The following is a 285124-nucleotide window of genomic DNA, read 5'->3' as shown; positions in this document are numbered from 1 at the left end:
ACAGGCCTGCTGTCTTTAGGACGGCCCCTGAGCTGTCACACAGATACTATGCCATTTCTCTCAGTTCCTACAAGGAAGCGCATCCATATTCAAGGCTATGAATCTGACAGGTTATTAGTGAAGATTAGAAGTGAAGAATTTTATTTCAAAGTCTCCCTCTGCAGTGACCTGAAGAAGAAGCTTCTTTTCTTGACAATTCATGAGAAAGGAAGCTCTTATCCGTATGCCTCTGAAGCTCAGGTTTAGTGTTTCTAACTCAGTCGAGAAACCATCAAAAGGCATATCTTTGGAATATTATGTTTAAAATCTTCTAATTCTGTTGAATTAATTTCATGTTGGAGAATGTGAAATTTTATGCCATTTGGAAACCTAATGGTAAAGTGTCTCATGACTCTCTTTTGAGGTTTTTTTTTGTTCCTGAAGTTAGTTTCCCTACTCGAACTGTGACATTTGGCAGTATGAAGATAAAAAGGATTTCATACCCACTGAAGGAATACATTTTTCAGCACTTGTTTGATGAACACGAAACCTTTGTTACTTTGGAACATCAGGGGGAGCTGGAATCAGTGGAAGCACAGCAATGAAATTTCTATTGACCTCTTTTTATCTGAATGCATGAGACAGCTACCAGGTACATTTTGCCAGAAATGATGAATTTTCTCTTCGACAATGATTGCTCAAGATTTTCAGATAATGGTGTGAAAATCATACCACCCTTGCTACAATTTGAAAACATCTGTGACTGCACTGTTTCCACAGTTTAATACGACCACGGCTTGCTTTGTCTCTGTTGGGCAAACATGACACGTTAGCTTGCTGATGGGAATGAAAGGACATTTGCTCTCCACTGATACTATTCGAAATACAAACAGAAACCTTTCACAACCAAAAATATTCTTCCATGCCTGTCGAGTCTTCGTATGTACATATGCCGATTAGGCATAACATTATGACCACCTGCCTAAGATTGTGAGAGAATGGACATGGACCTTCTGAGGGGGTCCTCACTCTCTGCACTATCGATAATTCCAAAAATCCCATAAAGTACGATAATTTGACCCCTTCAATACATGGCTGTGAGCAAACACAAACAGTGCTGTTAGTTTATTTAAAGGTAAAACTGCATTTTAAGCTTATTACTTGTCTGGTTTTAACGCTGTGGCTGATGGGGATATATGCTCACACAGACCTAAGCATGCCGTTCAAATTTTCAATCTTCTTGCAAATTTGCATGCATGCGAACATGTAGGAGGTGCAAAGACTGTGACGAACCCACAAAAACTTGAGCATTAAGTAATTAAGTAGTAAGTTATTACAGAGCAACCAGAGCACTCACATCTCGTCTGGACATGGTTTATTGTGAAAGAGTCGAGCCTTACTTGCACGTCTAAACCTCACAGTCTGTATAATAATGTGTAACTGTAAAAAGAGAAGAGGCTCACGTGGAGGTGGGAGGAAACCGGAGTACCTGGAGAAAACCCACGCAGACACAGGGAGAACATGCAAACTCCACCCAGAAATGTGAGCTGGACTCGAACCTGGCCTCGCTGGGAGGCATTAGTGCTAACCATCAAGCCACTGTGCTGCTCGTTTCTGCGGATACCTGCTGCACAAAAATCGAATGGTCACTGCCTTTGTGCTTTTCCTCTTTTATTGACGCCACACAAATATATCTGGGTTTCTGCAAATTGCTGATGCACAGCCCTCTCGGCCGATCCATCGCTAACCTTAACAGTCCTCTGTTAATGCTAGAGAGGCTGTTTAGTCAAGCAGTTCTCCGGGGACAAGCATTATTTGGTGAAAACTGAAAGCTCGTAAATCAGCCCTTTATTCCTCCAAGCCCTTCAATTTTTCTCTTGCCGCCCTTAAGTTTCCTTGGCTGTGTTGGCTGGTGGGCCTGGGCGCCAGTGCATGGAGAGGGTTCTGTAATGAAAATGGAGAGAGCAGAGGATAGATAATCACACTTTGGGTCACGTAAAAACCCAATTAGAGCCCGAGTGCTCCGGGTGCGTCTGACTGCTGCCCATCAGCCATGCCACAGATGTATGTTGCCTCAGTGTCTTTGCTTTTGTGAGTTTGCTGAAAGTTTTTTTTTAATTTATTTCATTCTCATTGTCTCCAACTCCCTGATTTTGGAATATCTGCACTTACACAAAGGTGGAGAATAATTTATTAGCCAAGGGAGCTTTAATTTAATTATCTAATTGATGATGTGCTTAAAATAATTCATAAGTAGAAAATCAAATTCCAGTCTGGTGACATTTTTATTATGAGGTGAGTTTCAATCGATTCACTGTATTGAGCTCTGCAGGCAATTGGATAGATCTACAACCAATCACAGCCATTTGGTTGTAAAGAAATTCCCCTCTGCAACCCTCAGATGACATGGATGACTGTGCTGCTGTTAGTCCTCTGTTCATCACAGCACAAAGCCAAACGATTCAATTAGTACATCTTGTACCACCCACCTAGACCAGACCCGGTGCCCCCACCATCCCCAGCAGGATGCAGCCTGACACAGACGCACAGGAACGCAGGGAAAACCTGTACAATATTAGTGTATTAACCTTATAATCATAACATTATGTCTGGTTTGTGTATTTTACTGCTATGGGCAACAAGCTTCCTCGTGTTTTGCAAGTGTAGGCACACTTTAGATTACTCTACATCCCAGCAGACATTGCTGTGCCAGTTTATCAAAAAATGACTTCTATTTAGTTTTGTGATACCTAAGGGACAAGTGTTAATGTGCATGTTGGAGATTGCTGTGTTGGAGCTAATTTTCTGCGATCCCTCGGGTCGCCACAATAAAAAACACACTGTACACTGTACAGAACGTCTCCAAGCAAACTAGACAAAGAAGACGTAGCGCAAACACACATCCGCGGTACCAGTAACCATCATTAGCATTTTTACAAAAAAAAGCAATTCAAGCGTTTCAACCGACCACGGTGACCAACTCTCCCACTTCCATACGCGTTGAAAAGTGGATGCACCAGAGATGGTGTTGAAGGCAAGTCTGATCTTTGTGGTGAAATATTTATTTGGGAGATACTACACGTTTAGTAACACATTTCTTCAGGTCCACAACCAACATCTGCCATTGTGTAATGCAAGCTAATACAAATGGAAATTGTCGGACATTTGCACATCTGTAAGCCTCATGTCGAAATCAGCCTCTGCCACGTGTATTGTTATTTATTCTCTGCAGAAAGCTGAGCATTAGTGACAAGCTGAAGCTTCAACCCACGGAGACCGTGTGCTCTCGTTTCTGCCATCTTCCCTGCCATCCTCTTGATCTTCACTTCGGGCAGAATTCCCCCCGAGAGCGCCGTAGGCATAGCTAAGGAGACTGATGAAACAGAGGCCATAAAATTCTCATTGATTTATCAAAAACTGTCCTGTGGGAGGCTTTAGTTGTTTTAGTTTGAGGTAGGTGAAGAAAGCCAAAAAAAAATTAATTCCTCTTCTAAAATCCTCATCATTACTTTAAAGCTTCTGTTTCTGCCTACGAAACATATCAGATCCACATGGATGGACTGGCCTCTTTGAATCATCCCCCCAGAATGTGTTAACAGCTCTTTTCCATATTTCAGACTAGTCTGGCCTGACGGTTGCGGCGCTGGGTGTCAAAATGAGTTATGCTGTCACACCCTGAGCAGAGACATCCCCACGAGATATCCCTGATTTGCTTCTGTCATCCAGGCAATTGAACATCTGCCCCATTAATATTAATGAAAGCAGGAATGAGTTGTTGAGTAAAAGTGTCGTCAAATGTGTAATTGGCAGCAGTGTTTCTTGCTAGTGTGAAATTGATTCTAAATTGCAGCCTTGTAACAGCAAAATGAGTCATCATTTTATGCTCAGGCTACATAATTTTTTCCCCCCGCTGTGAAAATGACACATTATGGACGCACTTTATTTATCATAAATAGAGCAGAATTATGAATGACTGGGAGCAATGACATAAACCATCAGGGCTTCGATACATTCTCTGACCTCGTGTGCCTATCGAGAAAAAGCTGGTTTAATAACCTGAGGGAGCCGCCATGTGATTGCATGTGAATTCTCTTCTCTTCGCCATCCATTTCACCGCTGGTGCTGCAGAACGGGCCTGAGAATGGCTTTTGGCTGACCGTGTGCTTGGATAATGTGCTCCAGTGTGGAGCATCATCATTTCACGAGAAAGCCTAAAGAGAAAGTGCTGCGGCTGTACCGCGCACGCATAAATGTTTTACACCCTCAGCAGCGTCCAAAATGACCCATTCAGGAAGATAATTTCAACATCAACCGAGTGCAAATGAAGGGCCCTCGCGTTTGCACGGCATCTCCGCGGAGCGATAACATTTCCTGAACCGCATCTCACTGCAGAGTAGGAGGTGAAAATGAGGGTGCTTTAGTGGGTCGGTGCTAATGGATTAACATTATTGTGTTCTTTTTTTATTTTTATTTATTTATTTGACTGAGTACCAAAGGCCATCCTTGGCTTTATAGAGTCTCAATTCTGTAGAGTTGTCACAGACGTGCTCATAAAGGGCAAATGATGGAAATTGAAACATTAAATGGTGGGACTACTTTCTTGAATTTTCTTTAAGTGGTCAAATCAACAACGGGAAAACATTTTGTTTATTGAGAATGAAAATGTAATACTATTGTTCTTTATAGTAACTACACCCCAAATGCCAACTGTAAACCTGCTTTTAGATGCATGTGTTGGATTAATGTACATATTTCTACGGCTGATCTTGTGGTTTGAGGAGCGTTGACTTGGTTTGTTCAACGCTCCGTGTGTGTGACTGTTGTTTTCTCCTGCCTAAAAAAGAGACATGAGTGGGACAGAACAGTGCTAACCTTTGTAAAACAAGTTACTATTTTGCACAGTTTTTAAAAATACACTTAAAATATTACAAAAAAATAATAAAACGGTGCAGAGAGAGGCAAAAAAACACGATGGGCTTAATTGAAATCTCTGCCTTATAACATTTTTATAATATATTAATATTAAATTACAATGTCATGTTGTTATAAAACACAGAACATCAGAGAATATGACTACATAAAAACTAATGGTGGCTAACAACAACAACAATTGGCAACTCTTGAGAAATAATAATGATAATGATTTGTATTAAAGAGCGGGAAAGAGTCAATAAACCACTAAGCACTCAGCAAAGTCAAGCTGAATGATTAAAAAATGAACCTCCATGTCTTATAAATTGACCGAGCCCCCGCCAAAAAACAAACTAGCGTAACCGTAATGAAGATGCACCGTCATGTTGATTTATTGTCAGCTCATTAGCCGCCGACTGAGAAAAGGATGTTTAATGTAGTGGTGAAACAGTGTCACATGGACTTGACCCTGAGAGAACTATAAGTGGTGCTTTCCTCAAACCTCATCAGCACGAATTACATGTGCTGATGTGGCTGTCAGGGTAACTTCCTGCCACTCTTGCTGCCACTCTTTTATCAACGCTGAATAAATCACAAAGTGATGGACAGTCTCACGTGAAATGCTTTTAAAGGAAACGGCCATCTCCCGCGAGGAGTATGAACAAAAAGAATTAAACCTTGGGTGTGCTGCGTTTCACTCAAGCAGTGAGACGGTATTCAACGCACAGGCCCGACGAAGCTTCACAGCCTATTAGTTGCACCAAGGATGAGCGGTGTGGGGACGGTATATAGTCCATTAGAGCACTTCTGGAAGTATTTCACCGGCTTAATGCGATGATGAAGTCTACAAATCTCCAACAACATGATGCGACTCGTATGTCTTGATGTTAAATCACTTTTATTAATCATTAGCGCATGCTTTTCTCTGATCTATGCGTCGGCTTACAGCCTTGTGCACGCACATTTTTAAATGGTTTATGAAACGCGTTTAAGGGGCTCTGTGATCTGATCTCATTGTAAACTTACATACAGTCAACGGCAACAATAGCCCATCATCAGGGCTGCAGCTCAGGGACCAGTGCGGCAAAACAGACTATTGTTTTAATAAATAAAGATGTCGAGCAATAATTGATGTTTATCCACTGAGCTTCTCTACAATGAATACTTTGAGCTCTTGCTTTTTATCCATGTCAAACTGCTGTGTCATACATCACCTAGCGTAATGCACTCTTGTTTGTACTATGTGTATATGCTGTATGTACTACACACTTTATCCACATGCATTTTTCTGCTGCTTTCTTCTCCTCTTCTTCTCCGTCCTTATGCTCCTCATCATATTTGCTACACGGCCAACCTCGAGCAGATGGGTCCTCAATATGGACTGGGCTCAGCAGAAGGTTTCTTCCTACTAAAAAGGGAGTTTCCTCGCCGCGTTCGCCTTGATGCTTAGAATAGAACAGAAGAGGCTGCCCTGGTTGCCAATGTACGACAAAATTGAAAACGCAGCCGTTGACATTGCAAACAGCAAACGCAGCAAAGCTATGAAAAACATTAATCCCAACACAAACAGGTGAAGTTAGTTTTACCTGTTGGTGTTTTCTTGCTCCACTCTTTTGTCTAAATAAGGTCACTGCTGGCTCCCAAAAGACCCAGACAGAGATAATCAAAATGACTCCAAAGATCAGAGTAGTCCACAAACCAAGGGAGGAATAGTGAATAGTTTCTTGTGGTCTACGTGACTAGATAAGTGGGCATATAAAAACAGACTGGAGAGAGAAGGAGAGGCACATAAAATATAGAAAGAAAGATAATGTTTGTCTTTATCTCAGTGACATCTAATTGCATTCCAGCATTCCAGTGCGCTGGCAGTATTGATCATCTGGGCTTTATATTAATCAAGAATATTGATCTGAGATTCAATTTAATTGAGTGAGACTGAAGGGAAAACTTAGAGGAGAAGCAGAGAACGAGGGAAGGGGGGAAAAAAACGTGTAAGAAATCCACGGTGAGCTCGGATTCTCATTACGGCAGCTCACTGTTGCTCTTTCCAAGCTCCAACCTGAGATAAATTTACTTAAGCCAAAAACCATAAAGAATTAGAGCTGCAATAACCTGTGTGCATCTTCATTACATGTGGGGTTCTGTTAGCTCAGCTGTAGACATGTTCACAAGTTGGCTGGTTTGATTTAGAGACACACCGTCTCAGATGAGGGATAGGTTACGTGCTAATTACAAAAGTTCCCATTAAGCAAAATTACTTTCTGAAAGCAATGATGCATGGCAGCCTCGATAAACTGACCTTTTGTGTGTGTGTGTGTGTGTGTGTTAGTGAAGGGGAACAATGTGAACAGCAAGGAAACTAAACACACGTTTGTTGAGTTTGATTGTTTACAGTCTCTAAAGTAAAAGGACATTTTCAATTCAGGCCGTTTCTCCAAGTCCTCTGACGTCTCCGTAAAAACAAAAGGCCTTGCCAGGTCAAATCCAGATGAAAAGACCTCGAGGCTAACTGGCCCCATCACTGTATAGACAGATAGAAATAGATATTCCATGACACAGTGATTTACTTCTTTAAGTCAAATATTGATGTTGAGCCCCTGCAGCACCTCTACACTCTGCTACAAGACTTAAAGTATATATATAGTGTTTACCGAACAACAGATACTTCTTTGCAACATTTGAAACCGGAGACTCTGGCTCACAGCAAAAACTACAAGGGATTGGAATAAGTTACAGAAACAATTCAGTTAAACTCAACAAATATCAATAATGTTGATAACAGATAAACTGAATGCAAAGGAAAGAAATAATGTATAATATATGGTATGTATTCATTGTAAGTCATATTTTCATACAAAACCAAGAAAGGTTGTTTTTTTGTTTGTTTGTTTTTTTCTTAAAATAAGAATCGACATGAGTTGTTGTCATGGCCAAGGATCAACTGCTGAAACACTATATCTAGAAAACAGGATATAAGTCCAACCTCCTCCTTCCCCTTGACCCCATGATAATGCTCCCTATAGTTTTCATTCTGTGATCCAGAAGGACTCAGAAGGAAGGTCAATATTCCCATTCACCATCAACACCCTATGCACCTCAACCGTCTCACTGGACCACTGTCCTTGGAAATTAGGTTGGTTGCCTCAGTGCCAATCAGGTCGGCAGCCCTGTCAGATTCTGGAGGTCAGAATGATTGACGGGACTTATCTGACTTTAGGCAGAATAAGGAGTTGGATGCCCATCAGAACGCTTTAACTTTCATATTCTGACTGACTGTAACCAAGATCCTTCACTTATCTTAACCAAGTCTTAGTTGGCTAACTATCTTTCATAATAATGGCAATATGTCTCTTGGATTCCACTTTGTGTTTTAATGAATACAGAGAAGAAAAAAGAATTCTGCACGCACTTAGATGGTTTTACAACAAAGCAGATACATTTCATTGTTAGAAAATTCATCTCCGCAGCGCTCAGATGATGAATGATGGATGTTTCTCTTCTGTTCATCACTTCATAAAGCCCCCAAAAATGATTCAAGTGGTCCATTGTTTTAGGTATACTCATGTCCTCCCGATCTTGTCTTTTTTGCACCAATGTTTTTGTTACAAAGGTGACAAAAATGATCTAATGATATGCTTGCACCGCGGTCTGCTTGTTTATTATTATTATTCATTTAGCTTCTGGTATAGACCCTTTCAAGGTTTGCAAACAATGTGACTTTTTTTTTATAGGGGCAGCGGTTAATTGGATGCCAAACATCTCAAACACTATAACTTGTATTTCAACAGACTGTTTTGGCATGAATGGAGGAGGTAAACACATATTAAAGAATATAATAAAACACTCACACCCCGAGACCGTGAGTATTATTTTAAAAAGTTGACTCTGACTGATGGGACTATATTCATCAACCCCTGCACTCTCACTCACTAGATGGACGATTTGGCCAAAGGAGGACACAGAGGGGACGAAGTCTGGTCTGTCTTTACCAAGTGATGCCTCTAAAACAAAGATATTACAAGAAGTGGAAACACTGTGGAGGGTAACGTAGTAAATGCAACTTCTGCTTGGACACCCCTGAAACACACAACTAAGGTTGCGTTAGCTCACAGTTAGCATTAGCATTAATGTGCAACAAGAATCCCCTACAGAAACATTAACCTAACATAATTTTATTGTAAGCCATTACGTTATCCAGGCTGAAACTCATGATGCAATACATATTAATCTGACCTGATATGAAGTGTGCACGTTGTTGATTGTCTCCAATCCTTTCTTTTAAAAGCCAAACCAAAGTTGTCTACAACTGGCAGTGGCTGGTATGTGATCAAACTTCAAGTAAGTGTTTTTGAATTTTCGTTTTTGGCTCCAAAAATACAGCAAGACAACATTTTTCATGGTTGAAAGTGACAGCGTTCGCCTCAAGCTTCCCTCTGTTTTGCCTCCAGTTAACATTGTAACATCGCAGTGACGTAGGCCATGAAGGGGTCTATAGACAGATTTTTCCAATCGCTTAGCAACTGTTGTTTAGAAAGTGTCTTGCCTTTTTCAAACTCTGTCAAGGACAACTTTACAGATGTGAATTCAACTGCCTCACAAGGCAGAAAGTATGGTCAGTATTTTATTTTATTTTTTTAATATCCATTCATGATATTTCAAACAACTCAGTCCGAAGACTTGCAAAGTTGTTTGACTTTCAGTGGTCTCTATTTCTTCCTCTTACTTCACCCTTTAATTTTTTTTACATGTATTATTACCTTTTAAACATCTGACATCAAGCTGCTACTAGAGATTGTTGCTAAGCAAAATTTCATTGTCAGTTGTGTGCAATGACCATTAAATTTCTTCTGCATTTGAATCCCTGTTCATAAATGGTAAATCTTCACAGAAGAGCCTCAAAGATTAATGTCAAACCTCCTCCTTCTGCACCACCAGCGTGTTATGCTCAGCATAATGCCATAATCCTCCACGGGCACACAAATAATTCAGCCATCAACTACCTGCAGATCCAAAACTGACACTTCTCGGATCCACACGTAAAACGATGCATCGTAGCGGCCGACCGAAGTCATCCATCTCACACCACCTGACACGCAGATGTCCTTTTTCCTCTTTTGCTGCTATCCGGGTCATCTTGTTTATTGTTGTCATTTCTCTTGTTCTGGAATATGACAGTAAGATGTGAGTAGTCACTTATGGGGTAAAGCAACCGACCACCAAGGGCCTCAAAGCACCAGATTCAACAGAAACAAAAACCTCTCAAGAAGCCGTGAGGCACGTGTTACATGTTCCTAAAGAAAGTGGCATTTTATTGCCATAATACAGGTCAAACAGGAAGTCTTTGCACAGTGATTCAGACAGGGATCCTCCGACGGCCAAGCCATGACTAAACTATAACTTAACTGTCTGTTATAGTAGATGAGACCGACTTTGATCTTTTTAACAGAGTGGGAAGGTCATTCAACTCCCAGGGAGCCAAGAGCTGAAATTGGTTAGAGTAATGACTAAGATTATATGATTTTTTTTTTTTTTTTTTAAACAGTGGGATGAAATTGGACTCTGTCACCCTTGTTTTAGGCTCTGGCGACCTGCTCTGGCCAGTGCTAGCCTTTAAAAAAAACGAGCAGCGACGGCTCAGCAGTGACAGTAAGAGTAAATGAGTCTGGGCGCTGATGGGTAATCAATCATGGTCACTGCCGGGACGAGCGGAGGTTCCACTGCAGTAATCCCCGAGGCGGTGATGGGGAGGGAGGAGAGGAGAAGAGACACCAGCGTAGCAGAAGAGGGGAGGTTACTGAGATAAAGTGCAGCAGAGTGGAAAAGACAAAGACAAAGTTTGATCGTGTCCCTACCAGGCCCGCAACCGAGATCTGACCCACACAGACAAGGGACGCTAAGGTGGCCTGGTGTTCAGTAGTGCAGAAGATCTTTGTTTAAACTTTAAACCTCAACCCTGTTTCACATAAATCTGATATAATAAAAAAATCAGGACAGGCTAAAACAGATCGTTCAGAAGGATTATAATCCATCCTGTTGCTTACGTTGCTGGATGTGTAGTAGATGTGAAGGGAAGGGGTTCGTTTGTAATTTTCTGAACAACTGATGGTTTTTATTTACTCTGTTAACAGTTTGATTACAGCTCATATCCATTTCAGTCATTCAGAAAGCCATTTGTGCCCCGCAGTGCATCATCACTTGTCACCCCCTTTTGGGGATCGATGACTTCGCAATTAGTTATAAATCTGCAGATTGTATTGCACGTAGAGGTCTTGTCAAAACAGCTTAATAGTCTCTGATTTATGATGTCTGATGTGAAAGAGGCTGAAACTGAATGTAAAATAAGTGATTTTGTCATTTCAAAAGAAGCAGCTGACACTGTCTGCTCTGAGAGGGGGCGGTTATGAACAACAAAGAGTTTGGGAAACTTCCGGTTGAACCCTGCTGTCGGACGAAGATTTCTGCTGACTCTATCCCCCTCCTTGTTCTGTCTGTCTGTCCAAAATGGTTTTTATTCCAAGGGCTTTTCTTTTCAGGGGCGTTGAATAAAACATGACCCTCAACTCTGCTGCGTTGCTGCTAATGTACTGTTTAATATGGTGTTGTGTACACTAGTGCTGAAGCACGCTGAGATCTGTCTTGTGTGTGTACTTCCAGAGGTTGACACCCACTGTTCAGAAATCAGAAACTGACTGGGGAGGAAATATTACCGGAATGAATAATGAGTCCTTCGAATTAAAACGTGTGTAAGTCACATCAGAACATTTAGGAGCTGTAGTCAGTGGCTGATTCAGTCTGAGTCGTTCACCTTTGCGAACCGTTTATTAAACGCACGAAGAAGGTGAAGGCTGAGGCTGTCATTAGAAATTAACACAAACAAGCTTTATTTTTCCTCCGAATGCCGTGTTCTTGTTAGTACCCATTAAAATGCCCTGAAATATGGCTAAATGGCGCCTTGGCATGAATTATTTATTGTATTTATAACCTCTGTCATTCAGGAGAGTTTGCAATTTTAAATAGCTGCCATGGTGACGTGAAGAAAGAACATTTAGTTGGAGTGCGGGGCAGTGCTTTTCACGTGTGCATGCTCACCAGGGCTGATTCTAACCTTTAAAGCTGAAGGAGGGGGGGCGTGTAGTCGCCCTTACTGTATGCATCAGCAAATGCATGTTTATTTTTCATCACAGTGGAGCGCTAAAATTAACCTGGAAACTTATTAACAGTGAGTCTGCAGGAGAAAAACATTTAAGCCGTGAGCCCCCGGCCCGGCTGAGTCGGACCGGTGTTGATGGAAGAAGCAGCACTGACCTTTGAGATGCTCGGTGGGTGGGAGGTGGAGTTGTTAATGTTCAGAAGAAACATGGATCTCCTCTCACTGCTGCTGATTAAAGACCACACGCATGCAATAATGTGTGTTTTCAGCTGGATAGCCTGGGGGAACACCATGCAGATTTTCTTCCCTTGACTTCACCCATTTTGCAGATATCCATGATGAATGTTAATGTATGTTTGGATGCATTTTTTCCTATTCACATTATACCTATTTCCCGAAATGTCTTAACTATCTGCTGAATGGATTTGTACGCAATTTGGTGCAGACCTTTGGTGCAATCTGCACATACAGATTCTTGCCTCCCAAAGATGAATCGTCTTCACTTTGGTGACCCTTTGAGTTGACGACGATCCCCTTAAGTTGTTCAGAACTTTTGGCTTATGAGCAAAATAATCACACATCTTCCAGAGTCTGTTTGAATGAGAAACTTTGCCAATTAGCCAGTGTCATTTATAAAAACTCTCATCCGTCACCTCTGCCTACACTCACAAGAGTCCAACATGTTTACATCAGAAGGTGTAATAATTTAAATGTCAGCAAGAAGACCTTAAAATTAAATGACATGAAGCGTTCCTCTAACAGCAAGCCCATATTTTTCTCTCCTCCCTTGCGTATATGGTGAATTCCATGGTGAATTCATTATTTTTGAGCACCACTGCCACAAACTTTTTTTTTTGTGATGCAGCTGGAGGAACAAAAAAAAAATGTAAATTTCATCATCCAGATGCCACAGAGAACAATGTAATAAAAACTTCTCTGCGCCAGAATACGAGGCTCTGTTTCGCTTTTCATGCGTCTCCGTTGTAGGTTCGCTAATGGCCGCTCTCACTGCTATTCCTCTCAGTAGTCAGGGGTTGTGTTTTTCCGCGGGGGGAACAGGATGGACCTCGCACACAGTGTGACCACATCTCCTCTAATGAGCAGCAATTTAGCCAATGCACCCGACTCGAGCAGAAATTAGTAAATGAACGAAAAAGCACAAAAAAAAAGAAAAAGGAAAAAAAAGAAACGGCTTTGCAGTTGCTGGGTTGAACGCCAAATCTCTTCATTTTTATGGCTGATAGCGGAGGCAGAGTGAAGTGGAAGAGCAAGGATTTTGCGCGTGTGTTCATTTGTGTATTTTTATGGGCGCATAAGAGGCAGAAGAAGCAAAATGTGAGTGAGAAGGCAGCAGGGAGAAACCCATCTCAGGGGTCGATGACTCTGGCTGCTGGTAAGTGCCCAAATGTGTCCTTGCCAGAAAGTCATAGCATACAACACACTTAAGACTGGAGTCTGCCAATCAGCTGCTGGCAACACAAAGACGGGCCCTACGCAGCAGCTGGAAGAGGCAATTTAGAATATGTGAGGAGGCTTTCTGATAATTGCCACTACAAGGTTACAGTCAGCAGAAATATCCCTTTCCAAATTATGCATGCACGCTCAATTTCCAAAACAAACAACCAACGCTGTGAGATGTGGGAGATTTCCCTGCCTTGCTACAGTAAATGCATATAATGGTTCCGCGTTATCGGTTATACGCAGGAATGTTTCGCTGAATAGTGAAGCAAGCGAAGCTCGTCCAGCAGACAAGAGATGAAGCGGAACGTGTCGGTCGGACGTCTGAAGATAGCATTCATAGCCGGTTTAAGATCCCTGGATATGGTGCAATGCTTCCGTGCCGCCGGCTGCAACTAAGTGATTACTGGCTGTATCTTTTGCCGAGGCGCACTCACAAGACGAGAGAGCTCAAGGGGAAGAAGGCGAGGGGGAAAACAGACAGAGGTTTATTCAACATATCTCCAGTCAGGTAATCCGGCTGCCTTAGGAATAAGAAGATTAGCGATAGTCACTGATGAGTCTGGAAATGTTGCTGAGGAGGGACCCGGATGAGTTCAGGGAGAGTTAAACTTGACAAATTTCTGAGCAACTTTACTCGGCGTCATGTTTTAGTTTGAAACATGTGCTATTTTAATACTCAATTTGTTGTTCCTTGCTTCAGTGTTTGCTGCAGTGGCATCTAAACTAAATACATCTAAATATCTGGTATGTTTCTAAAAATGGCATCTTGGAGGATACATCTTTGAGAGAAAGACTGTGAGGCTACAGGGTGCTGAAAAAAGTAACACATTTTTCCACACTGATTAGCAGAGGAGGTGTCGCGCTTGCCAGATGACATAGTAAGAAGCATTAAAGATTCATGGGCAGGAAATCATCTGTAAATCACTGTTATGATTCATGCATGTTTAATGAATCCCGATAAGCTAAGCACTAAAAAAAACCTTGGGTCTGAGTGGAGATCCAGCGCTCCTTCTGCTTTATATGATAATGAACATATAGGTGCTCTCAGCAGCCTGCACACCAGCTACCAGCCTGCAGGCACCGTCTTTTACTCTTCACAAAGCCCCTCAGATGGGATGAGAGGCATGCAGGTCTAAAAAAAAAAAAAAAAAAGTAGGTAAACAAATCTGTCTCTTCGCTTGAGCATCCTTCCTGTGGCTAAATCTGCCACAGCTAACAAAGCCCTCTCCATTAGGAAATGAACTGAGGCAGGCAAATTAAGAGGCATTCATTCGAAGCAGGCTTGATATCTCACAGCCTCCAATACTTTACAGTAACCTCCTTGAAGGTTAAGCACAGTGGGAACTGAAAGCTTTGTCTTACCGAAATCTGAGAATCAGGAACGGGAAACCGATGGTGTGGAAATGCATCTTATTTCCACTGATACAGTAGTAACCATAGCAACAAGCAGGCATGCTGTCCCCCGCAATTAATGCAACTGTTTTGTCCACATTGTGATAGTGTATGTGTATGAACTATAGTGTACACTGTAGTATAGTTTAAAATTGCAATTTTAAAAAAGTAATAAATCTGCTGTGCACATCTAGTCCCCGAGCAAAATGTACCGCACAGATATAGAGTAGCTTCACACAAGATTTCAGATTTTATGGCAGCTGACCTTGCAGCGTGGGAGGCATGGGTTATTAGTATCATTACTTATTTTCACCTTGTGTATGTTTGTGGAGTCTTCTGACTTTGCAAATCATTTCATTCTTGCAGGGACAGAGTGAAGGTGAAGTCAATCCATTGGTTGAACAGAATGATTTTTTTTATTTATTTTTTTTTTACTTTCTAACATGGCCAAACAAAGATGCCAACTTTAAGCCAGCAGTGTTGCTCTCTAAGCTGCTTATTTAAGGTACAGCAGGACTAGACACCATAACCTATGCACGTTGCCTACGCCAGAGTGTGATGTTTATAACTGTGCACTCATCAGTCTGCCTTACCCTGTAGTAACACAACCCAAACACTGGTCGGCGGTGTGTCTTTTTTGCCAATTGGGTTAACTTTTGTTTCTACTTCCTGCGTCACTTTCAACGAAACAAAGACAAGTCATACAAATGTTTGTATCTCCGAACCTCCTCCGTTAGATTCACCTCGATGTGTTCCATCTTTGTTGGTCCAAAACAATCAGTTCCAAAATTGCAGAGCTGGAGAAGCAGTCGGAAATACTAAAGCGGATCTACTCTACTAACAAGCGGACCACTCACCTTTGGCAGTGTGTGTTATCGTCACAATACTAGGGTGCTGCACATCAGGCTACGGCCTTAGGATCCACAGAAGCATAAACATTCAAACCTGAGTTCATACTTGAATTTGAATTCAGACTCTACTTCAGTCTACGTACGTATCACTGAATGTTCTGGCTGGACTGGTGAATGAAATGTAAATTTATTGCCTCAACTGGGGATATAGGGATATAGTTAACATGAGGACAAACTGGACTATCCCCACAGTGATTGCATTAGTTATGCTGTGTAAGCAGCCAGGAAAGAGATGCCTGATCCGTGATTTTGTATTTTCCCACTCTAATCACCTATGTGCGAGTCTGCAAGAGCTACAATTCTACAAGTATAGAACATGAAGAGGTATGATTAACGGCGCTGAATGGGAGAGAAAAGATGAGGCTTGGAACAGATTAATACAGTTGTGCTGGCCAGCGTATTGTTTGAAGATAGGGGCTGGGGAATTAGGACCGAGTCACCCTTCCCAAATGCAAAAAAACAAAACAAAACAAAAAAAAAAAACTGGAACATGCAACTGTCTGCACAAACAATACAGCATGTCTGAAATCCAGCAGAAAAATGAGACAAACAGCCAGCTTCACCCCACCATGAACTCATCTCTCATTGGCTCATTGGCTCATTGGCTTTTATCCACTCCTGGCATAAGTCTGAGATACTCAGACACCACGGGAGTAGTCAGATGCTGAATCAATCTTTGATTGGTTCAGATCAATCTGCAAATGTACTTGGGAAGTCAAAGCAACATCACGCAGCTTCGGGATGAATTTAATGGTATGCTGGTTTGGAGAAGGAGGAATGGAGAGGTTCATAACACACTGACGCTATGTCACATACTACTCACAACGGATCTTCAGCTGCAATAAGAAGCTAGCTTGGTGTTCTCAGTGTGGACATCACGGCAAGGGTGAAGAAACCGAAGGAGAAATGGAAGGAAGCCGTGCTTTAAATATCTTAAATGAGCCTGTGAAATTCTTTGTAGCCAAATCGCCTCATCAGTCATGGAGCTGTGTTCACCTTCTCCTCAGTCTCTGTGTTCATCCATTGCTATTAAAAGCTTGAAATTACAAATACTTATATATTATTATAAATACTCAGAAATAGTGAAAATTAAACTAGTCCTACTGTTATATAGTATTATCATTAGTATTATTGTTACAACATTAGCATGCTAGCCATAATAACTTAGTAGTAACCGTGTCAATTAAATTTTGTCTATCTACATGGACATAAATTACACATGAGTTTCACAGTATATATGATGGTAGCTGCTATTTTTAGCCTTTAGTCTAGATAGCTAGCATGAGGCTAGCATTGTCAAGGTTCCATGTCTGTCTGTGTCATGTTGTGTATCCTGTTTTATTTTGTTAAGTTCTGGATTTCCTGTCTTGTGCCTCTTTGTCTCTTGATTGTTAATTTGTCCCACCTGCGTTGATTGTCCTCATGCGTCTCACCTGTGTCTTGTCAGCTCTGAGCCCTCTTGTGTATATAGCCCTGCCTTCCCTTTGTTCCTTGTCGCGTTGTTAATGTTAGTTTAATGGCTCCACGCCATGTTCCAGGTTTCCTCGGCCTTGTTCCACGTCACCTTGCTGTGTTTGATGATTCTTTTGCATTTTTGGTTTTCCTGCCGTGCGAGACGCTTTTTGTTATTTATTAAAAACCCTGTTTCCTTGGATTCCCTGCCTCATCATTAGTCCTGCGTCTGGGTCCTCACCTCAACCCCCCCTCCCTGACAAGCATAAGGCTTGGTTAACGTCACACATTAATGATGATATGACTTTGTTTTTTTCTATATAAAATAACAAACATCAATGAGAGACATTTAACTTGCATAATAGGAAGAAATCAGTTGACATCCAGTTCTGCTCTCATAACTTTCTCCATTTGTTTTCCTGATCCTGTGCTGGAGTCGTGGGCTGAGCACTGTGGCATATTTTAACTTTTAACCCAACTTTATTCTCTGTTATTGCCACTTCTCTATGACAGAATATTGGTTAGATGTATCTAACATGGCGCCTATGAAACATGGACCAGCTCAGAACCAATCAGCGTAGCGGGATAGCTCAGACGTTAGCCTGACTCTCTCTAATATACGGTTCTTCTGCCAGGAAAAGTTACACAAAGTCTGAATCCAGAAATCTCATTGCCAGACCAAATGTCTTATTTGGATTTCTTACTTTGTTGTTGGATAGGGACAGTGGAACTTGCATCTGTTAAACTGCATCCATCGCAGTATTTAACTGCATTTAATTTATCTCACATAAACTCAGTCTTTCTTCACAATGTCCTTACCCCACAGAGTTACAACCAGTCTTTGGAAAGTTTTTCATGGTTGAAAGGACAACAGCAGCTTCAGCCTTCTCCAAGTGTCCCAAGTTGGACCATGTGCTCCTGGTCCCTCTGAAGCCAGGTTGCTGTCGGTCTTGATGGCGAATCTTATCCAGGCCAGCTGTAGCCCCTCTCCTCTGTAGGGTGCCTCATGGGTTTGGCAGAGCAGCGGTGCCAAAGCCCATCAGCGTTGAACATCAGTCACTGCGTGCCCCAGATTCTCACATCATCTCCACTTCAGAGGGCCGGCCAACTGTTTGTGCCTCTCTCTGCTTCTGTGCGCGCCTGTGTGCATAAAATTAACAAAATGAGGCAATTAGAGATAATTTTTTTTAATATGATTTTCTTTTTTTTTGTGTAGGGAAGACGCCCAGCACAAACAAACCTGAGACAATTTCTCCACATGAATAATGTGGATGTGAAGCTTTCTGGTTCTGGAGGCTTAATTTGCAAACTCCTACTGCTTCAACTGCAGCTGGTCCATAAATATCTGCTTCCTGATTACCTCAGCAACTCGCAAAAACATACCAATTACACAGAGCGCATGATCTACACCGATTGTGAGAATCGCAAACTGAGAATCACATTATCCGCCATCAAAATATTACAAAAAAAAACAAAAACAAAAGTGTTCCAGTGATGCACAAACAGTAGAAAAAAAAACAACTTTGGCCTCCTTAATGCGAGAGAAACAAAGTTACCTTCAAAGGCTCTTCAGAGAGGGAGCACAGACGGCAATTCATATGTGAGTTAGAATCACGCAAACAGACTGAAAGCCAATTAAATAAGCGAGAACAATGAAATAAATAAACGAGGAAAGAAGTGAGACGTTTTAAATATGCATCCTGCCCTCTTTTTCTCAACGGCGTCTCTTTGGAATTGATGTGTTGTTGATCTTACGGTATACTTTAAAAAAAAAAATCAAAAAATCTTGTCACTGTTGTTGCTTTTAAACGTCTCCAGTGACAGAAGCTAAAATGAAATAATCCTTTAGAGAATCTATAGGTTTATTTTCTCATTGTGACGGCGAGCGTAAGTCGTGAATTCTGATATATTTTCCTGCGAGGAGGAGAGAGCGCTTTGGGGAACCTCCGGGCAGTGAAGCGGTCCAACCTGAGACAATTGTACTGTTCTTTCAGGGACAGATTCTTGAGAGGTTTTGTGCCTCGGGCAAGATACGGCTCTGTAGCGAGTTTATTAAAACCCAGCACGAAATAATAGCTCAAAATAAATTGCTTTCTAGGCTCTTTCTAGTCATGCCTAAAATACACAGGAAACCTGCTTTTCTTTATCCTCACAGCTCAACTGTCTCCCAGATTGACTGAAATTCTCACTCCGCTCTCTGTCCTCCTATACGTGAACCATTCCCAGAGGAACACACTGTGACGGCTGCTCGGGTGAAGCATGAATCCTGAATGAGCCTCACGTGTGTTTAGCGAGTACAAAATCGGAGCGACAAATCGGTGTAAGAAGAGTCTGCAATCATCGTCGTTTAAATGCGATGCGAAGGAGGGAGGTGGGAGTTGTTGTTGCTCGGAGTCTCCACAGAAGCTCAGTGAAAGATATATTTATTTCAAGCTGTCTCATTGGCCGTGGAGGTTTAAAAGCTTCAGATGGAGAAATATCACCATGTCATGGCACGGTAGGAAGAAGTGCATCAGTCAACGTGTCCACTTACTGTACTCGAAAAACCTTTCTGTGAGTCAAGTGTATTCGAGAAAATAACACGGTTATCATCATCACACTGATGAGATGTGACATGAACGTTAGTTTACCATTATATCATATAGTGATTGGTGATACTGGCGCGACTCACATAAAAAGGAGGTTCAGTGCACATATTGGTGACACATTGTGAAAAATGTTGTGAGGAACAAAATACATATTTATGTTATTTCTAAGAGGATTTTGGCCTTATTCCCATAATAAATATAGTCGGTGATGCTTGGCTTAGGATAACATCTGGGAGCAAAGGGGACTACCTCCTGTCCATTAAAATGTGAAATGTGATTCATAGTAATTGATCTGGTTACGAATTCTTCTGTGTTTCATATAAAATGATCGGCCACAACATTATGACCACAGACAAGAGAATAACATTGACCATCTCGTGACAATTCAATGTTCTGCTGGGAAACTTTTGGACCTGGCATATTCATGTGGATGTTACTTAGACATGTAGCACCCACCTAAACCAGACCAGTCACCCCCCACCCCATAGCAATGACACTCTTTGATGGCAGCAGACATCCGTAGCAGGATGCACTCAGGATTTCGGAACGACTCAAAAAAACATGAAAAACAGCACGTGACCTCCAGATTCACTACATCAAGGATCAAGACCAAGGACCCCCAAACTGATGGAGACATTAAATACAGACCCCATACCTCCATTTAATTAAACGTAAACATAGCTAACTGGTGATATATATATACATATATAACTGACATGTTAAGAGAATAAAACAAAGCGATGGGAGCGAGCTGTACTGTTAACTCCTCTTCTGCTAATACTGCAGAGCACTTCTGGATTTCACCTGGGGGCTGAACAGGATCCCAGCCAATTGTGGGGAACCTCAGAAGTCAGAGTCAGCGTGTAATATGCAGCCTCGTGATTTGCTTAGCAGCGATAGGGGCGGGGCCTACTGTGTACAGGAGGCTTAGAGTGTCAGGTGAATGTGGCTGAATGAGTGAAGTGCTGACTGAAAGATAACGTCTTCTGCCTCCATTTATCCCTTTACTGAAATATGTTGGATTCATATATGTATTTAAAGAAATTTAAATTTGCGGGGGCAAATTGTAGAGGAAACCTGAAAAATATATATATAAAAAATGTCTCATCAACCAAAAATTTTGCGACACCCCCTGCGATACCTCCGTGGACCGCCTAGGGGTTGTGGGCCCCCTGTTGAAGGCCTATGACCTACACTGTAAAATAATAAATTGCTAATTGTTACTGTTGATTCTTAGCGGTGTGTGTCTCTCAATTGCTATTTTTTACAGTGTACCTCCTGGTTGTCATTTTCTACAGTGGATCCCATGTTGAAGTTAATTTCCTGCAAAAAAAACAACAAACTGCACATGTGACAGCAAAAGAGTCAAGAAAGTTTGAGAAAATTGTCCAGCCACATTCAGCAACATATTGTGATACATGACTGATGTTTTTCAGGTATATTTCAGCATAAATCCAACCTGCACTCATTATGGTGTTTATTATTCTCAGCTCTCACAAGCAATGGGAGGTGACAGCGCCCACCACAAAAGGCGTGATCAAGTTTAGATGCACAAAAAAGGCCTGGACAGGTAATTGGAAAAAGCATCACATCTCAGTGCTGGAAGTTGTGAATGCAAGCTGAGCGTAACAGAGGAAGACACAACAGGCAGGCTGCTGTAAAGCAGAGATATAACCAGACACGCACGTTTGTAACACAGGATGAGCTATATGAATTATTGATGATTTCTCTGCCTTTAAGAGAGAGGTGGTGCTACTCATGACACACGTCTTTGTGGCTTAATTTTAGGTCTCTGATCCTCAGCGGCAGACAAACGAGTGAACAGGATGACATGCAGATACGCACGGATACCCACAGGAATTCATGCATAAGTGTGTGTGTGTGTGCGTACAGGCGTGCAGGCTGTATCCCCAGAGTGTGGGTAAATAGGCTGACAGGTAATCCCCGTGTTCCGTAATGTTCCCCGAGTCGTTCGGATGGAACAGATTGAATTTCAAGACTTTACCCGCACACTCTCCTACAGAGCTGTGTGTTTTAATTTCACTTTGTGTTGAGATGGCTCAACATTCAAATCCGAAGTCTCACGGGTTGTGAATGTTTTGTGAATAAGTCGTTTTGTGATACCGGGGATTTGCAGTTGGTGCGCAAACAGATTTCATTATTTACCAACTGTAATGCAAACACGCATTCCTCAGGTTAACTGAAACTAAAGACACGCAGAATGATATTCAGAAGTTACTGTCGTTTTAATGGAAGTTTCTCACAGAGCTGCAGATGCACAGATACAAAATCAAATATGGGTTTCTTTAATAATAAAATAAAAAAAAAAAGACTATAACAATGGAAGACTTTTGTGCCAAACCACTTGACTGGCACACACTAAAACACATAAATAACACACACCGATCAGGCATAACATTATGACCACCTTCCTAATATTGTGTAGGTCTCCCTTGTGTTTCCAAAACAGTTGTGACTCATCATGTATTGGACGTGAGCCTTCTGAGGGTGTCCTGTGGTGTCTGGAAACAGGATGATGTTCTTTGAGTTCTATGGATCATCCCACAGATACTTTATCAGTTTGGGATCTAGTGAACTTGGAGGCCAGGTCAACATCTTGCGCTGTTATTCATGTTAGATACCTGCATCCTGCTGGGGATGGCTGCTGCCATCAAGCTAAGGCTTGCTATGGGGTGGGGGTGCCTGGTCTGGTCTAGGTGCGAGGTGCATGTCTAAGTAACATCCACACGAATGCCAGGTTCAAAAGAAGAAGAACATTGAATTGTTACAAGATGGTCAATGTTATTTCTTCTCCCGTCAGTGCTTTTAATGTTGTGGCTGAACGTATATAGCTCATTTCGAGTGCAGCACAAATAAGGTTGTGAGTTTATTGTTTTTAAAAAAAAAAGACTTTGAATTTACCTTCCAATATAGACCCAAGTTTGCACAAAAAATTATGACAGAAAAATCTATTTTTTTCATTTTAAAGTGAAATTGGAGCGGTAAGTCTTGCCCCCGTTTCCCTGCAGAATATATAGCAAGTATGGATGACTGCAGATTTTGTCTGAGCTGGAGAACTGAATATTTAAGAGACAAATCTTTTTTGATGCTTTGAATCTAAATCTGACGTCTGTTCGATCTCGATACGAGGTGATTAGGAGTGCATTTCCAGCATGGGTTCGCATGGGCCCCACGGATTCTGCTCCTGCATCGCAATCAGGTGTATCTGCTCACCTCACGTTGGTCCATATTGCTTGGCCGTCATCAAATATTTATTTATTCCCTAACCCAAGCTAGGCCTTTTCTATTCTCACAAGAGTGCAGGCGTGTTGTTGGAGATTTCAAACCACCTGCCAAATCTCATCGTTATCAAAGTCTACTGTAGAGTTTCGCATCTTAATGAAAGCAGTATGGCACGGCACACAGAGGACACGTCAGAAAAAAAAGAGGGAGGGGAAACAAAGAAAAGAAACCTGCCGAGTGTCATCGGCCGCAGGATTGACACTGGGGGTAGCCGTCCAGGGATAAGCCCCACTTCTTCTCCGTGGCACCTTAATCCCACAGGTCTGCAGCACCAGATAAGTCGACATTCAAATGACGGTGATTAAACTCTTGCCCTCAACGTAAATGATACGCGAGATCTTGTGTTTAATTCTTCATCTCCTCTGAAAATGACGTATCTGATGTCTACAGCGCACATCTTAAAATATGCGCTGTGATCCAACGTGGGAAAGTGACATCCATGTGTCAGCTGTTACCTGCTATTTTTACCTCACCTTCTAATAATAATTTTCTGCCGTCTACTGAGGTATCCAGCTTGCAAATATGTCTCTCTCTTTTTCTTTTTTTTTTAAACACATGCATTACATAAAACATTAGGGTTGGCAAAAAGTCAGTTTTAGAGAAACACTTCCCCAGTAAAATGTCACCCTGAGGAGCATTAATGGAAACAAACAAACAAAAATAATGAGATTTGAAGTTATGGATCTTGGTTTTATGTAACCTTTTACCACTTCTCATATAATTGGAAGCCTGCTGTAGTTCAGTAACAAGACTGAGATGAGCGTTCAGTCACACCTTCTTCTCCCATGCGGTGGAGCCTCTCCTCTGTAGCGCTGCCACCCACTTTAATCTCATTCATCAATCACCGCATGCATTCGGTGTTCGGTTCAGACCTTCTGCAAAAGCTAATCTCATCCAGACATGGTGTGTTTGCTCAGGCTTGCTCGTCTCGCAGGCACCCACCGCCAGCCCCGGCTCCACCTGCCACCGGAGGATTGAAGTCTCAGACGCCCTCCTGCAGAGCGCTCTGCCAGGATCTGCTCGAGCCTCAGTCACGCTGTCTATAAATCGATACTTCTACTTCTGGCTGAATTTTAATCCCGTGAAAATGCAAAAGAGAATAGAGAGAATGGTTGTAGGTGGAGTGGAGTGGCAGATACTGAAAGTGAACATGTTATCTTTTATGTGAAAATGAAGTTTCCAACTTTGAGTACCTGCACTCTGAGAAACAGCTCATCATTTATTTATTGTGTGTGATACTCTGCAGTAATATGCAACATGCAATGTAATAAAAGTAAACACATATGTAAGGAGTTTAAGGAGACAAGTTCAACATAGAACAACATATCGTATATTTTATTTATTAACCTCAATGAGTCAATAGATAATAGATCAAATCATATCCAGCTATTCAAAATTTAAATTTCAGTTGTTCCCTGAATTTAATTAATAATACACAACGATCTTCAGCTCTTGTGCCTCACTTAAATCTCTTGGGCATTAACGATGCCTCGCCATCTGTTTAGAGAAGATAGAGATATTATCTGGAGGTACCAGATGATTAATCATCTGCTAAGTGCTATAATATCTAGATACGGTTAGCCTAAGAGCATAATTGCCTTAATTGACTTTATGTTACAATATCAATAAAAATACCAATGTGCTTATCAATGTGTTTTTTTTTCTTTGTTTTCTGATAACTTAGGCAATTATGCTATTGAGCTAATGATATAGTTCAGGTTCATTCAACAATCTGTCCCCAAAAGGTTCCTCTCAAAGACGGCACGAATGTTTAGGGAATAAGTCTGAGAGGATTCTGTAAATTGTGGCTCTTTGAAGGGAACGGACCCACGAGATCCAGCTTCCTTCAAAGAGCCACATATCCCATATACTATACCATCCCCATCACCAACCATTGCTGTGTTTCTATTCCCCCCTAGAAATGCAAAACCCAAATATCAAAATAAAAAAAACTGATAATGGAAATGTCACGGTTTTGTGTCCTGTATTTGTGTTGAGCTTCATGTTTTATTTTGCCAAGTTTCTTAGTTTCCAATCTGTCTTGTCTCCTTGTGGTTTGTCATGTCTGTCTGTGTCATGTTGTGTTTCCTGTTTTATTTTGTTAAGTTCTGGATTTCCTGTCTATGTTCCTTGTGTGTCTCTTGATTGTTAATTGGTCTCACCTGGTTTCATTACTCTGATCTGTTTCACCTGTGTCTTATCATCCCTGAGTCCTCTTGTGTATTTATAGCCCTGCCTTCCGTTTGTTCCTTGTCGTGTCGTTAATGTTATCTTCTCCACGCCACGTTCCTTGTTGCCATGATGTTTGCCATGTCATTATTCTTTTGAGTTTTGTATTTACCTGCCATATGCAGTGCTTTTTGTTAATTATTAAAAAACCCTTTCTCACTTGGATTCCTGCCTGCCTCATTAGTCCTGCATTTTGGGTCCTCACCTCCTACTACCTCTACCCAACCTGACAGAAAACACCAATATTTCAGAACAAAATATCACTAAAACAATTTTACGCTCCCATGAGGTGGTTTATCAGACGTATCGATATAAAAGTCTGTCACAAAAATTCAATGGAAACACTTTTTCCGCAATTACCTGTCGCTGGCATCACTGGAGATGACTCAGGGGGTCATATCACCAGTTTATGTGAAGTCCATTTCCTCAAAATGAGGTCTTGTGTGATGACAATTTAAGAGAATTATGGTTCATATAGTGATACAAGACTTTATGAGAGTTACAGCTCATTCGCGAAACAATGGAATGCAAAAATCAATGGAAACAGATGCAAAGCGCAATTGTACTTTATCGAAAATTTCTGAAACATCACTTTTATTTTGTGAAAAACTGATAATTGAAACGCAGCTAGTGTCTCAAAGCAAAGCAGGACCTTTTGTGTGCATCTGTGTGAAATGCAGCAAAAAAATCCACAAACTCTTTAAATTTCTTGAAATATACATTAACATGAATCCAGAATATTTTTAGAAAATGGATAAGTGACAGCTTAATAATCCAAAATGATAACAGTAATAATGTATATTTTACACATACAGTATAGTAGGTAGGGTCCCTTCTTAATTTCTCCATAAGTTTGGGGGTCCTTGGCCTGAAAAATGCTGAAGACGCCAGATTCTAGTGAAGAAACCAACTTGGACGAGTTGTGAAATGTGTAGGTTTGCTACACTGGAGGTTTATAATAGGATGTTTAATGACAATGTTTCCCTGTAACTTTCCAATTTTTGCATATGTCATCGAATGTGAGCGGGCAGCAGCTACAGCAGCAGAGTCCGCTGCAAAATCAGCCTCTCGCCTGGTCCCCCTATTCTTGAAAGTGCTTACAACTAGGTCAGTAGCTGTTAGCATAATGCAGCTCACCTGTGGCTTCTGCACCTGGCGCTGGGCAGATAATTTGGGTAATCCTTTGGTTCTAGTTCAAGCCATTTCCCATTGCTCTGAGCTTTGGAAGAGAGCACGGTCCATGTTGCTGGCGCCGCTCGCTCACTTTCGTGGTGAATCTCATTGCAGCCACACGGGATTTATTTATTGATTGGCACAGTTTTAAATGATTCCGCATGCTGGAACTTTTCACATTTCTCTAGTTGACATTCATTCCCTGGGTATTTTACACAAGCTTGTGAAAGATTTGCATTATAACTCTGTTCACCAATCCCAATTGCTTTTATCTCACAATGAAAGAGCCCTAAATGACACAAGTTGTGAAATGTTTGTGACATTGAAGCTGTTGGGACTGGTATGCTGCTTTGCTGTTTAGGGAGATTTTGCGAAAGGTTAGACGAGCCAAACATCAAAGTTCGTGTCACTTTGCCCTGTCAGGAGACATAAACAGCAAAGCGGAAGATATTAAAAGGTAGTCTGACAACACGGGGAGCAGTGGCTTTGATCAAAACTGCAGGTATGGAGATTTAATCCTATGAACTCCCACAACATTACGATTTAGAAATACTTCACGAGAGATGACAACTCGTTTTGTATTTTGGTGTAAGGAAAACGAAATATGGGCCTTTTAGAGAGGTTATTAATGTTACATGACACGTTGTTTCAATTTTTATTTAGTTTTTTTCTTCCCGTTAACACAGAGATATGTGTCTCTTAGAAGAAAATACGTTGGAGTAAAAGCAATGAAATCATCAGCTGAAGATGGATTTTCAAGCGTGGAAGAGGTGGGAAGATTTACAGTTCAAATGCAAAGAACAGGAAATATATTAAAGCTAAGATATACTCAATTTTATAGTAACAAAACTACATATATACAAAGTAAAGGGAGGAGAAGCAAACATGAACTACAACTAAATCCAAGATAAAGCCAACTAAACTTAAATGCATTCCCTAGCCCCTTACCCTAACCCTAACCATCTCAACTAAATGCCTAACAATAACCCGTACCTAATTGTAACCTTTACCCTAAAACTGAGCCAAAAAGTGAGGACCGGACAAAATGTCCTCACTTTGCACAAATGTCCTGGTGTAAAACTTAAACTGGTTCTCGGAAAGTTAGCTGTACACGTACACACACACACACACACACACACACACACACACACACACACACACACACACACACACACACACACATACATAGGATACAGCCTGATGGATTTATGGAGGATTTAGTCAGGCTCCGCCCTCAGCCACACCCTCTGCTCACCAGGAAGTACCAGGATAACCAGGTAAGGCAGATTAATACAACAGACAAACTAAACTACCAGTAACCTCATAGTGTCATGTACACATGTCATGTTACGCTGTGTGGTTTAAAAGCAAATGGAAAAATTAAACAAACGGTTGCCTTTAATGACAAGAAGCGAATGGTGAGTTTTATAGCCATCACATGGTCCTTGTAATGAAAGAGGGGAAGAGACAGGAAAGGAAAGTGTCTTAATTTATTCAAATCTTAGCATGTGTTCATTTGGCTAGCTAGCATAAAACAACACAACGTGAACCAACGCAACAGCAACTGTGACCTTTAAAGCATTGATGGTTTCAAACATCAAATCATGACAAAATAAATATTTTTCTCATAGTTTTCACTGTACACCGATCAGCCACAACATTAAAACCACTGACAGGAAAAGTAAATAGCACTGACCATCTTGTGGTATTTCAGTGCTATCCTGGGAAACCTTTGGACCTGGCGTTCATGTGGATGTTACATGTCGCAATCATCAGGACCAGGCCAGACGCCCTCACCCCAAAGCAAAAAGAGTACAACTCAAAAAGTAACAACTCAGAAAACATGAACAGCACAAAGTGTTTACCTGACCTCCAAATTAAAATCCCAAACTGATTGAGTATCTGTGGGATGATCCACAGAGGAACCTCCCCTCAACCCCACTAACAACATTATGTTACCAGACAACACAGGACACATGCGTAAGCTACATGGAAAGTTGAGTACCAGAAAAGCTTGAACCTGTGCTCATAACTAACCGGAATCTTTTGTCTTTTATCTGTTTGGTTTATGATTTATTCTTCTTCTGACTGAGCGAAAGAGGAAAATCTGCACTTGGCATTTAAGAAACATGAGAGCACGCCTGCCACTCACTGTGCCAACGATTCCGCAAACCCTTCCTCTGGGATCATCCTGAATGTTGCACTTTGACAGAGTTGTGGTTTGTGTATTGATGAAACAGACATGAAGGAAATCACTGACTGCTGCGATATATCGCACAGCGCCCCGAGGAAAGTACGGGAGCGTGAAAGGTACATCTACAGCTGTCGGCTCATTACTATTGATCTATTATGAATGCATACACTTAAGTTATGGTTCAGGACCTGTAATGAAGTCAGACTGAGGCACAGTCTCACATTCATTGGGTGGTAAATAAATTATAAGGCAATGACTCCTTTATTTGTTGCTTGCTTCAGCATCCAGATCTGAACATTATTCAGAAATATTGTATCATGTTTCAAAAAACAAAGGAGAAATATCAGTTATTCAGAGCTCATGTTGTAATAAAAATGAAACCTGGGCCTTCATTACTTCGTTGCGTCCTCCGGTGGAAGGTTTTTTAACGAAACCCATGTCCTCCCTCTGGGAGTCTATTGAATGAGCACTGAAGTTGGTTCAAAAGCCTATTTACTCCCCAAAATTGTAATAATAGCAGATCCTGTTCATGCGATCCAGCTCTAACAAAATTATTTCGCAAGAATCAACTCAAAATAAACACTCACAAAGAAGGAGAGCAATATTTTCTAGGGAGACTTGTTCCATTAGCATCGTGACAGCCTTTGGGGAAAATGCTGAAAAACTTCAAGTTCAGAATACACATTACAGGGGAGAGCTGCTCAGTTTGGTGTTTAGAAATTCTTCTGCAGAAGTCTGTTACTATTTCACTAACCCACGAATAGTAAACCAAGATTTGAATCATTGCAAACCGATCGATCTCTGAGTCGTTATGAGCCCCTGATGTCGTTCTTTTTGCATTTAGTTGCAGAGACCATGGAGATCAACAGATGAACCCATTCTGTGTGTGGTCTGTAGCACAATAATCCATTATTAACCAGTAACCAAAGTTAAGAATTTTCTGATTCTTTTTCTTTTCTAATTCAGTTTTTATTAAATATCAACACACAAAAATGTTACAACTTGGCCACTTACCTTTTTAAATGAACCCCTTCCCTCTACACCTTCCAACCAACTATTCCATCCAAAGGATGCACTTATCACTGCAAAAGATCAGTTAATTCCTCCATATTGGGATTGTTTTTGACTTGCTTACTCTTGCTGATGATAAAATACATATTTACGAAATGTCCTGAAAGCTCCTGGAAGTGTCACGATGGGGTCCCCATTGCTGGGCTATAATCTGTTTGGCTGCAGTTAAGCCAGTCGACCTGATTTTACATGTTCCCTCAGTAAGAGACAGCTGAGAGGAGTCATCATTTAAAAGATGTACTGCAGGATCCATTGGAACCTGTACGCCTGTCAACACTGATGTAGTTTCGATCATCTTCCCCTGGACATTCCTAAATGAGGTGTGCAAATGGTTCCACGAGGGCAGAATGAACAGTACGGGTCAGAAGCCAGTCCCATTAGGTGTCTAATTTATAATTTTCTGATTCTGAACAACCACATTGTCTCCAAAGAGGTTTCCAAAGTGTTACATATTGAGTGTCTACATTAGGGTATTATAAGGAAGTACTTTTTTTTTCATCTTGCACTTTGAGGAAAAAGTAGAAAGTATACCAATATAGTCCAATATATCAGCAATATAACTGAAAAAATAATCATAACACAATTCTTAATATTAATATTAAGCCCCAACACCAATATCGGTGGTATCATACCCCTACGGTACGGTTGACTTTTTTTTCAACATTTCGTATTTTTTCTTGAAATTTTCACTTTTTTCTCAAAATGCATGAGGAGTAAAACAAATCTATTTTTTTCCCCCTCATGGGTGGCCCTAATACTCTTCTGTAATTGTCTGTGGTGACATTCCTATGAAAAATTGCAATTGGTGAGCCATCATCCATCACCGACTGATGAGGTCACAAAGACGACGCTGTTGTTTAATGAAAGGGGACATGAAACAAACAGAACAGACACCAACGTACTGTATGTGCACATATTTTAAACGTAATGCCGTAGTAAAATATGGTAAAAATCAGCTTTTTAAACACATTTCTGAGACTGTTTTGGATCGTACTCTCTGCCTTTTTTTTTTCTTATGTCACTCCCTGCGTCGTCAGATATGTTAGTGAAGAAGACGCAGTTTAAGAGAAAATACGTCCGAGGACGAGGCAGAAAGGATTATTTTTCTATCAACTGACCCAATGCCCTACGTGTTTGAGCCATCGACAATAAGGAGCATTGAGGGTTGTTCTTGTCTGTCCTTGGGGTATTGCCCAGATATATTTACTTCTCCCTCTGTTTCACTGACAGCACATTAAGAGGTAAGTTGTGTGGACTTGGGACAGACCCGTATCCTGGGAGGCATTTTGCTGGTGTCACCAAATATGTTGCTGATCACATTGCATCCTCCAGTCTGTCCTCTGGAGTCAGAACACTGAAGAGAACAAAACAAGATAAATACGAATTTCTATAAGTTTTGGGATTTTGGTTCAACCCTTGTGGACTCTAAGACACTTTGTCTTAACTCTTGGTAATCCAATGTGTCTGTGTCTCAGTCCATGAATGGGGCATACAGACAAACATTCAATGGAGATGCAGCACAAAAATGCTTCTATTTATGTTATGTTCTGAGCAATGCAACAACCTGACAAAACTCTCTGCTGCAGTTACACGGTATAAAACCTAAAATATTTTTTGCGACTGTGGTTATAGAGGAGAGTGACGGTTTGTTTCTGTGCATCACTTTGCACCTGTCCTAATATTCAGTATGTTTAGCCCTGCTTCTTGCACCACAGGAACACATTTATTCTGTCTTCCAGTTCGCAGGCAGTAAAGACTCTGCCATCATTAACTAGGCTCATCTGCTCTGGACTTTTAGTACTGATTTAATGTTCTAACAGCAGGGATTTTATTGGAAAAAGCTGAAGAGATCCCGACGTACACTGTCATAATAATAACACAGTTTAACTGATTAACATTTTTTAATCAGTGTCATTCTCTGAAAAATGTGTATAGGATAGAGCCTGTGTGTGTCCGCCGCTGTTCAGTATCCTATCAACATCTAATTACCATGTAATCCCTTACTGGTTAAACTAATGTAACCACAACTTATTGAAATCTCAATTAAAATACCCCCTTAAAAAAAGTCCATCTTGAAGGACGCTGCAGTGTTAAACGTTATTAAATCCAGCCCACTGTTGGCACATTAGACACGCGTTTATTTTGACTGGCGTGACACTGCCGCTTCTCGACAAGAGGAGATGCCGCTGACAGGAAAACAATACGGGCGTTTAGGGTGGATGACACATTTGTCTTTTTTATTGAGCACCCTAATCATTCATGGAGCGAAAGGAAACCAACTCGTTTGTGTCTGAGGCAAAACAAATAGAGTTAGCGAGCTATTTGCTCCTGTATCAAACGCCAGCCTTCTGCAGTGCCGAACAAGACCCGCACTGCATAATCACCCCCCCTTGTAAAGTTTAAATGTAAGAGTTGCTCGGGAGCGAGAGGAGCTTTCTGCGTAATTGCCATTGTGTGGGTGTTTTTTGCTGTTCTGCTGTGTGAGCGTTCGATGCGCCTTGAAACCACAGAGTCTACAGCACCTTGAAGGAACACCGGCTCCCAGGGAAACACTGCGCCGCTTTAACGGTTCGACTCCGAGTAAACAACTGTCAAAGTCGTATCATATACACCACTTCCACCTAATGGATCACGTATATACGTCTAAAATGTGAGGTCAAGACAGGCGTGCGGGTCCATCTCTGCAGGTCAAGTCCGCGCACTCGCTGCCAAAGTGGTTGCATCAGCGCCCCCGCATTTGATTGGATGGGTTGTTACCAGACTCTGTGCATCACATTTTCAGCTAAATGTTCACCTGAAAGACTTTTTTCCCCCCCTCATTCTCTAGCCTTGAAGCTTCTTTACAAATGCCATCACACTTTAATAAGCCCTGAAAGAGACCCATGGCAACAGCTCATCAGCGCACAAAAGAGAGAGCCGACGTCTGGGAGCGAAGCACCTCATCGATCCAGGGATGTTTTGATTTTATTATTCAGATGGAATCATTTTTATGAGTAACAAGGCTGCGAGGGTTAAAAGCCTGTGCGAAAACACTGGGGAGTTGAGTTTTCAGCACTTCAGATAACCGAAAATGTTTTCAGGCCGCATTACTTGCGAGTTTGAATGGAGGGTTCTGTGAGTGCTGTGTCACACTGTATTTCAACGCAACAGCTCAGCCAGTCTTACAGTTCATCAGCTAAGATTCAGAGGTGGAAAACAATGTTTTTAAAATAAATGCGCCACTTTTCAGCTGGAGTAAATGAAACTGACATAAAATAAGAGCAATAATCCTGACTTAGTCTATAGACTATAGACTAGGATCTAAAATCTTAATAAACACCCCTCTCTGTTATTTCTTAATCCTGCTTACATTTAATCTGGATTCATAATCCACTAATTACAAGTGGTTACAGTCCAAAGCAAAATCAAAAACTGTTCACTGCACTCACCGAAAACTACAGTCATCGCAAAACAGCTGAATTTCTTCTACAAATAAAATGCAAGTGACTGAATCACTTGGTATCATCCAACTGTTTATGGGTTAGTTGTCTACTGTCATGCCATCAGTATGCATGTGGTGTTTTGTAGTTACAAAAAATCACACAAAAAAAGCTTGAAATGCGTCACAAGCACGATGCGTCAGAAGAGGCTTCGGTGATGTGAAGTACAGCTGAATGGGAACTTCACATCTGCGTGGGTTTAGCCACATGAGAGTCGGTTTGTTCTCCAGAAGACACCAGATGCAAAATTGCGGGTTAAACGACTGAGTAAGTCGTTTCAATTGAGCTCTTGTGGACACACATCTGTAGCGAATTAGCTTGACGCATGTATTCAGTGCAACACGTTATGTTTCTGCTCTAGTACTTTCAGTTTTTTAGTTAGTTTTTCTCTTTAGGATTTAGGATTTATTCCTGCATCTCATTATCTTTGCTGTTTTGGTGTATTTATGCTGATGTCGGGCAACAAGTTGGTAAACCAAAGTGCAGTGCAGTGCAGTTTGGACTGCCGCTTGATAATAATGCATGCCATGGTATTTTAATGTTTATGTAAGTTGGACAGCACTGTGTGTAGGACTAGGTAACGCGACACAAATAGACAAAGGTGCCAAGAAGCTGTATATCACCGCTGCTGTTGTGCAGATCGTTGTGATGCGCTGATTGATCTTGCGTTTTGAGGCCTGCGTGGGGAGGCGTGTTTGAATTTCTCTGCTGGAAACCCAATGTCTAGGAACATTCGTCAGACTTCCCAGCTCAGATTTTAACGTTCCAGCCTGTGTTACCTTTCTGCGTTCACTGTGCTGTGCCTTCAGCATTTTGTGCTCTGTTTAGTTTGTGAGCCTTGAGATTTACTTTGACTCTGATTGTTTTTTTTACATGGTGCGGTTTCTTGACAGCCTTCAAGCTGCTCCCGCTCGTGCTTTTTTGTTGTTGTTTGGACTACAGCTTTGTTACGTCGGCTTTTCTATTAAAAGCTTGCCATTTGTTTATTCCAGCCTTGTCTCCGGCGCGCGGCGTTCGGGCCGGGGTTATCTTGCTTCATGACACGCAGTTAGGAAAAAGTCATCCAGATTCATCATCTGACGACCACGGATGTCTGTAAAATATTAATGCCGGTCCATCAAATTGAGAGATATCGTAGTCTGGCTCGGAGTGATGAACTGACGAACACTTGTCATCATTAGCCTGCTGAAACCACAACTGACTGCAGCCCAGTCCTACAGATAGGAAATCAACGGGCCGTCTTAAGCAGACAGATTTATTGGAAACTGCCTGCACACAAGTGAAACGGAGCTGACGCAGGGCAGCATAACACACGCATTCAGCAGCACGGTGCAGTCTCATGAATTAAAGCATGAACTGATTAACTTGGGCTATAGCTCATTTGTGCATCTGCTGCTGGGTGATTTTGTGTTTGCATATCATTAGGAACATGTACATGTAGTACACATGTAGTAGTGACTATGTGCTGAATACAGGAAGGTTTTCCTTCACGGACAAATTTCACACAGCTGCAGTCCTTTATTGTACATAAAGTATACAAACAGCAAAACACAGCTCAAAGAGTTCTCAAGGCCCGACATGCTTATTCATAGAAAACACTCTTTTTCTCACAAATGGAACTGGCATGCCATGAACGAAGACTTTTTTCTTTTTTTTAAGGCTCACACTCGATTTATTTTCTTCAGACGTCTATTCAGGATAACTGACGATCATTTCTTTAATATTTAATTGTTTTTTAGTTACTTTTATCCTTTCACTCCTCATGAAAGTAAAATGATTGAAGAAAATAAAATAAAATAAAATTGTGTGGACTTACAAGCACTGGTTGCCCTTGAGCACCTGATTAAAAATAAACACGTATTGTAACTTTTTTTTTCTTTCTTTGTCCAAAAGTATTCAAATGACACATCCACCGTTTCGTACATAGCAACACCAACTGCTACAAAAATATCTATAGCACCAAAAGAAAACAAATCATGGAATGGAGGGGAACTTAAATCCCTTGTTGAAAACACTCACAGATATAACTTTTTTTTTCTCGTTATTATTTCCGATATACACTGTACCGTCATCCTAAATAGGAGGAAACTAAATGACACGAAGTACAAACATCAGGCTGCCGAGTCAGGCAAATGTGAGACTACAGAACGTGATGCGTGTGCGGGAGTCATTTTATCCGCAGAGTTCGTCTCCAAGATGGCGGAGTCTCACAGTCACACATCTCCAAACCTGCACACAAAGACTCGGACCCAGCGACAAGGCTCAGCTGGTTACCATCAACTCTCAGAGCCTCGTCAAGTCCCATCACAGAGTCTGCTGAGCAGCGTCGAGCGCCCATTTTCTTTTTTTTTTTCTGTTCCTCTACGTTGAGGAGTCCGTTCTTTGTAAAGTTTCATTTCCTATTGCATTAGTAGTGTGGGATATTGAAACCTGAACACATACATATACAGTTGTACGAAGCTGCCAATGGGTTGCATTAGTGACAGAGGCTTAATTGTAGCCTAATTTTAATGAATCACTCATAAAAAAAAAAAAGAATTTTGACCAGAGAGAGCAGTTGTGCCCAAATTGTGCCCATAATCAATCAAAACTGTTTCAACTCATGAGCTTGGACTAAAATGTGTGGTGTTCTGACATTAAAGACAGACGATATGCTTAGTTTTTTTGTTTTTTTTTTAAAGATAAAATAAATAACTTCATAACCTTCTGTGTTCGGCTTGCCATCTTCGATTCACTTTTAGGTGTAAAGTGTAGCGTGGTTGGGTATGATGAAAGCGCAGCCTGTGACTTCCCATTAATGCCACAGCAATGTCAAAAAAGAGCAGTAACCAAGGCGACAAAATGATCCATCACTTCTAACTAAACTTGTAAAAGGCTACAAATTGCTTCGTCGTTGATGGGGAACCAGTAATCTGGCGACGGGTCTCGTCTCTGTTAATAACGCGTAACGGAGCGCCTTCAAACCAGGCAGAAGGAAAAGCCTACGAATCTTTGGTGTCTGCTTCATTTCAGTGTACTGTCCCCACATTAATACCTAATGGGAATTTAATGGGTGAATAATACATCACAATCTCCGATCTGTCGCCGGCTGAATGCTAGATTGTCTATTTGTGGGTCTACAGTGGACCTGAAAGCCATTTGCAATGCTCGGGCGCTTCGTGGGGCCACCGTGTGGTCCTCATAAGCGGCAGGGGGCTGACCTCGCTTAACGAGGACTCATGCAGGATCAAATTGGAGCTTGCGCCTGTCCAGACGCACTTGTCACCCCCCCCCCCCAACCACACCACCAGCCTGTTACTGATTGCACTTATTGAGAGCCCGTGTCCCTGCGCAACCTCTGGAAACACATTTTAAATGCAATGTGTGGGGAAAATAAAGTTAGATGGAGACAGGGAAGGGGAAAAGGGAGCGGTGATATATAGGATACGGCCCCGAAGAGAATGGGAGAAATGGGACAAAAAAATAAAATAAAAAATAGGTAATGAAGAAGATTCAGGGAAAGGGACAGTGAATATTGTTTTTTCTTTCTCTTTTAACACGCGCCAATGCTTTTTCAAGAGTGTATTGGTTCTATATTTATCTCAATGTTGCTATGGACAACCAAAAGTTTTTTAAAAATAAATAAATAAATAAAATGAGGTATGAATCTGTCAGAGGTGTGCTGCCAATCCTTAAGTTGATGGGTTGTTACACAAAACCCCTTGAGAAGTTGTCCTGGGAAACTGTGGGGAAAGGGCAGACAGCAATGTCTCTAATAAGCAAAAAAAAAAGAAAATCCAACAATGAGAAGCTCTGAAAGGTAGCAAGAAGGTAGCTACGTCGATGGGATTTTGGTTCTAGCCATCTTTATATCAGGAAACCAACACGGTGGTTCCCTCTGAAAATGTAGTGTACATCTAGACACATGAAAATTCATCTCATTTCTCACACTAGCTGCTAGCAGATCCCACGGTCTATATCTATATATATATATATATAAGTGTGTCATGTACAATATTCTAATAGCTGAATTCGAGGTTTAATTGCTGTGACATTTCATGGGATCTCCCAATCCTTTAACGTACTCTAGCCTTCTGCAAACCACATCTCTCAATAAGCAAAAACGTTCTGAAAAAACGTTTTTTTTTACAGCCATTAGTGAGATATTTTTCAGGTTTTCAACATGTTTCCCTCTCTTCTCTCTCTCAGCGGCGATGTCCCATATTCGTTGGTTCCTCTCATGCATCGCATCCAAATATAGACTTAAATGGCTGCTGAGCAAATAGCCAGATTAAAAAAAAAAAAAAAAAAAAGGTGAATGTAAACACAAAATAACGTATGTGTCACCGAGACTAGGATGCGGGGGGAAATGTTTCACTGTCCACTGGAATGTATACAAGAGCCGGTCAGTCACTGGGAATAGGGAGGTGGGCTCGGCGCCTTGGTGAGGGCGCTGAGGGGAGTCTCGGTGGTGGCCACTAGTCATACCGGCCCTTCGGTCAGGCCCTCCAGGGGAAGGGTGGTGGCGTTGTCAGTGGGCTGCGGGTCCTCTTGAGGATTTGAGGGTACGTGGGCGTCGGCGGCCAGGGCGGCGTAAGGCAGGTGGCAGTCCGTGTGCAGGAAGGGCGGGTAGTGCTGGCGGTAGCAGATGTACGCGAACAGCAACCCGATCACTCCTCCGACGAAGGCGTCTGCAAAAGCAACACAAAAGCATGCAGGGTGTATCTGAAGTTATGTATATCCGGCTAATTTTAGCCCGTGTGGAGGAAGAGACATAACACCTTAGAAGTAGAACACTTAATTTGCTGCACACCAATCAGGCATAACATTATGACCACCTTCCTGATATTGTGTAGGTCTCCCTTGTGCCTCCAAAACAGAGAATGGACATGGGCCTTCAGAGGGTGCCCTGTGGTGTCCCATCAATGTTGTTAGTGGGGGGCCTTTGGGTCCTATGGGTTGGGGGTGCCTGATCTGGTCCAGGTGGGTGGTACAAGTAACATTCACACAAATGTCAGTTCCAAAAATATCACAATTTAATCACTGGTGGTCAGTGTTATTTCTGTCAGTGGTTTTAATGTTGTGGCTGATCGGTCGGTCTATGCGCTATAGCGTTTCAGTCATATCGGCTCATTCGGGGGTTGATGAAAGTAACACGAAAGGCAAGGCAATGAATCTCTCCTACGAAGCACTGGGCCAGCCTGCCTCGGGACAGACTGTCTCATTCACTTTATCATACGCTGAACAGTTTCCTATTCTACCTGCCCCCCCTTTAAGCTATAATACATCATATAATATCACGCTGTGATGGTGATTATTAAGGCTCTATTGCGGGGTATAGATCAGAATGACACGGCCAGCTGGTAGCTCAAGCACCTGAAGTGGAGGCTTCCATAATAGCAAAATTATATTTTCTATACTTCCTCCCTTATTTTATCCTTCTGGCTGAGATGAGAATAACACATCGATTTCTGCCAGTCAGGATCCGTACAGTGCACGAGCATCCACTCCTTTCATCTCAATGTAATAGTCTGTGACTTGATGTAATATACAGTATTAGATCGGTAGCCTCACTGACACTGTGACTGGAAGCCCCGCCTTTTCCTCTCGGAGAGTGCGCACCTCCCGAATTGCAAAGGCACGGGGAGAATATTGGTATCCATCAAACATGGCGTATGAGGCAGTCTAATGGGCGGCTTCCAGCTTGTGTTTACGCTGGGAGCAGATTGAGGCCCCTCAAGTTTAATGGGCTGAACCACTGCGGCTTACTTACAATCTGCCTAAGAGAGGGAGGAATAAAAGTAATAAAAACGGAGAACAGAGGGGATTCTAAAAGTGATCATCGTGTCTGTGTTGTGCTTTCGGTGTAAATAAATCCTGGTTGTAAATAATCATTAAAAAAAATAAAAAGAAAAGTTGTCTTTTTTCGTAGCTACCGAGCCACCCAGGAACATATGGCTCTCTAAAACTAATTAACACCATATGACAGAGCTGTCATCACATTATCAGATATTCCTTTCAACACCTTCCCTCGCATTCGCGTCCCTCTGCGCGCCGCAGACTCCTGCCAATTCTTTCTGCAGAGATATAAAAATCTTAAACTGTAATATGATATGCAGACATCTGCTGTTGAATGAAACTGTCGTTAGGGGCCCACATTCGGGGCATTTGAAACCGTTAGGAGGGAAATCAAAAACCCGCCATTACACAATGTACGTCAATCAGCCACAACATTAAAACCACGGAAACAGCATTGGCCGTCTTGCAACAACTCCTGCTGGGAAACCTTTGCAGAACACTGAGTTGAGATCCTGGCATTTGTGTGGATGTTCCTTAGACATGTAGCAGCCACCTAGACCAGACCAGACACCCCCCCACCCCATAACGATGACACCCCTTGACACTCCTCCAGCCATCCCCAGCAGGATGCAGCATGACACAAAAATGGTTTAAGACCAACTAAAAAAAACAAACAAAAAAAAAAACATTAAGACCTGGTGTCCAAATTCCCAAACTGAGTAGTATCTGTAGCAGGTTCCCTTCAACCCATAAACCCCCATATGACACCTTCAGAAGGCACATGTCTATTGTCTGATGAGTCAGAACGTTACGTTACGTCATGTTGATTGATTGGTGTAATAATGATTCAGCTACTTCATTTACAATACTACTACTGTATTTGACTCTGTTGTCTATGTCTTACAGAAACCGACCATAACCACTTCCATGCAACTTTATAATGGCTTCTTTTGAATTCTAGTGAATTTGCAAGACTGATATTTCTTTGCAGTCGTTAGTTGAATGATTAATTTACTAATTAGTCCATGTGATCTCATGTAGCCTATGTTTTCTCTTGTAGGTGAGTATATATAGCACCGTGGGAACCTACAGAGACAGGTTACGGCTGGTGCTGGGTTGGCTTCCATGCACATGCCTTAGCTCTTAAGTATAGATGAGATAAGAGGAGCTTGCTGGATTTATCACGTAGTGCCTTGAGAAAGTTCTGATCAAAAACGCTCCTCAACAACGTCCGTCCTTCAGCTGCCACAAGCAGACTTCACAAAATTAAGACGACGCATCGCTTGTTTTGTTTTGACGCTAATTGTCATCACATTCTGGCGCGTGATGAGTTCGGGGCCGACCTTGCCAGTGGTGTTTGTAGTCGCAGGTCCGGGACAGTGCGATCATCATGGCGCTGTAAAGAGGCAGCACCATGGCGCAGAGGCGCCAGCTACGTCCTCGGCCCTGGTCCGTAAAGCACTGCAGCTTCCCGGCCAGGTAGAAGGAGGTGAAACCAAGACCAGAGAACGCAACTTGGAAGGAAGATAAAGAATGTTACACACAGTATCATTAGGCTTATTAAGCATTGTTTCACTAATAATCCAAATAATAGCATAGTCAGAATAAAATGGGTTATGTAACAGAAAAAATGAAAAGTCAGTCTGATTGAGATTAGAAGACGTGAACTTTTTGATAATCCCTTTAACATGAGAAGATTGGTGGCTATGTGCTTAAGAGCAGGTGAAGGCAAACGCAAAGCACAACTCACACCCTGAAGGAGACTTATTTAACAATGCGTACACTCTCGCAGAGTCGAGTGTGCATCTATTATCACTAAATTGGTTTCCTAATGACTGGATGCCATGCAAGCACGGCTAAACAAAGATAATAGAAGGGACCACCTTAATTATACCACGGCGCAATATTACTGTACGGCGCAGAGTCAGTTTAATTGTATGAATTAAAGGTTTCTGTGATGGAGCCATGAGAGGCGGCCCTGAGACAGGGTCATTAGTTTACCGCTGCATCAGGCCAAACAGCACCCATCAGCACCCATCAGATGCCCATTTGTCACTCGACCTACATACTGGCCGAGAATACTAAGGGCGCCAGGACACGTGTGCAGCAGCCTCTAGCCAGAGAGGGAGACCGGTGGGAAGGGAACGGGAAGACAGATGCAGAACTTTGTGCTGTCAGGATGAGGGAGCTGGCTCCATTAAAACCTCCACATTTTCCATTAATCAATTTACACAAGCATATTGGATGGCTGGTTTAGAGCCATATTGGATTTTTATTTAAAAAATGGTTAAACACCGTCACCCACCTTGGAGGTTATGGATATTTTGTAGTTTGCTTGATTGCATTTTTACTGAACTCCTGCAGCAACTGAATTCTTAACCGGAACTGGCAACAGCCCTGGAAAGTCGGGACTGGCAGATAGTGTGGACCCTATAAATGCTTCCTGGCTGCTGGGAAGATGGATGTAAACGTTTCGCCTTATCTGCACAGAGAGTGGAGTTCCCGGTCAATATACTGCAGATTGTGGAGGCTGCACACCCGCCAAAAAAAGAGTAACACCACATTGTACGGCTCCGCCTCTACGACAAGCTCCCTGGTGGACTAGGAACGACTGGTGTAACTGAACTGGGAGCGGGATGCAGTGTAGAGACACAGGCAGAAAAATGATCTCTTTAACTGACAGACTGATTTCACCGAAGGCTAGATAAATAAATTTAATAAATCTAGTCATTTGCAACAATCCATATGGAGTACAGAATTAGATATGAATCATGCTTAAAGTTAATTGGCGCCTTGTGGTATATACAATGCCGCACACAGTCATCATCACCACCCACAAAGTGAACCACATGGGTTTACTTTCATGCTTTCTGGCTCTGTTTATCAGCCCCGTCCTTCTGTTTGGATGTTATGAACAAGCCTTCCAAGATCCTCAGCCTCAGCATCCCCTCAGTGCCTATCCATCTCACTTCTGGGCGACCTCTCCACATTTCCAATCACACAGCAGCTCAAACCATTCATTTTAATAGCTCTAACCATGACTGAGACAATTACATTACTCATTTGGGAAGACAGAACTAAATTATCCATGAGCCACAGACTTGGTCTCTTGCTTGAACAGTTGAACTTTTAACTCGGCGCGGTTTAACATGAGAGAATTTTACAGTTTCTGCAGAGCTGTTCTTTTTGTATTGTTGTTATGGATGCACAGAAAAAAAAACCCCAGTCGCATTTTATTTCTCTGAAAGGACAGAAGCAGCGATACAGGAATACGCTGTTGCGCATCATCTTTACTCATTCGGAGTGACGGGAGCTGGAGCTTATCCAGGCTTTGAAGGGAAAGGCACGGAGACGCTGCCCGGACAGGTCAACAAACCCACAGAGGATCGACACATTTAATCAACAGCAGTTCAAAAATGCAGCACGCTTCTAATTGGCTAATTTGTGGCATAGACTAATTTCCTGTACTGATACAGATTAAACCGAGCCAACAAACTAAACAAATCTGGATTTAAATGACTGAAGTTTAAGAAAAAAATATTAAGGAAACCTGCAATTTTAAAATTCCACATACAGCCAATATGTTTGCCGACACAGTGAATCAACATCTTGAGGATTACACTGATGGAAATGCTGTGGCGTTATGCATAATACATGAGAGGGGACAACAAGCGGGCTGCGTGTGATGCGGCACACCACACAAAGAGGAACCCACAAACGCTGCCACATGTACAATTAGCACGTTAAACTAAGCCCGTGTGTCACCCAATGAACGCAAGGTGTTTCTCATCTCCTGAAGGACCCTCCTCAAGTGGCATGAGTAGTCACCGCAAGGCAAGAGGGACAGAGAAGAGGCAGAGGAAGGGGGAAGAAAACCACAAAAACACATCGGGGTAATGAATCCCCTTCATGTATTTCAAAAGCCTTTAATAAAAAAAGCAATTCCCCTGGGGCAAAACAAAGATGCCTAATGAGAGTGATGAGTGCAGTGCGATTGCTTTTATCATCTTCAAACGCGAGCTTTGTTCGGAAGTTTGGAGAAAGTGAAGAAAGGCTCAACGCGACGGCGTTTTTTAAAGCAAATGGGAGGAGGTGATTTCTGTAAACATGGCAGCATTTTGACACGACGGTGAAAAACATTAGGAAAGGTGCTGGAAAAAAGCTTTTGATCACGTTACTCATCATATTGTTAGCGGTTCATGGTTTAAAGGGTGGTATGTTGGGTACAGCAGATACCGGCAGACAACAGCTTAAGTTCATCCCTGTGCCTGTGATGCGTCTGCTGCTGAATGTGCTACAAAGACTCTGAAACATGTCTTGATTTAGTTTTGTGCTCGCTATACAACACAATCAAACCACACAGAATGGTGAACTTTCTCTGGAATTACTACTCGGAAATAAGACTACTGCAAAAGGAAAAGCTCAACTTTCATTTATTTTACCACAACAAATACGTCCATGTTAGCATTTAGCTCTGAGCGCTACCTAACTAATGATGTGTCGTTCGCGAATGAGCCGGCTCTAAGAGCCAATTCACAAAACGATAAGATACGATTCACATTGGGGAGAGTCGAAGCTTCGGCCACTCCAAAAAAAAAAAAAGGACACTCCAGAGACAGCAGGTGCAACAGAGAGATGGGGAACTGGACGTAAATGCAAGCTGTCAGGAAAAAGTGAAGACATCAGCAAAAACTGGACGTCCAGTCTGAGGCATCTGGCATCTTTTTGGCTTGTATTCTTTTTTTTTTGTTGTTTTTTTTTTTTAATTAAGAAAAGAAAGTTAATGAAAACATAAAAAAATGCTTACCGACACAAAAACCATTCACAGTGTCTAAACTAGGGAAAAATAGAAGTCTCAGAGTAAAACTAAATGAAGATCCATCCGGGAGCCATAACAGCCAAATCTTCTAAGAGAGCTGAGCCAAAAGAGCTGAATCTTTGAAAAGAGCCAAACTTCCCATCACTGTGACTAACTGTACACCTGAGCCATTGCAACTCTGCAATTAATGTTCTAGTCATTACTTACTTATGCATTAGTATTTTATGATGTGTCAGTGTCCGTCACACTAGATTGCATATTAATATGCTTCTGTCACCGTGCCTTCCTCAAGTTCTCCCTCCTCTTCAAACCTTTGGCCCCTGCAGCGACCCATGGGACACCATTGACTCTCACCAGAAGTAAGTAATGCATATTAACCAACCGCTTTGGCACTGAGACCATTTCAAACATTAACATTAGCTCTACAGAACCTCCTTATTAGCGCTTTGTAATCGCCGCTTCTTCTCTCTGCAGAGAATAAGTCTGAGGCTTCGTTGCAGTTAAAAATGTGAAAGAATACTTTTTCATTTACAGGATTATTATATTATATTGTATCTCACAATACAGGAGTGCTGTACTCTCTCCAGATACTGAACTAATACGATGGACAGGACAAGCTGTAGTTAATTGAATCCATATAGCTGTGCATATGTGGAAGGAGCACATTAAATGATGTGATTAAGATTCATTCAGGCGCTGGAGAGAGTGTCGATGGCAGATGGTTTTTAATATTGTACATTAATTGATCATATCTAATGGTTTAATATGCACAAGGGGAGCTGGTGAGATGGATATGAATAAGGAGCAGACAATTAAAGCTAATGCTTCGGGGCGCTCTTGCTCTGCTTCCATATATATTGATGCAGTGGGCTGTGGGGAGTTTGTTTTTCTCTTTCTAGGACCCGTCTCATCCAATTTCTGTTACTCCGTTTTTTTTTTGCTATGAGGTGAAGAAAGGAAATCTAATCACGAAGAACGCGAGCAGCTTTAAAATTTGCAATGCAATAATAATAGTTTATGTTTACTTTGAAAAAACTCGCCGAAGGCTGGCGTGTATTTATAACTTTACCCTGGCAGATTCTGATGCATTCGTTTAGGATGCATTTTAGCACACAGATTCTAAACATCTGCATGTCACTGAATTCATTTCTGAATGCAAAACACATTAGTTTTTTTTCATCCGCGTCTCCAATTTCACAACCATGCAGAAGTGATTTTGTGTTGCCGCTTTAAATAAGGCCGCATTCTCTTTTGCCGTCTGTCTGGCATTTGTCTGGGTAAAAGCCCTGTAAGTTAGTGTCGTCCAACAGGCATTGTCTGGTGCAAAGAGACACAGACAGGAAATTGGATTTCTTCTACTCTCTAGACGTGCTGGCATATGGGTGCTCCCTGTGTCCCCATCACACCTCCATCGCACTCTCAATCACTTTCTTACTCACCAGCGAAACAACATAAGGCCATTAGAGCTGTCTCATAGATGAATGTAATCCACACACGGCACTGCGGTGAATTACAGAGCATCGTCCCTCGTTGACATTTCTACCGGGACGCGGCGAGCACTTCAAAGTATTCCTGCCTTGGAGCAGGTATCCGAGAAGATGTGAGCATTCAATTTTTGATATTCTGCTAAAGCATTGATTCGTAATCAGACCAGACCGTGAAATTATAGCCGTCTTTAACATCAGTGAAAACGTTCGCTGCCTGAGCAATCTAACCCATTGTTGAAGGTTTTGGAACGTTACTGCGGCACGCAAAGCCCAATTACCTCGCGTTTGATACGGAGCCTGTTGTAGGTCAACACAGACGCAATCACAGCGGGACTGCAATTAAACACATTCTCAAATTATTTCTGAAGCACCGTGTTTGCTGCGCATGCACTGCGAACTCAGAGGTAACAGTTTCAGTATCATTAGAATAGGAAATTTTTCAAGATGTTTGTAGTGTTCATATGCAGGCATCCATTCTATTATACATTCCTGCAGTACTTAGGAATTGAGCATAAATACCTTGTAAACTGCGCAGCTAGAATTGAAATGTAATGTTAATAAAAGCAAATAATATAAACATCAGAAATGTCATAGTTGGGCACAGCTCACTTTTGCATAACACATAGTGGGAGGTTAAATTAAATGCGCGTCTTGCTTTCCTGAAATGTACAATCTTCAAGGCAATGCGATCACTTTGCTCAAGACAGTGAGGCCATTCGCTGAACTTTTCAAAGATGTGTTTCTTGTTTAATGGTGTCTTTACATGTCTGGTGCACCACTGTATAATAACCACGGTTTATTCGACATCCACGCGGCCCACAGCGAACGCTTCATGAATAAAGTTACCTATTAATGCGCTGGACAACAGAAAAAAACGTGAATTATTTAGCGTGCTGCTCAAGGGAAAACAGCTTGGAAAGCAATATGGTCCAAAGCATGTCTCGTGTCCCTCACTGGTCCGCACAGCTGAACACACAGAAGGTAGTCAGATGAAGCTGTACTCTAAGGAGAATGCATGTGCTTGACAAAGTGCTGACAAGCAGCCTGGGGTCTTGTATATTCAATGTTTTTGCTACATGTTGTAATTACCTTCGAAGACAAACACCTCGTTTTTTTTTTCAGCCCCTCCGCGCTCATGCACATTTTTTTTTCCCTGACATTTCGGTGAAATGCTGCTAAGAGCGTCGCGATCAAACCCGAGTTAGACGCTACAGTTGTGTGCAGTTTTAATGAGTCAGAGTGAGAGGTCTGATGTCTTCTGGCACCGCGCTGCGAGCGCTTGGCGGCGGCCGTGCATCTTCTGCCTCGTGATACTCACAGGACGAATGGCTGCTGGGGAAACTCTTGCGTCCCTCAGCGATGAGCTCTGGCTCCCCGGTGCACAGCATCTTTGCATTAACTTGCCCATCTGGGAAACAGCGCTGGAAGTAATCTGGCCTGGGTCTGGAATTTGAACGCAGCCCGTTAAGATAGTTTCGGCATCAGAATAAAGAACAGATTCCAGTTTATTATTAAACATGATATGCGATCAGAGCCTGCAGCTTATTATTACTGACAAAAAAGGACATGAAATGCTTTAGCTTGTTTACCTCCCAACAATCAACTTGATGGTATTTGTGAAGACCCCATTTAGGGCGAGAGCCAGGGACACAGCTGGAGAAGGAGGAAAGACACACATAAGCACACACATTACATCAGTTTACTGTTGTAACCAGTGAAAAGATGTCCAAGTTGACATTTTCAGCATGGGAAATATTAATTGAAACAGTGAAGCTGTGATAAAAGCCTTAGTTTCACTCTAGTTGTTTACCGTCCAATAAAAGACTCTGGCAGGTTTCCCACTCTCCTGATACTGTATACAAATATAATAGCCAGTTAGTTTCACAGGAATTTCCCTTCAGTTTTTACGAGTCATGGTCTTTTCTAAGCAGGAACGGTGGCAGACAGATTTTAAACACCTCCATAACAGGCATCTGACCATGTTCCTTTGGCACATTAACTGCATAGAAATATGGATAATGTGTCCCCACTTCCTTGCATTGGCCAAACTGATGCTATTTTCTCAGGAATACGAGTGGTGCCATCTTGCAAGTTTGGAGTCATAGTCTGCGTTGTACGGTCCGGGTAAGGAGCCACGCGATAAACCGTCCACACTCGATCCAGACTCACAGGTGATTTTGCTTGATTAATGCTACGATCTGCTCTACCTCCAGCAGCTACAAAGAAATGGTGGATCATATGGGACTGCTTCACCGAGCAGTTGGCATGGCAACTTGTAGTGATCATGATGTCACATCCTGTTTCTATAGCATCAAATATCTAACTTATCACAAAAGTGGACACTTCAATGACACTACCAGTCAAACATTTGCACACATCCTGATTCAATTAAATAATTGAATTAACCGCCTAACATGGCAGAAACCACTTCCAGCCAGCCAGCCACCAGGGGGAGCTCTGTTTGCTTTGGCTTCACTATTGAGGTGGGCTAAATGCTAACGTTGCCATGCTATCATATTCAAAATGGATTCAAATTAGATTGACCATGCTGTAATGTTTGGCACATTTAAAGCTTGCTAGGCTCATTATTTGCTTATACGTAGCAGTGCACTTGAAGTTGACCGGAGACTAATGGAAGAGGGAAAAAGGATTTGTAGGATTTTATCATAAATAAAAGTCTTCAACACAAGAGTCACAAAGTTGCTTGTACCTATAGGACATCATGAATGTCCAAGCAAACTATTAAGGGAGTTCATGCAATTGTCACTGAGGTGGAATTGTGGACATGGTGGCAATCCGTACATACGAATGCAAGCGAAATATCCATTACCACAATTAAAGAAATATTTGTGCACACAATGGATCAAATATTTTTTAGACATTTAATTATCCCTATTGTAGGAGAGACAAAGTGATTGCACCAATTTAGAGCCCTATCTGACTATGAAGCAATTACTGCTTCGACTCAACATCCGTAACAGGAAACAGAAGGACTAGAGTTGGTTGACAGGTAGGCATTGTTCCATAACCGTACGTTCATTTAATTAGCTGTGAAGAAAACCGCTGGGGCTCATCATTAGCCCGAGAGCCTGTCCTCGTAGGTTAATCCTGGTAGTCGGCAGCAGAATTGAATTCTCACCGCATGCTGTCAGGGCTGAGATGTATTATCTTACTGAGCTGCTCAGAGGAGCGCAGGGTCAGTGTTATTTAACAGCTTGTTAATTTGGGCAAAGTCGGAGCAGAACGGATAAAAAAGCCCCGAAATTAGATGGGTTCTGTTTGACCTGTACAGAAATGGGACATGTGATCACATCAGTGTTTACTTAGATATAGGCCCAGCACTAAAGGTATAAAACCAGCTGCCCCAGTTATATTCTCTCACAAAGTAGTTTTTGGTCAGGCATAATGATCAAAAACTACTTTGTTACTTTTGACTAAAGTGGTTGATTAACATATAAATCAGACCCAAGTCCCATCCACTAATATGGAGGGGTGGAGATTATGACCTATACTGCAGTCAGCCAGCCACCAGGGGGAGCTCTATTTCCGTTGGCTTCTGGGCGCCATGTTAGATACATCAGAGGGAAGATTCTACAGTGTAACCCTATGGGGCGAATGTGCTACTTTGAGATAAATGTCTTATTTTCACCATTAACGGGCCTATAAATGTTATTGCCAACGTCTGTCAATATGTAAAAGACCCTCACTTAAATATCCAAGCGTCTACTTACTGTAAATATTTTAAAACGACCTGTAAAATGTTGTGTAGGTAACTAGCTGGCATAAGGCTCGGTTAACTTTAAACTTAATTCATTTGTAAAGCGGCGTCTGGCATTTTTGAAATGAAGGTACACATTAATGATGGTATGACTTCAGTTTTCCTATATAAAATCTAACACAAATGTACAAATACATTTTTTTGTATGGCCCTAAGTCAACCTCAGCATTGGCAGTTTATGTTTATTGTGCTTATGCCTGATCAAAAAATACTTTCTTTTGACTAAAGCAGCTGATTAAACATTTAAAACCTAAGAAAGTGTCTTTAGCATGTTATTCTATATATCACCAGCTTGTGCCTGTGGAATTTCATTGGCTAATCATACTTTTAAGGGGTCTGGGAAACAGTGGTGTGATTAGCCACTCTCGAAAGCCCGACTGTATTCATCCCAATAATGAGGTATTTAAAATTGGTCCCATTGGCAAGCATATACCCTGGAGCTTGTTCAAGTGATTACACCATAGGCTACAGTTTCTGGAAATTAGATTTGTCTTGCATATAGACAGGGTCGCTGCTGTCGCATTACCTTTCTTACCTTTACTCTCTAACTCTCTACAGATGATTTTTCCCCTGAAGTAGCTGATTTGCAGATTGTCAAAAGAATTGCACACATGATTTCAATCAGGGGTATTCAACGTTTTTCAGACCAGGGACCCCTAAACTGATGGACAGGTTAAGTAAGGACCCCCATACCTTCTATATTAAACTTAGCGTAGTGCTATTTATAAATATACATTATTATAATCATTTTGCGTCTGGATTTTACTTGGGAAGTGAACAGACTCTAGGTCGATTGTGACGAACCTGACAGAGTCAGCGCCTAGTATGCGGTCTAGTAAAAAAAAAAAAAAAAAAAAAGTCTAATCAACCAAAAATTATCCTAGGGGTCTCGGGCACCCTGTTGAAGACCTATGACTTAAATATTTATGATGATTTTTCTGATTTTTGATATTCCTCGCTGAAGCAGGTGCAGCTTATTTGTTGTGGTTGTAGCTTTGACACGTTAAAAAATAACACCACAAAAACTCTTATTAAAAGTTCTCTTTGTATCTCTCACAATAAACAGCAATGTTTGTGCGTGCTACGTGATAAAAATAAACTCGCAACAGAATTACCACTGACTCATTCTTAGAGCACAGGAGTCTTTTGGAAAAAATCAAACTTCCAAATGGCTTGATTATATCCTGAATGATAGACAGTCACGTAATTAAGGGCAGGAGTTTGGGAATGATGAAGGATTATTTAGGCAACTCCACAAAGGGAACGTCGTGTCCCTTTTTAACTCCAAGCACGAATAAAGAGGCGGTGAGATAATAGAACGCACATGATCAAACAGTTAATGCGGTACATTAGCAAAACAAAGTCCCTTTGGTATCACACCGGTGAAAATTTACTAAAATAAAAACAATTTATGCGAACTCACTTCCATCTGTTTGAGAATCTGATTCAGGGCTCAGCGTTTGAGAACCCTCTGGGACAACTTTGAACTCAATAAATGAGCAAAAACATGGGTTTGGGCCGTAGGTTTTTTCTGTGATTTAAGGTTGGAATGAAAAGCTAAAAAGACATGTAGGTAGTTAGAGGAGACACATTTTTTCTCGTTAAGTCTAGTAGTAACACGGGTTCAAAGCCACCCTCAAAACTAAGGCTATGTAGAAACTTATCAGAGTAATGGACTTCTTTTTATTCTTTTTTTCCCCCTTCTTCCTGTGCCGCTGTTAGAAGTGCTTCTCGGCAGGCTGTAATGGGCCCGTTAAGTCCTACACGGCACAGCAATCTCTGCACTGATGCACCGAGCCACCTTCCCTCCATCTGATTCATCCCCGTGTGTCTCTTTAATTGGATTTGTGTTAAACTTTCCTAATGCGGTGTGATGTGCCAAAGCCTCAGCAGGCCTCTCGACCCAGGGGAGCACGGCAAACAGGAAAACAAAAATTGGTGCGAGAAAGAGGCCCCGCTTGCTGCGCGAGAAATAAACAAGTGGTAAATACTTACTTATGCTTCCATTAAGATTTGAACTGTACCACACTGGCTGAAACACTAGGTCGTAGAGTTGAAAGGTGTGCGTAATGAAGTACCTCTGCGTGACCCGTGCTTTTAGGTAGGCTTCGATGACAGGTATTAAAGATCGAGACAATTATTAAAGCTAATTAATGAAATAGCTCACAGCTTTTCGCGTGTGCGCGACATCTTAAAAACACTCACCTAAACATGCCTCTCTGATCTCTGTCCTGTCCGTCCTCTGAATTATCTTCACCACAAATATCACTGCCAGCGGCGTGAGGAATGAGATGGCCTGCGAGGAAATAAAAGACAATAACAAATGTGCAGTTATTACCTCAGACGCTGGGAACGGACCGCGCCATTCCACTGGGTCTGTTTTGCAGGTTAATTGTTAAACGACTCTAGCCTCAGGGAACGACCTGAACCGATCCATTATTCACAGTTAATTTTAACAAGGCAAACTTAGGGGCCAAACAAGCTCTTTTATTGTTCAGTGCCAGTACAGCGGGACAGAGGGAGTTTTACCCCTACCTTGATAAAAGATTTGTCTCTCCTCAGGAGCAGCTACATAAATATTCTTAAAACGTATGAAACACTTTCTGGGCAAACGCTGAATTTTCGTTGCCTTAAGCAACAGAGGCAGCGAAAAAAAAAAAAACAAAGGCGCGGTTTCGGTTCCATTATTATAACACACATTTCCCTTCTGTGCTGTTCATTAGTTCAGCTGGGTTCTGCATATCTCTGGCAATTATAAACTAATTTTGCACCTTATAATTCCCTTGAAGTAGAGTCGAACTTGTAATTGCACATGGATTCACACTCAGCAGTGCATCTTTGACTTTAAGTACAGCTGCTACAGTTTCTGTATGAACCTTTCCAACACAGGCATGGGTACAGGAAGTCTAGACATTTTACTGAGGCTACTAAGAGCAGTGCTGTACACCGATCAGGCATAACATTATGATAGATACTTTACATTTCTATGAGAAATGAATGGGGATCTTTGGGATTTATGGGTTGAGGGGAGGGGTCTCTAAGGATCATGCCACAGATACTTGATCGGTTCGGGATCTAGTGAATTTGGAGGCCACCTTGTGCTGTCCTTCATGTTGTTCCTGAACCATTTTTTTGTGTGTGTGCCTATGTCAGGCTGCATCATGCTGGGGATGGCTGCTGCCATCGAGGAGTGTCATTGCTATGAGGTGGGGGGGTGCCTGGTCTGGTGTAGGTGGGTGGTACATGTCTAAGTAACATCCACATGAACGCCAGGTCCAGAAGTTTTACAGCAGAACATTGTATAGTCACAAGATGGTTGATGTTTTTGTTTTTACTTCAGTGGTTTTAATGTTGTGGCTGATGGCTGTACTTTAATATACAAAAAAAATTAGGAACACTAGTGGGAAAAAATGCTTTCTAATATAAGGGTCCTGCACTAAATCCTCCTTCATGATTGTTATAATGTTTAGTTTATGCAGAAACAGCATCGTAATGGGGCAGAATTTTAATTGGATGATCATTCTGGTGCTGATTACTAGGATGCAAATGAAGATGTGAAGATGTAGTGGAGGACCGTTCCTTAATGAACTGACTACTGAGTGCGCACAGTGTGTCACGCACTGTATGCACCTGCAGACGGAAACCTTCAGTGCACCGCGAATTACTTAGAGATTTTAACACGGTGCACCACTGAAATATTTCCAGGCAAAAAATGTATCAAAGCGGCCATGTTTAGACGACGCAGCTTCAAGTGGCCTCCCTCACGTTTTGCCAAAATATGCACCCTGCTTATCAGTGGCCTTTAAGTCACAGCAGCTGCCATCACTTTGTCACTGAGGTTGTATATCTATATAAATATATATATATATATTTCTCTGTTGGCTTAATATTTTCACATCTCCTCAGAACATATGCAGCAGTACAATTTCAATACGCTGTCACATTTGGTGTAACACGGATGATTCAGTAGCAGATTGTGGAGTTTCATTTATTTATTTATTTATTTTTTTTTACCTAAACTGTCTCCTTCAAAGTGTAATTTCAAGATATAAAAGTCGTGTCAGCGTACAGTCAGTGCTGGCGGTTACCACGACAACGCATTAAATTATCCAAAAGCATCTTAAATATTTAGCACTGCATCATTATGTCACAACACTTTCTGAAAACATTAAGTTCTAATCTCTTTATAAACATGAATGCAACTCTTTTTCAAATGCCGAAACTGTTCTGTGATCCGAGGATAAACGTCCAAAGGCGACCTAGAGTGGGGATCACATTTGCACAGTCTCTAAGGGTGCATCTTGTGTCGATAATACACAGTAAGAGCAACAATTATCAACCAGTGTCGGGACCCTGAACCCGATCTGTAACCTCTGCCCACACCATTGCAATGTACTTGAACGACATTGTGTCCTACAGTAAATATCAAAACACTTTACTGCCACTACGCATAAATATAAAAACCAATAAAGTGGCAGAGACACTCTTGGGGCTGCACGCAGACCTATGCGGTACACACTCTGTATCTTTATGAAGGTCAGGGAGTTCATGTAAAAGTCTCTCCATGAGCATCTTTTAACAGGCAGATTAATTCTCCAAACGCCTTCGGGGTTACTGTGAGAGGGATGACACTGAAGAAGTCTGACTGTTGACTGTTTTCCCAAGAGGCGTGTGTGTTTGTGTGCGTGTCAGTGTTCTTGCAACTGCAACCGCTAATTTGTTGGGTTAAATTTAAACCTATCAGGTCAAAGAGTGTATTTGAAGCTACGTGTCTAATTTGAGCCCGTGTGAAGGAAGAGATTTAACACCTGAGGATGAACACAGTTTATTTCCCTCTGCTGTACACCGATCAGGCATAACATTATGACCACCTTCCTAATATTGTGTAGTAATCCCTTGTGCCTCCAAAACTGTTGTGACTCATCAGAGAATGGACATGGGCCTTAATGAGTGGGGACATTTAGGTCCTATGGGTTCATCAGTTTGGGATAAAGGGGATTTGGAGGCCAACAAGTCATTGCTATGGGGTGGGTCTATCTGGTCTGGTCTGGTCTGGTCTTGGTGGGTAACCTCCACATGAACGCCAGCTCCAAACGTTTCCCAGCAGAACATTTTACTGTCACAAGATGGTCAAAATTATTAGCTTCTCCTGTCAGTGGTTTTAATGTTGTGGCTGCATTTACATTGTAGCATTTTTTTTTATTTTATTTTTTAATGTAGCATTGGGACAAAATGATTAGCTCAAATCTTTATGTAATGCCTTTGACTAATGCGCTTTCAAGTGCTTATCACAAAACACCCATCATACGATTTGCCGATGAGCAATTTAAAGCTGTGATCTTTTATTTATGAGCAATTACGCTTCTGTTCAATTTTTAACCATTTTTATATTATTTATATTAATCAGTGGTTCGTCCGGCCTGAGAGGCCTTTAAACACCATCGAGAGGCGCCAAGCTAACACTCAACATCTTTGTGCTGACGCTATTACCGCTGACATTCGTAGATCCGGTACAAAGTGTCCTGTGTACTAAAGTTTACAGTTGCTGTCGTTATTTTGCAGCTCGAAGTGACTGACAGCCGCAGCTCGCCGCCTTCTCTGCGGCCTTTTCTGCACATAATGAGATGATTGATGTGTGCGCGGGAGCGCAGGATGCAGAGGAGCGCCAGTCACTCAAATGCTGACAGGCTGCGAAGAGGTGAGCTAAATAAACAATGGGCAGGCCGAGCCGCTGCCTCTCACGTTGGCTTGATGTTGCGATTAAGCCGTCACTACCTAAGAGACGGTTTTTCTGACAAGGTAGCCTGCAGACAGAAGATGTCAGCTGTGCGCGGCGGTGGACTCTCCAGATGATCCAAGATATTCCCCGTTCAGTAGAAATGAGTTTGAGTCTGTACGGGTTTTAATAATGTTGTTATTAAGTTATATCTCTGGAATTGCCTGCAGATCCCATTAGAGCAGTATCCCTGATTATACGCCACCTAACATGGTGTTAACGCAGATAAAGATCATCATTAGGACTCAATATCTGCTTCTTGGCATCATTATGGAAAACGGATTGCTGGGCATTAATATTAAGCCTATAAACCATCAGAAACTTCCACCAACACAAACTTTTAGAGGGGGGATTTTAGTCTGGAGCCTCTGGTTAAAGGACTCCCCAGCTGCATGCAAAGCTGTAGTTTTCTCTGTATTGGTCTAAACACTGTTTTTTTATAAAGTAGGACTGGGCGATTCTGCATATTTTGGTATTAGTTAGTTGATTATGATTATGATAAAACACAGGACAAATATTTTAGTCACATAAATCTGTTTCCATTAACTACTCAAAATTTAAATAATTGCCCTTTTACTACACACAGTTGTTTTAGAAAAAAGTAATAAGGGCAAAATAAGAAAAAGGAACAACGTAACAAAAATTATAACTGTAAAAATGTGAACAACACAACAACAGTGGAATGTAAAGTCGGTAACAACGTCAGTTGAGCAAATTAGTAAACAAAAGCAACGATGTCATGATAAATATAAAATTGCTCAGAGATGGAAACGTCGCCTCATTCATTTTCCACCAACGAAGTGAGTCTGCATCCTGTGTAATTGTCTTCTCTTCTTCTCTTCCGAGTACTGACGCATTTCAATAACGGCATCAGTGCCAGCTGTGTGATGCTGCTGTGATGCTGGGATGCTGAGTGTCAAACTCTGTTCATATCCTACCTTCTGCAACAGGTGGGGATGGAGAGAAGCTGCACTCGCATGAACTCTGTGGCGAGCATTTTACTGGACGTATAGAAGAGAAACTGGGTCAAACATATCGATCCCATCACGCTAGTATCAATCCATTACCGATACTGGCTCGGTCAGGGGTCGGCAACCCGCGGCTCCGGAGCCGCATGCGGCTCTTTCGTTCCTCTGTTGCGGCTCTCTGCGGCGAGCGGTGCGGTGCGGAGCAAGGACGCTGATCAAAGCCGTTCACTTTTTCACGCTAACTAACTGCCTCAGGATAGCGGCAACTAGTCACTCATCAGTGAACGAGCGAGAGTTACACAACCACTGAATGACACTGAATGCCACACCACGCTCATGGTTGGAACGTCAACCAAAAAACCCTGAACTCCCACAGTGCATTGCAGCACATTTACTAGTTGCTGTCGAGTATTTAATTTCAGATGTATTTTTATTTTAGTGTGTTAGTTTTAAAAAAAGATATATAATTCCAAATTTGAATCGATGATGATCTTGTAACATTAAAATAAAATGTATATAATTTTTCTGTCGCTCAAAATATACGTCACAACTGCCGACGTGCGACACACGCCGGCAGGTCCAGCCTGCTATGTATTGAACTTTTCGACCCCAGGTAAGCCAACCGTGGATAAATCCCCGTTATGTATACATAATGCAATTTCGTTTTCTCTGTAGTGGTTCTTTCATTTCACAAATGCAACACGCCATAGGCCAAGCATAGAGGTGAAAACGATATATGCAGCGTTATCTTCATTTTAGATGTCAAAGGGGTTTTGTGGCTCCCAGTGTTTTCTTTTCTGTGGGAAACGGGTCCAAATAGCTCTTTGAGTGTTGAAGGTTGCCAACCCCTGGGCTAGATCGATGCACCCAGCCCTATTATAAAGTCCAAATGGCAAGTTATGAGACTCATACTGCCTTAAGAATTCAGTCTGGTTAAACCTGTTCAGATTATGTCAGCTTTGTCATATTGAGTTGGTGGTCAGACGGTTTTTATCTTTAAACTTCAACTTTTACAATCTCAAACATTGGTTAAAAATAAATTAGACATGTACTCACATAGCCTGAATAGTTCTCTAAATCTGATACATGTCCTCAGGGTTCTTGGTCCATTAATGTTTTTTTTTTTTTTTTTTTTTACTGTTTGTCTGTCTGTTTTTTGGTTTGTTCTGACATTGTCTATCTGTGTCTGGTTCTGTAATTGTCTATTATATGATTGCTGTTTTAAAGCCTTCTGTGTCTGTGTTGTGTACCTGCCTTGGGACTACGACTGAAATTTAGCATATGTGTTAAGTCTGGTGCATTCACACTGATAGCTAATGAATCAGTGTTGATTAATGAGCATTGTCCCAATTCAATAAACTAATACTACTACTACTACTAATAATAACAATAATAATAATAATAATAATAATAACAATAACAACTTCACAAATCTACAGTTGCCAGCTCTGAAAAGAATGTGACGCAAACTGGATGTGTTTCCTACGAACACACAAACACATTTTTAATTAATTAATGTATCTGAAAAGTTCTAAATGAAAATATTACTAATGGACACATTAGTATCTGGTTTGTTTCCCTCTGAAATATTTGATTCTGAAAACGTGAATGGACCGCAGCCGTATTAATCCATTTTCTGGTTGGATAATGGAGGTACCTGGTGAAAAGGAACATGCCACTGGTGTGGGGAATGTTAAGGCTTGATTTGTTATTTCTTGTCTTTTTGGTTGTGTGTCAACCACAGTTTTCCACTATAATCAAGCGTTTAGCAATCATCCGGTTTCTTTCCCTTGTTTTTTTTTTTTTTTTTTTGTCTGTCTCAAGTTCACCTCTTGCCTGTTTCTTATTTTCCTCAGACTCACTTCCATCCCAGTTCTGATTTCGGTTTTAAACTCTGCATAGGTCCTTCTACATGACTCGTATTTATGTGTATTTTTGCCGACTATTTGTCCCAACCTTTGTCTGCATAGTTAAGTGGTAGGGTTTTACTTGTTCCTAGTTCACACTTTTTGCATTGTCTTTTTTATATCTTTGTTTTTCCACGATAACTGATCTTCCTTTTTTTAAAAAGAAAAAAAAAACACTTAAATTTAGAGCTTTGACATGCTTTGCTCTGTTCTTGTGTTGTTTCTCTGTTTGAAAGAAGAGAAAAAAAATCCTGTTCATGTGAAAATTTGCTTCTGGCTGAGACGAATAAATAAAACTCACATGAGCAGCTAAGTTGTTATCATGTTCCAACTTAAAATCACATCACACCAAAGTGAAAAAGAAAAAACAACTCAGAAAATTAAACCCTAGAGCAGAATCTGAAAATAAGCACATTATTTTCCTGTTATTTGCCTAAACTGCTAATTTTGCCTGTACTTAACTACAAATAATAGGGGAGGATGCAAACCCTGGCTTCAGGGGTCAAAGTATGAGCACATTCATACAGCACGTACCCCTTCGTTAACCCAAAACATGCTGTCTTTACTTTTATTTTTGTGCATTAATTAAAGAAAGGAGCTAAACTGTATTGGTGACCAGTGTATTCAACTGTAGACAGAGCTGGCTGTTCTCCTCCTCTTCATGCTAAGCTAATTGCTCCCTGGCTCAAACATTCAACTTCCTGTTGAAGAAAGTAAAAAACAAACACATAAATACACTTATTACGTACTGTATTTATATTTTTCCAACACATTTCATGTCACTGCAAGGTCTAGACAACTGTTCGTAGTCCCAATTAAGTATTTCAGGCTTTTCTACTGTTCAGGCGTCTTTGATGTTGTCATATTTTATTCTAATAGCTCTTTAAAAGTAGGACCACTATAGCAGGAAAAACAACACACGACTCCAAACAGTATTCAAATGCTCTCTGGAAGGCACTGAGCCGTATTTTAAGTGTATTGAAGCCAGTTTAGAGCAACATATGAGAACTAAATCAGCCCAGACCCTCCAATATGTGCTGAGCGGAAGCGCTTGCCAACGGATTCTCTCACTCAGGTTTGTTTGTTTTTCTCAGTGTTTACAGGATGAGGCAAAGGGAAAATTATTTTCAGTTCCCGCTGCGTGGACGGAAAAATGCATCGCGCGGCATAAATTATAGAAATCCATCTGAACGCCGCACCACCCACTGCTGTCCAAGAGCAGACGGTATTTACACTGGAAGGGCTAATCACCGCGGCCCCACAAAGCCCTCCTCGTAACTATCAACGCGATTCAGGCCTCACCTCGACAGAAATGAAACACTTCAACGATCATCCCAGTGCGAAGGGTATCTGCGCCGCAAAGATTACTAGGAATTAAGCGGAGGATGCGGTTTATGGAGGCTGCAATAATAATGGAAGTGATGATTCAACGGCAATCGCGCTTGTAATAAGAGAAATTAGACAGCAGGTACTTACGAACATGACCCTCTTAGGAATGTGGTCTGACACGACTAGAGGATTCTTGTAAAGCCACAGCTCCTCTGGTTGGATCACTCTCTCGAAGGGCTCCAGAAACTCTGTGAATCTGAGGAAAAAGAACAGACGCCCAAGTTACTACTCAATATAGCGGTTTTACGTGAACTCGTGATGTTTCTCGGAGCGCGGGATAAGATGAGTCTAAACCCAACTGAGGCCACCTCCGGGATCACCTTCCCCTGCTGTCACACGCGTACACCTTGAATTAGCATGCTCCTGCGTCCGCCAGCATCCTCCATACCCCGTCCCCCGACCGATGTGTCAGACGCAACTGTGCTCCCTGTCGTCTCAGACAAGGTCGCCGTGGCGCCGCACTTTAAAACAATTCAACGCTCCGCTCCGGTCCACAGCTGAGCTTCAAGATACTTCAGGGCCGCGGGTACAAAAGACTATTATTTTACAATTTGGTATACAGCCGAATGCGATGTGTTGAACTCAGTCCCTCTCCTGTCCTCACTTCAACGTCAAATAAGTGTGGAGAGCGGGAGCAGCCTTGCGTCTTTTTTCTTTTGTGTATAGCTCAAGTGTGAAGGACTGACTCGTCATAATGGGCTGCATATTAGTTTTGTTGGAGTGTTTTGAGTTCACACTTACCGAGGAGTTCAGTGAATTTAAAGAGCTGTGCTTTGGTGTGTTATATGGCTTTTTTATGCAAACTTTAAAAAAAAAATTGAGACCAAAGAGATTTACTTTCCTTACCTTGGTTCAGTTTGTGTTCACAGTAAGATGAGACAAAGCAAACAGGCACGCCCTCGACTCGACACTTTGGTGGGAAAAATTGGATTTCAGCAGATCGAGAGATAATCATATCAAATCAGCAGGCGTGGGCACTGGCATTTACACACGGCGAATGTTATTAACTTCTCCCAACAGTGGTTGTTAGTGGCGCATTGATGCTCTGTGGTTCATGTACCAGTGTTCGGTATAATAACACTTGATCAACACAATGATCAAGCGTCTGTGCGCAGAAAATAGAGTTACATAATGAGAGGCGCAGCAGCGCGCGCAGTCACGTAAACTGCTTGATCATATAATTAGGTGGTCGTATTGGCTCGTGACTAATGGGTGTTCAAACTGCAAATGAATTGCTCTGGGGACTGACTGCAATCGGCCGGAGACCACCCCTCTCTAACCAGGCTTAGTCCGTTTCATTGGTTGTGTAATGTGATCACTGTGTTCACGCAACAAACTGACCTGAGGGAAAACTCCTGGTTTCAGAACAACAGCCAAGGTGTGAAAGCACCTTATTAACATTCTATCTTTTCCTCCTTAATATATATCTTCATTGCCATGTAACATAACTGACCAATTAGAGGAGGTTCATCCGGAGGGGGCGGGGCTTCAAGAGACAGGTGCTAAAACAGCGTTTCTGGAGTTTTTTATACATTAATCTCTTCTGGCATATAAAATACTAAGTATAATTAAAACAAATAATCAGAACACACTAGATAGGATAGATTTACAGGTTCAAGCAATTAACAGATATAAATAACCAGCATGGGTCAACACAAAATCAATACTTAATCACGATAACATGTGACTGGGCCTATTAGAAGAACGCGTTGGATTTTTCCCCTAATATTTTAACACGGCTTCACAACTCCACTCATGTTTTAAAGTTGATGCAAAAGCCATTTTTGCACATGTGTTACATTGTACTCAAGCAAAATAATAAAAGGTAATGGATCCATTACCAAAATTGTAATATACTGTGTGTTTGCAATGCATTTGTCTTCCCAGCTGTCTGCACCACTGATGAATGCAAACTCCTGTTTTTTTCCTCCTCCTTTCTTCCTCATTTCCTCTGGATCTGCTGCTCACTGCGAACCATAATATTTAAAAAAGCAAGCATTATCTTGCAAGAGTAAAAAAGAAAAATGAATAAAGAAGTGCAGTTGCCCAAACTTTGCGGAAAGGATATTAACAAATCATCCTTTAGAGGTATTGCTCCAGTTTATGAGCAAACCCGTAATTGAGTAATGCCCCTCAACCCAAAAATATTCCCTCCTCTAAGACATCTATCTGCTCCAGTAGAAACACTCACTGGCCGGCGGCGAAAAAGAAATGTGAAAATATCCCAGATCCCATGCAGCCCCTCACTGTGAATCTGACTGTGTAAATGTGAGGGAGGCCATTGCCTAAATGGTACATGCATTATGTGTGAGAAGGTCCCACGTAAAATGGATGCGGCGAAGAACAAATGTTCTTGTTTTCCCTCTCTTCAAGCTACAGGAAAATCAATTATACGTTTTTAATCTCTTGAAAAAGACATGCAGCGCATTACACACAGTGGAAACTCTATTTGTTGGTCCGCTGATAACTACGTGTCATGATGTATTTTTCTCTTTTTTTCTCCCGAAAGAGCATCCTAATCAGCGCTAGCTCATTTTACACCTTGCTGAGCCCGTGTGCATGATTCACTTCAGCCGCATTACATTCGCGGCGTGCGGCGCACAATGAATTATACCGTGCTAATGGCGCACAATATGCTTCATGAATTACTCCATTTTCCCAGCTTGTCATCTCGTCAGCTCTCTTGTTCGGGCGCCAGTGACTGGGAATGTTATTTTCGTCCGCGGGGATTAAAAAGCAGCAGAGGCGCAGAGTCAGTGGAGACAGACCCTGAGCTCAAAACTGATGCACGCACACACACACACACACACCAGAAAAGCTCCCTTATGAACACATACAGAGCTTGCAGGTAATTAAATACTGCAGTGATCTGCCCGTCACTCTCCAAGGCTTATCTCGCATCCAACCGTTGACGTCTTGATGAGTTTGAGGCACACACGGCCCCAAGGTAACAACTCATAATATTTTCACAATATATTCTTTCATGGGTCATGTTAGAGTGCACAGCCCGCAGTGAGTAGTGTGTAATTACTTTTCTGGGCAGAATTTTTTTTAATTGGTGCAGGCAGTTTTCCAGTCCAATAATAATAATAATAATAGTTGTAGATAACTTTTCATCCTGGTAGAATCAGTGCGGGCCGACATGTAAGTAATATCACCGCTGTTCGCTACAAATGATCTCCTTCATAAACTCTGAACCAAATGATTTGTCCAGATGTAATAGTCCTCCTTCTTTTTCTGAGAATTTGTATCAAATCTCCTCCAACAAATCAGCGGTGCCCTCAGAAGATTTCCCTCGGCTCAGGATTCAGATTGAATTCCTTTGCCCCCGTCGTCTCTTTTTTTTCCAGTGACAAACTTTAATAAAAGATAAATTCCAATTCTGTTCAGGCGCACTTTAAGGCCTCCAGACTTCAGGCACATGTCAAACAGAGCTAGGATTAATCAACGCGCCGTCCTTGTTTCCACGGACGGTACACTCCTGCCCTTTGTGGAAATTAATTTAATCTTAAGTGTAATTTACGGGGCCCAGCTGAAAGCGGTAGGAAGTGCATCGTTTACCGGCTGGTGACTAAGGATACTTTAGCCTGCGCCAGGAAGGGAGGAGAACGTGAAGTGCAGCCACATTAGTGGAGTTAATGTAAGTGCTTGGAGAAGCAATGACATACACAGGATGCACCTCGGTTTATCATGCTGGGAAATAACTGTGATCATATTACGTTCTAAGAGAAGAAGACAACAACTGGAGAGAGTGGTGGTACAAGGATGGAACTGTTGGAGGAATTACATATGCTTGTATATGCATACATGGATACAGCTATACAGTAAATAGATTGTAAAGTAAGACTGAAAATAACAGATCCCTTCATGGCCTTTGTCACTGTGACGCCATGGTGTTAGCTGGAGGCAGAACAGAGGGAAGCTTGAGGTGAACACTGACTTTCAACCAGGGATATGTTGTCTTGCTGTATTTTTTGGAGCCAAAACAGAAAAATCAAAAACACTAGAAGTTTTTATCACATACCTGCCACTGCCAGTCATAGACAACTTTGGTTTGAATTTTAAAAGAAAGGATTGGAGTGAGACAATCAACAACAACACACTTCATATAAGGTCAGATCAATATATAATGCATGATCAGTTTCAGCCTGGAAAACGTTATGGGTTAGAATAAATCGTGACTGAAATTACGTTAAGTTAATCCTTATTTAGGGGACTCTTGTTACATGTTAATGCTAATGCTAACTGCTAGGCTAACACAACATTAGTTGTGTGTTTCAGGGGTGTCCAGGCAGAAGTTGCATGTACTACATTACCCACCACAGTGTTTCCACTTCTTGTAATATTTTTGTTGGAGAGGCTTCACTTGGAAAAGACAGACCAGACTTCATCCCCTCTGTGTCCTCCTTTGGTCAAATCGTCCATCCAGTGAGAGTGTAGGGGTCATGAATATACCCCACACACCCCAACTTATAACGCTCGTGGTCTCGGGAAGTGGTGTATTAGCATATTGTCAAAACAGTCTCTTGAAACATGCTAACCGCCGTTTACAGGCTATAGTGTTTGAGATGTGTTGCATCCAGTTAAGCCCCGCCCCTCAAGAAACGTCACATCGTTTACAAACTGTGAGAGGGTCTATAGGCCAGGAAAGATCCCACACACCAACCCACACACATCCTGTCCAGGTCAGTCTGGTTTAGGTCAGTCTGACCTCGACATCACAAGAACAAGGATTTCCAGGCATAGAACCGACAAAAACAGGAAAGACGTGATATAGTCAGACAGACCAAATGCTGGGTTAACTTTGTAGATGTGATCCATGGGTTTTGCTTAAATCTTCCTCTGTCTTCTGGAAGATAATTTCAGCAGCTGCTTTAAAAATGACCTGAAATTGTCGAGACAGTGCGATGAGACAAAGGGCAGATAAGGCAATAGAGGAAAAACAGAGAAACTGCAATGTGCAAAAAGTGTTTTCTGACAAAGGCAGACTCATCAGCACTGCAATGATGACCCCCTTGACATGATCTCGGGCCAGAATAGACAGCTCTCCAAGTGCCCATAAAGGCGAGGCACACAAAATGCCCTGAACTCAGCACCGCCCGCTGTCTGCATGGGTAATGCCTGATTCTGTTTTATCAGCTTCTGTTTGCCCTCTGCTTCAAGATCCATAGGGGTCAGATGCTGCCTCCATTTTTTTGTCAGCATGGGGTGCGTCACATACACAGATCAGACAAAACATTATGACTGCCTTCCTAATATTGTGTGGTGTGAGGGTGTCCTGTGGTGTCTAGCAACAGAATGTTGTTAGAGGAGGTAGGGACCTCTGTGGATCAGGCTTGATTAGTTTCTAGTGAATTTGGAGACCAGGTCAACACCTTCTGCTGTCTTTTTTTTTGAGTTATTCCTAAACTGTTTTCATGTGTGTTTTGTGTCAGACTGCATCTCGCAGGGAGTGTCATTGCCATCTGGTCTCGGTGGCTGGTACGTTTCTAAGGAACATCCACGTGAATGCCAGGTCCAAACGTTTCCCAGCAGAACATTGAATTGTCACAAGATGATCAAAGTTCTTTATTTCTCCTGTCACTCATCATAACTCATTGTGGCTGATTGGTGTGCATCCACATACATTTTTACAAAGAGCAGCCAACAAACAAGTTTAGTCAAATTTTTATGTCTGACCTTTTCTAACTCAAGAACCTTTTTATTTTTCCGATTGTTGCCTCGTCCCTATTCCTCTTCATTAGAGTCCCATATTTTGGGGAAATTTATCACCAACCCCTATCCGTCGCTGCCAGATGCATATCCTAAATCTGACAAGCGCGGTCACATCCGAAGAAATAAAACTGAATTATTTCTCAAGATTTGCTGTCTCTCTCTCTATTTTCTCTGTCTCCACCGTGCTGAAACGCTTGGGAGATTTAGCACAGAGCAGCACCAAGAACAATATTAGCGGCTCATTTGAAAGCCCCTGATTTACAGTGCACTGTGAGCAGAACGTGCGGCTGTGGCCTTGGGCTTACGAATGTTCTGCTGTGCCACTGTGACAGAAAGTTTTTTTTTTTTTTTTTTTTTAAAGTCAGGAATTTCTTGCATAATTTGTCAGATGTGCTGCAAAGCAATTATGGCTTAGTTGGATTAATTTAAGGCCCATTCTCTCCCAGCTACGTATGAAAGTGATCTCTTTAGCCGAGTGCGTGCTACTTACGGCTGCGTTCTTGCCATTCACAGATGTGTCTGAACAGGAGCCGAATGTTTTCTTTAATATTGATCGCATTATATCTGCTAGCTGGGGCTGGCTGGGCTGGAGCCAGGCTGCCCAGAGCCCTTATTAAAGTGCAGTCACAAAGCATTTATCTACAGGTGCAGGAGGCCACAGAGCAGCGCTTTACAGGGCATAGCCTGCTTAACAGACAGGGCGCGTGACCTTCACCTCTCAAAGGGAATGGAAAATATCAGGGAGCCTTACAATGTGACAAAAAAACGCTGCGCAGCACGAGCAGCCCGGACCTGTGTCTCAGGTTTAACTCTAACCCAGGTCTCGCCCTCTCTAAGTGCTGCGAGTTAAGCCATTTTCTTCACTTTGTTGCTGTTTGCAGTGGAGTCGTTCCCTGCTACAACTCCAGACCTGCTGCAATGCAGGGACGCATTCAGAGTTGTGCACAAGCATTTTTATTTTTTATTTTTTGTCTGTGCACGTTTGATTGCATTCGCGCTCTCAGGAGGTGCACATTTGGCAATCAGCTATGTGAGAGTTGTGTGTGTGTGTGGAGAAGAAGGGACCGTGGTGGAGGCGCGGGGGTGACCATCTGCCAAATTTGGGACGGAATTCGGAATGACTTCACCCAGCAACGGCGGGGCAATCATTGCAGCCTTTCTCTCAGTCTTATGGTGCTCGCATGTCACCCTCTACTTATTACTGCACTCATTAAATCATACAGCGGGGAGCTATTGAAAAGTGACTTGGGAGATTTACAAGCTATTAGGATCAGAGGTTGTGTTGAGCCCTGTGGGAAATTCTCATCCTCCTTCGTTTAGTGCGTCTTCTGGTTCATTTACCACTGGTAAATTCCCATTCCTGCTCTCACACTGCCGTCAAATGAAACGGGAGAATTGGGCCGTTCAATAAACCTAAATGCTCAGCGGTGAAAGTTGAGAGCCTTTATATCCTTTATGTTTAAAAATGTGCACGGATAGAAGTAGGAGTGTTTCTAGGAGGAATAATAAGTGCTACGACGGGAGAGAGGGGAGCAGACATTTCTGGCTGAGCTTTGTCCCAGTGGTGGCTGGCACCTAGACGGGCTGCTCGGGCCAAATCAGTGTCGCGCTGCTTGAATGGCTCTCTAGATTGTCTGAGCGGAGGAGACTCTGGCCGCTGCGCAGGGCAGTTTCGAATTAAAACGCCGATAGACTGCGCGGAGAGGCTCTCGGACGATCTTGACATATTATTTTATTTATTTTTTTTTTGAAGAAATGTTTAAAAATGCATTTTTTGTTAAAGCTTTTCAATAATTGATGGGACTTATCTGAGAGAGAGTAATTCTCAGAGGAGCTCTGAAGCAAGCAAACAAACAAATGAGAGTTGTGTCAGAAGCGTTGCATCATAAAATGAAGAACAAAACAGTATTGCTTTTTTTCCAAAAGCTGAAAGACAACAAGCCGTGCTCAAAGGATGCAAAATTAATAGACTCGAGATCAATAATTAACACGTTTGATCTCTCTTTTTTCACATCTGCACAAAACGTTGTGATTTTTACATGAGTCGGATTATATTGGGCATGTTCAACCTCATAAAGCATATCAATCAATCAGACTAAAGCACTTTTCATACAAAAAGTAGCACAAAGTACTTTAATCTCCTGACACCCAAGCATTTGTTTGGAATTTCTTTAATTAGTAGGACCTAAGAAGTATTAAAAAAATAAGCATCATCTTGGAACTGGAAGTGATTGAAAAAAAAAGGGATTATTTCACTGTATATAACAATTTAAGTCACCAATGTGTATCAAATTATAAAACTGTTTATTTTAATGCAAAAGCAGAATTGGAAACGATGAAATCCCAATGTCCTCAAATATGTACATGTGAATTTGTTAAATTTGCACGGGATATCAAACTACAAATTAATAGTTAATAAGCGAATGGCGTATAGTTGATAAGTAGTGTATTGCTACCAGTACATGGCGGACAAAAGTGTCCCCATATGAGGACGCAGGGTCTCAGGAGGGTATACAATAATCTCATCTGCACCTCCCTAACCCCCTCCGTCAACACAGACACACACCCACACATGCACAGACAGACACACGACTCAAAAATTCATTGTGCGGAACAAATAAAAACAATATTCATTAGAACAGGAGTGGGAACTGTGGAAAACGCTATCGTAAGTGAGGAAACACCTTAAAAATCCTAAAAATAGTATATAGACCTAAGAGCATAAAATGAGATAAATAAATAAATAAAATCAAAGGTAAGGTCATAATCCTAACTACTGAGACAGTAAAAGAGATAAAAAAAAATAATGATAGTTAAGATTCAATTAAAAGCCAAACTAAAAAGTTAAGTCTTGCATTTAAACATATCTTTGCGTGCAACAAGACCTGTCCTACAGCCAATCTGAGCCATTGCGTCGGTGATAAATTCAGCTCCACGGTGCTCAGATGATGGACGCCCAGACATCTGGTGCCCAAAGGATTCGAGGGGCTTGTCAGATCTTTGCTGGAGCATAATCTGTTTTCAACTTTCTGACACAAAAACCTTCAGGATATTTTCTCTTTCTCAGTCTTTATGCCAAGCTAAGCTACCCGAATGCTAGGTGTAGTTTTTGTAAACGAAAGGGCAGACATCACCAAACGTCGACTGTATCACAAAGGAAACATTAATACCCAGTTTACTGTGCTGAGTTGTGCATTCATCCCAATGCACCAATGTGCCGAATAACTTGGTAAAGTAGGTCAAAAACTGTTCTGCCCCCATTCAAAACAACATGAATGATACATCTGCTAATATTTTACAGCTTCCGTAGAGATGCGCGTGTGTGAAATGTGCTGTGAAGCCGTTTTAAGCCCGCAAACAAAAAATGTAATGACTGATGGATGAGAGTCGCAGCGGGCGAACCACGATTTCTCACTTAGGAGCTCCACGCTGCTGGCAGGAAGAAGTAGAGCACAAGTTTTGCTTAAGTTACAGTTCCCTGTCCCCTACACACAGACACACACAGGGAAAAAAAAATATATTCCTCTTCTGCAGCTCAAGCGAAATCAAATTTAACTCCTCTGGCACAGCTGGATTAAAATAATGACAACTGGGTATGTGATTTAATAAAATGCAACTACTGCTGCTGCTTCAATTTGATTAGTGGTGGAGCACAGTGGAGAAAGAGGGGAGCTGACTGACAAACGAGGAAACATTCTTGATTTGATTACGCCGCTTTGGACCTGCAGACACGAACAAAGTGCTGCTGTCTTGATGTATAATCCGTGCCAGTGTGGCGTTTGGACAGAGGATAACTATACATTTTAGGAGGTTTCAGCCGGACTAGAAGTGATCCATTCGATAGATTCCTGCTGGATTTCAGGCACCTAAAATAATAATGAGGCTGTTTTTCTTTATCTTTTTTGGCTTAAAAGAGCCCAAACAGCAGGGGCAAGGGGTGTAAACAGAAGGTATCAAGCTTGGAGGTGAGGTTGAGCAGCTGGTTATGGTACGGCTTTAAAAGGATGGAGTTTTGGAAACAGGAGTCAATCCCGGGGACTGAGGCTTCGAGCCGAGGCTACGTCGGGGCCTCCTCTCCAACATAACACTCCCAGATCGATTTTCGCAGAGGAAACGGGTGATTAAATTATACTGTTAACCCACAAATAAAATCATACAACTGCTTTGGGAGAATTCTCGTCGAAATTACCCAAACTGTCGACCTAATCACTTTCGAGCAGAGTAATCTTATGGATGCCTCACCCATGAAAGAATCACGGAGATTTATTTAGCTCGCCACGCTACTCCGCTGTGCAATTCAGAATCCTGTATGTGCAGTAAATGTCATATGCCCTCTCTGTCTGTGTGTGTGTTAGGTGTTACAGTCGGGGCCTTGGTCGGAACGTGTCGGGAATGCACAGCATCAGTCCTGTCACAGTCAGAGGAGAAAGAAAGGGAGAGGGATAGATGCTGCCTGACACTCAGCTAGCCCTGGACTCCCAGGAGATATCCCTTCTCCAGCTGACTAAAGGGAAGCAGAAAAAAAAAAAAGAAAATACCATCTTTTGCTTGTCATGCAAACTCTGGTATGGGGTACAGTTGAAAATACTGTGTTTTGTTCATTCGCGTTATCAATAGATACTGGAAAAGCCATGAATTTGGATTTTTAAAAAGCCATTTTCTAATGAGAAGCTAAACAGAGGGGGAGGAGGGGTCTGCTCGGTTAGAGTACAGGTGTTGGTTGACAATGAAAGCCCCGGAGAGAGTTGCGGAAAGGTCAGAGGGCTTTGCTGGAGACAGGCATTTGGAAATGCAGCTGTCTGACGCTGGCAGGACGTGGCCAATAAGAGACGCGGAGGTACTGGGGGGAAGCATGGAACCATGGCGGAGGGGCATGGCGCATAAGTTTCCCAACCCTCAGCGGGAAAGAGAGGAGCCAGGCTGCTGCGCACTGAGGATTTGCCGGGAGGCTTTGCAAAGGCTCCACAGGTCCAGAGCTTATATTCATTGAGCCTGCTGAGCAAATGCATCAACTTTGCCGGCCCATTGGTATTGGCTCATCACATTTGTCGAGCTTCCTTTTCTTTCTCGATTGCACCGTGTGAAGGGAATTGTCACATTTATTTCCCATATACAGCCTCTGTGGGACATAGACGGTGTAACTTATGCATAGCCTACGCGAGCCATTCATACTTGTGCGCACATCAGTCTGGCTCGCTCTGTAAAACTATTTAGTCTAGTTGGTGTTGCATCTTTTTTGCCAGTTGGGTTCATTTTTGTTTCCACTTCATGCTTCAGTTTCAACAATGGCAACTGAAGCTTTCACTGAAATTTCACTGAAGATGAGCCATGCAAATGTTTGTATCTTCGAACGTCTCCTCAGCTCACTTTTCCTCGATCTATTTGAAAATTGCAGAGATGAAGAATCGGCCGGAAACATTCATTATTACACAGGATTAGATGTCACAATCCCTTGTGGCGAGATCTGAGGCAAATTTAGAAGCCTAGTCCAATTGGAAAACCAACCAGCAGGCTAGCAGTAGGCTACCACTAGCAACCAACAAGAAGGTACATGCTAACTAGCCTAGCCAACAGCAGTAGGCCCATCTAATCCTGTCCCTGAGTAGAGTGTGTGTGGGAAATGCGAGTATTTCAACCACCCTGACAGTAGGGGAGGGATATGTAATCGCATAAATTTGCATGTCAACCAACACTTCTCCCTTGTGCCAAAATCTGAGGCAAAACACATTTAGAAGCACAGTTCAACTGACAAACCATCCAGCTACCACCTAGTCATCAGCTACCAACTATCAACCAACAAGAAGACACAAGCTAACTAGCCTAGCCAACGGCAGTAGGCAGTATGCGGCACATCATTGGGGTGTTCAAGTCCCTTCACCAACGTTTCGTTAAGTTAGGCCCACAACACCTCACGAAGAGTTAACGGTGAGTTCCAGCGACCTGGAGTCACCCACCTCCATGCTGCCACCACATTACTGTGTGACTTTCAACTGAGAGATTGGCTAAGCCCTACTACTAACTAATCACTCAGCTAGCCTTACCTTTAGCATGCTCCCCAGCTGGCGCACTACATACTTTAGCTGAAACATACTACTGCCTAGCAGACCAATTGCAGCTCTTGCCATCTGGCTACAGCATCAAGTTGACACTGGAGTATAAACCGTGCATTATTCTGTGTTGGATTGGTGTTTTAATGTGCCAAATGTTTGATACGTCCTTTTATGACAGTGTCAGATTTCAAAAAAAAAAAAGAAGAATTCTGAATAACTGGCAGAAACACCTCATGTTTAACTTGAACGTTTTAGAAATACTGTGGCGTCAGTGTTGTGCTTCTAAGTATGAAATTCATCATAAAAACCTAATAGCTAATCATGTTTGTACCTACCGTGGCGTACAGTCAGGACAGATTTAATCAAGCAACACTCACCTCAGTGCTCTGAAATTATCTTGTGACCTTTAGGTAAACGACCGGCGCAGAGAGGTGAATACACACGGGAAATTATCTATTTACCAGTTAACCTTGAACAGGGAGAATCTAGACAGTTTTGCAGCATTCTCCTGCTATGAAAGTGATGATTATCAAAAGTAAAACCAGGCCCACTCAGGCACAGATAATTAATCATGAGAGCAGAATTAAATCTATGGTCTCCTCTGAGGTTAAGGAATCTGTCTCGGACCATGTACCTTCCGTTTCAAACTGTAAGTAAAGGCATTTAAGTGGGTGTGTACGCTGTGCTTTCTCTTGCAAAGATTATCGACTTAGGCGCCAGGGTAACCATGCTTGGAGTGTTGGAGCAAAATACAGGGAGGTGGAGGGAGCCACCCCTGATCATTCATGCAGATTGGACACGAGACTGATACACGTTGCTGACATTTATCACCGTTGTCACGCTCATTGTTCATCCTAGCAAATGTCAACGCCGACGGCAAGAGGAGAAAGATTTCAGCTTTGAGCTCTTTCGAAAGAAGGTTGAACGTACACACCTCTTCACAAAACACCTGCAGAGCATCAGTGCCGGTTGTGAGCAGCTACACAAGTCGAGGTAAACTACACAGGTATTGATGCTCCAGACGCTACGCTTTGATGGAGCTACACCAATCAACAATAAAAGTAAATAACATGACATCGACCGTCTTGTGAAAATACAATGTTCTGCCAGGAAACTTTTGGACCTGGCATTCATGTGGATGTTACTTAGACATGTAAAACCCACCTACACCAGACCAGACATCCCCACCACATAGTAATGAAACTCCTTGATGGCAGCAGCCATCCCCAGTGGGGATGAGTATCATTAAGGTTTTGTCTGATACCAGTGCTAAATCGGTACTTTTGAAACAGTGTTGGTGCTTAAACGGTGCTTAAAGAATTGAAAACACACAAACTTTGTCCAAAAATGGTGCCTTTTTATTTTTAAGGCATTTTCTGACGTTCAAGTTGAACAGAATATTATTGGAAATAATATAAATACATCTAAGAAATATAAAGTAAAATTCCTAATTATCATAATACCTCCCTTGCCCTATATCTCCTGTGGGCACATGTTGCAGGTTGACAAGTTTTCAACTTTTGACTGTTTTTATATTACCCCGGACGCATCTGTGGTGCGTTCTTGAGTGGGGTCCATGCAGGTGAATTGAAAATTCATTGGCACCGAAATCTGCGTTGCTTTTCGGTCGATTACTACCGTTTGCATTAGCAATGGTGCCAAGTATCATGGTATCAAGTATTGGTACCTGCCTGAGGCACACACATACAAAAACGGTTTAAATCAAAAAACATGAAAAACAGCACAAGGTGTTGACCTGAGCTCCAAATTCACTAGATCCCCAAACTGATCAAGTATGTACTGGAACAAGCCTGATCCATAGAGCCCCTCAACCTATAGGGCTCCAAGAGCCCCACTTTTGGAAACACAAGGGAGACCTACACCATATTAGGAAGGTGGTCATGTTATGTCTGATAGGTGTGTACGTAATGGACTTTTTAATTATTATGGCTGAGGTTCAAATGTATTTTACTTCCCTGTTTTTAGTTGCTGTTGTTTACTTGTTTTTCTGCCTTCCTCTTCACTGTGATGAGTTCCGTGACCTACCCCACAAAATCACGCTTTTTCATTTTGACTTTTTTCAAGTTTCTGAAGAGCTTTAGAAAAAGTGGTAGATCCATAAAAATTAAATTACCTTTTTTTTTTTAAACCAATCAATCGATAGCTATCGATTGCTTCTGCACACACAGCACACAAACAGATATAAATCCTAGTTAAAGCGGTGTCGTGGAGTGACAGCAGGTCCAGGTGCCTTCTGCTCGTATTGCTTTGTATGTCACTCACCAATTTATGCACAATGTTGACTCCCAAACAAACATCCAGCGGAGTGTGATTGAGCCGTGGGCTTCTTTGCCTCCAACAGTCCAGAGCAGAGCAGTTCAACCAATGCTAAATAATAATGCTACGAGCTTTACAAGTAATATAGCTTACACAGTGTAGCTCAAAGGTCTTATACGCCCCCGCTGGCTTCCAGATACTCCATGTGATTAGAGTTCTGCTCAGGCTGGCTGTGGGTGGAATTACTAGTGGTCGCCCACCTGTGAGTAGTAATAAGTGTGAAGGCCACAGAGAAGTGAGGGATATGTCAATCACCCCCTGTGTGTACATACCCACACAATTGAGAAAAACAAGAATCAGTCAGAATAACTGAAGTCACCTGTGCTCTACAACAAAATGAGTCTACATGATGAGTTCAAGCATCTTTCTTGTACAAAAGGAATAGGTAAGATTTTTAAATACCTGACATGTTTCGACTGTCACCTACAGTCTTCTTCGGAGGCGTCATCAGGTCACACCTACAGGAGGAACACCTTTTAAATGGCATGTCATATCGACCAGACAGCGCCTCTGAAGAAGACTACAGGTGACAGTCGAAACATATCAGGTATTTAAAGTATAAAAAAATATTATGGAATTTAAAAGAGACAAAATGAATGTTTTTTGGCCTTTAATTGTAATCTATAGCTCTACTGGCACCGGGCTTGTTTTCTAATTACCTCTGGTAATAAGTAACAATTGTGGAGGTCGTCAGTGATCTCAATCCTGAGCAAATGAGCCATGTTCATAATTTTTAAAGTAAAACTAATCCAGCACAAATTAGTGGGTGAACGATTTTAGATTTTTTTAAACTCAACTATTGGGTGATCGACTATAAAGTCCTAGGGGTGGGCGATATGACGATATTAAATCGTGAACGATTACAATGTGAAGACGATTTGTGGGATTGTCTAGGGCACATTCTATAAATTGCAGCTCTATGCTGATGCACCTACGCACGAGACGTATTACGTCGTCAACCTGACCAACCAATCATAGCGAATTAGGGGCAGTGATGCGCTTTCTTACCCGCCTCCTTGTTTATGTGTGTAGCGGTAGCCGCATGGAGAGCCATGGCTTAAAGTCAAAAGGAGTTGGTCACAAAAAAATAATCCACTTCCATTAAATGGAATTGGTTTGGATTTTCTTCAACTGATCAAGCGCAGGCAAATGTTCTGTGCAAAGTTTACACAAAACAGATTTGTATGTCGGGTGGCAACATGACGAACCTGTTCAATCATTTGAAGAGGAAGCATCCCAAACAATATACTGAGAGCCAAACAGCAAGGGGCCCGATGGCACCGGCACCGCAGGCGGAGGTAGTAGCTAGTCTAAGGCAAAAAGAGTCAACGTTAACACAGGCATTTAACAAAGGCACTCCGTATGACAAGTCAAGCAATCAATGGAAAGAGGTAACAGAAGCAGTTACCTTTTATCTTGCAAAAGATATGGTACCTTTCAAGACGGTAGAAAACGAGGGGTTCAAACGCCTGCTTAAAGTAGTTGACCCACGGTACGAGCTGCCCGGCCGAGAATACTTGTACAACGCTGCCATGCCACGTCTCTTAAACTTGATTGTTCGCACATGCAGGCAAGCTGCGACTATTTAAAATAAAATCGGTTAAGAGAGGTTCTTGGACTAAATTGTCTGTTTTTCATTTTTCAATTTTAGATCGTGATGAAATCGAAATCGTGATTTTATTTTTAAAAAATCATGATATGATATTTTTGCCATATCGCCCACCCCTATAAAGTCCTATATGCGGTAAAGGTCAAGTCCATGACATCACACATAAAAACAAAGCAGAAAATAATGCCTTGCAACAATGAAACCAACGTTCTTGTGACGTCTAACACAAAAGAAGCTATGAAGGCTTTTCTGCAGTGTAACTGAAACTTGAACGCAGGCTACTGTCGACAGACTGTAGCCCACACCAACACCACAAACGCCGTCAGTCTGACACATAATGTGGCTCAGTGCTCGATGGTGCTTCACAGCGTGTTGTAACATATGATAGTGTAGTAGGGTCAGTAAATCACCAGAACATTTTGGCCTCAGTTGGTGTGAGGCCAAATGTTTTTGTGTGCTGTTGAAACATCTCCTGTATCGCTGAATGAGTTAAGTGCTGACTGGACGATAATCTTGATTTATGGCTTCCTTCTCTCAGTTATCCCAGGACGTTTGGTGAAGTTGTTAAATGACTGCTGTCAAGGTGATTTGCACGTTTCCTCTGTTAGCGTTAGCGGATTCCTTTTCAAAAGGGGTTTGCATTGCAGTAGTAGTTGTTGTATTTCAGGACTGATTTACATATTCTACATGTCTCAGTAGAATGGGCTTCATCTTCAGTGAAGTCCACACACTTGATGAACCACTGCTGGTTTGCTGTAATGACCCACTGGGCTCCTCACCTGTCTTCTAGCAGGAAAGAAAACATGTCTTCTAGGAGGCGGCCATGTTGTTATTGTCACATGATCTATGACTAGTGACTTCCTGCTGGATGGATGGATGAGATTGGGTTGAAGCCGTATGTTTTATTTTGAAAATATATATATATTTCATTATTCATCTGATATTTGCATAGTAACTAAATCTGACGAATAGTGAAGAGTATTAAAATGTATGATATTATTTCTATCACAATGACGTGATCATCTAGAACAAAAAAAAAAATCTATGGAACAACTGATGAACATGATTCAGGAGGACCGGCTTTGTAGGAAAGTTATTGCTCTTGTTAGTTTCCTTCCATCGTTTCCTGTTCCAATTTTTACGAGTTACTTCCTTTCACACAGGTGAAGACTGTGTGGACTTTACGTGCCAGCTGCCTCTGGCCTTAGCCTTTGTAATTTGTTCAAGTGCAGCTTTTGTTTGTCTTAAGACAACAACCTTTAGGTGGATTTAATTACCACTGCGTCATTTGTCTGTGTTTAGATGTTTGTGTACGCTGCTTGACTGACATGTATTATTAAAGCTCTTAAATGAAGCCGAGCCCTGATTACTGTGATCAGCTGAACTTGTGTGTTTCCTGCACGGATGAAAACGATGATGAAAAGTCAGAACGTCAAGTCAGCTGGAGTGATATTCAACGTTCAGTGTGTCCTTGATTCCCTTGTGATATACTACTACATAGAAAATAAAATTATATGACATGAACTGGGAGGGAAAGGGGGGATTTATGTGGGTGGGGCTCCCACTCTATTAAAATAATAAGGGAAACATTGACTATGTCAATCATGTCATTTTAGCCCCTAAAATTACTGGATCCTTGGAGACCGCCACACTCCATACATATTCCATTAAACTAAATGGTGTCAAGGACAGTTCAATCAAGAAGTCTTCAACGGCACAATCTAATTAATTTATCTTAAAACACCTGTGAGTGTGTGCTGGGTGTGTGGGTGACATTATACTAGTAATATAATGGTGTCACATCGGATTAAAAATTTCCAGCTCAGATTTGCCTGTAGGAAATGACAATGCAAGTATAATAACAAGTTAAGTATGAGCACAGGATCTTATTATTATGTAATCAAATTCATCACATTCCAGTGCACAGCTAAGTTGTTCCACCACTCTCTCACGACTAACAGTTTCCCTCCCTCTATTCCATCATAAATAACAACTTTTGTTGTTTTTTCCCTCGCTCATAGTATTCTCATCGCTGTCAGTGTGGTGTCCACCGTCCTTCCTGCTGTCAGGATTAAATCTGCGCACACTACTGAAAATATAACCACCTGTTCGAGGATCTCTGTTTTTCCTGTGTCAATAATACACACGCTCTGAGCTTTAGCAAACCTGTGAAGCTGATAGAAATGTAAAGCTGCTTCTCTGACACTAAGACTGTGAACCCTAAACTTGTCGAGACACATCTGTACCTGCAATTCACTACGCTGTGGCAAAAAAAAAAAAAAAAGTGTGTTCTCATTCTGCAGCACAATTGTCTCAAAGAAAAAAAGAAGAAAAAAAAAAAACAGACAAGAGCCATCAGGGAAAGAGGGGTCTGACAGCAGAACCTGTGAGCCGGAGGGACACACGCGGTCGTGATGGAGGCTGCACCAGAAGGAGACGGGCTTGCTTGTTATATATTTCGAGATTTGGGCCGAAAGACTGCCAAATGTGCGAGTGTGTGTGTTGGACGGCGTCCCTTTCATTGCTTCAGCCCCTCATCTGTCTTTCCATAAGAGATCGATGCTGGAAGTGACAGGAAAGGAGCCGATCTAAGAAAATACCGGAGCAAGAGAAGGGGGCAAGAGAGGGAAAAAGTGCCAGATGGAGGTTTAAGAATAGAAATGTCACGACAGGTGGATGTGTGAAGCAGTGCAGGGATCCTCCTCTGAAGCTGTCATCTTCACACCGCTTCCATACCTCAGAGGTCTACAGCATCGCCCCCCATCGCAGACTGCTACACCCACCGAAAACCAGTCATGGATCAAGTATTTCTTCCTTTTAAATGAACTAAATAAACCCCACTGATGAACATACGTGTAGCATGAAGCAGTAGATCATTGCCATCATTTACTTCCTTCTGTGTTCCCCTTAACCTCGCAGGAATTAAGTTTTAGAAATGGTAATATAATAATAGAATTTGCTACATGTCTTAATCTCCTTGTTCTGGATGTTGATAGTAATATAGCTGTCTCACATATCAGTGCTGAGGAGCAAAATGGTGAACTGCACACAGATCCACAGTAAAGATAAGTAGCCTTATAACACTGAATGTGTGAAAGTGTTTTTTTTTTTGTAAAGGTAGATAACCACCAATGGATGCCAATCTCCCTTAAAAGAAAATGAAACCCAGACAGGCCCCTGGCAAACCTGACTGAGGCTTTCTGTTCTGCCGTAAACCTTGTCTACAATATCTAAAAGGTGCCTCTAAGGTTATCATTTAGATCGTGTAGTCCAAGAAAAAAAAATAAAATAAAAAAATAGAGAGTAGCAGATTGCCCAGCCAGACATTTATCAAAGTTTTAAGGTACGGACACATCAAACCGACATCAAGGCACGGCAGCCAAGGTCGACTGTGGCGTTGACTTCACCCCAACTGTGTCTGGACCAAAGACTTCCTCTTTAACACTGCGGACTACAACCAGCAAAACCGCTAGCTGGCACATGCTTCCCGCACCTTCGTGACAAGAAATAAGTTTCAACACCAGCAGGTGGAAGCGGTCGGCATCCATAATTTAAAACGGGAAACAAGTAGCTGGGAGGCTAAGAAGCTACAAACCATCACACAGAGCTGGATTCTTCTCAGTCATAGTCTGTTATTAGTTGGTCTACAGTTTAATCATCCAGATGTTCGTGTTGGTGTGAAAATATTTGCGTATTTGAATAATACAGAAAAATTCAGTTGAAAATGCTACACATGAAGCAGAATCCATTGTGACTGTACACCGATCCAGCATAACATTATGAACACGGTCCTAATATTGTGTAGGTCTCCCTTTGGAGCCTTCTGAGAGTGTCCTGGTTTTAATGTTATGCCTGATCGGTGTATTTTCAGTTTAATTTAATAATTCCTGTGAACATGGTGGCAACTATTGATTAAAAAAATAGCAAAAGTGTATTACTTCCACTCCGTAACGAGAGCTACGAGGAAACTGTGAAATTCAGTGATTTTTTTTTTTTTGGGATGATCTCATCCGTGTAAAAATCCGATTAATTATTCATTCGCTTAATGACACCATTATGTTGAGAAAATTACGATTTTCCCCCAAACTCTGTGTTACACAAGCTCACGACGAACAAAGACATGATCTTGTATATTCACAACAAAAAGCTATTTTGTTTGATCTGTTTCATGTCGCCTCCGTTCCCGCTAACATGTTTGTGCCTGCTGTGGATGTCCGTCGCCTAATTGAGGCGCCGATCCACGGAGCAATCTTTGAAGGAACCTCTGCTCGTCCCTTTAGAAAGGAACGGTGAAGGCGACACACGGAGAGCAACTGAGTGATCGCGCGTCCACGGAGGGATACGTAGATGGGGTTGGGAAGATGACAGCGGGGATCGCGGGCACGTAATGAGCCGATCAAACGATTTGTGGGGAATGAAATGGCAGGGTAGCTGAGAGCGCCGGTAGACTGTGCTGCCAGGGAATCCCTGGTCTCGGTGTGACTTGTCAGACGCCTCGGCTCTCGCTGGAATTATTTCTCCCACAGCACCTGCCTGGTTTGCTGCTCTTCCCTCCTCCGCTCCACCGTCCTTCCACTAATCTTCTCTGGCTTTTCTGTTTTCTTTGTGCTGGCAGATGCCTCTGATTTAAACGTGGTCACTAATCAAGGCTGGTGTCACACATTGTTTCCTTTTTTACTTCCACTAACGCTGTTGGACGTTCTTGTTGTCTGTTGTTCGGTTTAATTGCACGTCCTCAAACAGGCACTTTGCCAGAGCTCCTCCTCTGAGAAGCAACTAATTAATCAGGCTGATATTAGCCCTTATAATCAAGTACAACAATGGGGCGTGCTCGCGGTGCTGTTGCAGATCTGCAAATGAGCACTGCTGCTGGTTGCTCTTTCTCAGCCATTGTTTCCCCTCTGCCCTTGGTCATTATGTGTCAATAGTGTTGATAGCGTCTCCCTGCCCCTGCAGCTGCTGTCAGTTGTCAAACATGAAATATCAATTTTTCTGTTATTTCCATGATAATAAGGGCTAAAGAGTGGATTGCCTGCAAATCAGTGGCTCAGATGTTGGCTGCCACAGTTGGAGACAAGAGAATATACTACAGCAAATAATGCAGGGATTTATTGAAATGCCAGTTGGACTAGGACTAGGTTTAGGGTTAGGTTTTTGTGTACGTACCTGATGATTGTGAGTTCCTCCTCCTCCTCACGCGGACCCTTGATTAGCTTGTTTTCCCTGCGTTCCTTTTTCAGCCCACGTTTCTATAAACGCCGTTGCCCCGCCACAGATCTCCCTCTTGCCTTTGCGCTCCATGGGAGCGGTTTTCCTCGTTACATTCGCTTTGTGTTTTATTGGGTATGAATTACACCGGTTACACTCACAGCAATCAAGCATAACATTATGACAGCCTTCCTAGTGCGTTGCCTGCTTTTGCTGCCAAAACAGTTGCGACTCATCAGAGAGTGGACATACAGTGTTTGCCAACAGAATGGTGTCAGTGGGGGCCTTTGGGTCCTATGGGTTGAGGGGAGGGGCCTCTGTGGATCATCTCACAGATACTTGTTCAGTTTGGAATCTAGTGAATTTGGAGGCCAGGTCAACACCTTGTGCTATTTTCCATGTTTTTTGACACACATACAACTCTTGTTGTATATGTGTATGTGTCAGACTGCGTACTGCTGTCCATCGCTGCCATCAAGGAATGTACTGGGGTGTGGTACCTGCTCAGGTCTAGGTGGGTGGTACATATCTATGTAACATCCACATGAATACCAGGTCCAAAAGTTTCCCAGAAGATCACTGAATTGTAAAAAGATGATCAGTGTTATTTGCTTCTCCTGTTAGAGGTCATAATGTTGTGGCTGATCAGTGTATGTTCTAATAAGAATGATGTCACTTTGCTGAAAAGTGATTTCTGACCAAAAATCAACACAAAAGCGCAAAAATAACCTAAAAAGCTGCATAAATCATTAATAATAATAATAAAGAAAGAATAAAATGAGCTTCACTTTGGATCCATTTTCCTCACCAGTTAATGACCACAGTTCAAATATGCACTTCCCTCTCTTGACTTCAGTCAACCGGATTCTGCAAACATTATTTTGCTCTAAAAGCTTTGCGCCGGCCTTGCGTCACAGGAGGATTTACATCCACTCTTTGCCATAAGGACTGAGCTTGTTTGCTTTGAATTTTTTATTTTTTTTCTCCCGTGGACAAAGGTGTGTGGACTAAACCATATAGACCGGTGGCATAAAACAAAGAGCCGCAGCACTGCAGTGTTTGTCGTGGAGGTTGGCAGTGTGAGCAAGCAGTTTAGATTAGGATGAATATTGAACGCATTTTAATAGGGCTTTGGGACTCACACCTGTGGCCCTAAGGTAAAGGTGTTTTAACTTACATCTAAATCTACTGGGTGTAGAATCTGGGATGATGTGCAAGAAAATTATGGCATCAATATATTAACTACAAAACTATGTCTTTAGAGGAAAGATCCGTGATACGTTATTGATTATATTTATGGCTTGATATTCTGTAGTTCGTCTTTCCTTGTTGAATCCTGATATTTTCTACCTCAACCGAGGACTTTAATTGTATTCTAGGGATCAATACATGCAATGCCAGCACCGTTTTATTTTGCTGATAACAGCCTCACTATCTGACGTTTCCCCTCCTTACCCCCCGACAGATTTATATGAAATTATTATGGCTAATGCAAACAGAACATGCTGCTCCGCATTAAAAGCGTTCGACTGGCAAAAACGCGGCGGGGAGGTTTAATTAAGAAGCCGCCGCAGAAACTGCAGCATGCTCATCATGGCAATAAGAGCTGACTGTGATCAGTTATCAAATATTTTCTGCCTCCTTTTTTTTTTTTTTTTTTTTTTTTTTTTTTTTTTTTTGGTCAGTGGACCGTTTCATTCGTAATGGGGCAAGAATGAGCACCCGCAGTGATGAAGAGCTGGGGGTGATGGGGCTGCAGGAAATCTTCCTCGGGATAATAATGACTGTCTCCAATGTGACCCGGCGCATTAGAGAATCAGCCTTAACATTCTTCCGTGAAGAGGGTTCTTGTATGATGGGTTATTATCGTGATTATTTTTTTCCTCAGTGAACAGTTTTGTTTTTTAATGGAACGAGAATTAGACCTTGTAGTGAGTGGTTAGGTGAGGGGCTGCAGGTCTTCCACAGCACCATCTCCACGGTGACCTGTTGCACGGGCTGATATTGTTGCGTCGCGTTTGGTGTGAAATCAGATCAGGGTTTTAGGTGTGTTTCAGCTCCAGTAGTGACTCGAGGGGTGTTCGTAAATCTATTAGACTACGCTTCTCTGAGGTCTAAGGTAATCATTTGTGCTGCCAAACCAAGAGTATAGTTTATTACTTTTAATCCGAAGGGAATCGTAATTATTCTTCTAGACCAGGGATCTTCAACGTTTTTCAGGCCAAGGAACCCAAAACTCATGACAAGATTAAGTAGGGACCCCTTACCTACTATATGTCTTCTATATTAAACTCAGCCTGGTGCTTTTTATAAACATACATTATTATCATCTTGCATTCAATATTAAGCTATTCAAATAATACACAAGTTCATGCACAGCAGCTCGTGGTTATGAGCTCTGATGCTGACCCCAGTGAGAAGGTGCGGGTTCGAGTCCAGCTCAGGCCTTTCTGGGTGGATTGTGAATGTTCTGAGTGGGTTTTCCGGTTTCCTCCCACCTCCAATTAGGCTAATTTGCGACCCTTAATTGACCATAGATGTGATTGGCAGCTGGGATAAGCTCCAGTGAACCTAGTGAGGATAAGAGGTAGTAGGAAATAAACTATTCAAAATTGTGGGGAAATGTTTTTTAAAAAAAATGTCTAATCAACCTAAAATTTTGGGACCCTCCTGCAGTACCTTCATGGACCCTCTAGGGGTCACGGACCCCCTGTTGAAGACCTACGTTCTAGACTACAGGATGTCTTTTCTTATCAGCTACAGAGACTGTGTGCCCTGATGATATTGCAACCTACCCTCTGAAAAGAAATCACACCTCTGTGTAATACTCTGATATTCAACTCTTCTCTAACATCTCACAAGTCATTCTGAGATCTGCCAAAAGCTCTATTCCTTTTCTCTACGCCGTTTCCAGGGATGAATTGTGTTGTTTTGTTTTTAACGTCAACTGCCAACAACTGTATCAAAAAATAAATAAAAAACATCCTCAAAATAGTGGGTCAGAAGCTATCCAAACCGGACAGAAATTTTTTGGCTTTGCCGCCGTTATTTTCTGCAATAAAATTCTCCTCATGCTCAAATTGCCTCTCTTGGCACAAACAAATCTGTTCCGTTTACATCAGCCCGTAAAAAACAGCTGCCCTCTCCTCTGGCTGGCCGCTCCATCAAGAAGCTTTTAGCTTTCACTGACAGGAGTTTGCGATGCCTATTTTCTCTGCCTCAGGTCTTAATCTGTAAAATCTCTAAACAATCCAGATCTCCCTAACCGCATGTCCTCCATCTTATCTTCTTCTTCTGTCTCTTCCTTTTTGTCTGTGACCTTCTAACTTTGTCTCCTCCACTGTAGTTTAACCGCTATTTATAGGAATTATTTGTTTATTCAAGTTAGCAATGAGAACACACACACACACACGTGGCAACTTCAACTTGAGCTCTGGCAGGCAACCACTCGAGGTAGAAATGGCATTCATCTGTGCTCTTGCTTGTTGTGCTCTAGATTACAACAGTCGTGAAACAGCACCAGACTCATTATCCTCTCCTTTTGTGTTGAGCGGCTAACCGCAGGGAAATGGGAAACTTTATCTCTTTCTGATTCAGATTTCCGCTCATTTTTCTTTCCTTTTAGCTTGGTTAAATGTCAAAGATTCGTTCCCATTCAGATTAAAACCCTTTCGCTTTACACTCCAGAGATGTCTGACTCCCGGGGTGTCATGACTGGATGGCATTAGACGTTTTACAGCACAGGGTCAACTTAACTTCACACACACAGCCTGTCGCTAAGGTCGACGCACCTCCCGAAGCCTGGAACAGACGAGCAGCTTGGCAAGCAAGGGCAAATAAAAAAGTAGCCGTCCCTTAAAGGAAGGTCGTCTTTGGCAAATTCATCTCGGAATAGCAGCGGGAATCCACGGTTTAAATTCTTCCGTTGGTTTTCGTTGAGCACTCGAGCACAGAGAGTGACATCTATGTCACAGACGGGGTTATTAAATCAAAGACAAAAAGAATTACCAAGCTTGCATGTGTAATCTCTGATGAGAGACACCTCTCTGATGCATTCATATCTGCTTTTGAGAACCAAACTAAAGGATTAATTCATTTTTTCCCCAACATCCCTCGGTACACGTTCACAATTACAAAGGAATATGAACAGCATATGAGACAATCAGCTCTTCTTTTCTTCTTCTGAGGCGCGGCGAACAGAGAGCACCGAAATGAAATTCTAACGGGAGAAACTAGATTTTAACTAATCAGTGAAGCAAGGAGATTCATGACTGCACATGAAGTGTCAAACATTCACGAATGAGGCCGCCACGCTGCACCAAACACGTTCCCACGAGGCTAAAAAGAAAAAAGAAAAAAACTGTCCCTTACACCTCCAAGAAAACAACTGATTCTGGCCGACCCCAATTATCCACCCTTCACCTCGGGCTTTGAGGTGAGACAAGAACAGGGAACTGCTGCCCCTCCAGGCCAGAGGCCAACCCAGCTTGTTCGATACAATTACTGCAATTCCCAAAGGATTGAATGGGACCGAATGCTCTAGTCTGTCTGATCAGAAATGACGAAGGCTCTCAGTCATAAGCATAGCCCCAAATAATGCAATGCTGCCAAGCATGTAGGCAATTTGGGTGTTGGGTATCTGATATACACTCACTGGCCACTTTATTAGGTACACCTGTTCATTTAGGCATGTAGAGGTGATCAAGACAATTTGCTGAAGTTCAAACCGAGCATCAGAATGGGTTAGAAAGGGGATTTAAGTGACTTTGAATGTTGTGTGGTTGTTGGTGCCAGACAGGCTGGTCTGAGTATTTCAGAAATTGTTGATCTACTGGGATTTTCACACACAACCATCTCTAGGGTTTACAGAGAATGGTCAGAAAAAGAGAAAATATCCAGTGAGCGGAAATTGTTTGGAGGAAAATGCCTTGTTGATGTGAGAGGTCAGAGGAGAATGGGCAGACTGGTTGGAGATGATAGAAAGGCAACAATAACTCAAATAACCACTGGTTACAACCAAGGAATGCAGAATACCATCTCTGAATGCACAACACGGCAAACCTTGAAGAAGATGGGCTACAGCAGCAGGAAACTGAGACTACAGTTCGCTCAGGCTCACCAAAGTTAGACAACAGAAGACTGGAAAACATTGCCCGGTCAGAATTTGGCGTAAACAACATGAAAGCATGGATCCATCCTGCCACAGAATTAAACTTGACACTGTCCGACCAAATTTAAAGGGATAGTTCTGTGTCTGTGTGGTTGTATGAGGTATTTATTAATAGTCAGAGCGTTACCCACAGTAGATGGCTATGGACATCCCTCCAATTAGGAGATACAAACACATTTACCTGCACAGGAGCCAAGTTTATTCAAACAAAATTAATTTGGTTAAATAAACCAATTTTACTCACATCAAACAACATCAGTTTAAGTCTTTATTTCAAATATCATCACTGCTTTATTTTGACATCAGACATAATTTTCTGGCTGAGATATGAAGTTCTGCAAGGGAAAATTACCTTTTTTTGTCAAAGGAGTTTGGTGGCTTTGTGGCATGGATCGATATAACTGCTTCATCGGAAAAGACTGTGACAGAAGGATAATTTGGCCTAATATTCCAAATATAGCGCACGCATAAACTTATAAAATAGGTTTTGTTGCTGACACAGAAAAGCCATTCACTTCTTTGCTTTTGTGCTGGTACTCCTCTTGGCTTCTCCAAACTGGGGGGACGCGCAAACCACCATCTAATGCAGGTAATGCACCGACTGTGTTAAAACATCTCGTACAACCCCACTTCAAGGAAAGCAAAACGTCCCTTTAATCTGCTGTCAGCTCAGCGCCACTGGTTGCTGCAAGTGTGAAGCTGATGGACTTTACTGGTGGAGCATTTCACAGTTTATTAACCCTGGTTTGTCTCCTGTGAGGAGGGAAGATGGGGAGGGAAAACTCGCATCAGTCAGAGATGAAGGACTTTGGGACTGGGGCTTCTGTGGCAGAGTTAGATGATGATATCGTGTGAAATTGTTTTTTTTATGTGACCCCGGGTACTGATTCACAACAACAACCAAAATACCCAGAAAACGTGTATCTCACAGAATTGCGCGCACACACACACATGCACAAACGGCTGAAACTAAAACTGCGCCTCCAGTTTCTCATCTTTGTTTAGACTTTTTAGGGTTTGTCCGCGTCAAACACCGTGAATTTGCAGCATCAGGCTCATCTTGGCAGTATAATTCATTTACCGTGACAGCTCACAGAGTTAGAGGACTTAGCCCAAGGACAGATATTAATGATAATGTGCATGGGGAATGCAGGCAGTGTAGCTGTACACTCCAAACAAGAAGAGCCTCGTTTTGACTTTATTTCCTTAAAAAATGCTGCAACAAGGTGAGTCATTTAGATAACAGCCTTTTTTTTTTCTTTTTTTCTTTTTTTAACAGATTAGATCAAGCAGAAAATCAATAAATGAGACAATCATGATGCAAACAGGGCTTCATATCCCCGGGCTAGGCAGACAATTAATAATTTATATTTGCTAGTTTTGAAGGTTGCTTCATGCGCAGAAACAAATGTCATGTTGCAAAATATAAAAAATAAAAAAGTATTCTCTACGGGATATCATTGCATCACTGGGAGCATCCTTTGTATTACTGTCTATTTATTTGGGATGTGCAGTGGTCAAAGAAGCTGCGCCTGTCCCTATCTCACCATCTGTAATTAAAGAAAAAGAAAATGCCACAGCACTGCAAGGCACGCTGGCACACTGATGCATGACACAAAGTAAAATGACAACGATTCAACTTGCTATTGCAACCTGTTAACGCAGAGTGTCTTCTTCTGTCCGTTTGCCAGGGATCTGTCCATGGTGCTGAACTGCGGATCGACGGATAGACCTGTTCGTCCAGCACCACCCCGCAAACGAACCTGAATTCAGTGTCTCATACACGAAAAGCCATATGGATAACGTCAATCACGAATCCCAATTCCATCACCAATACGCACAAATGCGGTCTGTATCTATTTTTTTTAATTTTTTTTATTTTTAGACAACACAAAACTCGTATAGTTTAAAGCCTTTACTCACACGAAAACTCCGAAGAGCAGAACTCGGATGCCAATCTCCAAAGCCAATTCTCGCATGTTTTTCCTGCGGTCTGGGGGCGACACGTTCATGATGCAGAGAAAATCCGTCAAGTGAGCTTTACAGAGGCGGTCCCGGTCAGTTCTGAAGGTTGCTCGCACTTTTGTAATCCACCTCAACGAAAGCCAGCCAGCGCTCCCAGAAGCGGTGGCACTCAATCACGCATGCCGCGCGCCTCCATTGCTACTCGGTCACCTGAAGCAGTCTTCCCTCTCCCGCTCCTCTCCTCTCCTCGCCTGTCTCCGCTCGTCTCGGTCTATTTCAGTCCCCTTGGGCGATTTCCTATGTGGCAACAGCTGATTTTCTGTTGATTCAAAGTCTCATTCTGTCTCCCGGCCAATTACTCAATCTGTGTTGGAGTTTTTGGGCGCGGGGGACATCGCGCGAATATGAGGGGAAACGCACAGGTGTGGGTTCGAACTGAGACGGAAAGTGGTGGGAGACGGCAAAGTAAAGGGAGAGAGACTCCAAGCGTCAGACTGAGACCACCTCTCTCTCTCTCCCTCTCTCTCTCTTTCTTTCTCAACCTCCCTCTCTCCGCATCCCTCGGGTTCATTTTGGAGAATCAGCTGACGAGAGGTTTCTGGAACACCACCGAGGACCCCACAGGAAGCTCAGTGAATATAAGCCCAATAATAATAATCCAAGTTCACAGCTCGCGTGAAAGTAATGCGATACTTGGATGAACTCTTCTTGTCCAGTCTGTCCAGCCAAGTGGGCAAACTTCTTCTCGTAAATAATGAAGCAGAGAACGTGGCACAAAGGCGGAGAGCTGCTCTGAGGTGGTGTAGGCCCGGTGGGTGTTTATGACCAGGACACGGTCACACGGCTGGTGGAGCTAATCCATCAAGGCCGGTGTTAGGCAGCCCGACACATGATATTACATTACTGTGCCAAAAGAAGGCCAATTCATGGGAGTCCTTCTATCTCTTGGCTCTTCCCCATGGTCCAATCATACCACTATAAAGAATCTAGCACCTCGGGGTCTGAGCCGGACAGTGATAAAAGAGCGGGCAGCAGCAGCACATACCTGGGGGCTGGGAAACCTGGCCAACACTTCGTGGATACACATGAATATTTTATGCCATCTAAAACTGGCCTCCCTCCATTACCTGCCACTCTGATACATCCCTCCGTGGGTATATGAAGTGTATGATTGTGTGGGGGAGAGAGAGAGAGAGAGCACATTGTGGAAAAAAAATTCCCCCTGACCCAAAAACTTTCCTGTCTCCTATCTGGGTCGTGAGCTCGACAAGCTGGAAACTGTAGATGCAATTTAGAAGCCGCGCGTCCCGGCTGTTTAACAAGGCATCCTCCTCCCGTTAGCGAACGTACGACTAAGATAAATGAAAGTGTGCGTGCGCGCTGGCACGCAGCGCAGTTTTTTTTTTTTTTTTTTTTTTTTTTGATGTGTTACAGTGGAGTTTGAGGTGATGTGCCTGAAGTGTTCGCCGGCTCCCTAATAAGAGCAAAACAAAACAAGAGGAGATGTGAAACGGCGCTAGGTTGGGAGGTGAGATCCGGCTTCAAAGCAATGAGGCTGGTGGCAGTTTTAGTTTAAACAGTTTTTTTAAAGAGTGTGGCGCGTTTAATACGAGCTATCAAGATGGGTTTTTTATCTCACGGCATCGCGGTGCTCGGGATTTAGCTAATTCACTCCGGTCAGAGAGGCTTTTCAGAGGCGTCAGTGCAGGATGACGCGAACACTTAATTATAGGGATAACTGTTGCTCTCTGGTTAACACCGTGCTGAAGTGTTGTTGTGTGAAAGCAAGATGCAGAAGCCATGAAAAGGTGTCACTTTCCTCTTAATATTTGCTCTTTTATTTAGTTGAACTGCAATAGACACTTTAACGCATCCATTTCCTTGGCAAGACTCTAATTGAGTTTATTTTCTTCCCCATTCTGCAGAGTAGGCCGTGAGTCACACTCCCTAAGGTTATGCTTACCCTGTAAGGTTAGACATGGCACACTCTAAAATAGATTGTACTCCAATAAATCAAAGTTGAATGCCTCATTTTAAAGTAATCTGCTCCATGGGTATGGGTGCGTGCACCTATGTACCGTTCTGCCACAGTGAGTGACTAATCATGAGGTGCAGGGTCTGGTTTGTCTCTCCCTCAGTTCTTAGCTTTACTCGGCGTCACTTGTCATCCCGCTTTGGGCTCGGTTTTATTTGAATGCATCACTCATCCGTGGTTTACAGACAGAGTCCTGTCAGCGTCTGGGAATATTTTAACATCCTGATACTGGGGTGTAAATCTGATGTATTAACTTACTGTATGATAGCATACTCCTTTGCTGATCGCTTTGTGGCTAAATATGTAGGATGTGCATCCGGCATTAGTATTAGATTGTGGAAAATGAATCACGAGTGGGAAAACCGCTAATTTTTATACTTGTTTCCTAGAATTAATTCCTACCATTTGTTCTTGAGACAGAGCTGTCATCAGTGTCTCTGCATTCGGCTGCTGGCCAAGGAAACATTTAGAATGGTTGGCATCCTCTATCAATTACAAAGTGACATTTCCCAGTAAATGAAACTATCCAGATATTTCTCTCACTATCTAACCTTCATGAATTTCTTCGCAAGTTCAGACACTGAGAGCTGGTTCTGGCAAAACTCTTTAACATGTACATGTTTCTGCGTATCACATAAATGTATTATGTACCGATCATGCGTAACATTAGGACCACCTTCCTAACATTCCTATCCAAAACAGTTGTGACTCATCAGGGAATGGACGCGGGTCTTCTGATGGTGTCCTGTGGTGTCTGGAAAGACAGTGTTGTTAGTGGGGGTCTTTGTGTCCTACTAGTTGAGGGGAGGGGCCTCTGTGGATCATCTCACTCATCATGTTTGATCAGTTTGGGATCTGGTGAATGAGTGGGGGTGTCTGGAGGTTGCTATATGTCTAAGTAACATCCACATGAATCCCAGATCCAAAAGGTTCACAGCAGAACACTGAATTGTCACAAGACAGTTAATGTTATTCACTTATCGTGTCATTGTTCATGATATTGTATATAAGTTCACATGGACAACTCTATTATTTTCTCCATAAGTGAGAATTTCACTCATAATAACAATGTAAAAGGGCAGTGGTTGTTGGGTGATGCAGAAATGAATGAAGAGAGGGAGCGGCATTAACAAAAACAAAGTAGTAAATAAGAGATAATGGCTGGTTTCAGCTTGTTTTATGGTGGATACCTTCTAAAGCAGAAATAAACCCGCAGGACGGTGCCTTGTCCACTGTGTCCTCTGTGTTCGGTCAAACCATCGCACAAACCTGCAGCTTCTCATACATCCATGGCACGAACTGCGATTGTCACTAGAAATGTATATATTCTTATATTTTATTCTTTAGTCCATATGTACTGTATGTCTGTGATGCTGAAAGTCCCTGCTCCTGTTAACAATGTGGGATGAATAAAGGCTTATCTTATCTTATCTTATCTTATCTTATCTTATCTTATCTTATCTTATCTTATCTTATCTTATCTTATCTTATCTTATCTTATCTTATCTTATCTTATATCTTAACACAGCAAAATAAAAGCAAAATACAAATAGAGGGCAGGTCCATTACAACACGACTTATAGGCGATAATCGAAAGGGATAATCTATTATCTTTTATACAACTCTTGCACATTATACATTTAAGCTAGTAGTAAGAGAGATTTTAAATCCCCCCGCCCTTTTTTTTGCCTTGCTTCACGGCGAGATCACAAGGCGACTCTGAGCAAACTTGAAAAGATAATCAAGTACAAAGTGACAAAAAAAATCAAAGCCACTAAACTAAATATTTTTTGCTCCCCTAATCTTTCTTTTATTTCGTAGTTGAATATAAAACACTGCGAGTATTTTTACCTATTCAGGCTCCTAAAATCTCTAAGCAAAACAAACAGTAAATGAGGGCAAGTCTCTCCTCGGCTGAACCACTCGCTCTCTTTGATGGAGTTGAAAGTGCGCGTTGCCTTATGTGTCGGCATCGCAACTTAAAAGCCGGAGAAGTGAGCTTGCTGAAAGCTGCAGCAGCCATAGAATATGTTAAATACTATTTATTTTGGCACCAGACTCTGTTTTAATCACCGACTGCGAGTGGATCTTTTTTTTCTAACCACCCGAGGCAAGAAGTAGCGAGAGATCAATAGACCATTTAGTGGAACTGCGCTGATTCACAACAACTGGCCCAAGTTTTCCTCCTGTGATGCGAGACATATAACAGCTTGGTTAGGGCGGCGCTAGAACTTGGCGGTGAATTATTGCTTCAGATTCTGCTTGACACAGTGTTAATAAGAGGCACACTGTGCAGTTTATTGCAAAGACACTGGATCAATATTTAGCTGGATTTGTTCATTTTTTAACACATGTCCTAAACGAGCGAGAAAGAAGGGGGACTGATCAATTAAAACTGATTATTCATCCATTCTGTTTGAGCAAAAGAACAGACAAACAAGCCGGTTTCATTTAAGATGACAAACAGCCTCAGGTGACGTGATGGTGTCAAAACTCGGCTGGTAGCTGGTTGAGATCAAGCAAAGCTTTTCATAAATTATGAGGCACGCCGTGGTGAGATTTCTCACGTTTATTGATCAGCACACACAAAGGAAACATGTACATGGTCCTGATATGTGATTGGCCGTTGCCTTGAGTTCACTGATGAATATTTTTAGAGTAGAAATAGCAATGTACGAATTCACTGTGCAGTTTTATCGCGCAAATACAATGGCAGTAACTAAGTTGAAGCTGTAGATACTTGTGATATATTTGCTATGTGAAGGTTGTTCCATGCGCACAAATAAATGTCATGTCGCAAAAATAAAAAGTATTCTCTACGAGGTATCACTGGGAGCATCCTTTGTATTGCTGTCTCTTCATTTGGGGTGTGTATTTCTCTCATCATCTGTAGTTCAGCAAAAAAATGAAAAATAAATAAAATGGCACAACATCGCAAAGTAAAACGAAAAAAGATTCAACTTCCTACTTGCAACCTGTTAACACAGAGAGCGTCTACTGTCTGTCTGCCAGGGATATGTCCATGGGGCTGGATTTCTTTCACTGTAGATGCTTATACTTGTAGATTTATACAGAACCACTGCAATCAAGTCCACTTCCAAACAGGGGCTCAAGGGAATCCAAGGGAGTCTTTTTCCTATCAGTGTCCCTCATTTTAATATGTTCAAAATCTTGCTGTGGGTCTTGGAGCATAATGCAGCTTGACTAATCTGATCATCATCACACTTGCCAGTGCTAATGCCATCAGTGAAATAAGTAATTAATGCCAGAAATTAGTTCTGCATTGGAAAATGGCAGACAGTGATGAAATATTAAACCGCGACAAGAATAGGAGTATTCATGAGGCTCTTCCTGACTGCTCCGGGCCGACTGTGGTTTCATTTGATTTGTAACTCTGTCACAGTGTCGTCCATTTGTCTTATTGTAATGCAAGTTCTCGGGCAGCTACAGTAGAGAGGGATTTACATCTGGGTGGATAAATGAAAGAGAAACTGTGAATCAGATCTGAAATGACAGCATGTGCAAGATGTCTCCTCTAATGTACGTATATATATATATATATTTATTTATTTATTTTTTTGCATTTTCCATGCTGTTTGTATAACAGCAATTTTCACACCGCACATATGTTAGCGCAAACATACAGAGCGTGACTGTCTGTGTTTAAATTGGATCAGATATCTCGGCTTCGCGGATGAGCCACGAGTTATTTGGAATATTGTCATTGATCAGTCTCAGACACCGAAAGCAAAACGCATCAGGATTATAGAGTGGATCCACGATTCTTTCTTTAAACAAGGTCAGGAGAAAATGCATTGATTTATGTCTGAGATGTACTTTTTTGTTGAGTAAAGAAAGTGTATTGATTCACCCAGGACTGCACATGTTGCTCACTGCTCAGCCTTTTATTTGTTTGCAGCTCCACACCTGGTTTACGTGACTATACACATCACGACTGCGTTAGATACGCAATTACACTCTGCTGCTAAATGCTAAATGCAAAAAGCATCTTTTACACTCAGGGTTCACGCACACATCTGTTCCACTACCTGATCAGCTCACTTCTCAGTAATGTTCGATTGTAATTTGACTATTCTGTATCTTAGCAACCCAGTCTCTTAGAAACCACACCTATGTGTTATTAAACTTCTCTCCACGTAAATTACATTCAGGTGACAAATGTCTCATGCTAAATGCCAGCTTTTAACCTGAAGCTTCGATGTCACATCCGGGTGCGCCCCTCTTTTGCAGGTGTTGGTTGGGTCTCAGTGTCTCATGTGCATCCTTGTCACCGAGAAGGATCTCCATCCTGATATTATTACAGAGGCTTGCACAACATCTTGCGAGTGTGCTCTTCTAATCCCATAAGCCCCAGAAATGTGGTTTAATGCTAAGCATACCCCTAGACAATCTTTGTACGAGCGACAACACTCGTAGTAATGAAACCAGGTCTAACTGCACTTTCTGGGAGACTGAGTTTGTTTTTTTTACTCTCTTGTGTGATCTGCAAGGTTTTTTTTTTTTTTCCCAGAGTATGTTATTCTTAGAACAGCTCCACCTAACAATAACCTGAGGGCCAATTAGAAGGATGTGTAGGATTCTTAAAATGCCATCTGACACAGGCATGGGCTCCCACCAAAACGATTTAGACCCACTACGCTTAGATAGACTTTAATGATCCACGAGGGAAATTACTTGGTCACAGCAGCTTAGCTCATAAAAGAAACATTCTTAAAATCCCCAAGTAAAAAGAAAGATAAAATAAAATAATATTAGATTGAAATGAAATAAAATAAAAAAAAGTGTTATCTAGTAAAATAAAATAAACAGTGTGATCAAAAAATTTACAGAATAAGCATTATGAACAAATTTACAAAAGCGCTTGGCAAAACAGAGTCCAAGGTGATCCAGTTGTTTGGTCAGTTGCGTAGCAACAGTGGCACGGATCGTGTCGCATGATGTTTCCTTCTCTCCGCTGAGGGAGGGGTGTAAACTCCAACACCCAGTTGCAATTAAATCCATCTGAAACTTTTTCTAACGTTAGAAGGAAGCAAAACTATTGCAAGTTATGAAAAAGATGGCATGAATTAACTCCAAACAGTGCCTCAAGAAATGAGTGATTACTTGCAGTACCGCTGGATTATTGTCTTCTGTTCTTGCTTTTGGTTATTCACTGCAAAATTTATTACGGCGACAGAGCTGTTGTTGCAGGAAAGTGATATAATATTCTAATTAAAGGAAAAACTTGAGTTCTATACGCAAACTTTGCTCATTTATACTGCACAACCCATTGGTGAGCAGTGACATGACGTCAACAGTTATCTGCACTGTGTGGAGTAATGTCTGGCACTTTCTGCACAGCCACTGCTATCTGCATGAATCTTTTTATCATAGCAGACTTACAGCATATGCTCGATGCTAACTAATGGATCGAGTGCAAACTTTATCCTGAAGCTAAACTATTTCCATATGGTGTAGTGGAAGTAAATACCGTGCTTATAGTTTCACAGTGTGCTAATTTCTTTCCTCGTGTTTCCTTTTAGGCGCAACTCTAAGGAAATATGATAAGACCCGCATTAAAATAATAAACAAAAAAAAAAAAAGAGCAAATCAAAAAAGAAAATTGAAAATAATCACTGTTTGCATATGTCTAATTAAAGTTATTGCCTGAGAGTGTTTCTAATTTTTACTCCCTGGTGACAGTGGAGCTCCATTAAGGCTGGGACGCCGGAGCACGTGTAATTAAGTCGGCGCGAAGCAGGATGAGTATCAAACACAGACAGCTATCCGGTCTGTGCAGGATTTCGTCTCCTCTGAGCAAATTACACTCTCTCCTTTCATGCCATACTGCTCCCAGTAATTTTATTTTATAATGATTCTAAAAAAAAATCAAGAAAAAAAAAACCAAAAAAAAACAAGGTCTACCGTGCTCCTTGGTATTCATGAGAACTCAACCTGCCATCTGTTATTGTAACTAAGTCTGTCGAAAACCAACCTAGATGTATTAGCTTCTCTCTGCTGAATGGTGTCAGGCGCTTTTGATTCACAGGCGCAGTGCTGCAGACAGAATAATGTCACTGCCTTTAATGTGATTTATGACCTACATGTTGATAGAAACTATAATCCAAGCGCAATAAACCTTAAAATGGAAGACGAATTTTGACGTCCTCCAAAAGCTGCAGTTCCTTCAGCGACCACTCGAGGCTTACTCTAAATCAATCCCCTGCAGATGTCCATATTAAAATAACCAACTTTACAACAGAAACAAACATGTTTAAAGTTATATAATTAAGGACAGTGCAGCTTTAGGTCGCTATCTGTCTGCCTGGGCGTCACCTTCCTCACTAAGCTCCACACATGCTCTGCCTCTGTGATAATTTTTGATGGGAGACAGGAGAGGTCGAGCAAAACCAAGATGGTGGCGCTCGGTGCCACAACCTGTGCTTCAAACAAAAAATCCTGGCAAACCATCCTGCAAGTTTATAGACATTCTTGTTTTTTAGGTACATTACGTCCTTAGAGAACCAGGCTGCTACGAACAGAAAGAAACTCTACTAATTCATAATTATGCGCTAATGTTATGTGCATAATTACCTCTTGCTACCATGCAGTGTATTTTTTGTTAGCTTAGCATGAGCCCGTCATATCCAGTGGATCCTAATCCAGAGAAAATAAATTTGAATTGTACTTATGGGCATTCAAGGAATTTGTCTTGTGTTTGGTGCAAAAATAGAAAACAAACTACAGATTGTGCATAAGTTGTGCAGTAACAAACAAAAGGTGTTGATGATTCTATACAAAGTGCAATTCGTGATTGAACTGTTGTGATCGTAACCCTCTGTGAATCTGTTCATCCAATCATGGGGCTTGTAAGCGGAGAAGGTGTGAAATCTATTTTAAATGTGTGGAGTGGGCTTTGTGCAATACATTCATGTGTGATAGTGATAAAGGGACATTTATAGTGTAAATGTGTGTAATTAAGGTAGGGATATGTGCAATAGTGATTAAGAGAGATGTGCAGTGTCATTATATGTGACAGTGACAATGGGAAATGTGTAATACAGTCATCAGAGGGGTATGTGTAGTATAACAATGTGCAATAGTAACAAAGGGATATGTGTAAAACAATCATGTGCAAATTTGAATGAATTAATGCTTGGTAGCATTGAAATTAGCTGTATGGGTATAATCTCTCATATGTAAATGTTCAGTAATACCAACTGTCCCTTTTTAAAAATCAATTAATGAATCAATCAGTGTTGTTCTTTTAAATTGTGGGGGCCATAAATTAAATGAATGAATGTTTTGTGGCCATGTCGTCCTTAAGAGACCATTGTCTTCCCACAACTTTTGGGGAGTTAAAACTTGTCAGGACATAGTTAGGGTCAGGGTATGTCAGTGGAAGGTCCTCGCAAAGGCAGAAACACGAGTTCCCAGTGTCTGCGTCCTGCAGAGACTGCAGTCAATCATGCTCTCAGCAGAGCCAGTGATACGCCGCAGTTTGTCTTTGTCCTTAACGGTGGCAGCAGCAGCGCACCAGACAGAGACGGAGGAGGTGAGGATGGATGCACTGATGCAGGTGCAGAAGTGCACCATCAGGGTCTTTGGCAACTCCTTCATCTGATGCTAGAGTCCTGGAAGTTAAAAAGGAATCCACAATGTCAACAGAGTCCAGCAGAGTCACACAAACACATTTCTACCGAAGCCCAGATCAGACAAAACAAACACTAACTAGGGCTTAAAATTTTGGATCCCTAAACTTTCGGATGACCACTTAGATCTCACTCTGACTTTTGGATTGTGCTCATCAAATGGTTTTATATGCCTTGGGTTAAATCCTTGTACAATATGTAAATGTGGCATTCATATTTTAGAGAAGTGCAGCTTTTGGATTAATGATGTGCAGTCGAACACACAGAAGTAAAATATATATTGATATATATATATACACATAATGATGCTAAATATTTGATCAACTATCATCATTGTTCCAAAAAATAAAATAAAGCAAATGGGTTATATTTCACCGCCGGATGATACCAGAGTCTGAAAAAGAGGTGTGAAGAAAATTTGACCTCATCACAAGAGTATGAAGTTGGATTACTCTGTCTCGTCAGCCTCAGTCACGCTATTACACACTTCCATTGTGCCATTGTGTATCAGGTGGTTTACAGGGGTTATTGTCACGGTTCATTGCCGAATCTGTCTCCGAGACGTCAAACTTTTTCATCTCCATCCGACTGTGCAGCCCAGTCTGCCTGCAAACACTGACCATGAAGCCAGTCACTATTTTTTTTTAACCACTAATTTTTATCATTCAAGTTTAATTCCCTGATCATAATATAATGGTCTCATAAACCTTCATCCTATCTATAGCAGCGGTCTGAAAAGAGCTCAGCAGTGCCTCTAAAGCACATGAGCTGCTCTGCGGAGCAGACACAAGACACGCTTCGACGTCCAGAAGAATTGTGGGACACCGGGCGCAGCACTGCAACCAGGGCGCTGCTTGGCATTGTGTTTGCGGTGAGTCCTTCCAAAGGTGTTAGGTAACCGCCATTAACAGGGGTGCACATTAGCCTAGGCCAGCTATTGTCTGGGTGTTCATGGCTGCCAGGGGAAGCAGCCACGGCAGTGCCAGTGTAATAGACTGAGCTTTCTTCACCCTCCTGCCCATTTTGGCACCAGCTTCTTCCAGATGACAGCTGGGAAGTCATTAGTAGACTGCCACATTCTTCATAACACAGAAGGACCTCTCTCACTCGGTGTGTGAAGATGCAACTGCTCGACGTCAGGACGAGTTCCACGAGACAACTGATTACCTGAAAACAATGCATTGTTTGCTTGTTCGGTCTTAACTTTAAAAAAGACGATGAATTTAAAGTCCGGCTCGGATCAAATTAAATTAGTGTTTTGATAAATCTTCCTCATAGTCAAAGCACTACGTTAAAGTCCCCTAGATATACATTATACACACCAGTATTATGTACAAATATTCACTATGATGGTTATTTCCATATAGCATGAGACAATGCTTTAGCCATTTATAAAGATGTATTACAAAAAAGTAAACAGATTTAAATAATAATAATAATAATAAAATTAAGAACAATATAATAAATAGCCTGTAATACTTTCACACCGATACATTATTCTAATGCTTCATGCTACATCACTGCTTTGTGTAATTACAAATTAGTCAGAGTCCCAGTTATAAGAACTGTTCAAATGTTTTGCTGCAGTAACACGACACACATTTTACATGGTTATTCAGACAACACTACAGGCAGACTTCCAAATCGCGTAGTCTCAATAGGACTAGCAGTTATTAATAACACAATAATATAATGACCTCATTCCATTTATTCTGATTCGTTCCACATTATCCCGGAGGACATGCCTCCTCACTAAAAGTATTTACTTGGACAGTAAATAACAGTAAACATTTTCACTGCAGATATTTTGCATCACAATAGGATAAACATATGCGATGGCTGCGATCCATTTAGTGGAGATGCTGCTTTTAGTACATCCGGGTTCTCAGTCAGGAATAGCTGACACACTTATTGGAACCGAGCCATCGCACAGGGTCACTAACGAGTGTATTTGTTTCACCTGTGACGTCCCTGACAGGTGGCTGCCATGCACAAAGTATGCAATGTGAATTGTTGAAAGTCGACACGAAAATACTGACTATTGAAGTAAAACAGGAAAGCAACTAAAAGGTATTATTGTCTCCAGCGACGACTAGTGCAGTTAGCACTTGGCTAACAGTCTTGTTGGCTAGTGCTAATTAGCCTTGTTCCGTAACTTGGAAACTTCATTGACAGAGTTTCAGTGCTAGTCTGTAGTAAAGTATTTGTACTGGGTAATTTTGTCTTCCGTTGCTCTAGTCCTGTCTTGGAATAAGTCCTTAAGTCAGGGGTTTGCGTTGCAAAAAAAAATAAATAAATAAATAATAATAATAATAATAATAAAAATAATAATAATATAGCCAAGCAGGAAAAAAATTCCAGGCAAAAGACTGCACGAAAAGTAAAATAATATTTGGAAAATAATTAAATGTAAAACACACTAGTCGTGTTTGTCAAAGTGTTATTCAAGTCTTTACATTATTCTCAAAATTATAACGGAGGCTTTGGACCTTGGGTCACCATGGCAACTTAGATCTGTTTTTACACCGCTAGACTGCAGCTGTGTGAAATATCCACTAGAGGTCGGCACCGTATCATTTTTAATTTTTAGCCACAAAACAAAGTGATGAGTGTCTCTTCTGAACGTGACGTGTTGCATTTTTGCTTGTGTTTTCACGCTTTTAGCTGCCCCACTGGCATTTGGAGAGGAAATCCCGAGACCTGCAGCACTGTGAGTAAAATATAGTTTTCTGCATTTGGCTGCACAACTGCATGTTGTCAGTATTTGCTTCCTGTCTGAAGTGTTTGGTCCCAGATTAATTTAAATTAAATCTGGAAAAAAAGCCTTGAAGGAAGAGTCTTTCCATCTTTTTTTATCAGAGGCAGTGCAGCATCAATGAAATCATTACACATTTTAAAGGCAGTTGTCAGCTTATTCATGTGATCATCCATATGATGCCATAGCCCTTATGTTATATTATGCTGCAGAGAGTGGAGACACTTATTTTGCCTTTATATTAGTGCAATTGGTAAGTATTGTTGTTTCCTCATGTATTTTCTATAATTTTGCCATTACAAAATAGGATTTGTTTAAGTCTTAAGTTCTGTAGGTTCTGTAAAGCTTGTGAGGTCAGTGGCTACTGAGGTGTACCTCTGTGTGTCATTACAAATGAAAGAGATATCAAAGGAACACGTTAGAATCTACAACTATGTCTCAACATTTGAGATATGGTCGGGATTTGTTTGGTAACGACTATTTTTAAGGGACTCTTCCTTCGGCTATTCACATATATTGCAGAATATAGACACAACTTGAATCAGTGCAACAACACCACGTGTCGTTATCACGTTAAAATAATTTAAAAATAATAACTACAAAGTCTCGAATGATTCATACAGCCAGGGGGATTTAGTCCTAGATAGTATTTAGTCAAATGGAAAGTCCAAAATAATTCCTTCTGTGTACTGTGTTATTGTTTGAATTAACTATCAATCATTAAAATGATAACAATGCGTTTAATCCTTTGTAAATTAAAGCAGATTGCAGACTCTGTCGTGGTCCCATTTCGATATCGAAATGGGACATTGTAGTTCTTAGTTTATTCACTAGATGGTGGTGTAACACTGACTATTCTCTTCAACCCCGTAACCCCCGTGATTAAATAATTGATTCCAAATTTTATCTGTGTTATACATTAGCTCATAATCTCATTTAGAAGCCTCGTGACTATATCTCTTTAATCTCACTCCGTCTTTTGTAAAGCTTGCAGATTATTTCAACACATGTGAAAGTCTTTATTAACATTTATTAACATTTTTCTGCTGACGTACAGTAAACGCATAGTTTAAGCGTGTCAGTAATTCATTAGAGCCAGGCAATATGCAAAATATGCATTTCATGCCAGAAACTATGTTTCTAAATCGAGAAAAGTAGAATCACATCACCTGAGAAGAACATTTTCCAACTTGTGCGGCTCTGCCTGCAAGCGCTGGAATTGCTGGAGTGTAACCTTGGTTTAGGAGGAGTGTGAGTGATACGGGACATTGTGCTGGAGCTCCAGACTAGAGCAGGTTGGTGCTGAGCTTGGTGGGTCCGCAGGTAATTCTGAACATTGGGAAGTGGAATTTGCAATCACTAGGGCGTTGGTGGTGATAGAGTAAAGCTAACGGGAGAGGGAGAGAGAGAGAGACAGAGAGAGAGGAGAAGGGGGAGAGAGGAGAAGGGAGAGAGGGTAGCAGATACTTGGTAACGCATCACAGCAGGACAGGCAATCGAATCTAAAGGCGCTCAGCAAGCGACGGACACGGACGAGGAAGGTAGGACAATATGATAATGACATGATCATCCTGCTATGAGTTGAGACACACAAAACATACTTTGAGGGATGACTGCGAAAGAGAAGAGTTTGCCACATAATGGAAATGTTTTTCATTAAATAGTGTAACATGTATGCCCATTGTAGCTGTGCGTAATTCAGGACTTTTACGCACACCAACTTACTTTCATATTTGATTATGCAGTGTTTTGAATTTGCAGAGTGTTGCAAGTATTCCATTGATGTTGTAAATGGTGTCTTTAATGTGCTGCCAGGTTGATGGGAGCACCGCTTATAGTGATATAAAATCGGACCTGCGCACACTTCATTCTAAGTTATGTCGCTTTCTTCAATGCCCCCCCCCCCCCCCCCCCCCCCCCCCAAAACTGTTGCTGTTGTTTCATTAAAGGTTATTGTGTCAGATTATCTAAAGAGGCAGTAAATGCGAGGTAGTGTGCATGCTTGCGCAGAGGTGTCAGGTGTTCAGTGTTATCTCAGGTAGCCCTGGCGAATCTAGAGGCGCCTGCTGGGAAGCGCCTCGGTGCTCACTTATTTATTCATGTGTTACCTGAACGCCACGGAGACGCAACGCGAGGTTAAAGGGGAATACCACCATTGTTAAGAATTAAAACGGTTGATGACAGTTATTTTTTTTAATATATTTATATATTTACATATAACTGATTGTAAGAGTAGATGCAAAAGAATTTATTGAATATTTAATGTAATGACACTTTAGTCTTCATAGCAGATGTGCTTCAGACAAAGCTGATGCAGTAATGCAGGGTTTGTCATCTGGCTTTATTTTAACTCTGCTCTGACCCTTCATACTATTCCATATATGTAAATTCTAGCTGTGGATGATATTATGACTTTTGATTATTTAAATATTTCAAATTTTATCATGCATTTTTTTTTTTTTTTTAATTTTCTGAGTATTTCTGTCAGTGAACGACTTTTTTATGCATTCACCAGTAGCCTAATGCAACATCCGACAGTCTAAAAACATAAGCATACATGAAACAGCAAAAACATAAATTTAATTTTAATTTGAAACCTAACCCCTGAACCGTGGCCCAGCTTCACTTGACAGTTCGTAGTAACACTGTGTTGTTTCCAACCTGTGAGATGAAACAGTGCATGCAATGATGCGTTTCAGATGAGCCTTACAGAACCAAAATGAGGTCATGAAAACAGTGACCAAGCTTGTACTTGTCTGAGGACATGATGTCTCTACTCCTGTTCTAATAGATTACATGGGAAATTGAGCCCTAGTATTCACATGTTGCAGGTTTTTGCCCATGCTCACTGCAGTCCATCACTATATAAGTGTGGATGTTCTGTTTATAATGTTCTCCCTACTCTTTTGAAATAATTGTTGTGCCTTCTCATGTTCAAACAGTATTGTTTTATATTATATATGTGGGCAGCACAGTGGTGTGGTGCACGCAGCATGAAGATTCTGGGTTTGAATCCATCGAGTTTGCATCTTCTCCCTGTGTCTGCGTGAGTTCTCTCCGGGTACTTCGTCTTCCTCCCACCGTCCAAAGACGTACTCATTAAGTTAATTGCTGATTCTAACTTGGCCGCAGGTGTGCATGTGAGCGCGAGTGGCTGTCTGTCTCCCTGTGTTAGCCCTGCAACAGACTGGGGACTTGTCCAGGGTGTACCCCGCCTCTCGGCCATTGACAGCTTGGATAGACTCCCGCGACCCTCCAGAGGACAAGCGGTTATAGAAAATGAATGAATGAATGTGATAAAGTGAAGAAAAAACTGCTACAGTTTTTTATGCAATGTGTGGGGAAAGCACACTTCTGACAGTTGCCCTTTCCGAGTCACTGTCAAATTCAATCAGAATATGAGAAGGGAGAAAAAAAAATACTGAAATGGAGAGTCCATATCTGACAGACACCTTGACTGACAGACTCAAATGAAAGCCAATATGAGGAATAGAGGAAAGAATTGCAGATACAGTGACTCCACTGGACTATCTGAGGTATGAGGTCGCAGACAGGAAGCAGAGCAAGGCATGGGCACAAGAAAAGATGGCACAAGTGCAAAATTGAGGTATGATAAATGAATGAAGTAGAAAAGGGTGTCAAAGTAAGGTACAATGTGGAAAATTGTTAGTTATTAAAAGGAAGCATCTAATTTTTTTTCCCATGACGTTGCCATAATTGTTGCAACTCAGTTAGTCTGGAAATTGTGAGTGGAACCAGTGGGAAAGGTTTTGGTATAATTAGCATGTGTGAAAGCATCTCAACAGTCCTTTCCTGCTCCTCATGCGGTGCCACATGAATGTAATACATTATTTCCCTGTATGATGTTTTATTTATAATAACTTATCAGATGAAAAAGGAGAGAGAGAAATGCTGTGCCATATTTATACAGTGGTGCATGTGATATTCTTTTGTGGATTTGGATTCTGGATGGCATCTTTTTTTTTTTTGCCAAGAATTCACAGACTTTCATTGATTCCTGCCTTTTCCCTTTTGCATTTGGTATCTACACAACATTTTTGTGGTCCTTGTGGTTATGATCATACGCGTCCCTCATTTCCCGTTTCTAAACACACACACAACCCTCTCCCGGTCCAGCTGTGTGTGGTCATTAAATAAGCCAAGGCAGTCGGGTAGAACTGAAGAAAACAGGCTGTAGAAGAGGGTTGGTCTCCTCAGCCACTTTATTTTACAGGTGAGCCGTCATGCTGCTGTCCTTAGGGGCGTGAATCCATGCTTTTCTAAATCTGTAACAGCGTGCAAAAGCTCACATTAGATCTGATCACTGACGAAACCTTTTTAGAGAAGATAATGGCTTAAATAGCGGTTAGTAAACCATCCACACTAATCCTATTGTAGTCTATTGCTACTAATCCCTGTATCCCTGTATTGATCCATTACTGTGTAAGTGTGAAACCATAATGAAGGAATCTGGAAATTGAAATTTCCTTAAGGAATGAATTGGGGCTTTTAATTCATCACCGTGAAAACACTGAGGATTCATATCTAAGCCAGTGGCGTTTACCATATCGGAATGCATTCTCCCTTGCAAATAAAGCATGGCGTGTAAAACAAACACAACAGCAATTTAATGGCAGCTTTGTTGTGTGACAAATCCTTGTTACTGGTATTTACGCCTGAAAAGCTGCCCTGAAGTGGGGCTTCAGCAGCACAGAGAAATGCAGAATGGAAAAAGAGACAATGAGGGTGAAGTAAGATGGGAGGCACACTGAATGAGGAGAGAGGTGAAGTGTTGAGATGCAAAGGTCATCTGTGCTAGAGAGGAGCGACTAAATGGTGTGTTTTGATCTTTCAACCAGAATAGAAGCAGTCAGCTGTTGGCAGAATAGCTTGACTGCATCCTAACAGAGGAAGAGACAAAAGGAGATGAATGAGTCTCCACAGGCTATCGGCTGCCCTCTGACACAACTGTCTGTGTTTGTGTTGTTTGATATACACACAGGCCTCTGCTGGGACAGCTTTACCAAGCTCTACGCAGCAGATAATGGCCAAAAAAGAAGAAGGCCTGGTGTAGGAGCATGCATTTTAAGATGTGATGGGAAAGAAGCAATTCAGCAGCAGTACATGTCATTTTCTGATAATGCAGTGTTGAGCAATGCAATTCAGTTCTATTTATAAAGCACTTTAAGATGACCACAAGGTACCAAAGTGCTGTACAGAAGAATGAATAAAAGACATAACAACTCGCACACAGCATAAATACAAGATAAATTAAAAAGACATGAAACATCAGTAAAAACTATACAATAAGATAAGATAAAGTAATAAAATAAAATGAAATAAATAAATAAATCAGTGTTGTACAGGGTGTCAAAGGTCAAGGAGAAGAGACAAGTTTTTAAAGAAGATATTTAAAAACAGACGAGGAAGAAGTTTGTGATCTGCAGAGGCAGATCATTCAGAGGCTGAATAGAAGTTGAGCAGAGAACATGAAGATTATGAAAGTTGTTTTTTATCAGGAGATGGATAAAATTAAAAAAAATGTAGAGGAGGGAGTGCATTATTGTTATGTTTGCACCATTTATCCACAAGTGTCAAACATCTGGCTTGAGATCCAAGAGCGGCCAGAGGGTCTAGTCTGGCCTGCAGCATGTACTTGCAAAGTGCAAAAATTACATAGAAGACTGCAATTTTTCAATGAAAATAACTTCTATTTCGTATTTGTCCACTGCTTTAGTAGGAGAAATGGTCCAAACACAACACTGAGACCCAGGACTAAACAGCAGACTGCAGTGAGCCCAAATTGCACTAATTTTCATTTCATTTTCCTGTTTTTTTTTTAAAGGATAGTTTATTAAACGTATCTCCTAATTTACTTGTTCTTCTCTGCATTGAAGCAAATAGAGAAACTCTTACTTCTAGGTTATTATGCTGTTATGTTACTGGTCCGGCCACTTGAGATCAAATTGGGCTGTATGTGGCTCTCCAAACTGAAATGAGTCTGACATCCCTGCACTAAAAGCTTAAAATCAGACAGAATGATTTGTCAGTGTGCATTCAGAGAACAGAAGGCAGTAGCAAATATGGTTTCTTGATTCATGCAAACCTCCCACCAGCAGCTCTCTGGTCACTGATTGTATGAGTCAGCTGGCTATAATGTTTTACACAGTGAGTTGTGTCTGTACATCATTTAGTTTCCGTTATTATAAAATCTAGTTCTACTATGTTCTCATTTATATGAGTAAGTTTAACACGCATCTACCAGAAATCCACCCATACAACCATTAATATCAACTTACCTGTTCAGTCGTTGAATTTAATTAAGTACGTGCACAGTGATTAGTGTCATCTGTACATGTGTGACAAAATACAAAGTAGATGAAACATTTATATCTGCATATACACAGCTGTGCAGTTCTGCTTTATCAGTAACACTACTAGACATGGTTCAACAATAATTCATCTGTTTTCTTTATTGTCCTTCCATATAAACCCTGAAAATAAGGTTTTATGATAAATATTATGTTGGAGCAATTGTGATGAAGGGGGGTTGGAACACATCTTATCTGAATAATGTAAATTACGTTTTTTGTATCTGCTCTGTATTTAATGTTGCTGATTCAAATATATAATGTCAACCCTGCAACCATTACCACATGTTACCTGAGCCTGTGACGAACAGATACTTGCTGAGTTCAGTGCAGCACTTTTCTTTAGGATAAAATGTCCTCGCCATGTTATTCCCGTCAGTGATCCTACTTCTCTAAGCTGTATAGCTCCTCAGCATTCATTTGCCAAGTGCAGCACATTCTCCACCCAGCTGCGTCTCAGTGTGGCACACCGGCAGACTTCCACTGTTTATACCAGTGAACCCTAATTAACTCCCACCTTGGCCACTTGCACACACAAAGCACACATCATGTATTGGTCAACACAGGACAGAGTGTGTATGAGTTGTGCCTGCTCAAGCATTTTGTGACAGAGTGCTGTAATGCGGTGCCTCTCACTTCTTCCAGCCTGTTCTGGATAATTACAATCCCTTCAGGTTCTGCCCCCTCTCTCCCACAGTGTTTTGCAAAACGCTACTGTCAATCCATAAAGGATCAAAGAAGATGCAGGCAGCATCTCCGGTGGAAGAACAGTGTTGTCTTGGCGTGTGTCCTATACTTCCCCCATCGTCTGTTTGCCTGGTGGGGACTTAGTGATCTTTTATTGACAAAAGGCGTCAGTCCAGCTGCTTTCTGGTGAAGCCAATCACCAGGGAAAGGCTTCAATTCTGCTGGGGGGAAGCTGTTCATGTCATGTTTGACAATTTATTAACATCTGCCTGATTTGGTGATTTTGGGGGTTGCTCAGTGGCGTGGAAATAAATCTCCACTGGTGTTTTATGAAGGAGTTAAATTACATAATGTGCCAGGTGGCCTTATTTCTGAAAATCTGCCTCAAATAAAATGTGCTCGCTGCTGTTTCACGTGTGACTCGATCACCAGTTCCCCCGGAATCAGTGTTTAGTGCCAGTTTGATTACCGTTTCTACTCAGCATGCAATGTAATCCAAATGCCATCCTGTTTACACTGCACTCTTGTCATGTGAGTGAGGTTTGCTGAGTAAGGCTTTCCGAAGTCATGTCATGTTGGAGATGAAGAGATCAAGAGGGCGGGAAGGAAGACATTACTCAGCTCATCAGAGCAGCGCTATCCTCCCCTCCTCCCTGACAAAGCCAAATGTCTGCTAATCTGTCTGAGATCACTGTGCTAATGAGTGATGGCTTTTTTATGACGGCCGAGGGCGGGCATAAATCTCTCATTGATTTGTTGTGATAATCCAGATTTGGCCACCGGCTAAATCCCTCCACTCCCCCTCTGAGAGGGGTTCCTTTGAGGTTAAAGCGAGTCAGACACAATTGCCATGTAATCAATAATATCGAGTGCTGTAAGCCAGGAGATACAGCCATGTGAGCAGGTGGGCTTCTTTGGGCGTAGCACAATGGGTCCAGATATCACTTTACACTTTACACTGCTTTAATCACATGTTACTGTCAGATAAGCTAAAAGGCTACAATTCATTACATAGTCCTTGATCAGAGCCACCCCACACGTTACCCAGTGGGAGTTGTATGTGATCCTATGGCATGTTGGCTTGTAGTACAGTGTAACGACTGGTTTTGATTAAATGTTTTTCATGATCACAGGTGGAAAACTACAGCAAAAAGGGGCCATTCTAAGTTAGTTATTCTTCCATATGTACCAAAAATTATTTCTATAGTTTATATAAGGTTTACTTCATGTTACCCATACATAATATGACCAAACTACAAATACATGCCTCTCGAAAACACATTTATTTGTTGTGCTGACATTTCACATCAGGGCACAAGAGACATAATTATCTGCCAAAGCTTTGCACAAAAAACAGTTTGAAATGACTACAGAACACACATATAATTGGACAAGTCAAGTTGTGTGAAGAATCAAGAAAGGGAAGAGACATGAGCCATTGTAGATGAGAACAAGAATGGAAAAGTAGATGAGAGACGGGGAGAAAGAGAGGATGAAAAAAGGGGAAAAACAGACAGAAAATGGCAAGTTTGCAGAGAATGAGAGACTGGTACAAGATGTATAAGTGAATGGGGGCGAGTAGAAGAAGAGCAGTGTCTCTGACAGTGTTTGGGGGGGAGGCGATGTGAGGGATTGATAAATGGCGACAGTTGAGCCAATGGAGTGGGACAGTGTCACAGTGGGGCCCAGCTTGCATTAAGGACCTCTCCTGCTTAGCCCTGTCTTCTGCAGTTTAATTACCCCATCCCCACCACACGAGTCTCTGGTTTCATTCAGTTTCATTCATCTGCCCTACACTTGATGGCATTTTAAATGCTACAGTGTGTGGTCTGGATTCAGAGTCATTATCACTGATTGGTCTTTTCATTTACGGATTTGAAACACCCAGTTATAAAGGGTCATATTTCCTATATTGAATAAGGTCGATTTTATTTCTTCCAGTTACATTCAACAAAATAGTTTTGGGTCAAACTTACATCTGTAGTAAAACTATGGTTCATACAAAGTCTGTTATCAAAGAATTGGTTTTAATTTTTGAATGTAGAAGCCAGGGTCATAGCCAGCGGGGCTTGATTACCCACCTCCACCACCACCACCGTCCCACTCTCCTCCCATCACATTGTTAGTGAAGTGATTGCAGCGGTGCATGCTGTATGCACCATAAACCGCACATTGTATGGTCACACAATAGCCCGAGCCTCCCATGTAAAGACTTAAAAGGGAACTAATTACCACACCATTCTCAGCTATGTTATTTCAAGTGGTACTAAAACATAACAATGGGGGAATTAGGAATATTTTGTACTTAATAGTCGCAACAAAGTGACACACTAGGTGTTTAGATGTTCACATTATCCTAGTCTTATAGAACACAGCCTCAGGGTATCTTGCCGTGCTGATAGTTTCTGTTTAATTTTCTGGCATTCTGACACACAGTTTTCTGAAGGAGGAATTTCTCCACCATAATCCAAAATGATGGAGTTAAATAGACTTCTCTCTGTGACGCTTAAAACGCCCAGCAGCAAAGTGTACTTCCCGATATCCCGGGAAATCTTTATTAAAATTATTCTGTAAGTATTCTTGCAATTGCTGTGGAGAGTGACACCTAAGGCTGCAATGACTCGTCAACGTCAAGGATTACATTTAAGTGTTGGTTAACTTGGTTAGTGTCAAAACGTTGAAATGTACACATGAAATCATGGGGACTCCTGCTGCCTTTTCAATTACCGATCAGCACAAGCCCTCCAAGCTGACTCATTCTCAAACACTGTCTTCACAAATTGATGAGTGAATGTAGTAAATGAATAAATTAATGTCAAACCTCGACTCTTTCTTGGATAGTATAATTAAAGCTTAAATACAGTTAAAGCTTGAAATGTATTTTTCATTCATAGACATCATGTTTGGATATTTCATGGCGATTATGTTTGAATAAAAATTTTAAAAGTTCTGTTCAGATCTGTTTATTATTGAATGGTATACTAAAATATAATATAATTAATATAATAATTAATTTAGATAATAATCTAATTATTTGGAGCCTTTTCCAGAAGTGCTTTTTTTGAAGCAGCAATAACTAACCATATATTGAATTTAGTTTATCTCAATTAAACTCAAATGCTGGCATAAGGAAACCTCTAAATTTTGAGTAATTTATCTGCTTTACAAAATAAAGTCAACACTCGATCTGACATCCCTTCCTAATCTTTCCTTGGTGTGTCTTTTTTTTTCCTGTTCTCTAATAACAACCTTATTACATACTTGACTCTAAATGTATAACCACTGGCACCCTAGTGTGAGGTTGTTGCCACAGGAAACAGATTTAAAAATTATAATTCTAATAATGCAAAATGTATCTAGTGCTGATTAACTCAGTCACCATTATGTGGACTCATGTGACAACGGCTTCATAAGTCATGCACTAGACCTCTAAGTGAGTGAATTACTATTTGTTTACCCACAATCCAATTTAGTTATATTCAAAACATTCAAGGTTGTAATTTGCTCGGAGCAGCCTTAGCAGCTGTTTACCTTCCTCACGCCTCAGGCAAACAATAACAGGAATGTAGATTAATACACACTCCACGTTAGGGAGACAGACCAAACATAAGGCAGGTTGGTCAGCGTGTCCACCTAGTCCTTTAGCCGTAGCACGGTGCATGTCCAACATTGTGGGGTGCTTTTTGGTGAGAATGTTTAATAGTGAATCCTCTTGCATCCTGGTGAGAGTAGAGGACTGTATGCTGCTGCCGCACTGCTTGTGTTTTCCACCGCTGCTTTCTCAAACCCAGCATAGTCTGTCTCAACCAGTATCCATCATTCATATTCGCCCACTCGTTATCCCAGAGATGTCGCTTAGCATTTGGAGAAAGGATTAGTTAGGATGTGTGTGTGTGTGATTGTGTACGCGGAGTAGTCAGTGACATTCAGTAAATATCAACTGCTTACGTTGTATACCAAAATATCATAGTGTGCGTAATTTGTTTGTAACTGCTACAAATGAAAGGCATTAGATTGTAACGTGATAATGATGGTTGGAGAGTGATGTCCCATATTTTTTTTTTAATTCAGACCATTTTTGTACATATTTGTGCAAAAAGAAACAACAGAGCGTGTCTACACTCTATTTAGGAAAGCAGATAACATGCACAAGTGGTATGCATGCTTCTTCATTGCCCTGTGCACAATTATTGTATTGTTTTTAGTGTGGATAACTGCAAATGGGCTTTATTGATTGCCATCATTCAGACTGATCAACCCTACCAAGCGTCAAGGAGGAACACAGACAGCACAGATTTTGCCCTCAGGTCTTGTTGCTTGCTGTATCGTGCTTACTGACAGACTGTGTTTGTCTGTACATACGGCGATGTGAAGTGCTCCAGGGTGTGAAACCTCAAATATGATTATGACACCAACAACAGGAAATTGTATTATAAAGGAAGAAATGTTTTGCCTGGGAAAAGGACAAGTAGGGGAAAGCAGTTCAAGCTGTTCTGTCTTAGTCAACATTGATACTCTCCACTAGACGGCCGCTAGTGGGTGTATCGGAGTGGACAAGCGAGAAGGAAAGGCCGTGTTTTGTGGAAACCGGGTCTTCAAGGTCCAGCAAGGAAGAGAAATGAATGTGTGTGAGCAAAGGCGGAAGGTGAAAAGGAAGTGAGGAAGGAAAATCTGGAGACGTAGCCATGCAGGTTGCATTGTTACGGACAGTGAAATGCAATAGTGCTGAGGAAACAAGACTCCAAATGAAAACAAATGTCCCTGTACAAACTGACAAACATGCACAGCGAATGTAAACACATTCACATAGATGCACACAGACGCACATTTATACAATAAACAGTGACAGACTATTCTTTACCTCACGTTTCGTTCTCACTCACCTGTAAATTTTATCTACTTTATCTGAATTGAATCCTCCACATACAGTGTATCCTTAACAGCACCACAGTGACAGGGCAGCATTTGTATTGGGTTTTATTGCCTCTCACCGTGGCTTCTGTATTTTTTGTTTTGGTTTTTTTTCATTTTTTTATTTTTTATTTTTTGCCATCAGATACCTGAAGGACAAGCAGCCCCTGTCTCTGTACGATTTCTACCATGAGCTGCAGCACAGTGAGCTTCGGGGAGAATTTAGAAAGATAACCCTTCAAAATTCAATTGTCATCGAATGAGTTTTCCGCCCAGTGAGGCCTTGCTGAGACGAGGGATGACAGAGTAAAGAGAGGAAACAAATGAGGGAGGGGAGGGAGAGGAAGATGAGGGGAGAAAGGAATGGGGAAGACAGCGAGGCTACCACCTCACTCAGCTGTTTCCTAACTGCAATCCTCATAAAACTAATAATCTCAGCCATGAAGAGGATAATTACATTGAACACAATCAAATAAAATGTGTTTCTTGCCACCAATAAAACTCTGCCTCAAGTTACAGTTTGTTTTTATCAGTTTGTATTTACCGGTTTGGTGTGAGCAAATTGACAGCTGACACTTGTAGGCAAACATTTTGACTATGAACGCACAATAAAACTCTTAATTATGTTCTTCAAATGCTGAGGGTCATTATTTGTCATTAATTTGTCTTTATGTTATGATGTTAGTGGAGCTGCAGCTTCCACCACATTGAGAATGCACTTTTTATTTTTGCTCTAGAAGGTGTGTTATGCCTCCGTCTTCTTTTTAAATCAGGCATTTCACGGTGCAGTCTAGATTATGGCTAATAATCTGTACCGTAAATGAGCTGTTGCTGTAAATTTGATTTCATCAACATGTTGAACTAAGAGCTGACACACACACAGAAAACACCTGCTTGAAGCTTGGTGGGAAGCAAACACTTTTTTTTTCTTAATTATACTGATCACGTCTTCTGCTCACTTACAGAGTAATCACCTACCAAATAAGAGCTGAAATGTGTTTGGATATTATGAGGCTAGACATATGGCAAATTAGCAAACAAAATAACTGTGGCTGTATTCTGTGTTTTATCAGGTGCAGGTGATGTCGTGGAGTGTGGGTTTAGGTGGCAGGATGACAGTTGCCAAGCTCCTCCTTCCCTTCCTCATTCTCCACTCCTTCTGTGAAGGTGAGTCACCCTGATAATAAAGAATGAATATGTATAAGTTCATGAACACTAGACTTTCATTTTTTATTTTTTTTCCCCCAGTGGAAAAATATTGAGTCAAAGGTTTTTAATGCTGCATAAGTTATACAGTGAGCACAAATTCCTGCTATATTGCAGCCATTTAAACCTAATTTACAACAGTGTGTCGTCTCCACTGCAAAACATGGAGAAAAGTGGTTTTACTTAGCTGTTTGTGAATATGTAAAACGCTGTGAAACCCAAGTTGTATAACTCAAAGGGGTTGCGATCAGTCAAACTTCCTTCAGCAAAGAATTTGCATCAGCGTGTGACCATAATTCTACCATTGTTAGTAAAATTAAGGATTAAATGTGTTTTTTCTACTTTTTATCAGTGGATTGTTGAAGTATGAATAGACTCTAGGCTACAGTAATTGAAGATTATATTTGATAGCTGGATTTCAAAGAATTTCTCTTAGTTCTTTATTAACTGCCTGAAGAGATTTCAGTTTCTTACCATCTACACAATAAATCCATTACCTTCCATCTTCTTGACTTGACAATTTATCTCATTCTTTTTCTTTTTACGTTTGCTACCCTTTTTTATGATCTCCACATTACAGTCCAGGCCTAAGAACTACTTAAAAACATTTGCCTCTTTGCTGGGTGTTATTCCGTGAGGGCTTGAGTGAGACGTATATAGTAAGAGAGAGATTCGATGTTGTGGAAAGTCACAGTAAGGGTCTCGCAGTGACAGGCAGGAGACACCTCCAATCACACAGAGCGCTGAAGCAGCGGGGAAAGTTATTAAGTGACTGCCACAACCTCTTTCCATCAAGCACAATGAGTTTATCAAGGCTTGCTTTCTTTCTCTGGAGTCCTGCAGCCTCTCACCTCTCAGTCTCACTTAACACCTTGTGTGTCTTAATGTTACCACTTGTTTCTTGTTCACTCCGTCCCTTCCTAAGACATTAGCACTCTGTCCTTGCGTTTCTCTTGACTCTAACATTCTTAAACCAGGAAATTGGTTTGATGATACTCACAGTGATCTTTTCGAGCTGTAATTTCCCTGTGTTCAAACATTCAAGCTTGACATAGTTTCTTTTATAATGAAGCCACAGGTATGAACAGCTTATTAACCCTCCCCACTTTACATCTCGTTAAGCACCCTCCATGCTCATTGGGTTTAAGAGCCATACAGGAAAGCCAGAGATGAGCATCTTTCGCACAGATAGACACACGGCAGAATGAAACACTCCTACTTTCAAAGTACTTTCACATTATCAAGCACTCCAACTTCAAACAGGTTGGCCCCACCCATACTCACTTGAGTGTCTCTGGTGTATCGCCAAGCTCAGGTGATCAAAGACCATCAGCCCTGTTCCCTGATCTTTCTAAAAAAAAACACACAAAAAAAAAAAAACAGCTTGTATTGCACCGCCTTCTGACACCACAGATCCCTGCCCAACCCTTTCACAGACCCTTTTAAAAAGAATGGTATTATTATGATGGAAGGTTATTCCCTACGACAGAGAAATCAATATGACTGACTTAAACATTTGTCTTGAAAATTTAGAGGAACATGGTCAGGTTTATATTTTTACCCCCCTGTGTGTGACTGAGATAGATTTCACATACACTTACAGGGGTAAATTAATGATAAAAGGTAAAACTAAAATTGAAATTGAAACAAATACAAATATTGAAAACAGTAAAATAAAGCCTACAAAGTGGTAGGTGATTAAATTTTAGCAAAAGGTGGACAAAAAGTGACCCAGTGCCATTGGAAGCCATGCATCACATGTTCAAAACCTTTGTCATTATTTCTTTAATGCTATTTTTGTTGTCCAAAGAATGCTGTCCAAGCATGTTATTTCTTTTTTTTTTGGTAGAGTCTAATCTGACTTTTATATTTTTGAAGCTTGTGACTCATGATTTTGCACCATGCATCCTCTGCATGAATTTGCTCTCATGTTGTCTTCCATTTATTGGAGCCTTGAATAATGAGAAATAACATCCAGACAGGTAAAAGCATTTTAACCTAATTCTAACTCCAAAGCTTCCTAACACACTAAAGAGAAGAGAAAAGAAGAGATTAAAGAGTGGATTTCTACAGGACTTATAGAACAGAGCAGATAGTTGTTTCTTAACTTAGGATTAGTCACTTTCCATAAAAAAAAGCTGAAAGATATTAACCTATTTTACATTACAATATCTGCATTACATTAAAAGGTGCACAGGCTGCGATTAGCTATGCATCAGCTGGAACTGCAGACAAAAGTAAAATCAATGGGGACCTATTATGGGTTTCCTTATGTTCAGTCATAATGTTATACTGTGAGATAATCATATTAAACATATGTTAAAGTTTAGGCTCCAGACGTCTCCAACTTTTCCAACTTTTTTTCCATACTCTGCTGTTCTGCTGTTTGCAGAATATTCTAATGCACCCCAAGTTATGCAGTTTGTCCCTTTTAGTGTTAAACTTGCATGCCTGGTTTGAAATTTCTGCCTTTATATGGTTTTCAACATGTTGGACTCATCCCCACATATCGTGCACTGTATAGTCATTCATACTGCTTAATGTTTAATAAATATACTTCAGAACGAGTGGACGTTCATTGTTGGGGAAGCAAGACCAAACCCATCTTCTCTGCACAAGTGGTGTAGAAAGACTTTTCAGTACCATGGTCACTCGACATTATGTGTGTGGACATAAAAAAGGAAAATCAAATGAATATCTGTCCTTTCTCTTCTTCACAGGCTCCAACCAGCCACCACGCTTCCTGAACTACTTTTTCTCAACCTACCTACTCATCTACGAAGACACGCCCATTGGTGAGTCTCTTAGACGTCACATTGTTGTTATGTGATGTGTCTACATGGTGTACAGAAAGTACACTAAAGCTGTCTTTGCTTTGTCAACTTCTTTGCTCTACAAGATGTTTTCGCTCTCTCTTCGTGTCCCCTGAATACAAACCGTGAAAGAAAACAAGTGAAGAGAGATGCCTTAGCGAACACTGACAGTGATGGCAGTGGCAGTGGTTCTCTGTCAGGATGCGTGTGTGTGTTTCTATGCTTGGTGTGTTTGTCTTTGTGATGAGAAAAAAACTAGATTCTGATTGTCTGGGTGATTCTCCATAATATACAGCTGATACCAAGGATGCTTTGGATATTTCTGACCCTGGAGTTGAGTTTGTCCAGATTTGGTTTCTCCATGTTATCTCCAAGCTTTCTGTTGTTGTGTTTCAATGTTGGTTTGGGGCTATTGGGGGTTATATGGTATAAGTGCCAGATACCAGGTTGTGGATGATTCCACCTGGATCTCTTATTCCTCCTCTTATTTATTTTATTTTTCTTTGTCATATTTGTCGGTTGGAGTGATTGACAGGGCAATTTGAAGATGTCTGGCTTTTCATCGTCTCTGAGGGTGTCGGTGGAATGGAATTAAAATCCTTTTTATTGGATTGATTTTCTAGGATTTCTAGTATATATATATATAACACAAGACCTTTACTCTTTGCCAGTCCATCAACACTCCTAGTCTGAGTCCTTCGAGTGTTTGCATTTGTCTACACACTTTCTATCCGTGGTTACATGCCACAGACATAGACTGCCCATCATTTTATCCTTTTTGATATTATTTCTGGGGTCATGGCAGTTCAAGTACCAAGCCTACATCATAATCATCACTATCTTTCATCCTTAAACATCATCATCATCATCATCTTAGTTGAACGTTTTATGCTGCAGCGAGGAAAAGTTACGGTTTCCAGACAGACCCCACAGTAAATCATCATTATCATGACCTCAAACACCATCGCCCTCATAGTTGCCTGTTTTGGTATGTTTGTGTAGCGCAACAAAGTAGGTTCTGGCAGAAGGCCATCTCTTCATAAAGTCAGTTGGTGTTCTCAGCATTGAAGGGCATGGATGTGTTGGTGGGTGGCATCGCTGATTTCCCTAACCACTTTGTTCAGGTTGCCCTCTGGCCATGAATCAGTGTCCTCTCCTAAGGCAGCTGGGCTTCGGTCCAACACTGCCTTCCACTGGCTCAGAGAGCTGCCAGTCATGTCCTTGGCCCGGTCTCTAATGGCTTCTTCAGTGGTGTGATTGTGAGGGCGGACCGAGTGATCAGACAGTGACAATTTGTCAAGATTATTGTTTATTAGCTCAGCAGATGTCCTCATCTAGGAGGCCCTGCAATTCATAAACACACGAACACCCACAGACAAACAACCGTCTGAGTCAAATGTGTTGTGTGAGTAGAGGATGGAACATACTCCGGTGAAGTATCAGGGTCTATTCAGCACGGACACCCACACGTTTCTTCACCCACAAATGTTCAAGACAATTTATCATGCAGCACACTGGCTTAATAGAGTAGCCCAGCAGCAATTTCAGCGCTGACATCGCCCCTACTCTTGATTTGAATAAAGGGACAGAATAAAAAATACATATTTTCCTATCTCAAGGTTCTGTGCAAAGAATAAAGAATAGTTAAATGGGGTTTCATAGCACAATGGAGGTGGTTTAATCGTATTCAAAATTTCAGACGTTCCTCTGTACTTCATTAGGCCATTATTTTACCACAAATTTGATGAACACAAATGAGCACCTGTCTGGCTGACTGGAAGCCAAACTGCACGACTTGTGCTCAATGATCAGGTTTCCACAGCCACTCTGATTGGTCACATTCAGTTACCATGGCGGCTGTTGGGCTAAGTCTCGGTAATGATGTAACGGCATATGGCTCATGTAGGTAGGTGAGGTGAGACGACACCAAGAACAACTTTTTGCGATAACTGCCTGGTTGACATGTACACAACTGGGCCATTGATACTGTATAATAGAAAGGAGCAAAGCACATCGTCCTCAAGTAAAATAGGTCTATATACATGTGCACACACTGGACATTTGGACTTGTCCAGGCAGAAGATCAGTGGCTTCAGTGACTTGGCCTCTGAGCCAGTCGCGTCGGCTCTGTACAGCAGGCACATTATTTATCAGGTAGATGAGGGAACGCATCCAAACATGGATATTTGATCTGAGACTGAACCTACTCTTCTCACCCTCCCATCAGCGTGAGGTTTGGTTTAGGAGTTGCCACAGCTGTGTGCTGTGGGGCATGTTTAACACAAAGGGAAATGGCTGACTAACTCAGTGTGACCTCACGCTGCTGACATATTGAGTTTACTGTGTTTTAGCAGCCAGTCCTATACAGCGTCTGTTGTTTTCTTAATGCAAGTAAACACTGCACCCCGAGTTTAAATGAACGCAATATTAGAACACGTATATAAAAAGTAGTGCTCTACAGTATTTTCTATACATTTAAAGTCAACGTTCAGGCTGGTTTGGTCAAATTTCAACCAATTGTTACGTTTAATCCTTTATCAATATGAATGTGTTTATTGCAATATATAAAATGGAAACACTCAAGTGCCTCAGAGTATTACTTAAATACGATAAATGTATTGTCATCACAAAAAAATAGCATATATAGTTATGAAATCTATTCATGAGCTTAGGATAGTTAGAGAGTAATTAAAGAAAATCTATTTCCAGGCCGATATTTATGTGTTCTAGCATCACAACGGCAGCATTTACCACAATTTTGTTTTGCTGTGCCACAAATATTCTTTTAATGCCTGCCAGTGTTTTAAAATGCTCTGATCCCTCATAACCCTGTCAAATAATTTAAAATTGCACGTAAGCATCAGACCTATCCAGGTGACATGAAAAGAAGAGAAACTACCACTTTATCTAAATGACATGTCATGTTTTTTTTTTAATTATTATTTTGGAACCTCCATCTATTTATGCACATGTCTGTGTATTCACTTTGGACTACGTGTGTGTCAGTTTAATGTGAGTTTACATACCTGTGTTTATATCTCATGGCTTTTTGTCACATCCAGGCTGATCATTCACACTGGGCGGGGGCAGAGAAGCTGATATTTAAATGCAGTGGCAGATAACAGTGTGTGTTGTGTCAGGAAATGGGATGTGTAATTAGACTGAGAGAACACTTTGATTAAACGCTCTCATCTTCTAATCCACTTTGCCCTGATTCGGCAGATTAAGCTCTCTACTGAGTAATTAACTTGTGGAAACACAACATTTGTTGAAAATAAGAAACTTCCACACTCTGCTGGGAAGGTTTATGTGTGTCTTGTAATTTATGTCGCGCACATGTCGTGTGATTAAATTTGGTTCAAGTTAACATTATTACATCATATCTTTATTTATATACATTATGTACATACATTATTGTGTACCATCTGATCCAATTCTTTTTGCTCCGGAGAGAGGATTTCGATGAAGGAACGACCTGAAGATCTTTTTATGAAACAGAGATTTGATTCTTGATTTGATCATGACCAGACGCTACAATGGAAAGAAAAACTACTGAAGAATCCTGAATAGAAATTTATGGGAAAAGCCTGTAATGCAGCAGTGGGTATATGTGTGACAGATGTCATGTCCATCCCGTCAAGAAGCCAAACATCTGTTTCATAATAGCCATCAACCCAATTATGATTAACAGTTTCACCTTTGTGGTGTGAGGAGCAGGAGCGCTTTGAAACTAGATATAAAGATGGAGAAACAATTTCACTCATCCTGAGAGAGGGATTGAAGCCCAGTGTGGCTCCAGCTCTGGTCAGTTTGGCAGTATGTGACTTCACATGACTTCTGGCTAATTCAAAAATGTAATGAGCAGGTAACCAGCTAGAAACTTGTGGCCACTTTGTGTGACAGGTGGGTTAAATCACAATTTAAGTAATTAGTTTAAGTAACTTTAAGTAAAATGTTCATTCCCCGTACAGTTGTCATGAATGCAGAAATTAGATATAGAGACCAAAAGTGTTGTTTGAGGAGGTCTACGGGGCTTGATTTGCTTTTGGAGCCAGGCTCAGGTGGAGAACTTGCAGTTGTTGGCGTGTCTGCATTGTATTCATCTTTCAGCTTGTTGACTTAGTGTATCCATAACTTGATTTGGCGTGCTTTGTTTCTGGAATGACGAGGGAAATAACGTTGTGTCATGATTTTATTTATTGCATTTATCAGATGTGACTCTGGTCTGGTGCATCTGGTTTTTATGTCTCATTGTCCATTGAAAAGTATTGCGTTGCTCCCCATCCATTTAGATTAGAGCTTCGTCTTCCTCAATCTGAAACAAACCAACAAAATGGCTGTTGAGAACTGAGAGTAGCTTGTAATGGCTTTGTCATCACTCATTGTAGCTTAAAAAACAAAACAAAGAGACATTACAAAATCCTATGTGTTTCATAATTGTTAAATTAGACTTCCAAAGAAGCAAAGCATGAGTTCAAATACACATTTTCACATTACTTTGCTATATTTTCTTAAGTATATATCTTTACTTCCCCTCAATGAATCAGTGGTGATTGATTATTCAGCCTTGTCTTCATTTCGGTTTTGTATCAGTGATGTCAGCAGGAGTACGTACCAGTACTAAAATATAGTAAAAACCAAAAAGTAAAATACCAGCCTCCTGTCCGGACCTCTTCCCTCTCTGTATTTATGCTCTCCTCTGCTCCATCCCATTCTTCTACTGCCACAGTAAATACCTTGCACTTTTAATTAGCTCTGTGGCATTCCCAGTTCAATAATAATTAAAGAGCAAGAAGTAGCCCCAAGGAACAACTTATTAACGTCTTCCCCTAAGCGTGTAGATAATGTCCGTGGCCTCTCCCCAGCCAATTCCCTACTGTCAGCTGCCCAGCACACTCTACATTAACTATGGCTTGTCAACACTCTCAGGACAGGCTCTCTTTTTCAGTTATCTGACTCAGTATATTGCCCATGTTAGCTTGTCTGCATCCATAAACAAAGCGCTGTTCATAATTATTGATGCCGATAGCAGATGAATGCCGCTGAGGTGTAAGTGCTTATTTGTCTTGATTGGACCAGAGATTATAAAGCAGCGCAGACAACTTTATGTTTTGAATTAGTTACAGAGACTTTGCAATTTTCATAATTATGATAAGATATTAATCAATATCTTCTAAGAATGGAAACTGCTACCCTTTTGTTAAAGTTTGTTTGGAAGATCACTTGCGCTTTTCTTCTAGTTTAAGTGAACAATTTCATGTTTCTATAAAATAATATATTGCATGCATGATTCCCAGTGATCTATATATTTATACCTGTGAAAAATGTGACAGTTTGTGTATATATAAGATGAATGATGAAACTATGACAGGAAACGTAATGTTGCGTTCATATTTGTAATTTGTCTTATTCTCAAAGAAGTGAAACTCAGAAAAAGAGAGGAAGTGGCCATTGTTACTTCACGTTTGACCCGTTGAGCATCAGGTGCAAGTCCACTTGAACTCTGAGGTGATCGAGAGTTTAAGTTCAAAGGTTGAGGTCAACGCACTATAACCATACCATGCACAAAGTCCAAAATCCACATTTTAAATATGAGCTTCAGTTGCATCATGAGACATGCTTTATCAGTCCTCTGTGATCCTCATTAAAAATGGTCTAAAAAAAATAAACCTATCTCTCAATGAAAGCAGTTCATCAGAACCTTGAATCCCTAGATGGACAATAAGGTGAATCTGGACAGATATGGAATATGACTGATATATGATGTAAACAATTACAAGAAAAATACGGATGCTGCTTCAAGGATTTTCTCTCATACAGGGGTTTTGTGTTAGATATTGGGAAACCCGTATTGGATCCCCTGTTTGTGACACCTGGCTAGAGCTCAGAGTCCTTTGCTCGGCTTTTTTTTTTCTTTGCTGCTGATCAAATAATTGCCCAGACCATTACCTGCTTGGAGAGAAAAACCTTGTTACCTGGCTGACACCGAAAATCACTTACTGAGACCCAGGCAGAGGATATACACACTCTTTGACTCTGAACCTAATATATTTAAGATTAAAGGAATTTTCTTTCGCTTTCTTAAAATATCATTTTGGTGTCCCTCATTTGAAGTCTAGCTATTCTTTCTTTCATGCACATTTTCATCCATGAGGAGCTCTCATATATAAAATGGATGTGCGAATATACACTGAGATTATGACTCAGAGCTATGAGATGCATACTTGGCTATCGTAAGTATCTCACAATGTTAAGGCCCAGAGTTTGGGATTTAGGAAGATATGGGATCATTTTTGTTTTTAATGTTTTTATAAATTTATAATGGCATTAAAATAAGAGGTGGTATTTAAAGGAGCTCGCTAGAACTGACAAACCCGACCAGACATGTTCCAGAGATGGCCTTTTTATGTTTTTATCAAGGGATTAATTTGGTTGTAATCTGCAAGGTCACCACTAAACGCCACTAAATCCTTCACAGTGGATCTTTAATTAGACAGCTGTGGTAAAGGACAACAGACAGCCAATATGTAAATAAATTAGGGCTTAAACTACATGGCAATCATCTACCGCCTACCAACTGCTCCTCTGAAACATGAAAGAAATAGTTTATTTCTACATCTGTGAGTGGTTATTATAATTAGATTATAAGAAAGATACAAAATATATTATAGTTGGTTCTTTAAATAAATTAAATGTCAAGGTTATTTTTTGAGATTGCAGAAAACTATATTCTTTCACTTAGTCACACATTTGTTTCAGTGAAAATCTTCCAGGTACCAATGTGTCAAAAAACAATTAAAGGTCAGTCACATTTTGGACATTTAAACTTGAGACGACCAAATTTAAAACATTCAAAGGAGGAGAGTGACGTGCTCTCAAGGTTTCAATCAGCCTGATAGCTTGAAACTGAATTCAGGCCTCTTTCCTTCTGCTAAGTGTCGTATGTGTTTTTTTTTTTCATTAGAAAGAGCATAGTCCGAATGAGAAAAAAAAAAACGCTTATTTTATTATTTAATTATTTTTTTGACATTTTCAATGTCATGTTCGAATGACCTCATCGCACTAGCAGAGCATCTTCCAGAGGTCTGGAACAAATCCAAGAATATCTGGCCTGTTCGTTGCCTCCACCGACCAGATAATCTAGGTAGAGAGCATTAAAAGAAAATAAAGTAAGATGAGCAGCGATTCAATGAAAGGGTAATTAGGTAACTGTCAGGAAAAACAACAAGGGGACAGCTCTTTGGAAAGTTTCTTGAGTGTTCTGGGGATGTTGGCTGGCATCCAGCACTGTCTCTGTCTGTCACTGACTGCAACGGTCTGACTCCTGGATGGTGTGTTTACACTCCTAGACCACATTTAGCTAAACTGCATTTCAAAGTGTGTGTCCTTTCTGCATCTCTGGCAACTGCTGTTGTATCTGTCAGTGTTTCTAAGTTTGTGTTGGTGGATGTTGGCCGATACTGTCTGCATATCTGGCTGTGAATGTGTGTCTCTTTTTTTTCCTTAAATCCAATCTACCAGCTGCAGACTTTAAGTATTGCTCCAAGTTGGTGTTTAAACTACCAGATCTCAACAGGGGATGAATCCCTACATGACTGGGAGAGATTCTTGATGGCTGAAAGTTTTTCCTCACCCCATGGAGATTCCTCACCTACTTCAGTTTGGGAAGGGGGTACCACTTGATCTTTTTACTTGGTGTGACAGCTTGCTGTGGTCATTGGGCTGTTGCACTCACTCCCACAGCATTGGCTTTGCAATAATGCCAGCAGACTGCGATCCATGAGGGACCTCTGTTTTGGTTTAGTCAATCATCTCTTATCTTTCCCCTGTGGTATCTGGCTTCCCCCCTTCTTCCCCCAGGAAATAATGGGGTCCATGGTTCAGCGGTGTCTGCAAACACACCATCCATCATGACGCTGTGCTGCGTTGCACTATATTGTCTGCATTTACCCAACACGTGATAGGTTAGTGTTATTAAGGCCCATGCAAACACTCTGGCCTGCTACAAGCTCTGAGCATCCTGAACATACTCATTTACAAATTTCATCACTGTTCACTTATCTCGTTTTCTTCCTCGCCTTTCATTCTTGCTTTTCTGCTTGCACGGCATTTTGTTTCATACCCAGTCTTAACTTACAAGTGGCGTGATGGAGTGTCAACAGAATTATGTGTATACTTCCAAAGCACATCAAAATTGCTTCACTTGTCTAAAAATCCCTGCATGTATCTCACGGTGAACCCCACAGCCTTAGTCAACTCTTTGCAAGAGAGCTTTGATCCTGACACTTTGTACTGTTTGGTGCAAAAAATAAGTGGTTCTCTCTCTCAGCTGTTAAAAATGGTAAAAAGCAAAGGTTTTGGCTTGTGAGAAGTGATCTCTAGAACCTTAAAAACAAACCACAGAAGTATTTTTTTTCTTGTTCAACCTGCAGGTAAATGAGATCTGTTTCTTGAATCTGATCTTTAGAAGAGTGCGTCCTCATTATTTGCACGTGATCAGATCAGATTGGTGATGTGTTCACACATCACCAGACTGTTTGCGTGGGTAATTGTTGTAACGACAGCATTATTAACTGCGTTGCTAATCTGGTGGTGTGACTTTCCAACAACGATACACGTGAAATGGAAACCTCCCTCCAAAGTGCCAGCAGACTATTTATCTTGGCGTCTGTCCACGAACTGTTGTTCTCCATGGTGTCCTGTAGCCCTCTGCTAGTAGCTGCAGGGGTTATGCTCAGTACTTCTGTCAGTCTGGATGTTTACGTGGTTGTGTTACTTTGCAAGTGGCGCGATAGATATTTCTAAATCAAATAAATCCAAGAAGAACACGTTTAGATCGGAATTTTGTGGTTGTGGTTCATTTGTTGCTTTAGTGTAAGTGTAAAGGCTGTAGTGGACGTGAAGGATAATAAGTCCCTATTGTGGGTGCTTTGATATATTTTCAACACACAGTAGGCTATGCCTTTCTCAGATGGGTTAACAGTCCCTTTAACTCCAATAACCAAATGGATCGCCGGTTAAAGCATGCGTTTTTTGAATTACTGTAACTCACAGCTAATGGTTTGCACTATTGACAAAATTCACCAAATTCCTCCCAACCACTCTCTCTTCCTGGGTCTCCCCCCGGTCTTGAATCGCTCTCCAACCTGCAGCCAACAGAAGCGGTGCGTCATCATCGCTGTAATGTCAGTGCAACTTCCTTCCACGCTTTGAATTTTGTCCATCGGTCACTTACTGTAATTCAAATACTATAGCTTTTTTTTTTTTATCCACAGGAGGATGTTTAGGTCTTAAAGGGTTAAGTGAGAGTGTTGCTGTTTGGAAAAACCTGATGATTTGCGTAATTTTGTGTAATTTTAATAATAGTGTAACATATTTTCTATGTGTTTTTACCTTGTTAACTATATTTGTTACTCTCATTCTTATCATGTACTCCAGCTTCTTTCCACAGTACAGAGACATGCTCGTTTTGATAATTGGTGATTCTAAATTGGCTGTAGGTGTGTATGTGAGTGTGAGTGGTTGTTTCTCTATTTGTGTTAGACCCGTTCAGGGTGTAACCTGCCTCTCGCCCAGTGTCAGCTCAGACAGGCTCCAGCCCCCCCACGGACCTCTCGTGGACTAGCAGTTATGGAAAATGCATAAATGAATGAAAATAAACATATACAGCGCACCTGTACACTTCTCATTTAACCTGTGTCCAAAAACATTTACATTTCAACCTCTGCCCCTTCAACACCTTGAGAGGCTTAAAGCTGACATCTGATTAGACATTTGTCGGATGAATACAGTTTCCACTGTGTGAATTACAGAGAAACAAAAAAGGATAAGGCAACTCCACACCTGATCTTTCATCTCATTTGTCTGACAGTCAGTTTTGGGTGCTCATAGTCGTTTTAGGTCCACCTTGAAAAATATACCTTGAGGCTTGTTTAGTGTATTTCATCAAAGACAGTCTTGGACGCGTCTTACTGCTGTGCTGTCATCTCCTTTAGAAAGATATACTGATTCTGAGGTGAGGTTGGTCTGTTCCATTCAAGTTTCCCTGTCTCATCACCACGCAAAGACTTAGAATAAGAAGAGACAAAGACAAAGATTGAGACAGGTGTGAGTAACTGTAGGTTGTGTGTGTGATATTTCGCCGGGTTGTAAAAGTTAATTGAAATTGTCTGAGGGAATGTGGCGCGACATCAGGTACACCAGCGCTGCCAAGGAGCCCGGCACCGAGCTGACAGGCGTCACTGAGACGGCAGTGGTTAGATTACTTCACCAGCAGAAACTGTACTCACACAGAAAGACACGCACGCGGCTCTAAATTAAGCTTTTTTTTTTATATGTCTTTGTAGTTTGAGGTTATACAGTATTCAGTATGCTAACATTTACAGACACTGCGTCACGGGGCACGACAATTTGGTTTAGTATGAGCCTGAGAGGGAGAGAGGGATCAGACCCTCAGAATCATCAAAGCGAATACAAAGATAATTTCATGGTTGTTCTAACTATCCTATTTTTTTCATTTCCCCAAATTATCAGCATCGTCGCAGAGTTCAGCTTGTTTACTATGTGTGTGTGCGCCTGTGTTTCTGTGTAGGACTCGTATCTAGAAAGCCTCAGGTTAAATCCAGTTTAATCCAAGCAGTCCCAGCAAGTCAACACGTAGTGTACAAACCCCTTTACATGAGCTGTTTTTCTACATTATATGTGTGTTTTAGTGAAAATGTATAGTTTTTTCTTCCTTATTAAGAAAATTAAGAAACAAAAATGAAACAGCAGAACATTATTTACTGTAGAATAATATGGTTTGTTGTGTTTTTTTTTTTTGTTTTTTTTCCCTTCACATTTAATTTATTGTTTCAGGTTTTACTATTTGTTCATTTAACTATTGTGTGTGTGTGTGTGTGGGCACTGAGAGGCACATTGCTTGGTGGCAGATCAGCTTCTTGCAGCTGCTTATCTAGCTCAGGTGGGTCACAGCTGATACCTGCCTGAGCCACGCAGAGCAGCTAACCTGGAAATTGATGTTTCACATCAGCGACCACCTCTCTCTGCTCCATTGCCATGAACCTGTAAGAAGTGGGGACGTGTGTGTGTTTCTGTCCGTTTGTGTGTGTCTCCTGTGTGTCTGTTGATGGAAATGTATCCGTTGTTCTGTTTTGTTTTTTCCTTCTCATTATTCTCTTGAAGATGGACGTGCATGTGACGGTGTCATGATGTAAGTGCAAATGCATTGCTCATTTTCACGTGTGAAGTATAGAGAAGATGTAAATTAGAAGAAGTGTTGGGAAATTTTATGTCATGGAAAACTCACAATGGTTTGAAAATCAAGCAAGAAACATAGAATAGAATTTTCTGAGTAAAATAATTCCATGTTTAGTCCACTGAAGTCACCATTTTATTTTCAAACAGTCTAATTTTTTGTTTTGGTTTGTCCTTCATTCCTACGTTCTTTGGATGCATCTTGTGACCATAATAGAACAATATCCTCCCAAGTTTTGAAGATACCACAAAATCTCATCAGTTCCACAACACCATACTTCTTAAACCCTTTCAATTATGGTGTGGATGACATGCTGGATCAGCCCATATTAGACGCCTGCAGTGTAATATCAACGTCGGCCGTCGGAGGCTGGTGCACATTCTATGAAGAAAGGTTATCTCGTCCTTGTCTTGAAAGCTGACATTTGTTCTCATAAAGGCCAGTGTGCTGGTGCCAGATAGGATTAATTGACAAGTGGGGTGCCTGCACTCTGTCCCCCATTTACAGAGCGGCCTCTGGCTCAGGAACACTTGCATTTGCCTGCTGATGCGTCTGTGCTTTGTTGTTTGTTATTCTCATTATGCTCTTAGTGAATGTGCACTATAACTAACATTCAGTGCACATTTGGACAATCAGTGAAAGTACTATTTTTTTTTCTTTTAAATACAGATACGTCCATGTGTTTTTGATCCAAAAGGTATCTAAAAAAGGCAATAGAGCCTCAGAGTAGCTTCTTCACTTCTAAGAGACTGGTGGGCACCAATTTCTGGTTCCTGCAGAAACAAGTTGAGCAAGTTTCTGATGGGTTTTGCCCACAAAGTTTCCCATTTAAACCTCAACTTCCCACCAGTCTCTTAGAAATGAAGAAGCTACCTGGATGAGCGGTAAAAGTGTTCTGTTTGCTGTTAGATCAAGTGATGGACTAATTCATTGCAGAATATTAAACTTTAACTTCAAATGTCCTGGGTTACACTCATTACACTTTGGTCTTTGCCCCACTGTTCTGCAAAGCGTTGTCCAAACAAATGTTCAATTTCCACTTGATCTTTTGCAGAAGAGGTGGCTACATATCGAAGAGCTAAACCCTTCCTTCAGGTTGTATTTGAATAATTTATCATTCAAGCTTTGAGTCTGCACTTTAACCCTCTGGAGCCCGGGGCATTTTGGGCCGTTTTGAGCTACTTTTGATTTTGACTTCACCTATCATGCATTTATCATGTTTACCATGTTAAATTTAGTACCATTTTTGTAGCAGTCTCCCCTACATGACCTGATGGTGGTCATACATTACATACTGTATAGACTGTGTACTGAAAAATATACAAAGAAACACAAAAACTGCTATATTAAATGTAATATTTGAACTATTAAAACATTTTAAATGTTCTTTATGAAGTATTTTAAGATTCCAAATGTAAGTTTATAATAGATGTGAACACATACAAATGTTAATAGTGTTCAAGTCATCACACTTGTAGTCATCACGGGCTACGGAGGGTTAAGTCATTCATTATATAACTGCAGCTTGAACACAAAAACCGCGTCACTGTCCTGACAGTCCGTATGCGTTAGCTCAGCCATCGGTCAGCGTGCCAGTGAATTATAGAAGTCCTCGTTTTTTTCTGAGAAAGTGTGACATTTAAGGAGCACAGACATTTATTTTTTTTTAAGGAAAAAGGCAAGTTTGTTGTGTCTGACTTTCTCTTCAGTGCACAGACTTGTTCTTACTTTCTCTCTGTGCTGTTTGTCTCGTTGTGCGGTGGTTTGTCTACAGTGAGAACTCCCAGTTGCTAACAAATTCTGAGCTTTTCTGCTGTCAGTCAGTGTGCCAGGTGAGATGCTTTGTTTTTTTTGTTTTTTTTTGCTAGCGGTCCATTTTCTTGGATTCACACCCACGCAAACTCACCAGCACCACAAAATGTGCGGCTGTTTGTATTGTACCATTTGTAAACCACGCCTGTCATAATTCTTTGGCGATAGTGATGAGAGTGCAGCACGTCTGCTGGAGGAGAAGTTTTTTGAGAGAGGAGACGGAGTTTGTGCAGGTCAGTGGAAGAGACTAGAACAGAGGGATGGAGAGATGAGTTCAAAACTGATCAGTCAGAGCAGCTGTCATTGCCCAGCTCTGCCCTCGTCACATTGTCCCCTTCTCCAGATTGATCAAAGAGGTCAATTGCCAATTTGCCAGTGCCAATGTCTTTGTCAGGAAACAATATTAATTTTGGCTAATTAGGACCTGAAGCTAATGAGTGCTGCAGATAATGAGATCATTTATAATCCATAAAATAAGTGTGGCACGCTACGGAATGAAAAAAAAAATTGTAATGGCAGCAAATGAACATCAGATTTAGGCTGCAGTGTAGCTAACAATCTGGATGCACTCATTTACAGACGTATACACTCACGGCATTCACTTTAACTCACTCACCGTCTCTCTTTCTGTCTCATACACAAACACACACACACACACTCACACACTCGCACACACTTTATGCTCCGGCATGTCTGCATTGCAGTCCTCTGCTGGTCAGCTTTAGCACATTCGCAGCGGAGCATTTCAAACAGTGACCATCTTGTCCCACCTTTTCTCTATATGTCTGTCTGCTCTCCTGTCATTTGTTTTCCCTCTTTAAATCTGTGTCTCCTTGTCTCTTTTATCTCAAGATCCAAAGCAAGGGAGAACAAAAATGAAAAAAAAGAGGGAATAGATGGAAGAAAGGGCACAAGAAGTATGGAAGAATAAATGTTAAAGGTGAGGGAGAGATGGAGGGAGGAATGGGGAGTTGGCAAAAAAAAAATGTTGATGTGAAAGTGGAATTGATACACATACGGAGAGAAGGGAATTGATTCTGGAAGAGGGTCAGATGAGGGTAAGAAGGGCTTCACAGCAGATGGACATAAGAGAGATGAGGAAGATAGAAATGTTCTAGTATCTCGTTGCATATACATAAAGCCCAGGTGGACGTGGCCTGGCTTGACCAGTAAGTCAGGTGTGCTGAGCTTAACTGGACCTGACCAGGATCTGACATGTGACTGTAACCTCTGAAGCACACTGCATTTTTACAACTGTTACACCATATGCACTGGTGAGGAAACCACATGGATCCAGTGGACATCATCAAGCTTCCATCTCCTATTATAAGTGTAGTGTATTAGTGTACATCAATGTCAATGGCAAGTCCAGTATACTTTCTCATCAGCTTAACGTTGCTTCTCATTTAATATTATTTGGTTTTCAACTCCAGTCTGTGCTAACATTGTGGACTCTGTGGAGTCTGTATTTATTTCATTCTTCAATGGTATTATCCCTTAAGACTGCAAAGCAAGTATCTGCATTACTGACATTTTAGCTATCTAGCTAAGGTTGCTAACAGCTTGCAAAAGAGCCGTATGTTAGAGAGAGTCTGGCCAACTCAAATCATGGGCGCCATGTTAGATACATCAGAGGGAAGATGCTACAGTGTAACCCTGTGGGGTGTATGTGCTATGTTGAAATAAATCTCTTATTTTCACCATTAACGAGCCTATAAATGTTATTGCCAACGTGAAAGGACCTAACTTAAATATCCCAGCGTCTACTTACTGTAAATATCTTAAATGAGCCTTTAAAATGCTTTGTCAATTAAATTACATGCACATGGGTTTCACAGTATACATGACGGTAGTTGATATTTTTTAACCAAGCATAAGCCTTGATTAACTTCATTCCTTTGTAAAGCAGTGTTGGGTGAGATCAAGGTTTGTTGATATTGACATTTACCTCACATAATAGGGAAAAATCAGTTGACATCCAGTTCTTCTTTTTAATCTTCTGCTTTCTCCGTTTTTGTTCACTGGGGAAATGGTGGAGTTTCCCCCGTGTTTTCCTGATCCTGTTCTGGGGCTTCAGGCTTTGCACTGTGGCATATTTTAACTTTTAATCCAACTTTATCCTCCGTTATTGCCACTTCTCTATGGGTGAATATTGGTTAGATGTATCACATGACCAGCTCAGAACCAAACAGCATCAGTTGGTCCATTTCCTAATTGGCCAGACTCTCTCTAATATACGACTTTGGTTTGTAACAGCTGCAGCTGTCAAGTGTTGAACGACACAGGGAGGGGAAAACGACACAAAGCTCCAACAGAACCATAGTATTATATTCCCAGGTGGGTAGACGTGGTGTACCAGGCTTGCTGTTACACCTGTGGCAACTCTGAACATGGTAAATCAGTGTCAATGTTGACTTCTCAGATGGTGTCAACCATTTGCTGTTGTGTGCGTTGCTCCTTCATGGTGTTAACTGGAAACATCTGCTGTGTATGAATCGGCTGTCGAGTCAAAAAATTTATTCCACCAATTGTTTGTTTTTGGTGTTTTTGTGAGTTCAACTAAAATCAGCATTTTTGCAGCAAATCACAGATGGCCACTCGTGGGATGGATTATTGGCCAACACTAAATCACCAAACATTTATTTGAAGCTGCTTCAAAAAAAAAAGTTATTCTGACTTATTTGTATGCACAGAGTGAGGTTGCAGATAGGGAATAAAAGATCACTATAAACTCTAAAGTGTTCATACATCATTACTCTTGGATAGTTGGATGGTTGATAAGAAATAGTACATCATATGCATTTGTAACAAATAAATGCAACAACAGCCCTGCTTTCAAATGAAATAAAATGGTAAAGATTTCTTACAAATTAAAATGTAGAATATAGAAAACACCAAATAAAATGAAATTGTACAGAAGCCACACAAATAGGCTGATAGAAGGAACAAAAAGAGAGAGTTTTTATCAGTTTACTACGTAGTTAAACTATATTAGGATAAAAAGAAGAATTGTTTAGGAAAAACAAAACTGACTGACAATGATCATGATAATGGTTCATATCATGCTACTCTCAGTCTACTATCAGTTGATAAGGATGGAAGTGGATGCCTTTTTATATTAGTATTGCTTTCGGTTTTATTGAAAACATTTTATCTTGTGCCTTTTTCATCAAACACGAGGGAAGAAGTCTTTCTGGAAAAGAATGACCACATAACCAATGAAAAAAATGCCTTAATATCATCTTAACTGTCTTTAAATTGTTTTATAAATGTTAAGTTGACCTAAAGTTATTAGTTGACCTTAACAAAATTGTAATATGTAGTTATCAGATGTCCATGTTTCTCAAACTACTGCTACTGATAATGAGAATCTTTGGTTATAAATAATGTGGTATGATTTTAGTTTTGGTGGGGTCCTGCAAAATATACTTATAACATTCTCACAGTTACTATAGATTAACATAACATTAACGTTTGGAGCCATTAATGGTAACTGTGTCTGCCTTTTATCAGCTATTGTTAATGTTAGGCAGCATCAGGAAAAGATGAATAAAATATTGAGGCATCTAAATCTGTGTGTCTTCTCTCTGGCATACACACATTCTTCGATTGACTGCACTGGTATTATTTTTAAAAGTTAAATTGTACTGTATGTACTCAAGGGGCTTTGGGAAAGTGGCTAACATTTTTATGAGTTTCAGCGCAGACGTTTTGAGAGCTTTTTAGTCAGCTGCATCTATTTTAATTCTAGCCAAGAAGAGGGTCTGAAACCACTGATGGACCATTAAGGGCTGATATAGTTTGTTGCTCTTAAGAAGACGTCCTGAAATAAATAAATAAATAGTAGCCAATAAACATTGCATAATAAAATTATAAGGGCATAGTCACCATAAAATTTCCCCTGTGCTTTTCAGATCTGGGCCCCTTTTTGTCGGTAATTCCCCACCCTATACGAAACCAGGAAACCAATGTGAATTCTCTAATTTTCCAGTATTCATTATTGCTGTATTTGTTATAAACTGAGACCCTTTCTTCTGCGGCAATACTCTCCGTTGCAGTGACAGTGAATTGTAGGTAGAATCTGGGTTGCCACAGCCTCATTCTTGACCCCAGCTCCTGCCATTTGCCAACATCCACGTCCACATCCGCAGGGCCTGACAGAAACAACAGCCACCCTATATTTCAGTAACACGGGGGCCAAATGATAAACATGTAAACGGGAGAGAAAAGGGAAAAGGTCAGAAGAGAGACGCTTTTGTCTTAGTGTGAATGTGTTTATGTGTGTGTGGCGTCACAATGAAGGTGGCATGTTCCATTACCTGACCATGATTTAGCTCAGTCTCAGGTAATAGTCAGCCCTGGTGAGGTCAGCGGGGGGCCAGTGTGGGAGAGGGGGGGAGTGCAGGGGAGAAAAGAGAGAGGCCAATAACAGAATAAGAGCGCGATGAAAAACCGAGGTGAGCAGAAAACTAGATAGAAAAGAGCAAGACGTGAAGACAGAGAGAAAAGGAGAGGACTGGGCAGGCGTCACAAAGTGCCATTGTTGATAGACATTTTGGCATGTTGGCAGGGGTGGTGCAGTTTAGGGTGGATGTGTGTGTGTTTGGGGCGTTTGCTTTTGTGACAACGACAGGCCAGACTGGCTCAGCCGTCACTCCAGAAGCCTCAGCAGCACAACGCCACCTGTCCACTCCTATCAGCCCTGCCTGCGTCCCTCTGTCTGGCCTCCACAAGCGGGACGAAGCGTGACGAGGGGATGACAAAAACGAAAGGGAGAGGGAGTGGAGCCTCTGACGAGATGGGAAAGAAAATAGCGCGAGCAAAGAGCTTTCCTGTGCGATCGGAGGGTGAACGGCGCCGCGTGTGAATTTGCAGTGACAGTTCTGCCTCTCTTCACCAACGCGTGGGATGACTGTCCACTAATGTCCTTCACTGTCCTCCAACTTTCGCTATGTGAATGGTTAGTCACAGAGTTGTCACTCGGCGTTTTCGTCATTTCACCGTTTGGCCGCATTAGAAAACCAATCCTGGACTGGACGCGCAATCATACGCATTGTTCTTTTCATTTCGCTTTAGACGGAGCTGAATTGCTCTCATCCTGTGATGCAATGAATGGTTCGTATCTGAACAGCAAAAACAGAACCAAATAAGCTCTTAGTGTAATTAATTATACTAATTAATTATAAAATGTAGTAAATTACCAGTTTCCAATCTGAAAAGTAAGAGTTGAGGTTTGAAATGTAAAAATACACCCATCAGGCATAACATCCTAATATTGTGTAGATCTCCCTTGTGCTGGGTTGAGGGGAGGGGCCTCTGTGGATCATCCCACAGATACTTAATCAGTTTGGCATCTAGTGAACTGGGAGGCCAGGTCAACACCTTGTGCACCTTGTTCATGTTTTTTGAGTTGTTGTCTAAACTGTTTGTGTGTGTCTGTGTCAGGTTGCATCCTGCTGGGGATGGCTGCTGCCATCAAGGAGTGTTCATTGCTCTGGGGTCGGGGCACCTGGTGCATGTCTAAGCAACATCCACATGAATACCAGGTCTAAACGTTTCCCAGCAGAACACTGCGTTGTCACAAGATGGTCAATGTTATTCACTTCTCTTGTGGTCAGTGGTTTTAATCTTGTGGCTGATCAGTATATGCTAGTATAATTATGTTTGGATCTCCTGTTTTCTGAGCATATCTTAAGAGTCATCTATTGTGGACAGTCATGCACGTGTGCAGTCACTCACACTTACAGTAACAAAGGGTTATTAAAGCTTATTAAAATATCATCATCAACTCCAAGAAAGGAGTACGTGTGCGTATCTATGTGTCAGTGCTTTTCATGCCTAATAAAAAATGTGTATGTTATGTTTCGGGTGTATACAGTACAGTCTGTTAACTTAAGTGATGTGTGTAGTTTGGGAGGTGTGTATTTCTCTCAAGAATGGCTAAAGGAAAGGCAGAGGGGGTTCTCTTCCCATCCGTGACAGATTTAGTCATAAATCTGTTGGATTAATACACGGCCTCCCAAGGACTCTCGTGGTGTGTGTTGTTGAAACACAGGAGTCACTTAAAGCCAGACCCCAGGCACTATTTGTCTTCGGCTCTCCTCCCCATCACGGTTATTGATGTCACAGAGACGTGTGTGCACACATAAACACACACACACACAAAAGGGAGGAAAGGGGCAGTGAAAAATAGAAAAAAGTTAGATGAGAAGGTTAATGTCATGTTTCAAATTAGATAGTAATGATTTTTCAATCGCCTTTAAAGAACTCCAGTTGTAATTAGTGCCCAGAACTTAATAAAAGAAACAATCTACAGCAGTTGTGTCAGTTTACAAATGGGTTGCATTTGTTTGACACACGAGGGCTTGCAGACATAATCATTGAGCCTTTTCTTTTTCCATTTTTTTTAATTTTTTTTTTTTATTGTTGGCTTTCTAATTGACCTCCCTGGAGAAAAGGCTTAACTGTCAGTGTCCATGGAGATCTTCAGCCTACAGGAATATAAGCTTTCTGCATGCATCCTCTTCTCTGCCATTAAAGATGCCCCCCAGAACAAATACGTCCCTCTTTGTATGGAAATGGAGGTTCAAGCACTCAGTTTGTGGCCGCCCCACTATTGTCATTCCAGGTATATCTTCTTAGTTTATTTCCACATCCAACTGGCTTCCCAGTAGCAACCTGAGTCGGTAGACATTAACACTGCACACAGCACTGTGGGCAGGGGAAGCGGAGATGAGTCGATTTCATCTCATTTCCATCTTATTTCTAAAGGAATGGGAGAAAGATTAATTTACTGTGTGTTTGACCGGCGGCGAGGGTGTAAGCTAATGCGTGTGCCCCCAAGAGGTCTCTTAAAAAGATGAGGCTGAAACAATGACTGAAATGGATTCTGGCTCATAAATTACTCTTCATATGAAAAATGCTTCATATGAGTCTGATTGACTGGAAGAGTTCGGGTTGCACACATCTATGGCAGCGACAAATTTTGGCGTTTTGTATGAGCACTACTAATATGCGGCATGAACTTTATCTTCACTCTACCGCCGAACTGCCAAATTAAGGCCACGCTGACCTTGAGTGTTTAAATTAAATGTAGTTGTCATATGTTATCGTTTTAAGCTGTGAACTCTGCAGGTGATAAAATAGCAGCCGTATATTCCTGTCTCTCATTCGAACAAAAATAAAGTGGGTTTCCTGCACGAGTGTGCCGCAAAACAGATGACAGCATACACTCACTTGCTTTAATCCAGCTGTGCGAGAAACAAACCCATTTAGTTATAACGGCATGCAGTCAATTAGCAGGACCGCTTTTGTGTGATCTCTCTTTAACACCGTGCCTGTTATCCCAGACCTGATGGCTCTAATGCTGAAAACTATACCGCAGTGTAGCTTAAAGAGTCATACTCTCATAATCACAACTCATCTATGTGACAGATGCGAAGGCTTTCCATTAGTGCTTCTCTACACAGAGTAACATGTTCAATTTTTCTTCACACAGTAATCCATAAAGTGATAAATGCTCCACTTCGGAGCTTAAAAAAAAACACCGTGAACCAAATGAACTAAAGACACTCTTTGCTTGTGTGAATTTTTGATGGGTGTGATTGATGTGAGGCTGCGTGGCTTCAGCTCGTCTTTGCTGATGTTTTTGAAGGCTCTCTTTGTCAGCGGATAGACAGTGAAGTAACATGAGTGGCATCGGACTGACTCATCAGCCTACCGATTGCATGACTTCAGCCCTGAGTCTCACCGGCCGTGCCTTAAGACGATCCATCAAGTATTTATACAAAGCAAGTAGAGATCAAGATTCTCTCCACCCAGCCGCCCGCAGTCAGTCTCAACTTTGTTCTGAGGTGGCTTCATCTTTCCTTTTGCTGTGGTAGACAGCCGAACATTGCCCATATACCCATTAAGCCTCCGTGCTCCATAAAATTCAAAGCCATAATTCATAGCATGCCTGAAATTGCAGTGCTGACAGTGCCTGTCCCAGTGAATCAGAACTCAGATGAACGAGAGGTCTGCAGATGTCACCAACATAATAAACAGGGCTTTGGCCTGCAGCCTCTTTTCTTTCTGGAGCCTGAGGCCCCGGGGCAGGGCAGAGGCTAGTCCTCTTCTAACACACGCGACTCCTATTGATCCGGCAGGGATTGATGTCCTCCACCAGCTGATTTAACTCCCTCCCACTGGCCCCCTATGCCTTTCCTAAAAGGTTGGCCTGAGTAAAACATGCAGGTATGGTGCGTGCAGGCTATTAAGTCTTTCTCCACTTCCTCTTACCTCTTGTCATTGTCTACATTTTGTTCGACTGAGATGTAGTGAAGCTGAAACAAGGGCAACTGTTTTTTGAAGATGTTTATCCATCATCCGAGTAGCTACTTCATTTCTAAAAGACTGACGCGGAGTTGAGGTTTAAATAGGAACATCCGTGGGTGGTAACCACCAGAAACTCGCGTGTCGAGACTCTGTTAACCACTAGATATTTATCTGTAATTGAAGAAAACTGTTTGGATCTTGTTTTCCTTCACCAGTGGGACAGATGTGAAGACTCCGTTGAAGATTGATGGCGGAATATATTTCCGTCCACCTCCCCTTTTCAGAGAGGGGTTTTCCAGCTTGACATAGATGGATTCCTTTCCTCCTCTTTCAAACACTCTGTCTTCTCTGGATAAAATGTGTATGTCATTGACCTTAAAAGAACTGTTCTTTATCCTTCAGATGTGAGTGGACAGCTGAATCCTGACCTGAAGAGTTGTCTTGGTTGTTTTATTCCCCCGGTCTACAAATATATACATTCCTCTTGAAGATGTTTCCACTTAATAATCTTCAAACTTCAAACATTTTGATAAAACCAAATTTACAATCTGCATTTGCCTCAATCGCACTCAAAGGGGAACGAACATTGCATCTCCAGATCAGTCCACAGGTGTGTTTGCGTGCTCGTCTCGCTTCACCGCCGCTCTAATGTCGTTTTTCAGCTTAACTGTCTGAACATAGAAGCAAAAGTGGAAACTTGCTGTAGAAGGAAGAGGTTCAGAGGACAATAGGAGAGGGAGAGAGAAAGGTGAAGTAGAGAGATGCTTCCTCCAGCCCATCGCTCTTGTCGTGGGTGCAGTGTTGCAGAGTGGAGGCGAAGGGGAGGGGTAATGTTAATGTGCACTGTATCATTCATAACAGTAATACTGGCATCACTTGCTGCTAAATAGCATCATTTGTCAGGGGAAAGGGCTTGGTGCCACAGTGTTACAGATAAGCATTAGAAGGATACCTACACACACAGACGTACACAACGCGCGTGCACACATGTACACACACATGCAATATTACTATGCTTGCGAGGTATGCTGTTGGTATGCAGTTGGTGTACAGCTGTGCACAACTCAACTCAAACCTTGAACCTCAAAACCTGTGCCCTTATCTTTATTCAAATACTAAAGTGTACATTTACAAATGAACCCAAAACATATCCTACTTTTACCTTCACACATTCCCCTACCCCCTCAATTCTCTTTTCAGCCTAAGCTTATTACTTCCAACTGTGAACCACATTCAGAAAGGTTCATCTGTTAACGTGACCAAGTCTAACCACTGATTACTAAGAGCAAATTAACATACGCATTTACAAGATCCTTAATATGCAACGTACTTTAGCACATAGCATACATGAGAACTCCCCACATCACAGTCGGCTCTTGCTCTTAGTCTGAGCAATCAGAGAATCTAATCCATATGCTTAATAGGTTGGTATAGTTTGCCTTTCTTTTCAAGAGCAGGAGTTAATCTTCCACAAGACTGCAGCTCTCATACATAGTCTTAGTCTCAAATGCCCATTTGTCATCCTTCACTCGAGTGTACGTCTGCCCACGTCGCGAAGACAATTCCTTCACAGCGGAAAGGCCGAAAGGAGGAGAGAAAAAAAAATGGTTATTATTGATGACTATGAGGTAAAATGCTTAATTTGCACCGTCTTCAACCAAATTATAACTCATATTGAAAGCAGCTGAATTTGCATAAATCTCATTAGACTGCAATGGGAAGGGTTCATAAATCGTTATATTAATTAGTCATTTTTCCCACCCTTTCATAGGAAAATGGGGCGTATTAATAAAACGAGAGGGGTGTGTGATTGTGAAGCCTAATTGGTCGCTGTGTTAAGCAGTTTGGTGCATGAGTGACACGGTTGATTGAGTTCGGCTTTGCATCTATTGTCTGACGAAGTACCCGCAGGAAGAGTAGTGGGATAAGTGTACAGTATGTATACATGCAGCATGTGATCAGTTTATTTAATCTCCAAGACTTAAACCCAAATTTTAAACCCTAGATTTTTGGATTCCATTGATTCTGGTGTATGTGACGTAATTTGTTAGCACGCTGGATGTTTTTCATTGTCTTCAAAACTTCAATTTAGCATCTGGCAGTGTCTCTACCAGTGTGCAATCTTTCTTTGTTTGTGGAATCGATGAATAATACGTAGCTGACTGCAAGAAGGCCTTGAGTGACTCCACAACCAAGTGTCAAGGTCTGAGAATTATTGCAAGTTTAAAAAGAAAAAATAAATATATACCACACTATATTACACTGTATATGTATTCCAAACCATGTGGGTCCATATGTGAGTCACTGATAACAGTATACCCTCGAGTTCAGGCCATTAAAACCTGCTCAAGCAGTTTTACACTGGCTAGTAATGAGCGTTGCCCCGCCTGGTCACGGGCCTTGATGTTGTCATTAGTAGCACTCTTAACCTCAGCCTTGTCCTTCTTGACACATCTGTTCAGCGTGGTGGATTAGCCAGCCTGATGTCTACGCCACCTCTGGCTTTGATTAGCCTGCTTGTCTGGACTCTATTGTCTGTGATGAATTAAGTTGGTAAACCGCTACAGCTCCAGCTAAAAAACCTCCGCTCATACCCTTGCGCGTACTACAGCATCTGTTGTGTGTGTGCTGTAAGTTCCCATGAAACAGGCGACATGGTGCTATTTTATTCACCATATTTATGCGGTACTTGTGAAAATAGGAAGCGAGAGACAGAGTGCTGGTGATGAAGAATTGACACCAGGGGAGGGATGGACGTGGAATAGTTTCATTGGAAGCGAATCTAGGAAACGCTCCATAGTGCAGATGACTCGTCAACATTTTAAATGACTTTCCAGGGAGTGACAAACTGTCAGTAACAATACCTACAAAACAACATTTTGTCTATGTGGATCCAGATTCTGATATACAGGTTACAGTCAGCAGAAAGATCATTACGTAGACTAGTGAAAACAAATGCATTTTAATGAAACAGTCTGGCACAAAATCTTTATGAACGTTGGTTATTCAGCCGCTGATTATTTCTTTCATTATGGAAGCTGGTGGTTTGTAGTACTATTAAATTGTTTTGTGTTGTATCAACCTCACTTTTGTCAGTGGACTAGGCAAAACAATAGAAACACTTAAGTTTTTAATTCAGTGCATTTTAACAGCAACACAGACTACATCCTCCAAAATGATCGTCATAAATCTAAAATGTATTACAGGAGTATTATATTAGAAAGCATTTGTTTTCACTAGTGTGCCTAATGAACTGGCAAGTGCATATATGGTATAGACGGTAAAGATGGTATAAAGTTCCTGTTTGTATGCATTTAACTGATTAAGTGATAAATAATTCCATGCAGCTCGTTGCTGTGACTCCTTGGAATATCGGAAAATCTATAGAAAGCTTTTAATTTAAGTGTCCGCGCACATAATGTTGGTGAAAGGTCATATTACACAGTCTGACCTTTGACTCTCCGACTGGCAGGTTCATCCGTCGCTCAGCTGAAGGCAACTGATCCCGAAGGGGAACCCCTCATATACGGGGTCACAGGAGAAGAGGCCATGAGGTATTTTTCTGTGAACAGAGACACTGGAATTGTGTGGCTACGGCAGCAACTCGACCGTGAGGTAAGAATGCAAACGAACCTATGCACACACACTCACACATTACTACACATTACATAACAGGTACATTAGATCCAGGAAAAGGCAATCTTGAAAAATAGCGGATGTAGCGTAAATTATCAGTTCTGATTGGCACTTCACTGCAACACCGTAAAGTTTGTGGCAAACTAAGAAGAAGGTGATGATTAAAAAGCCTTTATTAAAAGTGCTAATACAGTGACCTTTTTTTTTTACGTATCTAAAAATAGAAGCAACTCCTTTTTCCTGTTATTTACTTTGAAGTTTGTGTTGATGCCTCTCTCTGTCTCCCTCTCACGCCCAGACCAAGTCGGAGATGCAGGTCGAATTCTTCGTGAGTGACATTCAGGAGGTAAGAGAGAGTTTTGCACTGTGATCATAGTTATGACACATCCCTTCACAATCTGACATCCTGGATATAACCTGACCACATGTCACACACCGGCCTCGCAATTTGTCTCCTTTTCAGTTTCTCACTTCCATTCTCACCCTTATTTTTTCTCAGCTTCTCACATGACACCTGTCTTGCTCAATGCAATTTACTCACTGAAACATACTGACGCTCGAGCTGCTTTAATCTATCACACATTTGTCCTGTTTTTCCTTTACTCTGAATCTTGGCTTTGTGCGCCCCGATCCACACTTTCGCCGACTTCATCTTCCAGTCTGGAGATGTGTGTGGGTGGTTTTGGAACTGTTTAACCAAGGTGTTTCCTCCCTCAGGTGGTCAAAGACACAGTAAACATCCAGATTGGAGACGTGAACGATAACGCTCCAAACTTCCATGGGCAGCCGTACACTGTCCATATCCCAGAGGTAAGGATGAAAGGACTTATTAACATATTGAATCCGAGGTAAAATAAACATTAAAACCTTCATCTGCAGACAACTTTTATAAACTGATATAATTTCATGTTTCTGAACAAGGAAACCTCTCAGTGCATCCAAAGAATTTTTCCTCAGAAATAGCCACTACAAAGTACACTGGGCAACAAAGAATGCTCACATCAGATTTATGGTGATCACTGACTATCCGTGCTGAAAATGGCTGTGTTTTCCTGCTCCTATGAGTTTCCTGCGATTTGAGGAGTCTTCTTCCAGCTCATGTTTAGAGAGTGTGCATGTCATCTGTTACAGGGAAGAAAAACGCTCTCCGCACTGGAGACCTCAATCTCTATTCTCCTCTCAGTTTCTCTCGCCTCTCTGTGATACCTCCCTTCTCAGCTCTTACTTCTTTCCATCTTTGTGTCTCCTCTATGCCCTCTCCCTCATCTAATCCTTGATATGAAGTAATTGCTGGAGTGGAGTGTAGGACTTCAAACAGGGGCTGAAATGCACACTCACTCACTCACTCACTCAGTCACACACACACACACACACATCCGCATGTCTTGTTGTGTTTATATTGAGCACATACCCCTTTCTGAGTCTTCACCAAATCTTCAAAGCCACTGGCTTTTTCTCTCCTCAATCCATAAAGTCAGGCAAATAAATGGAAGAAATAAGGACTGTTTAGACAAGGCTGTTTAGATCACCCACCAGGGAAGATTCTCTCAGGCCATTGCAACCACCGCTCAGTTGTGTGGGACTCACTTAAAGTCCGCATGAAGACTTTCCAAGCTCTGCAAACAAAAGGCTTCAGTTTAGCCTCGAGAAACCATTTAACAGGGCTGTATTTGGCCCTCAGTCACTCACATATTGTTAGTTCCATTGCATCACTCACTGAAATACTGCTTATGTCATTTCTGCCGTCCTAGAGATTATATAATTTGAGACATTTTAGTTGAGGCTATAGGATGTGGTGATATATCAGAATCCTGAAACCGTTACCCACATCCTTGTATTAATTCACCAGCATTTCTCCACATTTCAAATAACCTCGAGGCTGCAACACTGAGCCATAACTTAGTCAAAAGTAAACATGCACACCTTGTGAGCACAGTATGAGACTAATGTGACGAATATGATCCCAGTGAATAAGTTTTTTTGTTCCTTGTTTGATGAATAAGACACAGCAAACTCATATTTCTATGTTTCGCGATAACAATCCAGCACACAGTCAAATCGATACACACAGAACTCTTTTTTTTAAGCCTTCCTCCTCTTCCACTTAAAGCCCGTGCCAGTTTTGGGAACTGGGTCAGGTTTTTCTCATTGTACCCAGTCTCCTGTTCCTCTTCCCTTTTCTTCACTTTATCTCACAGCTTCCATTCTCTGCATTTTTATAGTCTCATTACCTCTGCGACTCTAGCTGACCTCTAGCGGGCAAAGCAAACATGGAGCAACACCACTTCATCATGCTGTCACTCACTGGACATGCCACAGTGGCTCGGGGTTAAAGTGCCATGAGCGCTGCCAGATAGCGATGTCGAACTTTACCACACAGGGAAGATGATGGGAAAGGATGATGGATGTGCAGGTGTAGGTGTAGCGTGGATAGACAAAAAAATTCAAATGATGAGATTTAATAGAAGGAGAGGGACGCAGAGCACAGACCAGAACGACAGAGGCCAAAAGTAAACAAGGTGCTTAAAGGTTGTCGAAACAAAAGTAGGAGGCAGGCCTAAACAGCACTGAACAGATGAAGCAATGTGAATGGCAAGGTGAGCAGTGCAGCAGGGAGAGCTGGGGGAGAGTGTGTGTAAATGTCGTTTTAATTTGTAGAGCCATAAAGAGGGTGAAGGGGAGCAGGTGGGCTGCTAGCATTCCCTCTGTCAGTGCTAATGAGCTGGCCAGATTTACAGCATCCACACACTCAGGCGGCCGGCAGCATAGGCTACAAAGAGCGGCAACTATCACCAGAAATAATGTTTTGATAGAACGGCAGATGGGCCGCAGCCCAAATGCGTTATTGGATGAGATGATAGAGTGAAGGTGCGACATACTGCGAAGGATTTTTTTCACATTCCTTCAGCACAATAGGTAGCCCTCTTTAAAGCGAGCCCTCCACCGACAAACTGTTGTGCCAAGTGTGCATCTGTGAGTACGGAGCTGCTGCCTGAACAACTGTGAGAAGAAACACCCCCTCGCTTCGTCGGTCGCATACAACTTCCACCCAGCCGTCTGACCCTCATGCTCCCCCACTGGGAGCTGGTCTCTCTGTCAGTGGCACTGTGATAATATCAAACACCAACGCTAACAACTTGTCTAACTGTGCCCAGCGTGTGCCATCTCCTGTGTTTCCATAAGCTGCTCCAGACCAGAAACATACATTCATGTTCTCTTATAGTCTTCTTCTGCTCCTCTTTCTCTGCCTTGTCTCAAATACATCTTCATAACAAAGATCTCATGAATGGATAGTTTGTCCATACTTACTTCCTAATAACCTTAGCAAGGTCAATTGGTGTTAAAGTTTTTTTTTTTAGTGGAGCTCCTCCACTTGTAACACTTCAAATACCACCTCCTTTTCATCCTCTTGCCAATACTCTCATTCATCTCTCCCCATAGTAGATACGCACTGCGGTGGAATCCTACCTTCGATAACACAGTAATGATGCACACAAGATTGTATAGCTGACTTCAGACCGGCGTTGTAATGCGGCACATAGACGGATTCAATTTATTGGCAAACAGGCAGACAGGCAAGAGCCTCCAAGTGATAGATACCCAAACTTTATCTGTTTTCTGTCTCTCAGGTATGTCAGGCAGGTGAGCAAATCCCTCCTCAGCCTCTATTTTCTATCAGCCATATCTCAATGTTCCTCTCTAACCTAGAGTAAGCTCTGATGAACTACGGCCGATGTTACAGAAGACGGCTGCACAGGATGGAAACCCCTTGGGTGAAAGTCAAACATTTAAAGAAAGCAAATTCCTCCATTCTGGTCTAATACACAAAACTTTCTGTACCTCTTTTGTTTTTATAGACGGTGCATTTTAGTAAAAGCACAGTTTCTTGTCTGAGTTGCCACAATTAGTCCATGTGTTAGATTTATCAAAGCCACTACGATAACAGTTTTGCAGATGAGAATTCAGTCCAGCATCATTTCATCCTCCAACTTTTGGCTTCTACTTCCTCCAAACAATTCTGAGTTGAACAGTATGACAGTGTTTCATGCACTAAACACACAAACACACACACACACAAATGCACTCCTATTTTAGATAATATTGGCAGAGGGTGTTTGAGAGCTCCTATTATGCCTGTGAATGAGCTGTTTAGTGCTTGATGTGGGCTCTGGCAGCGAAACAGAGGCACCTGTTATTTGATGTGCCCTCTGTCGCTGTCAGGTAGAACATAGATGAATCTGTTATATTCCTTTCTTCTTTGCCTTTGTTCACTTCTAAAAGCTGAAATACAATCCCTAATCTTATCGCCTTCTGCCCTGTATCTTACAGCATCTAAAGGTAATTTGTTTACGAGGTTACAAAAAAAAAAAAAAAAAAAATCAGCTTTAAAGCAGCACCTACAGTGCACTGTAGATGACTAATGTCTTTGCATTTGCAAGGTTGTCTGGGAACTTAGAAAAGAAAGTCCTATTTGTAGTGGAATACATTTGTGTTGAAATTACGCTCATAAAATATTTGTGACTTAACTTCTACACAGTTATCCTGCGCAAACATTGCACACAGGTCAACAAATACTTTCTGCGCGAACACTCAAACCCACACTCCCTCTGAGAAGCTGGATTTAGCCCATAATTATTTCAGTTGCACCTCTCATGGTCTATACCCCTATAGTGTAATTGAATCTAGTGGTTACTGAGCTGAATGTTTGCTGGTTGACAGGCAAAAGGCCTCAAAGAGAATTCTGCCTGACACTAAGACCCTGAGCCCCATAGGGAGGGATGTAGGGATTTGGGGAGAAAGAGGAAAAAAAAAATGGATCAAGTGAGAAGGTTAAGGGGAGCAGTCAATATTCTGCTCACCTCAGGCACCGTTTATAACTTTCTACTACACAGATTTAGTGCTTACGGATCTAATTCTGTGCAAAGGTTTCTAAAAAAACATATATTTAGTTATGTGTTATTAAAAGTTTGCATCCATTTCCTTCCCGTTTTTGGTGTGACATGAAAAGCTCGTTGTATTGAATCATACAATTATGACTGCGGTTAAAAAGAAACTGTTAGAAGTTCTGTTGAAAATCACTTTATTTATTTATTTCCGATTTTTCTCCATCTGCTGTACGATTATGTCTGACAGCGCTGATTAGAACATAGCACATGACCATCCTCTACAAACTAATCTAACTCATACCAACTGCATTTTTTAAATGGCTCGAATACATATGGCCAATTTATCCACAGACCCAGGATGTTTTGCCAGATGTTTGTTCTCACATTTCATGCGGAAAGAGTTCCCTTATTTGAGTTTCTGCATTACAGTGGCGGGCTTTGTGTGTTTGTGTGTGAGTGCTTATGTATGTAGGGGAATGGGGCGTTATCTCCAGATATTCACTGCAAGCATGAGTTCATATTTGGATAGTTGCCTGCTCAAGAATAAGTGCATTTATTCCTTCCATGACTGATGGTTCATTGTTAGATTTCACTAAGCCTTTTAGGGCAAAATAGCTGCTTAAGTGAGTTGTCAGAGAGATTGTTGGACCTCTACAACAATTTCTCCATGCATCCTTTCCAGTCCAGGGGTTAATGCAACAAACACTGCCTGGGCGTCACGTACGCTGCCACTCGTGAAGGTAAATCACTTCCTCTTCCTCTCTTTATCTTTCTGTCATTTACTTTATCCCGCTGAGCATGAAGAGCACCTTGATTTGCGTGCCACGCCGAGATGGGTGGAGATTTGTCTGTCAGAAAGAGGAAGGCCCGCGTTTGTGAGTGACCGTCGGAAACCGCATTTATAGAGAGGACGGGGGGGAAAGAGAAAAAAGTAAGGGAAGTAAGGTGGGAGCACAGAAGGAAAAAAAGTGAGGGGCAGCGTTGAAGGAGGGGAGAGTGAACGGCTAGCACTCCCAAAAGCCATTAAAGTTTGATTCACCTCACTCTTGATAATCACTGTCGTTCTCTCCCTTCCTTTCAAGGTTTTTCACACTCCACCTTCCATCCTCCCCTTCCACTTCTTGTGTGCCTTTCACCCTCCACCCACACCACTACACACTTGCCAGAAATGTGAATTCTGACACGGTTTTGCTAACATAGAGAGCAGTTATACATCGTGTCATATTTTGCAGCAGCTTGACGTTATATTGTTGTGGATAATTTAATGTTTATTTGTTTACTTTTATTTAAGCTGCAATAATCAAAAGCGTCTCAAGACACTTCACGGAATCCAGATCGTGAAAGCCCCAGAGCAAGCGTTAAGGCGATGGTGGGAGATGGATAGATAGATAGATATATAGATAGATAAAGAGGAGTGCTCGCTCTCATGGGCTTTCGCGGCATATATGATAACATGGTTATGAGGACAATGCTCTGCGGAAGGAGGGAAGAAACTAATGTGTGGAAAATATTTGTTCAGCTACAAGTCATGCCTCCAACCTCACCAGGGCTCCATTTGGCATTATGCAAATTCCTCAACAATTCTTTCCCTCTGTCTTCTCCTGTGCGATCTCTCAATATGCACCCCCCCCCCCCCATCCTCTCCCCTCCCTCCCTCCCTCCCTCCCCATTCCACATTGGTTTTTTTTTCCCCCTCACTGTTTCTCCGACCGTGCCTAGATTTTCCTTAATAGAGCTTTATAGCCTTTCCAATTTGCTCAAATCTGTTTTGGCTGTCACTTCCACAGCTGAGAGGCTGAGGAGGAGAGAGGCTGTAAAGAAAAATGATGCATTATGGAGGAATATAGAAGGAACATGAATAGGAAAAGATGTATTGTTTCTATCTACATTTCCCTCCATCCCCTGTTAGTAATTGGTAGTAAAATAAATGTGCAGAGGACTAGGGCTAATGTTTTTAACCATATACGTTGAGAAAACACATACAAATAATGCTGATGAAAGGAAACAAAACACAGCTAATCTTAATATACAATATTTTGTCGCTGTTTCTACTCTTTAATTCACACCCCAGATCCAAGGTTTAACGGAGCTATGTTGCATGCTTTACTGTATGTACATGCCCGCCATACTAACAACACACACTCAAACTAATTAATGTGACAAACAGATGTTTAAGCTCCGATTTGCAGCCCCTCTTTTTCAAATAACTGCATCATTTTCAGGTTGTCATTCTAGTCAGTCAGATACGTCTAGCGTCATCTTGTCAGGCGTTTTCTCACTTAGAGCAAACCAGACTTCTTCCCCCACCAGCTGAGGACACGCAGGACAGGTATTCTAATATTCTAAGTCTAATTTTCCTCAGAAATAAACCACATTTATTTCTCTGAATAGTCAAATACATGCCCATCAAAAGTCTTTTGAAGGAGGAGGCTTGTTTTGTCACTTATGAACATTGAATCTGTGAAAACATTCACTCTCTGGATTTTAACAGCAATTCAATTTACATTTATGTGCTAGGCCCATTACATTTACCCTTACTAAAAAGACAATTTATTACACATTTTGTTATTTTACAATATACTGTGAGATGAACAGAAAATAATGACAACATGTAAATACCAAAAACAAATCTTTTCGATACATTATTTCAGATATTAGATCCAGCAGTAAAGAAAGTAGAGATTATAAGCGAGAAAATAAAGGACTGAATTGGCAGTGATTTAATACATTGGGTTGGTTTTAATGAACAGTGAGTAATGTGCAAAAATATATGTGGTAGCGTCTCCTCTTTCATACAGTTTCTAATAATAGTTCAGGTTTTTAGTAATTGTTGTTTTTTGTAATCTTTTTTATTAACTTTCTTTAATTAAGTCTATGAAATATATTCTTTGGTGAGTTGAAGATCTTTGACTTGTTGTGTTCTTCCATTTCTTTTTTCCTGATTTGACTTTAATAGAAACAGCCTTTTCTCTTAATACTAAAAGCCTTCAGCGGTTTTCAAGATAATTTCACTATCTTTACTTTTAAGATCATAGCTTGGTCATTATAAGTAGCATATCTCACACCCTTGTGTGAGGTATTCCAGGTCTTCCATTACTTGATGTAATCATTTATGAAATCATAAATAAATGATGAAGTTCACATTAAAATGCTGACGTTGGGGATATGTTCTCATAATTGTGTAGTGAAGATTCACTGGAGACTCAACAATAATAGTTGTAGAGTAGTCTTTGACTTTAAATTTAAAGTGTTTTGCAGGAATCAATGTCATAGTTTTATCCCCGTATACAGTGGCCTTCTTTTATTTAGATGACCTGCACTGGCACCTCTCACCACATTTTTTTTAAATTTTCAATGAAAATTAAATACATTCTTCGTTTTTGGGGGAATGTAATGTCGCCTTTGCTCGAGTTCTGCTCTTTATTTTGATATTCAGCACATGGTGAGGGAACTTTGTGTTTCATTCAGCCAAGAAATATGAGTGTAGTGCAGAAGTTAGATGCTCTTCACAACGTCACAACATGATTAACTTTAGTATGTTCAGATATGTGGCAAACACCTGTGATGTAGTGCTCTGTTGCACCTGTGATTCATTTTATGTGTATTAAAATTCATTTTGTTACCCAAACAAGCAAGTAGCATCTTTGGAAGGGTCTAGATGTGCAGTTTCATCGGACATGTGCCTCAACTTTAATGTGACTTTTCTATGTGAGAAGGGAAGTGAATCTGGACTCACCTGTATCTGACTTTTTCAAGCGGTTAGTAAGCAAAGTTTATTTTCCCCGTCCCGTACACCGACACCAGCAACAGTCCCCAAGGTTCCTCTTCATCCTAGTGAAACTCTTTTTGTCCTCCACCTCCTTCTTAGCTCTCCTTTCTGTGGTGTCCCCAGTATAAGTGCTTTGATGTATAATTGAGTTGTGCACTCGACCGCTCTGTTCCCCCTTTTTTCCTTCTCTTCCCTCGATGCCCTGTCAGGACCCAGCTTATAGAAAAGGTAGGTTAAAAGGCGAGAGAAGAAAAGGAAGGAGCACAAGTGGGGCAGAGATATAGAGACACTGCCTTAGAGAGAGATTTCAGCAGCTCATGGATTGCAATGATAATGTACCTTATAAGACAAGTGTGAGACAGAGCTACTGCCAATACAATAGTCCTTACAAATGAATTAATAAAATGCTATTATGCAGGAGCAAAGGGGATGGAGACACAGACACTGCTCCAGTTGAGCACTTTGTAACTGGTGTCGAGATATAATTTAATTTGACAAAATTACTTTCTTCTAATTGAGATAAAGAGGGAGATGAGAGGGGAATGAAACGCTGGAAATAACAGGTTGAAGTATGTGCTCTGTTGTGGGAAGTAGCTATTGCCACCGAATGATTCCGTTTATGTCTGTCTGTTTAACGTGCTATCGTCGTGCGATATGCAGCCTGCGCCGTGAAATCCTCCGTTACATTTTGTCATAATAAAGTCAGGGTACGATTGTCTTATTCATGTCCATCTTCTTCCTACATGCAGCACTTTTCTTTGCCCTCTTATCACCCTGTCCCACTCTTCTCTGCTGCAGAGCTACATGAAGTGATTGCAAACGGAGCCCCAGTCGTGCAGAGGTTTCTCTGTTGCTGGCTCCCAGTCTGTTAAGATCTGTTTGTCTTCATCTGTGTGACTTTTTACATTTTTGTTCAGCTCATTTCACTTCTGTTCTATTCTCTGCTATGCACGCAGTTGATCACAGAATAGACGACAGGCTGGAATAGAATGAGATGCTTGCATATCAGCATACCTCTGCAGTAGAAGACATACAGTAGCCTGTGGTGGTACCAATGTTAGAATTTTATTATGCTAAATCTTCTCATATTATAATGTGCAGCTTTAGTTATATTTGACTTTTGTTTCATGTTTAACTTTTACAGATAATATAGCTCACTATAGTTAGCTATAAAGGAGATTTTAGTTTTTAGTGTTTGCTTTTGGCATTAAAATGAAAATTTGTAATTTACTCGGAGAAATTTTACAGAGTAGGAACATGTAATGGAGGAATATGGTTTAGTGCCAGAGCAGTACATTTTCTTTTGTTGACATGTTTTTCTGAGTGTCATAGTTTATAGGTGAGGTAATGTTATGACTCTCTGACCAGAACGGGTGGCTGGTAAACAGTCACTGTGTTGCTAAAACCCAATGTTTCCTGGAGGGGCAGCGTAGGGGAACAGATGTAGAGACCAAAATTAGACATTTTTATTTTAAGTGCTTATAATTTGTACGAGCTGGATCTGTGTGCCTCCCCGTTTTTCTTTCAGAGCAACTGAAAAAAAAAAAATCTTACATAGCAATACACACTCTTGTAAACACACTATTGTAAAGTAGCAGGTGGAGGCCGTTTAATACTTGGGTTGTGTGGTCCCTGCTGAAAGTCAAGAGAGTGATGAGTTTAACCACACACACACCTTCCTTCTGGGAGTTAACCACTGGCATTCTTCAAGTCCTGGAATAATGCATTGGAAATTAAAGGGTACCTGGGGTCATAGTGCAGAAGAAAGGTAACCTGGTTATATGTAGTCAGACGTCTCTGCATTTGCTTGAAACCTGTGAATTATGCATGGGAAGGGAAGTGTGTACATTCCTGTTTGTGTCTGCGTGAGTGTGTGTGTGCAGAAAGACACCTGAGACATTAAGACTCATGGAAGAAGAGCCCATTCTGCCCTTGTGATACCCCGTGCCCGAGGCTACAGATAGAAAGGGATGTTGATATAGACTGCGGTGTACCTATAGGTCCAGACTACAGAATGGAGAGATTCAGGGGTACGGAGTTCACAGTGAAGTGAAAACACACAAAAGGCTTGAAAATAAGTGAGCACGGGGATACAAGGAGATAGCAGAGAAAAGCTGTGGGGGTAGAAGCACAGGGAATGTATTGAAAAGCACAGAGTGCACTGAATCTCATGTGTGGTTGTTGAGGTGAGACGGCATCACAGTTTCTTTGACATGTCATGTATCACTTACCAAAACACTTGGCTGTATTACGTGGGGATGTGCCGTAGATAGCTCAGTGAAGCCAAGTCACTTTCTTTACATGAAAACACAAAAATTAAATAGTTGCATACAAACTTGGGAGTCATATAAAAAAGCAATACAGACACAAGATTAGAAAAGGCCACTGAATAAAAATAAAAGGTCTAATGTACGATATAGCCCACACAGTCAGACTTGTTGGATGTTTTTTTGTTGTGGAGATGCCATCAACTCCCACAAGCAGAGTAATAGTGATTGAAAAAAAAATAAAAAAAACATCACAAAGGATCAAACAGAGTGTAAACACAGATGAGTTCACTTATTTCACCAAATTAACCACGATCCTGACACGATCTGGCTGTCACACCGTGTTCCCCGAACAGAATCTTAACAAACAAGAGGACATTTTAGATCTATAAACTGAAGTGGTTTAAGAGATTGTAGTTTAGATTGTAAGAAAAGACATATTCAATGACTGTCCATGTCAAAGAACAGAAATATAACATGTAAAAAAAACTGTCACAGCTTAAATTATCACCATAAGTCACATTTTCAGCAGGCTCCCAGCGGATTCTTTAGCATCACTGACTTGTTTCAAGCGCGACACCCCCTGTAATGGATTCGAAAAAAAAAGATAATCAACCCGTCATCCAAGTCTAAACATCAAACATAGCTCTTTTTTAATTTTGGGTTATTCTCTACTTTGTATGCCTTTGTCTAAATCTCTTCCTCCTTCTTCACTTCATCTCTCCCGTCCACGTTCGTTCCGGCTAATTGCCCAAACTGTGTTCCTCTCGCAGCAAATTCAAATCAGATCACTCGTACTGCTGAGTGACTGCGAACACAATCCAGCTGCCACGAAAAGCCTCTGCAACACTGTGTAAAATTACTGCTCAGTACTGGATTATGGAGCTTTGTGATGTTGATCCAGCTGTGCACGTTTACAGGTGATTGCCTTCACTGCAATAATAAAAGATAAAGAATATGCAACAACGAGAGCACGCAGCGCCCGGCTAATTGAACAAATGTACAGCGCCAGTATACATAACTTTAATGACTGCTCTCCACATAACTCCGTAAACACAAAAACAGAACGCAAATATATATCCCAAATACACAGGAGTACATGCCACTCTCCACCCAGCCCCCAATTCCCCTACGCCTTTAATAGAAAGTGTGGGCTGATTAAAGTTTTTTGGGAAACTGTGAAAAAGTGCTACAAAATAAATAAATAAAGCCAGTGTCTTGCCCCCCTAGGCAACAGCCGTTTATATGATAATCAGCCTTACTCTAATTTGCATTTAATTCTATTTAAAAAAAAAAAATGTCTTCTTAAAAAAGCGATGAAGTGGAGAAGAGCGGGGAAAATTATGTATGAGAACAAGATATTCTTTAGGAGGAAAAACAGGCTGTTATAATTTACCTATCATCCATCAGGAAGTTATTTACCATTGATTTATGTCAATGTGACTTTTCAGTGTAACTTATTAACTACATGCTCGGTAAAAGCTTATTTTCATGTGTGCTGTGTAATGTGCAACACATTTGAGATATTCAGCCTCATAATCATTCTTAGATGTTCTCATCTGATGTATTGTTTTACAATGGTGTTTTTCAGTCACTGTGTTTGTGTGTTAATGTCTCAGTAATAAATGTGCTCTGGTTTCCTTTATTCTCACGTGGCAGCAGATCTCTCAAAGTAAAAGTCCTGTAAAGAAATTAAGGGTTTCTGTCTACTTGAAGGACACAATGCTTTTATTTTCACATGGTTCCAGGAAGTATTGAGCTACAAACAGGAGTGGATCAAACACCAATAGTACAGACAGAAGTAATTAGCCTGGTTCAAGTAAAGGCCTGCTAAGCCAACCTCCTGCAGTTAAGATGAATAAATGCGTTGTACATCTGAGAAGATACACTTTCACACCTCAGGTTTATGTTAAACTTTAGTTGGAAAGCTGAAGGTTGAGAAGAGAGAATATAAATATTTTGTGTGGCAGGTCATTCATTTTTAAATACTTCCTGAAAATTGACATAGGGGATAAATAAGAATTCAACTCAAAGACATGCTGGTTACAAAGAAACTCCACACACTGAAATAAACATGCATAGCAGCAGGAGATATCAAACGTTGATTTAATATTTACACAATGAAATAAGGGCTATCTACAAACCTTTGCACTGCTTAATTTCCAAAACTAATTTTGGAAAAAAAAAACTAAATTTGATGGATGTATTTTATTGATCTATTAAATGACATGAAGAGATGATGTTATTTTTGCTTCTTCTCTGAGTACAGACCATAGACGTAGCTGCAGTGACGTCATTTGTGGACGTCCATTTTAAATATTCGTCATTTTAGTTTTATTTCTGTTCTTTTTTTCCATTCTCAATCAAGCCAGTTGTGCCTCCAGACCTCTCTTTAAACCCTTAAATCTAGTTTAAGATGGAATTATTTTCCAAAACACCAGCAGCACATTGATCAGTGCAGATTTATCAAATTAGATCCTAAATTAACTGAGTGTTTCATGAGAGAAGTTGGTGGGATTTGAGTGAGTTTGCGTGGAACGAAATATACTTTCACATAATTTTTCTGATCTCGTGTTTGTCCATCGTTTATGTACCGTCTATGCTACAGACACCACTTTTGTGATGATGTGTTTCCATCAACTGTATTGTCCACAACGCTTCTCTTTAGCCATCCCCACTTATGACGATGACACTCAATTACTAATAACTAACTCAATACTGGAGGTCAAGGCATGTGGGAGAAAAGATGGAAATGATATGCATGTCACAATGTTACTGATGGGATTGACGGTAGCCAGTGGCTGCTGATATAACCAGTCATTAACTAGCTACTAGCTGCTCCCTGAATGTTTTGGACACTGCTTTCCTAAGAGTGCCAGTCTCAGCCTTTGAAACATCCACGTCATTGTGCCTTCAGACATTTACACTTTGGCAAACTCCAAGGTCAGAGAAAAGGTGTGAGGGAAGAGGCTGCAGCATCAACTGTTAAAACATAGCTACAGGTCGTCTTCAAGGATTATCTGAAAATACACTTTTATTATACTTAATTGATATGGATAAGCTCCCATAACAGGTAGAGGGAGTGTGCAGATCTTGCTGATGTGGCCTGTCCTTGTACCCTTCCCCCGGGATCAACCCCATCTGTCTCTCTCTGGCTGTGTGGATCCCTGCGGCATGCTGGGCCTGATTACCTTTACATTTAAACAAACAGCTCCGGCACTTTGGAGGCAGTCAGCCATGAGCTCTGACAGAGAGGTTGGGATTAGGCACTTTCGGAAGAAGACTGATCGGAGATAAAGATGTTATTTGTTTATTTGCTTAACAGATAGACGGACGAGTCCATACATACAAACATGCACGTCCTTGTACTGCTCATGAGGACCCTCCATTGGCTGCAGACGTGTCTAGGTCCCGCACCCGCGCCTTTACCTCTTAACCATCAGATATACCTGAATCTTACCATCAAATGCATTATTAACTAATGAGATAGCAAAGATATATATATGAGTATGTGACAAAAAGGCTGCTCTTAGCATGAACTCCTAAAGCTAATGAGCGAATGTTGAAAGTTCGGGAACACATCATGAAATGAGTACATTACAGTGACATATATTCACAGGGTGTCCTTACCTCTCAAATGTGTCTCCTCTCGCTGTCTGCTGGTGTGGAATCATTTTGTTCGGCTGAGTGCTTCTCCAGAAAATCACTCAGCCAGGCCACAGAGTGTACAGAGAGGAAAGAGGTGCAAGAGCAAGATGGAATGAAAGGAGGTTATAATATGAGACATTTGTTGCCATCAGTTTCTCGTGGCGCACTCGAAGACCGGCTCCACAAAACTGCATGTATTGTATTATGTCTTCTTGACCAGTTTAACAGAAATTCATTGGGTGCAGGAGGTCAAATGAATTGTCAGTGGAAGGCTAACTGCTGTTAGAAAAAGGAAGATGGCTGATTTGTGCGTCAGAGACATGTATTCAACCAGCGCTGTCGTTCCAAAAATGGTAGAGCATCTAGGACAATCGGACTTGATTTTGGTCATCTCTGAAATCACCTTTTCCTTTATTTATTGATGCATCACGTCCGTCGGAAACTTTCCTAAATCCTGGTCCTGAATGAATGTTGTACACATCACTTGTTGTTCGGTGATGCTTTATGAGGCGTTAGTGTGATGTATAACAGCTAGATAGATCAGATTACCTTTAAAAATGCATAAAAGCCAAAAGAAAAGAAGCCACACATGCACTCTTTGATTTTTCCAGTTTAGAGGCACACAAAGCATAAGCATCATTATATAGTATCATACCCAGGTTGGTTTAAATAGACATTTTTTTAAAGTTATTCCTTTTTAGTAAAATTGAAGTGACCACATGCTTATATATTTAATTTGTTCCGACTAAAATTATGAAGGTCTGGTAATTCATGCCTGTTGAAAATTCATACTTAAGAGAATAATGATCGTTAGTAGTTTCCTCATTAATGGTGTATGATATTATTTCATCCGCCCTCAAGCATCTGCTTTTAATGAAAATGTAAATTTTTTTTTTTTTTTGCCCTAACAGGCGGCTATAACTGCAGTCTACACAATTTATTTTGTGCAATCTTAATTTACACCTATACTATTCAACTCCCGCTCAGACGTGCTCTGTATGGACAACTGGCTTATCATTGCAAATTCAGTGAGTTGCGCGAGCATAGTGGGTGCTTGCACAGCTCCCATTCCTTGGTTTCGCAGAAAAAGACTCTGTAACAAGCTGTCTGCCAAGAATGCCTCATTCCTAGAAGTAGAGTTGAACACTGCCAGGCACTATTTCACGTCGTCAGAGAGGCCGTCTGTCTCGTAGCTCAAACTGACACCACTCGACACTCGGGCTGGCTGCCACCGCCTAGGCTCTCCCACTAGGGCTGCTAAGATTGAAGGGCTTTCTTACCTCCACCTCGGCCCCACACACAGTGACCATTAGGGGTATCACAGGTACATACTGCTGCTCGGTGCCACTGGGAAATCACGGGCTAAGAAGGAACCCCTGTCACAACATTTACCATGAGTGGAATTGTAACGGGAAACACATCTTTTTTTACGAGTAATGCTGTCTCGCTGGTTTCTGGCTGTTATTGCTATGACATATTTAAAGTTGTTGCTGCCTCCCTTAAGCCTGGGGGCTCCCTTTGCCCCATGGTTGCATCAGGGCGCCTTTTCCAGGATGTGTCTTTGCTACAGGTTACTGCCTGTGAAGTAAAAAGCTAGGCTTCTACACACACGGACCATTTGAATAGCTTCACTGTCAGGATGTGAGTGTACAGACAGTTCTCACGGTCTCATTGGACACCACTGGCACATTTGTGAACCCTGACCTGCCCTAAAGCCACTGTGCTGTGAGCTTGAGTTTTGCATACATGCACATTATATAGGCTGTATAAACACTATACCACAGTATATTATAAGCGTGTTTTGTTTGAGAGTTCAAACAGTTTCACAGTAAGCTAAACCACTCTCTGGCTTTTCAGCAGAGTATAAATCATTTTTGTATAACTTTCCCCATTTACTATTGAAACCTTGCAGATGAAGCACACTTAGTCTTGTTTCAATACCCGTGAATTATTGATAAGCTAATTTCAAATGTGAAATATGGCTTTGTGTGTCACCTCTATGATTAATTTAAGTGCTCTTGTGATTCACCTGCTTCAGCATCTCTGCCAAAGCTGCACACTGTGAAATCATTACCAGATCCTGAACCTCAACTATTTATAAGCTTGAGTTTCTTTTATATATCCATCATGTAGTTGTGCTTTTCCTATATGTACTTCATGAGTGGATGTGGTATGTTAATTGTATTGATAATGGACATCTTCTTGACGTTTCACATTATATTTTGGACAAAGATTTTTGGTTAAAGCGTTGGCACAAATTTAAATATGCACCGACTCTTATAGCTGCCTGTGTGCACAGCTTTACCATCTGTGATTCTTAGAGATACAGTAGAAACAGGTGGGTCATCCACAAGGGCATCTGTGAAGCACTTGAGCTGTGCATCATTTGATGGGAAGTAACTTGGAGTAAATATGAATCACTGGAGTCAACCAATGGGGCACAGAACCGTTCAGTTTTTGATCATCCAGTCCTTTTTTTATACTGTAACTACTATATTGTTAGTGATCCCTAGTGCTCTAAATGCTAAACGCTAATACTTTCCAGGATTGAGATGCAGCATATTTTAATGGTTTGTCCAAAATCAACCAAAGAATTTGATTGGTCAGGCAGATCTTTGCCAGGGGATAATCACTTCCCAACAATGCAACTCAAGAGTAAATTTCCACTGCACCTGATTCAGCATAACATTATGACCACCTCCTAATATTGTGTGGGTCAGAGAACGGACATGGGTTGGGTGTCCCCCTTCTTTGGCCTATGGGTTCAGGACAGTGGTTTCTGTGGACCATCTCATCCCACAGGTTCTTGATCAGTTTGGGATCTAGTGAATTTGGAGGCAAGGTCAACACCTTGAGCTGTCTATGCTACAGACACCACCTTTGTGTTGATGTGTTTCCCTCAACTGTATTGTCCACGATGCTTCTCTTTAACCCAAGCTTACCATGGCTACCTACGTTCATGACACCCTATAACTCATCTAACTCAATAGCGGAGAGCAAAGCATGCAAGAGTAGCGTCAACTATGCTTTCACCTTGTAATTTAGGTTTTTACCACCCTTACTTACTTACTTTAAGTGACTTATTATATTAAGTTATATTATGTAAACTTGCTCATAGTAACCCAGAAATATTTTTGTCTTCATAATATATAATAGAGGTGACATGACTTTAAGAGTTAACACGTGTCTCCTCCATTAGGTCAGGATAATACCAGTGGCAGCGTGACATGGCGCCACATGTGGGAGGCAGTGATGGAGGGACAGAGGTTGTGAGAGGCAGGAAGTGAAAGGGTGAGGAGAGCTGGTACAATCACATGCCTGCTGGGTTGGAAGCGGAGAGCAGACAGCTGGGGAGGAACTGAGAACCTTGCGAGCAGTGTAGGTGTAATCATGGCTCTATTGTAGTGAACAGTTGGGCCTCTGGGGCTGTGAGCAGCAGGGGTCCAAAACCCAGGCACTGCCCCTTCAAATCACCATGTCTTTAACATTTCTGACAAAATAAGAACAAAGCATTGTGCTCAGAAGTCTGTAGGTTTGGCTTGGCCTTTACCAGGGTAGGCTGAAAGGTAGCTCGCTAAAGACGGACTTTCGACTTTTTGACTCACATTGCCCACTGGATCAACAGGAGGCAGCAGTTTTGTTAGGCCTGTAGTAGCTGCACTTAGTGGGTGAGCTGATCACTTGGTCCGTTGGTTGGCCACTTGATCGTCTGACATACTTCTTATTCCATAATCCAGCTGTGCACGACTGTGAGAATTCAAGTAAGGCTGATTTAAAGATTCATGTCATCAGAATTTTCTGCAGTAATATCAAGCATGCATGCATTTCCCCCAGATATGATGGCCTTACAGCGTAGATTACCTGAGTGTGTTGAGCTATTCAGGTTGGCTAGTCACAGTCAGCGTTGACATCCGCCAAAAGACCAGGTGTAAAGAGTTGTGATTGAGTGATTCGTTCAGGTTTCATGTCAGCAAATTTAGGACTAACCTCTACCTAACTGTAGATTTTTATTTGTTTTAATGCACCTTTTTATGCACCTCTCCTATGTTGTTGTTCATTATTATTTATTATCAATACTTCCTCTGCAACAGCATGTTAAATTATAATCCCTTTAACTGTTTACACTTATCCTGCCTGCATTTTATCTACTTCATTCTGAGGTTTACATCCTCTATGGACAAACATTTATTGCACATTGGTTTTTATACATAATGTTTATTATAAAGTACAAATAAAGTTTTCTGAATCTGATTATTTGTAGAGGGGATTTGAATGAGTGTGTCATTAACAATAAGTCTTCTAACATTTTCGCTTCTGCCACCCAGAAACTTTTTTGTTCGTATTGCTTGATAAGAATTTAAGGCACAATCAGTAGAAAAGTTCAGTATTTACCTGCAACAACATATTTTTCGTATCAATAATCTGTGGATTTGACAAGAGAATCTCAGGCTGAATACGAGGCATTTTATCAGCACAAAATCAATGTTGTGTCTGCATTGTTAGAAATATCATAGATAAGCAAATCTATAACAAGCTTAATATTTAGCCAAGCAGAGGTACGAATTCAAATGTATGCTTTGGGTTGTTTCAGGTAATTTTTAGGAGTGATCATTTCATTTTCAGGAATGGACACATCCAGTGTTTGCTAAGCAGATGGGTAGGAAGAATACTAACCAGCTCTTAGGGAACAGTGTTAACCCTCCACGCTGTTCATAAAATTCAAGCATTATCTTATAAAAGCCGTAGCTGATGGAGAACAATCTGCATTTCCTCAGAGACAAGGCAAAGTGCAAAGTATATTTCTCTTGCAATCTGTTCTTTTATGAGCAACAGTGACATCTTTCCAGTGCAAGATTTGCCGAATGTCCTTATAAACCCTTGATCTTTGAAGAAAAATGTTTTACAAAATTCTTAGCACTTCTGTTTTTGTATATTCCATCTATTTCTATCTCCGGTGTTTGTGTATCAACACATGACACAGTTGGGGCTTTTAGCTTGTGTATCTGAAGAGCATAATTTGCCTCTACACTGTAGTTTAAATGAATCTGGCTTCAGTTTCACCTAAACAAGAGCGACACGTAAATTAATTAAAATAAGTTGTTGTTGTTGGGCAAAGCATTATCTCTCACTGTGGGGACTACTCTCTCAAGGACCCCAAAGAGGAGGGAGCTGACATTTAACCACCAGAATCCATTACACTTAGCGCTCTGGTCCTCAGTGGACCAGTTGTTGTCATTCCTCAAGGTCCCAGCTGGGCTGTGAAGTCCAACCTGGACTCTCCGGGGCCCATGCGGCTCCCTGGCAAGTGGAACTTGAATTTTGACAGCAGGATATAAGCCTGCCGCTGCAGTCTTACAGTCAGACAGAAGAGACAGCAGAGCAAACACACTCTAAAGCTGAGGCGTAGTTAAAAGCGAATGGGGACCCCCTTCTTTATTAGAAGTGTCTCATGGCTGTTAGTAACAGGCTTTCACTTTGATTTGCTCATATCTGTATCCCGGCTTTGGTTTCTCTTCTTACTGGCTGTGTTCCTCTCAGTCTTTCAATTTTTCAATCTCATTATAACTTGTAGTCATTATTTGCCTTATTTCTGACAATCTAGTTTCTCCTTTTGTACTTGCAGTGTATTTTGGAAAGAATTCAGACTGTTTCACTTTCAGTTTTAGTTTAAAATGTTTCTTTTTCATGATACTCTGCCAAAAAAGAATACATCCAGAGTTCAGTCTTATTCATCAGTCATGTTATGTTATCCCTTCAATGTCCTCAAGTCTCCCTAGAAATACACTCGGTCTAGTGGGATTGAATAGATCAGAAGGTTTCACAAAAGGACCTTTAGATTGCTCCTGAATCCTGAAGCTCGTCTTCACCGTTAAATTTGATGACAAATTGTGGCTAAGTATTTTATAGGAAGGTTTTCTTCAAGGGTCTCCCTATATCCCAGGAAGGAATCCATAAGCACAGAATATGATTTATAGGAACTAACCAAGCAATAAATGGCTCAGTGGCTTCCACTAGATACCCAGTACTATGTATGTATGTATGATGGAGAATGTGGTGTTCAGGCCTGATAGTTGTTTCTTCAAATGGAACAATAAGTTGTCTCATTGTTATATCCCATTGTGCGATGGTCAGGACAAATCAATACAAAATGTGCCATTGTCTGGCAGATCTGCAGGGGTTATAATTAGTAACCTAACCCAAATCAAACCAAAACAATGAACGTTACCTAACCAAACCATGAAAAATTGATAAGAAAAAAAAAAGCAGCAGCTGAAGGGTTAACTCACAAAGGTCCCAGTGTATCCAGACTTTTTCCGCAACGCCGTCCACAACCCTCCAGGGAAGCTTCATTGATTCAGCAATTTCTTAAACTGTTCCATGGATTGGTGCCCCAACACAAACCTACTGGGGGTTTTCAGGCTTTTCCTGCTCTGATACTGTACTGTAATATTTGGAACATTGTTACACTAGTATGTGCCTTTAATTCATGTGCAGTCTGAATTTCAACAAAAGTCTTGTGAGATTCCTGTAGCCTCAATAGTGAAGTATTTTTTGACACATTTAGAAAAATTTGATACAATCCAAAAAGAAAAAAAGAAAACAATGAGCCAAAATCTTAGTTAGGTTTAAAACATATGATCATTAGAATCTACCAAAAACCGAGTAATTTCCTCCCTGTAAATCTCTGTCTTTCTATATATCGGGGCAGTATGTGCCTCCTCCCCCTCCGCCTCCTCCTCCCTTCTTCTCCTTGGAGAAGAGGGTGATTCCTGCAGTGCACTTCAGATAAGACTCAGCAGGGAACTCTCTTCATCCCTCTTCAACCGTCTCACCACCACTTAACATTCTTCCTCCCAAAGGAAATAACCCCCCGTTTATTCAAACGCTACAAAGCAAGTCAAGGCACACACTGTACGCAGGAATATGAGCCATTACGAACCAATTGGCTTTCACTCTCGCGAAGGAATATTTAGTGTCACACACCGTACAGTGACTCTCAGCAAGCATGCAAAGGTGTCCGGCATAGTGGACACTGTCATTCTTGCTGTAGTATTTTTTTACTGTGTGACTCATTTATGGGGAAGGGATTGGACAGTGTTACGGGTTAATAAAAACAGAGGAATTCACTGCCTTGTATTTTTCGCCTGGTCACCCACACTGACTTCACAGGAGTCCAATCAATAGCCTGACGGCAAGGCTGCTGAGACCCAATGGAAGGAAGTAAAGGCCAAGTAGAGAGTAAATGTATGACGGCTCTTTGCTCATTGACTTAACATAGGAAGTTTTAATAGCTCTGCTTTACTGGCTGTGCTTAGCTGTGAATTGTGAGCATTTTCACCGTCGTAATCAAAGGGAAAATATGAAGATAAGAATAAATAATGCAAGTGCGTGATGCAGTTTAAAGGGAGGGATTCCAAAGTCTAATAGCAGCTCAAATATGATCTCCACCTGCACGCCGCTAAGCCTGCTAAGCTCTGAAGCACCACACTGGCACACTGACAAATACCATTGAGAGTTGGTCATCTGTGCTTCTCGGCTCAGCTTTGAAACCGGTGCTGCTCGAACCGCTTTGAACGCTGTGCCTCTGTCAAATCTGGGAGATCAAAACGGGATCCTGCACGTGTGTTTACACATCCAAATAAGAGTATCCGTGACATTATTTACTGAACCTTGTAGCGTTTGACACTGGGTGGTGTTAATGAGTTATTGTTTTACCGGTTGCTGTGTAGAGGGAGATAGAAGCTGGCATGCTTTAGGGAAAAGGAAAAGGCTGCAACATATCATACTCCACACACACTTCCTCTTAACTAAAAGAAGCATACACACTCGCCGAAGTGCTGAACTATCAAACTCCCTCCTTGACATCAAAGCAAAGTTGATAATGTAGACATCCATGCTAGACACACATGCAGGTAGATAAATGTGCACACACAAACAAGTACCAGCAAGAATATTTAATTAATTCACCTAGAGTTTGATTTTGTATGTTTTTCTCCATTTAATTCGTTCCTGTGCTCCAGTGTCATGCTGCAGGCTGTGGGGTACCTTTAGAGGTCTTTCCAGTTTTCTCCTAAGTAAACAAGTTGACAAGCATAATAAATATATCACAGAAATGCAGCTTAAATGTTTATTCAAATGCAGTTATTGTTTGTGCGGGAGTGGATTAGCACTTCGCTGAGCAAGTATGAATGGGGTTGGTTGCAGTGGATCTTCTCAGTGACCACAGCAGAGCACTGGGAAGTGACTGAGAGACTGTCATTTCTAGTTGTTGTTTTAATTGTTCCTATTTTTTCCCCCCTGCAAAAGACATTTTACTTTGACAAGACAGTCCTTCGTTGCAACAGCTCTACAAGAAACTGTTTTAACTTCCACTGCCAGACTAAACAGAAATATCCTGATCAGACAGCTTTTATTGCTCAAATATAAGCAACATAATGGGCAACATAATGACCAGTTGTTCTGATACCGTCCTTTCCCTCTGATGTGGCATTTGGGCTTAAGCTGAATTTTCACCTCTGCATTAAACATAAACTGTACACGACACAGAGTGCGTCTCTACAGAAATGCTACTATACATACACAGACAGTGCATTTCTGGTCTGCATCTATTAGTGGCTGGACAAGCACACAATGAAAAAGAAAGTTGCTGGACCAACTTAAAAAAAAAATAAAAAATTATTTCAATAGGTAACACAGGTTATTCAACTTGCAAGTTGGAAAAAGTTTGCAAGTTAGATTACCATTTGTACTTTGATATCAACAGTTTATATTAATGCAACTTAAATTTAAGGCACATCCTTCGCAGGGCTAACACAGACACAAACAACCATTCACATGGTCAATTAGAATCACCAATTACCAATCTCTGGAGGTGGGAAGAAACCGGAGCACCGGAGGCTTTGGTGCGTCGCTGTGATTTCAGTAAGAATTCTTGTTCAGTATTTATTAACTCAAACTCCAATATGATCAGCTCATTTCTATTTGCCACGGTTTGAAGTGCACAAAGAAGTGCAGATACATAATGACATAATTACTGAGCGACGTGGACTCAGAAAAAGCTTGTTGCAGAGGTATTAGTCAGTCAGCGTTCAACATTTGTTACATTGCAATTGCATGTACATATACAGCATCCCCAATCACCGTCTCATTCCACGTGTTCACATAGTCTTGTATACTTACGCAACTCCTCTGAGTTTTATAGATTCTGATAAACTGAGACTGTAGCACTTGTTTGTACACAAACACATGCAAATACACATCCACACTCCCCTGATAGCAGTCCAAACAGACTGTGGGGTCAACTGTTCTCTTACTGTGTCACTTTAGCTTTGGCTCAGGGCCCGGATCAGTTTAACACCATGACCTCCCCATGTGGTCACACTCCCCCCTGCAGTAAACAAGGCCACACACTCTGGGCCGCATGCACAGGTGAGTGTGTGAGTAACGAAGACAGGGGAGAGAGCTTGTGCCAATATGTCTTTCCAACAGCATATCTGAATTCTTCCAATTCTCCTGCACAATTTTTTTTCCTTGTATCTGCAGGCATTCACATTTCTTATTAATTGTGTGTGTGTGGCTGTTTTGAGATAAAATTCCAATTAATGAGGATGTTCCTCAAACTTATAGACGACACCTGGGGACTATTTTTTAATATGACCTCGCCTTTTTTTTTTTTACCCCCTTGCCAGGTATTGACGCTGGCTGAGTTGAGTTGATATGTCGATGCTTTGTGATTCCCACGGCAATGTTTGTGGGCAACACAGATAGGCCACACTTGTATTTATTGACAACAAAGTGCAACAAATGACTTTTTGACAATAGGATATTCTCATGTCTTTGAAGTTGCATTGTTGCGGGAGTAAAATCTACTTTATCAGGGGAAGTCACAAAGTTGTAATAAACAGAGAATTTATTCTGCCTAATTGATGCCATGAATTTGTCTTGTGTGTCCAAATTAAACTCTGCTGCCAGCTGGGTACAGTCACTCTTCTGAAACTCTACTCTCTGCACACGATGCGATGAGAAAGTCATTATCTTTTCATCCCTGTTTGTAGTTTTTTTCAGGACCACTGTGGCTTCATCTACATTTATGCCAAGCTTAATACTATAGTCTTACAAACCTCAATAGATGTGTGAGTAAATGATGATTGTGTTTTAATTTGGTGGGACCCATTAAAGCCATGTTTACTCCTGTTATCTGCAGTAAATGATAAGCCCAACTGTGTCTGCTCTACCATTTGTTATTTGGGGGCGTCTGACAAGAGTCATGCATTCATCTCAGTGTTGTTTTTATTATTATTATTATTTATCTGGACTGACCAAGAACACATTGCTATTTGCAGACATCATTTTGTTGGAGTATCATGAGGCGATGAATATGCACATTCCCAGTAACATCTAGGACACTGTGTTCCAAAATTATTGCTAAATTAAATGTCGTCTGCAGCTCTCTGGTGAGATAAGTCTTCTCTATAAACCAGATAAAGGGCAGAAGGCCCTATCACAGTCTCTACTTCTGCAGTAGCATTTATCTTTTGCATTACTAACTGGAGAAATGGAAGGAAATGTTTTATTACAGTGTAAATCTGTATTTTTTTTTTTTTTTTTTTAGCCAGCACTCACTGCTGTGTGTCTGTTTTGATGTCTTTCAGAATACACCAGTGGGCAGATCAGTATTTATGGTGAACGCTACAGATCCAGACCAGGGAACTGGAGGCAGTGTTCTCTTCTCCTTCCAGCCGCCTTCTCCCTTCTTCGCTATTGATGGGGCCCGAGGCACCGTCACCGTCATCAGAGCTCTGGACTATGAGGCAACGTCAGCTTACCAACTCACTGTCAATGCAACGGTCGGTACACGTGTTTCCTCTGTGTCAGCAAAGACCCAGTGCTCTCGGTCAAAATTAGTGCCCATCCATGTAATGGAGCTTTGCTTTTGTTTCCGTTAGGATCAAGACAAAGCGAGACCTCTGTCCCGGCTTGCCAACTTAGCTATCACCATCACTGATGTCCAAGATATGGATCCCATTTTCACAAATCTGCCCTACAGCACCAACATAGAGGAAGGCGTCCCCCTTGTGAGTAATGCAATCTCACTTGACATCTCACCTCCCACTCTTCATGAAGCTTTTATGTGAAGCCCTGTAATCTGTCCGTTTATTTATTTCTATCTTTCACCGTTGCCAATGTAATCCACTTACCTCTCACCTCATCGCTCATCTTTTGCTCCACCTGTCTCGTGTCCTTTCTGCTCTTTGATTATTCAGGAGGTCTACAGAGCGGGTGCAAGAGAAATACTGTTTGAAAAAAAAAAAAAGACCTGAGTTATTATCAGGGCAGGAGATCTCACCTCTCATCCTCCCTCCTGGACTTCCCCTTTAGGGACCAGCACACACCCAAACTCCACCGCAGGCTCCTATATACAGCACTGCAGGTGTTAGAGACTGTAATTACTGTGAGAGATTTACAGTCCTACCTCAGGGATGTGAGGCCTCCAGCAAAGGTCACCGGGCCTTTAGGATTTATGCCATCTCATGGCCCCTACTGTTGCATGTGTATGAAGTATGAAGTCTGTGTGAAGCATGAAGTACTAAGCAGTGGGGTCTCACCATGACCTTACCCTCTTGGTTTCTATTGCAAGGAGGTTTATAACAAGTATCTAATACTCTAAATGTCCGTTTCCTTGTAAGCCGTTATGTCCACTCCCCTGGCTCTGCCCCTAAACTCAGTTCCCAGGTGGCTAATGGTCCAGCTATTGATGTTTCCACATTCTGAGAGGGAATTATACACAAGGGTGTAATACCATCTCTCCTTACTTCTGGTTCTCACTCACTCTATAAGTTTGCGCTCCGTCTCTCACCCAAACCAGCGCCCCGACGCGCGCAGCCGCCCGCACATTCACCCCGTCCGCAGTCTGCACGCGCTGTAGTAGAAATGTCAAGTGCTACATTTGCATGCATATTAACGGGGCATGACGGAGTCGACGCCCGGTGTCGCCCTGACTCTCTGATTCATCAACTGTCACCAGGAAGGTCACAACAGGAGGGGGAGGAGAAGGAGGAGAAGGAGGAGGAGGAGGAGGAAGGAAGAGCAGGGGGAGGTGTGAGGATATGAGAGAGATGTCGGAGTGGAAATGAGAGAAAAAGGTGAAAGTGGAGAGAAAAAAGCAACATGCAGCATTAGAGGAAGCAATAAAAAGAAGAGAGGGGAAAAAAGGTGGTGCTGACATTGGTGATTGGCTTCCAGATTTCTCTGTGCATTCTGGGACAGCTCCAGTAGCTTCTGTTAGTGGCATCTTGTATCACTGGACCTTAACATTTTTAAGAAGTTTTGTCACATTTGAGTTCTTGCACTGACTCAAATAATTTCCTTAAATTATATGATGCGTGGTTATAATAAATAAAATACAAGGTCATGTGCAGTTTTCTCTTCTTTATTCCTTTGAGCCATGTTGGAAAAAACCCTGTGCGTTTACATGCAGAGCTTAATCGAGCTATGCTCAAAATTCGACTTTCTCACTACAGTCCTTGTCCCAGTTTACATGCAGCGCAAGAAAATCGAATAACTGTTCTCCTCCTCCACACTAGGTGGCGATACGTGTCTTTTCAGCGGGTTAATACCACGTTAATACGGCCCAATTTCTGGGTGACCTATTACGTGATATAATAAACAAGAGTCGTTCATGCGGCAGACCAGCATTTCAAACAACAACCAGACGGATAATAGTACATTTTTTAATCTTGTACGTCATGTTCGCGCTACTTCTGATGCAGGTTAGATCCGCGCTATCTCTCAGACGGCTCCGTTTCTCTTATTCTTCTTCTTCTTCTGCGATCGGCTTTCTTGGACGTTTTTGTTCCGGGGTCACACGCCAGCGCAGCGGTGGTGGAGCATGCTCAGACGCACATGCATTATCCGATGAAAATTCCAATCGCATTATCTGGGTGTCTCAATCGGATAATGAGAACACGTGTTTACATGCACTTAAGTTCTCCTGTTATAGTCCGATTAAGGCATTTTTTTTCACGTGCATGTAAACGCACAATGACAGACGAAATCAAAGAAGAAGCACAGTGAGAGCCTGAAGTCTGTTAGCTAGCCCTTTTCACCCCATACAGACACAGCCAGGATTACAGCAGCGCTTAACGTGAGACACATGAGTACAGGCTAACGGTGTCACAGTGATCGCCATGCACACCTCCAATGACCTCATGTGGTATTCTAACAGGCATGTGTCCTTTTGATTATGCAGTGTTTGGTGGTGATAAGCCGAGGGCGTACAGTGACAGAATGAGTGTCAACTGTTCTCAAGGCCTATGACATTTATACGCAGGGCTATCATGCTTGGATCCCTGTCATAGGTCATTTCTCAAAGGTGCGAGTGCACACGCTTACACAACCCCCTGTGTGTCTGCCTCCACCTCCCTCAAAGCCTTTCTGCTTCTGTTTCTGTCTTTCTCGTCTTCTTTTTTTTTTGTGCCGATCAAACCGCCATCCAGGGAAAAGTTTGACAAAAGAGTGCGAGAAATGTGTTTTATTTTTCAGCTGAAATCACAGGGCAAGGGTTTTAGCTGGTACAGCCGTGAATCTATGTTTGGACTGACATCTAGGCCCCTTCTAGGACAAACACAATTTGGCTGTCAAATCAATGAGGAGAAGGAGAGAAAAGGAGAATGGGTTGGGGGGCTAATGCACTGCATAGCTAGAAATGAAAGGATGAGGAGGAGGAGGAGGAGAAGCGCGTTGGGGAAATGTGTTTGCGCGTGTGTGCGTGCGTGTGTGTGTCTGTGTGTGTGTGGGCAGTAGTGGATTGTATCTTTGACGGTTGATTGAACATATTCCACTTGTGTGGACAGCTTGAGAATATTGCTCATATTACTTCAGCATCACTTCTCCTCACTCACTTTCCCTGTCTCTTATTTTCTCCCTCAGCCCGTCCCGACATCCTTCATGTTTGCGCGTGTGTGTGTTTCCCTCTCGGCTTGTGAACAGTGTGAATCAGTCTCTCTAAAAGGCTTGTAATTGATTCTGCTGTAATTGGTCAATGACAGGAGATGCTTTGGCAGAAATGGAGCATAAACACGTCTTAGACACAATTTGCAGGATCAATGGGAGGCAGCCTGCTTGGATGTGAGTGAGAGGGCTAAAGGGGGTATGAGGGAGGGATGGGGAGGGAAGGAAGGAAGGAAAGTGGGAAGTAAGGGAGGGTCTCTCAATCTCTCACCGTGGCACCGGCGTTTTTAAGTATCACCACCGTGTCTGATTGAGGCAAGAAAGCTGAGAAAGCTCAGCGGATCAAAGACTTTTCAAATGGCTTTTTCTCTTTCTTTTTTCTCTTTTTTTTTTAACTGTCATACTATGTTTTTTTGTTTTTTTGTTTTTTTAGCAGCAGACTCAGTGGCACAGCGGGAGAGTTTTGAAACAATGAAAGGAGAAATAAACCATAATGAAAGGCTAATAACACACTTGAAAAAAGTTTGTCATTTGCCTGCCAAGATGCTTTTTGACTTTTGTTGTGGTATTACCGTTTTTTCACTTCCAAATTTGAAGAGTGAAGAAGTCAAAATACATTGTTCTTGAGTTTAAAATGTACGAGATATAAAGCTAAGAATATTGTTTGTCAGAGTTGATGTTTGGTTACAGGTCATTCCTATTCTTTTGCATCCAAAGAGTACAGCACAAAAATCATGCACTGCAATATTATTTTATTTGCCAACGCATCAGATTAAATTAATGAAACAAAAATATGTCTGTGAATATTACATGCAACATTATGTTTTTTGTTTTTTTTTGTATGTGTGTCTCTCTGCAGGGATACGAAGTGCGCAAGATAACAGCCATTGACCAGGATCTTGGCCGACCGAGAGGAATCGGCTACACCATCATCTCAGGTCTGAGTCAGATAATCAATCTGACATCCACAGCACAGAGGGGGGAATCGATCACCTCTTATCATAACTCCACAGCAATAATAGACAAGTCTCATCAAGCACAACAGTCAATGAGAGCAGGTCTGGCCGTGAGCGCTTATTAATCACTGTTTTGGTGCAGTTGTGCAGAAATCAGCCTTCATTTAGCGTTATCACTCTTAAGTTGGCTTGTACCATCAAAACAGGATTATGATTTGTCAGTGACAAATTTTTACCTGCGGCAGAAGACAGTGATGTCAGAATTTTCTGGGGTTTTTTGGTTGTTTTTTTTTTTTGTCTACTCCTGTGGGTTAGATTGTTGTTGTTGTTTCTTTTCTTTTTTTTTTTCTTTTTTTTTTCTTAGATATATCAGAACAACAGTTTGTGAAAAACGGACTGAGATGAAGTGTCAGAGCTCACGGTCGCCACAGCTTCTTTCTAAGATGCCAAACTTGTGTTGGTGTTACTGGATCGTAGAGTTTGGCTTTTTAAGAACAGACATTTGGAAGCTACAGTTTGCGTGGTGCTGATAAGGCTGTCGCAGTGATCCCGCTTTAACACTCCTGAATTAAGTTTCCTCACCTCTGCCAAGGATATGATGTTTGTGCCTGCAAGTTACTTTGTGCGTGTGTCTGCCAGGAAGATATCTCAAAAACTCCTGAACAGACTTCTATAAAACTCGGTGGACAGATTGACCTTGGGGAAAGGGACTCTGAGTTAGAGTCTTGCGTTGATCCTTCTCTAGGATTCCCACTATTGGGCAAGTATTTTGTTGTCAAGCCTGTGATTAAATAGATTAATTATGTGTAATCACATAAAAATGATTCCAAGTCATTTGGTAAGTTTGTAGGATGAACAGATCGTTTTAATGACTCAACTTTTAACTTTTAATGATAGAGATGATGATTTTGGGGGAAGAGCAAGTGGAAAGAGCTTGGAGCTACGCTGCCGGGTTCGTCCATGAATATCTGTACCACACTCTACCTTAAAGTTTACGCAGAACTCCACGGATTTACTGGATGAAACTTGGTTAAGATTTAGCTTGTTTGCTCAATGCTACATTGTGGCACATTGTTATAAGTTTTACTACATAAAACTCTTCATTAACCCTTTAAATCCAGAATCACAATTTGGATTATCACAATTACATCATGGTTTGTGCTACTGGAAAACTTCAGTTTCTGGCAGCTGAGATGTTGAGCTTTACAACCAATATGGCGTCATTACGCTAACTGCATTTGTACTTCTCCCAGAAAATTATTACACTCTCATAACATGCAGTAAATTGCACATAAAGCACTTATTCACAGGACGTTTTCTGGGTCAGTAAAAAATTGAGGGACTTTTGGAAATCCATGGAATATACCTTGCACAATTTTTTTTTTTTTTTAAATAAAAACAATAATAATGTTTTTATGTTCCCTAGGATCACGTCTTTACAAAATCCATAATTTAACCCTTAATTATCAATTAAAAATGACTAAATATCACTTAAATGTCAACTAAATTACCTAATAACAACCACTTTTTAGTTGAGATAATCATGGCTGATATTTCTTTTTTGGCAGTATATCAAATTGTATATAGAAAATAATAAATTGCATCCGCGTCTGAGAAATCACGTTCAGCAGTTACCCATTACAAACACATTATATTCTACGTCTCAAGGAAATGTGTTAAATCCAAATCACATGACCAAGGCATGTTCTTTATCCTCGTTCTTAGGTGTTTAATATAAAGTAGTGTGTGAGTCAAGTGTGTCAACAGTGTTACTGCAGTATATTTATAAATAACTTTAATTTTAAATTTACTCAATTGAATATATAATATTTAGAAGAATCTTTCCGTAAAAATGCCATGAGGTGATTGGTGAACTTGATCGGACTAGAAGTTTTATGTGACATACAGTCAATGTGGCCACACTGAATTAAGTAAAACTATAATGTAAATAAGCTACATCAAGTATAGAGAGATAAATTAAAAGAAGGAATTTTCCATGAACTACTGCGATTATTATTAGATTAAATCAAAACTCAGATTAATGCGACTGTCGTGATAACACCTTCACCCGATTATCTCACAGTACATTTGTAATGCAGTAAGCGTAACTCAACACTTCCCAGTAACATGGCAGTCTTCTAAATTACTCCTGCTGCAGCATCCATGTTGCACCATCTGGTTTCTGACTTCTTTTTATTTGAGGAGGTAATATGTTATTTCATGGTTGCCATATCTTCCTTGCCATTAAGTTGACTCTCTAATAAATCCATAATTAATTTGTATTAATTACAACTCATATCTGGGTGCTCTGAGTAATCGTCCTGTTTTTGTGCGTTAAAGCCAGAAAATGTTTTTTAGACAAAACTGATTCAGCCTGTAGCCACATTCAGATTTATGCTCGTCATTGATCCCTTCACCTTCTGTTTATTAAAGTCAACAAATAATTAGAATATTGGCTGCAGTGTGTTCCTGTAAGACGTAGCGCTGTCTTTATTCAGCTCTCAATCAATCAATCAATCAATCAATCAATCAATCAATCAATCAATCAATCTTTTATTGTCATTGTCAGAATAAAACAATTAAATTTTGTCAGGAACATTCATACACTGCATAGCAAGTGATGAAATGAAGTGCAAAGATCCTTCATCCAGCCTCATAACCCCCCACTGTGTAAAATAAGCCGAATAATTCCAAGTCATTCAGGGCAGACATACAAGTACCAAACAGTAATAGTAAACACAGACAGACATGCAGACTTATGGTGGGAACGTACAGACTGTTTGTTAAATTATATTTCGATTGCCGCAACAGTGCAGGTTCTCCTCTCCCAGCGAACTCCATATTTCTATTACGATAAAATACACCAACACTTTTAACTCTGTGGTCTATGCACTGCTGTAACATCTCTGTAATACCCCCTCAGGGTATTTATTTAAACCACAATCAGTGTTTCAGTCCTGAAGGCCAGACAATCCCTGGAAGATCCTTCAGGATGGAAACATTGATCTGTGCGGTGAAAATAAACACCCATCGGGAGGATTACAGACGTCTGGGGCCTGTATCCTTTAAACTCCGCTTGGCCCCTGCCGAGCCCAGAATGGCCAGGATGGAAGGACATCGGTGCTTCCAGTGTTGCCAGCTGGCCGATAAGGGCTGGCGCTGCTTGATAAGCCTGGCACATCATGGGAATTTTTTGGTTGATGAAGATACTCATTGTTGTGCCATCTGCTGAGTCACTGCATGACCTCACAACTGAAAGAAGGAATTTGACCCTCGGAGCGTGCACGCGTGTCCACGGTCATATATTATTTGTGCGTGCGTGCGTTTAACGCGTGTGGCCACTTGATTGTTGTTCAGTCAGGACAGAGAGTCCAGTTCTTCACTGAGCACACCATAAAGCCTCTGCTCCCATCCAGTGCACACACCTACTCAGTCTTACTTACCGCCTGCTGCCACATGTTGTATTGTTGTGTGCGTTGTGTTTGTTGCAAAGTTGAAGGGCTGAGTTAAGCTCTAGAGGAGAAGAGCATTAAAAAGACATTAATTAAGCGGTGCGATGTACTCCCAGTCATAGCGAAATCAAGAGTTATAGCACCGCACTAAACCCTTATGGAGATGGAGTCTGTAGGCTTGATAAAATCATTATAAGTTCGCTAGATAATGGAAGTTGAAGGGTGACGCAGTGCCAGGAGATAAAGGTGGAAGGGTAATGTCGTCAAATTTTACTTTGCATGCGTGTGCGCACGTGTGTGTTCCGTCTGCGCGCGCTTGTGCATATGCCTCTGCTGCAGTCAGATTAGTGTGAGGGGGCGCGCTTGTTTGCAGACTTAAGTGTGACTCCGCATGACGCCCCTCTCGCCTCTCCGCTCCTCGCCCCGAGTGTCCTCCGAGAACGCCGCTCACCCCTGCGGGACTCGTCTCATTAGTTCAGTAATTAAGATAAACGAGGTTTTAATTGCAGTTGTGATTCACGCTAATGATTGTGGGGCTCAAGATGAGGATTTCCTCTCCCTTGTCCAATCGGAGGGCGGATCTGGGATTTGATGTGTACGAGAGATAGCCTCACAACGGCACTGTTCTCCAGTGTTGCAGTTGTTGTTGTTGTTTGTTGTGATGGTGTATAGTGGAGATGGGGGGGTTCTGGTGGCAAATCCCTGGTTCATGGTGTATGATTTATCCCTCGTTGGACCCCCTGACCCACTGGTCTCATTCTGCTGTATATCAGACGCTCCAACCAGCCTGAACTGCTGAATTTTTGCTTTAAACAAGACTGTGTTTCTAGACTGTTAATGAAAGTAATGTTTTTAATACAACAGACGTGAATATAAACACATAAGCAGTTTGCTCGTAAAACACATTTAAAGCTAAGGAGAACTCATTGTCTTCAATCTAGCTGTGTGCTGTGTTAAAATCAGACTAAAATGCAGGCTTGCTTTTGAAATTATATTTATTTAAGGACCTAATGACGATCATTGTAAGTGCTGCTGGGATTGCTAAATTGCACAAATAAATCCTACTTACATTGGCATTTGCATGTGCATAACTTAATGATGCTGACCCCTGCATGTCTCAGAGGACATTCACAGCACAATTATCAAAGTCCATATGCAATGTATCTGCAAAATAGTTCGACTAATAAAAAAATAATACTTTTTTTGCACACTTAATTTGCCAGTTATCATGCTAGTATGCTTGGTTTGCTGGGAGGCACGCTGGACTGAAATTAAATCACGGTTTGGAGAGATTCTTGTGATTAATGTATTTGTAATTTCTGCAAGACTTTTTATTTGGGAAAGCTGTGCAGAGTCACTGACAAATCCTTATTGATCAGATAAAAGTTATGGGGATGCTCTGGCAGTAATAGCTAGCTCTCTCCTGGTGCTAGTAATATTTAGCCAAATATCTGACATGTAATAAAATCTAAATGCACTTCCAGTGATGTGAAGCTCTCACGTAAGAAAAAAAAACTACCGCTTTTTCTTTTATCTAAGATAAAATGTGCAAATTGAGATAAGCATTCCATTTTGAGTCTATCTAATTTTGCTACTGGCAATATTATGCTAAGTGGGGCTTTTTAGAGGTGCTCTTAATGTCCATAAAAGTCCTGTTTAAAAAAAGAATAATTTTTTTTCGAGGCTCATGCTGATAATTGGAACATTAGGAGACGCACAGAGAACAGCAGAAGAATTCACTAGGTGTTCACACATCTCTTTTTCAGGTAACAGACGTGTGAAAACTAATATCTGCTTACTCAGTTTCACCGGTTGCTACGACTCCAGTTACTGTGAGAAATATTAAATGAAGAGTTTTCAGTTTCACTCTTACACCGTCATGATCTCAGTTTTGACTTGTTAGATTTTTTAAATCTGTCTAAATCAGAGGTCTTCAACGTTTTTCAGGCAAAGGACCCCAAACTGATGACAAGATTAAGTAGGGACCCCTACCTACTATATGTGTTCTATATTAAACTCAGCCTAGTGCTGTTTATAAATTTACATTATTATTATCACTTTGCATTCAGTATTAAGGTATTCAAATAATACGCTGGTTTAAATTTTATTTCAAACATGTGCATCAGTAGGGTGGTTGTGCACCTGCAGATGTGTGTATATAATTGACAGAATCAACTTTTAACTTTAAACATGGCTAAACGTAGTAGGGATGGTGAATCACCAAGCCATGTGATGGCACACATACTCCCACATTAGTGAGATGTCTGAGCCTGAGGAGAAGCACACAACTTTTCTGTCCTTGGATGAATCGATGCTGATGGGAGAGAGCTACATTGCTGGCTTCTCTTCTGCGGCCAATTGCGGAGAACCCGACAGAGTCAGCGTGTAGTATGCAGCCTAGTGATTGACCCAGCAGTGAAATGGTGTGCTGTTGAGACAACTCCTGTATCACTGAATGAGTGCTGGCTGAAAGATAATGTCTTCTGCAATCACGTTAATGTGTATATTTCAAAGAAATTTAAATTTGTGGGGGAGAATTAAAAAACAAAACAAAAAAGATTAAAAAATGTATCAACCAAAGATTTTGCGACCTCCCCTGCAGTACCTCTGCAGACCCCCTAGGGGTTGCGGACCCCCTGTTGAAGACCTATGGTCTAAATTCAGCAGGTGACATTATACGGAAAGCTTTATTTTATTCTCTTAATAATAAGGTGAGTTTTTGCACATAATGTGGAAGAGAAAATCAACATGCCGGGACACATTTTTAGAAAAGGACGGATTGTTGCACCTGTTGTTTCTAACAAAACCAATTTCAGCAATGAGCTTTGATTCACATCTACGGCATATTACACCATAGCTTTTAGCAGCTCCGGTGACAAACAATCCCAAAATGTCAGCCATTATCCACTCAAACTCATCCCCTAGGACAACCAAGGAGGGAGCACAGACAACACTGGTCAGTCTCACTGACACCAAAGACCTAAGGCACTGGCGCGCCAAAACCCAGATGGACTCACTCTGGCACAGTGTCCACACAATACGTGCTCATATGAGGATGTCTGCACACGTACACAACATGACACACAAGAAAAAAGTAGAAAAAGTGATCAAAACGATTTACAAAGCAAAGAAATAACCTGATCTTCACTTAACCTTTGTAAAAAACAAAAAAAAAAGAACTTTCTTACTATCTGTGATTCCTATTACAGTGTTAGAGGCCAACAAGTCTTGTCCAAGCTCGGCGCTGTCCGCTAGGATAAGAGTTAAGCGTGTGTAAAGTTTTTGTAGCCTCTCCACTGTGCTGTAATGATAGTGTAAGAATAAGCAGAGTAAAAGTCAACCTAGCGTCTCGCACAATGAAAGGACATCCCCCAAGCCTTTCATATCAGCCTCTTGTTTATCTGTGTGCGCCCGCTTCTATCTCTTTTGTCACACGCAAGCACAACTAATCCCATCCTAAGCTCCTTCCATCTCTAGCCTTTACTTTCCTTTTTACAGAATTTGCCCTTTCTTATTGTGTTGTCTCCATGTTGGGGAAAAGGCAGCAAAGAATTGATTTAGTTTGCAGCAACCCGCGTGGCGTAATTATCTGACGCAAGGCGATAACTTCATTACGCCATATTTTCAAGTTTGTCGGAGGCTGCAGAGAGAGATCACATATGACGCGGCGTAGCCACAGGCATCCAGTGACTTTATGACCCTTTACAGGGGTGGCGTGTGGACGCCCTGTCCGCCCCTGCCACAGGAGTGAGACAGGCAGCTGACAGCACTGCCCCGTATGCTGGGCCTTAGGGGAGACGGCTGAAACTGTCTTCCAGCAACAGGTCAGACAGGTATGGCTGCACCATTTCCTGCATGGACTGACTGATAAGTAGTAAAGGCGCTTATTTCCCCTCGTCTGCCTTTCCATTGTGACTCTTCGCTCCTGCTACACCCTGATGGTCTGATTCCACGTCGCTGCTACCTAACTCCTATCAACAGACGTGCTATAATATGGACAAGCCTAATACCTGTTATTCTATTGGAAGGTCTTTTTGTCGGTGCCCTGGCTCTGGGATTCCTCTGGGTTTTCAATTAGAAGCAGTGAGGCTTTGCGCAGCCTGTTGCTATGTAATCTCTCAGAGAGGGCAGATAGTCTGCGGCACACTGATCTTGACACAGTCCGAAGACTTTGGGCGCCTAGTAGAGTTTAGTAGTCTGGTGCAGCCACAATGGGGTCCAGATCTCACTTTGTTGTGCTATATCTCTCACAAAGCAGTATTCCTCCATCACATCTGTAGTTACAGTCGCTCAGTACAACGCTAACTGGGCCTGATTAAATATTTTACAAGAAATCAGAAAGAAAGCAAACAGTAATGAAAAGAACAAAAAATGCTGATCCCTTGTTTGCATTCATTGTCGTTTTCATTTTGCTGGATGTTAGTAACATTTCTAACATTTGTTTGAGCTTCATGTTAGAGGCACTTTCTCTCTCTTTCTCTCTCTCTCACACACACACACTATGAAATGGGATAAAGGCGGATAGTGCTGGCTTTAAGAAAAGTTATCCTTAGCTGGTTCTGAACAAGTACATTTCCAGATGTCAAACCTTATTTCCTCCTCTGCTGTCTATCCAGCCAGCTGTTCTGTCCAGAGTGTGTAGAAACTGTGTTAGTAACTGCAAGAATATAAGATAAGAGGGTAGATCGGCCTACTGATAAAAATCCTCACACACTGGACTAAATCGATGCTCAGTTGAAAAGAGCGTAATCATTTGCTCTAAGTCTTCTTCATGAGAACTGAACATTGTGTGTGGATGAAATCATGTGGTTCAGGTTGGGTCATTATCAAATACAACAGAGGAAGCGCTCTGAAATCTGTACTACAGTTTATTTTAACATGGAATGTAATGATGTAGGATTTCTATATGCTGGTCAGATAACATTTCCAGCATTAAATCATCTGTGATTCTAGAAAACCAATGAGCTGACATTCGCTCGTACTCTGCTTTAGGACTGGTCAGCTGTGTGTCGGTGAAAGAGGATCCGAGTATTGCTTCTCTCCCTTTTTTAGTTCTCTCCTTGCATTTATTACTCAAGTGTTTGTGGCGCTTTTCATGTGCTGGATTCAATGGGACATCACAAATCTCTCTGCAGAGAAGCTGCAACATAATTTCCACCATTATGCCCATTTTTTTTTTAAAAAAATATATAAAATGTCTCTCGTTTATTATCCCCTCGATCAACAGGAACTCCTCGAGATGCAGCAGGAAAAGCTGCTTTCCTCAGTAGCCGTGAATCTTACCAGCTATCTCCACCAGAGTGATCTCCATGCACAAAAGGGAGTTGCTTTCATCTGCCGCGCTTTGTCTTACAATATCCGTCCTTGAACCTTTATTTTTTTTTTCCTTTTGACAAAAAAACTTTAGATGAAACTAGTTCATTGAGTATTCATGAAATGCAGCTTGTCTGCCAATGGCAAGACACCCACAGGGCCATTATCACTCCGCATCGTACACACAAAAACACATAGAGAAGCACTGGTAGCTGTCACGCACCGCGGGCTGTGTGTGTGTACGCGTGTGTCAGTGATGGGCATGTGAACAAGCATGTCAGTGTAGGTGAGAAGCCGCTCAATTTGAAGTAAGTTCGGTTTGAAGACAATAACTAAAGCCGCGTCATTAACATGATTCGCCTGTGGGCGTAATCCTTACAAGTGACACTAATTTGTGTACATTTCATAAAGTCACACAAAATCTTAGCCCCGAGATGCTGAGCACTGGCTGCATGCCATATCACATTCCTAGAATGTTCCAGCGCCCCCACGGTGTTGTCACAAACTAGAGAAAACAGTTGTCACTAGCTTAGTCATGGCGATTACACTTGGAGAACTCATGTTTCAACTGTCCTCAAAAGCTCATTGCGCACAGGAAGTCATTGTCATCCCTTGTCGCACACTCGATTGAACTCATCAGAGCTTTATTTCTTCTCTTCTGTTGTGCAGTTACCACATTATAACTGCACTTGTAAAGTTTCCACCTTTGCAAACACTAATTTGCACCCATCTACTTTTCAATCTCACAACTTTCACCCACGAGGCACCACAAGAATTCTGATAATAATTATTCATATTACTTCGATTTTATAATCGTTGCACTAACTATTTATGTTGTAGCACATGTGCTCAATTTGCAAGTATAGCAGTTTGTGTAAGTTTGTGTGTGTGTGCGTGTTTGCCCGTGGGCATTTGTTTTAGATGTGTGTGAGTGTGTTTGAGTCTAGACAAAATCATGGCATGGTTTCTCATTTTCCAGTCCAGTACTGTTGGTAATGTGAGAGCATGGCTAATCCCCTGGAGTCTCACATCATAGAATCAACCTCTGCCAGTTAGCCCCGCATGCACTTTGACTCACACAGACACATTCTTGCACTCTTTCCACATGGACTGAAATACCTACACATTTAGACACGTGTGAAGCACACGAACACCACCGCTAAATATTAATACTGAATGCAAATAGAAAGGTTGCAGTTATTTCTGCACAATTTCTGTGTGTGCTGGTGTGTGTGTGTGTGTGTGCGTGCAGCAATTTCCACCTCCTGGGGGCCTAATCACAGTGTCCTGGAGGATCACTGGAGAACACTTTTTTATCAGCAATTAGAATATGATTATATTTTCTCTCTCTGTGGAACCTGTGAGTTGATCTGTGTAATTTCACTGTGTCTCTCTGGTCAAGTTTGACACAGTGGAGCTGAGGTGGAAGGCTGTTCAGACGAACCTGAATCAGTGAGTCAAAGCCTCTTTACAGACGGCGTACAGAAAGAAGAGCCGGCAGTCTGCCCTTATCGTGCTCTCGTACATTACAGGGCTACCACTTGTGTGATTTTCCAACCATGTGCGTGTTTGTGTATGCAGCCCAGTCACTATTTGGCCAGGTGAGTGCCCAGTCGTCCGGGTAAGGGGCGGCTGTTGGAGTAGATTGGCGTTCTAGTCAGGCTACTGGAGCTGATAAAGCAATTTAGAGGCATGAGGCGCACATGGACTGTATCTCAGTCCCTGATGCACGTTACCCCCCGCTGTCATCGTTATGAACACTCCATGGCTGATCCTCCCATCGGGGGGGGGGAAAAAAAATCACCTTATTTTCACTGGTGCATGATGCATTAACAGGCTTTTTATTTTTTCCATTCTCATTTTTCTCTTACAGCAACACAGCGATGCACCCGCGTGTCCTGAAATGCTTGTGTACGGGAATATTGCATTGATTACATAGGGTCATCTTTTTGCAGGAGAAGATTCACCGTTATTGATCCCGTATTTCATTGTCTTCCCGCTTCTGGGAGTTCATTTTCGGTTTCACATTTTAAGACTGTGGTGCAAAGAGAAATGAGACCATCAGTCATTTCGGCAAATGGCCAATAATAATTTACACTATGTTCACATTCAATTCACAAATCTGGTTAACGATGATAGGAATTACACTCACGTCTGTCAGCAGCAAAGGAGCAAGTGGTGTGATATTATAGAGCTAGAAAATCAACAAAAAGGCAGATTCTAACAAAGGAGATAATTGTGTGCTTCATATTTCCCACAACACTTTTTCACTTTTAAAGAGTATATTGCTGTAATTGTAGTTAGAAAAAGAAAAAAGCGTTCTCCAGCTTAATGAAGGAGACATTTTTATCCAAACCTTGATCTTTCCTTCATCCCATTCAAGTTAAATTGTGAACCATATAAACAAAAGATAAAACGATACGTTTTGGTGAAAATGTTAATTCAGTTGTTAAATCTAAATTAACTATGTTTTAAGATTTTAATATTGAGAAATCCATGCTATGAAAGGAATAGGTTAGTGAGCATTAACTTACATTATATAAACATTTACATTTCTTTCTTATGTCTCAGTTCTTAGATTCGAACCTGTATAGATTACAGCACGTGTATGTTCAGCAGAGAAATTATTCCAAGCGGACATTTATCCAGTCCCACAATTAAATAGATTACGTAAGCTGAATTTAATCAGGGCTCGTTTTTGTCCCTTCTACGTCCTTCCCTCCACCTTTTGGCCACGGTCCAGGCTAATTACCCGAGGGCTCCGCGGTCTTTACTACCTTTCCTCTCCTCCTGTACGCCCCCTTTGTATGGTCTTTGTTCTGTAGCTTCCATCCTCTCCATTCCAGGCTGCGCACAGGACAATAATAGAGCAGCGAGTGGGGAGTGGAGAACACAAGCTTGGGTTAATCTGTTGACCTCTAGCCGTTGTGCACTGTAGACTTACCGTTTGAACGTGTTTCTCTGAGGTCTAGACCTCAGTTATTACTATATACTATCTGAAAGAAAGTGACTCTAAATCCCTCAAAGTGCAGCTTGAGGTTCATAATCAGCCCTGGAAAGGTACCGTGAAAATACACACAGGGATTCAGAAAACACGTTTTCTGGGACGAATCTTGTCACTAGTACGTAGGGAGGGTCATATCTTTTAACTGACAAGAAATAGCGACAGACAAAAGGGTTAAATGGTTTATACTACAATCAGGCATAACATTATGACCATCTTCCTAATATTGTGTAGGTGACTCATCAGAGAATGGACATGAGGATCATCCCACAGATACTTGATCAGTTTAGATTCTAATGACTTTGGAGGCCAGTTCAACACCTTGTGCAGTTCTTGATGTTCTTTTGAGTTGTTCCTGGACCAGGCTGCATCCTCCTGGAAGTGGCTGCTGCCATCAAGGAGTGTCATTGCTATGAGGTGGGTGCGTCTAGTCTGGTCTAGGTGGGTGTTACATGACTAAGCAACATGAATAAACACCAGCTCCCAGCAGAACATTGTTTTCTCACAAGATGGTCAGTGGTTTTAATGTTGTGGCTGATCTGTACATGTTGCTATATGTTACCTTTTCACATCATGGGCTTTTTATCATATGTTTAACTTTCATCTTGAGATTATCCTGTTTAACCTACAGTATTTAGCAGCGCAGAGGAGTTGCCGCGCTGTCAGCTGTTAAGAGCGATCTGTATTAAGAAGGAATAATTCACTTATACCGAAGTCCGCTCCCTCAGTCCCCTCTGCGACCGTCGTTTGCTTTCAGATGAAGCGATTGCTCTGATAACATTCACATGTATGAACTGCCACTGCTCAAAGATTGCACAGTGGCCTTGTCAGGTCTCATAAAACACATGTGCCAGGAATCACAATGTACCTAAGGCATTCAGTGTTTTGAATGAGAAATTATTTGTGGGGGGGGGGTTTACAGAAGGAGGACAGAGGACACATGGCAGCGCACAGAGTGGCATTAACCATAAGGAGGTGAGGGCCACTGGGTGCATTTCTGTTTGTTGTCTCCATCTGCTGGGGGTAATTAGCAGGCAACAGCCATCAAGACGTCTGAGAGAGAGGGGGAGAGACGGAAAGAGTCAAAGGAGAGTGTAGGAGAGGTGAGAATGTTAAGAAGGAAGGCGCTAATTTGAAAAGGAACAGAGGGAATAAGAAAATAAGAGAGAGGACTCGAGTGGGCTTCCATGTAATGCTTTAACTTGTTTGATTTAAGGGACTAGAGAACACAAGGCTACGTGAACTTATTAATGAGAACAGTGCAGCGGTCATAATTTCCTCTCTTAACCCTTTATGGGGCAAGGAACTACATATGGTAACTTCAGCACACATTGTGCGTCTCAGTGAGGTTTAGAAGCGTCTGGTTTTCATTCTCAGGTCAAATCAGGGTTAAATGTGGTCTGCTGGGCAACTGATTTATTTATTGTTCTAATGGTCTAAATACATATTTACATTTGTTTAAGACTTAAGAGCAAGGAACCACATATGTTCGTTAATCTTGATTTTCTCCATGAATGCTAAAAAAAAAAAAATCACAAAAATAAACCAGTCTTCTTGAAATTTAGAATTTCCAAGTATTTATCTTATCTTATCTTATTTCAATGAGTGCCCTGTAAAGGCTTGATGAGTGCATGTACTACAACAGAGTTAATGCAGTTCAGCAACTTGTGTTAAGTGAAGAAATATACAGTGTGATAAAACTGGAATCTATCAGTCTCGCATGAATACATGTGTACATAGATAGGTCTTCAACAGGGGGTCTGCAACCCCTCGAGGGTCGGTAGACATTTTTATATATTTTTGTACTTCTCACCTACAGTTTACCCCCGAATATGTAAATTTCCTTAAATACACATTAACGTGAATCAAACATGTTTGAGTAAAGGGATAAATGGAGGCAGCAGTTGTTATCTTTCAGTCAGCACTTCACTCATTCAGCGCTACAGGAGCTGTTTCAACCTCGACAAGACCCGTCAATCTAAGCCTCCTGTACACAGAAGGCCCCGCCCCCATCACGATGCCGCATATTACACACTGACTCTGTCAGGTTCTCTCGGCCGAGAGTCTGTTCAGTCTCCAGGTGAAATCCCAGATGCATGTTGCAATATTAGCAGAAAAGGAGCTAACAGTGCAGCTCACTCCCTTCAGCCAACTACTGAGGCCAAAACTGCTTGGTGATTCACTGACCCTACTACATTTAGCTATGTTTAAAGCTATAAATTGAAAGTTATGAATTGAGTAAATTGTGTATTATTTGAATAGCCTAGTATTGAATGCAAAATGATGATAATGATGTATATTTATAAATAGCACTAGGCTGAGTTTAATATAGAACACATATAGTAGGTAGGAGGTCCCTACTTAATCTCTCCATCAGTTCGGGGTCCTTAGCCTGAAAAATGTTGAAGACCCCTGCCATGCTGTATATAAATGTGAATGTATATATGTATGTGTGTCATTATATAAATGACAGCTGAACCGACACCTTGAAGAGAGGTGGAGTTGACAAATAAATAAAAGCAGTGGAAGGAGGGCACAGAGTGACAGAAACAACGGGATGCAGGAGGTTGTGGACAGGTTGGAGGTGGTTGTCAGCCTAAGGCAGGCGGAGAGATAAAAGACAGCACAGCAAAAGCCGTATCCATATTGCATGAAACAGAGACATGCACACTCCTCATCCACCAGCTTCAATTCCAGAGGCCCCTCACTGAATTATCCACAACTCCAGTTTCGTTTGTCCCTCTGACTTCTGTTTTCTCTTCTCTCTCTCTCTCCGTCCGTCCGTCCATCCGTCCAGGAAACACCAACAGCGTTTTCGCCCTGGACTACATCAGTGGGTGCCTGACAGTGAATGGCCAGGTGGACAGAGAAAACCCGCTCTACTCAGCAGGATTCACTCTCACTGTCAAGGTGAGCTGTTGAATGGAAGACAGTTGTGGGGATGAGAGATGGGGGGATGGAGGTGTGGGAGGGGGCTTTCACAGCCTGGAAAAGAGATTGAAAGTCTGTCTCAGTGGCAGATCAACAGAGAGCTTTGATATGATAGTGTATTAAATCAATGCAGTGTCTGAGGTTGATGTACTCTCCAAAGACCTGCTAAATGCAGTACTTGATCCTGGCTCGTGCTGCACATGTTGTGACAGTCTTTGATGTAGAGACGCTATAATTAAAAAGGATACCCAAGTCAATACGGCACTTAACACTCCGCAAATAAAAGATCCTGCAGCAGCGCATGTGTGTGTGTGTGTGTGTGTGTGTCAATATACCTCTGCACAAATGTGACCCAGACAAATTCAAGTACCTATTGTACCTCATTGGCCTCATTAGTGAAGGTATTCATGTTTGTGATTCTATAATTACATTCCCTTTCAGTGGCTAGTGTTCAGTGAGTGTTCAGCCGCCAGGAGGACGGAGGGAGCTGAAGAGAACAACATAAAGGGATATAGAGTCCCCCTTGATGCTAAGGCCTCTTTCTTCCTTTCTCTGTCCTTCCACTAGTGATGTGTGGATTGATTCTGAAATATATACCAGCTGTTTATGCTCTAAAATCTATTCTCAAATCAAAACATCAAAACTTTCGATGCGTCAGTCATTCAAGGTGATGTAGTAACACAGTGGAACATAAACTAAACTATTGAGTCATGGCAACACAACAAAAAACCTTGTGAAACGCCCTCAGGTTAAACCACAACGCAGAATACGAGGCATTTATGATGAGGAGGACAGAAGGGTCAGAATTAAGACACATGTTCTCATTTTATAGTAGTAGTAATTTATTTTAATGGTCTTATTAATTTACTTATTCCTTTTTATGTGTTTGAAACAGAATATTCACATATTTCAGTGTGTCTCTGTTTTCTATTGTTCAATTAGCTCGGCTGTCTAGTGAATCAGGCCATTACCTCAATATACTTCCAAGTTTAAAATGAATGAATAAATTACCGTGATGTCTTGCATTCGTTATGAAGCTATGAATTGAAATATAGTACTTTTTAGGTTTACCAGACACATTAGGATGTATTTACGCAAAGTCTCGGTATCGGATCGGTATTGCCGATACCAGCCTGAATTTTACTCAGTATCGGATTGGAAAGGAAAACGGTGATATCGAACATCACTACCTCCCATTTGACTTTCTAGCATGTCAGTCCTGCCGTCCCACCTTCCCCCACCTCCCTACCCTCCACGGTTTCTGTCATTATTCTTTTCTTAAAAAATATCATTCGCAAGCTAATTCACACAAGCTGAGACTGTGTGTGAGCTGATTTCAAAGTACAGTGCAGCTACACTTTCTTAATACTGACGTATTATCAAGTCACATCACTTGTGGACTTAAAGCACAATAAATGGCCTTTATAAGCACCTAATGGCCTTACTAGCACTCATGTATTTACTCACTTAGCTGCAGTTGTTGTTAATAAAGAGCAGTGACATCCTTATACCGGAGACCATTGAGATACAACTGACTCTGGGTTTAATACAAAGCAACTCCCTAATATATTCCAGCCTCAGTCTGTCTTTTTAATTGAAATCAATAATTACAAACAAGAAAAATAGAAAAAGTGAAAGTGCTGAAAAAGAAAAAAAAAAATATTGCCCAAAAATGTATTTATAAGATATGGATTTTTTTCCCTCTAAATGTCCTCTCTTTGCCTCTGCTTGTGCTTTCTTAGCTTGTGCTGCTATTGATTGTGGTGTGCCATAGTAATACAACTAATTTCTCAACTTCAGGCAGCTTAGATAGCGCTGAGCGTGTGCAGGTGGAGGTCAAATGATTCAGTGGCGTTGGGCGTAGCGAGGCTAAACTACCTTGATTACCCAGAGACCAGCGTGTTGTCCCTGCCTCTCCTCTCCTATTGCTTGTGACACTCCTCCATCAATAAGCGGCTGCCCATTCCTATCTTTCTCTCCTACTTTTCATTTCACAGGCCTCATATCTTCAGAACTCGGGCAGCCAGAAACAGTGTGTAATTGTGTCTTTTCAATGGGACTCCTTTCTCCTAAATCTCATTGTGTGTCCATGTGTGGATGTACATGTCCTGGCCCTCTCTTGGCCTCACTTTGAGCCTATTTCTATGATTGCTTTGAGGCCGCCTGTCCACCTTTTGATCCAATAAATGAACAGCTGTAAATACCTAGCGAGATTGTGTGCTGACCGCTGCCATCCAGAATGACATTTTCAGTCCAATCAAATGCATCTCATCTCTCTCTCTCCCCCTGCTGCTCTCTCTGGCTCTGTCTCACCACTTCCTTCTTTTTTTTTTTTTTTTTCTGTTAGGCCACTGAGCTGAGAGACGATCGCAGTCCTTCAAACGCAACAGTGACGACCACCTTCACCATCCTGTTAATTGACAAGAATGACAACGCTCCAAAGTTCAACAGTTCCGAGTATCGAGTGCGTATTACTGAGCTGGCCCAGGTGGGCTTTGCCCTGCCCCTCTTCATCCAGGCTGAAGACAAGGATGAGGTGAGTCCTAATCACTGGGACAACATTGATCAGTGTCACTTAAATGAAAGTATTAAAAATTGAATACCTTCTTCCCTGCCCTCTGCAGTTGTGTCCACCACAGCGTGCTCACGCTGCAGCCCTCTCCTTAGACAAACAAACTCCCTCCCCAAATATTCCATAGCTTGTCTGGAGTCACTCCGTTGAGAACTGATTATGTTGTGGCAAAGATCTGCTGGATCAGTCAAATAGTTTGTGGCTTCCTACATCCGAGCGCCATGGAGCTGAATTAGTTTACTGTAAAATGTCTCTGATTGGTTGCAGGGCCCCATAATAAAATCCAAATGGAGTGTATGTGAATGTGTGCAGAAATAACTCAAATAACTCAGATGCTGGCAAAAGTCAAAGTCGTGATGATTGTCAAGTCAAGTCAACGTTTATTTATATAGCACATTTAAAATGACAGCAGTCGACCAAAGTGCTGCACATGGGAAGGATACAAAGTTAAATAAATCAGTAATAATAAGAATCAGTTAATGCAGCAACCGCAATAATAGTTTGATAAAGCATCAATAATAAATGGCCTAATAAAAAAAAAAAAAAAAAAAAAAACAAGAACAAACACAGGGCAAAAAGTGCAGGTAGTCATGAAAAAGATAAAAAGTTAAAAGTCAGACTGAGAGACATGGTCAGGATAAAATCAGGCTGAATTATACGCCAGGTGGAAGAGATGAGTTTTTAAGGCAGATTTAAAAGTCTCCAGGGACCGAATGTGGAGGGGAGGCTATTCCAGAGCCTTAAGGCGGCTGCTATGAAGGCTCTGTCACCCCGAGACTTGAGTCTAGTTTTTGGCAACACCAGAAGTAGCTGGTCAGATGACCTTAAGGTTCTGGTTGGGGTGTGACTAATGTCTGATCTTCAGCCAAAGCTCAACTGATAAAAAAGTGGTAACTTTTTTACACAACTGCAACAGAGTGATACAGCGTGTATTATCTCTAATGGATTATACCATGTCGGTTCCTGTTTGACGAGTATGACGAGTCCTGATCTCATGAAAGTTAAGGTTTCATGTGCATATTTTGTCAGCATTTAGGTGAAAAAATTAAAGTGTAAAATAGGTAAAATATTTTCGAATGTAAGATTTTCAGTGAGGAAATTAAGAAAATTTTAACCAAAACACTTAAAGGACAGAGACAGAACTATTGGTGCAGAACATCGAACAACGTGAAAGTTTATGTGCTGTGTTGTGTGGATGGATATTAAGTGTGGATGGTAATATATGTTGGTAAATGAGGAAATCAAGAAAATCTTGACAGGGACATTATTAACCGTTAGTCACACTAAAATTATTACTGTACTTTTATTACCCCTTTCACTACTGGTTCAATTTAGATTCAATTTGGGACTTACTACAGAGACAGCAACATGTGTGTGTGTATTTTATATTTTCATTTCTAGCTTTAAATATAAATATAACTTCGTTATAAAATGCAACACTAGTAAAAAAAAAAAAAAAACATCAGCCAGTGTGTGTGTGTGTGTGTGTGTGTGTGAAATGTCAGCAGCAATGTACAACAGCCCCTTTAGTGTGTCCGCCACTTCCCATTAGCTGTATCTATCAACCTGCTGTGGTGACACACAGTCACACACACTCAGACAGCAAAACATACACAGAACTCAAACACTTTACACTCGCTCTGCCGCTCTGTCCCTCTCCCCCTCTCTCATTTTTTTTTTTTTTTTTTTCTCTGCTCGCTCACACCACCGCATTGGACTCGACTACAATTTAATTTGCTCTGGAAGAGATGGGATAGAGCATCAAATTATACATAACGAGGAAAATCAATCACCTAGGGTGCAGATAAGCCGAAAGCTAGTCAACTCTGATTGATTCAGGCACAGCAGCCGCCAGGGTGGAATTTGACAGATAACTGCAAGTCAAGTGGATAGAGAAAAAGGTGGAGAGGAGAGGAGAGGAGAGGAGAGGAGAGGAGAGGAGAGGTGAGGAGAGGAGAGGAGAGGAGAGGAGAGGAGAGGAGAGGAGAGGAGAGGAGAGGAGAGACTAAGAAAAATGATGAACAGAAAGTAGCCTGCAATGGAGCAAAACCAGAAGTCTGAATAATTGGTGGTGCAGGAAGAAGAAACAGAGAGGCAGGCAGTCAGCGGAGAAGGGAAGAACTTGAAGGATAGATAGCGGGAATATTTAGCAGCGAGACTATTTATCCATTCCGGGGATGGTGTGTTTGCTTCTTTCTGCGTTGCAGTGGCAAGCTCAGCTCTGAGGGGAGTACCGCAAATGTTGTTTCACGCAGGTGGGGTGAAAACCCAGACACCTGGCGTGTGATAAGAAGGCTCTCTGTAGGTTAGCACCCAATCTTTTAGCGCTACCAATAACAGATCTCAGTCTGACGAGGCATCCGCACACTATATCATACCGACGTCTATCAACAGAGCTGGGCTAACCAGATTTACCTTAGACGGTAACACAGACGAAGCATTAGGAGCCACGGCTCAGTGTTTATTCCTCATTATATGACATCAAGAAAAGCTAACAAAAAAAAAAAAAAAAAGATTTTACAAAAACAGTGCTCTCAACATGTGCTGCAGGTCCACAGATGTAGACATTTGTTTCCCTCTCTACCAGTCGTCTGTTGTGCTGTTACACTACTGCCTCAGTAGCATATGTACATAGATCCCAAGGAGTAAAACCTATGAGATGTTTGTTGTGTTGCATTTTTTTTTTATTGCTGTTTTGATCCGTTAAACCTGCATGTTATTGCCGATACACACACATTCATTCACACTCCGCTACACCTGTGCTGTAATCTCACCTTCTCCGTGTGTGAGGGATTATAGGCAGACTTTTCATTTCTCAGACTATGACACAGGTAGTAGTTACACCTCTGTCTCTCTCTCTCTCTGTCTCTGTCTCTGCTTTCATATTCTCTTCTGCTCGGCTAGCATCTTTAAAACTTTGGCTGCTGGAACTTGTCACCAAACTTTGTGGCAGTTGCGTCTGACAGGATGCTTTTATTGGGGGCTTCTAAAGGCAGAAGCAAATGGACGGGCAATTACGTTTATGGGCAGTTTGAGGTGACATCCCTGCATATTGGATGGTCTTTTAAATAGGAGTCATCAGCCACAATGGTTCTCCCAGAGATGAAAACAAAAACAAGGGGGCTATTTCAACTGGCAGCATAATGCCAGTCGACCCCCCCACTTGTCTTTCTCTGTCTGCCACAATGGCTGCGTGACTGGCCGCCCTGCAGCTTTATACGTCAAGACAGGAGGGATCTAGAGATGTTTTCTCAGCTCAAAACTGTGACTTAGTTTATATTTACCCACGATGCCTTAGCACTTGCTAATGTAAAGGGAGAGAAGTAAGAAAAAAGATAATTTCATTCTGTGCTTATTATTCAGAAATTCGTATAATCAAACAATACTAACTTCGTCATATGCGCTGACCCAGTAATGCATCACATGTTATTTCTAAATCAGCCTCCATGCTGACATAATCTAACATTGTACACTGTAGTGAGCTGGGAGCCAAACCCAGACACATGTATCTGTGTTGAGATAGATAGTCATGGTTGTCAACAAGGATCGCATCAGTCCCTCTTTCCTCCTCAGAAAACACACAATGTGATGATTAAAGTACACTGGCAGTGGAGTCATTCAGTCAGACTTATGGTACTGTATGCGCCTCTGTGCAGGGTGCACGGGTTTTAATCCACGTTGCATTCAAATGTAAGTTATACAGAGCATTTAAGATGGAGGCACAGATGGAGAATAGATGAATGTGCGATTGTGGGCAATTATTTGACGTCTTTTCTTGCTTGCATGTCCTTCTCTCATAACACTTTAATTACAATATGCTATATAATAAAAAGAAATAAGCAACATAATGTAACACTCCCATCAAATGCAGCGTGTACTGCAGCGTGAAAGAATGTGTTTATCACAGGGGTCGTCAACATTTTTCAGGTCAAGGACCCCCAAACTGATAGAGAGATTACGTAGGGATTCCCTACCTACTATATGTGTTCTATATTAAACATTATTATTATTTTGCATTATATATATATATGACAAATGTGTGATCAACCAAAGATTTTGCAACCCCCCTGCAGTACCTCCGTGGACCCCCTAGGGGTCATGGCCTCCTGTTGAAGACCTTTCTTTTAACCCCTTTACTTCATTAGAACGTTGTTTTTTTCTTTTTTTTTATTTGCAAACGTCCAGTATTGTTAATAGTGCATTGAACTTAAGCTCAGGCAGCATTGATACTTTTGAGTCTTGCTTGTGGCTGATAAGGGGGAAAATGTTGCTTGTGAAGCCTCACAGTCAAAACCAAGATATGTATTTAGGGTTTTACTGAGCCAAATCTTATCAGAATATGAGAATATAAGGCATGTGTTAACTGATACAGAGAGAGAAATACCTCTGCACGCTATTGGGTAGTCAATTAGGACAACAAATTCACCACACAAACGGGTTCTCCTGACTGTCCATCACCACACAAAGCTGGCCCAGATGATTCTATATGTCCAACAGCATCGTGAGCTCCCACAGGAGTGACTCCAGACCAGACTGTTTTCCAGGTTTTACTTTTACTAGAAGTATCTTTTCACGTGATTCAAGCCTGATCTTTGGCCTCTTCGCTGCTGGCTGCTCATGTCATTTGCGACTATTATTCTAATTTCTCTGCAGTTAACGTAAGTGTCCAAATGCTTCAAACGCTTCTATTCTGGCCTCTCTCCTAAACGTCCAGGGGGTGAACAGCATGTTCCAGGTGTTTCTGACAGGAAACAATTCAGAGTACTTCACCATCTCCCCCACCGCGGTGCAGGGACGTGCCGACATCAGGGTGAGGGTTGCCTTGCCACTGGACTACGAATTCATTCGCAGCTACAGCTTTTCAGTGAGTCTTTTGGCTTATTTTGCGAATTTTTACATGGTGTACCCTTCACATTTGTACAGGACGGTACATTTTAAGATGGACTCCTCAGATCCCAGACAATAGTGACAAATAAATGAAAAGTAATCAAAAAATACAGTTGGTGCTTTGAGAAAGAGGGACACAATACCATTCCCTTCAAAGGGTTGTAATTAATATTTATAAAGAGGCTCACATAGGAGCTCAAAGATATTTTCAGTCTTTGGAAGTGAAGGCTATCTTCTTACAATGAGTAAGTTCAGTAGCTGGAGACAGAGTCCCTCTGTGACACTGTCCTTGAATGAGCTCTGGACCAAGACTGATCTCTAAAAAAAAAATAGCCCCATAATATTTCTTGTTTTTTTGTTTGTTCAGTCTCGAGGCTCTTTTAGACCAGCGCTGTGTAACTTTCTCAGCACTGCAGAGTTGTTTGAACAGTGGAATTGATATTTAGCTCAGTTTACCTCAGAGTTGCTCACAGAAGCAGAGGATACCAACCCTGTGTATAATCCAAGATCTCTAGGCCTTGACCAAGTCAGCTCAGTATCAAATTTCAATTTCTGAGGATGCTACATTAAAGGCTACAGACAAACCTGCTCCTCGTTGTCTCTCCTCAGCTTTATGCCAACGAGTCCATGTCCGAACACGTGGGTTTTGCCCGTGTCTACATTGAACTAATCAATGAGAACGATAACCGGCCGATCTTCAGCAAACCGCTGTACAACATCAGCCTTCCTGAAAACACGCCTCCTGGTACATCACTGCTGCGCATCCTGGTGAGTATCTTGGCAAACATCTGCGAGGTGTTTACATGGCTGAGAACGTGATAAATTACTGAGAGGGGTGGTTTCTGGTGATTTATTCCTGAAGAGAAATTTAACTGGAATTTCGAACAGATTACAGTAAAACTTGACTTCTACTAGTAACTTTTACAAGGCTTGTTTTTATTGGGAATGAAATCTTGAAGTGTTTGTTTGGCACTTGTGACCCAGTACTCTCCGGACACTTCACAATATGAGCGATGATTTATGGTGACTCAGGTGCGGCTGCCTCAGACCAAGGCACAATACCATAAATGAAAAACTTATCTCAACTCACCACAGTATTGGGTCACAGTAGCTGAATTGTTTACTGTACAGTAATTTAAGAAATGTCCAACAGTGCGGTTGTTTGCACTGTATTTAGAATTGCTATTCCTTGCTCAGATTTAAAGTTTTATATTGTGGACTTGAATGTGCTTGCTTTTCTCAAAGATGTAATTGCATCATAGAAATATGACTTCCAGCTGACTATAATATTGACAGGACCACCTTCATAAAAACTGATCCAATTTAAAAAAGGCCATGTTTTGCAATGGACTGCAACATGCAGTAGAAGTGTCCTTGAAGCCACTCCATCTCATGTCCTTGGTTTCACTGTTCAGCCAATCTCCCTCTCAGTTTCTGTCCACACCACCAGCAGCCACTACATCACAAGAGATCGGACAAAATCTCTCAAAATATCTCCCCGTGCCTCTGCAATTAAAATGCATTACCAGTCATTCCTGTGACAGAACACCCACCGCTAGATACGAGCGCCAAAACTCACAGTGTGAAAATCAATAGTGTTTATAGACTGGGTGCTCATGAAATGGAGATTGCAGAGCAGTCTAATTCCTGATAAGTCTAGCTGATGTTGTGCGTTGTGCTGGAGCGTGCAGCCCCGCCACGAAATCCTGATTGCTGTAAACAGAATGAGATGTGACGACTCAGTAGTTAGAGCGTGTTTACATAGAGAACAGTATTCGCCTAATAATCTAAATAATAGACCCGAAGTTGGAACACACAAGCCCGATCCAGCCAATAGAAACGGAATTCATATTTAGAGTTTGTGGTTCATTCCTCTGATAATCTGTTGAATGGACAATACTATCCAGGTAAATGCTTAATGCAGTTGTTTCTCTGTGGGATGAAAAGCTACGTTCTTTCCTCTCATGTTTGCCCCGTGTGGTGACAGGTGACAGGATGAGTTACTGGGAGCGACAGGAACGTGGAGGTACCAAAAAAATAAAAAAAATTAATATAGCCAGAACCGATGTGGTTGTGAAGGGCTGTGTCTGTTGGGGAGAAAGTTGGGAACAAAAAAAAACAAACATATTCTTCTGTTATATCTGTGGCAGTTCTACTCTGAATATTTATTTGAGAAACATAAACACACATACTGTGTCTTATTCTACTAAACATTCATGTAAACAGAATCATTTCAGCCACGTGGAAGAGATATCGTCCGTGTAAATGTGTCCAGTATGATCTGTATACTGTTATACACCGTTACATGAAGCCTTTGATAGTCTGCTCACACACAAGTCCTCTGACACACCGGAGACCAAATACAAGGTCAACACACGGCGGCTACAACCACAAAGTCATTGGTCATCACAGGCCTTTTCTCCATTTGTTTCCCCTCAAGATTCACATTCACTGTGTGTGCACGGTGGTGTGGCGACGCTGTGTTTGCGTGGACTTGTTTACCTATGTTTATTTAGTTCATTAGTAATTTAGGCAGTAACTTACAACGGCGGTAATCCAATCAAAATAACTGGGGGTGTTTATTTATGTGCTGTAGTCTGATCAAACACGGCACAGCTGCCTCACGTGTGTTTGCGCAAATAATGAGGTATTTATTTTGGAACTGGCATTGTGTCCATGTATTTTATAAAATGAATTATAAGAGAAGCTGCTGTGTTTCTGCTTCTTACTGTCTGGAATATGGGGAAATGGCAAGATAGAATATGACTTGTAAATGTAATCCTTTGAATTTCCTTTCCCGTACATTTTAAAGCATGGACTAGCAAGGTGTTTAAAGGCAGGTTTTTTTTATTTTTTTTTATTTTACAGTTACCATTTTATATTGTAATTAAAGTGTGATGAGAGCACACTTGACCTCTGTGACTCCTCCTGACTGTTTAAAGGCTTTTCCACCAGTCAAAGGCCATTTTACAGCGTGTTTTGCTGTTTTGGGCAGTTGTTCGCATTAACATCCTATTGCTTGTCAGTAGCTATGCTGACGTAATATTTGTTTGTTCATAAATTCAATCTGTTCACGGTAGAATGTAAAGTTCTTTACCTGCGGTCATCATGGGGAGGAGGACGGAGAGGAACTGCGGCTATAAACTATATAACTATAAACGAGGGGGGCACAGACTTTACATACCCTGCATTTAAGTAGTCTTGATTACATTCAGCCTCACACTAGAACACTTATGAGCCCACTCCTGTGAGTCAGCAGCAGGTAAAATAATAACCTACCTTGTCCATCACACCACTGTTCAGGTGAAATCACGCTGAGCTAAAGCATTAATTGCGACGAAATGAATGCATGAGGACTCCAACAACTCTTTCCATTATTACATTTCTTCTTAACTCAAGTTGTACTTTATATCACGGCAACGCGTAACTATATGCTCTTTGTCACACAGCTGCCACGTCTTCATCTCTCTGACACTCGCCCGTGCGCCCGTCTCACTTGGCGTCTCCCAGCAGTTCAAACTGTCTGTTTGTGTCGGTGCAGGAAGAAACTCAAAGCGTCACAATAGAACCAGATTGTTAGATTAAACTTGCCTCGCGGTGCTCTCCGTCAGATGGCTGTAAGGTACAACAGATGGTGGCTAAATTATGTTTCAGCACCAAAAGGGAGGACAGCGCTTTCATTCTTAATCTCTCAATAAAGCTTGGCCGGTCCTCCTCAATATACTGTACAGTAACAAACACATAGTGTGCATGTACATACACTTAGGGAAATCACTGAAATGTACATTGTTACATTTCAGATGTCAAAAGACTTTGAGGAGAGCAACGTCTCAGCCTCTAAAAAAGTGCTTATTGTAAACTGATTTCTTATTCAGGGAGGGAACTATTATTTTTGTCTTGAAAACTGACGGCAGCAAGAACAGTCATCTCACTTTAAAGGTGAAGAAACAGATACAGTGATTTCTTTTTACCTGTGGGCAGAGTCAAGCTAGATGTCCCCCTCCACTTTCAGCACTTAATGCAGAATAGAGTTAATTCCCACTTGGCTCTAGATTCAAAACGAGTGTATTTAAATGCAACCTCCAGGGCTGGAAACGAAGCCAACACAGAAGTGCAAAAGGCTGCAGTCCCTCGAATGGTCACTTGAGGCTTGCTCCAAAGACAGACCCCATAAACCCTCCAACTTTACAGTAGAAATAAACATGTTTACAGCCATGGACTCTAAAACTAATGTCCCTGTTTATGATGACTGTGCTCTGGGGTTAATATTTTAAATAACTTACCTATTTAAATTATATCAACCCTTAAAGTTGTATAATTAAGGGCATGTGTGATGTGTGTGCTGTCTCCTCCCGCCTCACTTCCACTCATGCCCACCTCATAATTAGGTTGGGCACTTAGCTGAAGTCAGGCTCTGACAAGGAGGCAATGGCCAAAGCCACCACACTGAGCTTTAAAACCGCTGTTCATCAAACCTGATGGGATGAGGGAGAGTTTGCCCAGCACTGACCTTTATCATATTTAGGCAATTGTTATGTCATATAGAGTAGCTCCTGGCATTAATGGTGCCATTTTGGGGCCTGATTATGATCTCAATTAACACATTCTTTTATTTGAGAATGATTTAAAACCCTTTCTGCATCCATTGATCAAGTATAAGTAAATGAGTGAACTGTCGTTCACTCGCAGTCTGGACCAACAATAATATAGAGGATCATCAAATTAAGTTTTATCTCCTCCCATTACAGGAAAATATGACAATAACCATTTTCTCTCACAAGTCATTTTCTAGCGCTTGCTACGCTGTCGGTTTTCTTATCATTCAAACAGTTCTTCACCTGTGCAGCATATCAATACTTTGTCGAAGATGACTTCTATGTAAAAGAGTTGGGTGGGCTGTGGTTCTAAACCTTCTACCTATTCTAATTGAAATTATGCATGCTGGTTCCCAGTTGGTTGTAGAAAGTGCCCAACAAGCAGCCTGATAATGTAATTGAAAGGCTGCGTTTTGGTTAATATTCATAGCTCATCTGATCAGGGCTTACATACAATGTTAGTCAATGCATTACTCAGTGCCCGCTCCTGCATCCCTGTGGACACTTGTGCTTAACATACCAGTAGGATTTGACACACTCACACACAAACACAGACGGGCAGTGGCTGTTTAATATTTATGGTCTGCAGCATTACTTATCATTATAAATATTTATTGTGATTTACTCTTTTGTCTGAGTCTTTTTCCCTTTTACTGTCTCTTTTTTATTTTTACCTTGGGGACTCATATCAAGAAACTTCTTCTATCAGTGAATCACTCAGAATTTTTCTTTGGGTTTTCTGACGATCTACAAGATGATCCTTCTTTCATTTCTCATTTATTAAATGCCCCCAGTTTTTTGTTATTTTTTCATCCTTCTCTGGTTTAGCATTAGATTGGATTATTCAAAGGTGTTGCTCTAGTTTTGCTCTTGAAATTCCTGGCCACTTTCTGCTCGCATGACACTCTCTAGCTCCTTCTACCCATCAGGCTCTATCAGTAAAGATGCATAATACGAAGTTTATCCGCATATCGCTTCCTCTTATCATTGCTATTGCTTCTATGAAATATATCAGATGCAGTGTTCTTCTTGAGCTGGGGTCTCCCACTCGTCTCATTCTGTGTGCTTTATAGGCTCCGTGCAGATGCTCTATGTTTGAGGGCTAAGGCACAATGATAAATGCCTCCAGCAGAAGGTTATAAATTACCAAGTGGAGGATGTTGCACTACCGCCACAGTTTAGACAGGCGTTTATAGGGTAATAGTCGCAACAGTAATTATAATTCATTATCGTAATAAAAGGGGTGAGGCCCTGTAGTCTCTCCTGCGAGTGGTAGCTCATACAGTTTCTGTTAATAATGGGGCACTCATCATGGGTGTTCTGACATTGTGAAATGGGGTGTGAAAGGGTGCTCGGGGCCGAGGATAAACAGGCTCAGAGTTGTTAAAAGTCCGAACTTTGGTTGGTTCGCCGTCAGCTCTCTAAAAAGGTGCAATTGCCAAACAAGATGGTGTGAAGTGAGGTGAAGCTAAAAACTTTGTCTGTTTGGTCATATGCTCCTCTCTGTTCCATTTAACCCACACAGTACTGACGAGAATAAAAAAAAAATATTTTTGATGGGTGAACATTTGCTATATAATTACAGGTAAAACAATTAAGATGGCAGCTTATTTTTCCTGCGAATTTATTAAATTTTTTGTTGTTGTTGTTAATTCCTCTCTTAATCTGTGTATTGATTGATCCAGACACTATATATATATATATATATATAAAAAATGAAAGAATACCCAAGATTGGTATTCAAATGTGATATTGATTTGCACAGAAAATTGCAAACTAAATCGGTTTTTATTTTTGTGGTTTTAAGAGTTGCATCAAAATTGCGTCCTCCCTGCATAACAATCCACATGTTCTTACTTTGTCCTCTCCGTGGGTATTCTGTGTGTTTGTAGTGCACCCTTTATTCTTTATCATTCTCTACATCGTCCCTTTTCTTGTGCTAATCTCATTCCTTCATCATTGAGGCCAGAGGGAGAAGGAGAGAAAAGAGAGGGGGAGGACCGAGGCCTGTCGGCAAAGTGAAGCTGCCAGCCGCTGAGAGCTCTGCATTAAGCTTGTTCACTGGCAGCTCCGACTCTCTCTACAGATTATGCCCACAATACAGTCATCTCTCTGTCTCTCTTCACATGTGGCTGGAATAATTATATAGGGGCTGTGTATTCATGCAAACAGTAGAATTTATCTGGCAAGCTGTCACGGCGTGCTGTGAAGACATCTCCTCCACTTTGTCGGACCCTGTTAAAAAGTGTTAAACTTGTATCTCTCTCTTGTTCGCTCCGTCTCGCTGTTATCTGGGTGGTCAGGAGGTAATAGAAACAGGCAGCTCAATCGTGGCGGCAGGCAGCAGACGCTTCGAGCTCCCCCACCTGCTCATTAATGGTTTAGAGAAATAAAGCAGCTGTAAATGTACACTCACTATCGCCATTACGCTAAAGTGTCCGCAGTAAAAAAAAACGCACACGGATCCCATTGTTCCCAAACAGGTGCTCTAGGTCACAGCTGAGGGACGGGAGAGGTATTTGGTTGTTCCTTGTTTTTAATATGTTGCTGTAGAGACGTGAGTTATGTGTCTTATTATGTAGCATTAGCTTCATCGCAGACGTGAGTAGCTGTTTGGGTCTGAGATACAAACAGGCTACAGAATAGAATAGAATAGAATAGAATAGAATAGAATAGAATAGAATAGAATAGAATAGAGGGCATGCATGTGATGTCACAGCAAGTGGACGTTCCGGTGGTTACGGCTGTTGAGTGGTAAAAAGTTGTGAAAAGGTTGATCATGGAGATTAGCAGCATTAGTTTGTATTATAGGCTTTAATAGCATCTAAACTGTATTGTAATTGTAATTCATTTCAAAAGGGAAGAGCTGTTGTGTGAGTGAGCAGCCAGAGATATATTTTTACAGATATCTGCCAAAGAAAAGGAGAAGTAAATGGATCGCTGCATTACCAAGAAACAACTGGAATCCAGGCACAGAAACCTGGTGTTGTGGTTCACATTTCGTGTTTTTTACATTTTAATTTACGCTGTATATTTTTGATTAAGCCATACCTTAAGTTACGTTCTGAAGGGCTGTCAGATAACTTAGTTGGTTTGGCGTAATTAGGTCCGACAATTAATAACGATAAAACAATAAAAGGAATATTTTCGATCACTCCTCATCATCCTTTTAACGTCCGGTCGGACGCTGCAGTATTGTGTGGCTAACGTTACTTCTTAGCATTAGCATCTTTATTTAGCTAAATTTATCATAACGGAAATGACCTAAAACTAACTTAAACTAACTGATCCACTTTTACAAATCCATACTAGTTCAGATGGATCATCGTCGAGCTCAGTTGCCCTTAATCAGATCTGATAATCCACATTTCTCTCGCTGTATTTTCTGATACATTTCACCATGTTTTGCCACTCAGGGGGCGTGGCCCTGGGCAGCAGTGACGTCAATGCATAATAGAATAGAATAGAATGCTCTTTATTGTTATCATACAGTGTATAACGTTATTGGAGTGCTTCTCCTTTTCAGTGCAAAAAAAAGTATATACGAAATAGTGCAAATAATTTACAAGAGAAAATTCAAATTAAATACTAAAATAATATTGAAAATATACAAAAAATATATATATTTTTATAGCAGCAGTGGTAAAAATGTGAACAGGGTATGGGATGACTGCAGCAACCTGAATATGTTTTTAAGCATGAAACATAATCCTATAGAATTTAACTACAATTTACTGATGATTAGCTAATAGAAAATAAAACTATTTACTGCAGAAATGTCACTCTCTGAATTTGTATTTTTCCCACGGTCACTGTCAGTGCGGCGGGAGCCATAAACTTCCACGGTCCTAATCCACAGGCACTTAGAGATAATGTACTGCTTAAGATGCAGCTGTATACAGCATGTAATGTGTCATGCATGTCAGACACATACAAGCACAATATGCAAATTGTTAACACAAGCGAGTGCTCCTGCTTTTATAGCACTGGTGAAGATTGATCTGAGATCTTGTCACGGATGCAGAAGATGTGAGAATGTGAAAGAGAGAACCATAAATGGATCCCGCGTGAGAGGAGCTAACCAGCTAGGGAACCCAAGCTGATCAAGATAACCTGACAACCATGTCTTTATCGTTGTCTCTCCATACAGTGTCTGTCAGAAACTGGACATTTTCACTGTAGTAGCTTTGTGCATGAGCGTGGCTGTGTTTGTTATCTATTCTTAGTGGTGGAGTTTAGGTGTGCAACACTGAGACAGAGGAGGTTGTCCGTGTTTGGACTGGGGGTCATCTCTATTTTGACAGCATGCTTTGACAGCCAGTAATTGGTTTCCTTTTCCTTGCCTCTCAAAGCTGCAGCAGAAAAGGCAATTTTAGGAGCCAATCAATTCAAATTCCAGCTCATTCAAGATAGAAAAGCCTGTGCAGCTTTAACCTCCCTCACTGTCCACAAGATAGCTGGGCTGATAATCTGCTCCCGTACCCCCCAGCTTACACACATATGCACACAGACTAGCCCTGTCTTTCTGTCACCCTTGAGGGGAAGCTCTCATTACTGCTTTTTCTTGAAAGCAATTGAGTATAATAATAGGTGTTTATACAGTAAATGGCTTGGCTGCATATTTACTTAAAAACGGAATGAACCCGAAAACACCATGCATCTCTGTCCATGTGTTTCCTCTTCACATGTTCACAAACATATGCACCCACATAGACACTACATATCGCAATATGCCCAGGTATACGCACGCACACACACACACACACACATGCACACACACGTGCACACACATGCACACACATACACAGAGCTGTTTTTGCCTGCTGGCTTTGCCTCTCTGATGGGAAGAAACACATCATTTAACCAAACTGGTCAACTGAGAACTAATTTCTCTTTTGTAGTTACTGCCTGAGGACCCCAGGGTTTGCTGAGTTTATATTGGCAATCAGTAGCACACGGACTCTTTGTGCAGAAACTTCTTAACAACTTAGTTTGGTTTTGGTCAGGGAGCTGACTCTGAGACCTCAGTGCCTTGCTCCTTAGAAGAGATGAAATATTTACCACCCGCTGCACTGCCATTGTATTATATTTATTTATCTTGACAACAATGGGACAATTATCAACACATATGTGATGATTCTCAGTTACAAAAATCATATGAATAGTGTAGAAGGAACACTGAAAGGGAGAGCCAAGAGTTGCTGCATCTGAGCGCTCCGCCATCTCAGATGAATAAAGTAAAAAAAATATATATATATATTTTATAATTTTTGTATATTTTCAATATTTTTTAGACTTTTTTAGAATCTTTGTAAATAATACATTTTTTGCACTACTTTGTACATACTTTTGCACTGAAAAGGAGAAGCTCTCCAATCGCGTTGTGCACTGTATAATGACAATAAAGGGCTCTATGAACAGTATGTATTTAAAAAAACAAGGGGTAACTGAACTTGAGGTTTTCTTGCAGATCTTTAACTGCTCATCCAAGCGGCTTCTTCACTTCCACACAACTGGTGGTTGTGATGTCCACCTGAAACTCACGTGAACAACGTCTTATAATTGCAGAACAGTTTTTAGCTAACACATATTTGCCAATCTTCTGGTTAATAGCTATTATTTACAGCAACAATTGTCTTTCATGCTGTTGTAACTGTTGTAACTTTTAACTTTTTTTTCTCCTCAGTTACTTTGGAAGATCCAAAAAAAAAGTGCTCCTTCACGAATCCATTACCATAAAAGCTATTTATCCATGTGAACCATTGCTGCGCTTTAAATGTTTGCTGTAATTGTTAGTGAGGAGTTTGGGCACATTAGTTAAGCACATTGCACAGCTTTATTTCCATGTCATTTCGTTCCTCATTAAATCTCATTCTCTGTGTGTTTGAACCCCACCTCACCAACTCTTCTCACCTCCAATCGAAAAAAAAAAAGAAAGTTTAAGCTATCATGGTGACACGGGGCAAATGCGTAATACCCTGGTGTCAAGGATTTGAGGCTTTGGTGTTAAGAGACAGCAAATCCCCGTTCACCCAGTCCCTACTGTCCAACTGCTGTGGATCTTCTGTGTCTGAAGTTAAAAGACTTTGGCGAGCAGTTGGCAAAGTGACTTGGTCATACCACCATGGTGATAGTATCGGTGAATGATTTGAGGGGGAGGAAAGATGGCTATCATCTTTTCTTCTTTATATCTCTCTCCCTCTCTTTCCTGTCTGTCTATTGTTGTGGCGAAAGGGCTTCAGCCGTAGATGCAGAAGCAGCGTTAGCTCCCAGGCTCAGCCCGGCTCCTGTCACCGCCTCGATAGCTGTCACGCTAACACCCCTACCGCTATCATTGGAGCACTTATGGGCCTGTCACTCACCTGGGAGCAAAGGGGGGGGAGTGGAGGCAATGAGGGGCAAGAGTGTGCTAAGGGAGATATGTCGAGGAGAGGGGAGAGAGTGGAGATGTGGAGGTGGAGCTCGAATGCAGAGAGGGAAGAGAGGGAAAGACAGAGGGAAAAGGGAAAGATAAAGGAGAAAGAGGGACGGGTTGGAATGCAAAACAGAGAGGGCAAGAAGCATTTGAGTGGCATTAAATGATGAGGTCATCCAGACACGACAGATGAGAACTCAAAGGTTAATACAAGAACCTGACTGGAGTCCTAAACACCTCATATGTATTTAGCGTCCCACTCCCTACTTGTTCAGCAAGATGTGCTTCGCTGCACTTGACAACAAAGCAAAGGCGTTTGGACATTAAAAAGAAACATTGATTTGCCGTCCAGGACAATGTAGTAGAAGCTCTCAGATGCGGGTTCCAGCTAAGCGGCGGCGTGTCATTTTTGGAAGGAAGTGAAAAACGCATTGATAACCGCATTCCATCTGTGAGAGGCATCACAGATGAGCGCTTGCACGCACACGTCATAAATGTACTGGATGTAAAAAAAGTAAGCAAGTAATTCTGCACTAACTAACACATATTTGGTCCATTTGCTAGTGTGTATACTTCTTCGACACTACGATTCAGTCTGGTCCATAAGTCACAACCACATCCTAAAAAGCATGTACTCCACACACACTCCACATGCATAAGTCCATATAATAAGGTCGGTATCAGGGCGTCGCTGAATCACAGTGACCAGCATTGTGCTTGACAGAGCAGACGGGAGACACGTTCTAGTTTGGCCCTTCAACTGACTGCAGAGCCACTGAAGTGAAACTCTATTACAACACCCTCTCCAGTCGCGATCCATCAGCGCAGACACAACACCCTGTGTGTATTCACAAGTGCGTGGATACGCGCGTGTGCGCGTTTGCAAAGACAGATTGTGTTAATGTGGCATTTCATAAAGTACAAGATCCCCGAAAGTGTTGCTCTTTATATGGTATTTCGTTGACACCCCTTTTTATCTGCAAAACATATGACGGCAGTTGTTGCTGCTTTTAAGGCAGCGCGCGGGTCATGTGGGTGAGGGAAATGTCATCACTTTTACCATCAGACTCAAGCCAATCAACACCTATGGAAAGTGATGCATGGCTTTCATGTTTTATCATATAGTCATAGACAGCTGCTGGAGTGAGAAATTTAGGAAACTGAGCAAAAGTCATGACAGATGCTGTTATGCAGCCACACACAACCAGACTGCACAAACAAGCCCAAAACTATGCAAATGGATAACATAACGACAAAGTTTCGTGAAGGTCATGAAGATGTCACGTCAGAAAGTTTTTTAAACTGGAGTTGGAGACATGACGTCAATCCTTAAGTTAGTGGTGTGCAAACCGTCCAGTGATTGTATTTGCTGAGGGTATTTGTTTTGAGTTACACTTCTAATTTATGATATGCATGTGTAAAAATAAGTGTTCTTCAATTAGCTATTATAATAATTATGGATGTGTGAGCAAATGGGTAGATGTGTCTGAGACTAAGAAGCGCTTTGAGTACAAATAGGTAGAAAAGCGCTATATAAAAACAAGCCCATAAGCCATTACCAATAGACAATGCTAACAAATGCTAACAGACAAATGCTAACATGACAGAACCTGACTGCAGACGTAACAGAATAATCTCTCTCCCAAAAGTCCTGCCTCTGCAATAAATGTAAAACAAATCTTTTTTACCCTGAATCACATGAGGAAAGGCAGCTTTTTGATAGGATGTTTGTCTTGTTGTCAAATACAAATAATTTTAAAACTATTTGTTCAAGTATTTGTAAAAACAGAACACATTATTTGTGCCATTCCTAATACCCAGGAGTCTAGACTCTGGCAGAGCAGATGGCTGTTGGAGACTTTGAGGCCTGCTGTGTTCAGCGTGTAAAAATATTTCAACCTGACAATGAAAAAAAAGTGTAAAAGTGTCAAACATCAGAAATCATATTTACTTACCCGAAAGCTCATTTTTCCTGTCTCCTCTCTTCAGGCTACAGACGGAGACGCGGGCCCTTTTGGGATTGTGCGCTACTACTTCAGTGACGAGCCAGACCAGTAAGATAAAACTACAGACATTTAACAGTCCACAAAGAAAAACATACATTTTTAATTTATATGGCTCTTTGTTAACAGTTGTACTGCACTGACTCTGGCTCACAGCCTCGCCAGAGACAGCTGAGCTACAACAATGTCTTGTGCTTATCGTAATTTCTGCTCTCTTCAGGCCACAAACACACCAAGAAAAATACACACGCAGATAATTCATTCATTAATTATTATTCATTAACTATTCAAACACACACTTTAATCTCTGATGTCTGAGCAGTACATAGTGTTTTCATTTAATGGTGTTGTCTTGTTTAATGTAACAATTTAATGTGGAAACACAGCAACGCACATAGCATAAGAAATTAATATAGCTACATTCCTATGTGACGCTGGCACCGATATGCCATGATAAGAAGAAGATTCCTCCCATTTTTTCTATTTTATTTTATTTTTTCTTGTGCAGATTTTCTTTGGATGAGGAGACTGGGTGGGTCATCTTAAGTGCCGGTCTTGACTACGAGTTAATGCGCCGCTTCACGCTGACTGTGCTGGCGAGGGACGGCGGTGGGGAGGAGACGACGGGAAGGATCCGTGTCAACGTGCTGGACGTCAACGACAATGCACCGCTCTTCCAAAAGGAGGCGTATGTGGGCTCTCTTAGAGAGAACGAACAGGCTGTCCAGTCTGTGGCGAGAATCAGGGTGAGATATGATAAAAAAAAAAAAAAAATGCAAGTGCAACCCAAAAAGTGATAAAGGTTACAAGAAGGAAGAAAGGAAGGAAAGGCCACAACTCTTCCCGACTCTGACTAGTCGGCCCCTGTGTCGCCCCTTTGTGCAGGATGAGTCATCACCACGTTTAAATACCATTAGAAATATCTACAAAATGACTTTTTGTGACTGCTGGTCCAGATGCCGTGTGTAGGACATACAATGTAAAACATAAAATCTCAGAATTATGACTTTAATCTTGATTTTTTTTTTCCTCAAAATTCATGTTTTTTGAGTTATTTCACAGAATTCTGATTTTTTTCCTCAGAATTCTGACATTAATCTCTGAATTTTGACCTATAATCTCTGCAGTCTGAATTTAATCTCAGAATTCTGATTTTAATCTCGATATTCAGTTTTTTTGTCAAAATTATTGTTTTTTCTCAGAATTCTGACTTGAATCTCAGAATTCCAAAATTTAATTTGCTCTAACTACAATGTACTACTACTACTTATTTTTCAGTTTCCCTAATCCTCTTCCATAGGACTGTAGTGCTTGATGACTATAACGTCTATTTGTATTAAATAGAATTATTAATAAAATAATTCCACGTTGGCACACAGGGAACTGAGTCACAGTGACTCACGCTGAGATGTCTACTGTAATGCAGTATGTTGACATGCACGTGAAAACTTCTCCTGCATCAAAGAATCAAATCCCAACATTCATCGTTCTCACAAGTCTTTCCTCTTTCCTCTGTGTTACCCCTCCTTCTATAATGACACAGTTGCTTGTGTGTACTGTGTCCAAGAAGAACTGATCAGCCTGGTGTGTGGGCCATCAGTCACTGCCACACAAAAGGCAGAGTTACACAAGCACAGTGGTAACTAATGGCTCAGCTTTGCTTTGATTGCACACAGGAGAGAAATTCTATTTCATCCTATGCGGCTCACCCTGCCACAGTACACCGTGGCCAGCTCGCATTTACATCGTGAGCGTTGCGTTGATGGCTGGGCTCAACGCTTGGCTCACTGTGTTTGATTAGTCTGAGTTAACCTTAAAACGCCACTGATATTAATACAGTGCCTGCGAGGAAGGTGGAAGGCAGTTGCACAATTGTGTGTCAGCAATTTGCCCTGGTACTTACTACACACACACACACACACACACACACTACTCTGGGAGAGTACGAGGGACTGAAATAGATGGAAGGCGAGGGTGTGTTGAGACACAAAGCAAAGAGAGGTTTTTCTGCTGTTTGCTTCTTGCCTCAGAGGTTTGTGCCTCCTCCTACAATGGTTATGCTTTCTTAAAGCCAAATCTTTTTCTCTACACTTCCAATTCTTTTACTTCCTTCGCCACTGATCTTTTTGATTTGCTACCCCCAACTCGTCTTACCTCTGAGTGGTAAACGACTGTCCAATGTGAAGCCGTTTGTTGAAATGTGATGGAGGAAGATAGTCTGGAAGAGAAAGCCACGGCTTAGGAAGTTGTGGGCGAATAAAGGTATTGCTTACTCAACACTCTGGCATTAAATCAAAGAGTCGAGATGTGTGTGTTACGGAGAGATACAAGTGAGTGTTTTTGACAACCTGTCCAGCCTCTAATGATGTCAGTGAGGCCCAGTAGACTCTCCTCACAGCCGGAGGACTCATCTTTAAGTTCTTGCCAACTCTGGAATAATGAGGGGGTGTCATCATTGTTGTTGATGTTGTTGTGGATTAGCCCTGCGAAGTGTGGTTTCATCTGTCCTCTGCCTGCTTGGCTTGTCTGGGCTCAGTTGGTGTTCATCCAGTATTGACGCCTGCACCGCTAATAGCCAGAATCAGCTTTAATCTGTCCAGTAACATGCTACCGCTGACTGACAGCTTCCTGGCTGCGTACATATGCGCAGACTTGCACAACCCATGCTGTGCAAACGTACACATATAGGTATTAGCCCTGTCTTTCGCAGCACCTGTGCTGTTCCACGCCGTCTTTTTGTCTCACTCTCTAAACTCAACTCTCTGTGGGTTTTGGACTGTCACTGAGGCGTATGTTCATCTCACTCTCAAATCCCTGTCTGCCTACCCCCAGGCTACGGATGAGGATTCTCCTCCCAACAACTTTCTGACATACACAATCATTTCAGCCTCGGCCTTCCCCGGTTACTTCAGTATCATCATGGTGGAGGGCTACGCAGGTACGCACGCCTTTAGAAAACCCCCATGTGGTTGAGCGAAGCTGTTAAATGTACTGTCTACATTCATTTATTCATTCGTGCTTTTATCTTGGTAATTTTACTGACACGTGTTGATGCTCCAGGTGGAATGAAACACATTTTAAACATCTCTCCCTGCTTCCGTCATCCAGTTATCACTGTGACCAGGCCCCTTGACTACGAGAGGGTTCCCAGTGGGATGATCTATTTGACAGTGATGGCCAGAGATGGGGGAAACCCAGCCCTCAACAGCACCGTCCCTGTCACAGTGGAGGTGATTGTAAGTACAACCCTGCAAAACACACACACGCACACACACAGCGACAGCAGCGTATGACCCCTGCAGTGACTAACAACCACAACTACAGGGCTGTAGTGACTAACAACCACAGCTACAGGGGGGACGAGCCTAACCACTGTCAGACAGACACTCCAGGCACAGAGCAGTTCTTCAGTTCAGAGTTTTTCATTGACATCTGTGTCCATAAGCATATAGATATTACCCAGATATTCACATGACGAGTTTGCGCTCACACTCAAGCTGTGAGAGATGAAGCATGAGTTAGCCTTATGTTCCTGTTCCTCACATCTTGCACTGAACAGTGCATTTAGCAACTTTTAAAATTATTTTAACCGTAAAAAGTGTTAAGTTAAATCTTGGTTGCACATTATTAATAATGGAAGACAACATTTTCTGGTCAAAAACTCTTTAAACAAATGTAAAAGTGCTTTTGTAACAGAATAACAACTGCACAAGTTTAGACAATCATAAGGCTTTTCATGAAAAACACTGAAAGCAAAATGTCTTATCAATACACAAACTATATGTATTTGTTGTGTTGGGTTAAAATATTAGGCTATAAACGATACTAAACAAAGAACCATTCACGAGCCGAAAGAGACAAATCTTTTTTTGGGAGTCGTGGAAAAAGAGCCAACTCAGAAAAGAGACTAACGTCCCATCCCTACCCCTCACTGGTCAGACGTACATTGGTAAGACTGTACCATTTTAAATGTTGTAATGAGAGTCTACCCTGGATGACATATTGCCAGTCTGTTGTCTGTAACCAAATAGTTTAAATTGCCGCTGTTACTGCCTTTTCTGCAAAGATGTTTTGTCTCGGCTCATTATGCGACAGTGCCTTTGTAAATGATAAAAGTGCATGTTTGGTAATATCTCTTTTTATCTAAGCCAAGAATCTTTCTAATTTACTCTTTCAACCATGAGTCCGGTTCTAATAATCCTCTTGGTAGATAGAGCTCATGTTCAAAGGCACTGTCTCCACACTGTTACAGAAATCTTTTCATTGAAGTTTCCCTCAGATGTGACTCTGAAATACTGGGAGAGAAACTCATGGGGTTCATTTACCACTATGTTGATGCGGTTGTGTGACAGGTGTCGGGTTTCTCATCAGAGATCGTTTTATGTGTCTCTAACTTACATATTAGGCTTCAGTACTTCTTCACTGTCTGAATTATTCCGAATACAATTTGATATGTGTCTGACTTCAGCTTTGTTTGCAGTTTTATCGCCGTCTGTGAAGCTATCTGAGCTTCCAGTTCAGTTGCTTTTGTCAGTCTTATCGATAAATGTCTTATTTTAAGGCACTGGAAAAAGTCACAGCTGTCTTGTCACTCTTACAATGGTTCAAAGATGTTTCTGTATAAAATGAAAAAGATGATACTCTGAACAAGGTTCTGGGTCCTTATTTTACAAGATATCTTTGCATGGTTTTCCCTGGATGTTTTATCGCAACCTGATGACATTCTTTTTTTTTTCTCGTTAATATTATGTGTCAGTTTCCTTTTCTCGTTTAGAGACAAACACTGGTAGTGTCATTCACAGGTGGTCTTTTTTTATCATTAGGTTTATGGACAATATGCACATACATTAAACAGTGTCAAAGACATGAACAGATGTGTGCCTCAGATTTAGCAAAAAGCTCATTTCCATCTGTCGTCCGAAAATAAAAACACAAAACAACATCCAACACAGACCCACAGGAGATGCACAAAATACAATCTAAAATGTGCTCCTAATGTGCTGTGTGAAGTGAAAAAGTGCATAGTAATTTCAGATCCAGATTCTATATCAACAGTGGTAAATCACACGCATTGCTTATTCATCACTGACTCACTATTTTTCTGAGCCGCTGGGTCTTTGATCCTGATTACACGTCTCTATGGAGGGTTTCCTGCAGCTTTTTAAACTCAGATCTGATCATTGATTTTTGGCCAAAAGACTTAGTTCAAGGCAATGAGGAGATCGTGTTTATGTTCTTTGTGATGTTGGATGTTTTATTTGTGGGAGAAGCATAGAGGGATGCATGCGTGTGTCCAGATTCTCACCTGATCCAATATATTGAACACGGCAGCAGGGTCATAGTTAGATTTTTATGTTTCTGTTCAGTTTTCAATGCAATAAGTAAACTTCTATCTGTGCCAGTCTGTCTTTTTTTTCCCGCTGTTATAATACTGAATGCAACAATTAAGGAAAAACGTGAATTTTCACTAGATCCCAAACTGATCAAGTATCTGTGGGATGATCCACAGAGGCCCCTCCCCTCAACCTATAGGACCCACTAACAGTTTCAAAGGCACTACACAATATTAAGCAGGCAGTCATAATGTTATGGTGTAGGATATGAAATATAGAAATATTGATTTGACCTGAAAAGATTTATTGCATCTACAGTAGAGATTTAAATTAAGTGAATGTGTCAGATATAATTGTTTAGGTTCTTTATTTTTGTTTTACCTTTTAAATAGAAATCATGAAGGTTGACCTTTGCTAAGATGCCATAAATACAGCAGTAAAAATATAATGAGCAACTCAAACTCATAAACAGCGTCCCTACAGGCTCCTAAGCTCCCTTCCCGTGACAGGCATCCATTATATCCATGTAACTTTTTATTCATAAAAGAAGAAATGGCAGAGCAGAATGGATGAATCCAGCTGGAATATTATTTGATATGCAAGGACAGTAAGCATATCTATACACATCCTACATGAGGGAGGAATACGGAGCTAAAGAATGCTAAAACCAGCTGGGAGAGATGTGCACAATTCGGTATCCCCTCTCCGTCTCTCTCTCTGTCCTCCACAGTGTCGTGACTCACACCACAGGGGTTTATCAGTAGCTGGCAGCATCACACACACACAATGCTTTGCACCAGTTTAACACGGGCCCAGATAGATAATGGTGCCAGTGACTGTTGTTAAAGTGCTAACATTTCTCAGCAGCTCACGCAGTGGGGAGCCTCTCTGCGAATAGCCACACAACTGGATGTGTTGGTATGAAATAGAGTGTAATTCAATGAGTGGGAGGTTGTGAGACATGTAAATGCTTGTGTAAAGTCAGTGTGACAGTAGATGCTGTTCTATTACAGGAATTGATTAACCTTTGTTTAAGGTAATCGCATTAACAATGTTTTTTTTTTTTTTCTTCTCACTAATATCTACCTCAGCTTGTGCATTATTCCACTTGTTGTTGGAGAAAAATAAATCCCACACTTTTAAAGCTATGAATACAATTAGCTGCAATGCATAGTGTGGTAGAATAATTAGTTTAGCTAATTGCGTTTACCTTACTTTAGCAGGTTTAAAATAGTACACGATTAGGTGACAAAAACAGAAGCCAGCGTGAGTAAAACATGCTGTTTGGAGACATAAAACAAAGTGGTCCGTGGAGATTTCAGTTTAATCAACTGAGTATCAGAAAGACACTGTTTTACTGTTAAAAACGTTTTCTGCTTCTTTTAGTGTCTTTTTTTGCCAAAAGTGTTAATCTCAGTTCTAATGTGCGCTGACAGCTGCAAACCCTTTTCATTTGTTGTTTTTTTTTTTGTTAGTCTTTTTCAAGCATCGTTTTCCATTTTCTCATCGTGCAGCACGTTGATTTGAGCTGTTGTCGATGTTTATGCCTCCCCCAGGATGAAAACGACAACCCACCCGAGTTCAGCAAGCCGTCCTACATCGTCAAAATCCCGGAGAACATTATTGCCGGTGAGTCACTTTTTACATTTCGGGGTTACAGTTTAGTAGCTGGAATACATTTTCTGGTCCGCGCAACCAACAGAGCACTCAAACACTCCAAACCACCCAAACACCACGGTGTGGCACGCACACAGTCACCTCGTACTTGAATTGCCATACCATTAACATATTCAACAATTTCTGCTATCTTGGGGGTATTTTTTATGTGCTGTTTTATTTCCCTCCTCTATCCTGTACTTTCTTATTTGTTTAGATTTTGCATAATGTTTTTAAATGCTCAGTCGGAATATAGGATATTGACTATTCAAGGGAAATCACTGGCTGCTATATTCATTCTCATGCATGCATTCAGAAGACTCTTTCATCCCAGACAATAGATTAGTTTCCAGTCGCTAGAGGGAAATGAGATATTTGACTGCCCCTTTCTCTTTCTCTCTGAGCTCTAGCAGATGCCGGACACTTTTTATGTCTAGGACCCGATTTGAAGGAGCACGCAGCTGAGCGGATTGGGCCAGGGCTGAAGGTTTAGGGAACTATGTCTGAAGTGCTTGGCCCTGAGCAGGGGGCCTAAGGCTTGGGCTGTGAGGCTGAGCTGAGGGCTAGCCCCGCAGCTCTGGCTACTCTCATCCCACTGCCAGCCTGGGTATTGATCAGACCTGTGCCAACTATGGGCCGTGCCAAACAAGCTGATAATCCACTAATCCATAAACCCACTCACTGCCACGCCGTCAGTTGAGCTGTGGACGGGGGCGGTGAAGAAATTAGCTTTGTGAATGCCATTTCAGTCCGTCTCTGCAGCTCGTCTTTCTGCGTTTCCTTTTGTATTAGATTTTCGTCATGATTCTCAGTTCGATTTTCATTCGAGTTGTAACTTTTTTTTTCTTTCTTTTTTTTTTTTTTTTAACATCTCGCTGTCGTGTCTCCCTCGTCTCCTCCGCAGGGGCGACTGTGCTGCTTGTGAATGCCACTGATTTGGACGCCTCGCGGGAGTTTGGTCAGGCCTCACTCATCTACTCCCTGGAGGGCTCCTCTCAGTTCCGTCTCAACTCACGCTCAGGTGTGTGCGCATGTGTGTGCGTATTTATTTATTTATTTATTTTCATGTAGGCGTGCTTGTAACGGAGACAGGATTTTTAAGATCTAACCTCATCTTTTGAAATTTGAATACTTATTTAAGTAAGTACTTAACTCTGGGTTGTCTGTATTTTGAGTCTTATCACTCAGTCTAGAAAAAAATCTGCTTCTGCCCACCAAAATTCTGCTCATCGCTGTGGGGTTCAGGTTTGGTCTGTTGCAATGTGTGTTTTAGGGGAGATCACCACCACAGCCTTGCTGGACCGAGAGCAGAAATCAGAGTACATCCTGATAGTGAGAGCTGTGGATGGAGGGGTCGGCCCACAGCAGAAGACTGGCATTGCCACGGTAACAAGTTTAGCATTTTGGTTAAAAACATTTAATTCTATATATAATGCATATACATAAGTGCTATTTTGTGTAACAGATACAATGGTTTGTCAAGTAAACTATTACATTTGTAATTTAAAAAAAAATTCTATTTTCTAATATTCTAGTAAACACTTTTTTCTCTTTAGGTGAACATCACCCTCCTGGACATCAACGACAATGCCCCTATTTGGCGAGATGAGCCATACCATGCCAACGTGGTGGAGATGAGTCCAATCAACACGGATGTTATCTCTGTGAGTTATTTATTTAAATAGATAATGGGCAAACCGAACAAATAACTCTTAATTAATTTGTTTAGGTGAAGCTGGAAGTGCGGGTTCGACGGGTGACTGGCGTCCTTGGGTTGCGTTTTATTCATTGATTCATTGCTTTAAACTTCATCTGACTTTGCAAACTTGAATTAGACAAAATGTGTGTTTTAAAAGTGATCCATGTGTAAAGATTACAATCATTTCCTCTACACTGGAAGATCATTAAAGCCTAAACAGTCAGTCACTGGAAAATCGTACACGTTGAAGGACGCATGTGTGTGTGTAGTCCACTGGCAGCTGATAAATTACCACGACCGCGTAGGTCATCACAAAGTAAACTCCACTATTACCCCAAACTCTCTCATTGTCCTGCTTGTGTCTTTGGCAATGTGTTGTTGTTAATTAAGCCCTGATTGTCTATTAATTAAAGAGGCGTCAGTGAGTGTAATTAAGGGAGTCCAATTGCTAATTAAAATGTAGCCTGCAGTCATATGCATAGCAAATTATTCAGCTGCTAGGCAGAATAGAAAGCGAGAACTTGCAGTGCAGGAGTACAAAACGTAGCAATGGTGAAGAAAGGGGAAATGAAATCTACAAGCCCTGCGCTGCTAAATTGTTGCTACATTTTCCTCTTATTCTCTCTTGTAACCATCCCTCAGTTGAGCTCATTTACTTTGCATCCGAGGATGCGCTGCACACTGCATGTGACTCTGTGGGCTCTTCGGACAGATACCGTTGCCCCTCTGACCATTTTTCAATAAATCTGACCAGCCAGGCTTACAGTCTTGTAATTGGCCCCAATGTAGCCCTGGCCGACCCAGTGTTTCCATGGTGACAAGAAGCCACCTGCTGAGTCCTCCTGGAGGTGTCCAGTGAGCCGGTGAATTTGGCTGCTGTGCCCAGTGCAAGGATCAGCCAACTCAAATCTCAGAGCACCCCATCAATGCTGACGCCTCTCACATGTAGCTCCAACACACACATACAGCGAGCCTCAACTAATATCTCCTCCAGAAACAATTCTTCTCCGACTCTCCGCAGTCAGATCCCAGCCACAGTTCCATACACAAGGCTGATATATCTGCTTACCATCTTTTAATGTGCTCTGCTGTGGCCAGAATTGATTAGCTCTACTGGCCCCGACCAGACACTTCCCACATCTTATATCCCACTACCTCTGTCTGTGTAGTTGCTAATCAATGGGGCTCTCAGCTGCCTGCCTACAATGTCCTCTTAATAATTAAATACCTGCAAAACCTTTGTTCCTCTAATGACCAATTAACCAGTTTCCAGCATTTTCAGTCAGCGCACTGAATAATTGATCAGCTCTTTAAAAATCATCCAGTGTTTTAGCTGGGCTCCCGGCTTCGCTCATTCATCACCCATCGCCACTTTGTGTCACCAAAAGAGACGTTACCATTTTTCTTTTAGCTGACTGGTGTATTAGAACAGTTGGAGGGGTTGTACGGGAGGATTCACAGAGTTTGTGGTCACGATGTTCTTATTACCCGCGGTTACTTATTCCTTCCCCGGCTATTTACTCTTTCCTCCTTTCTTTTTTCTTGTCTCAACATCTATAGGTTGTTAAAAAACACCCAGTGTAACTTTTCTTAAATACAAAGTATAGGAAATATGTCTAAGGAAAAAATATAACGATGTTTCTCCTCTCTCCTTCCTATCCAGGTGTTGGCAGTGGACCCTGACAATGGGGAAAATGGGACGGTTGTGTACAGTATAAGTCCAGAAAACCCTTTCTATACCATCAACAGCAGCACAGGGAAGATCCGCACCAGTGGGGTGACGCTGGACAGAGAAAGCACAAACGCCAGGGACGCTGTGCTCATGAGAAGCATCATCATCTCAGCTGTCGACCGTGAGTAGCGCGTGCGGTGGGATGTCACTTTGCTCTTGGCTTTTGCTGTGTAAATTTGTCTGACCTAAACCATCAGGACGTCAACTTAAGTAGGTTTTTTTTCATTCTCAGTGGAGAGCTTTGAGTTGTCACTGCTGAGGCTCTGTCTTCAAGCCTTATTCCTAAAGTTTTATGTTGATCGTGAAACTTTTTACTGTGGCTAATAAACTCCTTTGACCATGAGATATTGCATGTTTGTGTGTGCCTTTATTTATCCCTCTGGCTCCCTCTTTAGGCGGCACACCACCACTGCATGCATCAGCCAGCACCACGGTGTTTGTCAACTTGCTGGATCTCAATGACAACGACCCGACCTTCTTGAATCTGCCGTTTGTGGCTGAAGTACCGGAGGGGCTGCCCATCGGATCGTCATTTTTTAGGGTAAGAACCTTGTTGTTTGTGTGTAATTTTATTATGCATAAAGATAAGTATTTTAAGATTTTAAGGGTTCATAGTCTCTGAAAATTTATTGCATGGCATATTTTCCAGCCTTTGCATAGAACTAGTTATGACACAGTATTATTTAAGGACAGCAAATTTATGCTAGATAAGAAAATAGTGCACATTAGTCATGAAGTCTGACAAATCGCTTTCTGGCAACGCTTCACAAGCATTGCTATTTAAAATAAAACATTTTTAATCACATTTCTGCTTCCACCATGAGCTGCCCTCCCTGCATTAACCCTCCTGTTTATTTCATTTCCAGGTCCAGGTGGAGGACCCAGACGAGGACAAGAATGGTTTGATCACACTGGCATTACAGATGGGCATGCCTCGCCTCGATTTCTCCCTGAACACCTCCACCGGCGTTCTCACCTCCACTGCAGTCCTGGACCGCGAGCAGATCGGACAGTACCATTTAAGGATTGTCGCATTCGATGCAGGGAAGTTTCCTCGTACCTCTACTTCAACGCTCACTGTCACAGGTGAGAGGTTTACGTTTATCATTCCTTTGCTCTCTGAAATTTCTTTACATGTGAACATGCCATACTGAAGAGAGCAAAAGGCTGCCACCTGATGGTGGGATGAGAAAACCCCTAAAATTGTGTCATTAGTGTGGATGTTATGAGTAGAAAAGGAATGGAATAACTGAATAGGAAACCATGGCGTAACACAATTGAATCAGATGCATCAGAAAAAAAAAGACGTCGGAGGAAATAGTCGTAGAACTGCTCACCTGCACAAGAAGAGTAGATGTTTACGAGTATTTTTTCTACCCTCTGTACCACCCGGCTGCCTTATTTGTCCTCATCTATCTGTGTGTCCTCATGTCTTTCTGTCTGTGTTCGGGTGCGTGCGTCAGTTCTGGATGTAAATGATGAGACGCCCACCTTCAACCCTCGCGTGTACAATGTGTCCCTGAAGGAGAGTGTCCCCAGAGACCACATTGTAGCGCGCCTCATCTGCTCTGACAACGACGCTGGTCTCAACGCTGAACTTAGCTACTTCATCACAGGTCAGAGGTCACCGTGGGGAGGTGTTTGTTGTGTGTTCTGGGTTATAGTTACAGGGACAATGTGCACCTTCGGTATCTTCCATCCAATCCATCTCTGTGTAAGTTTGTGTATGAGGTGAGCCCCTCTTGCATGCTTCTTTTAGGATATGCAGTGCCTGTATGTAGGTGAAATTGTGTGTTTTTCTTAAGTATGCGGTACATTGTAAATTGTTTTGTGTTTTGTGCTTTCAGGTGGTAATCAAGATGGTAAATTCAGCGTGGGCTTCAGAGACGGAATCGTTCGGACAGTGGTGGGTCTAGACAGAGAGACCCAGGCAGCGTACACTCTGGTGGTAGAAGCTATAGGTAAACTCATATTTTTACATCACCTGTATCTGTTATCATAGTGGGATTTCTTTCTTGTTTTGTTTGTTATCTTCAAAGCTGCTAATTTCTACTTGTGTGTGAAAATGCTGAAAAAACAACAACTGATGCATGCACATTTGCAGTGATTTCAAGCCGTCGCTCAGCTGTCGTTGTTCCTGTCTGACAAAAGAAAGAACAAAAACTCTGAGGTTTTCCTGTTTTGGAAACCAAACCTAACTTATCTACTGTGGGGGCCAGAGACTGTTGAGAGGAGAATTAGCAGGGATAATGTAAAACTTTGCAAGAAAATACAATTAAACAATAAATTTAATTCACAAGAGACTGAAAATAGTCCTTTTTTTCTTTTTTTTTTTTTAGTTTCTTTATGTCTAACTTTTTTTATTCTGTCTTATTTTTTTGAATGTGAATAGACTGTTTACACTGTAATGTTACTTCATGTTTTCTTTTATTCATGGCCTTGGCCTTTGGTACTGCTATCAAACAGCTACTGCACTTGTTCCTGTTGCGCCAGTGTCAGCTGTAAAATAAATATTAACATGAACGATTTCAACTGACGCGTTGGTGAATGTGCCTGTCTCTGCTCATAGACAACGGTCCGGCAGGCAGCCGAAGGACAGGCACGGCCACTGTGTTTGTCGAGGTGCAGGATGTTAATGACAACAGACCCATCTTCCTCCAAAACAGCTATGAGACCAGCATACTGGAAAGTGTACCCCAAGGAACAAGCATCCTTCAGGTAGGAAACAAACACAAGTCTAGAAACAAACTGCATTCTAGAAAACTTAAAAGTCATTTATTTATTTATTTTTTCAAAAACACACTGAATCAGCTACTGAGTGGTCTCCCTTTTGGCTGAGGTTGCATTTTTCAGTATTGAGAACCTGCCACGGTCTGAGACCTTCATGAAATCCTACAGATTGAACAAAATATATGTATTCCTAGTGTCTGTCTTAATGCACATGAATTCCTAGATGGATGAGATTTACAGCATAAGAGCAATTAGCAGTGTAGTGCAGAGGAATGATGATTGAAGTGATAATTAAAAACTCATTTTAAAGGTATTGTATGTATAGACTAATTATATTGTTAAGACTAGTGTGAGATAGACAGAGAATTCATATTCCTACATGAAAAAAAAAGCCATTGTTGATAGAAGTACCCTCCAGTATAACGTTTTGTTTTTATTTATTGTTTGCAGTTATTGAAAGAAGTCGTAGTTGTGGCAAATCATTTTATCTCTTATGAATGTTGTGCAGAGCTGTGACGAACCGCGATCAGACACAGAGATAACTTGGATTGGCTTTTTTGATAACTTTGATTACATCTTGTGGCAAACCTCATCCACCTGGCATTCAAACAAGTTTAAAACCGATACTAAAAATGCGCTCTTCACCCAGTCCTGAACTAGTGCTGTTCCAACCTACCATTAAAAAAAAGAAATAAAGAAGCGTATGTTTTCTTTTTCGGGAAACTGTCAGTCATCCATTAGCCCGCCCTTCAGATTTCAGTAACGTAGTCAAATAGACAGGGCATCGTGAGGTGGGGCTCCTCGCTGGCTCCCGGCTGTGGTGTCTGTCGGTTTGGAGACTGCGACGCTTGTGTGCTCTCGCGCTCGTGCGGCCTGCGATGAGGCGGCCGCCTGAAGGAGAGGTTGTACGAGCGCCGATACGAGCCCAGCCTCTTCCACACCTTGAGCTGCGGTTCGCTGGACAAGCTTCTTCCACGGGCGAAGCTCTCCCCTGGGCCGCAGCCTCCCTCAGAGTCCCCGTCCTGTTCAGATGGCCGGCACACCGCCAAGAAGGCCGCCAGTCCTGCCAGCAGCAACGACAGGCCCAGCACCACCATGATGGTGAATTCTGGGTCATGGATGTCTGAGGAGTAAGACGGAGGCTGTGGGGTGCTGGTGGCGGAGGTGGTGGAGATTGTCAGGTTGGAGAGAGTCGCGATTTCCATGTCATAGGTGACGTTGAGGCTGGAACCAAGGTCAGTGGCGTTCATGTTGACGGCCCTGTGTGGAGAGAGCAACATTAAATATGAGGTCTATTTCAGGATGCTCTTTACATATGCCATATCATTATGACTGATCAGTTTGGGATCTAGTTCATTTGGAAAATCCTGCTGCTATCGAGGAGTGTCATTGCTATAGGGTGGGGGTGTCTGGTCTGGTCTAGGTGGGTGGTAAATACCTAAGTATTATCCACATGAATGAATGCCTCGTCCAAAAGTTTCCCAGCAGAACACTGAATTGTCACGATGGTTGATGTTATTTACTTCTCCCATCAGTGGTTTTAATGTTGTGGCCGATCAGTGTATATTGTTCATTTTCACTCATGGGCTTTTTGTTTTTTCCTCGAGCCTCTGTGTGTGTTTCGCCTCACTAGTCAAGCCTAACTTAACTGAATAGGTTCATTTGGGGTCTTATTTTCATATCCCCCCTTTTTATTAGGATTATACACTTGAGGGTTTATAATACACACATGCACATGCGTAGAAACGCTTGCATGCACACACGGATGCTGTGAGTGTTTGGCATTTGCGACAATTATGTAGCTATTAAATCAAGGACTACAAAACAGTCAATGCTTGACAGGCTTTCTTCAATGTAAAACAAATTTGGTTTATTAAAATGCCCCTTGTAAAATGCAAGGCACCCACTCTTCTACCCTGGTCGCCAATTATCCCCCCCTACTCTCATTCCGCGCGTGCCCCCATCTTCAGCATAGTAACATTTGTAAATGTCATCGTCCTTAATTCAGCGGAGACAAAGCATGGCTTATCGGTTTAAGGGGAACACATTGGGACGTGAAATTATTTTTAAGACCAAATGCCAGGAAAGCTGTGAAAAGGCCAGTGGAGCGGGATGGCTCGTTAGAGAGTCAGTTCATTAGTCAGCGCCTCCAAGCACATACGGCACACTCTCACACACACACACGCACACACACACACACACACACACACACACACACACACACACACACACACACACACACACCACTATTCAAACACAAAGTTTCCTTCTCACCCACACATACTGTAGCCTGCACATATTCGTGATTAGGCACGCTGTTCTTGGCAGCTTAGCTGTAAGGTACTCTCCCTCTCTTTCACCCCACATTATTACTCCTCCAGATCTGACTGCTCAGCTACTTTTAAAACGGTAAAAAAAAAAAAAAAACTTAACTTCTTTACAAGTACACTTTGTTAAATATGTTCACATTTGTAAATGTTGTACAATTGACGACGTAAGATTTTCTTTTTATTTCTTTGTAGCTTACTTGCAAAACTTTTTTTGTCTTTTATTTCATCTTCATTGTTCTCTGTTTTTCTATATTTCTATTGTACTGTCAAAATAGTGGGAAAAGTGAATGGGGATTACATTTAAACTTAGATGTGGTAGGTCTGTTTGCTCATAACAAAATCCCACTAAACCAAATGCCTGCAGCAGCTTCCACTCGCTGCCTCGGACAATGTTCAGTTGCTCAAGCACATGTCAAGCAGCTCAAGTGTGAAAATGTGTGTTTCAGGAGTTTTATTACAAACCTGGACTCCTCAGAGAAGTACAAACATGTCGCAGCAGACATAAATTCGATTATTAGCAACAACATCTGAAAGAATTTAATTATGTTTACCTCTGAAATCCTAAGCTCTTAACAACAGTTCTTCATCCTGAAGCTTTAGTAATTGGAATAAGCTCCGTTAATAATTTATACTCACAAACACACACTTTGAAGACTCTTTAAAACAGCACCTTGCTTAGTTCCAATAACTGAGGTCAGACTTGTTTCGAGGCTCCACACACTTGTTTTTCCCCCCTTAAACTGCTGCTTTCCCAGAAACAGAGGGGGGGGGGGGGGGGGGGGGGGGGGGGGAACTGGGGAGGAAGAGGGGTGCGAGAAGAAAAGGGGGTAAAATGTGGACTACAGCGTCACAGTGGAGAAACTTCACTGTTATTTCAAAACCAGGGAGCCAAAGACAATAGCATGTTTTCCTCAGCCCCGCAGAGGCTCCGTGAAAAATCTCTGTTTTTACCCCTCATATGATTACACTGACAACATCTGGCTCTGTAATGTAGTCCTGCACTTTATGCACCCCCTTTATTGCCTAAGTGGTGCATTCCACTGTGTAATACCCTATTCATCACTCACCAATCTGACCCCCCAGCCTCTTCTCCTCCCGTCCCTCCTCCCCTCTCCTCCTCTTTCTCCTCTCCTCTCCACGTCTCTTTATAAAGCTAATGAGACTGAAGTTGGGCCCCTCTTCACAGGGGGAGAGACGGAGAGCAAAGGAGGACACACAGGGCAGGACAGAGACTGAGAGAGTGTGTGCATCTGCATCCAGAGCGTGCGTGTGTTTTAGGTGTGTGCGTTGGCAGTTGAATATTCACTTTGTGGGCACCTCCGCAGATTTTGACACATCCACAGAGGAGCGGGGTTGTGACATGAAGCCGGCTTCATCCAGTGCCAGCGGTTGTGTGCCTCTCTGGATTCAGAAGTCAGTCTTATGACACGGCCTATTCACCAGCAGCCCAGCGTGCTCCGCTATTTATCTGTGTACGCTGTGGAGCCGTGCTGTCTGCGCCGGGTTTGGATTTTTGGGTGCTTTTGGCTATCTGCCTGCAACAGAGACAGAGAGTTTCTCACTGCCAAGTTACGATTGGGTTGTTGAGGCAACAAGACACAGTGCACTGGGGATGTGTGGTGAATGAGGAAGTAGTGATTTGTTGATCTGTTTTTCAAAACCATGGAGTGAGGAAAAACTGCATATGAAACGTGCAAGCTATCACGTAACTTTCCAGGATGAAAAAAATGCATCACTGTTTCTCTATATATAACCAGCTCCTACATATTTTCATATTATTGTGCATCCGGTTGTGTTTAATGTCATTTTGTGGCTATTTTAAGATAGTACAGACTTGTTGCTTGTGTTTGTCTGCACAGGTTCAAGCCACAGATGCAGACCAGGGAGAGAATGGCCGAGTTCTGTACAGGATTGTCACTGGTAAGAGCTGCTGTTAGTCAGTTTCTGTTTTTTGTTTTTTTCCAGAAAGTCTTCCCACGTGACCACATGCTCACTGAACATGCACTGGTATCACCTCAAATCTTTAAACCTGTGAGTGTGGTTTTTGTGATACAGTTCTGCTCAAAGCATGAAAGTACTTCTCAAGATAATTGTAATAGTTTCCATTGCATTGGCTGTTGTTTAGAAGTACTTCCAATCTCTTACCAAAGAGTAAAAATACCACAAGTTAATCTTTCTTTAAACAAGTTATTTCACTTTGTTTCATTGTTAATTGTCCCATCAACTTGGCAGATGCCTCTAAACCAAGAGACTAGACTGAATGTTTTGGAAAAATTGTGTATTTTAAACGTCTCACGGCCTTTCTCTCAACTCGTCTGTGTATTTGTGAACGTGTGTGTGAATGCCTGCTTGCAGGGAACAGCAACAATCTGTTCAGCATAGACAGACAGACGGGGCTGGTGACCCGAGGCCTCAGGGCGCTGGACAGAGAAACCAGCAGCTCTCATATGCTGGAGGTGGAGGCCTACAACAGTGACGAGGGCAGCATGAGGAGCTCTGTGAGGGTGAGAAAGAGCTTCATCCTAGTGCTTCCTTTATTTTAAACGTACTGAATGTGTCATGCGGGGTATATTTGTTCGTGTTTTTCTCTAAAAACTGCAGGTAATCATATATGTTGACGATGCCAATGACGAGGTGCCAGTGTTTACCCAGCAACAGTACAACCGTTTGGGTCTGAGGGAGACGGCTGGAATCGGCACCTCTGTGATCGTGGTGCGTGCTACAGACCCCGACACTGGTGAGTCCAGCCCGATGAGTCAGAGGCTTGAAATAAAGAGCCTGAACTCTGATTTCAGTTCCTGCTGTCAAAAGATGTTCTAAAAGTTCATCTAACTATTTTAAGCTGCAGCATGTAGAGTGTGACTTTATACTTTGTACTTCATCTTTGCTGGAGCAAATTAGCAGATCATAAACAACACTAATGTGTGCTTCTTTAAAGCCCCCCGACCCCCCACCCCCCACCCCCTCTCCCCCCTTGTTATGACGCACTGCCATGCACCAAAAATTGCATTATGTGCAAGTGGCATTTAAATCTCTACTTCTGCTCCAGAGTACAAACTTCCCCTATTCACTTCCCGTCGTGTGAAGTTCTGCCGAGACACATTATGACACATGCGGTTCTGTGACATACATTTTCCAAAGCATCGGAGCTGGCAAGAAACTGAACTAAACACAACATGTACAATGTAACCATAGCTTCATTGTAACATTGTTGTCAGAAACTGATGATAACAAAATGATGCTGGTAATTATTCTGTTGTATTATGAGAACTTACTGGCACATTCGTTGAAAAATAAACGTTTTTTTTTATCAACCCCCATGTGTTCCTCTTCAGGTGACGGTGGAGCCGTCGCCTACGCTCTCGTATCTGGCTCAGACCGCAAGTTTGAGGTGGATGTGAGCACGGGTCTGGTCACCACGGTCGACTATCTGGACTACGAGACCAAGACCACCTATCTCATGAATGTCTCGGCCACGGACCAGGCTCCGCCGTTCCACCGAGGCTTCTGCACGGTTTACGTCACGCTACTTAATGAGCTGGATGAGGCCGTGGCCTTCTTCTCCGCTGGTTACGAGGCTTCGCTTCGTGAGAACATCGCCACCGGGACGGAGGTGATTCAAGTGCAGGCCCAGTCTGCCGACAACTTAAACCAGTTGACTTACCGCTTTGACCCTGATACGTCACCAGCAGCTCTGGCCCTTTTCAAGATAGACAGCGTCACGGTGAGTGGAGCCACAGTGGATAAAAGGTCACTGAACATATGAGCACAATGTGCATGCCTATTTATTTTATCCTTCAAAGGCTGCCCCCTCACCCCACCCCACCCACCACACACACACACACACACACACACACACACCACCCATTCTCTCAGGTATGTTTCATCCATTAACCACAGTAGGATTCAATAACACTTCTTCCTCCGTGATTGAAGCTAGCACTCTAGTTGCAGCATGACTGTGAGCTGATCAAAGAGCTTGTGCACTTTGAAGTCGTTTGATTACTTTGCTAGATAAGAAATGAGGACACCTTTGTTGATAATGACATGTAAGTTTTTCTGTGCTGCTGTCCTCCCTCGTTCTCTGGGAATTCCCATAATATAACCTTATGAAAGTCAGGCTGATGTCTGTGATATTTCAGGGCCGTATCACAGTGACAGGCCTCCTGGACAGAGAAAAGGGAGACACGTACACCTTGACTGTTGTAGCGGATGATGGGGGACCTAAAAAGGACTCCACTGTGGTACGTCGCCTCATTATGACTTGTGTTAGACTTAAACGTCCAAACAATGCACAATTTTTTGACTTACAGCATACATAACAGCACGTGTTGTGTCTTTTGTTGTAGAAAACTAAATGGCATTTCTCTTTTATTAATTGCATCTCATTGGAAGTGTAGAAGGTAAGACTTCTTTGATCATCATTAAGTTTTTAAGTTGGTTTGCCTGGGTTTATGTCTATACTATTCTCAGCCATGCAGGTTGTAGTGTATCCAGAAAACAAACTCATCCAAGTAGAACTGAAGAAAGTACTTGGTTAAGTAGCAAGACATCTTCAAGGAAACTGTTTTTGCCTTTGTTTTTTGGATATACTTGGGTTTAATCCATCTCAGTGGTAGGTATCACTATGTTAACTTGAGTTAGAATCCACATTAATCTTATCTCTCCACAGGTGTCCATCACTATACTGGATGAGAATGACAACAGTCCAGAGTTTGATATCACATCTGACACTTCGGTGGACATCCCTGAAAACACACCCATGGGGAAAAGAGTGGCAGTGGTGCTGGGAAGGGACCGAGACTCCGGATTAAACGGCCTGGTGAGGATAAAGACAGATGGAAGAACTCATCTGTTCACAGAGGTTGAAGGAGGCCGTACTGTATGAAATCCACTTGTTGTTGTGTTTCAACCAAAACAGTGCTAAACGAGGCATTCAGATGAGCTTTATGATGGCTGTTTGAAATCAGTACGGTTGGATGCCCATGTTAGTGTTACCATAGAAGGATAGGAAGGATAGTCTGCTTTTTTCTGCTTTTAAAGCTTTGGAAACTAAAAAATCCAGAGTACAGAGACATGATAGAATGATCTGTGCTGTGCCTTGAGTTGATAATTATGACATGAATTATGGGAAATAAGACTCATTAATTATCTTGTTAAAAATCAGTATTATAGCATTTTTCCAGGGTGTGGGGCCATCGCTGGGCATGAGCAAGCTCAAAAGGCAGACGGAATACTTTTCTTATTTTAATTTGCTTATCTACTCTGAACATACACGGATATATTTTAAGCTGCATGTTCATCTAAAATAAATAAAGTGTAGACCAGCTGATCAACATTACCACAGTAACATTACAGGTCATAGGGGACTCATCACCTTAAGAACTCCACCAAATAAAAAGTCAACACATTTGACTTCGTATTGCGTTTGTCGCTAAAAAAAAAGGTTACATTTCATTGTTTTTACGTCATGAATCAAGGGGGTGATGTTTCCTGTAACCTCACTAAAGTATTTTACTCTCACTTCGGTTTGTAATTCTTTTCATGTCACACTATAAATACAACCCACTTGTTCCTTGTTTCTTGTTGCTATTTTATGTCACGGTTCTGATCGCTTCCTTTTCTCTCTTAATCATTAAATAATCCTGGTTTTAATTCTTTGGCCAAATACAGTGGTATCCATACGGTCTTCTTTTTTCTGCCCCTTATGTTTCTTTAACTCAGTCTGACTTGTTTTGTTTTCTCAGGTCAATTTCACTCTGGTGGCAGGCAACATGGAGGACGTGTTTAAGATCAAGACAGTGAACAACACGTATGGGGAGGTTTATGTCAATGCTCCTCTGGACAGAGAGTCAGTAGACCGCTACCTACTAAAGGTCAGACTCCAATCTAAGTGTAGCTATGACATCTTCACTGCATATCTACATGGCTATGTTTACATTTCACAGTCAGTTTCTACACAGGCAAAATAAACTGATTACATGTTATTTGTTATCATTATTCTATTCTGTTCTTCTTTTCAGACTGATCTGCTCATATTATTTATATCAGTATTTTAACATAAAAGAATCTTGTTTCCAGACTCAAAGCATTGACTAGAATATTATTTTTCTGACACACCATCAAAGTTTTCTGCATGTAATCTTTAGCCATGTGTCTAAATTCTCTGTGAGGCTTACACATCAGCTCTTGTGCATTGTTACAGGTGCGTGCCAGCGACAACGGTTCACCTCCCAGACACACAGACCACTCACTCACCATCAACATCCTGGACGTCAATGATAATGCACCTGTTATTGAAAGCCCGAGGGGCTACAATGTCAGCATAAGTGAGGTGGGGCTTCACTGGCACACATGATCATTTTACGTGCATGTGTCTAGATCTTAAAGAGAAGTTGAATATGTGTTTATGACACAAAAAGTTGTTTTCATTCTGTCACCTTTTGTATGTGTTTTGTAGAATGTGGGAGGAGGTACGTCGGTTCTCCGTGTGATGGCTACGGACCGAGATATCGGCCCCAACGCGATGCTGTTTTACTACATCACTGCGGGAAACCAGGACCTGACCTTCCGCATGGACCGAGTAACCGGGGAGATGGTGACACGGCCGGCCCCGCCGGACCGAGAGCGGCAGGAAGAGTACCGGCTCATTGTCACAGTGGAGGATGACGGCACCCCACCTCTGTCGGTAAGATGCAACGAATAGAGGAAATAAACTACTGATGTGCTGCAAATATCCAACATTGTTTCAGTCTCGTGGCAGACAGCTGAGGGAAATTGCCGCATAAGACAATTATTGTAGATATAAACATGCTGACGTGAACTTGGTAGTGACAGATCATTTGTAGAAGGATGTGAGTCAGTATCACATCCTATAGAGAGCCCTCTCTTGGTCAATCATTGTACTGCAAAGAGTCACACCAAAGAGGTTTCTTCATACTGGGACACTTCCTCTTTCTCTACTCGCCTTACACCAAGACACAGCACAAATATGAAACACAGTGAACCGTGTTTCAATTTTCCTTTGTAATAAATTAAATACAGTGGCGTGTTGATATTCTGTACAGTATACACCGACTCCGGGGAGACAGGAAACACCTTAATTTGTCAACAGGAAAGCCACAAGTCATTTCGAAAAAAGAGGAAGATGAAGGCTTTTCCTGTTTAGCTATATCTAACATTTAAACTGGTTGTGTACACAGAGAGGAGTGTATCATACTGTGCTGTGTAACCAAGGCTCACAGAGTAAACACATTGTCACGTGCCAGGTGTACTATAGTCACTTTAGAAGTATTATTAATAGATGATTTAAATAAAGAATTTAAGCTTGAGAGAAGACAATGTCCATCTCCAGATAATACCTCCTCCCACCTCCCTCCGTCTCTTCTCATAAAACAATCTTGTTTTATCATTTTCTCTCCTCGTGCCATCCTCCCTCTGGTGTGCACCATCTTAGAGCCACAGAAGTGGAACAACCTTGTTCTTGCTATGATGGCTCCCTAGAGAGCAAGCGCAGGACGCCCTTGTAGGGTAATAGTTTTGGAGACCTGCCATTTAAAAGGAACAATGATTTCATGGACCAGACACAGGGATGTTCGGTTTAAGAGCTCTTTATTTTACAAGCCACTCACGAGACAATTTAAATGCTTACACAGACCAAACATGCTTTCACAGCATCAACTGCATGTCCAAGACGAACCTTTTGAAAATGCTGACGACTTGCCTACACACACCAACCCACACGCGCACACAGGTTTCAATCAGACACAATCTTACTCTTTGAAAAGACTTGCACACATACACACCAGCACGCTTGAAAACACAAATACTCAAACGTATTCAGCCATTAAAAAAACAAAACACATATATACATAATACCCTGCCTCCTACACCTGCTACATGTTATTTTAGAGATGATTTCCGCCAAGCACCTGCTGCATGCTTTTACATCGAGAGAGAGAAAAAAAAAAAAAAAAAAAAGAACAGTGGTTTTGCAAAAGTCACACAAGTAATTTCAAAACTGCGGTGATTTGCAGTAACCTCTCTTTATCTCTTAATCCACCTTGATACAAGAGGGCTTTGGTTTAAAAAACGCCTTTGTCTAGACACCCACAATAATGTTCACTTTTTATCATCATCATATACACAATTGCACACACAAATATAGAAACTAAAATGAAATGAAAATGAAAAAATAAAAATTAAAAAAATTAAAATAAAAAACACACGTTACAGTGTGATGGCAGTGATTAAACCAATGAACATATTTCTTGGTGTCTTTTTATATTCTTTCAAGCTACATTCAAGAGATAAACAACAATATATTTTTTTTTATTCATTTACTCATGACAATTTGATGAGAATAACAGAAAAAACAATCAGTAATTTTCAGCATTTTACGAATATACCGAAGGCCACTGTGAAGTGCTGCATTTCTGAGGACAGGAACAGGGAGGAAGTAGTATTTAAAGCTACAGAGTTCACAGAAACTGAGGTAGCAAAGAAGGAAGCGAAAAAGAGCCAGGGCCAAAGTATAAATGATACAATGCACATAATGCCATGAAAACCAATTACTGTCATCCTGTGCAGTAATATTGGGATTTCTCTTATGGTTAAGGCTCCTTTGGTATGGACCACTTAATTACAATGAGAAGAATAAGTGGACATTAGATCTCTTTTACAGATGTGGTTTCACTACAAAAAGATGTATTGTTGTTGTTGTTTTGTTTGATCTAGGGATGTAGGAACATAATGGAATATCCTTCCCTCATGTGCTGACGTGTTTACCAAGTAATCTTCATCATTATTATGGCAGAAAAATCAGTAGGATTTGTATAACAGAAAGCAAACCAGCCTCAATTAACCAAACCAAGTCAATGTGCACGTGCACCAAACTGATTTGGAAGGAGCCGCATGTCACTTTTAACATCCCACCCTCGAACATGTCAGGACATCCATCTCCATAAACAGTGGGCCTCACCAGATTCCGCAAGTTGGTCCTCTGGAACATCTAACCCAAACCCAGCCCCCACCACAACAAAAGTTGGACTTTGGCTTCTGGCTATTGCTGCAGATGGAAATAGTTTTTGAATCAAAAATGCCATTGTTTTCCCTCCTGCGGTCCAGACAATATACAGACGGCAATCCCTGCAGAGGTTATTGTGAAAAAGTTCACTAAGGTACAACATCACTGGAGGCAGAGAGAAGAGGGAGAGAGAGAGAGAGTTGCAGGACTGTTTCCAGATGAGCACTAGGAGCGATTAATGTGGTTTCACTCCCCTTTAAACCTGCATGAAGTCTGGAGACTCGGGGATGGTGTCTGGAACAGAGAAGAGTGCCTGTTAGTGAGAGCACAGAAAGCTGTAGGAGGCACCTACCTGCGCAAACGCATTTTATTACTTTGTGCTGACATGTGGAAAATTAGATATGAGGACGCTGGCACATTTAGAATTGCACTTCCTGCCCCAAATGTGACAGGTGTCAAATTTCAAATGACAGCGTTTCTTTTTCCAAACCTACCCCACCGAATAGACAACCGATAAGATTTCACAGAATGTGATGAGCTATACTGTATTTCAAAATGTCAACAACACGCAAAAAAAACAGAACAAAAGCCATTAAGTCTAGATTGCAACATGTTAAAGATAATGAGGAAGTACTGTCAGTTAAATTCCGCTAAGTTAAACATCCGTGTTATAGAAAATATGAAGTGTGCCTTTTATCCATGTAACACAAAACCCAAGACAAGAAACCAAGCTGAATAACATCTGTGGACCACTGCAGGAAATGAGTTCTGGCAGGGAAAATCCACCATGACAAATGTGAAAAATATAGTTTTTTTCCAAGAATTTCCCAATTTATCTGTATTTCTGACTCCTGATCTGTAAAGCAAAAATGGCATGATGAGTGGACTACTTGTAAGAAGAGATTTTCCTATTTTTCTAGTTAGACACGTAGGCCAAGACTGGATCTCCTCAATTAGCATGACCCAGTCATTTCAAGATGAGCCGTGTTTCGTAGACTTTTCCATATCTGCATGCTCAACTGTTTCAAGGTCTTGGAAAGCACACATCTGGTGGTGCAGGCAGCAGCTTCAGTAAACTGTCCTTCATCGTTATCCCTGCACCATCTGACACTGAGGTAACAAGTCAATCTTCCTCAGTATGCCTGGAATGTCTGCACAGGTGCCTCAAGAATCACTAGAAAAACACTCGGGATTGAGACACTTAGCCGTAACTAATGTTTCCGTATTATTTCCAGTCGGGTCATAGAGAGAGGCCGAAGAGGCCATTAGAGTTAAATGAGAGTGCTGATGGGTGGAGAATGACTTGCGACAGAGACGAGCAAAGAATTCAGAAGATGTCACCTTAATGAGGTGGCATTCAGTTGTGTGTGGGGGGAAAGAATTAAACTCAATACACAATGTTTTTCCTCTTCCTCATCTAGGCAGTTTCAGCCCAGCTGCTTAGTGTGTGAGTGTACTGTTTTGCACATCAACAAATGCAGGATGTTTCAACAAATGCACAAAAAGTCCAGGACTGATTTCATCAGTATTTTACCATACCGGGTGTGCATTTTGATGTCGGTACTTTTAAAGTTATATCATTGTGTCATTGAGTCTTTTGCCACTACTTTTTTATGAAATGAGAATGGGGCAAGTGTATTTGACCAGAATGTAGCTACTGACCTACCAATGGACCTTTTGAACAGAAAGAGTGCACAGCAAACGGTTCCTCTAAGAGTGGGGTAACACACTGCTTTCTTAATATTATGACGTCATCGAGTGGGAAGTCCTTTCTATCAGTTTCTGTGCCTTGTCTGGCTGTAGTACGCAAGGAGTGTGGTTGTACTTGCGTCATGATGTAAAGTTCTCATGGTGGTGCCTTACCTTCTGCTGGGAAGAACACATCACCGTGGGCCGGAGGAGAAAGTGGTGTTCCCGGCTCAGACAACAGGTGGCGACCTGTCTCAGAGGACTGCCTGGCCATGATCTGAGAGACGGTACGAGTCGTTGGCTGAGGCGATTCGCCGAGAAACACTGGGTTCTCGTGCCCCAGAGCGTCACTGAACACACGCAGAAACAGACAAGAAAGAGAAAGATACGTGAAAAAAACTGCCAGTATGACTCAATGTGTTGTTTCAAAACTCATCTGTTGCTCAAGACACTTGGAAATTGTGTCACATTTGTATTCAAGCAGGAAATAAGGTTTGTAATGCTCAGTATCTATTTTCCAGTAATATTGAATACTACATGGAATGATTGGCAGCTTGCCAAAGGGACCGATAATATCATAAAGTGACTTGAATGTGGTATAATCATATCCTGGGACCTCTTGCGAGTCCCGTGTATAAATCAGAGTTGTAACTCATTTTAGCTGAAGACATCTGTTGTTTAAGAAATGTTTTGTGCGCTACACAGCAGCATTATACTAAGCAGCAGCTGTGTTTTGAAGTTGGTCTTTGAGATCAGCTTGTTGACAGACTGTGGGAAAACTTACCTGTCCATTCTCACCAGCTCTTGTGCACCTGGGAGAGAGGAAACAGGAAATGAGCTATTGTGAGTGAATTGAAAACGCAGCGGAACACTACACATTGAGTGTGAATGTGCTTCCTACTGTATGAACTACAGTTAATCCACCACACTGACAGGAAACATGTGTCCGACCAAACACTATGGGAATCCTGGTGTGAGAGACTTATATTTGACTCATACTACGGATATTGAAAATAGCGTATGTCTGCTCATCTGTGTTTATGTGTGTGTTTGTACATGTGTTTGTTTGTGCAAGTCAGTAATACATACGTTTGTTTGACTGGGCACTCTGTCTCTGTTTGTACACAAGCACCAGAATGAGAGGCAGAGAGAGCAGAGCCAAGATGCAGGCTGTCAGGGCCAAGGCCACTGGCACAGAACCTGTAAACGAGAGACTGTGAGTTAAATAAACTGAATAACTCGCAAGTCATGCAGTGGATATGAAGGCTCGAAAGAGGTTTCATACCTGCAGGTGGGTTGGGATCCCAAACAGTGCAATTGGGGGATCCGCTTCTTCCTGGAAAGAGATAACACACATATTGCTTCTGACATATGTTACCACATTTATGCTAGTTGCAAACCACAATGAGCACATGTCTACCACGTAGCTGAAGGGAAACTAGCAACATTGTCCTACTTTCTGTCCTACTTGCAAAGACTTTATAATTGATTGAACATAACTTTTTCACTAACAGGTTATCAAACAATCCTTTAGTGCATGTTACATTTAAATGTCCTTACGTGGCGTGACATGGAGGATAACGTGGCTGTGGGCCCTTTGCATGATGGTATTGTGGTGCATCTTGACATCTAGGAGCAGACAGCAGTAGCGACCCTGGTCCGCTTGGGATACATTTTTCAGAAGCACAAAAAAATCCTTGTCCGAATGTCCGAAAGCCATGCCTTCTGGCAAGCGGGTGTTGTGGCTGTGTGTAAAGTTGCGTGGGCCCTTTCCTCCTGTACAGTGCTGGTCACTGTGGGACGTGAAAAGCCAGGCGTGCTTAAGAGAATCATTGTGCAAGGGGGCACCTCTCTGATTGCACACCAGCTTAACCGTTGCACCCTCGGGACAGGTGTAGAACAAGTGGGGTGGGGAAGCACTTATGGTGGAGTGAGACATCTCAACTTTGCCTAGAGACAGAAGACAAATATAGAAAGATGCAGATTACATATATATTAAGGACTTTTAATAGTATAAAGTCCTTATATCCTTATATATCACCACAAACATGCTTCACAAACAAAGACTATTTTTGAATAGTTCTGTCTATGTAAAGTTTGGCTTTGGGCTGTGGTTGGGGTTCAACTCTGTCTTGTGTGCAGTGGAAATTATTAGTAGTCTCTGAAAAGCTCAACCCAGGGAGGACCATTTTTTTTTTATATCACAGATGACAAAGATAACCCAGTGAAAAGAAGGCAGTAGAGATTGATATTGATATTTAGCAGGAAACCACACGGATACAGTGGATTAAAGTTCTCCGAGGGTAAAGCACTTGATAAATAAACTTTAATTCAAATTACCTTGTAGCTAAAGTGGGGTGAGTCCCTGCCTAGCACCGCGGCCCACAACACAAATAACCACCTCTTCAAATGTAATTATAGCAACTACCAATCTGAATATGGACTGAAAGCCAAAGTCCAACAGTTTATGTGTCCTGTTTCTGCATGTCTCATGGTGTTTTTGGTTCTTTTGGGTCAGCACAGTTTGTTTCCTGCTCTGTACATTCAAACTGTGGTTAGACCAAATACATAGTGTGCTGGCTAAAGCAAATACACTAACTTCTTGTGGGAGTTGCTTGTTCCTCTCAGACAGCTACAGAAATATATTCGGAAACACGTCTTTTTTCCAATAAACTAGGAAACGGGAGTCCGACTGCTTGTCTGTTTTGATCATTCACTACAACTCATATATTGTTATAAGCAGTCATCGCCCTTCAAATAGCCCTTTGGTTTCTAAGAAGACATATATAGACGTCTTCATACATCTCTCGATATGCTCTCAGGAAGCCAAGAATACAGCTGTGAAACAATCTTTACATGTTGCATAAACTGTTCTCCATCTCTCACGTTCTACCTTCACCCACATCCTGCTCTGACTTCACCAATGCAGCAGCAGAATGTGCGAATAGATAAAGTCTTTAATATGTGCTGTGAATTATTGTTTCTTTGCAACAATGGAAAGACTAAACATAAAAACGATGCAGACATAGCATAGCATATAAGATGCACCCACATAATGAAAAGCAAGCATGTAAAACAACAGAACAACTCTGACACGCTGCATCTGCTTAGATCTCTGCCAGCTAATGTCTGCAACAGACAGGCAGTGTGGTTTATCATCTAAGAATGTTGCAAAGGGGACAGGGTTGCATGTGAGTGTGCGTGTGCATGTATGTGTGGGGGCGGAGAGCATTAACGCCTGCTTGCAAATTTGCTCTATTGCAGTTGCTCGGATCGAAGCTTGAACGCAGGCTGTGCAAGGCTGTGTGTATGATGGGTCAGCCAGGGTGGAAGGTGGTCAGTGCCAGGATTTAAGGAGTGGACTTCCTTCCTGAGTTGTCCCGGCACGCGAACACTCCTCCCAGTGCTCCTTCTGTCTGGCTCCTTGTTACTTGGAGCTGAATGTGAAGAGCTACAGCTGCTGCTGCTGCATGACTCTTTATGGGCTGCAAGTCTCAAGCAGATTGCAGCCCTACACACAGGATATCATTAATGTCACTCGCTTAATCAACTGATCATTGATAATATAAAATTATAAATATAAAATATTTGTTAAACTGTAATATAAGATAAAAATACCACAGTCAATTTGCACATTTTAGAGATCAGAACTATCAATTTTGGTGTTCTGGCCTGAACAATAACCTCAACTGTTACTTCATCATTAAAATAGTTGGTTGATTTATTTTCCCTTGGTTAACCAGTCAATCAATCAAATCAAGAAATTGTGGACGCTCTAGAAAGATAAGGAAATGTAGTGAGATCATAGTTTGGTGCAGTATGCTTGAAAAGTTAAGCAAATCCAGCAGCAGCTTTTCATGGTTAATGTAGGTTTAGCGCAACTACTATTTCCCTGAGGGGGCAGATGTACCATGTAGGAGAGCCTCATGTGTCAGCTACAACACAAACGAGGAAGCACATCAGTTGTTTAAAAGTCTAAATCACAGTTCCGGCTTCAGCTGACTGGTTTACACAAATACAGCAGCTAAACAACCTTTGGTCTTTGATTAGCTTTGCATGTTTGCATTTGCAGTATATGCGCATCCTGTGCGTGTGTGTGGCCGTTGTGAGCTAGGGAAAGCAATAGGAAGACCAGGGTGGGTGATTAAAGTGAAACTGTTATCCTCTGGCTGTTCCTGCCTACGTGGTGAGACAATAGTAGGGAAGCCCTTCTCCTCTCCTGTTTCACACACACCCTCCCTGACCTTCTTTTTAGCAGCTCAGCCGGCTTTCTTTAGCACTATTTACACTTTTTGGGTTTTTTTTTTTTTTTAGAAAAGAAAGGGGATATAATTTCTTTAGGGATAATAGAGGCAAAGGTTCATTACTTGTTAATCTGCCAGCTGTGACACTCTACTGTATCACTTTTATCAAAATCACTTTTTTGTAGTAAAGTGGGAGGTGTTTTCCACGTTGTCAGCACTATCTCAGCTGTTTTGATGTGGTTATAAAGTAGCTAAAAAAAAAAAAAAAAAAAAACAGACGGCAGGCTTTTGCCCGGTGTCAGGAACAGACAGGATTTCTTTCACTGGCATACACCAGACATCTGTGTCTTGGCTCAATTATAGATCTACATTTCCTCCTCTCATCTCTGTTCACAGGATCCTGATAGCCCCCCGAGGGCCCAGAAACAAGCCTTCTTTTGTTTTAGGCCTGGCTGCCACCTGTTTAGGGCACGCTGGCACTGACAGCTTTCTTTCATTCAGACATATGTGACTTAATTAAAAGTGTATCACTTTCTGCTAAAATAATACACTTTTAACCACACGTCTTCAAGAGCTTACAATTATACCACCTCATGGTCCTGAACACACCCCACTGGTATAGCTGGTATTCTCTGATGTGCATATATTCTCTATCTGTGCTCAAGCAATGCTTCCTGACACATGCCTCAATCTCCGCCCTTTTTAAACCCACTGTTATGCTAATGGTTATCATGTTCAAAGGTTGTTCATGATACCAGCAGGAGATCATTCCCCCTTCGACCGAAACTCTCTTGCATGAGGTTTCATTTGAGAAGTTTCTGATGCATGAACATCTTTTAGTAACAGGAAGTGTTCAAATGCGTTACTCAGTTACTACCTACTCATAAAAGGAAGTGGTTAAGGGTCATCGGTTCATGTCACCATGTTCAAGCATCGTTTGACATTTAATTATATTCTTTGTGCTTATGAGCTAAATGGCGATGGCTGGTTTGTGTGTTAACTTTACCCTTCATCGACATGATATGTGACATGTAAGTTTGTCAATGTTTGAGCAACGATACCTTCGTAACCACAATTACAAAATCTCCTCTTCCTTTTACAAAAGCAGCAGTGTAGATGAAATGTCATTTTGAAAGTGTAAATGGGTCATTTTGTATTTTTGAAACAGTGAAAGTTCAGGTATTACCTAACTTAAACTGACTGACTCTGTTATAATTCAGCTAGTTTCTGCTTTTTCTCTCTATTGAGTCCTTCCCACTTTCAGGCGCTTTACATGAAATACAGTATTATGCTGTTACGGTTACATAAAGTCATCATTTTTTTTTACAATCAACACACTTGAATTGTTTGTTGCTGTGGCTAAAAGCAGAGCCAAGGCTCTGTTGGGGGTGGTCAATGTTGCATCCTTGGCCTGTTGAGAGCGTGGGAGACAAACATTTACCAGCAGCACGAAGGCCGTTAACCATGATATCAGCTACAAATGTACAGACCTTTAAAAAGTAGACACCCAGAAAAATCACAGAGAGACAGAGGGAGCTCCCCTTCCTCGGCTGTCGTCTTATTACTAATGGTGTGTGTCCCCACACAACTGTTGCACATCATTTACAGTCTGTCTCTACCTGGTCAGACCTCTTCTTGTTCTGACCAAGATAACTGTGGCTTAATAAAGATTTACTCATTTAAGTCCACAGATCAATGCATGTCTTGTCTCAGCGGGAGGAGAAAGCAGAGGGGGCAAAGAAGGAGTAAGAGGTCACTTCCTGTGCAGTTTACTGACCATTCCGGCTGTGCCATTGTCCTAAGTGCTTATCTAAAGTGAGAGGAAAAGAGGCACGGATTGCTGCTGTTTCTCTCCAATCATATTATTGTGGAGTAGAAGCCCGGTATTGGCTTCAGGACAAACAGCTGTTTTCATCATAAACCGAAAAGGTGGAAACTTCTCAACAAGTAGGATGTCAGAGCTCAAAGGAAGGGGCACTGTAGTGTACTCTTAAACCTTTTAGGTCTTTTTTTAGGTGACTCTCGCTTCCTCAAATTAGCTGAGATAATTTAAGAACACTATACATTCCACCAGGAATACAAAATTCCCCTCGAGTTGGCTTTTAACCAATCTCTGAAACTTGGAATTCATAATATGTACTAAAATATGTTTTTGTTCAGGATTAATCAATCTAAGCTTTAAGCAAAACATCACAACTACGTTAGAGGACTTTCTGAGTGAGTTTATCTAAATAGTCCAAATCCCTGAAGCCGAAAACTGATAACCTCTGCAAGTTTTCAGCAGCGTTTGAAGTGAGTCACCCTGCGCTCCGGAGGCAACAGCTGCGTCTCCTCACTACTCCAGCGCCACTGCCCTAAACTTCAGGCAATGCCAAAATAAAGATTCCTCGCATTTCATTACGGCTCCCCCGAAAAGTCGATGGATTGCCATCACATAGCAGGAGCGATTAAGCAGATAAATTAAACGTATCCGCCTTCAATCCAGTGTACTTTGGCGCACACGGCTGAGGAATTAGAAACATTTTTCTCTGTTCCCCTTGAAGTTGTTTTTCCAAGCGCGTAAAGTGTTGGCCACATTTCTGGGCTCGCCTGTCTTAAAATCGCAAACAACCAGTCGCTCGCTTGTTTGCGGCTGAGTTTAAGGTGGATTTACACTTCACTGCATCCCATGGGAGGGGCTTTAAAACAGCTTCGCACCAGATGTTCTATCAAAAACAACAACAGCAACAAACGGGAGCCGCGAAGTTTTAAAGATGCTCAGCCAGACATTTTTACAGACACATGCGCATTGCCATTAAAAATGTCTGGGATACAGGGCAGCTGTTGGAACTAGAGGAATACAAAAGACGCACAAACCTTATCAGTGGGCCGTACGGGACCTGTCACCGCGCACGGTTAAACCATTACGACACGCAAAGTTCATGTTGGAGCGCGGATATATTCAAACCGATTGCATAATTCTATGCGCATATTTTTTACATTTTTCCAAACTCTGGCTCTGTGTAAGTCTGTGCTTTCCATCTGCAAGTCAAAGTGACCGTAACCATAGCTGACAAGTTTACACACGCCCGCCGGATGAGCTAGTTAAACCAGTCTGAAGTAAAAATAGATGGACGCGGGTTTTTTTTTTTTTTTTTTTGTAGTAGTAGTAGTTCTTGTTGTTGTTTTTGTTTTGTTTTTGTCGCGTTATTCTTACCTGCAGAGATCAGAAGAGAGACAAGCCAAAGCATGGACATCCTTTCCAAAACTGATGTCCGAGAGGGTAATCCCCACTCCATGGTTGACTGGATGCAAAAGGGGAAAGAAAGAAAAAAAAATGCAGGACAGAGTTTGACTGAAGCTGTTGTCTACTTTATGTACAAGTAGCCTTTGGTAAAGTTTTTCCCATTCACTCTTGAACTAGAGTGAAATTCTCTCAGATTTGTAGCAAATGCCAAGACGAACGTCCCTTGTTGGTTTATCTCCAACTTGACTTGAGGCTTCTGAGCTTTAAAGCGCAACAGCAACGCAGTTAAAACACCTCCCTCCCCCCTACTCCCTCCCTCTCTGTCTCTCTCTCTCTCGCTCTCGCTCTCGCTCTCTCTCTCTCTCTCTCGCTTCCTTCTATTCGTCTTTCTGAAACTCTAAAGTGTGAGTGGGTGCGTGCAGTGAGTGTGCCCCCACCCCCGAATAAATCAGTGAAGTACAAGTATCTGAAACCCACAAACAAAAATAGTAGCATCACGTGTGTTTTCCCCACATATGTAAACGACCATATGTGTTTAATGAGTTGGAAACGTGATACATTCACTCTCGTAAAGTTGGCTGATGTGAAGAAGAGGGACTTTTATAAAGAAAAAATTGGTGGGTCAGTCCCTAGTAGACGCTACATTCTTACATTTCTCATAATGAAAGAAGGTAGAGCCCCTTTATTTTTCTCTGAGATGACCCTTAGTACTATTAGTAGTGATAGTTGGTTAGTTACTTTAAACCTGATACTCAATGTAAACATTTCTGTACCTTTAACATATTTGCTTTTATATACTTTTTCTTGTGTTACCTTATTCTTTTTTTTATCTTATCTTATCTTATCTTGTCTTATCTTATCTTATCTTATCTTATCTTATCTTATCTTATCTTATCCTATCTTGCCCTCTTGCGCAGCATGTCTAAAGATTTGCAGTGCTACAAAAAATTAATAAAGGTGCAGATTTGTTTTGGATAATCACTTTGTGTGTGTGTGGCAGAATTACAATAGCCATTCTTTTTTTTGTTTGTTTGTTTTTTTACCAGCACTGCCTGCAGGGACAAATCATTTGTGAGAGCTTTTTAGTAGCAGTGGGTGTAGAATGGGGCAGGTCAAACAGGTGGAGTGGAAAACAACCCGACTTCCACTCCACCCAGTGATACTTTACTTTAGCGCATGTCTTACAATCTTTTAGCGTTTAGTGGTTTCTTTTAATGTCCTGCTTCCCATCTACTTCAATTGCATTTCAGGTTTTTTCTTTTTCCCGGAGTGAGTTTCATTTTGGCCAGTCTGCAGCGTCGTCTCCACGGCTCACTAACACTTTCCTTTTTTGCTTTTTTTAAATTCTCACAGGATATATCTTTCAACAATCTGCAATTCACCCATGTTAAATGAATTCTGAATATCACATGTCAAAAATTATAAATGAGGAAGGAAAAATGTTTTGCAAATTTAGACTCACTTGCAGGCCCAGCTGTGCCCCGTACGCTGAATGTGATTCCCATATTGTCAGAAGCATTAATAAAAAATCTAACATAAAGGCAGACACAGATGTAAAAGTTTCCCCCTCCTCTCTTTGCTCCAGACTTCAACCACCATAAATGTTCGCATCGTGGACGAGAACGATAACGCCCCAGAGTTCCCCGAGGAGGAGTACGTCACAGTGCTGAGCGAAGGGCCGGAGACAGTGGGTGCCACCATCGCCACGGTAACAGCCATTGACCCGGACGAGGGTCTAAACGGAACCTTGCGATATGCCATTGCTCGTGGCAACCTGATCCAGACCTTTCACATCGACAGCATCACGGTGAGACATGAGAGCTGCTATGCTGTGGAGATAGAAGTAACATCAACAACACTAACGTCCTATATGCGATGTGTGTTTTTAGGGGAGAATTACTGCTGTGAAGGAGCTGGACTATGAGATTAGCAACGGGCACTATGCACTGGTTGTCACAGCTACAGACCAGTGTCCAAAGCCTGCTCTTCGCTTAACATCTAGCACAACGGTAATGTGTTACTATCGAATCAACCAGTAATTAACCACATCTCATACGATCAGTGTGTTGAAAAAATCTCTCCTCCCCCTCTCTGTTTAGGTGCTGGTGAACGTCTTAGATGTGAATGACGTGACACCCACTTTCCCCAGAGCCTATGAGGGACCCTTCGAGGTGACTGAGGGCCAGCCAGGACCTCGGGTTTGGACTCTCAGAGCCAGCGACGAAGACTCAGGCCTCAACGGCAAAGTGGAGTACAGCATCACCGGCGGAGATTTCCAGAGTTAGCATCACACAGACTTTTATGGCAAAAGACTTATTAGATCATTTATGTGTATCTCTGAGCTCCTTTCTGTGTCTTTACGCCAGATGAGTTCATGGTTTCTCCCGTGGAAGGAGAGCTTCGGGTGAGGAAGGATGTAGAGCTGGACAGAGAGACGACGGCCTTCTACAATATCACCGTCACAGCCAGAGATCTGGGAACACCGTCTCGCAACAGCTCGGTACGCATTCGCACACGCAAGCGGACTTTCACCATATCCTCTTGAACATATCTTATGAGCTCCACTTCTGTATGACTTGCGTGCACACTAGCTGCAAAAAGAACTATTAAATTTCCAAATAGTAAATGTTTGTGAAACTCTATAAACCCATTATTTTTCTGTTTAATTCAAATATACAGTATATGCAATTTAAATTGTGCTTATTTTAAAGTATAAGAAGTTGTGTGGCACAAATTCATCTTCTTATATTATTTTTAAAGAGTTTAGAAAAAAAAAAGCTTGTGAACAGGCCTGAACTAGATCTTTTATTCATTTATTTATTTTTTTTTTTTTTAAAGTTGACCTTTGCTCTCCTCAGGTGGTGGTGGGGGTCTATGTCCTGGATATCAATGACAACGACCCAGTCCTCCTTAACCTGCCTTACAACACGAGTGTGAGCGAAGGTGCCCCCATACACACCTCTGTGGCCAGGGTGCGAGCGCGAGATGCAGACAGTGGGCGCAATGCTCTTCTCACTTACAACATCACCGCTGGCAACCAAGATGGAGCCTTCTACATCAATGACACAGTGAGAAAAAAAAAAAAAATACTGAAGTGGTAAAAGTGGCATTGGGTGTTAAAAGGGGAATCATGACTGGCATCAGCCATAACTAGGCTTTCAGCTACAGTTGGCTGCAAAATACTGATGATTACAGCCTCATTGACTTGATGGCCATGTTACAGGATGTGCTGTATGTGATACTTGTGAATCTTTAAACACATGTTTACTTCCTGCTCCTCGCTGCGTGTTAGACAGGTGTGGTGCAGGTGAACAGGCCGCTGGACAGAGAGCGAGTGGCTGAGTACAGGCTCACCATCACCGTCAAAGACAATCCGGAGAACCCCCGCATCGCTCGCAGGGTGATCTAATTTTCCTCTACTCGTCTGTTGCAAGTTTTCTCTCTTCATCTACAGATCTGTTGCTATACTGTGCTCCACCCAGCCCATAACTCATTGTTTTAGGCAGAGCAACATAAGATTTTTTATTGACAGGACACGAGCTAGTTCTAAGACAAGTGGAAAGAGGAAGGAAAGAAAAAGAAGGGACTGAAAACTAAGACAAACAGAGAAAGGAGGATCTGTCTCGCCTGCTATATTTAGACAGGTGTGAAAAATAGATTTACTTGAGACAAGAAATGCAATAAACAGACTGGGCAAAGGATGATTTGATGGTGGAGTGGAGATAAAAATAATCTTATGTGGCTTGTAAAAGCCTGCATCTTATCAGTAATGATCTGATGCATAGCACTTAAAACAAAAACACCAGAGCCACTCAGTCACCCACAAGACGTGTAGGAAAGCTCTGAAGCAAACCTCTGAACTTGTTGGTTTTTGCACAGTGCAACTGCTGCAAAAGCTTATTCCGACCTCTCTGCAGCAGTGCTCTAGTAATTTGCTTCTTCGGGGGCTGATCATCTCATCATCTCATTTTCCTCTGCTCTTTGTGTAATTATTTCCTCTTCTAATTTCCTCTTTGTCCATCTTTGCACAACACCAGGATTCAGACCTCCTGATAATCACCATTTTGGATGAGAATGACAACAGGCCTGTTTTTACCAGGACCAGCTACAGGGCTGAAATCACTGAAAACTCTGCAGCAGGTAGCATTCAAGTGTGTTTGCGTGTGTGTGTTTGTGTGTGTGTGTGTCAATGTTTAAATGCTGCACAGAGTACCAGTCTGTCTGGATGCAACACTTTCTTCACCACTTCCTGGCTTTGTTTACACAGAACCTATGTTGAGGTTAGGTTTTTGAACTTTGCAAGTGAATAGGTGAGATATGAGAATGGACAGCTTTTTTTGTGACTGACCCAAGAACTATTAAATTGAATTTGTTCACCACATACACTAATATGTAACCAGAGTTTTCCTCTAGCAATTAATTACCTAATTACCTTACCTGCTGCTGTTGGCTAGGCTAGTTAGCTGGTGTCTTCTTGGTGGTACCAGCACTATTTGGCAGTACATACCTTGAATTCTTCATCAGTATTGTAATTCTGAACTCTCCATCGTTGTTGTGTACATCTGTCCTTTAGGAAGCACTGTAACTGTTTTAAATGGGCCGGTTCTGGCTGAGGACAAGGACATTGGACCTAATGCTGTGGTCAGATACCACCTGCTTGGCGCGAGAGTGGACCTCTTCACCGTGGACGCAGATACTGGTACCCTAACGTCTCTTAATCAAGTCAACGGAGAAGAAAATGGAAACTGCAATGGAAGTGTTAATGTGTTTGCATCTGCCTCCAGGTGTGATATATGTGCGTCAGGGAGCGAGGTTGGATCGTGAGGCGTTTCAGGAGCCCCGGGTAGAGCTGTTTCTGGTTGGGGTGGACGTAGGAGGCTTGAACAACAGTGTCCCTCTCTCAGTTACAATCCTGGATCAGAATGACAACCCTCCTGTCTTCAGCCCATCCAGTTTCAGCGTCCGCCTCCCTGAGAACAGCCCCACTGGTGAGTTTATGGCCTGGCGCAAATGATTTTTGTGAGTGAAAGATGCAGGAGAGGAATATAACCTGCACATCGTCTCTTCCAGGTGTGGTGGTGACTCAGCTGTCGGCCACGGATGCTGACTCCGGCTCTAATGGCTGGCTGATGTACCGGTTGGAAAGCGGCGCTCAGGACCGCTTTGTGGTTGAACCAATCTCTGGTGCTGTCTTGGTGGGTAACGCCACGCTCGACAGAGAGGAGCGGGGGTCCTACCGCCTCGTCGTCATTGCAACTGATCGGGGCACACCCCCCATGTCGGGCACAGCCACCCTGACGGTAATCCTCGAAGATGTCAATGACTCCCGGCCTCGTTTTATAGAACCTGTAACCATGATAAACGTCAACGAGTCCACGCCGCCTGGTGTGGTGGTAGCCACGCTGACTGCTGAGGATCCCGATCTACATCCCCGACTTGAGTATTACATCATCTCAGTGGAGGCAAAGGATGATGGGAACAAACCGGTGGACGGCCTGCAGGAGTCCTTTGGCATTGATTTACACACCGGTGAGACATCTACAACATTTTATATTACACTCTTAATTTTGACTAACAAATAATAAACCGGCTCTTGTATTTGGGAAATTAATTGCATGTGTTTTGGTCAATTTTTCAGGTGCAGTATTTGTTCGCAATCCACTCAACAGAGAGCTGGTGGCTACTTTTGAGATCATCGTTTCTGTCCATGACAATGCCAGTGATGTCATTGACAAGTCAGGAAGCGTTCCCAACGGTAAGTCAGTTTTCTAAGTCACTTAGTTTTTAACTTTCATTCCCTTTCCGTCACATCACGATCTTCTCCTCCCGCAGCGAGGCTAACCATCAACGTGTTGGATGTAAACGACAACGCCCCTCGTTTCCGGCCGTTTGGAGTCACCAACTTCACTGAGAAGATTTTAGAAGGGGCTCAGCCAGGCACAACACTGCTGTCAGTGTCAGCTGTAGACCCAGATAAAGGACCCAACGGCCAAGTCATCTACCAGCTGCTCCACCTGCCTCGAGGGGGATATGTTAGACTGGAGGACCCTTCCACTGGTAGGATTACCAATAAGCTGTCGTAGGCTGCTCTAAGTGAGCAAAATGCACCTGCGACCTGAGGATACATTCCTACTTACAGAGGAATCCAAACTGTAACTGTCACTTTTGTTCTTACACATTTACAGGTAAGATTGTTGCCAACCAGACGGTGGATTTTGAGCAGGTACAATGGCTGAATTTCACAATTCGCGCTCAGGACCATGGTAGTCCTCCCAGGATGGCTGAACTGCCCGTTTATCTGCGTATAGTGGATGTCAACGACAACAACCCAGTCTTTCTACAACCAGCCTATCAGGTACTCAGCGAGATGTTTAGAAACATACCACAACAGCTAATGAATTAGAGTAGTACAGCGTGTAAAAGTGAATTTGAAGGTGTTAAACTTTAAGTGATCTGCAAAAATAGGAAGTGTTTTCGGTGACTGTTTTAGCTTGTGTTGGCAGCAAATATCCTTACTCTTGTGATTCAAGTGAAACGCAACATGAGGCAGGAAATTACAACATACAAATTAAATATACCACGACAGGAAATACGTTCTGCAAAAAGTGGTGCTAAAGCTTTAAAGACTTATTATCATAGCAGCATATCATTGCATCATTGGATAAATCTTACATGGTCTTGGGTTAACTTCGTGTTTTTTCTGTGCTTGTAGGAGCCTGTCTTTGAGAATGTAGACTTGGGAACCACCATAGTTCGTGTCCATGCTACAGATGCTGATTCTGGCCTCTTTGCAGCTATTGAGTACAGCCTGGTAGACGGGGAGGGCAAGTTTGGCATAAGGCCATCAACTGTAAGTTGGCCACTACATCCCCACAACAACAACAACACTGCTTCTTTTACTTTGCCAGTCTCAAAGCTTTATAATTTGTCTCTTGTAAGGTATATTATTGGGTTTTAGAGCAGTTACAGTAAATCTTAAATTCCATCGATTGTTTTTAGAAAATTTCAGATATTCTTGTCTGGCTAGAAGGAGTCTGCTGTGTTTTCTCTCCTAGCAGTCCTCAACGTCATCCTGCCTGGAAGTGCAAGTTTAAACAAGCATCTTAGCGTCCTAAAGACAATCTACGTATTTGACCTCCATGCTCCATTTAACAAACACAGTCTCAAATAAATGTGTTGATACAGCCTCTGCTCCCAGTCAGTACTTGTACTTCCTTCCTAATTATTCATTCTTCTCTGCACCAGGGAGAGATCTACATCCTCTCCCCTCTGGACAGAGAGACAAAGGACCACTACACTCTAACTGCTGTCGCCCGTGACAACCCTGGAGGCAGCTCCAACAACAGGCGAGAGAACTCTGTCCAGGTAGAGATCATGGACTGTAATCGCACAGGGATCTTCTTTGAATGAGGGTTTGGAACGATATGAGTGACTTACTCAACTCTGGTGCCAATAAGAAACCCAAACATGACAGGACATGCCATTTTACGTGTCTCTGGGTCTGTTTTAGTCTAGGAACAATCTTTGAAGTTTCCCCCGCCTACAACATTTTTATGGTGAAATTTCGCTATGACCCGGTGAAGATTTACCGGACCAACAGCAGCATAGTGACATATGTCATCTGAGAACTGCTGAAGTGACTTAATTTACAATAAAGTGGCCTATGATTGATTGTAGGACCACACACTAGTTGTGGGGGTCTCTACATTACTCGACACACACTCCATAATGAAATACAAATGACCAACAGTGGGCTAAGTCTTTGACGCAAAGTTTCATATTCTGTGTAATTTGTAATGTCGTGTAGTTGAGTCAAGAATAACACATAGTCAGTCAACTACAGATATCCATGTATTAATGACCGTTGAGACACTCATGTCATCATAACCAACACAGAAATAAAAAATAACGTCTCTCTTTTATGACCTAACTCTGAAGGTATTACTGCCCATCCTGATGTATCACTTGTTTTCTACCACATGTCCTGAATATAATATATAATATATAATATAATATAACCGTTTTCTGGTATGTTTCCATGTCACCTCAGGTCCTGGTGACAGTTCTCGACATCAACGATTATCGGCCGCGCTTTACAGAGCGAGTGTACAACACCAGCGTATTTGAGAATGAGCCCAGTGGCACGTCTGTGATTACAGTGAAAGCTACTGATCTGGATGAAGGAGAGAACGGTGCGGTGCTCTATAGCATAGTGGGACGTTCAGGTATGAAAAATGTTAATGACAGCCTCAGTAGGGTCACTTTATACCAAATATACAGTACTGTACAAAAGTTCAAGGCAGGTGTGGGAAAAATTCAATATTTGGTGCGACCACCCTTTGCCTCCAGTTCTTCCCGTTACACTTGCACAGAGTTTTTGCACTTGCACTGGTAGGTTGTTCCAAACATCTTGGAGAACTAACCACAGATCTTCTGTGGGTGTAGACTTCCTCAAATCCTTCTGACTCATGTAATCCCAGACACGCTACATGATGTTGAGATCAGGGCTCTGTTGGGGCCATGCCTTCACTTCCAGGACTTCTTGTTCTTCTTTACACTGAAGATAGTTCTTAGTAACCTAGGCTGTATGTTTGGGGCCAATCATACGCCTCCCTGATAGTATTACATGTTCGATAAGTATCTGCCTGTATTTCTCAGGAAACCATTAATCCTGACCAAATCCCCAGTTCCATTTGCAGAAATGCAGCCCCAAACTTACAAGAAACCTCCACCATGTTTCACTTTTGTCTGCAGAGACTCATTATTGTACTACTCTCCAGGCCTTTGGTGAACAAACTGCCTTCTGCTACAGCTGAATGTTTCAAATTTTGACTCATCAGTCCAGAGCACCTGCTGTCACTTTTCTGCAGCCCAGTTCCCATGTTTTTATGCATAGTTGAGTCTCTGGGCCTTGTTTCCATGTCAGACAACTTTGGCTGCAACTCTTTCATGAAGACCACTTCTGGCCAGACTTCTCCAGAGAGTAGATGGGTGTACTTGAGTCCCACTGGTTTCTGCCAGTTCTGAGCTGATGGCTCTGCTGGACATCTTCTGATTTTGAAGGGAAATAAGCTTGATGTGTTTTTCGTGGGCTAAAGTGTACCTATGAGGATTGATTCTGGTTTGAAGACAAAGGGTAGAAACACCAAATATTGATGTGATTTAGATTTTTCTATTGTTTGCTCACTTTGCATTTTGTAAATTGATGAAAATAACCATTAATTATTTATATTTTTGAAAATATTCTTAGTTTACAGCAAATGTTCCACACCTAAAACCTAAAACTTTTACGCAGTACGTACTGTATGTAATAAATTCACTCAATTACATTATCATCTCATATTTCTAAAAGCTGCACAATAAATATTTACCATGTAATTCTTCATTAAATTAAACATAACTGATGGAGAGAACTGTCCCCCACATTTGAAAGGGCCTGTATGGAGCCTGTTATGGTTCAGCTGTTTTCCTTTTGGTTTTCAGATGCGTTCTACATGGATCCAAACACAGGACTGGTGCGTTCTCTACGTCTGCTTCAGTCCACAGAACGTTTCAACCTCACCGTGGTGGCTACAGACCAGGGGCGTCCGCCTCTGTGGGGCACCGCTGACCTGATCATCACGGTCATAGATGTTAATGACAACAGACCCGTGTTTGTCAGGCCTGCTAATGGAACCATCATCCATATCTCTGAGGTATCTGAATTCACCTTCTGGCATCATGGATTTGATGACAGAGGTTTTGCTGATCTTTATGTCCCAGTCTTGTTTCAGTCTTGTGAATATCAGGAAAAGAAGAATTTCATCAGATTTACCCGAAAACCTTCATTTGGACTAGCTATAACCTCACAAACCCCCTTTTTTGGCCATAGCTCTAAAGTTTGTATGCTAATTATGACAAAATCTCACATGGTAAAATGGTGACAAACTGCAACTTGATTAGTTTGTGGAAACATCCAACTGTGAGGCTTACTTAGGTTTTATCCAGGTTATCAAACGGTACTCTGATGGTCTTGCATCAGTCTCTCATATTCTCAATTTGCATAGTAGCATCCTCATTGTGTAAGGATTATTGAATCTGAACTCCTTTGATGCTCTGCCTTCCTGAAATTAACAAACACACTCACCTTATAGACACTTTTAGACAGTAAAGGGAAAATAAAATACCAATACTACTGACCTACATTCAGTGGTTCTTTGAATAGATTTGTTGTGTTTTGTGGCTATTACAGTTAGGACTTCTTGTACTGAAACAGAGGCTTACGAAACACCACAACTATGATAAAGAAAACCACAAGCTTTACTGTTTGACGCACTTGTCTCTCTTTCCTCTGAATGTAGGAGCAGCCTCCAGGCCTTCTGGTGTTTGAGGTGCACGCGACGGACTCTGATGAAGGGGTAAATGGAGAGGTGCGCTATGCCTTCTTGCAGACAGGAGCAGGTAACAGAGACTGGGAAAACTTCCACATCGACGCCACGTCCGGAGTCATCACTACTACTGTGAAACTGGACCGAGAGAAACAGGCCCTCCTTAGCGTGAGTCAGCTGTGTGTGTTTGCAGTTTACGTAGCTCATGAGGTCACATGTGCTCTCCTTCTAACTGTGTACTAAACGACGCTCTCAGCTTATAATCGTGGCCCGCGACATGGGTCAGCCTGTGCCTTATGAGACTACTCAGCCTCTGCAGGTGGCGCTGTTGGACATCGACGACAATGAACCTGTCTTCCTCAAGCCACCAGTGAGTATAAGGTTCAGTATATATGCCCATATTTGGTTATCCATACTTAAGAGCTGCTGGTAAGCATTTGTGTGTGTGTTTGTGCACCTCAGCGTGGCGGCTTGCCTTACCAGAAGCTGACAGTGCCTGAGCACTCCCCCCCAGGTACTCGGGTGGGGAACATTACCAGAGCTGTGGACGCAGATGAGGGCTCCAATGCCATCGTCTACTATTTTATTGCAGGTGATACAGCATCCTTCGCCAGTATAAAATGTGAAAAATGTAATAGGAAGAAAAGAAGATAAAGAGTTTCTCTTTTATTTTTATTGTGTACCCATTGTCTAGTCACATAAAAGCCTCTGTACTTCAAAAGCTGAGGAATAATGAAGACATTTGTATACCTTCATCCGTCTTTCTTTTCTCTTTAAAGCCAATTCTTTTAATGGTCTATGTGATTGAATGCAGAACCCTCCCATCTCTTCCTGTAGGGGGAAACAGTGATGGAAACTTTGGCTTGAGTCTAGATGGAGAGCTGAAGTTGCTCAAGGATCTGGACCGGGAGGAGATTCCGGTCTACTCCATCATTATCAAGGCTTCCAGCAACCGGAGCTGGACTCCTCCCAAGGGTCAGAGGTCACTGCGGGCCAAGGCCCTGGACCCTGCTCGGGACCCCAGCCTGCTGGAAGTCCTTATCGAACTGGAAGACATCAATGACCAGAAACCACGCTTCCTTAAGGCAGAGTATACTGCAGGTACTGTGCATGGTTTGGCCTATGGCTGTTCTCAGCGTTTCCCATATAACGTTAACACTATGGCAGCACAATAGGGTCTAATTTACTCCTCCATGTTTGTGCTCTTGATTGTTTTGATTTAAAATGAATTAAAGAGAGTTGTTGAAAACCTGAAGGAAATGACTCCAGACATAACAGGAAGTAGCTCAACCTTATAAGCTAGAAACATTGTACTGAAATTCAAGTGTTTACTATTAATTTGATTTATTTGCTGATACTTTATTCAATCTTACATGCAGTTGTAAGCTGTATTTAAAACCAACATACTCTTCTCCCTCTGTCTCTATGTTTCAGGAGTTGCTGCAAATGCCAAAGTGGGCTCAGACCTCATCAAGGTGGTGGCTGTAGATAATGACATTGGCAACAACAGCTTGGTCCAGTATCACATTTTTACAATCCACTACTTCCAGTCACAGAGCAATGGCAGTGAGGATGTAGGGAGTATCTTCACCATCGGTAAATACAGTATACAGTACAAAACTTTATTGCATGAGTAGGTTTATTGCATTTTAAACAACTTAAAGCTGCACTGGCTCAAGCTAGTACATATATCCTGTTCTTAGAATATAGTCCCTCATGTCAAATTAGAATTGTCTTTTGTTGTTAAATGAATTTCACACACCGTCTTGCTCCTTTCACAGGTTTGACAGATGGAATCATTCGTACCTATGACCTCTTCACTGCCTATAATCCAGGTTACTTTCAGCTGGAGATTCTGGCCTGCGATCTTGCAGGACACTGTACAACCACTAACGTGAATATTTATATTCTCCGGGACGACCAGAGGGTCAAGATAGTGTTTAATGAGATACCTGATTTGGTTCGAGAAAACCAGGAAGACTTCATCAACCTGCTGTCCAACATCACTGGTGCTATTGTCAACTTAGATGACATACAGGTTGGGTTTTTTTTAGTGCAATGCTTTAATTCAGCTTTTGTCATGTATTGTATAAATGTCTGACATCTTTGTTTCACTCTCTTATTATTCAGTTCCATGTGGACAAGAAGGGCAGAGTAAACTATGCTCAGACTGACATGCTCATCCACGTTGTCAACAATCAGACCAACACCATCCTGGACGTTGAAAGGTCTTTTATACCTTCATTAATTAACTTGCACTTTAAGTCTAAATGCTATGTGCTAACACAGATACCATGCACATTAATGACTTGGTTAGACAGACATCTTCCATGTGTAAGCTCTACGGGGCATGGACTGTGCCCCATGGTGAGTTCCTCTGTCCTGGTGTTTTGTGTTTGCAGGGTTATCCAGATGATTGATGAGAACAAGGAGCAGCTGAGAAACCTGTTCAGAAAGTACAACGTTGTGGACGTCCAGCCTGCCATTGGTGACAAACTGCCTGACGATATCTCCACACTGCAGGTCTGCGTAGCTGACAGTGGTTTTGGATGTCATTTTGTTTTGATGCTTTAAGTTCTCCTACTTTGTTTGTCTCACAGCTGGTCATCATCATCCTGGCTGTGCTGCTGTGCCTGGCGGGAATTTTGTTTGTCACAATGAACTGGCATTATCGCAAAGTGTAAGAATCCGTCAGCAGACCTGTGTTTGTACAGATTTATTTTGATCTGTTTAACATCTGCTTAGTCATGTAGCGTGTTTGTATCCGTGAATCACCACCTTCACCTACTCATGACGTGTTTTTCTATGTGCTGCAGACACCAGCGGAAACTAAAAGCAATTGTTGCAGGATCAACAGGTAGGCAGCTTCAGATCGGGACAGCCCCATCAACTTGTTCTTCAGGATGTGGCTTCGTACAGATCAAAATATGACTTCACTTGAACCTGTTTTTCTGGTGCAATTATTTTCCCTCTACCTCTCCAGGTAATCAGGGTCTAATGGACATCCTGGACATGCCTAATACTAACAAGTACTCTTTTGAGGGGTGAGATATCAGCTTCCCTTTCACAGCACACATTAAACCAGGTGTCTTCAGCGTTTTTCAAACTGATGAGAGATTAAGTAGGGACCCCCCTACTTATTATGTAGATTCTATACAAAACTTGGCCTAGTGCTGTTTATAAATATACATTATCATCATTTTGCATTCACTGTTAAGCTATCCCTAATCAGTTTACTAAAATATGTTGGATTCATGTTAATGTGTATTTAAAAAAAAATTAATTTGTGGGGGAAATTTCAAAAAATACATATATAAAAAAATGTCTAATCAACCAAAGATTTTGCGACCCCCTATGAAGTACCACACATTTATTTTTTTTTTTGTATAAAGGTCAAGTTCACGCTTTTCATTGGCTTCAAGAAAAAATAATAAATAGACAAAAGTTGTATATATGCTAAATAATGAGTTTGACATTTTGTTAAATACACTTTTTTGTCATTACTGGGCCAGTTGCCAGGCAACCGGCGGAGACTCATCCTTCTCAGTCAGTGATGCATGTGTTTGCCTCTCCAGGGCTAATCCAGTGTGGCTGGACCCGTTCTGCCGTAATCTGGAGCTGGTCGCTCAGGCCGACCACGAGGACGACCTGCCCGAGAACCTGAGTGAGATAACGGACCTGTGGAACAGCCCTGCACGCACCCACGTCAGTACCGACATTAACCCGCTTCATTTACTGTATATTTTATGACAATAGATTTTAATGCTCTGAGGTAAAATTGTACATTTCACCGTGGCTTTATTTGCCGTTTGACACATTAAAACAAGAGCAGCCTCTCACTGGTCTCATCTTGGCGTTGTCCTCACAGGGCACATTTGGCCGAGAGCCTCAAGCGAAGCCGGATGACGATCGTTACCTGAGAGCAGCCATTCAAGAGTACGACAACATTGCTAAACTGGGCCAGATTATGAGAGAGGGGCCTATCAAGGTGAGACTCCTGCACGGCCATATAAGGACAAACATGTCTAAGCCACAGCTTTTGGCGGTCATGCACTCTCTCCTTCCATCTTAATCAAAACAACGAAGTCAGGGGGGTGTAATTTATGAACCCCTCCAAGAAAAACAAAGAGGGAGAACCCAAAGACTTCAGGAGTCTGAAACTCTGTGACCTAGCTAGACGTTCCTGTTGTGGATTGTTATTTCTGAATACTCTAACAGTGCGCTTCTGTAAGGTTGATTGTGTTTGATCCAAACTGCCATCCTGTCAGGGTTCCCTGCTCAAGGTGGTCCTGGACGACTACCTGAGGCTAAAAACGCTCTTTGCAGCACGACTCGTCAACGTGTCCACTAGCCAGGGGGATCACTCATCAGTCACTGAGGTGGGCTCAGAGTAACAGATGGTCTGTCTGTACCTGCTGCTGCTGTTCCTGTCTGCCACCTCTGGAGAATCGTCCTGCATTCCTTTGATTTCTCTTTCTGACATCTGGTCTGCTGCTCTGACGTGGCGCCTTCTCACTGCCTCTGCTGTCTCAGCTGTTTGGAACCAGACTAAAATTTAGACAATCCCCTGTCAGAGGTTGACACTAAGAATTGCCTCAGTTTAACCAGGCCTGCCATGAAATCTACTAAACTATTTAATTATTGTCTCACTTCTTTTCCAAGTTGTTGCTTTGCAGTGATTTCTCTCCTGAATCTTTTCCTTTCACTGGTTTTACCCCTTTCCAGCTTTTTCTCAAACTTATCTATTGCAAATCTGCTCTAATATTGTCAACCTTGTGCATTTTATCAACACGCTATTAATCAGGAGCTTTATTCACCCACCCTGTCCTCCCACAGCTCATCCAGAGTGACATGGATGACGACGAGGACGAGCACCTCGGCATGGGCGGAGGTCACGGCCCTCTGCGCTTCAAGCACAAGCTCCCCGTGGAGCTGAAGGGGCCTGAAGGCGTGCACGTGGTCCACGGCAGCACGGGAACCCTCCTGACCTCGGACCTCAACAGCCTGCCGGAGGACGACCAGCGGGCCCTGGCGCGTTCTCTGGAGGCGCTGAACGCCGACGGGGGGCTGTACTCTGAACGCAACGCCCGCACAGAGTCGGCCAAGTCCACCCCGATGCACCGCCACAAGGACGGGGACACCCTGTCAGAGAGTCCCCTGGAGATCACAGAGTTATGACTAGCCGAGGCCTCGCTGGTCTGAGCGCAACCATGACTCGTGTGTGTCCTTGTGCGCCTCCACATCGTCAGCCTGACAAGGCTGGGAAGGACTGGAGGAGGAGTGTGTGTAGTCTAGGGAACCTCATCTGCCGACCTCAGTGCATCAGTGCTAGCAGACCCCACTCACCACTGGGTTGGTTTGGGTGGATATTCAGTTGAAGATGGTCCCATGTTGGGTGCTTCAGAACGGTAGTCCCGAGCAGGGCTCTTGTCTTCAGGAAGACAAAAAAAAACAAAAAAAAACAACAACTGGTGTCATCGACTTTCATCCAAAGAGCTGAGTAAAAAGAGGGACTAAGCCTCCCCGTGGGAGAAGCTTGTTGAACCATGACCTCAAAATCGTCAAAAGGTGCCTCATTCCCACTAATCCTTTTGAAGTCATGCCTGGACTGCAGACACTCACACAAACACAAATACACACACTAAAAAAAAAAAAAAAAAAAAAATGAAGATGCACACACTCAGACCAGCAGATGGCCATCAACGGGACACTCGAGGAAACTCTTTATGTTCTTTCTTTTCGCAAGATGATGCAATCAGTGTGGGAGGGGGAGGCTTTTCTTTTAGCGATAATAGATTCATTTTGTTGTGGGGAATTCTTGAGGAACGTTTCGATCCGGACAAATAATGCTCACATGGGGGAGTTTCCACCGTACAGGAGGTCTTGCCATTATTGATTTTGATGACACTTTGATGACAGAGCAGTATTTAGCAAAAGAACAGAACTCTACACTGTGGAGGGCGGCAGTGGACATTCAGACCCTTGTCTCGGTCTCCGTGTTTAGTGTGACGGTGTCAGTCATGTGAAAGGAGACTTATTTACATGTGTGAAAGACTTTGATTAAAGATGGTGGGAGGAGATTGAACATTGTCTGAAACAGCACAAAAAGAAAAGAGAAAAAAAAGTTTTACGAGACATTTGATAATAAAGGCATTAAAGGTGAAGACTTAGAGATGGAAAAAATATGACTTAGATTTTTTTATGGGAATAAAGATGGCATTGTGCCCACAGAGACTTTACACTGCCACCTGAGGGAGTATAAGTCATGCTCAAAATGAGCAACGTTTGCTTTATTTTTTTATTTTCTAGAAAAATGTGATGGAATTTAAAAGATATTTTTGAAGAAAAATGCTGGCTTACCAAAACAGGTAGGGAGTAATTCTGGATGTCTGAGTATGTGTATATTGTGCTATGGTGACACACTGTATGTTGTTCTGTTTTTCTTTATATGATGAGTGGTGTGTTCTGGAAAAAAAAAAAGAAAAAAAGATTTTTTTTATATTCCCATTTTGTAACTTTTTATTTTTCCGTCATTACTGTCACCAGCTTTGAGATATGTGTTGGGAAATGTTGTGGGATGACATGTGATAATAAAAAATATGCAACAGCCTTTGACCTCAAATCAGTGGGACGATGGGAGAAATTGTGCTGCAGGGTCTGAGAATCTGGGAACCAATAACGGTGACAGTTACGACTGTCCCAGCTGTGATTGGGCGAGAGCCGGTTTACAACCTGCACAGAATCACCAAGTAACCTAATGAGCATGTTTTCGGATGGTGGGAGGAAGCTGGAGTACCCACGCAAACACAGGGTGAACATGCACGCACAAACTCCACACAAAAAGGGCCCTGTCAGCTGATCTGACAGCACTAATCAGAGGCAGAGACAGCTATCTAAATACTGCCACCTAGTGGTTATTTAGAGTAAACACCTCGAAGGTATTGGGGGAAAGAAAACGAAGAAGTCATCACTGTTAGCACTCCACTCCATCCTTTTATTGTTACCAGGTTACATAGAAAACTTCATCAATAATAGCTGTCAAAAAACCTGAAGTAGACCAAAAGGACAGAGGACTCCGTCCCTTTAAATCTTCTCCTCTGCTGCTGGTCAGAGTCATCGGCTCGTGGCGCTTCCTGCTGTCGCAGTGGCACCGGTGGCTGGCATCTTCTTCAGTGTCCTGTTCAGCTGTAGGGTGAGAGGGATTTTAAACTTACATTCAGATTTAAACAGAGGACTTAAAAAAAAAAAAAAGGTGCGCAACTCTGCACTTTCCAATCTTAGTCGTAGATCAGTACTGACCTCCTCAAATTTGTGGATCTGTCTGATGAAAAAGTCTCCGTACCGACGAGCAACTTTAGTGTCGGCAATGTGGATCATGTCCTGTGAAGGAGACGCCAAGAACAACTTTTATTTTCCCGCCTACTGTTCTATACATGTTATCTAAGTGAGCAGGACTGTGAATCCAAACCAGCCAGACACAGATGATTAGACACGTTAGACCAATATAGAAAAGCCATGAGCAGCACAGTCACCTTGTCGATGTAAAAGTCGACCTCAGAGGCAGACTGGAACTCCCCGTCCAGGGCTGAGATGCCGCTGGTCCACACCAGGTTCTTCATCTTGTGTTTGAAGACGAGCAGCTGGATACGGAACTCCTGCTCCGTCATGTCCAGGAATCCTGCCAGCTTAGCCACCGGCATGGTGGTGTAGAGCTTCAAGAAGCTGCAAGGACACATGGTGACTTAGAGCAGTGGTTCCCAACTGTTTCCCCAATTCACCAGTTTTTAAGGAGTGTTGCGTGCGTCTCCCTACATGTACAATACGCAGGGCTTAAAATATTCACATTACGCAGCTTTCCTTCTCCAAGCTAACGTCATTAGCCCATCAGAAGTAGGGTGGGGGTGGCTCTTGGGAAGCTTGGTTGAGATCCAGCTACAGCTTATGCTGCAATAAATGAGCTCTGAGTTGTCTGCTTCCTAAATACAAAATGGCAGTATAACAAACTTAATTTTTCTCCTCTGAGTTAACTCTCATATAACTATGAGTTATATCGGAAATCTGAAATTTCCGAGTTTTCACGAAGGCATCATCTAAGCCTCATTTTTCATCCAAGTCACTGTTGTCAGAGATATGGAGAGTAAATTTATGAAGCTAGGAAAATGTGTCCTAACTGCCATCAAAGGACTTAAAAATAGTTAAAATAATAATAACCGATATTAAATATTAGGCTGTATGGGGTGGGGGCTTTTCTTAGATACAAGTGTGTGGGGGGACCACTGACTTAGAGGACATGAATAGATGCATACAAGTCAACCAGTTACATGTAAATTAAAATTAACAACATAACACAAGGGCTGGATTCATTGAATGAATTTGATTTTGATTCGATTCATACATTCACGTCATCATAAATGAGCCTTCATGTGCCGCCTCGGTGCAATTTCGAACGACATGCAAGAAATTCTGTATATGTAAAGAATCCATCTGAGGATTTTAAAACTCTTCCAAACCAAATGGACTACGATCACTATGCTACACACTCATAAATGTGGCATGACCTACCTCCGGATGGTGGAGAGCTGGGCCTGCTGCTGCACCTCCTCAGCAAAGACCTTGAGCTGCTGCTGGAACGGCTCTTTGTGGTAGTTGGGGTGCACGTTGTCGTAGTTTGGCACCACGGGAGACAAGAACTTGGGGCAGGCGAAGCTGAACAGCTCCTCAAACACCTGCAGATCTCTGGCATGGAAAAGGTAACATGAAACATGTCAGCTGGTGTTACTGACAGTGATCTGCAACAACTGATCCAACACAAGCTGATGAATGTCTCTCTCACCCTTTTTGCATTCGCAGCATCTTGTCTCCGTATTTCTCCCTCAGCTGAGTGTGGATGCTCTCGTCGATGCGCATGGGGTACATGGTGAGGGCGATGGCCAGCAGGCCGTGCATCTGCTCATTTTGTTTGTTAATCTAAAAATAAGAAAGAATTTTGACATCAGTTCCATCAATGACACTGATTACTTATTATGCAATCATCACAGAACACATTCAAATAGTCCAAACTGACCATTTCATATTTATACGTCGACCTCTGGAACATGTTCCTCGTCCTCTGGATGTAGAGCAGGATGTTGGCGAAGACTCGGATGGCGTCCTGATAGCGCCTCATCATCAGGTAGGCGAAGCCCACGTAGTAATATGTGGTGATCTGACACTCGGGCACACGGGAGTACATACTCTGAAAAGACGGGGAGCAAAACAATAATGAAGATGACGTAATCCTCTCATTACTGGTAGAGGAGGATATCATTCTCCACGCTGAGCACCTCACCTTCTTGTTGAGCTCGATGTTCTCCAGGACTTTGATGGCCTGGTAATAGTCACCGAGCAGAGAGTGAAGCCTCAGGAGTCCAACCAAACTGAAGTAACCCAACATCTTGTACAGGGAGTGACGTCCATATTCTCCAGCCACGCTCTCTGGGTCTCCTGCACCACGACAACAGATGACAGGTTAACAACCTACCCGCTGAGATCACTTTATACTTTCTTGATTCTTCTTGTATATGATGATGATTGCATAATTTATAAATTTGTGGCTTCATTTTCCAGATGAAACTTCTACCACATAGCAGTCTAAAATAAATAACTACAGAAGATCAGGCTTGGCTGAAGTCCGACACCACAAAATTATGAATTCAGAAATCATCAGTATTTTCTCCTTTCCGTCTCCAGAGCGTCGTTGTTTACCTCCGCTGGTGTAGACCTCGAGCTGACGGTTAATGTTGCTCTTGTCCACCAGGGAGTGGAGAACGTTGAGGACACTGTGGACGTTCCAGATCTTTGGGTTGTTCCTCAGGAACTCAATTTCCTCCTCTGACTTCTTGGCCGTCTTACAGCGGTACTGACTGAAGGACTGGAACTGAAATGGGAAGAGTGCACATCTGTCAGCAGAGTTTTAACAAATTTTCTATGGACTGATGATATTTGAATGATCAGTAACTAAACAACCACTGTAGAGTATGAGCATTGTTTAATATATACCCCATCTGGTACTGATGCAGCTTCTATCTGACCTCAACCACTCATACTAGCATCTTATTAACTAAGGACACATTTAAAAGCAGATACCTGATAGATGAACTCATCAATTATGTCCCAAAGCCACTGGTTTGGCAGCTCCAAGGGGGCTGGTCCATCAGCGTCTATTCACAGTCACAAACATCAGAACATCAGATCACCGCTCTGTCATTGGCTGATATTTCACATTAATACACCACAGGTTAGAGAAATCTTCAGGACACTCACTGAGGATGTAGTTGAAGAGGTTGCAGTAATTGTAGTATGACTCAAACCTCTGGTCCAGAGTTGGTCCACCCTGGTTACACAGAAAACTACATTTAGAACAAAATACCGGAAACGTTACACACTTTACACAGTTCACGTTCACGCGGGGTATTGGTTACTTACGCTGACTTTAGCGTAGATGTGTCTGTAATAGAGTTCCTTATAGAGGATCAGGAACACGGCATCTGCAGAACATAACAGAGTGTAAAAAAAAAAAAGGAAAAGCTGAGCTATGCAGGTGAGATCTCATTCATCACAGCGCTGTAAAACCATTGACTGTGTGTGTAAAACCTGCAGGGCTGCAACAGTTTGTACATCAAAGCATCAGAATATTAATATTGACCTCCAGTTTTTGGTTTCAGTTCCTGGGAGTCGATGTCGTTGTGTCCATATCTGCTGTTTTTCAGACAAGTGTACGGTATCGGCACCCCACAGTTTCATAATTCATGCAGAGACCCACAAAATTAAATAACGTAGATTTCCATTGATGTTATGCTCTAAGTTGGTGTAAGCAAACATTTGCATGAATGAATACCGCTATATTTCCAAATACAATTAGGAGAAACTGTTAAGAGGCCAATCACACTTAATCAATGCTACTTAATGGAACAAAATCACACAATAATACAGTAAACAACAGCTAATTAAGTCTCGACTGCATAAATATTGAATTATAATGTGGAAAATGCTGGAATAACTGCTGGAAATAACCGTGTGTAGCCGCCCAAAAATAGATGATGAGGTCCGTCAATTAATAAATGTATAAATCATACCAGCTTATGAGATCAGTGGTTCACGTGTTGTGTTTTAAGAAGCAGCTCAAGAATTAGACAATTACTACAAATGATGACATTTCATGCAAAGGCAGAAACCCAACAGGTGACGGGCTTCACTCTCACCGTTGCCGACAAGAGACGCGATGCCCTCAGCCTCCGGCCAGGGAGAGTTCTTGAAGAAACGGTCGGTCAACTTGTTCCAGCTGAACGGGAACAAAATAAGGCAAGTGAGATCTACGTCCAATGTCTGTCTCCGGTGAGGGAGGCAGCCTCAGGGGGGGGACAGGGGCGTCCGCACAGAGAAACGAGGTTTACCTGTTCTCGTAAACATCCTGGATCTCGTAGATCTTCTGCTCGATGCTCTCGCTGGACACGCGGTTGGACTGCAGCTCGTAAACCTTCTGGTCGATCAGGTCGGAGATGGTTTTGTGGAAATACTGCAGGAAGTTCTTGATCACCTCGGGGATGACGTGGTAGGTCTGCTGCTCGTACTGCCTCTCATAGGCCAGGTCCGCCTTAGGGTCACCTGCAAAGAGGAGGGAGGATGAGGATGAGGAGGAGGAGGTGACGACAACACATCTTAACTCAGTGTTGTGATGACTCCAGCTATTGGCTTGTGTTGTCTTTACAACTAGTGGACACCACAACGAGTCCACACATCTCAAACATTCACATAAAAAGGATAAATGCGTGCACACTAACCCGTGTGAAGATCATAGTCGTTGGGATAGGCGTACGGATCGTACTGCGAGGAAACAGATGAGTCAGACAAGCAGGCAGCATAAAGTTAGCATGTTTTAAACGAAACATTATCATCTACATTATCACTAAACATTATCATCTTCTAAATCACACCGAGTGGTTTTTACGGGAACTTTTGTGTTATTTTTTTGCTGTCTCTTATTTTAAAAACAATGCAACAACAACCCTTAATATCATGCTAGCTCATCGGTTACTACTGTTGTAGTGGAGTAAAGGCAGCTACACGGCCACATAGCGGACCGCTAACAAGCGTGTCATAGCTATTATAACTAAAGCTTTATTATTTTATGGAAGAAACCCACGCGTGTACTGACCGCTGTCTCTTCCTCTTCGTGGTATGACATGATGTCAGTTATCAGTCCAAACTCGTAAGGTATCGGAGTGGAAAAGGAGAATGTGTTGCCGGCTAGCTAACGCTGCTAAACCACGCAGCTGGCGGTAGAGACGGAAGAGGCGGAAGGAAGCAGCCGTGACGTACGAGTGAAGCACGGCGTGACTAGAGCATTGTGGGAAATTGAGTCTCGGCATCGTATGTAGCGAATGAGCCTTGTCAGTGGGAGGTAGTTATTGATTCACACATTTACAACCACTTTTGAAGCCTTTTTTCACAACGCAAGGACAATTTTGCTCAAAAGTGGTAAAAATAGCTAAAATATTATTTATTGCTAGTTTCTGCTGTGTGAGCAAAACATGGAAAAAGAAACAACAAAAAGATACACCGATGCTCCTGCTATATGGAAAACTCTACAGAATGGCGTGACTCTAGATATTTGGCACTTGTTTTTTGTTTTCTGTGATTTCCTCTCTGAATCAGCCCGAATCATGGCTAGATATAACACTCAAAATGAAATTCATAAAAAGCGCACACAATAGAAAACGAGGGGCCGGTATCAGAAATGCTCTGTTGCGTCAGGTGAGTCAAGTCATTGCACCAGCATACACAACACGACTGCCCTGGAAGTTAATGCCTACCTTTGTCAAAGTATCCGTCCATCAATTATCTTAATGCAGTGTAGCGATAAATGAGGCTATTAACGAGGCCTAATCTGTGTTTGAGCAATCAAATTGTCCCACATTTTTGGAGCGTTCGTGAAGCGCACAGGCCTGTTTATTGGGCTTTACCTTCATACTGTAAGGCCTATGGTAAGACCAATTAAAAGTGTATAAAAAGTCACACGGCTGCAGGAGAATGTGATGTGGTGCTACTGCGTAAAGTGACTCCTCGACGACACAAGGTAAAGTTATACGGGGGTGAGCTGCGAGACCTTGCAACTACTTGTAATCACCTTTAGATGGCGCCAGAGTCGCAAGGTGTGTCTGCATCTTTAAGGACGACTCGGTGGCCACGAACTTGGACAAATTTAAGCAGGCTATGTCAAGAGAAAACGCCAAATCTAATCACAACCCTTGGAATTTATCATGATTAATGCTGCTCTGCTACGCTGATGAATGCTGCTTTGCGTGCGTTTGGTCAAAGTGCTACATTATACAACAGCTTTGCCTTCATTGAACCTGTTTCGTTGCTGTTGTGTGAACTTAAGGGGCTCTAAGTAACTTCCTGTTACTATAAGAAATCTAATTTGTATATTTAAGTTTTTGTATGAGCATCTGTGCGCTGGCTGTTTCTTCTTCTTGCTGGCCATCCCCGCAGACACATCTGATCCCCCTCCTCTCCTTGCAAATCGAACATCACCACAAGGTCCTCTGGGGGGAAAAAAGAGGATCTTCGTGTTGTGGTTTTGAGGGAGAAGGGGGAGTGAAAGAGAAGAATACCTGACGTGTTTGCCTCAGCTACCAGCAGCAGACGGAGACCCTCTAAACCTACACCTACCTACCTACCTGCCTACTGGCTGGGGAGCTGCCTGCATCCGATAAGGGATCTCAGTCCGCAAAATCAAGTTTGGAGGAAAGGGGTGTGGAGAAAAGAAGTCGAACTGGAGAGAGGGAGAAAGAGAGAAGAGACACCGAGGGAGGGGAAAAGGTCAGGGACACGGGGGGTTTATCGCACTGCCAGAAATAAGGAGAGTGTCTACACAAACGGTTTGGCAGACGAAACCAAGGAAACCAAGTGAAATAAACCAGCAAGCCCTCTCTCCCACAAGGACAAGTGTGGACTTTTTTAACACTTACTAACTTCTTCCAGGAACACTTTCTCTGCGTCGGTGAAGTCCGAGCAACATCGCGAATTGTGGACCGTGCGTAATTTGGAGAGTTTATTGCCACGCTGCGTCAGGATGCGCGTCTGTCCGCTGCTCGTCTTCTTCTGTCTGCTCTGCGCTGGATGCGCGCAGAAGTTCTCCGCTATCACGGTATGAAAAGCCGCATAGCACCCAGAATATATATCATTTTTTTCATTTTGTAAAATATATTTTCATGAAGTGAAGATTACACTTGTGTATCCTAAGCGTGATATCGGGGAGACCACACTGGTGTGTTTTTAACACCAAGAATCGTGTTCTCAGTTATAAATCCGAAGTTCTGTGAGTTTTCTTTTTTATAATCAATGACTATAATAAATATACAGTGAGCAACTAACGCACTCAAACAGAGTTTTATTTGAATATTACATATCTGGTAGCTGTTTAGACTGAATTTTAAACTGAGTTAAAGTGCTTTCCACTGAAATAACAGGTTTGAGTTCACTGTATGTCATGAAGGTCCCTGCATAGTGATTCTGAGAGGTGTAAGCATCTTGCCTGACTGCTAGGAGTTAACTGGCTTGCAGCACCAATTTGTTTTTTAGTGCTTTTACCTGCCTGCCAGCTTCTCGGCTTGTCTGCCTCTCTGTTGTTCCAGCAGCTCCTCAGAGACTGAGCTGCTAGTGTCATCAGGTCTGCTGCACTGGGGTGCATGACATTGTTTACAACCACAGGGAAGCAGCATCCTGTCTATTTTACATTCAAATGTGAGACGGTGCATCTAGAGGTGAATTTCATGGCCGCGATCAAGTGCAGGTACGGTGGTAAAGGAGGATTAATAGAGAGAGGAATGTGCATTGTCAGAGGCTTCCCCCTTGATTTAGAGCTTGATGTGACAGCCGCCTCCCCCGGCACCATTATTTATGGTTTGTGAGAAGATGACTTAGTACCCAATTGGAAACAAATGGCCGTGAGTAGTTAACCTGCACATGAAGGGTCGGAGATCTTTTCTCCCTGACGGCACTGTGGAGTTGTGGAATGTGGGAGGAAGTGCTGCACCGAGCAGATGCTCCCCTGGATTTTCACCGCGATGCACACATTTATATGTTCCAAGTGCACAGATAACACATGTGCAATGAATGTTTATTATAAGGGTTTATTGTAGGTGGTAATATTTACCTGCCAGTTAATGGAAAGGTTAGTGTTTGGATATGACACAGCATCCAGCGTGCTCTGGATACGACTGCAACAATGAGAAACTTATCTCTTTCATTGCGCATTTCAGTGGTAACTGAGTCTGTGCAAACGCCTCCCCACTGGACTTCATTAGCCCTTCTTTATTAGAATAGCACATGGAGAAGTGGACTTTCTTTTACAGGACGCTGTGAGTGATTAATGGTTTATTGTTTGAGTGACACAGTAGAGGTTATTGCTGGTTTTCAAGAAAACGTCTCCATGATATTTTGAGCATATTTGAGGTCGGACAGGCAGTTAAATATATGGGACATTCGCCCAGGTTATTCATGAGGCAGACATTTTCCATGGTTTATGGAAGTATGAAACAGTGTGTGAAAAGATGAGGGCATGTAGAACACTGGCTGCCTCTTTTTCAAAGCCGTACATAGAGATTCTACCAACACATGGGTTCCATTGATGCCTATGCTTTCACAAAATTGTGCACCTGCCCTAGTTTGGATTTTCATTATCTCACGACCACGAGGGACCCTTTACACCTCTTTCACTGCAATTAATGGCCTTTATTTTTTTAAACCGAGTTAGTGGACTGGTAACAGGCTGCCACTTTCTGAAAACTAATGATCCCCTTTGCATCCGAGCATCCACGCAGGAAACTCCCGCCACGGCCATTTAACACGTTCGCCATGGCTCACAGCTGGGGCCCCCATTGACCCTGTGTGGCTGTGGTGCGAGGGGCCTCTCGGTGCGCTGGAAGCGGGGGCCTCCCAGTCCAGAAGGCCCTTATCAGCCCACAATGTGCTCTCTGCTGGAGGCTCGCCACCTCCGTACTCCATTGAATCCCACAATGCCACAGAGCCGGGGGGAGGTAATAGGATTTGATTTGTGTGCTGGTTGCTTTTAGAATAAAGTTTCCCCACCACTCTGCCCGTCTCGCCCTCTCTTGCCCGTCTCTTGTTCCTTTGCCAACCTCTTGTATAATATATATCTCCCGAGAGAGAAAAGAAGTTATGAAAGGAAGGAGAGCAAAAGAAAAAAAAAAAAAAGGAGAAATACAAACAGAGAAAGTGAGAGCCAGCTGTCTGGAAGAAGACAAGAAAAGGATTTGAGCAATATATGGGATTTGAGTCACACTATGTGTTCTGTCTTGTATGAGTCTCCTTTTATGATAAATCAGGGTGAAAGCCCGTGCTGCGTGTAGCTGAGGCGGAGGCCATCCATCACTCTCCGCGGTGTTGCTGTGCAGGATGATGGTGCCGACTTGGACAGGCTGGAATGAGACATCAGGGGAGTGTCGGGGCTCTGCCTCAGCCTCGCCCATCCATCACCACAAGCCAAACACACCGAGATCTTCAGCAGACAGCTAACCACCATTAGGTGTACACAGGAAGAAGAGGTCCTCAACACGCCATTAGTCTCTGAGGATCTGCACTCTCGCTGACTCTCACGTCTTATTCGTTGCCCTCCGTCAGTGTGGCCAGCTGTCCCTTTGAAATGAGAACTTGGACGTCCGATAGAGGATCTGGGTGGTAGATTTCATGGGTAACTGCGTTTTTGCACGCTGCGTTTTTGGAGCTTTATCGTGAACTTGCAGCCACTTGGCGCGCCGCTGCGTTCTGTGCAGTGGACATCGAGCAGGATGCTGGGCTGTTGAATGACTCTGTTTGCGTTGTCAGTTTGCTGGCGGGCAGGATGCTGGTGCTGATAATGCTGGCGAAGCGCGAGCACTTGGGTGACCCGGCTTTGGCTGTGCCCGGCGTTGGTGGGCTACCTCCGAGCATGGCTGAACGCGCTCAGACACTGTGAGTGCAGTCGCTGGCTTTGGAGCATTTCAGTCTTTTGTGGCGCGATGGGGGAGCTGTGGGAGACTTAGCCCATCCTCAACCCCAGATGGGTTAGAGGAAAAAATAAGAAGTGGTGTGTGAAGGCAGGAGGAGAGAGACGGAGGGTACCAGCAAGTCTGTTACTATAGGTGCAGTGCTACACACAATCAAGACCCCCAGTGTTGTTCCTCGATTAGAGACGTCGACATCGAGAATAACTACTATTATATAGTCTAATAATGCATATTAAAGTATAACAGTGCTTCTTCTAAAGGTAGTAACAGGTGTTTAGTGTGTGTGCACTTGTTTGTAACCACACGGGGAAATAAAATCCTCTTCCTACCAGCTTATTCAGAGATCAAGAGTTAATACAAAAGAGCACGATTCAAATGGGAAATCCCCAAAACTGTGTCAGAAGTGACCACATAAACTTTGGTTTGACGGGTTGCCTCTATATTAAATCATCATAGCATCTATTAAAAGATGATTTAATATGGAGGCGTACATGTGAAAGACATATTTTATTCTTAAATTGTTAAAGTTTATTATAAGCTCATTGTGGCTCATGGACCAAAGCAGACATTTGTTTCTTAATAACAGCCTACATTCAAGTCTCAGTGTTCATCTTTAGACAAACATAATTCCTTTGTATCCTCCTTATGATTTTTTAAAAGTCCGTAAGAAAAGACGTTTCATTGAGTCCTCTTCCCCTCCTTCTCTCCTTCCCTCGCGGCTCCTCTACCCGTGTGTTTGAACGGGCCTCCCCTCTGTGATCTCTCCACACAAAAATTTATGAGCATGGCTGACAGAGTGGGCCGTATCTCCCACACTGGCCCAGGGCGACTCTATCTTCCCTGCCAACCCCTCTTCCAGGTGCATGCAGCCCTGCAGCCCTGCTTGCCTGAACGCAGGGGGGCTGCCACCACATCTCATCTCTCACTTCATTTGTAAGATGTCAGACACAACAAATTTTCTTTCTCCCTTTTTTTTTTATTTTATTGGCGATCGTCACGCCCTTCCTCATTGAAGTGCGTCTTTTCTTCTCGGACGGCGTTTCCTTTCTCCGCTCTTAACAGGCTTTCAAGCTTTGAGGGCTTTGATTCTCTGCTTTGCGCCCAGGATTGATAAGTGCGTGAAGAGAAAGTTCTTGTTTCTGTCCTCCGGCGGTGAATAGCCGGCTGAGATGGATTTCGGATACTCGGGCATCCCCTGAAAACTGAACAAACACTTCACAAAGGAGAAGAGCAAAAATGACATGATGTGTTTTATATGCGCAAATATTTTCATTATGAGAGAAGACAGAAAGCGTCTACAGAGGTATTTATCTTTGGATATGACTGACTGAAAGCAGCACCTGCATCAGCATGTGTGCGAGCGCAGTCATTATTCCACCGGAGTGAATGAATCACGCAAACTTTATGAAAACGCTCAAAGCTCGCTGACATCTAGTTTATTCAGCCACTCATTCACTGTCTTTTCATTCATTGTAGCAGTCACAGCTTGTTACCTCCCCTCCCCTTTCTTAGCATCGCCGCCGCCCCATTGTGTGGCCCGGCGAGGTGGTTTCATACCGCTGTGGCAGATACAATGGTGGCATTGACACAGGTGATCCGATGCGTTCAGCCAAGAGTCTCCGTCCTTGTTTCTCTTTTTCATGGCTGAGTAAAACATCCTCAGGAGCGATTCCAGGTGAATACCTGTGCAGGTGTTGGCACGGACAAAGACAAGAGGAAGTGTCAGTCAAGTCTTCTCGAGCTCAGAGTTAAAGCATGGCTGCGCCCTGGCAGGCTTGTAGTGACACTGCCTCATTTTTTTTTTGTGTTTGGGCATTTCACTGTTTTTGTTTTTCGTGCTTTCTGCCGTTGTTTTTACAGAACTGATGTTGCACTCGGTCGCTGGAATTGAATGAAAGGACTGAGACGGTTTGTATAGTTTGGCAACAAACACTTCGCTCCCCTGACTGACTGACTGACTGACTGACTGACTGCCTGACTGCCTTTCTCCTGCACTAGCCTGTTTTCGTAAATCACGCTGCCCCTAGTCTTCATAAATCCCTCAAGACTCACACCTGTTGTTGTGGAGATTAAAATGTTTTTCAGTGATTTGCAGAAATGGCTCATTTAGCAAATGTTGTCTCCGCTTATCTCCCGCTTTCTCACTTCTGCAGTTCCTGCGGGTGGATCAGGATAAGGAGTGCAACATGGAATGCAGCGGAGCTCCTCGGAAGCCCCTGTGCGCCTCCGACGGCAGGACCTTCACATCTCGCTGCGAGTTCCTCCGAGCCAAGTGCCGCGACCCCCAGCTGGAGGTCATCCGAGGGCCATGCAAAGGTCAGGTCATGAGTCACGCTTCAGCGCCGCCTGATGCTCTCGAATGCGCAGGGGGGGGGTCACGGTAGAAACTTGTGGGTTAAATTCATTTCAGCATAATTGATTCTTTGAGCGCTGGGAGGACAAGTGGGGTTGACACTGTGAGAGCGGGCGAAAGGGGGGACGGGGGGGGTCGGCCGCCGCCTGGCTGGTTTCATAATTTCACGACCATTTGTGTAATGAAGTGTCGTTAATTTGTCAAAATAATAAATTATTTGGTTTTCAGTGAATTTTTTTATTATTTTTTTAAGTGCTTTTTATCAGAGAAGAACCAAGAACTTCACTCATTTCAAACGGCTCCAGCTCTCCGAAGTGAAACCATTATGCGGCAGCAAGGACCTCTGAATTAAATATCTTGACAAGAATTAATGGTCTCATTTTCATCGCGCTGGATGTAAAGCTCCACGTATGTGACCAAGGGAAGAAGAAGAAAAGCGAAAGGGGAAGGAGAGCCAGCGAGGTCAGGCAGCTCACAGACTCCCTCATTGTTAGTCGTCGTTGGAAGGAAGAACCCATGCACCCCGACACTTCAGTCCCAAACCCTTTCACCCCCGCCCCGCTCGCTAACTCTACACTGCTTGTCTCATCGCGCTACACACTGGGGACAATGCCCTATTCTTGCCACATTACAACATTAGGCCACTAATGCGGGGAATGTGAGCGAAAAGGTTCGCCCTAAAAAGAAAGTCTCATATGATGGAAAAGCATTCCCCAATTTTTTTTTTTTTTTTATGCCTATGCTGGGTTGCCGTGGCAACGTCTCCAAGCGGACATCTGGATGTGGGGGACAACGACGACGGGCACAGAATAGAGGATTCCAGCCAGGAAGCTGAAAGGGACAAGAGTCCATGAAAGTCGTATTGTATGCGTCAATACCGCGGAGTCCGTGAGAGCTGGGACCCCTCGCTTCTCTCCAGGACGAGGGGAAAGACACAGCAGCAGCAGCGGCGAAAGAGTCAGCAGACGAAATAAACCAGAGGGCCGGTCTGACCTGAAAGCACAGAGATGGGATTGTGTTTAAGGATGGTGAGAGTGGCACCACATTTGTTTTCTATCGCTGCGCTAAGACGATTCAAGTGTCCTGTCATTTTTTCCAGTTAGCTTTTTTTGGTCAGAGCCCCCTGGAGAAGGACGATGGTTTGGGGTTTTTCCACTGCAGCTAACTTTAGAGCTCCTCAGCTCGCTGTTTTCCTCCATCCGGAACATCCAGCGTCTCGCTCCCGCTCCTCACCAGTGTCATTATCACGCGCGCACACATTAGGACTGAGAGAAACCAGCGCACGTTTCCTTTTGCGTGCGTCTAACGGACGGTCCACGGTGTGCCACGCCAGCGCCGTGCAGCCTGCTGACCAAAAAGCGGTGAATGTTTTTAGACTTAGCATGAGTCATTGTTTTAATGTCATTCGAACCTGCCAGCCAGACGGCCACTGTGTGGCACCTCGTGTGTCACACCGAGTTATCATCGTCAAAACGACTGGCTGGCCGACGCATCCCGAGGGTTTGCACAGCTGGCGCTGTCGGCCAGGTGAGATGAGGCATCCGTGGAATGACGGGATGAGCCGGGGTTGCGGGGGCCGAGAGGTGTGAAAAAAATGTGAGATGCACAAAGGTGAAAAGCTGCTGACCCGCGTTTATATCAACAGATACTTTAAGGCGACAGTTTGGGCTAAACTTAGCAGACGGTCGAGGTTTAGGAAGAGAGTGAGACAGACGCAGACATTAAGGAAGGGTCAGGTTTTCCCCGTGCATCAGCCCTTTTCTTGGGTGACTGGAATGTTCTACAGGAGAAGCACGAGCTGCCTCGCTCAGTAATGGCTTTACCACCAGGCACTATGCAGGCTTGCTCCTAATAAGACTGGGGGTGTTGGTTCTATTCCCAGCCACACAAGTATCTGCCGCTTCCGAAATGTCTTGAATTGTTTCCTCTCCGTCTCTCTTCTCCCCCCCTTGCGTTTTTATTTTTTTTTTCCCCTCTTTCATTCTTCATCGTCTATGAGATTCAAGGTCTTCCTCTGACTTTTTAAGTATGTCGGTTTCATAATTGTGAAGCGCAAGAAAAATAGTCGAGTTGCGGGTTGAATCGCGGGCCTCTGTGATGTGTAGTGATTCTGGTGATTTGTGGTTCTCCTCAGATACGTCCAGATGTGTTGCAGAGAAGAAGTACACAGAGCAGCAGGCCAAGAAGCTCTTCCCGCAGGTCTTTGTGCCTGTGTGCAACCCTGACGGCACGTACAGCGAGGTACTCAACACTGCATGGATTAAAACTCGTTGCGAATTTGAGACTCTCCACCAGAGAGAGGTCACGGCTGAAACCCGCGGCGGGAGTTCAGTTTTTGACGAGTGTTTGTTCCCTCAACTTTCATTTCTACAGGATCTAGTTTATCTTGAGCTGACTTTATGTTTACATGGTCATTTAATTGCAGGTTCAGTGCCACAGCTACACTGGATACTGCTGGTGTGTCACCCCTAATGGCAGACCCATTAGTGGCTCTGCAGTGGCCAATAAAAAACCTCGATGCCAAGGTGGGTGAAACCAAGAACTATTCGTCTGCAAATGTCAGTAATGTTCAAGCTTAGACATTGCTCTCAATTTTCAAATGGGCATAATTTTGTGTAGCAATGATTGTAAATTCAATTCAACCCAGCCTAGCATGGCATTCCTTGTTTGTGTGGCGGCGTTGGGGTGTAATCTCCTGAGTCCTGTGGGAAAGTGGTCAGTGACTGGACCGACGGCCACAATGTTAGAGGGCCACCCGAGGACTGAGCGTTGCTCAAGGCATGGGGCTGCGGTATAAATAAGCCCAGTATAAAAATCCGCGCTGCAGAGTTGAGCAACGAAGTTTTAACTGTAAGGAATGTTAGTGTTCTTGGAGGATAGCGTCAGCCAAACAATCAAATAACCAATGCCACATGTCCTCCCTGTGCGTCTCTGTGGGGCTGCCTCAGAGGTGGCTGCTGTCAGAGAGAAGGCTCCAGAAGCAGCGGCAGCATTTGTACTGTTGTTGGCGGCTGTACTTTAATCACAGCTGTTTATATGAAGTCCAGAAGTGCCATTAAGTGCGTGTCCGTCAATGTTCTGCGGCCACAGCGAGTTAATTAACAACTTTTTAAAAAAAATAATAATAACAACAGAAAAAAACAGCCTTTACAGAAGTCTTTTTTTTTTTGTTCTTGTGCAGTGCCAATTTATTGTCTTTCATCGCAAGTTGACAGTGAAGTTTTAATTAATTTTCATCATGTTTACACTGTAGGTTCAAAACAGGAGAGAGCAACCACAAGAGAGCCAGGTAAAGCAGGTGAGACTTTAATTCAAGAGATATTACCCTTCAGGAGCACATTGACTCCTTGTCAATGCATGTTTGCTTTTGTGTTTTTGAACGTGCATGTGTGTACCTATCAAAACCTGCACGTCTGTCTGTGTCCGTGTCTGTGTGTGTGCATTCATTTGTATCTCTCTTGCCTGCATCTCTGTCGGAGATGAGGACGACGGGCCGCCTGTTAAGGCTTGCCTCTAATATTTTGTCAATTCAAGAGAGCGCCTGCAGGCTGAAGGCTAATATAAAAGCGGCCTATTCCTCCGTAACAAGTTTAAGGAGAGACTTTGTGTGTTAAGCTTTAATGCACGCCGCCAGCAGCTACAGAGCCCATAACTGCCTGTTGTCTTCACCAGAAGAGCCAAACGGCCAGGGAGCAGCCAGAATGGACGAACACTGACTTACTGTATCTCCCCCACTAACTTTATAACCGTCTACGTCTTGTTCTTTTGCAGCCGCGGTGTCATAAGATACGAGGAAATGTTCACAGCTTACCCTCCAATCTACTTTCACTCTGTCTCTCTTAAAAACTTCTCCCTGATATAGAACCACTAAGTTCCTCTGCGACTCCCCCTCCAGAAACTGTATATCTTGTTCTCATCTTTTCAGCAGTGATTTGTTTAACTGATGTGATTTGAAAGCTCTCAACGAGCGTAATTTTGGGTTGATTCAGATCGATTCCTTATGCGATTGTGAGTGTCTGTGTATTTGTATAAGTGTTGTGCGTGTGTGTGCGTGCGTGCGTGCGTGCGTGTTCGCATGAGAGAGGGAGAGAAAGTGCATGTACGTCCACTTGTATCCGTCACATGGGTTATTCCTGTCAGTGTGACATTTACGTCTGCGCCTCTCTCTCTCTCCCTCTCTCTCTCTCTGTAAACAGTCTTGGGTATAGCGTCTGTTTGAGTCCGGCCAAGTCATTACACATAGATCAAGTGGGAATGCAAAATTTGAAAGAGGAGGAGGGATGGTGGGAGAGGGAGAGAAGGAGGGAAGGAGGTGGAGGGGGGGCGGGTTGCGGTTCAATCTGAACTGGTTGGATAAACAGGGTGGTGAAAAGCAGAATAAACTGTAGGTTTGTGGTGTGCCAGCTCTGAAAATAGCAGTGATTGCATCAATATTTTGATTCAGCAGAAGACCATCTGCACCTAAGCAATCCACACCACCAGCCTTCGCTGCACTTACGTTATCAGAATATGGATAAAAACCAAACGTTTCGCCTTCAACTGATTTCTGCTGCATGATTTGACAAATTCAGCGACATGCTTGAATCATACGCAGCTGCCGACGGACAAACAGCAGTAAAACTAATGCCGTATAACCACAAATAGCACGGGGGTTTCCTGGCAGATGCTAAAAGAGGTGTTACAGTCATGTAAAAGGCCACAAAGCGAAGATGGGTCATTAGTGGTTTATCGTAAATCCGAATCATAAATGCGCTTTTTGAAATGGCATTTCCATCCTCGAAGTGAGCGGAGTAATAGCATGCCTGCCACATTCAGTCACACTGTATTCATGTCCGCCAAACGTGCGCGACAAGATGAATGGCTGGCAAAGAAAAGCTGCGTTAAATGTAAAATCCTGATTTTTTGTTGTAATGGAAATGCGTCGTTACAGAAGGGACGTTTGGGTCGCCCATTAGAGACGCTGTGACTCACACGCATTGACGGCGCTTTACTTTGAGCAGAAGGAGTGACCCAAGCTGAGGTTAACCACACCTACGGCCGTGGTTTCACCCTAAGCAATCCGAAGCCCTCATCCCCGTCTCCCCCACCCGTCCACCCCCCCCCACCCGTCCACCCCCACCACAAATCAAACAAACAGAGACAAAACAAACACACTCGACTCTCCCACCGTAAGTTGGCTCATCTCAGACTTGGCTACATCGTTTTTCACCCCCTTATGTCTCTCCCACCTTCACGCAGCTCTCATAAAACAAACGCAGGGAGCGATGGGGGTGAAGAACACCAGCGACTGCCGCTCTTAAATCTCTCCATTTATTCTAACCGTCTTCTATTTGTCCTCGAAAGCATCGTGTTGCATGAAGTGAAACGCCACGGGGATATGACCACTATGATTCTCTCCTCTCCCCTCACACTGTGAGGCACCTCTCTCAGTCTTCCTTCAACCTTCTACTTCTGAACTCCATCCTTCCTGACCGGGCAACGTGCAAATCTCACATCGTTGAGTGCTCTCTCATCTAGCTTACCCTCGTAATCGTAGTCTCCTTGCAAATATTCTCCATTCTAAATGCAGATGACACGGGAGTAGTGGTGGATCCGCAGCCCGCCGGCGATGACGAAGGTGAGCCCTTTTCATCGGAGTGTGAGTAAAAGAAAAAGAAAAAATGTTTGATACTTTGCCGGTGTTTACTGAGACGCCGCAGACTGTCTCAAAAGCATGCTTCCAAAAACATCCTTAAAAGGGAAAAGGAGTCTGCACATGACGCAGTTACATACAAATGAGATTTTCTAAAAAAAAAAAAAAGCTCACTGGTGAAAATGGATAGTGAGACTTTGTTATGGTGCATATTTTAAATCAACCTTTGCGAACTTTGTTTAATAATAATTACCCCTGAGCACCACCAATTTAAGTATAATAGGCCACTAAATGCAAAAACCTAGTATTACAGAAGCACAATGGAAGAAAAAGAGTCATTAAGTCTGTAAATATATTCAGTAATCTGCATTTTCTGCAAGTATCAATCTTGTTTTTTCAACATCAGCCAATGTAAGCCACTCGTCATCATCATAAAAAAGTTAAAAAAGCTAAAACAAAGTAGTTTTTAACATTAGCAGTATCCAGAATGGCAGAGAAAATGACTCAGTAAAGACCATCTAACATACGAGGGTCTTATTATTTTATGATTTCATGGCAGACTAATCATGTGATAAGGCTCGCCCTGCCCTCTTCCTCACTGCTGTAGCTCTGGTCGAAAGCTGTCATGTGCAATTTACTCTCCACATCCACTCCATCAGCTTGAGATACGATAACCTCCATGTGCATTTTACAGTCTGTGAGTTTTGGACGCGCCAGGTTCTGCTCAGACGATATACGAGTGTGTTTTTCGATTGAGGCTAATAAAGCTGTCCCTGCCATTTCTTTCAGACATCATTTCCCAGTACCCCACTCTGTGGACGGAGCAGGTTCGCAGCCGACAGAACAATAGAACCAGAGCGCCATGTGAGTCTGAAAGCGCTTTTCGCGTGTTCTTTTAATGACGGCTGCTCGGGTGTTTGCAAACCTCAACTGAAAGCACGCTCTATGTCTTTCCTGCTTGTGTGAGCAATCATGGTTTGAGGCTGTTCCTGTCTTTTAAGGACAGATGGTGGGTTGTGAAACCAATACATCTTGGTGTTGGAGTGCGTCAGGCTTTGAGGATCTGCTTCTCTGTGGTTCTTTGCATTACAGCGTATCTGTAATTATCAGCACATGGCACAAACACAAGGATCTCCTATCCTTCTGCACCGTCCATGCTGCTCTCTTTTTTTTTTACACATGTTCATTTTTCAGTATCTGTTGCATCTTGGCCATTGGGTAAATACGTTGCTTTCGGTAAAAAATAATACTATTTTTAGGCTCGGTAAAAGATGAAAACCCTCTGTGCATGTGTGCATTTCTGTGTGAATCCCATTATCATAATTTACAGCCAATAAAAAAGCCTGAGAAATGCAGCATTGATGGTTTTGATTACCATGAGGTATTGGGGTGAAAGAAAAAAACCCAACCGCCCCAACAAAGAGAGGCCATACGGAGGAACTGGAGCGAAGAGTCGGTTGAGAAAGTGGGGAGGCATTTCATTTGGTCTCTTTTGTGTGGGTAAAGATCTCTAATGAAAATAAACAAAGAAAAGGGATATCCATAATCCGGCAGCAGCTTCCGAGCCTTGAGGCGAGCACCGAGGAGAGGGAGAGATCGGCGATGAAAGCCCTCATGGCCAGAAGTGCTCTTCTTCTGTTTGTGAGTTTAATGCTCAAATCTCTGCTGGAGAGCTGCACCGCAGAGGAAGGAGGGTGCTGCACAAGAAGAAAGTCTGATTAGATCCTGCTGGCTCTGCAGAATCCCATCTCTCTCCCATCAAGACCTCTGCCTTCACCGTGTATGGATACGAGAGGGGATCACGAAGCTTTGCGTTATTCCTGGGAATTTTGAACATGTAAACATGTATATCCCTTGGTACTTTACAGTATCCTGCAGTAGTGTGTCGGAGTGTGTGAAGGTAAAGGCCCAACACACTGACCACTGTTCTGCCTTTCCCTCGTCTGTTTCTCCCTCTGTCACACACATCCACAAAGGGCAGTTGGGTGTCCAAATATTTACTTAACTTGGGGCATAGGGAGCTGTACTTAGTCATTAGCCCGTTAATGTCCGTAAACAGTGCCATGGGGGGCTGATAGAGCAGTCTACACACACTGTCTCCAAGCACTCATCCTCCACCCCTTTGTCTTCCTTGTCCTCCTCGGGGGGATTCGCAGCAATAGTTGAAGTGTAATGAGAGGGCAGCTGCATGTATTTTGATTTTAAATAGAAATGAATTCAAACATGTACCACATGCTGTTTACAAACCCAAATGTGTTTCCCGGAACAGTTTGGGAGTGAAATTTATACTTAAAACAGTCTCACAGTTCGCATCAAGTGTCTGGAGCATGTGCAGCGTTTGCCAAGTCTCACAACTCGAGTCCCTCCGCGCCCCCCTGAAGGCTCGCTTTATGAATATATGTATGGGACTAGACTGATTCCCGTATGACCTCCAACCTTTCTCTTTGCAGCCTCATCGTGCGACCAGGAACAGCAGTCTGCCCAGGAGGAGGCGAGGCAGCACAAGAACGATGCTGTATTTGTACCCGACTGCGCCCAAGGGGGACTCTACAAACCGGTCCAGTGCCACCCCTCCACCGGATACTGCTGGTGTGTGCTGGTGGACACAGGCCGACCCATACCCGGGACCTCCACCAGGTGACCAAGATTTCACCTAAACACAACTCAAGTATTATACGGGCCTTATCTGTGGTGCAAACTTGTCTCAATTCTCAAACATTCTTGACATTTATTGCTTAGTTCAATTTGTTTTACCCTAAGCAGGCGAGTGATCATTAGCCAGACCAACAGAGCACGGTGGATAGATAACAGAAAGACAATCTCAGTTTCATGACATTTGGTAAATACCTTTCGCCTATGTTAAGCACCATCTTCATGCAGGTCTATGTGTGCAGGTCTGCAACCATGCAAACGTATAGCAGCTCCTAGAGAATAAAAAATAAAAATGCACATGTCTAACCGAGGACACAGAGTGACTCAGTGGTCTGGTGAGCAGCAGGTCAAAGGTCGGGCAGGCTGGCAGAGAGGGGCACTGGTACACTCCTATTGAACTGCATGGGTGGGTATCAGATTAACAAGGCTCCAGGCAAAGTGCCAGACAGCACATTAGCACACATATGGAAGCGTGGATTTTCTTCCTTGTCCCGGGCCAGCTTTTAGCCCGGTCACACAGCAGCGATCGGGGTTCTGCCGTCTCTCCGAGGGAGACTGTGAAAGCTTCCTTGTGTCCCACGCTCCCTGTCTGCCTCTCTTCTTCTATCTCCCGCTTTCTCACCCTCCCTCCCTCCCTCCCCGCTCCTATCCTCATACCAACTCCAAATCCTTCCCCTCTTTTTGGATGTCTTTCACAGTCCCTGGTTCGCCACAAAACAATTATTTGAATCCCTAAGATTTAACTGTACGGAGTAATTGGAAAACACGAGATTCCTCTCTGATTTTACAATGAAGACAGCTTTGCTGTTATAAACAATTCCTCTAACCCTCTTCCTGTTCAACGAATTGACATTTTGTTCACATGGCGTATCTTCTGTCACAGGTACGAACAGCCAAAATGTGATGGCAACGCCAGGGCCCACCCAACTAAACCTAAGGATCATTATAAAAGCAGACATCTCCAAGGTAGGTCTCCAAAGACTGACTCAGTCTCTGCTTTTCCTCTTTGTTAAGACCACATAGCTCCTCAGCCGTCGGCCTCCAGCTGCTGCCACGCTTCCAAGGTTGTGATAACAGCGTGAGTGTGTGTGTGTGTGTGTTGACATCATTAGCACCGTTGGTCAAGGAAATGCTTGATAAAGAGTTGAGCATTGCCAGATACTGCCCTTCACTGGTCAATAAGCAAGGAGACAGAGACGGATAGGAGGAGGATTAATCTTCAGCTGACATGAGAGATGGAGGAGGAGGATAGCGGGATGAAAGCAGAAAAAGAGGAGAGGAGAAACAGCAGGGAGGTGAGGAGAAGATAATGGATAATAGGATGCCAGAGACAGGTAGTGATACTGAAACTGATAACAGTACAGATAAGTGAATTGAGGGCAGGCGATCAGTTTGAGGGGTGGTGGTCACGGGGTTTGCTTAGTCGCAGGTGAGACGATGTCTGCTGTGTAAGCGGGGTGTTATATACTTTTATCTAAATAAATTAAAAACAGATCAAGTGTCACACTGTATTGGGCTTCGTCTGATAAAATGCTGCGTTAACTCAGTGCGTTTACATGCACGTGAAAAAAAAAACGAATTATTGCCTTAATCGGACAATAACAGAAGAATTTAAGTGCGTGTAAACACGTTCTCATTGTTCTCATTGTCCGATTGAGACACACAGATAATGCGATTGGAATCGGAGTTTTCATCGGATGATGCGTGTGCGCATGCTCCACCAACAAAAACGTCCAAGAAAGCCGATCGCAGAAGAAGAAGAAGTGAAACCGAGCCGTCTGAGGGATAGCGCGGATCTTACCTGCATCCGAAGTAGCGCGAACATTACGTACAAGATTAAAAATGAACTATTATCCATCTGGTTGTTGTTTGAAATGCCGGTCTCCGCATGAAGGACTCTTGTTTATTATATCGCGTAATAGGTCACCCGGAAATCGGGCCGTATTAATGTGGTATTATCCCGGTGATAAGACACGTATCGCCACCTAGTGTGGAGGAGGAGAACAGTTATTCGATTTTCTTGCGCTGCATGTAAACTGGGACAAGGACTGTAGTGAGAAAGTCAAATTTTGAGCATAGCTCGATTAAGCTCTGCATGTAAACGCACTGACTGACGAAGAAAAATGTTTCAGCAATTACCCAAAGCAAGTGTGTGCATTAAAGTGACAAACATTAACAAAGCTCAGTGTTTATGTCTCTAAACCATCATACTGTCAACACCTGACCTTAGGTATTTTAACTTAAACCAACCCCAGAATAAACTAACAGGATTGCAAAGTATGTAACTGTCTGAGAAGACTGCCATAGTTTACACAGCTAGAAAGACTGTCTCCGAGTCCAGTTTTCCTAAAAAGTAGAAGATTAACAGGTTAAAACCAGGGGATTTTATTGTTTTGGTTATGTAAACCTAGATGTTGCAATGGTGCAAATGTTTCCTGCCCATTTTTGTTTTTTTACTACCGTCTGCATTGCAGTCATTTGAAGCATGGCTGAAACCGTTTTGAACAGGTCTAGTATAATGCAGTTGTCTAAAACTCTTGTTTTCATGTAAAGGTTAAAAAATTCTCATTGTTTTTTGTAGGCGTTCATGTTTCATCTGTGCTCATTATAGAACTGTACTTGTAGTCGTAGCTTTAACCTCCTGAGACCTGAGCTTTTGTTTGGCAAATTCTGTCAGTAGCAATTAGCAAGTACTCGATTGAAGACATTGGGACTTCATTATTTGCAATTCCACTTTTGCACAGCAATGTTCAGCAATGTTGATATTTTGTTACATATTATAATAATGAGTGAAATAATCCCCGTGTCCACACATGAGGTCATCATTTTTTTTCCAAAAACTACTTCCTGTTCAAAGATGATGCTTAGTTTTTATAGTTCTTAGGTCCTACTAATCCTGAATAAAGAGAAATGGAGAAATTAATGTAATATTAAACTAGAAAAGTTAATAAGCATAAATAAATAAGCGAAATGCCTGCTATCACGTTTTTACACCAGCTAATATCTAGTTAAGAGGATAAAGGTTTAAATGAAGCAGAACAAGCTGCCACTAACTTAAAAGTTTATGTCTCAGGAGGTTAAAGCTGCCGCCAGCAACCAAATCACAGTTTAAAATTGAACGGCGTTTGGCAAATTCGCTGTTTTGTGTTGGTTTTGGTAAACATGTTAATAATCCAGCAGCATGTGAACAGAGCTGCCACTGTTCCCGTCCCATCCACAACTGTTTATGTAACGGCGCGCCGGGCCAGAGCTGTGCTCTCTGCTCGCAGGTGCTGCATTTAGCCGCAGAGCAGCTCTCTGTCTCCGCTCAAGCATCAGGGATTCCTGCACAGTTTATGTGAAATCAGTGTATAAATAGTCGCAGATGAATGCTTGTTCGGCCAGCAAACGACGCTCATCTTTGCTCTCCAGTGGCGCTGGTGCTGTATATTATTTCTAAGATATTGAGCGGGGATAATTACAGCCTGTAAGTGTCAGCAGAGAGTGTGAGGTGGCAGAGGGGGAATGGAAAAGAGCCACAACCGTAGCATGCAGACCTTTAGCCCTACTGAACACCTCCTAAACACCTAGTGGCAGCAGGAGAAACAATGTATTTATTCAACCTCGCAATCACCTACACTGAATTTACTCTAAACCAGCAGCATGTCAGCAAGGTCTCCCATTATAAAATAGGCCAGGATTTTTTGGGGAAAAAAAAAATTCAGCATCTTGTTTTCTTTATGAGCAATTGCGTCAACGGCCATAAACCCCGTTACTGTATGAACCGTGGATAATTATAAACATTGCCTTCACATTGCTGCAGCCCATTTGGTGCTGAAGCGCTGGTGTTGAGTGTTTTATGGGGCGAGATGCGAGAAAGGAGCAACTTGCCCTGCAAAGGGGCAGGAAAGGAAAGCTGAATATTTGGCTTGCTCTCTCCCCAGAGCAGAATCATGGGATAGCATTGGAGCAGGCATTGGGAGCTGCGGCGGTGAGTGCTGACAGGGGTCTGCCCCATGTGGCTTCGTAGAAAAACACTGCTTCTTATTGACAGTAACACACAGGCTCACACATGTAAACAGGCACTTACCGGCCAACTTTTTACAGATATATATACGTGGGGCTATGAATAGTTTTGCAGCTCTGAGTTTTTCTGCAAGAAAGCACAAAATCGTTCAAGCCTTTCTCGACTCGCATCTGTCAAACGTGTGCGTTACATAATTATAATAATTACGGAATAAGACAGGACAGCAGCAATTTACTGCCGCGGCCTTGCACTGAACGGAAAATGGCCAAACTCAATTTCCTTAGAATGACGGCGGACACATTCGCGTCCTGCCCCTCGGCCCGACAGTGCTCAGACAGACAGAAGGTGATCTGTCCCGCCCCCACATGAAAAGCTATTGCTGCCAGGAGGAAGGGACTGGAGCACTACCTGATGGCTTCCCATTTGAAAGGACTGCAGACACGCTCAGATTCCTGCGGCATTACGGAGAGGACGGGCGCTCTCCATGAAAAACACTGAGCCTCAAACAAGTCCAACTGCGTCCCACAAATCTCTCCCGAGTCAGAAGCCAGATAAAAACACTTTGCCTTCTGAGGGTGCAATTGTGTGACTGTCTAGACTAATTTACCACACGAGTCTCCGCAAGGCACCAGTTTGGCTATTAACAGGTGGGTCAGATATTTTACTGGGCTAAGGCCAAGGAGGGCCCACTAAAACTTAAGTGCAAGTCTGTTCGGCATATAAAGCATACTGTGGAACAGTTTGGACATGTGAATGTTTCAACCCTTGGCTCAGTACAATCTGCTCAAGTCCCAAAAGGTGGAGTGGAGGCTGGGTGTTTACGTCGATGCTGGTCGCCACCTGTTAGAGAGGCGCAAAGCATGCTATTATCTCCAGCGCTGGAGAATCTGGCCCCGCAGGCCTGGGCCATAAAAAGAGCAGCAAACTGTGGAGAGGAAGAAATTCTCCACAGGCGCAATAGCAGAGGGAAGCTGGACTGTGAGAAAGCAGAGAAGAGCTGGGGCTGGAATCCAGGAATCTCTCAGGGCTCCTTAGCTCGTCAAGAGCAACATTAGTCTCCTCACTCTTAAAACTATATGGCCGTAGAGAAAACGACTGTCATTAGCGTCTTTCCACCGCTGTTGTCACTCGTTTTAATGTTTTCCCGTCATCCTGCATGTAAAAATGTAAATGTCTGCTGTTTTTTAGTGCAACATTAATGATAGATTTCACCTCGTCGGTTAGCGGTTACGTTCGCTGAAGCACATGCTTTAATAAATCAGACACAAGTCAGAACGACCAATGTGTCTGTCAGGGCTCTATCCGTCTCCTTGTTGTCTCAGGTGAGTCTTAGATGCGGTGTGCAGCCTCTTGTCCGTACATACATACAATATTCAGCGACATCTCCTCTGACTACAGCTGTCAAAACTGCTCAGGGGCCTCCCGGATGATTGGCAGGTACCCTCTTCCTCTTCCAGATGAGGGGAGGTCTGACTTTATGAGTGCGAGTAAAAGACAACTGTCCTGAGTTTATTTTCCCCTCTGTTGTTTTTTATGTGCTGTTCACGTTAAAACTACGCTGCCTGTTACATGACGTCCCTCCCCAAACATTTATTAGGCCACCTATGACGGCAGCGGTCGACGTGTTTGTAGGGCCGCCTTACATTTTTCTTTGTTTGGTGACATACGTTGTACGTTCGCCTAACGTCCAGATCAATGGTGTAATTCATGATCTCACACAATCGTGTCTGTGGTGCATTTTCCAGGCTGTCCCGGGGTAAAGAAAACAGAGTTTCTGACAAGCGTTCTTGACGCGCTGTCGACAGACATGGTGCACGCTGTCACAGATCCCGCATCCACCGGAAGGTATGTCACCTGGGAGGGGATGTGTTCATCTTACAGTAACTAAGGAGTTTAGACACTGATCATAAATAGTAGATTTATGTATTCCACCCTTCTGTTTTTGATTGTAAACCTTATGAAGAAATGGAGAAGTAATTATTAGCTGAGAATCTGATGAGCTGACACCTACCTGAACGTTTTAGGATGTCTGAGCCAGACCCCAGCCACACCCTGGAGGAGAGGGTCGTCCACTGGTATTTCAGTCAGCTGGACAAAAACTCCAGTGGAGACATCGGGAAGAAGGAGATAAAGCCCTTCAAGCGCTTCCTGCGCAAGAAATCCAAGCCAAAGAAGTGCGTGAAGAAGTTTGTGGAGTACTGCGACATCAGCAACGACAAGGCCCTGTCTCTGCAGGAGCTGATGGGTTGCCTCGGGGTGACAAAGGAAGAAGGTAAACTGAGCAACACAATCTGGTAGTATATATTCTCCATCACCCTAGAATTAGCATATTGATGGTTAAAATATTATAAGTCAGATGTCAAAAGAATATACATGCTTTCTTGAGAGCTGACCTCGAAATGGGGCAGTGGTGCACCCAATACGTGTTTTTGACGTTGCCCTTTCAAAACTAAAAATGAAAGAGTTGAAGATAAGTGTTGGATTAAAGAGGAACCCTTCCTTTTATAAGCATTACTTAACATAACTCAGGATTAGCATGACAGCAGTTATTCAGACGGAAAACTGCTGGGGTTATAAGTTAAGTTGGCCGAACAAAGACTGATGACGTCAAGGAGCCGCGGCCCAGGTGCCAACTTCCGACTGAGGGAATCTCTCAGATCTCTAGGACGTGAGGTTCAAACATGCAAGATGACGTTTTTTAATCGACTGTCTGCTCTATGTCGAAGCAATGATTAGCTAGCTACGGTTACCACAATCCGCTAGCTATGGTTTTTACTTCAGCTGACAAAATGAGATAAGCCTGCATCCATATGAAATTAAAAAATAACTTCCGTGATATATCTGTCACCACTGTCAGTGTATTAGGAGGACAGTGTTCAATGAAGGCAAGGATTTAGTTTTTTATTCCCTATACTATGATTTAAGTTTATATCACTTTTGTCTCACAGGGACCAAACCAGGAGAAAGCTTGCCTTCCAGTAAACTAGTAAGTAAATCCTCCTCACACTAGTGAATAAAATGAGAAAATGATGGCACATCATTTGTAATTGTGGTGCTATTTTATCTGTTCACTGAAGCAGGGATATATATTTGTTCAGCTGACTGAAGTCATTTAAATTTCCTCTCCTCAGAGTCCCTCGAAGAAGCAAGGCTAAAGCCCAAGGACTGAGATTTCCCCTCTCGTACGGAGAATCTGCCCTCACCAATCGGCAATAACGGAAACCATAGTATTTGCACTTTGTACTTTAAAAAGAAATGTAAATTCACTTTGTAGAAATAAGGTATTTAAACAGACTGCTGAATCTGTGAATGATGTAGTTAGCTTTTGACGTCCTGACGAGCAAAAACTATTTAACACATACAATGTATGTGTCCTTTGTGTGTCTAAAAAGTGTACTTTTCAACGTTGTACAAGTTTTCATGTTTGATGTCGCATTTTGTGCCCCTGTATCCCCGGTTTACTTCTCCTCTCATGCCGATGATATTAAATAGTTTTTTTTTTTTTTTTTCTGCTACACAGCTACAATAACTTAGACCATACCATCTCTCATGTACTGACCTATTGCATCTTTCACTGTGCTTTGTAAAGCAGTTTGCAAGAATGTTTTTAAACTTACGTAATAAAAAAAAAAAAAAAACGTCCTACACGTTCACATATATTCATGTTTATTAGAAATAAAGAACTCTTTTATACATTGTGTTCTTTTGGTCGGCCTAATGTGTCAAACAGGTTGGATTTGGTCAGCGGATTCCTTTGTTTCTCTCTAATCCAATTAGTCTTTGATATTTTCCCTCGTTATAAAAATCTTGTAATGTCTTTCTCATTTCATGTTCCGTTGCTGTGTCTTTAATAAAACACCTTGTTGACACAGTCTTAAAAGAGCCAAGCATTAGTCATACATAGCAGAGGTCGTGTATCATCATTTTTTTTTTTTTTTTTTTTTTTAGACACTGCCAATTCCCCCGGGGGGAACATTTCAGAATTGGAAAAACGGATGGTACTTATTTCTGTTCTCGTCAGACATTTCCAACACGGACTGAAGACAGATAAATA

General features: G+C 42.1%; 6 protein-coding genes across 17 annotated transcripts; 2 read left to right on the top strand and 4 right to left on the bottom strand.

Annotated features, from left to right (window-relative positions):
- Window positions 1–34791: 34791 nt before the first annotated feature.
- On the bottom strand, window positions 34792–87747 carry plpp4 (phospholipid phosphatase 4). Its single transcript, XM_047602169.1, has 7 exons — window positions 87208–87747; window positions 59283–59391; window positions 51361–51451; window positions 46967–47030; window positions 46696–46820; window positions 40415–40585; window positions 34792–37963 (listed from the first exon to the last, which is right to left on the bottom strand). The coding sequence occupies exons 1-7, from the start codon at window positions 87294–87296 to the stop codon at window positions 37755–37757; spliced, it is 858 nt and encodes a 285-aa protein (XP_047458125.1). The 5' UTR covers window positions 87297–87747; the 3' UTR covers window positions 34792–37754.
- Window positions 87748–99599: 11852 nt separating this feature from the next.
- On the top strand, window positions 99600–255988 carry cdh23 (cadherin-related 23). 4 transcript variants are annotated; one of them, XM_047602291.1, is made up of 69 exons: window positions 99600–99646; window positions 112734–112827; window positions 115587–115661; window positions 140537–140679; window positions 140999–141046; window positions 141418–141510; window positions 165923–166117; window positions 166217–166345; window positions 170080–170158; window positions 184743–184855; window positions 187224–187412; window positions 192163–192312; window positions 192945–193103; window positions 205335–205399; window positions 205857–206094; window positions 208181–208286; window positions 208457–208584; window positions 212238–212310; window positions 213242–213358; window positions 213611–213723; window positions 213894–214001; window positions 215700–215889; window positions 216164–216309; window positions 216635–216854; window positions 217232–217384; window positions 217616–217729; window positions 218338–218486; window positions 222688–222748; window positions 223184–223332; window positions 223430–223565; window positions 224164–224552; window positions 224971–225072; window positions 225229–225231; window positions 225501–225650; window positions 226576–226704; window positions 227034–227162; window positions 227289–227516; window positions 240598–240819; window positions 240902–241021; window positions 241112–241292; window positions 241379–241512; window positions 241871–242080; window positions 242305–242412; window positions 243050–243152; window positions 243586–243711; window positions 243797–244000; window positions 244083–244541; window positions 244651–244767; window positions 244845–245069; window positions 245198–245367; window positions 245725–245862; window positions 246258–246377; window positions 247063–247237; window positions 248496–248707; window positions 249353–249547; window positions 249636–249749; window positions 249842–249971; window positions 250217–250480; window positions 250814–250975; window positions 251161–251417; window positions 251510–251607; window positions 251782–251902; window positions 251980–252059; window positions 252196–252236; window positions 252363–252423; window positions 252955–253084; window positions 253248–253367; window positions 253648–253758; window positions 254216–255988. In XM_047602291.1, exons 2-69 carry the CDS (start codon window positions 112743–112745, stop codon window positions 254555–254557), a joined length of 10104 nt encoding a protein of 3367 aa, XP_047458247.1. In that variant the 5' UTR covers window positions 99600–99646; window positions 112734–112742; the 3' UTR covers window positions 254558–255988. The 4 variants fall into 4 exon arrangements, with proteins under 4 accessions (XP_047458247.1, XP_047458246.1, XP_047458248.1 ...); XM_047602290.1 differs by lacking the exon at window positions 99600–99646 and adding an exon at window positions 101129–101232; XM_047602292.1 differs by lacking the exons at window positions 99600–99646; window positions 253648–253758 and adding an exon at window positions 101129–101232.
- On the bottom strand, window positions 218523–221591 carry LOC125018428 (uncharacterized protein C10orf105-like). 4 transcript variants are annotated; one of them, XM_047602299.1, is made up of 2 exons: window positions 221499–221591; window positions 218523–219758 (listed from the first exon to the last, which is right to left on the bottom strand). In XM_047602299.1, the coding sequence occupies exon 2, from the start codon at window positions 219746–219748 to the stop codon at window positions 219248–219250; it is 501 nt and encodes a 166-aa protein (XP_047458255.1). In that variant the 5' UTR covers window positions 219749–219758; window positions 221499–221591; the 3' UTR covers window positions 218523–219247. The 4 variants fall into 4 exon arrangements, with proteins under 4 accessions (XP_047458255.1, XP_047458253.1, XP_047458256.1 ...); XM_047602297.1 differs by having other exon boundaries at window positions 221465–221584; XM_047602300.1 differs by having other exon boundaries at window positions 221475–221579.
- vsir (V-set immunoregulatory receptor) lies at window positions 228423–239288 on the bottom strand. Its single transcript, XM_047602296.1, has 7 exons — window positions 238983–239288; window positions 233103–233492; window positions 232828–232878; window positions 232632–232742; window positions 232327–232354; window positions 231717–231892; window positions 228423–230147 (listed from the first exon to the last, which is right to left on the bottom strand). The coding sequence occupies exons 1-7, from the start codon at window positions 239062–239064 to the stop codon at window positions 230110–230112; spliced, it is 876 nt and encodes a 291-aa protein (XP_047458252.1). The 5' UTR covers window positions 239065–239288; the 3' UTR covers window positions 228423–230109.
- A 362-nt stretch (window positions 255989–256350) lies between the features above and the next one.
- On the bottom strand, window positions 256351–261717 carry LOC125018426 (eukaryotic translation initiation factor 3, subunit 6 interacting protein). Of its 2 annotated transcripts, none has more exons than XM_047602295.1 (15): window positions 261573–261717; window positions 261199–261241; window positions 260812–261022; window positions 260620–260699; window positions 259844–259905; window positions 259682–259751; window positions 259505–259578; window positions 259124–259295; window positions 258708–258862; window positions 258444–258614; window positions 258213–258346; window positions 257942–258115; window positions 256912–257101; window positions 256679–256759; window positions 256351–256564 (listed from the first exon to the last, which is right to left on the bottom strand). In XM_047602295.1, exons 1-15 carry the CDS (start codon window positions 261600–261602, stop codon window positions 256493–256495), a joined length of 1719 nt encoding a protein of 572 aa, XP_047458251.1. In that variant the 5' UTR covers window positions 261603–261717; the 3' UTR covers window positions 256351–256492. The 2 variants fall into 2 exon arrangements, with proteins under 2 accessions (XP_047458251.1, XP_047458250.1); XM_047602294.1 differs by having other exon boundaries at window positions 261561–261710.
- Window positions 261718–262764: 1047 nt separating this feature from the next.
- Window positions 262765–284579, top strand: smoc2 (SPARC related modular calcium binding 2). 5 transcript variants are annotated; one of them, XM_047603994.1, is made up of 13 exons: window positions 262765–263567; window positions 268581–268743; window positions 270915–271021; window positions 271206–271305; window positions 272034–272078; window positions 274317–274397; window positions 275202–275276; window positions 276863–277049; window positions 277948–278030; window positions 282816–282915; window positions 283095–283342; window positions 284019–284056; window positions 284202–284579. In XM_047603994.1, the coding sequence occupies exons 1-13, from the start codon at window positions 263493–263495 to the stop codon at window positions 284223–284225; spliced, it is 1326 nt and encodes a 441-aa protein (XP_047459950.1). In that variant the 5' UTR covers window positions 262765–263492; the 3' UTR covers window positions 284226–284579. The 5 variants fall into 5 exon arrangements, with proteins under 5 accessions (XP_047459950.1, XP_047459951.1, XP_047459947.1 ...); XM_047603995.1 differs by having other exon boundaries at window positions 262771–263567; window positions 274350–274397; XM_047603991.1 differs by lacking the exons at window positions 262765–263567; window positions 268581–268743 and adding an exon at window positions 269843–270307.
- The last annotated feature ends 545 nt before the right edge of the window (window positions 284580–285124 follow it).

Source organism: Mugil cephalus, chromosome 13, assembly GCF_022458985.1.
Source record: "Mugil cephalus isolate CIBA_MC_2020 chromosome 13, CIBA_Mcephalus_1.1, whole genome shotgun sequence".
Classification (NCBI taxonomy): Eukaryota; Metazoa; Chordata; class Actinopteri; order Mugiliformes; family Mugilidae; genus Mugil; species Mugil cephalus.
This window is presented reverse-complemented; position numbering and strand designations above follow the sequence as displayed.

Excerpts from the sequence above, each read along its gene's own strand:
- LOC125018426 (XM_047602294.1), bottom strand. The coding sequence starts at position 261,602 with ATGTCATACCACGAAGAGGAAGAGACAGCGGTCAGTACACGC. Across the intron at positions 258,347-258,443 it reads CGACGTATAAATATGAAATG|ATTAACAAACAAAATGAGCA; the intron begins GTCAGTTTGGAC and ends TCTTATTTTTAG. Across the intron at positions 258,116-258,212 it reads ATGCTGCGAATGCAAAAAGG|AGATCTGCAGGTGTTTGAGG; the intron begins GTGAGAGAGACA and ends TTTCCATGCCAG.
- vsir (XM_047602296.1), bottom strand. The coding sequence starts at position 239,064 with ATGGAGTGGGGATTACCCTCTCGGACATCAGTTTTGGAAAGGATGTCC. Across the intron at positions 233,493-238,982 it reads CTCTCTTCTGATCTCTGCAG|GCAAAGTTGAGATGTCTCAC; the intron begins GTAAGAATAACG and ends TTCTGTCTCTAG. Across the intron at positions 231,893-232,326 it reads GAGCTGGTGAGAATGGACAG|TGACGCTCTGGGGCACGAGA; the intron begins GTAAGTTTTCCC and ends GCGTGTGTTCAG.
- smoc2 (XM_047603991.1), top strand. The coding sequence starts at position 269,917 with ATGGTTTGGGGTTTTTCCACTGCAGCTAACTTTAGAGCTCCTCAGCTC. Across the intron at positions 270,308-270,914 it reads CAGCTGGCGCTGTCGGCCAG|ATACGTCCAGATGTGTTGCA; the intron begins GTGAGATGAGGC and ends GGTTCTCCTCAG. Across the intron at positions 275,277-276,862 it reads CAATAGAACCAGAGCGCCAT|CCTCATCGTGCGACCAGGAA; the intron begins GTGAGTCTGAAA and ends TTCTCTTTGCAG.
- LOC125018428 (XM_047602299.1), bottom strand. The coding sequence starts at position 219,748 with ATGAACGCCACTGACCTTGGTTCCAGCCTCAACGTCACCTATGACATG.
- cdh23 (XM_047602291.1), top strand. The coding sequence starts at position 112,743 with ATGTCGTGGAGTGTGGGTTTAGGTGGCAGGATGACAGTTGCCAAGCTC. Across the intron at positions 166,118-166,216 it reads AACTCACTGTCAATGCAACG|GATCAAGACAAAGCGAGACC; the intron begins GTCGGTACACGT and ends TGTTTCCGTTAG. Across the intron at positions 243,153-243,585 it reads CACTGAAAACTCTGCAGCAG|GAAGCACTGTAACTGTTTTA; the intron begins GTAGCATTCAAG and ends TCTGTCCTTTAG.
- plpp4 (XM_047602169.1), bottom strand. The coding sequence starts at position 87,296 with ATGAACGTGTCGCCCCCAGACCGCAGGAAAAACATGCGAGAATTGGCT. Across the intron at positions 59,392-87,207 it reads CTGCTCTTCGGAGTTTTCGT|ATTCACAGAGTTTCTGGAGC; the intron begins GTGAGTAAAGGC and ends CTTTTTCCTCAG. Across the intron at positions 47,031-51,360 it reads GATCAGAGAGGCATGTTTAG|CTGTGTCCCTGGCTCTCGCC; the intron begins GTGAGTGTTTTT and ends CTCCTTCTCCAG.